At 36.7% G+C, this 235195-nt stretch overlaps 4 protein-coding genes, 1 long non-coding RNA gene and 2 pseudogenes across 10 annotated transcripts; 2 read left to right on the forward strand and 5 right to left on the reverse strand.

Annotated features, from left to right (window-relative positions):
- Positions 1 to 579: 579 nt before the first annotated feature.
- On the reverse strand, positions 580 to 27360 carry LOC131520349 (NACHT, LRR and PYD domains-containing protein 12-like). 2 transcript variants are annotated; one of them, XM_058744524.1, is made up of 11 exons: positions 26876 to 27353; positions 25558 to 25637; positions 18161 to 18265; positions 15748 to 15954; positions 11631 to 11729; positions 8263 to 10119; positions 7432 to 7605; positions 6877 to 7050; positions 5261 to 5434; positions 2110 to 2239; positions 580 to 1659 (listed from the first exon to the last, which is right to left on the reverse strand). In XM_058744524.1, the coding sequence occupies exons 2-10, from the start codon at positions 25605 to 25607 to the stop codon at positions 2143 to 2145; spliced, it is 2937 nt and encodes a 978-aa protein (XP_058600507.1). In that variant the 5' UTR covers positions 25608 to 25637; positions 26876 to 27353; the 3' UTR covers positions 580 to 1659; positions 2110 to 2142. The 2 variants fall into 2 exon arrangements, with proteins under 2 accessions (XP_058600507.1, XP_058600508.1); XM_058744525.1 differs by lacking the exons at positions 580 to 1659; positions 2110 to 2239; positions 5261 to 5434 and having other exon boundaries at positions 6891 to 7027; positions 26876 to 27360.
- A 4727-nt stretch (positions 27361 to 32087) lies between these two features.
- LOC131520382 (uncharacterized) lies at positions 32088 to 34189 on the reverse strand. Its single transcript, XR_009266048.1, has 6 exons — positions 33576 to 34189; positions 33407 to 33467; positions 33024 to 33096; positions 32807 to 32879; positions 32652 to 32712; positions 32088 to 32576 (listed from the first exon to the last, which is right to left on the reverse strand). It is a non-coding gene; the product is annotated as an uncharacterized LOC131520382 (long non-coding RNA).
- A 114-nt stretch (positions 34190 to 34303) lies between these two features.
- On the reverse strand, positions 34304 to 52281 carry LOC131554238 (ribonuclease inhibitor-like; annotated as a pseudogene).
- A 102-nt stretch (positions 52282 to 52383) lies between these two features.
- LOC131554239 (NACHT, LRR and PYD domains-containing protein 3-like) lies at positions 52384 to 61174 on the reverse strand (annotated as a pseudogene).
- A 6363-nt stretch (positions 61175 to 67537) lies between these two features.
- LOC131554240 (uncharacterized) lies at positions 67538 to 86011 on the reverse strand. The gene is made up of 16 exons (XM_058799435.1): positions 84275 to 86011; positions 84054 to 84167; positions 83604 to 83708; positions 82505 to 82633; positions 82038 to 82151; positions 80121 to 81923; positions 79291 to 79464; positions 79032 to 79210; positions 77397 to 77478; positions 74266 to 74382; positions 73610 to 73726; positions 73260 to 73358; positions 71358 to 73121; positions 69016 to 69189; positions 68140 to 68318; positions 67538 to 67875 (listed from the first exon to the last, which is right to left on the reverse strand). Coding segments are annotated over exons 1-16 (5202 nt in total). The 5' UTR covers positions 84325 to 86011; the 3' UTR covers positions 67538 to 67873.
- A 1148-nt stretch (positions 86012 to 87159) lies between these two features.
- slc8a2b (solute carrier family 8 member 2b) lies at positions 87160 to 187469 on the forward strand. Of its 3 annotated transcripts, none has more exons than XM_058745259.1 (13): positions 87160 to 87294; positions 153377 to 153827; positions 161140 to 161277; positions 165374 to 165601; positions 166588 to 166932; positions 168943 to 169398; positions 172396 to 172772; positions 174794 to 174897; positions 176543 to 176560; positions 177070 to 177194; positions 178956 to 179055; positions 180516 to 180794; positions 181760 to 187469. In XM_058745259.1, exons 2-13 carry the CDS (start codon positions 153459 to 153461, stop codon positions 182134 to 182136), a joined length of 2916 nt encoding a protein of 971 aa, XP_058601242.1. In that variant the 5' UTR covers positions 87160 to 87294; positions 153377 to 153458; the 3' UTR covers positions 182137 to 187469. The 3 variants fall into 3 exon arrangements, with proteins under 3 accessions (XP_058601242.1, XP_058601245.1, XP_058601243.1); XM_058745260.1 differs by having other exon boundaries at positions 87168 to 87294; positions 153440 to 153827; XM_058745262.1 differs by lacking the exon at positions 176543 to 176560.
- A 901-nt stretch (positions 187470 to 188370) lies between these two features.
- Positions 188371 to 234675, forward strand: acsl3a (acyl-CoA synthetase long chain family member 3a). Of its 3 annotated transcripts, none has more exons than XM_058799807.1 (15): positions 188372 to 188605; positions 195106 to 195613; positions 198988 to 199165; positions 210886 to 210995; positions 211302 to 211440; positions 213609 to 213759; positions 217212 to 217335; positions 220873 to 220944; positions 223992 to 224131; positions 224864 to 225036; positions 226242 to 226316; positions 227550 to 227741; positions 228031 to 228145; positions 229213 to 229370; positions 230413 to 234674. In XM_058799807.1, exons 2-15 carry the CDS (start codon positions 195257 to 195259, stop codon positions 230568 to 230570), a joined length of 2142 nt encoding a protein of 713 aa, XP_058655790.1. In that variant the 5' UTR covers positions 188372 to 188605; positions 195106 to 195256; the 3' UTR covers positions 230571 to 234674. The 3 variants fall into 3 exon arrangements, with proteins under 3 accessions (XP_058655791.1, XP_058655790.1, XP_058655789.1); XM_058799806.1 differs by having other exon boundaries at positions 188373 to 188605; positions 195140 to 195613; XM_058799808.1 differs by lacking the exon at positions 220873 to 220944 and having other exon boundaries at positions 188371 to 188605; positions 195140 to 195613; positions 230413 to 234675.
- Positions 234676 to 235195: the final 520 nt, after the last annotated feature.

The raw sequence follows: 235195 nt of genomic DNA on the forward strand, positions 1-235195 counted from the left end.
TTTAAGAGTTTAAGGTAATATAAACAAAATCTGTATGTATCGCATCATGTCCAGAAAAGACAGTGCTGCTTATTTGTTGATTTTTATTGCAGGCATAAAGAAGACATAAACAGTGTCACATACTTAGTATCCTGTCAATGATCACTAGATGTCTTCAATATAATTTAGAAAAGTACAAGAGTTTTTGTGTTATTAGTTTAGTCAGATTGTGTTTGTCTGTGACTTAAGATGATGATCAGATAATCTCAATAAATTTCTATCTTACAGCTGATAAGGTTAAACAAGAAGTACATGTTGACGTACATTATGATTGCACATTACTGTATAATTTTAACGGTGATGTATTAATTGTTACTATAAGATTTATAATGTGAATTTATGCATTTTTACAATGACTATTGTAGTTCATAGTTCATATGGAAAAAAAATACATGTGAAAAGATGGCATCCTTCATGATTACAGCACTATTATATTTTCAACTCTCATCTCTAGAGTTCCACCAACCTCACATTAGTGCTAACAGTGACGTCTTGGCCTGTTTCTGAGAACTTGAAGTAAAAAAAAAATAGGTAGCACAGTGTTTGTCAAGTCAGGTTTATTTATATTTTTACACAGATAGTTTCAAAGCAACATTACAGTAATAAATAGGAAAATAATGCAAACTTTAAATATGAGCAAATTTCAATTCTGCTGTAAAGCAGCTCTAAAATGTCAGTAGTGTCATTATGTGTGTGTGTGTGTGAGCAAGAGACTTCATATAGTGTTTTCAGTTCAAGCTAGAAAAATTGCTAGAAAATGTTCCACACACCACTCAAACTTGCTTAGTCATTAGATTACTTATTTATTATTTACCACCGGAGCTGGGCTTCACGTAGCTTGTCATCTATTGAAGCAACACCATAGCACTGCCGAATGTTATCATTACAGGTGTAGTCAAAGCTTGTGATGCTGGAGATCCATCGCAGCCAGTTGCTCCATGCCTGGACATTCTACTCGAAGTTGGCTTTCTTTTTGGCCGCAAGCATAATGTCATCTTCATAGAGGTCTCATGTAACAGTCCTTCACAAAAATAAATAGGAGCGGTGATAACACAGAACCTTGGTGGACACTCACAGAAAAATTTAACTCCTTCATTGTTCCAGCGGTTGCCTGCACTCTGCTTTTTGGTTCCTCATACAGCAACTTTACCCGTTCGATGAGTTCCTCAGGAACTTCATGGGTTTTTAATTCATGCCAAATGGCTTCATGGGGAACATGGTCAAATGCCTTTTCAATGCTTCTCAAACAGGAGCCGGGCGGAGTGAATTGTGTCCCACAGTTCTTTGCTGTGAGGTGTATAATGTTGCAAAATCACTTATCCAGGATTCATTCAAAAATCTAAGAGAGAAATCGAATCGAGAGCAATTGAATTGGCCAGTAGTTGGCGCATTCAGCCGGGTTGCCGTTCTTCTTCCAGACTGGAATTGTCACGCTGACCTGCCAGTCAACAGGCGTCTTCTTCTGTGAGAGAATTTCTTCAACCAGGCTGAAGAAATGTGCTAGCCACTAAACCGAATTCCAGCATTGTGACACACATCTGCTGGCAAATCATCTGGCCCAGTTGCTTTACCCAGCTTCATTCTCTTCACCACTTCGCCAACTTCGTTGGCTGCACTGGACTGAGAACATATCATATATACAGTATTTTATACACACATACAATATTTCACACACTGAATAGCAGGGGTGCAGAGCTGAGGGCCGCAGCCCTGCAGAATTTAATTTCATCCCTGCTCCAATACACATACCATGTAGTTTTCAAATAAGCCTGAAGGACTTGATTAGCTGGATCAGGTGTATATAATTAGGGTTGAAGTTAAACTGTGCAGGGCTGTGCTCCTCTAGGAACTGAGTTCTGCACCCCTGCTGTATAGTCAGATATAGTCATTAACATCTATGAATCTATTAATCTATTAAATCATAATTATGAATCTATTAATCTGTATTTAGTATGTATACCAAAATACACAAACACAAAACATGTTCACTGTGACTGCTTTTAATCTTTGTTGTTTCTAATGCATGACCCCGCTCAGGGGAGTTTCTAAACAATTGAGCAAATTCCTTACGTTAAAGTGGAGAGAGGCTGTCCGAGTGGCATATTATTCTGTAAGTGTGTGGGGACGGAGTCGGTGTGGATTTCGGTGTGGAAATTTGAGGCTAAGGAAAGATGAGAATGTCATCGGATACCTGTAAACACTGAAATAAAACACACAGACAGTCACTTTTTTTAAAATCAGATAATCATTTGAAATAATAAACGTCTCTAGTATGCTTTATTTTAATACAGATCAACTGTAAACAAGAAAAATCGCTCTGTTTTTCACATATACAAAGAGATACAAATGAAGGTCACACTTTATAATTAGGTGGCCTTAACTACTATGTACTTACATCAAAAAATAAGTACAATGGTTAGGGACAGGTTTGGTGGTTTGGGTAGGTTTAAGGGTGAGTTAAGGTGTAAGAGATGGGTCAACAATGTAATTATAATTGTAATTACAGAAATTAATTACAGATGTAATTACATATAGGTATTTTTTAAAATATAAGTACAATGTAAAAACAAGTATTATTCTGCCCTCATAGAACGTGACTGTGCTCCATTAGACAGATAGCAAACATTTAGAATAAAGTCCCAAGGCGTACTTTTCTTGGTGATTATCCTTTACTGTAAGAAGTCAAATGTTTTCCAGAGCTAAACTGTTAAAGGATGCCTTTCATAGAGTGGGGGAACTATGATGTCACTTTGTAGGCGAAAACCCGGAAGCGAGTGCATTTTAGCACTTCCGGTTCCAACGTCCCAGAGTCAATGGGTTTTTTGAATGGGATTTTGGTTAAATCCCTAAAATAAGGTCCGTGGTTCACACAGGCTCAAGATACTTTCACGTTTTATTCTACGACATAAAACACACCAGTCACACCACACTCGTGATTTTTTTAAGCTGTTACATTTCTTAATAAAGACGGTTGCTAACAAGTTGCTAAATGGGACTACAGGCGCTGTCGGAGACATTCAACGTCATCACGCCGAACAGTTTATCAATTTATAGTATTTTCCAATTGTTGTATAATTTGTAATACAATTAATTTTAGAATAACCAATAAATAGTTTCCCGCATTTTATATAAATGTGACACAAGTCTTCAGATGGAAGAAGCTTGAGTTTGTCGCTTACTGATACAGAGACTCTGGGTTCGTACCATAAGGTAAACTCATACGATTAATCCATGTAAACACCACATTTACCGGCTTTACGTGGTAAAAGTGAAACTTTAATAATGCATAGTGCTTAAAGCCAAGTTAAAATTAAATGTTTACGGCCACAAGAAGCTTTCAGCAAGGATAAAATAACATTTTGTGTACCATTCCTAACAAAACGATAGCTGAAATGTGGTACTTTGTTCACTAAAATAAGTTTAATCCTTCCATATCCAAAAACTTGTTCACTCTGCTGTTGTTTAATAGATTAAATGCACTAGAATTTTATTGAATAGTATGTGGAGACACGTTTTTATTTCAAATATTCATATTAATCAAAGATGTATTGACTTTTAATGCACCTAATTTAAAAATGTACAGAAATACGTGGTTTCAAATGTCCTTTAGTTAAGATTATTTCATTTATTCACTATACTATTTATTACTAATGTCTTATTTCAGTTTTAGTTTGTCTCTAGTTTTGTATTTATTCCAGTTTATATGAAAAGGTTCATGTAGCGTGGATTAACATTCATATACAGAGTAAATCCTTCACTGAACATGTTAAAAATAAGTTATCGGGAGCGCGGTGGTGATGACGTTGAAGGCGAGCGACGGTGGTGCTGTAGTTCGTTTATAGCCTAAGTTTAGCTTTTCAGTTCTGGCGCTTTTATTTAGGCTTCAAAATTCGTCAAAGTTATATTATTTTGTGAAGATTATCTTGATGGACAAAACGTGTAAATTTCACGAACTATGATTGAACACAGAGCTTATTTGTTGCGATTATCCAAAAGCCTATGGAAAAATCCCATTGGTTTTTTGTCCAGGAACCAGTTTCATGCTAACCACCGTTCCGCCTACAAAGTGATGTCATAGTTCCCCCACTCTATCCATATCTATGACTCCATCCACCTTTTTCTTCAACGCGGAAGTAAGTCTATGGGTGAGACTTCCGGTTTATTAGCCGCTATAGGTAAATAACGAGGAGAATAACAATGTGCAATAAACGGTAAACCTTTTTGCACTACAAACCAGTGTGTTCATGATTAAGATAATACATTAAAATAATATTATAAGACACACTAATTTTCAATATCAAGCAGCAAAACGAACTGTTTTGTACAGCTAAAAATAGCTGGAGGCAGATTAGACCGGAAGCTAGACCCATAAAATTTACAAATTTTACGGCAAGAAAAAGGTGGATTCCTTCTCTTTCGTTTCTGAACATACCCAAACATCCGCGCTTCCCCGCAGTGAGATCGCGATTTCAAAATAAAAGTCCCGCAGGATATAATTCACAATATATACAAATAAAATAGTAAAATAACACACAAAAATAGCATTTCAATTTCTAAGGGCAGCACATGTATGTACACAATAAGTACATTGTACCAAATAATTAATTTAAAGGCCACCTAATATAAAGTGGGACCCAAATGAATAATGTTATAAAATGCATTATATACATTATAAGTGACTGTACAATGACAATATAGTCAAATTTGTGTGAAGTCTGAGTGCAAACGTTTTCACAAACAAATCACGATTCTCCAAAAACTTTAATGCTAAAATTTATTCTAAATTTTATTTATTCTTCTAAACTCTGCTGAGAGTGACAAAAGGCAGTAAAGGAAAGGTTGTGCAGAAAGCCCTTATATGGGGATGGTTTGGGTGTGCTTTATTCAAATGGATAATCTTGTGCACACGGCCACACATTTAGAATACTCTAAATTCACTAACATTAGCTCAAGGTTATAAATGAATTCTTGTGTGTAAGCATGTTTGTGAATTAGGCAGCGATTTTTGTGAGAAGTTCTCCTGTGCGTACAAATACAAAATAATCCACATAATTTTTAGTGAATTATTAGTGACCCATTGTGCCTATAATTGTCACTTTGAAGGTCAGATGACAAAAACCAACTAATTCCAATTACATATCCTTTTTCTTACCAATGTAAATGTACAGCTATATGAACTTGAAATGAGAATGAGTATTTATTTGAAATGATTACTACTTACTGCAATGACTCCAGTTTATAATGTGGAGAATTTAATAGAGCAGTGAGCAGTTCATGTCCTGAATTTCCGAGTCTATTCTGAGTCAGATCCAGCTCTCTCAGGTGTGAGGGGTTTGATATCAGAGCTGATGCCAGAGCAGCACATCCTTCAATTGTGATTCCACACCGGCTCAACCTGTAGAGAACAGTGACATACTGTTGTTATGGAGAGGTATGTGTGGTACTGCTGCTGCTATTTGGCACTGGAAATACAACACAACTAGTTGGTTAATATAGTTTCCAATTAAACCTTTCAATATTTTATTTGCACACTTACATTTTGCTTTCTATTTTTACCAAGCTTTAAAGGGTTACTCTGCCCCAAAATGAAAATTTTATCATTAATCACTTACCCCCATATCGTTCCAAACCCGTAAAAGCTTAGTTCATTATCGGAACACAAATTGTGACTGTCCCATTGACTGCCAAGTAATTAACACTGTCAAGGCCCAGAAAAGTATGAAAATTATCGTCAGGATAGCCCATCTGCCATCAGTGGTTCAACCTGAATTTTATGATGCGACGAGAATACTTTTTGCAGGCAAAGAAAATAAAAATAACTAAATTTTTTTCAACAATTCCTCTCCTCTCTGTCTCTCCGCATCACCATAGCACCATTTTGGAGATTATCCACTGGACTCAAGCTGCATACGCTCTTCTGTGTCAGCCGCAAGACAAGGATGCGCTATTTTCGTTCAAATCAAAGCGTAAATACACGTAGAATACGTATCCTTGTGTTGCGGCGATACTTTTCATACTTTTCTGGGCCTTGACAGTGTTAATTACTTGGCAGTCAATGGGACAGTCACAAGCCTCCCTGATTTGTGTTCAGAAGACAAACGAAGCTTTTACGGGTTTGGAACGACATGGAGGTAAGTGATTAATGACAAAATTTTCATTTTGGGGTGGAGTAACCCTTTAAAAAAATGGATATTACAGTTATTTAATTTCATATCAGGTCTTGCTTGCTGCTTATTTACCTTGTTAAAATAACAACTGTAAGATTAAAATTGACATGCAAGAGTCAAATATTGTTTTTTCTGTCAAAATTACTAAAATTATTTTAATTGTCTGATTTTTTAAATTTGGTAAATGGGGACACAACACAACACTTGGTTATAATATGTTGGCTAACTTTTATTTGGTATTCTGTTTAGAATAGGTTATAATATTTTCTCTTGTTGATCCTGCACGAGTTACTCAGATGTTTTCATTAAATTTGATTTTATTGGCCAATGTTGGTTTGTTAAATGTGTCACATTTCATATTTAATATAATACAAAGACAGCAAATTACAAATGTATGCCATTTTTCAGCCACATTTAGTGTCAAATTTAGTTTTTATTTATTATAATAGATCGCATTTTTTTAACTTTTCTTTTAGACTGTTTTACAGAAAACCATGGTGGCAACCAGATGTGTAATAAATGTATAACATTTTGTACAATGTATTTTATGTGTGTAATTTTTTTAAACATATAACACTGTGGTGATAATCTGTTGTGATAGTTTACAACGAAATTATATTGACTATGATCCCATATTTTCTGCTTTAGACAATCAGAGAAATGATCTTACCCCAGTATCTCCAATTTACAGTCAGGATTCTTGAGTTTAGCACAGATAAGCTTAACTCCAAAATCTCTTAGATTATTCCTGGAAAGATCCAGTTGTCTCAGGTGTGAGGGGTTTGATCTCAGAGCTGAAGCCAGAGCAGCACAACCTTCACCTGTAACACCACAATCATTCAACCTGTAGAGAACAATGACAAACTTTTCTCTCTCTCAGATCAGAACACACAAGTCCATCAATCCATTCATTCATTCTCCAAACTGCTTATTCTATATAAGGTTGTGGGGATGCTGTATCTTATCTCAGTGCCCAGTTTGCAGCATTAACTTTTGAATCAACATTTTTTAAATATAATAATCTTCTTCTGTTTCACTAAAAGATAATTTGTCGTAGCTGACAGCCTCGTGGGCAGCGTTTCAGCACACAGCACCCTGTGCTTGTATCCGGGCAGCTCCTGGTGCTTTCTGATCCCAACCCCTCTTTGTCTTCTACATTACTTTCTTAAACCTAAAAAAAGAACAAGACAATTTATCTGAGTGCCACACCATATGTGATTCTCACCTGAGTATCTCTAGTTTACAGTGAGGATTCTCAAGTCCGGAAGAGAGAAGCATCACACCAGAATCTCCTAATTTATTTCCAGACAGATTCAGTTCTCTCAGGTGTGAGGGGTTTGAGCTCAGAGCTGAAGCCAGAGCAGCACAACCTTCATCTGTGACACCACAATCACTAAACCTGTAGAGGTCAATGACACAACCTTCACTCTCTCAGATCAGATAAAATAAATAAATTAATAAATACAAATTTACTTAAAGTTGCAGTGAAGTGAAAGATCTTTTTTTCCCATATTGTGATGTACATCTGAGTGAAATGGGTTATCAAAAAATGTAAAAAAAAGTTGGGTGGGCAATTGATTTTATCCATTGGTTGTTGATTGGATTTTGAGATGTGAGCAATTTACTCAAATGTGGAGGCAGATGAATGTGAGCTTGCAGGAGTGGGGTTTAAGCTAAATGACTGGAGAAGTCCTGCATGTGTCACCAAAGAGAAGTGGCATTTTCACTACAAGGTCCAGTTATGACATTGTATAAAACTTTACAAGGTCAAAAAAGTTGAATGAACAAAACATATGCACAGATGAGTTGTTTAAGATTAGATCTATAACATGCATTTAGAAAACAAATGGGATGAATTTTCATTTCATGACAACTTTTATTTTCAGTAACTGCAGTATCATCATACTGACGCTCACCCATTTACAACTCAGTCAGCAAGGAATGTGTGAATGTTGTGCTTTTAGTCAAGGGGCTGTCACTACACTTTTCGTTCCATTGACTACTACTTTTTCTTGTAATATTTAACAGTGTAGTGATTGTTCTTAGTGATACTTACTCAGCTCTTCTGTATTCTTTAATCACAGGCAACAACTTGTGAAGAATGTGATCAGCTTTATTTTCTGCTTCAACAAATTCATTCAGCCTAAACTCATTCAGCTTCTCCTCTGATGTCAACAACACAAAAGCAACAGCTGACCACTGAGATGAAGAGAGTTTGGTTTTCTTTATTGTTCCAGATTTCAGATACTGCTGTATTTCCTCCACTAGTGAATGATCACCCAGTTCATTCAGACAGTGGAACAGATTGATGGATTTCTCTGGAGAATTAATGGTCTTGATCTTCTTCTTGATGTACTCAACTGTTTCCTCATTGCTGTCAGATCTGCTTCTTCTCAGTGTCATTAGTCCTTGTAGGAGAATCTGATTAGACTCGACTGACAGACCCAGAAGAAACCGCAGGAAAAGGTCCAGTTGTCCATTTTTACTCTGTAGAGCCTCATCCACAGCTCTCTGATGCAGCTCAAATATCTTATGTTCCATGGAAAGGCCAAAATTAAATTGTTGCAAAGATTCTACAAGCAAGACATGATGTCTTCTCAGATCACGTTCCAGCTGAGTTTTCATGGCATCATAAGTTTGTTTGGTGATTTGTTCAAACACATTTCTCCTGTTGTTTGTACAGGAGATGTGTGCATATAGAGCTGCTAGATGTTCCTGAATGCTCAGATGAACAAAACAGAAGACTTTCCCCTGATACAAGCCAAGCTCTTCTCTGAAGATCTGAGTGCACAATCCTGAGTACACTGATGCTTCTGTCACATCAATGCCACACTCTCTCAGGTCTTCCTCATAGAAGATCACATTGCCTTTCACAAGCTGCTGAAAAGCCAGTTTTCCCAGTTTGAGGATCATATCTTCATCTGTCACGTAATTCTCATAATCCTTCTCATGTTTGATGTTGGTCTGAAGGATCAGGAAGCGTGTGTACATTTGAGTGAGAGTCTTGGGAATCTCTCCACTCTCTGCTCGACTCAACATCTTCTCCAGAACAGCGGCTGAGATCCAGCAGAACACTGGGATGTGGCACATGATGAAGAGGCTCCTTGATGACTTCAGGTGTGAGATGATCCTATCGGCCAGACTCTGATCACTGATTCTCTTCCTGAAGTATTCCTCCTTCTGTGGATCATTGAAGCCTCGTACCTCTGTCACTCGATGGACACACTCAGAGGGGACGAGATCAGCTGCTGCTGGTCTGGAGGTGATCCAGATGAGAGCAGAGGGAAGCAGATTCCCCGCAATGAGGTTCGTCAGCAGCACGTCCACTGAGGCTGATTGACTTACATCATACAGCCTCACATCGCTCTGAAAATCCAGAGACAGACGACACTCGTCCAGACCATCAAAGATGAACAACACTTCATATTTTTCACTGAAAATGTCTATTTCTTTTGTTTCAGGGAAAAAGACATGAAGAAGATCTGAAAGACTGAGTGTTTTGTCCTTCATCAGATTGAGCTCTCTGAAAGGAAGTGGAAATATGAGCTGGACGTCCTGATTTTCTTTCCCTTCAGCCCAGTCCAGGATGAACTTCTGCACAGAGACTGTTTTTCCAATGCCAGCGACTCCCTTTGTCAGCACAGTTCTGATGGGTTTGTCTTGTCCAGGTAAAGGTCTAAAGATGTCACTGTATTTGATCGGTGTGTCCTCTGTTGCAGCTCTCCTGGATAGTGTCTCAATCTGTCTCACCTCATGTTCATTACTGATCTCTCCACTCTCACTCTCTGTGATGTAGAGCTCTGTGTAGATATCATTCAGGAGTGTTGGGTTTCCCTGCTTTGCTGTTCCTTCATACAGAAACTCAAATGTCTTTCTTAGATTTGATCTAATCATGTTGAGTTTAAATTGATGACTGTAGAATTAAAGTAACACATTATTACACTTCAGTCATGACAAAACTGCAACAGCTCCTTACTTTTCTCGTATACACACAAGTGTATCATAATTTCTCAAACTGACAGTTGCAAAAAAGAAATGCAATATACATTTATAACACAAAAAAAACTATCAATCTAAATCAACACACATCCCATTTAAACAAGAATAACATCATACAATGCAATGTTTCTGCTCATCTAAGGAGATGCTGTCTAATTTAAAATTCATGGTAAAACATCTGGGGCTTCATGTATAAAACTCAATTTCCTTAGAAATCCTAATCAGCAGAAGATTGTGTGGCATGCGTTGTGCGTTGTTATTGGACCTATAGACAATTCAGCCACCCAAAGCAGTGCATCCATTACAAATATTTCTATTTAAATTAGGGGTGGCACGGTACACAGATGTCACGGTTCGGTACGTACCTCGGTTCGGGGGTCACGGTTCGGTACGATTCCGGTACAACGGGGGGTGGGGTGGGGGAATCTACTATGCTCAGTTTCTTTTCATTTATTTTGAACAGACAGTAGTGCAAATTACAATTTTTTTCCATCTAGATGTGAAAATACTAAATATTATTACATGTTATATATATATATATATATATAATCTGTTTTGTTTTCATTGTGAGTGTACACAAATAAAAGCAGACCTTTATACAGTGATTATTAATAAGACAATATGTGTTTAAAGTTGATTCTGCAGGTATAAGGAAACAGTTGAAGTGAATGATCGCGCCGGAGCGCGCGCTCGCACACACACACACACACACATCAGTTCCAGCATTGCTAACTTGACAACGCAGTTGGTACTTTATCAAAATAAAATTCATTGAGCCAAACATCAGCGCGCGCGCCTCTGTGTCACCGTTGGAACGCGACTGAAGTACAAAACCTATCATTTACATAATAAATTATATAATCGCATTCAGATATGTTACATCGCAAATATGGAAATATTATGCAATATTTGGATTTGTGCCGAATGAGAGAGGTAACGTTAGGATACTCGAGCACAAAGCTCCTTTTCGCAAACAGTTGAGTGCGCAAGCCTTTAAAGTATACTCCCTCAACGTGAGAGACGCGTTCAGAATCAGCACATAGTCTATATGTATGTTCGCGCGAAACTGTCTGAGGCAAAACTGTCTGAGCACGGGGCTACATTGCGCATGCGTCGAACCGTGCGACGCACACACGAACCGAACCGAGACAAGCGAACCGAACGGTTCGGGTGTTTTTTCATGTACCGTGCCACCCCTAATTTAAATTTATAAATATTCTGGTTAAAGTTCCAATATGCAATGAAATATGAAATATGCATAAGCATATTGTGTGTGCACAGCATTTATACATCAGGCCCCAGGTAAAGATTAAATTACCAATAAATAATCCACAAGAATTTAGTTTTGTGCGTCAAAATACTGAGCAATAAAAATGTAAGAATGCAGAACTATACAAACTGTAGGGGCAACCAGTTTTTCCATACCTCAAAAGTTTTGGCCGATTCACTGAACACTCACTCTTCACTGACTCATGACTGGGTACTTGTAATTGTGACATCATCATTTTCATTGATCTTCTTTTTCTATGAAAGTCAGATCAAGAGAAATACTCATGGCATTACAATGAATAGCACACATGGTCTCTACCACCAGCTCTATCTGCTACTCTTGTACCAACTTTTTGGTACTCTTTTTATTAACTATATACTTTAGCTCATTACATTTAGAATTGTGTATTTCACAATATTTTTTAAAGATTAAGAAAAGAAAGTAATTCTCTAACGATTGAAATTGTTAAACCTGAAGTTGTATTGTTTTCTGCTGGACTACATTGTGCCAAAGTGAAGACCAGGGTCTGTGCCACGTTGAATTACTTAAAGGAGTTCACCCAAAAATGAAATTCTATTACCAATGATTCATCTTCATGTCATTCCAAACCCATAAGACTTTTGTTCATCTTCAGAACACAATTGAACATGTATTTTATGAAATCTGAGAGATTTTTGTCCATCCAATTAAGTCATTTCAAGCATTTTCGGATGCTTCAAAGCATTCATAAAGAGATCTAAAGTAAATCCATACGAATCGAATGGTTTAATCCAAGTCTTCTTAAGTGACACAATCACTTTATATGATGAACAGATTTAATTTAGGTTTTTATTTACATCTAAACAATGATCAGCAAACAATGTTTACAGCATTTAAATTAGCTTGCCACTCGACAACCAATGAGGTTCATTCTCATATGTGACCCAGGGGGCGTATTACAGAAAGATCCTAACTTTAAAATCTTATCTTATCTGTTTGGTAACCATGGTAATTTCAGTTAGGACCACATTTAGGACAAAAGCTATTACAGAACAGCATTTCCTAAGTGCATTATCCCATCTTAACTACAGACAGGAAAGGGGTATTACAGAAACCTTCTAACTTGACAAAAAACCCTAAAAACTGTCTTAACTTTAGGACAACCCCACAGCTGTCCTAACTTCAAAATTATTTGAAAACCAACGGAAAAAAACGCTTACAACTGTGCTGTCCGACAATGGTATTACATTTATTAATAGTTGAAAATGAAGAACGAAGATGTTTAAATGGTAGAAAGACTCTTGGTTATATTTTTATGACAAAACACTTATAAGTAATTACAGACTGCCGCACGACATATTACAATTAGCACAGGAACTGCAACCAGCATTATAGAGACCAACAAAAGTGTCACGGAGCATTATTTGTTGTAGTGCAAGTGACTAATGCCTTACGTTTTTTTTTTTGCAAAAGGCGATTTTCACAGAGAAGTAGCTTCTATTATTTTGTTTACCTCATCAGCAGCTCACGCAGTGTTGGTTGCTTGGTAACAGACCTGAGAGTGGATTGTCGAGCTTGATTATGCCATTTAAGATTTCCTAACTTGAGATAAGATACTATTTTGTAAGATAGGATAAGAATCCCAAATCAAGTTAAGATTTGCTTCTGTAATACGAATTTGCAAAAAATCCTAATTTAACATATCATATCTTAAGTTAAGACCTAAGATAAGAAATTTTCTGTAATACGCCCCCTGCTGGACCACAAAACCAGTCTTAAGTCGCTGGGGTATATCTGTAGCAATAACCAAAAATACATTGTATGGGTCAAAATGATCAATTTTTCTTTTATGCCAAAAATCATTAGGATATTAAGTAAAGATCATGTTCCATGAAGACATTTTGTAAATTTCTCACCGTAAATATATCAAAACTTCATTTTTGATTAGTAATATGCATTGCTAAGAACTTAATTTGGACAAATTTAGAGCTGATTTTCTCAATATTTTGAGTTTTTACACACAGATTCCAGATTTTCAAATAGTTGTATCTCGCCAAATATTGTCTGATCCTAACAAACCATACATCAGTGGAAAGATTATTTATTCAGCTTTCAGATTATGTATAAATCTCAATTTCGAAAAATTGACACTTAAGACTGGTTTTGTGGTCCAGCAGGGGCGTATTACAGAAAGATCCTAACTTTAAAATCTTATCTTATCTGTTTGGTAACCATGGTAATTTCAGTTAGGACCACATTTAGGACAAAAGCTATTACAGAACAGCATTTCCTAAGTGCATTATCCCATCTTAACTACAGATAGGAAAGGGTATTACAGAAACCTCCTAACTTGACAAAAACCCTAAAACTGTCTTAACTTTAGGACAACCCCACAGCTGTCCTAACTTCAAAATTATTTGAAAACCAACGGAAAAAAACGCTTACAACTGTGCTGTCCGACAATGGTATTACATTTATTAATAGTTGAAAATGAAGAACGAAGATGTTTAATGGTAGAAAGACTCTTGGTTATATTTTGATGACAAAACACTTATAAGTAATTACAGACTGCCGCGACATATTACAATTAGCACAGGAACTGCAACCAGCATTATAGAGACCAACAAAAGTGTCACGGAGCATTATTTGTTGTAGTGCAAGTGACTAATGCCTTACGTTTTTTGCAAAAGGCGATTTTCACAGAGAAGTAGCTTCTATTATTTTGTTTACCTCATCAGCAGCTCACGCAGTGTTGGTTGCTTGGTAACAGACCTGAGAGTGGATTGTCGAGCTTGATTATGCCATTTAAGATTTCCTAACTAGAGATAAGATACTATTTTGTAAGATAGGATAAGAATCCCAAATCAAGTTAAGATTTGCTTCTGTAATACGAATTTGCAAAAATCCTAATTTAACATATCATATCTTAAGTTAAGACCTAAGATAAGAAATTTTCTGTAACACGCCCCTGCTGGACCACAAAACCAGTCTTAAGTCGCTGGGGTATATCTGTAGCAATAACCAAAAATACATTGTATGGGTCAAAATGATCAATTTTTCTTTTATGCCAAAAATCATTAGGATATTAAGTAAAGATCATGTTCCATGAAGACATTTTGTAAATTTCTCACCGTAAATATATCAAAACTTCATTTTTGATTAGTAATATGCATTGCTAAGAACTTAATTTGGACAAATTTAGAGCTGATTTTCTCAATATTTTGAGTTTTTTACACACACAGATTCCAGATTTTCAAATAGTTGTATCTCGGCCAAATATTGTCTGATCCTAACAAACCATACATCAGTGGAAAGATTATTTATTCAGCTTTCAGATTATGTATAAATCTCAATTTCGAAAAATTGACACTTAAGACTGGTTTTGTGGTCCAGCAGGGGGCGTATTACAGAAAATTTCTTATCTTAGGTCTTAACCTAAGATATGATATGTTAAATTAGGATTTTTCGCAAATTCGTATTACAGAAGCAAATCTTAACTTGATTTGGGATTCTTATCCTATCTTACAAAATAGTATCTTATCTCAAGTTAGGAAATCTTAAATGGCATAATCAAGCTCGACAATCCACTCTCAGGTCTGTTACCAAGCAACCAACACTGCGTGAGCTGCTGATGAGGTAAACAAAATAATAGAAGCTACTTCTCTGTGAAAATCACCTTTGGCAAAAAACTGTAAGGCATTAGTCACTTGCACTACAACAAATAATGCTCCGTGACACTTTTGTTGGTCTCTATAATGCTGGTTGCAGTTCCTGTGCTAATTGTAATATGTCGTGCGGCAGTCTGTAATTACTTATAAGTGTTTTGTCATCAAAATATAACCAAGAGTCTTTCTACCATTTAAACATCTTCGTTCTTCATTTTCAACTATTAATAAATGTAATACCATTGTCGGACAGCACAGTTGTATGCGTTTTTTCCGTTGGTTTTCAAATAATTTTGAAGTTAGGACAGCTGTGGGGTTGTCCTAAAGTTAAGACAGTTTTTAGGGTTTTTTGTCGAGTTAGGAGGTTTCTGTAATACCCCTTTCCTATCTGTAGTTAAGATAGGATAACGCACTTAGGAAATGCTGTTTTTGCTGTCTTCTGTAGGATTGGAAAGCCTACAGAAGGATTGGACTCCCCTGCACTGCCTTCATTTCTTCTACAGGTGTAGCCAGCTCTGCTCCTGGAGAGCTACCAAATGCTCTTAGTGCTCTGCGTTTGTCTTCTTGAGCATCAGTGAATGCTTGCAGTTATTTGTTTGTATAACATATGTATGCAGAAATATTGTACCCGAGGAGTGATGATTTCTTTCTATCACTTAAACGAGGTGGAGGATCCATAGACCAGTCACTCTTCATAGACACAATGCTGCCACACTTTGTTAAGACCGATGATTTCTTTCTATCACTTAAACGAGGTGGAGGATCCATAGACCAGTCACTCTTCATAGACACAATGCTGGGCTCTGGTGAGTGTGATTTTTTCTCCTGCATTAAACTGTAAAAAGGAAAAAAGAAAAAAAGGTGCATCTAAAACCACATTAAATTGTAATAAATCACAATTATTAAAATAATCACATAATATACAGTGGGTACGGAAAGTATTCAGACCCCCTTACATTTTTCACTCTTTGTTATATTGCAGCCATTTGCTAAAATCATTTAAGTTCATTTTTTCCTCATTAATGTACACACAGCACCCCATATTGACAGAAAACACAGAATTGTTGACATTTTGCAGATTTATTAAAAAAGAAAAACTGAAATATCACATGGTCCTAAGTATTCAGACCCTTTGCTCAGTATTTAGTAGAAGCACCCTTTTGATCTAATACAGCCATGAGTCTTTTTGGGAAAGATGCAACAAGTTTTTCACACCTGGATTTGGGGATCCTCTGCCATTCCTCCTTGCAGATCCTCTCCAGTTCTGTCAGGTTGATGGTAAACGTTGGTGGACAGCCATTTTAGGTCTCTCCAGAGATGCTCAATTGGGTTTAAGTCAGGGCTCTGGCTGGGCCATTCAAGAACAGTCACGGAGTTGTTGTGAAGCCACTCCTTCGTTATTTTAGCTGTGTGCTTAGGGTCATTGTCTTGTTGGAAGGTAAACCTTCGCCCAGTCTGAGGTCCTGAGCACTCTGGAGAAGGTTTTCGTCCAGGATATCCCTGTACTTGGCCGCATTCATCTTTCCCTCGATTGCAACCAGTCGTCCTGTCCCTGCAGCTGAAAAACACCCCACAGCATGATGCTGCCACCACCATGCTTCACTGTTGGGACTGTATTGGACAGGTGATGAGCAGTGCCTGGTTTTCTCCACACATACCGCTTAGAATTAAGGCCAAAAGTTCTATCTTGGTCTCATCAGACCAGAGAATCTTATTTCTCACATCTTGGAGTCCTCCATGCGGGCTTTCATGTGTCTTGCACTGAGGAGAGGCTTCCGTCGGGCCACTCTGCCATAAAGCCCCGACTGGTGGAGGGCTGCAGTGATGGTTGACTTTCTACAACTTTCTCCCATCTCCCAACTGCATCTCTGGAGCTCAGCCACAGTGATCTTTGGGTTCTTCTTTACCTCTCTCACAAAGGCTCTTCTCCCCAATAGCTCAGTTTGGCCGGACGGCCAGCTCTAGGAAGGGTTCTGGTCGTCCCAAACGCCTTCCATTTAAGGATTATGGAGGCCACTGTGCTCTTAGGAACCTTACGTGCAGCAGAAATTTTTTTGTAACCTCGGCCAGATCTGTGCCTTGCCACAATTCTGTCTCTGAGCTCTTCAGGCGGTTCCTTTGACCTCATGATTCTCATTTGCTCTGACATGCACTGTGAGCTGTAAGGTCTTATATAGACAGGTGTGTGGCTTTCCTAATTAAGTCCAATCAGTATAAGCAAACACAGCTGGACTCAAATGAAGGTGTAGAACCATCTCAAGGATGATCAGAAGAAATGGACAGCACCTGAGTTAAATACATGAGTGTCACAGCAAAGGGTCTGAATACTTAGGACCATGTGATATTTCAGTTTTTCTTTTTTAATAAATCTGCAAAAATGTCAACAATTCCGTGTTTTTCTGTCAATATGGGGTGCTGTGTGTACATTAATGAGGAAAAAAATGTAAAAACTCTTTTATATTTTACTCAATATAAAAGAGTGAAAAATTTAAGGGGGTCTGAATACGTTTAACCACTTCAATCTGTAAAAAACTTATTAGCAACACTTTAGTATAGGGACCAATTCTAAATGTTAACTAGTTGCTTATTAGCATGCCTATTATTAACATATTAGCTGTTTATTAGTACTTATAAAGCATTTATTCTGCATGACCATATTCTACAGTACATCCCTAGTCTTACCCAATACCTAAACTTAATAACTACTTTACTAACTATTAATAAGCAGCAAATTAGGAGTTATAGTTAATGGTGAGAATTTTACCTTAAAATAAAGTGTGATCAACTTATTTCATTATTTATTTAGGGCTCATACATCCAGGGACAAAACAAATATTTAAACTAAATCAGACACTTTACAGCATATTAGCAAAAGCAATTAATAAACATACACGTCAACTTTCAAGAGACAATTAAACATTTGTTGAGCGTATGTTTGTATGAGGAGGGGGTAATAAGAATTTCCAAATTTATGCACAAACTGATATTGTACAATGAAAAAGTTAGTATATATTAGTATATGACTTTACAAAACACTGTACCTGTGGTGAATGTTTCTAAAATGGAAGGACCGTGGCAGAGACCGGAAATTCATCCTGGCCTCAGCTAAACTTTCTGAATCTGAATTTGATGAACTTGATGTCCAGCTGTGAACAGCAGACACAGAGAAAAAGTCAGGGCATTATTATGGACACCTGCTCACGTTTTCCACCACCAGTAGCTGTTCCCAGACATGTACCAATATGGTTACAGTTTTAATACATGTTCATTTTAGATATAAAATGCACATTAATGAGTACATTTATTGTACACTTCTATCTTTCTAGATTAAATATATAAATGTGGAATAATGGCATTAAACCACTTGCTTATCATTATGTCTACATCTTTTTCAATAGTTCAGTGTTACAGGGTAAATTATTCTGCATACCATACTGTTACCATGTAACATTAGAACATTTTACAAGTTTTTGTCCCAGAAACACTCAAGCAATTTCTATGTAGTTACTAGAAGGAGAGATATAGTGCTATAAGACTATGCAAGTACACTATAACATAAAACTGGCATATCTTTACTTAGAGCATATTGCAGGTTAAAGACCCATGAGTCAATGTATAGAAAAACTAGATTTTCTTTAAAATATATTTATAAATATGCTACTTAGGCTTCTGGAGTCGTTTTCAGACTTCCGCCTGAAAATGAAAGTGATGTGGGAGGGAATGCAGTCAATTTAAACAATAGGAAAACAATGGCTCCCAATGGCAGTTCAGACGCCGAGGAAATTGTAAATGTTTATTCATACTCGTATGACGGACCACAGCCATACAAATATGAGCCTGCTATGCAGCCAAGAGAGCAGGGACAGGCCAGGATTATTCTAATAATAACTAAAGTTTATCCGTGCCAGCTCCCTCGTCTCCACCGGAGCCTGTCAGTCCACCAACTCCGCCGGGCTCTCTTGTCCCTCCAGCTCCGCCTTGGTCAGTCATACCCCTACTTCCACCTCGGGACTGCACTCCTCCAGCTTTGCTCCGTCCTTCCGTCCCTCTGGCTCCGTTGGGCTCCTTCCCTCCAGCTCCACCTCGGTCTTCTGTCGCTCCGGCTCCACCTTGGCCCTCCGGATCCTCGGCGTAACCCTGGCTCTTCGGCTCTCTGTCGTCGCCTCGGGCTCTACCACCACCTGCTCCGCCACCGTTGGTCGGCCCCATGGAGTCGGCGGCCACTCCTCCACCATGGCTCCTCCCTCCGTTGCCTCCTCCATGGGCCACCATCGTGATTGTAGCCTGGGTCCCGCCGGGCTCCTCCTGCTCCAAGTCCCTCCTGTCTCCGTCCTGGCTCCTCCCTCCATCTGATCCGCCCTGGCTCCTTCCATCTCCACCCTGGACTCTGTTAGTCGTCCTCCTCCCAGGTGTCCATCCTCGGCCCGAACCTCCTCTGGTATTGCCTGCCTTCCTGCTAGCCCTTCGCCGTCCCCTGTCACCATCCCACATCCACTCCTTTTTCCTCCTCCCAAGTCCCCCACCGTCCCTCCCTTTGCTCCACAGCATGAGACCACGCCTTCCAGAAGGGGGGCAAACTGTCACAACCCACTGGACTCTAGTTTTGTCTCTGCTTGTGTTGCCTTCCTGTTTGCCCATATTTGGTTCTGTTCCTGTTCTCATTAGTTCATTGTCTAATTATTAGTTAATCACCTTCATTGTGTCCACCTGTCTGTCCCTCATTATCTGCCCTATATGAGTTCCTGTCCTTTGAGTTCTGGTTGTCGGTTATTGTTCATGTTTCCCTGTGTGTGAACCTCCTCATCTTGAATTATATTAAATACCTTATTCCCTTTAAACCTCCGTCTTCGTGTGGCTATTGTGTGTGTGCACTGCACAGGACCGTGACAACTCGACAGTCCGTCACATCATGACGGACTGTCGAGAGAAACAGACAGGTGGAGAGTCTGCTGCTTCTCTCAGAACAAAGTCTGAGATTTACACCGCTAATGATGGCAAGATCGTCGTGGAAGATGAGTTTTTGAATTTTTTAGTTGTCAAAATGAAGACGATGGCTCAGGACGAAATTGTGTTGCTAGTCACAAGCCACTTTTCGTCTGAGCGGATTGCGAGTTCAAGAAAAGCGTTATTTGAACTCTGTCCGGGTTCCTCTCAGCGCTTTGTTCAGCACAGGGGAGAACAAAAAGACATAAATAATGTTAAAAGCTGCCTTGCTCTGTTAAATGAGCTTGGGGACAAAATCCCTCGCTTTGTGTCACACCATCTTGATGAGCTGCCGCCTGTGTCCTTTAACAGCATTGACGTGACATGTTTACTCGCTAAAATGGAGAGGCTGAGTGTTGACATAGCTGCTATGAAGCAAGGAATGAATGTGCAAGCTAAAGTATCTGCCGATCTATGTGCTGTGTCAGAGGATTTAAATCGACGTCTGTGCGCGGCTGAACAACATGGCCGCGACTTTATGCAGGCCCCAAAGCAAACTACAGTGAAAGGAAACAAGGATGTGGAGGATACACCTAGCACATCTGTACAGCGGGAGCCCAACGGGAGTGGACCGACCAGTGATGACCTCCCCGTGGAGAGTATGGTGGAGGAGAGTGCTATCGCAGCGGCTACAACAACTACTTGGAGTACCGTGGTTAAGAGAGGCAGCCGCCGGTTACAAACAGCAGCTACGGAGCACAAGAGATCCAAGACCCAGGGAGTCAGACCCACACAGCGGGGTCAGAGAGCTGGCATTGTTGGTACGGGTCCAGGTAGTAGCATCCATACTGTAAGGACTAAATTGGTGAGTGTTTTTTGCCACAAAGTTTACGCCGGAGCTAGAAGCGGATACACTAACAAGCTATTTGCACAGTAAACTTGGCCACAAGGTCACGTGTATGAAGATAGATACTGTGCAAAGTCGGTATAGTTCATTTAAAGTTACGACGGAGTGTGACGATGTGAGGGAATTGTACGACCCAGACTTGTGGCCAGAAGGTGCGTTTGTGCGGCGCTTCTATGAAGTGCGTAAATCAAAGGGTGCTACTGAAGATGTGAAGGCGAACAGGCCTGGGGGCACACTATTCAGTATAATAAATTGACATATAATGAGAGTCGTGTCATATAATACTCGTGGTCTGCGTTTGGGACAAACTGCGGCGGATAAGGCTCGACGGCTCGTTGTTGACAAGTTGTTTGAGAACACAGACATTTTATGTATACAGGAAACTTTCCTTCCGAAACAAGATCTGGATAAACTTAACTCTGTTAATAGTGACTTTCATGGGGTGGGAGAGTCTACAACAGACTTGAGTTTGGGTTTTGTGCATGGCAGAATATCTGGTGGAGTGGCCATTATGTGGCATATGAAATATGATCCTGTAATTACAGTGATTAGATTGAATGTTGATTGGTGTATAGGAATTAAAGTCGCCATCAACAATAATGTTTTTATTATTTTAAATGTTTACACACCTTATGAATGTCCTGGTAATGAGGATGAATATATTCAAAGGCTTGCCTTTATAGGCTCTTTTATTGAAGAGAGTGAATGCACTTGTATTTATGTAATGGGAGATTTTAATGCAGATGTTCCTGATGTGAAATCTTTGTTTGGCCAGTACTTGGTTAGGTTTTGTCAGGATAATAGTCTAATTCTGTCAAGTTTGGAATTGTTGCCAACTGACAGCTATACATATGTCAGTGAGGCTTGGAATACAACTTCATGGTTGGATCACTGCATATGCACTGCTGATGCTCATGAAAGTATAGTGAATGTCGAAATCTTGTATGGAACAGCAGTGACAGATCACATGCCTATTTCTGTGATGCTAAATATAGAAAAATTACCTGAGATAACCAAAAAGGGTAACCATATTTATGGTGGGAGAGTTGAGTGGGCTAAGCTCACAGACTGTGATATGCAGTGTTATTATAATTTGACTGACAAGTGCCTAGGGAATATCCAAATTCCATATGCTGTATTCTTGTGTGATAACATTAATTGTGATAACTCTAACCATAATGATGACTTGTGTAATATGTATGATGAAATTGTGAATGTATTAAATAATGCAAGTAAATCATTTTGTGACAAAAGATCTAAACGATATAGTATTAGACCAGGATGGAATGAGCATGTGAGTATATTCCATCAGCAAGCGAGATAAGCCTTTAAAAACTGGGTAGCTGCTGGGAAACCAAGGAATGGCCCTATATGTGACGTAAAGAAACAAGCTGTCACGCAGTTTAAATATGTTGTTCGCTTCATAAAAAGGAACGAACATACTCTCAGAGCTGACTCTTTGGCTAAAAAATTATTGCAAAATGATATACAAGATTTCTGGAAAGAAGTTAAAGTTATGAATGCTAGTAAAATTTCTCTACCCTCCAGTGTTGAGGGAGTTACTGGATCTGAAAATATTACAGATCTTTGGAGAAAGCATTACAGTGACCTATTTAATTTCCTTAAAAGTGGCGATTTCAATATTGGGAATGTGTCTTAATAATGAGGTTATCAAGGCTGAGGAAGTAACTTCTGCTATAGGAAAATTAGTTTTGAATAAATCTTGTGGCCTAGATCAGATCACAGCAGAGCATTTGAAATTTGCTAGCCACAGACTTGTTGTTTTGCTAGCTTTATGTCTTACTGGAATGTTGATTCATGGCACATTGCCCAGTTCTATGCTTTCTGGCTTGCTGGTACCGGTAATTAAGGACAAAAAGGGAAAATATCTAGCACAGAAAACTATAGGCCGATTGCCTTAGCTAGTGTGATGTCCAAGGTATTAGAGTTAATATTACTGGATCGATTTCAGAATATGTTATTACCAATGATGAGCAGTTTGGTTTTAAAAGTAAGCATGGGACTGATATGTGTATCTATGCTCTGAAAGAGGCTGTGAGTAAGTACAGAAGGCAGAACTCCACTGTGTCTGTGCTTCTTAGATGCCTCCAAAGCCTTTGACCATATTAACCATGGAAAGCTATTTGTAAAATTACAGCAGCGAGGGGTTCCCCATACCTAGTCCGGGTTCTGCATTTTGGTACACACACCAAACAATGCAGGTTAGATGGGGCACGACAATATCTGAGCCTTTTTAGTGACAAACGGGTCAGACAGGGTGGAATATTGTCACCCATGCTTTTAACCTTTATATGGATGATCTTACTCAAAGACTTAAAAATTGTAAGACTGGCTGCATGGTGGGAGAAAGACTTTTGAACCATCTACTGTATGCGGATGACCTAGTTGTAATGTCACCTTACTCTGCTGGGCTGCAACAGTTGCTTAGAGTCTGCTCCGACTATGGTGAGCAATATGATTTAAAGTTTAATACCAAAAAGAGTGTGGTAATATTGGTGAGGGCAAAGGAGGACCGTAAGGCCGTGTTTCCCTCCTTTTATCTGGCGGGACAGGAGTTATCTGTGGTGAATAAGGTCAAATATCTCGGTCACATCATTAGAAGTGACCTCTGTGATGATGATGACATTCAGAGACAGTATTGTAAATTGTATGCACAAGCTAACATGCTTGCTCGTAAATTTAGCATGTGTACTGATGATGTTAGAATAGCTTTGTTTAAAGCTTATTGCACTCCACTGTATACTGCCCACTTGTGGTGCAGTTACAGTAAAGCTAAATTTAACAAGTTACAGGTTGCATACAATGATGCATTGCGACTTTTATTAAAAGTCCCTCGGTGGACAAGTGCCAGTCAGCTTTTTGTTCAGAATCATGTGCCCATGTTAGATGCTGTTATCAGAAATTTTGTGTATAAATTTATGAAGCGGCTTGAGGTCTCTAAAAATGAAATTATTGTAATCTTAGAGAAGAGCACTGTTAGGTATACCTCTGCACTTTGGAGGCACTGGAGAAAGTGCTTATATGGACATTAGATGTAAATTATTTTTTGTTGCTTGTTGTTGTTTTTATCCATGTTGTGTGTTGCTCTTTTTTATATGGACCTTTTTGAGTCTAAAATAAAGAAATCAATCATAACTTCTTTGTATATTGACAATGCCAGAAAATGAGGTACTGTTTCTGGATGTAATGAACAATTTACATATCTTCAATAAATCTGGCTAAAAAAAATACTTAGCAGGGTAAAATTTGTGCAATATCTTAAATGAGATTTCCTTAATTTTATTTGTAATAAGATATTTATTAGGTAAGACCCAAACCTTCCTCCAATTGATATTTCCATTAACTTAGACCAATAGAAAATAATATATGGCTTGCTAACAATTTCTTTTTGAAATAAAAAACATATAGCCTTATTATTTTTACATGTTGAAAAACATATTCTACCACAGTGTCAGCAGCATGAAGTAAAGAAACATGTTTAGAGTATGAAATACCTCTACATAAAGACACTAGAAGAGATAGCTCCAATTACAGGGGCATATTCTTTTGGGATACAAGGAAATTAAAGTATGAAAGAAATTCATCACAAGTCATTAAATACCCCTGATAATTCAACAACTGCCCTACCAAAAGGATCCCTTTATCAAAGCAGGTTTTCATAAATATACTCTTGTGTTTATACAAAATATTACAGTTATTCCAGTTATAATACTTGTGTGGAGAAAAATTGTGCTTCCACCCCAAAAGTGCCTGCCTGTGAAAAGCTGAAAATTTAACTGGTAGTCCCCACCCCATGACACTGTAAAGTGGGGTTTTGTTTCACGTTCATGTTTTCATGTCTTTTATTTTGGAGTTTAGTCATGGTCCCTGTTGTGTCAAGCTTCCCCTGTCCTCATGTATTCCTGCTATTGGTTCCTTTGTTCATTGTGTCATGTTCTGATTGATTATTGTCCTGTCATGTGGTTTTCAGTTCTGTTTGCTCTTTGGTTGTTTTAGTCATGTGTCTTGTTTCCCATTGGTTGTTTTGTGTCATGTGACCCTCATTGTTTGCTATAAGAAGCCATAATGTTTCCATTGTCTCTTGTTGAGTATAGTGATGGGAAGTTCATGGGATGGGATCATTTTACTGACTCGGACCTTTGAGTCTCATTCAGCACTCTTGTAACTTGGTTGGTAAGGCCGATCGTTACAACTGGACTAATTCCAGTACAGAAACTATAGGATGTTGCGCATGCGCGACTGAACAAATCACTTCCCGAGACGACTCGTTCTTTCTGAGTCACATTAATGATTCTTTCAAAAAGACCAATCACTAGTTGAGTATTGTTGTTGTAACCTGCTGTCAGTGTGTCTAGTCTGTTCATGCCATGCCAAGTCTGTTTCATGCCAAGTCTGTTCCAAGTCAAGTCTTCATCTGTTTGGATTATGTTTGTATTTTGGATCATTTTGTAAATAAAGCTGCACATGGGTTCTCACTAAACTCGCCGTTCAGTGGACTCCTTGTTACAGACACCATTGTTTTTTTTTTCAACCTGTGATATTTTACTGGTGTATCAATATGTACCATTTAAAGTGTTTTAAGAGTACCTGATTTCTGCATGAACATCATCATCACTGGATGTCTGGGTGTTGTCCATACTGAAGCACCCTCGGTGGATCTCTTCCACCTTCAACAAAATAAAAAAAAAATAAATACTAAACCACCACAGAGCCACAATAATAATAATAAAGTGTTGTTGTAAACAATTGGTTATGTGTATTTCTTTTTGAAAACAGGCAATTTTGAAAGTGCTATGTAAATATGCCAAATTTGCAGAATATGATCATAGAATCATTTTTTTTTTTAGTCCTACTAAATGTCTGCTAGTATTGATAAATACCTGTAACTAATTGTTAAAAAACAACAACTGTAAACAAAGATTTTGCTGACTATTGTATTTCATACAGAAAGGTTTTACAAAGTCTTAACTTCCCAAAACTTGATAAGTCATAACTAAATTCCTTATTGTCCGTGTTTTTCAAATAATCAAACAAAATTAGTTTTGTTTTGTGTTCACCCTATTACTTAAATCGACTTGGTATGACCAGATATGGGCGGGAGTTATGACATCAGTACCTCTTGAAATCTGACGAACAGCCGCACCCTCATATATAAAGAACTTCAGCTGGGAAGGAAGACGGTCGGCCTGGCATAACTATAATTAACTTACTATGCTACCACGATTATTATTAATTGTATGTAGTAAGTAAAATATTAAATTGTAAATAATTTTATTAATTTACTCTTGGGGTGCAAGCAGAAAATAACAGTATACGAACGAAGAATAAAAGTGGTTTAGTGATTAAAAATGTAACCTGCTGAGGTTAATGGTGGTAAGTAAAGAGGAAAAAAAATGTAATAACGTAGTAATAATAATGTAGTTACTTAAAGATGTGACGTGAATTCTGTGTAAATCATTTCCTTATATCAGTGGATATTTTGAGGTAAAAGTGAGCAGCTTTAACTATAGGAAAAACACAGTACGAACGTTGTAACCTTACAGAACATGCAGAAAGAAACAACTGACAATACTTAACGTTAGTGGTTTTACTCTAAATCTGCGGCCTCTGAATAAAATAAATAAATATAGAAGGTAACGTTATACACAAGTAACCCATACTACACAAACATATAATTAGGTATGCTAATAAACAGAATTAGATTCAAAACTCTAAAGGCTAAAATAGATGATTCTAGAACTGGTGTCATGTTACAGGCATCAGTACCGTCGACCAAGGGCTGTAACTCGATTTTGTACGGTGAAGGCTCACCACAGTTTGCCAATAAGCCTATGTACCAATATATGCACTAAAAACTTTTTTTTTTTTCACGAATGCTGTTGTGACGATGAACTTTGACACTTACTTTTGTATTCTTGACAACGTGACGCAGTCACTACTCGATCCGTACCGGAAACACGATTTGTACTGCGCATGCGCGGAAATGCGTCTACTTCCTGTCTGAAGTACGACGAAACAATTTACGGCAATTTTGGGTAGTTTTAATAAAATTGTTGTCATAATACTATTACTAATAAAAAATGTAATGTAATAATTCAGGTGTTGTTGACACTACCCGATCCGTACTGGAAAGAGTTGTTTAGTGATTCTCCTGATATAAACACTTTTTTTGATAAAATATATCAATTATATTATATTGATTAATCGATTAGATTTGCACAAATTAAATCAATTGAATAGTTTACATTTGCTAGACTCTATTTGGGTAATACAGATGTATATAAGTGAGTGTTTTACATTACATTTTTTAATTTTCTAAAGATATGATTTACTTATTTCAGCATACTTAACAAATGTCTGCATCTAAGAAACACACAAAACACTTTTTTTTCTTCAAATTATTTATTCATTCCTTCCTCCTCTTTCCTTCCCTCCCCATCCCTCCCTCCCACCCACCCACCCATGCCTCCCACCCCATCCCTCCCTCCACTACAATTGCTGATTGAGGAACATGGCATTGACCTTAAGGCCTTGTTTATCAACACAGTATGACAAAAATGTTTCCATATCATCTTGATACTGAAATATAAACAAAAAGTCATCCTTTGCTTCAGGGAATTCACTCTCCAGGGCCTTCTTGAGTGCATTTTGTTGATCTTCACTGTTCATCTGCAGAAAAGCAGGCTCTGTCACCTCTCCACGAAATAAGTCTCTGTGATTGTGAACCCAGTACCAAGCTGTATGAAGGTCTCTCACAGTGGTAGGCTGTTGCACCTGGTGAAGAACAGTATTATAAAATATAACTATATAATGGCACAAACAAATTAACCCTTAAAATGCATAACTCAGATCTTTAGCAACCCAGGACATCATTCACTGCCCTCTCCCTCCTTCATTTTTTAAAGTTAGACATCAAATTTTTTAGTATTCCTCAATTTATTAATTATAAACAATATAACAAGAAAAAAATATATGCACAAGAATGCCTGTTTTCTGATTAATTTTTGTAAAAGTGTATTGTAAAATGTAACTGGTTTGAATGGCTTTACTGCAAAGAAATTACTGTACACAATGAAATATAATTGTCACTGTCATTTGATGGTGGATGTGGTGAATAAGCTGCCAGTGATCAAAATATTGATTTTTAAGTCATTGAAAATGATAGTTCTGAGAATATGGCTAAGATCATGAATATGAGCCAGATGCTGGATATACTGTGGAAGTGCGCTCTGACGATGACAGCGATGGTAAAATTATCTGCTCAAATTGAACCCTTATACATGTCAAAAGGTAACGAAATATGCTTTATTGTATTCTTCTGTAATTGTTCTTAAAACATCAAGAGTTTTTTTGCTATTGCAGCACTTAGAGATCCATCCATGCTGGATATATAGGTCCGGGCCACTAAAGACCTGAATATGTAATAATGATTTCCGAAACATTCATGCATTTAAGGGTTAAACTCTTTTTCCAGCTTGCATGCAACTCCTTGATATATGACCACTAAAATCATTTACCTTATCAGTGTCCTCTTCAACCACAACTCTTCTGCTGGGTGTCTGTTTGGTGGTGGTAGAGTTTGACACCCTAAAGACAGGCTCAAGGGTTCCCTGAAGGAGTTGGGATGCTTCTTCTGCCCAGTGTGCAAATCTCTGTCCATGCCTTTGTAAAATATGTAAATGTATATGCACTCTATTTGTATAACACCTTTCTAGTATCACTTTGCCAACAGTGACTTAATACAGCCAGCATACTGAAATTTTAACTGTAGAGTCTGTCATACCCTTCAAGACAAAACCTAAAAAAAATTGTTTGCACTACAAACCAGTGTGTTCATAATTAAAATAATATGGTAAAACACACCAGTTTGCAATATCAAGCAACAAAACGAGCTGTTTTGCACAGCTAAATATAGCCGGAAGCAGATGAGACCGGAAGTCAGACACATTAAATTTACAAATGGCTGCGCAAGCTCTTTCAGGAAAAATAAGGTGGAAATGTTGAGACAAGAGTAGGGGGAAAAAAACATAATTAAACATTTACAAAACTTCACCTTGCAGACAAACTCCTTCCCTTGGTTTGTAATGATTTTCCTAACCATGCCGAACAAGTACAGCTTTGCGGTTATTATTGCAGACACCTCAGCTGCTGTCTTAGATTTCATAGGTTCTGCAATCACCCACTTGGTGTACAGGTCAGTCATGGTAAGGACATACTTGTTGTTGCGTGCTGTTTCTGGCAGTGGTCCAATCAAATCCAAACCAAGCACCTCCCAAGGTTCTTTTACCTGCATAGCACAAAATTAGCATCAACCAAATGCTGGTAAAACTGTACACAAGGTTGAGACTAGTTTGTTAGTCTCATCAGTTTGCTAAAACCTTATAAGCAGTACCTTAATAGAATGCAAGACTGGCACAACAGTCTTGATAGGGTCATTCAACTGGCAGCGGTGACAGGATCTGACCTAAAAAGCAACACATTTTTTGAACAAAATGTCAAGAAACACCACTTGATACAAGTTGGTGATGACAATAAATATAACTTCTAAATCAAGGAGGTACTGTATCTAACAATCGGAGGTGGTAAAAAAAAGACAAATTTTTAAGTATAGATACTTGCATAAAAAAAAAAAAAAAAACTGGCAGAAGTAAAAAAGAAAAAGAAAGTAAAGTACTCTGTAGTAGATTACCCATTCTTTCACATCTTGGATAATTGTAGGCCAATAGTATCCAGCAATAACCCTGTTTTGAGTGCCTCTGACGCCACTGTGATTTCCAGTCCCAGGGTTATTGTGGCACTCCGTAAGAACAGACCTCTTCTCTTCCTCTGACAGGACAACTAGCCGCATGTACTGCCTACTGGGGCCGACGTAGAAGAGTCTGTCATCTATTTTAATAGGAAAAAGAAAAGTCAAAAGAAGCAGCAATTTAATGTAAAAAGATCAAATTACATAACCAGATATGGGCTGAACAAGTAAGTTACGTTACAGTGAACGTAGCTTGATATTTTTAAAACAATTATTATTATTTTTTAATGTTTCGGTACTAATAGTTACCCTTGATGATGAAATTCACCGACGTCCGTCGTACCTTCCGACGATTTGCAGAATTGTCAGGAATTTCTCCTTTTAAGAGAAATTCTTGAAGCTGTATATAAAACGCAAAAGAATCCATATCGCTACTGTCGTAAAAACGTTGACAGTGACAGGAAGTGGAAGCATTTCGCGCATGCGCAGTACAAATCGTGTTTCCGGTACGGATCGAGTAGTGACAGTTACAAAATGGCTCCCAACTAAGATACATTTTAACTTTCGTTTTAGGATTGAGTCACAACAACAGTGGAATAAACCATGGCCGCTTCAGAGGGGTGCTTTCAGTAATAATTTTGAGGGTCACTGTTTTACATAGTGAAAGAACTAAACAAAATAACTAAAATAACAAAAAAAAAAAAAAAAAGGTTTTGGATTTTTAAAGAGGCTTGTATTCTAGAAACCTATTAAATTATTTACATTACAAAACTAGGTGCTCCAGCAAAGTAGGCTACCAAATCACATAAACTATTTCAATTAATAAAATATTCCTTACTATAATCTTTACTTTAAATTTGAATTCACGTCTATGTTTTGTTTCTTATTTGATGTAAACAGCGCAACGTACAGTAGTAGGCTATTAATGACTCATTATACCCAGAAGGGGGCGCTGTAGCATCATTTTAAAATAAAGGATTGAGGTTTTTGAAACAAAATCAAGTGAGAAACGTGACAAATAATATTCAAATGAATTTGTTTAATTCATGATTCTCCATGGAGTCTTTGTTGAATGAGATATTTTTGCTTGTAGAGTTCTGCATATATAAGTAACATGTTACATGTATTGTATGAATTAAATTAATGTTCTTGTCAGATATGTTTTGCAGTGCGATTTAAGAAAGTGCATGCTATTGTGTAAATGCAGTACGTAGCTACAGTTAAATTAAATATTACTGATTAATATATTGTGTGTGTCTACACCTTTTTTATACCAGCCATGTTGTAGTGCTTTTACATAAGTTATGAATTATGTGAATTATATATGACTTAATAAAATCAAATATTACTGCATGATGAACAGAAGAGGAAGCACCGAAAAAATTAATGTTTGGTGTAGCAGATTTGTATTTTTTTTATTTTATTTTTTTATTTTTATTTTTTAGAATTACTTTACAACCCTGATAATTATATTTTAGCCATAGTCAAACCGCAGAGAGAGAGTGTGTGTGTACATATACATATACATATCAATGTTCGTGTTAAATAAAGGATATACATAAACACAGTGAGATGCTTATGCCTTCATAGTGCATGTTTTATTTGTATTATATAAATACTCAAACATTCAGTAACCTTATATAGTGAAAGACCTGCACAGATGACTAAATAAATAAATAAACACGGGCTCATTAAAATCATATTTTGCTGTGTTATATGAAAGTTCAGTTTTACAATTGTAGTATTTGAAAAACAACATTGTTTTGTTCTTGTTTAAAGTAGCCTTTAAATTTGTGACAGGCTTGGTATGTAGTAAAAGTCAGTGCTGTACAATATAAGCCAGGGGTGTCAAACTCAGTTCCTGGAGGCCGGAGCCCTGCAGACAACACACATACTATGCAGTTTTCATTTAAGCCTGAAGGACTTGATTAGTTGGATCAGGTGTGTTTAATTAGGGTTGCATCTAAACTCTGCAGGTGTGAGAGTGGTTTCTCTACAGTGGTTCAGGCTGTAGGATTGCCGAATGACTAAAGAAACATTATCAGCATGATGGTATAAAACTGTACATTTCTTGTCTTTTACCACCCACTGCCACTTATACCAACGATGGAAATAAGCACAGTTAGAATAGCTAAATACGTGGAAGAGCTTTGCTATTAAGTGACTATATTGTATTGCAATAGGTAGCACTTCAATATTAACCTTGAATCAAGACTAGTTAGCTCATAATTAATAATTGAAATGGTTTAATAACAATATTTTGTTATGGTTACACTTGAATTGGTTACAAAAAATAGATTAAGGATGGTAAAACATAAACAGCTAATTGTACCCAGCGAGTATGTAAAATGTTACTTGAGAGATGGGGGTGGGGGGTGGGGGGTGGGGTAGAGAGGAAGAAAAAGAGGGAGAGAGGGCAGAGCCCCAAGAAGAGAGCTCCAGCTAAGAAAAGAGGCAACAAAGAAAAGAGAGAGAGAGCAACAGTTGCAATCTCCTTTTATCCCTTCCTTGACCATGTGACTAAAACCCAAATGTGAGACATTCAAACTGACCAATCAGCAGATTACAGCTTCACACACTGGGCAAAAGGTGTGACAATTAGAAGACCCCCGATGTATACACATGTTGGCCTACAGGCCTTGATCACTATCAGCACCCCTGTGCCTTTAGGAATGCCAAATGGCCCTTTTGTTACTCAAGATAGGTTTGGGACAGGAAAGCAGAAGTCTTTGATTATTTTCAACCTTACACAGGGCTCCGGCCATCCAGGACTGAGTTTGACACCCCTGGTGTATACAGTATCAAAAGCATCCCGTAACACTTTCTGCTGTTGTCTCCTCCTTGAATTCTTCTGACATGGCTAAAAAACAAAAACAAATGTAACTCATTACAAAATACTACTTGTGTAAAATGGATTTTATTCCCATATACCTACCATGTGTCATTTTGGATAAGAGCAGATTCATCCACCAACTCCTTATATGGACCATATCATGCTGAAAAGCAAAAGATAAATTTGGAAATGTATGTTTAAATGTCCAAAAGTAATACCTTTTACCAATATAGAAAAGGAAATTATATTTTGCTTACCTGGGTGAGGTCAAACTCCCAGTTAGGCGCCATATAAAGAGCATACTTCCAAAGAGATAACTTTTTTTTACAACTTTGAATATAAATCAAACTGTTAATTTGAGAATACCTGAAAATGTATATTACTTTTTTCATTGGGATCAGCCAAGTGTCTTTTGATAACAATTATGAATGTTGTAATGGGAAAGAAAACAAAACAAAACCTGTAACCACTTACCACTAGCATAAATACACCGCAGTCCACAGATACTGACTGTACTGTAAAATACATCATCCTTATTGCAATTGAGCTGTAAAAAATAAATCAAATATAATAATATATATATATATATATATAGAGAGAGAGAGAGAGAGAGAGAGAGAGAGATTAAAAAAAATAAATAAAAATTAAAGCCACCGTCTATGTTGAACTGAACCAATTAACTAATATTTTCAACTGTTAAAAGTTATAAGGAACAATAAACAGTCTCAATATATTTTGTATAGATATCACAAAAAATAAAGAACTTAAAATTGTTTTGCAGCCACATGCATAGAACTTCAACTGGAACACAGAACAGTTTATCTCCAGTGGAACTCCAGGGGAAGACAGCAACTTACAGGGTTCAGTGACTTGACTTGCATTTAGGAAAAGGCTGCAGTCTTTTGAGGATGCATCAGCCTGTTGGAGCAAACAGAGTCACAACATAAATAGAAGTTACAATATTGAGTGATGTCAACACTGAAGCAACGCATTAAAATTAAACTATACATTTTTAAATCCACTTACAGGTAGGGACAGAAATGGATCACAGTTTAGAGGTGCATGTCAAGTGGCCACTACATATGCTTTGACAACATGAACATCCTGGCACTAGATAAAAAAAAAAAAACTACTTAAAGCACAAGCATCATGTATTCTCATTATTTGTTATTGTTAAACAGGTTTGTTAATCATACCCATATTACCTTCTGTCCAGCAATGTGGGATAGCTGAGAAAGGCAACAATTCACCAACTACTGCATGAGGATTGGAATGTTTTAGGTTACAAACAAACAACAACAAAAAAGAATAATTTGATCACAAGCTACTTTACATTTTAATATATTTTGTTCTGTTACAAAAAATATCAACTAACTGTTGCAACTAAAACATAAGACAAAGAAAAATGTTATAGTCAAATGTTTTAATATTTATAATCACATTTATAACCAATCCAATATGACTTTATACTTTGCTCAAGGCTAAATATGATATTTCATATTTAAACCATATGTTCCCAATATTAAAACATGTATACTAGTGGATTTAGTTGGTTTTCAACTGGAATTCTGGGATCTCCTTCCTGGCACGTATATTTGTCTGTTCCCTGCAATCAGTGTCATGCTCTGGTCGGCTTGTTGAGATTTACAATTAAGCAATTCAAAGCCGCTTTACCTTCTTGAAGCGCTGTGGTACTGCCTGTGGAGTACACGCACAAAAAAAAAACAGACATGTATGATTATATGGCCACAGTTGTCTATGGATAAATGAAATGTCATTATAGACACTTTAAAGGCATTAGGCAATATGAAAGGCACTAAAACAATTACCTTCACTTCTGAATGTTAATTTCCACACGTAGGCCAATGTGGACAGATTGCTTTGCTTGCATCTTCAAGGCTTTGGTGTATTTCTCATTAATCCTTTTGTTATGAAGTTGAAATGTTTATCTTTCATTTGACGAACATCTTGGGGTACAGGTCCTTCCTTGTAAAGGAATAGATTCTCAAGTATGTTTATTAAGTCAGTGGTACTTCACATGTGATACTCCAAGGGCATCACAGGCTTTTCTGGGTCCATGGGCATCTTTTGGGGAGACAAAAATCCCATTTCTCTCATCAATACCTTTGGGTTTTCTGATGATGGCCCTTCTGAGCAACAATAGACAAATATGTAAAGACAATATGTAGACAAAGACCAATAAATATTAAACATTCAGAAATACCAGTAACAAAAGCACATACACTGGCTCGTTAGTAATTTTACTTGTAACAGCAAGATCTGCAAACAGTACAAAAAAGATGTAAAAATCAGTACTTCAAAATGTAACTAGTAACTTTCCTGTAGCTTTCCTGTAGCTCAAATAGTAGAGCATGGCGCTAGCAACGCCAAGATCATGGGTTCGATTCCCAGGGAAAGCAAGAGCTGACAAAATGTAAAAACTGTAACTTGAATGCAATGTAAGTCGCTTTGGATAAAAGCGTCTGCTAAATGCATAAATGTAAATGTAGTAACTGTAGGGGAATTTACAGTAAAGACACTCGGACCAAGTGTGTTGAATGAAGACCAGAAGACCAAAAATGAAGAAAATTTACTGAAGAAGATAGTCAGCAGAAGTCAGCTTCAAGACTCACAATCGGGTTCATAGGCCGCTCTGCGTACATGTTCTAGACACCAACAGTTATATTCTAACAGAGGTCACTAATTACGTTAATACATAGGTAAGCAAGATTCTGGTTGGTAGAAAATCTCCGCACATGGATGTAAAACTCGAAGCATATCTTCTAGTGATTATATTTGGTGACAATTTATCAGAGGTCAGATGCAATAGGTCTCTCCACAGACGTATATCTGTTACCCTGGACATCAAATGACGGCAAATGATGATTTCCTCCTAGAACTCTCTCTACATTTAGCTGCAAAGATAGATATTCACACACATACTCAGAGAACACTTATCTGTGCTTCAAGGTTGCCGGGCTCTGCCCTGAATATTATCAAATATGGTTAACTACACACACACACACAATGAGACCAGCTTCTTAGAGAGTAAAAAGGCAGACTAAAGCCATATTCAACTTATTTTCTAACATGCATAAATGTAATTTTGATAAATTATTTTAAAAAATATATTATAATTAACATTATTATGAGGGCCATTGTAGATCTGCAATCCATTCCTTCAAAATAAACAGCAATTTTATACAGCAGATTTTATCATATTCAAGGTCAAGGAGAACAGAAGGCTCACAGAGAATTGCAAAGCTGTATCTTGAAATAAGTGCTTTAGTCTGAACAGCACCAGGAACATGAAAACATTCAATGAAAATATAAACTCCAGCACATCATTCACATTATGAATTTCAGTCTCAGTGTATACAAAATACTGACTCCGTATGTTTGCAGAAATATTACCTGTAACTGCAGCCTGATGGCATGTTTCCAACGTCAAAACGTAGTGGTGGATCCATACACTGATCGCTCTTCATAAACACACAGCTGGGCTCTGCTGATTCTGTTCTCTTCTGATGGACTGAGCTGAAACAGTTTAGAGATAAACAGTAATTCTATAAAGCAGATTTTATAATATTCAAAGAAAGCATCCTAAGATCAGGGAGAACAGACGGCTTTACATAAAGCAGAAGTGTAGAGCTGTATTCTGTCAACAGCACCATGAACTTGAAAACATCAGATGAAAATATAGATGGCAGAACATATGAATTTCCGAGCCTGTCCTCCAACAAAAAACGACCCTATAGGTCGTTTGTGCAAGCCCTTATTACGACCTATATTTACGTTTTAAAGTTAAGCGCCCTCTAGCGTGCGTAAAAATAATGACAGTCTCGTGTTGCGTCTGTCGTCATGAAATGACGTATGACTGTCATTACCAATCAAAATGCTTGTTTATTTAAATGCAATATGTGGACTTTTTACACCGATCTCACAGTATTCGTACATATTTTACTAGGTGGCTAATTCGTACGAATGACCACACCTAACCCTACCCCTAAACCTACCCCTTACAGGAATCATGCAAAATCTTTATTTTTAGTGCACATTTTATGAGCGCGTGCAATTCTCTGGGATCGAACCCATGATCGCGTTATTACATATCGTCATATAACGCAATGCTCTACCAACCGAGCTACACGAAACCCGAACTGTAACACAGATAAAAGAGTACAAAACATTAATATGAAAACGTCCTGTTGCCGATAGGGGCGCAATTGTAGCATACGCTCTGATGGGTCGTATTTCAGGGATTTGGACAAACGACCTATACGGGCGTATTGGTTGGAGGACAGGTTGGAATTTCCTGTCATATTCTGCAATGTGTACAAATACTGATGCCATATGTTTTCAGAAATATTACCTGCATTTGTTTCCATCATTAAGACGCAGTGGTGGATCCATAGACTGACTGCTCTTCATGGACACATAACTGGGTTCTGCTGATCCTGTCCTCTTCTGCTGGACTGAACTGTAACAGTTAAAAGACACAGCTGTATGAATTAAATGTAATGAATATTAGCATATCTTTACTTAGATAGAGTACCTGAGACCCAGACATGTGACTTCTCTGTGCTATTTATTTTACTGGTGTATCATCAGGTACCATTTTGAGTCTTTAAAGAGAACCTGATTCCTGGACAAAGGTCTCCATCACTGGATGTCTGTGTGACTTCCATATTGAAGCTGCAGAGGTGGATCAGATGAGTCTGATCTCTTCTCTTACACATTCATCTACAAAATGTTCCACAGTTTATTCCAGGGACTCCAGACATCCATTTGGTTCCTATTACACAGCACGTTACTGTTTTTCCAAATAATCAACTAGTTGCTTGTTTTTGCTCTCTCTATTACTTGGATATATAATTACTGTGCTACTATGCTTATTTTCCTTTGTATATAACAAGTGTTTTTAAATGTTACTCTTGGAGAGCTAGCCTACTTAAGAAGCCTAACAACAGTGATACAAACATTTAACCTGTAGATGTAGTAGTAGTAGTAGAAGTATGCAGGAAAAGAATCAATATAAGGATTAGAGTATAAGGATTAGAAAATAATTATCCTGAATTTCATTGTTCTGGTTATTATTATTATTATAAAGATGTTTGGACTATATCTGTTGTCAGTCATTTTCTAATGAATTAGTTCCTTATTATATGTCCTTGGCTGAACTTTACCCTGGTCTAATATTACATTAACATTAAAATTCTAATAATTTAAAACAGGAATGTTTATCAAAACATAACTTTTTCTGCATCAACAAAATCCATAAAGTCAGTCCTGTCACGTCACGTCACGGTCAGTCCTGTCACACAGGAAATTATGATATAAAAATGTACTATTTGAGGAAATATTGATGAATTAATCTCTTTAACTGTGTAGATGAAGGTGGGGGTAAATATACACGGCTATGTTTTTGTAAAAATGTAAATGTAGTTTTTTTACAACTATATGAGTGCCTAACGGGTATTCTGTGATTTTTGTGTACTACAGTTGAACAAAAAGTTGCTTATATTTCTTATAGGAATTACAAAACCATGTTAAATACAATCAGGGACATGTGACCAATAAGAAAATGCTTTTTGTATCAGAGAAATTTATTAGGTAACCATTCTAACACATACAAATTTGTCTGCGACAGGGCCTGACATTTTAGGGGTGAAATGCTATAAAATGTATTTTATTCAATCATAAAAACATCCTGAGATGGCACGATATGCGTTTCTCATAGTTAACATGACCTCCATATGACTCAACATTCAGATTTAATAATGGAGTGGAAAATAAAAGTGGAAGTGTACGTCTCTGGTAGAATGTCCCACATATCAATCTGTAGGCTAAACATAAATATAATTACAACGCTATAGTGTAAACAGCCTTTTTCACTCGACCACAAGTTCTCATCTACATGCAGATATGTCCAGTTTTGAAAACATTATGCAATTCTGAAAGTATTACTTAAACGAAAATGATCAGAATGTTCCTTGACAAAGACGGTAGATGAAGTTTGGGAAAAAGGAGTTTTGAAGCATGCCTACAAGCTTTTAAAAACCCACATACACCAAATGTATTAGTCCACACTACATAAATATGAAATTAAGTCTGCTAATAAACAGACTCAACTTTTTTAAAGGTCAAATGGACAAAGAATCTCAGAAAGAGTCTACAACTGTCTGTCTCCAGTGCAGGGTTACCAATAGGGTACAACGGGGCTAAAGGCCCCCGTAAGAATAAATGTGCTATTCACTGCGCCTAAAGTGTATAATTGCAGAAAAAATATATTGAACATTAATGGAGCAACAGATTTTGTGTGGAAATAAATCACTCAAGTTGTTTGTTTTGTTTAAAAAAATCTTATAAATGTATGAGGTGGCAAGAGGGGCCTTTTACCCCACACACGGGCAGGCGTGCCTTACACTGCTCGCTCATTCTGATGATGTAAAAAACACAGAGCGAGTGGTCCGGGAAGTGGGTAAGGCACGCCAGATCGAGAAAGTCCCTTGTATGGTCCTCCAGCGAACGGTCTGGTCCGTCTGCTTCAGGCACAGAAGTTGGACGGCGGGCAGATCCATACCGGGAGAGGACAGTGAAGAGAAAAAAAATAAAAATAAACAAAGAAAAACACCACTTAATTACTCACTGTTTCGGTCTGCTATTCTGTAATGTCACGTGTCTGCTAATGAGGCGCACGACGAGGAGTAGGACAAATGAAAGTCTTTTATTGATAATCCACAGTAGAATTCCAGGAGCAAGGAGTAGCAAAACACATATGGTAAACTTAATAGCAGACCAAGAATGAGGGGAGAACACAGGCTTTAAGTAATTAACGTAATCAAAGGGGAAACAGAAACAGGTGAGGAGCTAATTAACCAATAAGGGAACAGAGGAAACTGGGTCAACATGTGACAATTTTCTGCTTATTTTGAAAAATAAAATAATGAATTTTTGTTCAATAAATATACTGTCATTAAAATATGAAAGTATTGAAGGAAATCCAATAATAATTTAATATATATTTACAGTAGTAACAACAAATTATATTTTATTATATGATATGATTAATATCATGTTTTTAAATATGATGGTTTCATTCTAAACATGGTGATTATCTCTAATATGGACACCCAACATAATATATGATATTTACCATCTGAATCTAACCATGTCATGTCAACAAATGGAAAAGTCAGCCATCTATTAATTATCATGTTAATTACTGTGCGCCTTTAGCCCCAACAGCAGGGGCACTTTTTACCCCAAATACCATACTTTTACATATTCTTTCGTTATTTAAAAACTGTTGCTTTAATTATCTTAAACAAAACTGAAAATCATAAAGAAGACCTTTGTCTCAAAATATATGCATTAATTTTAGCGATTCTCATTTGCTACTTAAATCTACAACATTTTAAAAAACATAAAATATTAGATCAAGTAAGCACAGAATCAACTTTCGTGTCAAAGATCAGACAAATATACACGTGCACCTTGAAAAGCGAATGTTTTGGAAAGTGCTAAGCCATGTTTTTGGCCATCTAGTGGTTTAGATGAAAATAACATCAAAGGCGCCTTTAGCCCCGTTGTACCCTATAAAGTACAAGTACAAGCAAACTTCTGTTTGGTCTATACACCGATAGACTTTGATACTCACTCTTTTGCTATTTTGTTTTGCAGTTCGTGTTGCAGTTCTTTTAGGCACAAAATGGCCCCTGAATTAACATACTTTCGGCAAGTAAGTTTGGCATCGGGCCAAAAAAAATATTTCGCCACTAGATGGTGGGCCAGAGCATAGTCAAAGGATAATTTAAGAAATTAATTGATGAAAAATGCAACTAGAATTACCTGTGACATACTGTTACAGTGTATTTTGTAACTGGTAGTGAGCTGTTACCCTGTGTTAAATCCTGTAGTAGGACAATCATTAACAAAAAGCCACATTTGTGTGGCGGTGTCCGGGTTGTACACTGGATAAATTAATAAAGCAGAGTAGTGACAGGTAACCTGGCAAGTATCTTCATTCACCAATACAGACCGCCTCGCTATGTGGGAGATGCGGAATGGATAAAAATAACTCAAAAATAAAGAGGACTTGAATAAGCCCTAATGGCATGTTTGAGTCATGCTCTTAACGAACTATGTTTTATTTCCTCTTTCCATATTGTGAATAATAAATGTGTATCATTTTAATTTGCTTGTTACACAATGGAGCCTAACTTATTGTAATAATTATTAGACGTAGCCTACTTTTACACTCAGAATTATTCTTTGGCATCCTCACGTAGCTACTAAACTGCTTTTCTTTTCCTTTTTTTTAAATGTTTGCGTGCTGGAGGTACGCTATTACGTCATATGCAGAGTGATGTTAACATTTAAGCTAGCTGGTGAGAGAAAATGGTACTATCAAAGAGTCTAAAGAGGAAAGTTGACAGCGAAAATAGAGCATACAAAGAAGAATGGAAAGACAACTATGCGTTCATCCTACCTAGTTTTGTGAATGCAAAGCCGGTGTGTCTTATCTGCAACAAAGTTGTCGCTGTTTGCAAAATCATTCCTGGGATTCGTTAACATTTCAACTTGGAATATACTTTTTTTTTTTTCAACTACATGTGATTCAACTTCTAAATACCCCACATTATTAGGCACATATCAAACCTACAAAAAATCATATTTTCCCACCTCAGGCATTAAAGACCTTTTATTATTTTCAGTTTTTTCAGCTTTAGACACCTTTTTTTTCTCAACCCCGTAACAGACAAAATGGGATTGGTTTAAAAAGGATTTTACACGGAAATTGTTATAAAACAAACATGTACCTACTGCTCATGTGTCCGTGATAACAATAGTACTGAAGCTAAAAATACACAAATTGTGTGTCTACCGTCTCTTTATTTTTGTAAAAAAAATATATTTTAAAATGAAAATTTTAACTAAAACCACAATTGTATTGTATTAGCCCATAACATGTCAGATGGTTGTCACGATCCTCTCTGGATTCGGGGAAACGAGGAGACGGGGAGCTCGATAACAAGGACTTTATTTGCAACTCAGGAACACAGGAGACATGGGACATCCAAACAGACAATAAGACATTTAACAACCGACACGGAGACAGGGAAACACAGGGCTTATGAACACAAGGAAATCAAGGGAGGAGAACTGAAACAGGTGGGGAACAATCACACACGGCTGGGGACTAATAAACTAATAATCTAAGGAACAGGAACAAACCAAATATGGGCACGAGAGGAGGGGAAACACAAGACAGGACTGACATTACTCCCCCCTCCCGGAAGGCGCGTCCCGCGCCTAGCAACATCCAACGGGGAGGGGGGGTGGGCGCTCTGGAGGCCTCTAGGGACCAGGAGACACAGACGGCCTCCAGGGCGGCGCCCATTCCGGGAGCCATGGCGGATCAGGGGAGTCTGGCGGCCATGGCGGATCAGGGGACTCGGGATGCCATGGCAGATCAGGGGAGTCCGGCGGCCATGGCAGATCAGGCGGCTTGTGAGACGGAGCCGCGGACGGCGGCTGGCTTGTGTGAGCCGCGGACGGCGGCGGGCTTTCGTGGGCCGCGAACAGCGGCTGGCCTGTGAGCCGCGGACGGCGGCTGGTGAGGAGCGCGGGCGGCGGCGGGCTTGCGTTGGCGCGAACGGCGGCTGGCCTGTGGGCCGCGAACAGCGGCGGGCTTGCGTTGGCGCGAACGGCGGCTGGCCTGTGGGCCGCGAACAGCGGCGGGCTTGCGTGGGCCGCGAACGGCGGCTGGTGAAACGGAGCCGCGGACGGCGGCGTCAATCTCCCCGCGAACGGCGGCTGGTGAGGGGGAGCCGCGGACGGCGGCGGGCTTTCCTGGGCCGCAAACGGCGGCTGGTGAGGGGGAGCCGCGGACGGCGGCGGGCTTGCGTTGGCCGCGAACGGCGGCGGGATTGCGTTGGCCGCGAACGGCGGCTTGTGAGACGGAGCCGCGGACGGCGGCGTCAATCTCCCCGCGAACGGCGGGCTTGCGTGAGCTGCGGCTGGCGGCTGGTGAGGGGGGGCCGCGGACGGCGGGCTAGTTCCGGCTCGGGCCCGGACGCTTCCCAGACACCGGTAAATAGCCTCTCTCCAACACAGTCCCGTGGTGTCTGGGAGCTCCATGGGATGGTGGAGATTGGCTCCGAGCCGGAAAAGGTGGAGAATGCCCGCGTCTTCCAGCGGCATTCCCCTCGCGAGCTTACAGAACTCGGCCGCATACTCATAGAAGTGGAGATCCCGTTGGGCAAGGGCGAAGACCTGCGCGGCGACTTCCATCGCCGCGGGAAACAAAAAACAGGAACAACAAAAAACTGACAAAACGTGGAAAACAAAACGGGGGAAAAAAGGAAGAGGTTACGGTTTTGGTCGGTTGTTCTGTCACGATCCTCTCTGGATTCGGGAAGCGAGGAGACGGGGAGCTCGATAACAAGGACTTTATTTGCAACTCAGGAACACAGGAGACATGGGACATCCAAACAGACAATAAGACATTTAACAACCGACACGGAGACAGGGAAACACAGGGCTTATGAACACAAGGAAATCAAGGGAGGAGAACTGAAACAGGTGGGGAACAATCACACACGGCTGGGGACTAATAAACTAATAATCTAAGGAACAGGAACAAACCAAATATGGGCACGAGAGGAGGAAACACAAGGCCATGGCGGATCAGGGGAGTCTGGCGGCCATGGCGGATCAGGGACTCGGGATGCCATGGCAGATCAGGGGAGTCCGCGGCCATGGCAGATCAGGCGGCTTGTGAGGCGGAGCCGCGGACGGCGGCTGGCTTGTGTGAGCCGCGGACGGCGGCTGGCTTGTGTGAGCCGCGGACGGCGGCTGGTGAGGAGCGCGGGCGGCGGCGGGCTTGCGTTGGCGCGAACGGCGGCTGGCCTGTGGGCCGCGAACAGCGGCGGGCTTGCGTGAGCTGCGGCTGGCGGCTGGTGAGGAGCGCGGGCGGCGGCGTCAATCTCCCGCGAACGGCGGCTGGTGAGGAGCGCGGGCGGCGGCGGGCTTGCGTGAGCTGCGGCTGGCGGCTGGTGAGGAGCGCGGGCGGCGGCGGGCTTGCGTTGGCGCGAACGGCGGCTGGTGAGGAGCGCGGGCGGCGGCGGGCTTGCGTGAGCTGCGGCTGGCGGCTGGTGAGGAGCGCGGGCGGCGGCGTCAATCTCCCGCGAACGGCGGGCTTGCGTGAGCTGCGGCTGGCGGCTGGTGAGGGGGCGGACGGCGGGCTAGTTCCGGCTCGGGCCCGGACGCTTCCCAGACACCGGTAAATAGCCTCTCTCCAACACAGTCCCGTGGTGTCTGGGAGCTCCATGGGATGGTGGAGATTGGCTCCGAGCGGAAAAGGTGGAGAATGCCCGCGTCTTCCAGCGGCATTCCCTCGCGAGCTTACAGAACTCGGCCGCATACTCATAGAAGTGGAGATCCCGTTGGGCAAGGGCGAAGACCTGCGGCGACTTCCATCGCCGGAAACAAAAACAGGAACAACAAAAACTGACAAAGCGTGGAAAACAAAAGCGGGGAAAAAGGAAGAGGTTACGGTTTTGGTCGGTTGTTCTGTCACGATCCTCTCTGGATTCGGGGAAACGAGGAGACGGGGAGCTCGATAACAAGGACTTTATTTGCAACTCAGGAACACAGGAGACATGGGACATCCAAACAGACAATAAGACATTTAACAACCGACACGGAGACAGGGAAACACAGGGCTTATGAACACAAGGAAATCAAGGGAGGAGAACTGAAACAGGTGGGGAACAATCACACACGGCTGGGGACTAATAAACTAATAATCTAAGGAACAGGAACAAACCAAATATGGGCACGAGAGGAGGGGAAACACAAGACAGGACTGACAATGGTAATCAGTAATAAATACTTTTGTTCTTAATTGTCTTCCCTATATTTTTCTAAAAATATTAATGGGACAAGGTATGACGGGGTTGAAGACTGTAACACATTTGAAGGGATACATTGCCTTAAATTTTAATTTATGGTTTTGTTTCTCTCTCATATTGTCCCCTTGTTTCTGGGTCAACATATCTGCATGGCCAACATTGTCTTTCTGCTGAGTATACTGAAACCATGATTATTTTATATGTTTTTCATTAAAATTATTAATAAATGAAGCAAATAACTCAACCCTGTCACAAGTTTACAACCTTATAATACGCAAAAAAATATTAAAATGCAATAATTATTTTTATTCATTACAATGGGCATCCCAAAGTTTTGTGAAAAGCTTCTAACAATTCATTTTGGTGAACCACCACTTTAGAAACACTTTTGAATGTCTTTCAGAACATTTCAAATTAAAAGCTCTCAATTTATCTCAAAATAAAACAAACAAAAATGTTTTCATACTTTTATTTTGAAGGCAAAATCACTAAAGACGAAGTGATTGTGAGTAACTGTTGCTGTCCTGACAGATCTTTTTCATAACCAGCGGCTATCAAAATAAAGAAGAAATGATTCAGTCCCAGGCACTATGAATATGTTGTGGTGCTATCAGGTCTTATATTCCTGCCTTACAGGTAGAAATGAATGAAATGCCTCTTGATATAAGATATATAAAAAAATAAAGCTAATGTTGAATTACTGGATATCAGTAAAGGGACATAATGAAAAAATTTTTTTTTAAATGTTGGGAACATGAATCTGCCAAGCTTAATAGTTTTGGATGGAATGCAGAAGAGGAAGCTCTATCGAGAGGGATCATACATGTAGAATTGAGCCCGACAGTAGTAGTGTTACCCATGTCACTGGCTCTTCTCTTTACCATTAGTAGATCTTAATTTGCAAAAAATGATTAATGATAAAAATAGAGTGATAATTAAGGATGCAATGGTTATGCAGTACTTTGAACAGAATTATAGTTCAATGCTTACAGTTTTCACTGATGGATTTAAAGATCTTCTCTCTTTTCTTCAGCTTAGTCTTTCTTCCTATTCCATCAATGATCCACACTCCAGTTTTTTATGCATATGTGTGAGTGTGTATAGCATTATTAGGTGTTGTCTAACTGTATGTTTGTACTAAAGTAAATCCTTAAAAATATCAGAGATAACACCAGTAAGCCTCAAAAATGAGAAAAATAACCTTTCCATTCCATTGAAATGCATTGTTATTTGTTTAGATGTATCAGTTTTAAACATGCAAATGGATACAATATTTAAGATTAGCATCATAAAAAATATGCAAGATACAATAATATAAAGTGAAAGTGAAAAATATGCAAGATACAATATGCAATAATACGAAGTCTCTATCCATTAGGCCATGACTGCCCCACAGCATGAAAATATGCAAGATATAGCTAAAGAATTAAGACATACAATAAATGTATCCAAAGGGGAAAAAAATGCATTACAATTATTATTACTATTTTTTAAAAGTACAATATTTCACTACATGCATTTCAGATACTAATGTCTTTGGTAAACAGTTTAGTATTAGCAAAGCTTCATATTTGCAGAGCCTGTGTGGCCCTCTGCTGGCGAATAATATACATAAAATCTAATTAAGTAAACTAAACTAACTAAACAAACATTGTATTTACTACTTTATATTTTGCTTAGTTTATAATAACTCAGTTCTTTCTGTTTATCACATTCACATAATGAACATTTTCGAACAATGGACATATTTAGCTATAACAACTTGCAAATATGAAATGAAAATGTGTTGCTTTTTGTTTTTAGAATTACTACTCACTGTAGTATGCTCAGATTATAATAGGGCTACAACATAACACAAAATTCACATGCTGGTACTTATCTCAGTTTTGTGGTAATGGTTAAATACAATTTCGGTACAGCAAGAGAACAAATAACCTGTATTGAAACTATTTTATAAACACTGTAGCCACAACAATTCTTAATGGATTCTTACAAAATTATAATATCATTGGACTATGCATATGATTTCCTGAACTAAATTACAATACACCACTACAGAGAATTTTATCTGCACATTGTATAAAAAAATCATTTAAAATAAGGCTGCATCATAATAACTGATTTAAATTGAAGACATTAACAATGCAGCTCCTAATTACTAATTACTAATGCCCTACTAATGTTTCAGTGTGGCTCAAGCACATTGAGCAGATCATTCAAATCTGTGTTCTCTCTACCACTGAGAATGCTCGCATATCCGGACTAAACTATTTTGAATTTAATTGCTATATACTATTGAACAGTATTCATTTTATTTTGTTTTTCAGTTAAACTTTCTGATTTTTTCACACAAATTTTTAGCTTCATTTTCTCCTGAAGATTTGAATTTGCATTTGTACTGGATATTGCACTTACTGTTGCAGCCCTAGCATATAACGTGGATCATTCTTCAGATCAGAAATCAGTTGCACTCCTAGTTTATTCCCAGTCAGATTCAGTTCTCTCAGGTGTGAGGGGTTTGATCTCAGAGCTGAAGCCAAAGCAGCACAACCTTCATCTGTAACACCACAATAACTCAACCTGTTGAGACCAATGACACACTTTTAAATCTCTGTATTTATTCAGATGTTTTGCCTAATGCAAGTTCTGTGAACATAGGAAGTTTCCAATGTCAAATCATGAATTTTAATAATAATAAAAATAAAAATCTATTATTAAAATTCATTAATAACATGAATGCTTGATTATGTTGCATCCTGTGGTTCTGTTCCCAGTGCAGAAAAGCTAGTAATAATGACCTGATTACTGTAATGCACTACTGTTCTGAAGTTTCCGTAACCATTGCTGAATTGGTTCAAAATGAACCATACATTTCACTATGATAACATTACAGTCCTCTTCCTTGTCTTTATGGTGGTATCAGAAGGTTCACTAGCTGTTTTGAAATATGTAAAAAAAAAAAAAAAAAAAAACTTTGAGTCTATCCTCAAATATAAAACAAGATTAGGCAGGTCATAAAAGAGATATTACCTCAGTATCTCCAGTTTACAGTGATGATTCTCCAGTCCAGCAGAGAGCAGTGTCACACCAGAATCACCTAGATGATTCCATGTCAGATTCAGTTCTCTCAGGTGTGAGGGGTTTGATTTCAGAGCTGGAGCCAGAGCAGCGCAACCTTTATCCGTGATAGCACAATGCTCCAACCTGCAGAGAACAATGACACAGCTTGGATCAATTTATTCAGAGTTTTTACGATGTCCCTGTTTTATTTTTCATTTACATGTGTCAATATAAATGTAATATGTATATATAAACACTACTGGTCAAAACTTAATAATAAGAATAATTAAGATTTTTTAAATGTTTTTGAAAGAAGATCACCAAGGCAGCACTTATTTGATCAAAGTAAAAATACAGTAAAAACTGTAATATTGAGAAATATTATTACTATTTAAAAGAACTGTTCTCTATTTGAATATATGTTAAAATGTCATTTATTCTTGTGATTCAAATTTTCAACAGCCATTACTCCATTGTTTAGTATCCCAGAAATCATGTTTGTCCCATTCCACAAAAAAAAAAAAAAAAAAAAGTCATTATCAACAGCTACTAAGACTTTGAATTAATCAAACTTAATTTGATGGTCTTACTTCAATATCTGCAGCGTACAGTGAGGATTCTCCAATCCAGCAGAGAGCAGTGTCACACCAGAATCTCCCAGATGATTCCATGTCAGATCCAGTTCTCTCAGGTGTGAGGGGTTTGATCTCAGAGCTGAAGCCAGAGCAGCACAACCTTCATCTGTGATTCCACAATATCTCAGTCTGTAGAGAACAATGACACACAATTCATTGCACTTTGGACTTCAAATGTTTAGAAAACATCAGATCCTGGATGACTAAGAGAAATGTTCTTACTCCAGTGTTTTCACTTTACAGTGGGGATAGAGGCTTCACGCCCGATATCCCCAGATTACACTCACACAGATTCAAGTGTGAGGGGTTTGATCTCAGAGCTGAAGCCAGAGCAGCACAACCTTCAGCTGTGACATACATATCATTGAACCTGTGAAGAGATCAATGACAAATATTTTCTCTGAAAAGTCAATATTCAAAACAATATATGTGGAACAAATCTCATACTTTCTCTCACCTTGGGTGACACTTGAATTTAGGACTCACTAAGTTATTTTGTATGGGTGACCCTGAGTAGTGGTGTTTACTACACATTGAGATTTAGGGGCCCACTGCTGGACACAAGTGAGTGAATTCAACTCAATTTGCATCCTGACTTTATCAGTTCTTTGACTCATGTCAAAATCAAGCGTAGAACTAGTTCTGGCAGGTCACGTGAGTCAAGATTGCATCAGCTTATGCACGTCTACCTATAGGAATACAACGTCGATCACAGCATTCCTATATGAGGTCTATTCAGTATTATTCAGCAGTTTTATCGCTTGCTCAGGAGAAAATTACCCTCGTCCATCCCCAACTCCTCCTTTCGTCACAGTCTGGACTTGACTTTCTGATATTTCGCTTTCATGAATCAGACTCCTTTTATCTTGAATATTGATTAAAAAATGTCAATGTTACATTTGGTTCTGTTCTGTTCACCCTAAGTGGGTTGTTGCTGTTCTCCCTGCTCATTCTTGACATGGATGAGCTGGGAGTTTTTGCCCAGAACAGAACCATACCACCAATCCAAACTGTATGCTAGGTGTCAGTCATCTTTGATGATAGTGGTCACGACAGAAATGCTTTGTTGGCCAAACAAAAATATTTAGCATTAAAGAGGTCTTGACATGAGAAGTGGTCTTTATACCAGATATCCTGCAAGTTTCATAGCTTAAAACATCCTCCTCATTGTAAACAATGCATTTGTAACGTCACACGGGCAAATACATTTGCATGTGACTGCCTCCAGAGCAAGACATTAATAAATAGTTATACATCATTGCACCGTAGCCCTCCCACTGGCATTCAGTCACTTAATGACTGATACCAGTGTTGGGTGTAACGCATTACAAGTAACACCAGTTACGTAATCAAATTACTTTTTCAAGTAACTAGTAAAGTAACACATTATTTTTAATTTACAATAAAATATTGATTTCACAAAATTATTTGAAAATATAATTTTCAAATAACTAAGTTACTTTGTTTTACAATTTATTCACTTACACTTTACTTTACTTTACTTTACTTTATTGGTTTATAGTAATGTGGACAACCTCTTTTAATGAAAAGAGCAGCTTTAGCCTCTACGGCTAATTTCCAGCTGTAGTCCCCAGCCAGTTGTTAATTGGCATACATCAATAAATACATTACAATTAAAACAAAGCTTAAGCAAAAGCTTAGACAAACAAACAAAGTGGTACAAAATTGAAACAGACAAGCAAACACAACTTGCAAAGACATAAAAGCAGGTCAAGCAATAAACTAGAAAAATTGACACACAAAATAATCATGCAAAGGCCACATTAAAACACATATAGGACATAGCATTGAAACAGTCAGCAGAGATCAAGTAGCAGAAGCATGATCATGTCACATCTAATGCACACATCACATCTAGCATATTAATGTGTGCAGGTGTAATTGTCGATTAGCCAATTTTAAGGTGTGCAATAAAAGTCGAATACATATGTATGTTTTAATTGTAATGGGCAATGAATTCCAGTTATGTATTGCAGTAAATGAAAATGATAATTGACCAAATGTACTTTTTCTGAGTGGGATTACTAGGTCGCCACGTGTGGTACTTCTGGTATTATGACTGCTGTTATTACGTTGGATTATGAATGAGTTGAAAGGAGGCGGAGCGGTATTATGTAAAATTTTATAAACCAGACAAATGTTTTATATTTGATTACATTTTCCCAGCTCAGCAGTTTATATTTTTAAGGATTATACAATGATGTAAACTATTAGGCTTCTGGTCCAAAATTTTAAGAGTTTTTATAAATAGTTGCTAGTGGCTTAAGTGATGAGCTGTTAGTTTGTCCCCAGCTTGTCAGACCATATGTTAGATGTGACATAATCATTGCATCCATAAATAATTTAGCAGCATGAAATGTAAGGGCACTTCTAATATATCTAAAATTAGCTAAACTAAACTTGACCCTATTGCAGACTTTCTTAATATGTGTTTTAAAAAAGAAATTAGAATCAATAATAACGCCCAGATATTTAAATTGTGGCACAATAGTAATGTTTTGACCCGAAATTGATATGTTTGACACACTATTACATTGTCTTTTGTAAAAACATTCCCACAGTTTTGTCTACATTTAATTGAAGACATGAACGATTTAGCCAATTGGTAATCTGGTCCAAGGCTTTGGTCAATTTTATGGCAGCCAGATTTTTTGTCTTGGCATGCACATAAATTACAGTATCGTCCGCATACATTATTGTATTGATATCAGGGCAAACTGATGGCAAGTCATTAATATATAGACTAAACAAAAGCGGGCCAAGTATTGATCCTTGTGGCACCCTGTGCATAAATTAAGAGCTAGTGAACGATGGGTGTTCACAGAAACAAATTGAGTTCTACCAGTTAAATATGACTCAAACCATTTAATTGCAGAGGGGGAAAGATTAAAAGTAGAGAGTTTGGCAATAAGAACCTGATGGTTGACTGTGTCAAATGCTTTATGGAGGTCTAAAAACACAGCGCCAACAACACCTCCCTCGTCCACCATTGCTCTAACAGTCTCTAAAAAGTAACAGTTAGCCGTTTCTGCGGAGTGATGGGCCCGGAAGCCAAACTGCATCGGATGAAGTGTGAAGGGACTATTATTAAGAAAAGAGACAAACTGCTCTGACACACATTTTTCAGCAACCTTAGAGACTACTGGAAGAATACTAATTGGGCGATAGTTAGATATGTTCCGTGGGTCCTTTGACTTAAATATGGGAGTTACAATTGCAGTCTTCCAGGTGGTAGGAAATATCCCCTCTAGTACTGACTGATTAAAAATTTGTGTGATAGGGTAAGATAGATGTTCTTTCAGGCATTTACACCTCTCCTGTCCTGTGTTGAGAGAAATTAGGAGTAAGTGCAGAGGCACTTCCTTCAAGCTGAGGCTTATTAATTTCACTTTTAGTGTGAAAGGGCCTTTACAGTTGCCAAAAATATAGCTTTTGGGTTTTTTGTTATTAAAAACAAATAAACAAGCTCAGCCCAGGTGACAAAAGTAACGCAAAAGAAACATAATAATAACTGACACTCTCTACACTGAATAGAGTATAGAGATGCACATTCATTTTCTGATGCTCTTCACATGCTGGAGTCTGCTGACAACGGGACAAAGAGTAGAAAAACGTTTGGATCACGATGGAGGACTTTGTTTGTTCAGAGCATTTGACTGCAGATTGTTTTGTAAATGTGGCACAGTGTAATGGAGAGTTAGCAAAGAAACTTTTGTTGAAACAGGAAGCAGCCAACTGTTTTTGGCCTGACAGCAGCTACATCACAACTGTGAACAATTTCATAATACTCTTTCTGTAACTTTATTGTAACTATCTAGACAACATTTTTTCCATATTTTTCAACATAAATTGATATATAAGTGACACTTAATTACAATGACACAAGAAAAACCATGTCATGTGTCAGTCTCAGAAATATGCATGGTCTTACCTCAGCGTCTCAAACTTATAGTATGGATTCCTCTGAAGATCAGTGAGCAGCTTGACACCTTTCCCCAATTTATTCCACTCCAGATTGAGTTCTCTCAGGTGTGAGGGGTTTGATTTCAGAGCTGAAGCCAAAGCAGCACAACCCTTATCTGTGACACCACAACACATCAACCTGCAAACATGTCAGGCTGCACTGGAATTTAAAGGGACAAAAACACATCTCTTTTGTGCATTATGTATTTTCCTGTCCAGAAATAAAGTATGAGAATCTTACTCTAGTTTTTCCAGATTACAGTGTGGATTCTTTAGTCCATCACAAAACAGCTCTACTCCATAATCTCCCAGATAATTCCCGGACAGGTCCAGATCTCTCAGACACAAACAGTTTGAGCTGAGCACTGAAGCCAGATGAGAGAAGCTAACCTCTGTTAAATTACGGTCATCAAGCCTGACAAAATGAAAATGATGACACATTTATAACCAAAATAAACAATAAAAATATTTGTTTAGCATTTGCAAATCCTTTTTGTGTAACAACTAATCAAAAGTGTGGCCTCTAAATATATGGGTTTCTTTGACTATTGGCATATTGGCTCACTTTTGGTAGACAATATAAATAGGGTGATTTCATTTCCACAACACCTCAAATAATGCATTGTTTAATAGCATTCTGTAATAGAAATGATGGGAATAAAATGGCTGAAAGTAAGCATTTTATTTACTCTAAATTCACTAAATTAAACTGGATTTTCAAACTTTCATTATTTTCACATTCTTCATTATTTTTACACAATAAACACTAAATTGTTTATTTAACTCTTTGTTTAGACTATCATCATTTTAAAAAGTTTGAAAGTCTGGGTCTAGGACAAGGGTACAATAATATTAACTAAAAAGGCATTTAACCCTGAGATATAGATATAACATTTCAGCAGTATTGTATCTGATAATATGTAGATGCACATATAGTAAATACATAAAATTATGAGCCAAATAACTGTGGTAGTCTCGTAAACACTGGTAAATGAAGTGTAATGATTCTTCTCAGGGTTACTTACTGAGCTGATCTTGATGCTTTAATCACAGGTAGCAGCATCTGAAGAACTTCATCTGGAGTCATGTGTGGTCCTGTATATTTGCTTAGACAAAACATATCCATCTCCTGCTCTGAGGTCAGCAACACAAAAACCAGAGCTAACTGCTGAGAAAGGGAGAGCTCAATTTCTTTTATTTTACCAGATTTAAGATAGTGTTGAATTTCCTCCATGAGAGAACGGTCACCCAGTTCATTTAAACAGTGGAAAAGATTGATTGATTTCTCTGGAGATTGACTTTTCCTGATCATCTTGTTGATATATTGAACAGTTTCCTCTTTGTTGTAGAAGCAGGTTTTTGTCTTTATCTTTAGATCCTGTAATAGAGCCTGATTAGACTCCACTGACAGACCCAATAAAAAACGAAGGAAAAGGTCCAGATGTCCGTTTTTGCTGTGTAAAGCCTCAATCACAGCTCTCTGATGCAGCTAAGAAAATGAATATATTGACATTGAATATTCACAGAACCTTGGCTTATATTTATCATTTACAACTCCCTGATACAGGTCGGAAACATTAAATTTTTCTTGGCCAAAATTTGGTTAAATACATTTGTGTTGCGCTCTGTACAGGAGAGGTGCACATATAGAGCCGCTAGATGTTCCTGAATGCTCAGATGAACAAAGCAGAAGACTTTCCCCTGATACAAGCCAAGCTCCTCTCTGAAGATCTGAGTGCACAATCCTGAGTACACTGATGCTTCTGTCACATCAATGCCACACTCTCTCAGGTCTTCCTCATAGAAGATCAGGTTGCCTTTTTCCAGTTGCTCGAATGCCAATTTCCCCAGTTTGAAAATCATCTCTTTGTCTGTGTCCTTCTTCTCATTGTACTTTGTGTCTTTGGTGTTAATCTGTGCCATCAGGAAGTGTGTGTACATTTGAGTGAGAGTCTTGGGAATCTCTCCACTCTCTGCTCGACTCAACATCTTCTCCAGAACAGCGGCTGAGATCCAGCAGAACACTGGGATGTGGCACATGATGAAGAGGCTCCTTGATGACTTCAGGTGTGAGATGATCCTATCGGCCAGACTCTGATCACTGATTCTCTTCCTGAAGTATTCCTCCTTCTGTGGATCATTGAAGCCTCATACCTCTGTCACTCGATGGACACACTCAGAGGGGACGAGATCAGCTGCTGCTGGTCTGGAGGTGATCCAGATGAGAGCAGAGGGAAGCAGATTCCCCGCAATGAGGTTCGTCAGCAACATGTCCACTGATGTCTTTTTGGTCATATCTTGTAGAGTCTTATTGCTGTGAAAGTTTAAGGGAAGACGACACTCATCCAGACCATCAAAGATGAACAACACTTTATATTTGTCACTGGATATTTCCATTTCTTTGGTTTCAGGGAAAAAGACATGAAGAAGATCTGAAAGACTGAGTGTTTTGTCCTTCATCAGATTGAGCTCTCTGAAAGGAAGTGGAAATATGAGCTGGACGTCCTGATTCTGTTTCCCTTCAGCCCAGTCCAGGATGAACTTCTGCACAGAGACTGTTTTTCCAATGCCAGCGACTCCCTTTGTCAGCACAGTTCTGATGGGTTTGTCTTGTCCAGGTAAAGGTCTAAAGATGTCACTGCATTTGATCGTGTCCTCTGTTGCTGCTCTCCTGGATTGTGTCTCAATCTGTCTCACCTCATGTTCATTACTGATCTCTCCACTCTCACTCTCTGTGATGTAGAGCTCTGTGTAGATCTCATTGAGGAGAGTTGGGTTTCCCTGCTTTGCTATTTCCTCATACAGACACTCAAACTCATTCTTCAGATTTGATCTAAACACGTTGAGGACTTCATGGCTGTAAAATTAAAATACCACATTATAATGTGAGTCAAAGAGTTACATGTTAAAAAAAAGAGCAGATAGCATGAAAACCTTGTATTTTACCTGACACCAGGATACATGCTTTCATCAAAGTCCTGCTGATTCACAGACTCTTCATGTTTCATTTTCTTACAGACTGGTTCTGTTACAGCAGGTCTGGGTTGCAGGATTCGCCTTCGACAACATATAGTAAATAAACAATTTAGTTGTTATGATTATGATATAAATATATTAAATTGATAGTTTTGAGAAAATGCTGAAAACACACATGTATCCATTCTAAGGCTGCCGCGATTCGTCGATTTTTAAAAATCATCGACTTCATTTTGCTCACATCGACTAATATCAGATCGATACTATCAGAGATAAAATTGTATCCTTGCAGCCGTAAGCCACAGTATCGCATCAGATAGCGCACTATAGACCCCCTGAGGAACAATTCCACTCATTCTCTACTGTAGGAGAGGAAGAATTGTATAAACTTGTTAAATCATCTAAACCAACAACATGTATGTTAGACCCAATTCCAACTAAACTACTAAAAGAGCTGCTTCCAGAAGTCATAGATCATCTTTTGGCTATTATTAATTCATCATTGTCATTAGGATATGTCCCCAAAACCTTCAAATTGGCTGTTATTAAGCCTCTCATTAAAAACCACAACTTGACCCCAAAGACCTAGTTAATTACAGACCGATCTCAAATCTCCCTTTTCTGTCAAAGATACTAGAAAAGGTAGTATCCTCACAATTATATTCCTTCTTAGAGAAAAATGATATCTGTGAGGAATTCCAGTCAGGATTTAGATCGTATCATAGTACTGAGACTGCTCTCATTAGAGTTACAAATGACCTGCTTCTATCTTCTGATCATGGTTGTATCTCTTTATTAGTTCTACTGGATCTTAGCGCTGCGTTCGACACTATCGACCACAACATTCTTTTGAATAGACTACAAAACTTTGTTGGCATTAGTGGAAGTGCCTTAGCATGGTTCAAATCGTACTTATCTGACCGCCATCAGTTCGTAGCAGTGAATGAAGAGGTATCATATCGATCACAAGTGCAGTATGGAGTACCTCAAGGCTCAGTACTAGGGCCGTTACTTTTCACGCTTTACATGTTATCCATGGGAGATATTATCAGGAGACATGGTGTTAGCTTTCACTGTTATGCTGATGATACTCAGCTCTATATTCCTTCGCGGCCCGGTGAAACACACCAAATTGAGAAACTAACGGAATGCATAGTCGATATAAAAAAACTGGATGACGAGTAATTGTTTACTGCTAAATTCTGAAAAAAACAGAGGTGTTAATTATCGGACCTAAAAACCCCACATGTAATAATCTAGAACATTATCTAACACTTGATGGCTGCTCTGTCAATTCTTCTTCATCAGTCAGGAACCTAGGTGTGCTGTTTGATAGCAATCTTTCATTTGAAAGCCATGTTTCTAGCATCTGTAAAACTGCGTTTTTCCATCTCAAAAACATATCTAAATTGCGACCAATGCTCTCAGCGTCAAATGCAGAAATGTTAGTTCATGCGTTTTTGACCTCAAGGTTAGACTATTGTAATGCTTTATTGGGTGGTTGTTCTGCACGCTTGATCAACAAACTACAGTTAGTCCAAAATGCAGCAGCTAGAGTCCTTACTAGAACCAGGAAATATGACCATATTAGCCCAGTTCTGTCAACACTGCATTGGCTCCCTATCAAACATCGGATAGATTTTAAAATCTTGTTAATTACTTATAAAGCCCTGAATGGTTTACTTGAGCGAGCTCTTATCGCATTATAGTCCTCCACATCCAATGCGTTCTCAAAACTCTGGCCGTTTGATAATACCTAGAATATCAAAATCGACTGCGGGCGGCAGATCCTTTTCCTATTTAGCACCCAATCTCTGGAACAATCTACCTATCACTGTTCGGGAGGCAGACACACTCTGTCAGTTTAAATCTAGATTAAAGACCCATCTCTTTAGCCTGGCTTACACACAACACAGTAATACGCTTCTATTATTCAAATCCGTTAAAGGGTTGTTAGGCTGCATTAATTAGATCAACCGGAACCGGGAACACTCCCCATAACACACGATGTACTCGTTACATCGTAAGTAGAATGGCATCTACGCTAATATTTGTCTGTTTCTTTTCTATTCTGTTTCTCAGTCCGTATCCAATCAGATGGTGGATCAGCACCAAGAGATGATGTCTATAGCCCTGATCGTCAGCGGAGACCAGATGAGCCCCAGAGACATATCCCCAGCGAAAACCTCGATTAAAATACAATAAAACTAAAAAATATAACAACATAACTAAAAATATAATAAAATACCTAACTACATAATACTACTATTGTTAGAACTTGCAACAAAATTAAAATAGAAATATAAACTTTTGAACTGTGGGTTTCGTCTGGTCAGAGGAGAACTGGCCCCCCGACTGAGCCTCCCAAGGTTTTTTTCTCCATTCTGTCACAGAGGGAGTTTTGGTTCCTTGCCGCTGTCGCCTCTGGCTTGCTCAGTTGGGGACACTTAATTTCTAGCGATTATCGCCGATTTGATTGCACAGATACTATTTAAACTAAACTGAGCTAGACAATGACATCTCTGAATTCAATAATGAAATGCCTTTAACTGAAAATTGAGTGTTTAATCTTAACATTATACATTACTGACACTCTATCCTCCAATTTGATACTGTTAAGTGCTTTGACACAATCTGTATTGTTAAAAGCGCTATATAAATAAAGGTGACTTGTCTTGACTTGACTAATAGGCAAAATACCGGAAGTGGCAGATTTAACAGACGAGAATCCATAAAACACATTATTAGACTATTTTCCGAGGCTGCATGATATTAAACCCATTTAAAAATCATAATTAAGCATAATTGTGAATTCATAAACACTACGATATCATTAAATAATTATATGCGATGCACTTTAATTATTTACATGCGTGTAGGTTACGTACATGCGTCACACAGCGGCTCGTTCACAGTAGCTCCACAGAAACTGTTATCATTTACATGTGTGGAGCATCTCAAACTCCATCTCTGCATGTTGTTGTGAGTTTGGGTTTATTATAACGTTCATCTGGGAACGCAATGTGCGCCATTTCATCAGATTTGTAAGGTAAATCATGTATAAATCTACACAAACACAGGAGAATACAAAATAAAAGCTCAAACCCTTACTCTTGAGTTTACAGGTTTTGATGTCCACATATTCATTTAATTACAGTGGCTAAAGCATTCTGCCCTAAAGAAATGAACAAATATTAAAGATTAAGTGAACATTTAAATTAAATGGTTCTTGGTCAATATTAAACAAGGATTAGATCGGGCATTAATGTGTTAAAATAATCATCAGGCCGTCGGCGCCCCTGCAGGCCTTTGTTGTTATGCGTAATGTACAGTAGCTCCATTGTTTATAATACTTTATGTATTTTAACAGTTTTGTTCAATAAAACCATATGATTTCTTGCTTTGGATACTTTATTTGAACTAATTATTATTGCATCATTGCTATTATATATGTGTTTTAAGTCATTTTAAAAGTTCACTTAAATCTATTTTTATTACCACAAAAAAATATTATAATTATAGAACCCTATGAAATCCGTTTTATTTCCAAATTCATTTTTTTTCCATTTTCATTTTTCTATACTCTTTCTTTTAATAATCAAATGCATCTCCAATTAATTGATTTTATATATTTTTTAAATATTAATATTTCTGGTAAATATTCCTTTAAAAAATTTTTATTATAATTTTATTACAGACTAGAACACATGGATATGTTGTCATTCTTACACTATAATACTGAACTTTGATTTCAGTGATTTGGACTGAGATGCTATGTAGTTGGGCACATTAATTTAGTACAAGGCCAGGCTAATGATCTAGATTACTTGATGGAAAAAAGTTTACACTAATTATTATTAATAACTGAAAACATTTATTGAGTATTGGTGGGGTTTCTTCTTATTACGGGTGCTGTCGTTTTATGAAACCATTAAGAGACCATGAGAGGTCATGGTAATACCATAAGCAAACGTGCACCTGAGACTCTGGCTTCTGTCTCCATCCTTCATTTCTGGTGGATGAGCCATAGACCAGTCACTCTTCATGGACACACAGCTGGGCTCTGCTGAATCTGATTTCTCCTGCTGGACTGAACTGTAACAGAACAGAGGCTATTTAAATCTTTCAATTATTGTTTTTGTCCTTTAATATGATGAGGACTAATGAACAGGTCCACATGGAATCTACACCGCATTGGAAATTTATGAAGTTATACATATTAACCATTTACTGCATAAACTGTTTGTTTATTAATTATTGTGGCTAATTTGATTATACTTTCAGTTTAACACTGTTTAACACCACATTTGAACCACTTTCAAAATTCACACATTTCCCCAAAAGCAGTGCAGAAAATGTGAAAAAAAGTTTACACAAGGTCATTTAATGACTGACTTTAATGACCACATCATTGCACCTACACAATGCTGTGCAAATAATATTTAAACACTGCTGTTTAACACTGTAATAAGCACATTTGTATGTAGAAAAGCTGTAAACAATACAATGCAAGAACACTGAATCAAGATAAAGGAATTACCAAGAGACAATTTCAGTAAAAATCAAACCATAATTTATACAATGTAACACTATAAGTATACTGGTATACTGAAATTAAAAGTAACACCTGAGTTTTGGCGCTGTGGCACCTTTAAATTCAGGTGGATGAGCCATTGACCAGTCACTCTTCATGGACACACAGCTGGGCTCTGCTGAATCTGATCTCTCCTGCTGGACTGAACTGTAATACAGCAAACAAGACGGCTTGGTGACGTCATCTGAAAATTAAAGTTGTTTCAGAGGCAAAGGAACGTATATTTTGATGATGTCCACTACTGAGTCTTGCACAAAAGAACTAGAAAACGTGTAGGCCTATTAACAATGTAAAATGGTCAATTTTATGAGAGTATACCTGCATCCTGGAGGCAAATCTCCATCTTTGAATTTTTGTACATGACTCATTATGTGCTCATGGAGCCGTCTCCTCTACTGACTTCTGAAATAACAGAAAAACTGATTCAGACACATTAACACTAGTAAATCAACTTGACATTTAACTACAACAAATGCTTATGAACCTGTGGGTGAAGTGAAATTAGGAAGAACACATTCCATTATATGAGTGACAAGGGTTTTTGGTAAACTCTAAAGACATAAGGCATGTGGAAAAGCTAATGTAAAAAAAACAAATATGTTCATCAGTCAAGTCGATTTTCACTTATGATTGTAATTAGACCGAGCAGATGCTCAAGAGCAGTTTTTACAGTTTTCTATTAAAGGCAGAGGACTAGTTATTTGCCCCACCACTTTTTACTTGGTATGATCCATTTAGCTTTAGGTTTACCAACTGTTGTTTGAGAAAGAGTCACACCCTACCAAACAGTTGGACTACAATAAAACTGCAAATTGTCATTAAACAGAATAAACAATGATTACTAGATTTATTTGTTTGTTTGTTTAATGTTACAACTGATCTATAATGGAGGATTTATTTTCTATTATCAGTGGTATTGTTTCAGTAATAACTATTTACTATTATAGTATTTATTTAACTATTATAGCATTATTCTCTTGTCTATTTTACTTTGGAATGATTCTTATTTTTCTTATCTCATATTATCTCATGCATATTTTCATTTCATAAGCTTTGAGTTGGATAAGGATATTTGACTATGGATAGGTGGCGTCAGCAATATGATTGATGAACCAGCATAATAGATGATTGAGTAATAATAGTCCAAACAATGCAGTACACTACAACAAGCAAAAAAATCGCAATCGATTTAATTTGACACAGAACATTTTACAAACGGTGTTTATCTACTAAATATAAACATCACGCGAGCTTCTATGTATTAAAAAATGACCTTTGATACTCACTTTTTGTAATAGGACAACGTGGCGCAGTTTGATATTAAATGGCTGTACTTTCACTTTGAATGTCAACATGGAAGAAACCAATTTAGTGTCAGCGGGCTTTTTTTCGATCAAAGCTAAATCTGCATTAAAGCCTCTCATAAATACACACCGTTGGGGATAACAAAGTACGATTTTAGGATATTAAAAACAGTGTCATTAAGGGTAGGCTAAACATCGTTTGGTAATATTCGAAGTCTCTGCAGTCGTTTCAGCAGCTTAATGTGATCTATTTTGCATTAAAGTTGAGTGACCCATTGCTAGACTTGAAAAAATTATTATAGATATGTTAAATAGGCTAATTTATCACAAATAAAGATTTGATAGCCTTTTGATATGTCTGATGATGTGCATTTTAGATAGCTTGTTTGTGATGATCTACCTAAAACAATTTATAAACAAAAATGTTTCTGAATTAAAATGATTTTGTACATAACACCTATTGATCTTAATCTCATGATTAATGGTATTTCTGAACTGATTTTTGAACTGTCACTGCCAACTCTATCACTAAAACAATCCATCTTCAAACTATAATTTCTGTCATAACAAAATAGAAAACATTTTGGAAAGAAATTTGTTCTCTAAAACGCCTGATGTTGATGGCAGCATTTGTCCTGATTTTAGCACATTTTTAAATAGTAATAATAACAGTAGCCTAATAATAATAATAATAATAATAACAATAAATCTGGAATTCCGAAATTAACTTCCAAGAAAAAGTAATTTAAAAGACAATCTTGCAATAACATGTGGCTCCTTTTTGATAGTTTATTTCCCTTTTCAAAAACTATGCATGGGATATTAATGTTCGTTGTTTGTGTAGTATATGCGGCTGCATATAGGTTAGTAAAGTAACTCAGACTGTTAGTAGTGATGCTAGTTACGTCAACGTCCCACTAGAGGGCAGTGTTATGTTAGGATGCGGGGATGTGTTTGATTCCCGTCTGAGGGTGTGTGTCTCGGTGGCAGTAATAAAAGACGAGTAACAGTCACAGTGCTCTCCTCTCATGTTTATATTAATGAAACATACAGAATGAAAACATGATAGTTTGTTTTATTGTCCTGCGGTACATCATTAAACTGCATGTTCTCCTTATAACCAGCAGAGGGCGATATTGACTTTTCAAATAGTTAAACAGAACCAGAGCCATGAACAGAACGTGCCTGCCTGGATTTTTATGAGACTTGATTGGTCGGCATTGCCGGGAACGCCCATAAAAACGTCATATCCGTTTGTGCCGTGGGGGGAAAACAAACCATTCGGCGCTTGCTCTTTACTTTTTGTTATGATTTCGATTGATTTTTGCTTGGTGCAATGCTGAAAAGTTGCTGTGTGGCGTTCTGTACCTCTTATAAGTTTTTTATTTTTATTTTTTTAAACCCAATCTAAATATTTATATACTGCCGAATAACACACGGAGGTAGCACAATCTGAGTGGGTAGCACACAACATCAGAACTCCGACAGCAGATACGGATATACAACGTATATATTCATATTTATATGCACTCCAGACAGGCTAACAGGCTAACGTTACCTCTTTCTGGTGAATTCCCTCGTTAGAAACAACAAAGTGCAGATGTGTGTATGAATCTGTAAGTAAGATTCATTTCACAGTATAAACAGCTTCAGTGATTTTAATGGGAGTTTCTGAGAGTGCTTGAACTCTAGACAAGTCAGTGAAAATGTTCTTTGCTCTCTTTCTGTGTTATGAAAGTGTTATGATAAGCATAACCTGATTTTACCAAGTGTGACATGTTCCTGGATCAACATCTTTGTTGACCCTGGAACAACATTGTGATTAACTAATCAGATTTGAAGAACATAGTTTTTGTGAAGTTTAGGCTTACAAGCAGTGTTTGGTGCTTGTACATCAGTGTCATTCATCTATAATTTGCTCTGATTTTAGGGATTACTCATGGTTAAGGTTAGGTTTAGGTGTAGGGATTTGGTCAAGACTAAATTTTTGGATTAAAATGTTGTTCCAGGGTCAACAAAATATGTTGACCTAGGAACACATCAAACTCCGCAAAATCAGGACGTGCGTTATGATAACTTACAATGTTTTTATTCACATTAACTATAAAGTCAGATATATTAAAAATGTTATGGCATGACATCCATATCTGTTACTTAAGTAAACAGACAGGTTTTATAGGTATGTATGTGTAGATAGTCAGTAGTATTTGTTTATTTATACTGTAAATTTAGTGAAGTCTTTTCTTTCCTTCCTACCATACAACTATACCAATAGTAGGCTAAATATCAAAACAATCCAATGCAGCCTCCACTCTTCGCAAAAGATGGATAAAAGGCACACAGGAAACAAAAACCTTGAAAAAATGATATGACCCTGCCAAATCCTGGCCAAATCACAGAGATGCAGATTCGCACGGGACTAATATTATCACTTGTTCGGTGAAATATGGTAGGTCATGTGCGTGGGGATTTTTACTTTACAAATTTCATGGTCGATTCGCATGGGAATTATTACAAATGGCTATAGAGGTCACGAGGTAATACTCCCGTGTGAATAGGGCTTTATTTTACTTTTGAATGCCAAGACATTCTTTATTGGTCCTTTTATTGGTCCGAATAACATGGCGAGATAATTATTTTATTTTGTGTTATAGTTCTTGAGGTACTGTTCAGAACCCCTGATGTAGATTTTCTTAGCGTTTTGTCATGAGTAGGTGTACAGTCCGTTTATAAGGATTTTAGGACATACACTATATTTATAATTTGTGCATGTGCAGTAGGCTACTATATGTGACCAACCATGGACCACAAAATCAAGTGTCTTAAACACGCAAGATGAAACAACATATACAACAAAAATGCAAACCAATTCTATTCCGCTAAAACCTTAATGTCCAGTGGCACCTTATTGTACACCTGCATGAAGTCAAGTCACCTTTTTTATATAGTGCTTTTAACAATACAGATTGTGTCAAAGCACTTAACAGTATCAAATTAGAGGATAGAGTGTCAGTAATGTATAATAAGATTAAACACTCAATTTTCAATTTTCAGTTAAAGGCATTTCATTATTGAATTCAGAGATGTCATTGTCTAGCTCAGTTTAGTTTAAATAGTATCTGTGCAATCAAATCGGCGATAATCACTAGAAATTAAGTGTCCCCAACTGAGCAAACCAGAGGCGACAGCGGCAAGGAACCAAAACTCCCTCTGTGACAGAATGGAGAAAAAACCTTGGGAGAAACCAGGCTCAGTCGGGGGCAGTTCTCCTCTGACCAGACGAAACCCGCAGTTCAAAAATTTATATTTCTATTTTAATTTTGTTGCAATTTCTAACAATAGTAGTATTATGTAGTTAGGTATTTTATTATATTTTAGTTATTTTGTTATATTTTTTTTAGTTTTATTGTATTCAATCGAGGTTTTCACTGGGGATATGTCTCTGGGGGTCATCTGGGTGTCCTGGTCTCCGCTGACGATCAGGGCTGTAGACATCATCTCTTGGTGCTGATCGGATACGGACTCAGAAACAATAGGAAAGAAACAGACAAATATTAGCGTAGATGCCATTCTACTTACGATGTAACGAGTACATTGTGTGTTATGGGGAGTGTTCCCGGTTCCGGTTGATCTAATTAATGCAGCCTAACAATCCTTTAACGGATTTGAATAATAGAAGCGTATTACTGTGTTATGTGTAAGCCAGGCTAAAGAGATGGGTCTTTAATCTAGATTTAAACTGACAGAGTGTGTCTGCCTCCCGAACAGTGTTAGGTAGATTGTTCCAGAGTTTGGGTGCTAAATAGGAAAAGGATCTGCCGCCCGCAGTCGATTTTTTGTTATCAACATTTTTTTTTTTTTTTTTTTATACATAACATCCAAAATAAAAATAAAAAATAAATAAAATAAAAAACAACAACAGACACATACTCAATATCTCAAAGTCCAATCAAAGGGAGGGAAAGAGGGAAAGGCAAGAAAAACACAAAAGTCACTCCTTTATACAGTCACGTCTATCAAAAAGAAAGCACTGCCAAGCATCGATGGTAGAAGGCTTGGCCCCATTGATTCGTGCTGTTGTACATTCACAAGCCACTATGTGCAGGAGACTACGGATCCAATATATTTTTCCACACATGTGCGGTGTAAACCAGTTTTGTATTATTGTCTTCTTCGCAGCTGTAAAACCAGCAAACATCATTCTCTTTTGCATTGAGGTTATACAGAGATCAGAATCATCATTAAGACACAAACTTGGATTAACAGACCAATCCATTTGCAATAAGGATGATAAAACCAGGTTTACATGTGTCCATAGACTGATGACGACAGGACATTCCCAAAACATATGCAGAAAAGTACCTGATGATGTAGTATTACATATATGGCAGTTGAGATTCGGTTGTGGTTTCATTTTAAATCTTTTGTAAGGAGTTATGTATGCTCTATGAATGACTTTGAAGTGAATAAGACGATGAGCCAGATTTTTAGATGTTAAATTGAGATTAGACCACACTCTCTCCCAGTTGACAGATAAATTAAGGTCAGATAATTCCCTATTCCAAATAGTTTTAATAGAAAGAGGTTTTGTAACGCAATCAATAATCTTATTATATATTAAAGAAACAGACGGCCGACCAACAGATGGTGCAATCCAATCTTGCATAGGATGAGAGGAGATGGGAGATGCCCAAGGAACTCCATACGCTTTGAGAGCAGAACGTAACTGAAGAAAGACAAAATATGCGGATGCTGGTAGACAAAATTTGGTTCTTAATGTCTGAAATGAACATAGGCCCTGGTTATCATATATATCACCGCATGTGTTTACACCTAAAGAGGACCAAGAGGGTTGGACAAATGGACGATTTCCGCATACAAAATTAAAATTGTGCCATAAAGGTGTACTATTACAAAATTTGAAGGTTCCTCCTATCCGACGTTCCACCGTTTTCCAGATTTTAATAGAGTTGGCCACAACCGGACCAAATTTATACTTATCCCCTTTTTTTCCTGTGCCAGTAAATAACATATCTTGGAGTCTATTTGGTTTAACCTTGTCAGCTTCAATCACTCTCCAAGAAACTGTAGATTGAGGATCAACCCAATTATGAAGAGCCTTAAGCTGGAACAACCAATAATACAGTTCAAAATTTGGTACAGCCAGTCCTCCTGCGCTATTAGGATGTTGTAATGTGGTAAGTTTAATTCTGGGGCATTTATCATTCCAGATAAATTTAGAAATTATGGAGTTAATCTCCTTAAAATAACCTGGAGGGGGAGAAAGTGGTAGCATAGAGAAAAAAAATTAAATCGAGGTAACATTCATCTTAACAGTGGAAATTCTTCCTTGAAGAGAGACTTCGCCCGCAGTCGATTTTGATATTCTAGGTATTATCAAACGGCCAGAGTTTTGAGAACGCAGTGGACGTGGAGGACTATAATGCGATAAGAGCTCGCTCAAGTACTGAGGAGCTAAACCATTCAGGGCTTTATGAGTAATTAACAAGATTTTAAAATCTATCCGATGTTTAGTAGGGACCCAGTGCAGTGTTGACAGAACCGGGCTAATATGGTCATACTTCCTGGTTCTAGTAAGGACTCTAGCTGCTGCATTTTGGACTAACTGTAGTTTGTTGATCAAGCGTGCAGAACAACCACCCAATAAAGCATTACAATAGTCTAACCTTGAGGTCATAAACGCATGAATTAACATTTCTGCATTTGACGTCGCATTGGTCGCAATTTAGATATGTTTTTGAGATGAAAAAACGCAGTTTTACAGATGCTAGAAACATGGCTTTCAAATGAAAGATTGCTATCAAATAGCACACCTAGGTTCCTGACTGATGAAGAAGAATTGACAGAGCAGCCATCAAGTGTTAGATAATGTTCTAGGTTATTACATGTGGGGTTTTTAGGTCCGATAATTAACACCTCTGTTTTTTCAGAATTTAGCAGTAAAAAATTACTCGTCATCCAGTTTTTTATATCGACTATGCATTCCATTATTTTCTCAATTTGGTGCGTTTCACCGGGCCACGAAGAAATATAGAGCCGAGTATCATCAGCATAACAGTGAAAGCTAACACCATGTCTCCTGATAATATCTCCCAAGGATAACATGTAAAGCGTGAAAAGTAATGGCCCTAGTACTGAGCCTTGAGGTACTCCATACTGCACTTGTGATCGATATGATACCTCTTCATTCACTGCTACAAACTGATGGCGGTCAGATAAGTACGATTTGAACCATGCTAAGGCGCTTCCACTAATGCCAACAAAGTTTTCTAGTCTATACAAAAGAATGTTGTGGTCGATAGTGTCGAACGCAGCGCTAAGATCCAGTAGAACTAATAAAGAGATACAACCACGAGCAGATGGTAGAAGCAGGTCATTTGTAACTCTAATGAACAAACGACCTCTGCCCACACAAAGGCCTATGCATTCTGTACATAGCTTAATATTTTTGTCTTATATTAATCCATGAGAAATGTAAAGTAAAATACACAGGTGCTCAATTAATAATTATTTTATGTACCCTTTTTGAGATTCAGGAATGCTACTTTCTTTTATTTGGCAACCATCCAAGCTGCCGAAAGTGGCTATTAACCACATGTATAAAACAATGAAGTCATAAGACTATTCTAATCCATTTAATTTGTATATGGACTTAATTGTTTTTATGCAGTCATCTTTACATTCATTCACTGTAATGGCAATTAATAAATGTTTTGTGCTATTTTTTAATGATCCATCATTACGTCTTGATTGTTTGACTGTCTCTGTAGCGGCTCCTTATTCACCATCAGCTGATCCTGAGGAAACTGGACTGACGTCTAAATACTGAGAGTCCTACAATAAAACACACACAGTCACATATGAGTATGAGACATTACTGCTGTCACATCACATCAGCAGATCCATTTCAGAAAAAAAAAAAAACACAGCCAGAGATATTAGGATATTCATATTACAGCCAGAGATATTAAATGAAAATCAAACTCCTATTAAACAGTTTAAATTACGGAGACTATAGTGGAGCTGAATTAGTTCTCCTCTTACACATATACAAGGCCAGTTAATCCATTTAAAAGCTTACAATAAAAATATACTCACAATAGTGTAGTTCTGCCAGTTTATAATGTGGATCATCTTTTAGATCAGAAAGTAACTGCACTTCAGAAGATCCTAGGTTATTCTCAGTCAGATCCAGTTCTCTCAGGTGTTCAGGGTTTGATCTCAGAGCTGAAGCCAGAGCAGCACAACCTTTACCAGTGACTCCACAATCTCTCAACCTGTAGAGATCAATGACAATTTTCACTCTCTCAAACTTTCGGTCACAAGAATTGTCACAAAGATACTATGACAATATTTGATCATTTCAATTTTTTACAATCAATAGTTTAGTACTGGTAAATTTACTACTACTATTACAGTAGATCTTTCCTTGGCACTTATCCATTTGGTTTAAGGTTTTTTCTTTTCCCCCCACATTACAACACTATTATATAAATCTCAAATGTATTGTGAAAAATTACACATATTTACACTACATTTTAAAAGTTTGGGGTTTAAATTTTTGAAAGAAAATTACAACTACAAAAATAAAGTAAAAACAGTAATATTACTACAATTTAAAACAACTGTTTCCTGTTGTAATACATGTTAAAATCTAATTTATTGCTGTGATCAAAGCTGAATTTTCAGCATCATTACTCTTCAGAAATCATTCTAATATGCTGATTTGCTGCTCAAGAAACATTTCTTCTTATTATAAATGTTGAAAACAGTGCTGCTTCATATTTTTGTGGAAATTGTGATAAATTATTTTTCAGGAATCTTTGATGAATAATGAACTCAAAAGAACAGGAATTATTTGAAACAGGAATCATTTGTAATGTTACAAATGTAGTTACTGTCACTTTTGATCAATTTAATGCACACGTGTCATATCTCACACAGGAATGAAAAGCATCAAAGAGATGATCTTACTTTAGTTTCTCAAGTTTACAGCGAGGATCCTTAAGTCCATCAGATAGATGCTTCATGCCCAAATCTAGTAGTTTATTTCCAGACAGATCCAGTTCTCTCAGGTGTGAGGGGTTTGATCTCAGAACTGAAGCCAGAGCAGCACAACCTTTATCTGTGATATTACAGTCATCCAAACTGTAGAGAGATTGAACATTAAAGTCCAATAAATGTAACATAACAGAAAAATAACAAAAACACACACACACACTTAGGGGTCCTATTATGGTTTTTCACTTTTTTTTTTTAACTTTGGTGTTTAAGAATAATAATAAAAAAAGATCTGAAAAACATTCAACAATTTGCTTTTGTCTAAAATAAAATTGTTATTCATAAATATCATATATACAGTATTGTTCAAAATAATAGCAGTACAATGTGACTAACCAGAATAATCAAGGTTTTTAGTATATTTTTTATTGCTACGTGGCAAACAAGTTACCAGTAGGTGAAGTAGATTCTCAGAAAACAAACAAGACCCAGCATTCATGATATGCACGCTCTTAAGGCTGTGCAATTGGGCAATTAATTGAATTAGTTGAAAGGGGTGTGTTCAAAAAAATAGCAGTGTCTGCCTTTGACTGTACAAACTCAAAACTATTTTGTACAAACGTTTTTGTTTCTAGGATTTAGCAATCCTGTGAATCACTAAACTAATATTTAGTTGTATGACCACAGTTTTTTAAAACTGCTTCACATCTGTGTGGCATGGAGTCAACCAACTTGTGGCACCTCTCAGCTGTTATTCCACTCCATGATTCTTTAACAACATTCCACAATTCATTCACATTTCTTGGTTTTGCTTCAGAAACAGCATTTTTGATATCACCCCACAAGTTCTCGATTGGATTAAGGTCCGGAGATTGGGTTGGCCACTCCATAACATTAATTTTGTTGGTTTGGAACCAAGACTTTGCTCGTTTACTAGTGTTTTTGGGGTCATTGTCTTGTTGAAACAACCATTTCAAGGGCATGTCCTCTTCAGCATAGGGCAACATGACATCTTCAAGTATTTTAACATATGCAAACTGATCCATGATCCCTGGTATGCGATACATAGGCCCAACACCATAGTAGGAGAAACATGCCCATATCACCACCATGCTTCACTGTCTTCACTGTGTACTGTGGCTTGAATTCAGAGTTTGGGGGTCGTCTCACAAACTGCCTGTGGCCCTTGGACCCAAAAATAACAATTTTACTCTCATCAGTCCACAAAATGTTCCTCCATTTCTCTTTAGGCCAGTTGATGTGTTCTTTGGCAAATTGTAACCTCTTCTGCACATGCCTTTTTTAACAGAGGGACTTTATGGGGATTCTTGAAAATAGATTAGCTTCACACAGACGTCTTCTAACTGTCACAGTACTTACAGGTAACTCCAGACTGTCTTTGATCATCCTGGAGGTGATCATTGGCTGAGCCTTTGCCATTCTGGTTATTCTTCGATCCATTTTGATGGTTGTCTTCCGTTTTCTTCCACGTTTCTCTGGTTTTGCTCTCCATTTTAAGGCATTGGAGATCATTTTAGCTGAACAGCCTATAAGTTTTGCACCTCTTTATAGGTTTCCCTCTCCAATCAACTTTTTAATCAAAGTACGCTGTTCTTCTGAACAATGTCTTGAACGACCCATTTTCCTCAGGCTTTCAAATGCATGTTTAGCAAGTGCTGGCTTCATCCTTAAATAGGGGCCACCTGATTCACACCTGTTTCTTCACAAAATTGATGACCTCAGTGATTGAATGCCACACTGCTATTTTGAACACACCCCTTTCAACTAATTCAACTAATTGCCCAATTGCACAGCCTTAAGAGCGTGCATATCATGAATGCTGGGTCTTGTTTGTTTTCTGAGAATCTACTGCACCTACTGGTAACTTGTTTGCCACGTAGCAATAAAAAATATACTAAAAACCTTGATTATTCTGGTTAGTCACATTGTACTGCTATTATTTTGAACAATACTGTATGAATTGGTTATTTTGATAGTTATGTATCTTAAATGACTTCTTCATAAGGGGTGAAAAAGTTGAGTAATAATAATAATTGTATTTAATAATAATGATATTCATTGCTGTTTTAATTTCTTTGCTTTTATATGCTAAACAAGCCTCATAGTAGTATTAAATATCAAAATATGATATCAAATCTAGAAGAAAGGCTTACAAACAAATGCTTTGATTATAGGCTACATTACTACCTCTCAAGTCATTGGAAACTTGGGTCAGTACTAACAGAGCTTTACAGTTCCCCAGCACGCTTTTGGTAAAATGTTTTAATAGTGTAGCGATCATCACTGTTACTTACTGTGCTGATCTGGATTCTTTAATCACAGGAAGCAGCTTCCGAACAACTTTATCTGACGCATTTTCTCTTCCAACAAATTTATTCAGCTCAAACACATCCATCATTTGCTCTGATGTTAACAAGACAAAGAGTAAAGCAGACCACTGCAAAGAGGTGAGTTTGGCTTCAGCTAATGTTCCAGATCTCATATACTGCTGTATTTCCTCCACTATTGAATGGTCACCCAGTTCATTCAGACAGTGGAAGAGACAGATTGATTTTTTTGGAGAGCGACTGCTCCTGATCTTCTTCTTGATGTGCTCAACTGTTTCCTTATTGCTCTCAGAGCTCCCTCTTATCGGTTTCATTAGTCCTTGTAGAAGACCCTGATTAGACTCCACTGACAGACCCAGAAGGAACTGTAGGAAAAGCTCATTCACAGCGCTCTGATGCAACTCGAATAATGAAACATGTTTTGGTCGAAACCAGCCCTTAATTCTAGACAAAAAGCCACGTTTGCTGATTGGCTCAATCACATTTATGCTGTGGTTTGTACAGGAGAGGTGCACATATAGAGCTGCTAGATGTTCCTGAACGCTCAGATGAACAAAGCAGAAGACTTTCCCCTGATACAAGCCAAGCTCCTCTCTGAAGATCTGAGTGCACAATCCTGAGTACACTGATGCTTCTGTCACATCAATGCCACACTCTCTCAGGTCTTCCTCATAGAAGATCACATTGCCTTTTTCCAGTTGCTCATATGCCAGTTTCCCCAGTCTGAAAATCATCTCTTTGTCGGTGTCCTTCTTCTCATTGTACTTTGTGTCTTTGATGTTAATCTGTGCCATCAGGAAGTGTGTGTACATTTGAGTGAGAGTCTTGGGAATCTCTCCACTCTCTGCTTGACTCAACATCTTCTCCAGAACAGCGGCTGAGATCCAGCAGAACACTGGGATGTGGCACATGATGTAGAGGCTCCTTGATGATTTCAGGTGTGAGATGATTGTATTGGCCAGACTCTGATCACCGATTCTCTTCCTGAAGTATTCCTCCTTCTGTGGATCATTGAAGCCTCGTACCTCTGTCACTCGATGGACACACTCAGAGGGGACGAGATCAGCTGCTGCTGGTCTGGAGGTGATCCAGATGAGAGCAGAGGGAAGCAGATTCCCCGCAATGAGGTTCGTCAGCAGCACGTCCACTGACGCTGATTCACTTACATCACACAACCTCACATCGCTCTGAAAATCCAGAGACAGACGACACTCGTCCAGACCATCAAAGATGAACAACACTTTATATTTGTCACTGAAGATGTCTATTTCTTTTGTTTCAGGGAATAACACATGGAGAAGATCTGAAAGACTGAGTGTTTTGTCCTTCATCAGATTGAGTTCTCTGAAAGGAAGTGGAAATATGAGCTGGACGTCCTGATTCTGTTTCCCTTCAGCCCAGTCCAGGATGAACTTCTGCACAGAGACTGTTTTTCCAATGCCAGCGACTCCCTTTGTCAGCACAGTTCTGATGGGTTTGTCTTGTCCAGGTAAAGGTTTAAAGATGTCACTGCATTTGATCGGTGTGTCCTCTGTTGCTGCTCTCCTGGATTGTGTCTCAATCTGTCTCACCTCATGTTCATTACTGATCTCTCCACTCTCACTCTCTGTGATGTAGAGCTCTGTGTAGATCTCATTCAGGGGTGTTGGGTTTCCCTGCTTTGCTGTTCCCTCAAACAGACGCTCAAACTTATTCTTCAGATTTGATCTAAATGTGTTGAGGACTTCATGACTGGAAAATTAAAAATCACATTATTACACGAGTCTAAGTTATTATGTATAAAAACAGTAGAAGTCTAATGAAGGAAACCTCTGAATTATTGATTAACTATATAATGAATCTTTGCAGCATCAAAACCTTGAATATTACCTGTCACCAGATCCCATGCCTTCATTAAAGTCTTGTGGTTGATTCATAGACTCTTCATATTTCATTTCTATTTCATCTGGTCTGGATTGCAAGATTCGCCTTAAACAGCATGAAGTAGATAAATAGTCAGATATTTTGAATCAATAGTTTACTTGCGGTTAATAAATTTGAAATATTAAATGGAAAGTGGTGATAAAATTATGATAAACAATGTACACAATTATTATGTACCTTTGCCATAAACCATACAGTAATAAAATTACTTCATGAAAAAAAATGTTTATACTAATTATTCAATAAATGAATAAACCACAATGTAACAATTAGAATACTCAAATTAAAAGTAACACCTGAGATTCGATCGTGTTTCTCCACCCTTAAATTCGGGTGGATGATCCATAGACCAGTCACTCTTCATGGACACACAGCTGGGCTCTGCTGAATCTGATCTCTCCTGCTGGACTGAACTGTAATACAGCAAACAAGACGGCTCGGGGACATCAGCTGGAAAGTTGTTACAAAGGCATGGACCGATATTGGTTCATTTTTACTCAAACTCACTTCATTTTGAACAATTTCACATAAAACAAGACTTTATATCTTATGCCATTTTACTTCTCAAGTAAATGTCTAAAGATTTTTAAATCAAGATACATCTTCACTGGAAAACAAGACTAAAATACTGATTACGTACATCACTTTTTTTTGCAGTGTTATTAGAAGGTACAGTAAACGTTATTTACATATTCTAGTGGTTGGGAACAGGGCTGTTCAAACTTTCACCGATTATAAAAATAATTAAATAATAAATGTAGATTGGTTAGAAGTTGTATTTTCAAACTCTGAAGTGTCACTAATACAACACATTGTGTTCCTCAATTTTCCTTTAGCCTACTTGGTCTTAAAAATGTCTTTAAAAAAAATCTTAAATGTACCTAAATTTACCTTCATAAAATGTATTAATAAAAGCAATACTCAAATTATACTGTGAAATTAAAAGTAACACCTGAGATTCGATCGTGTTTCTCCACCCTTAAATTTGGGTGGATGATCCATAGACCAGTCACTCTTCATGGACACACAGCTGGGCTCTGCTGAATCTGATCTCTCCTGCTGGACTGAACTGTAATACAGCAAAAAAGACAGCTCGGGACATAAACAGAAAAGTTGTCTCGAAGGCAAATCAACTTTTTACATTTTGATGATGCACTGCAGAGTCTTTTTTTTTAATTATTATTTCATGTTGTCTTTATTTAGAGTACCTGCATCCTGGAGAAAAATCCCCATCTTCTTTTCCTCGTACATCGCTCATTTTGCCCTCATGGAGCTGCATTGGTGTATCTGATCAGTCTGATCTCCTCTACTGACTCTGACTGTAAATGACAAAAACAATAATTCAGAAACTTTATAAACACAGTAATTTATTCACATTTAATTACAAGGCATGGGGGAAATCTATTATGTAAAACATAACATTATTGAATTAGTCAGTTTAACTTTACATTTACATTTTACATTTATGCATTTGGCAGACGCTTTTATCCAAAGCGACTTACATTGCATTCAAGTTACAGTTTTTACATTTTATCAGCTCTTACGATTGTAACTGAATATAAAAATATTAGTTTCTACTATTTCCTATTTTTGCCTAACTATTATTTAAATAGCCTATTTTATTTACTTTTAAAGGATTTTATTATCTTATAGGGATCGGTTCCACGTCTATAATAGAGAATAGATCAGTGTTCCACGTTATGATTAAATTCGATAAGTTGGGTATCAAAAATACTCGGCAGGCTGCGTCAGCAACATACGGTCGAACGACAACAAGCAACAAAAGCATAAAGATGACTGAGTAATAATAATGTCAGTCCAAACAATGCAGTACAACAAAAAGTGAAAAATGGCAGTTCATAGGTTTGACAGAAAATATTAACTCACTATAACAGGGTGTCTACAGATATGAATAAATTAGATTTAAGACTTTTTAATACCACCATATGTAAAATTTAAGACCAAACCTGTGAAGGAAATACACATATTACATACGTAAATGTAATATTTAATGTGTTTTTAAATTTAAAAAGAAAACAAAATATCATCGCTGTCAAAAATGCTATTTATTATTACGATATACAGAGAACTTTTCATATCTGAAGACAATATCCCATACAAAATATCCCTCAAAAGCTACGCATCAGCAATATATTTGGTGGTGTAAATGAAGCAATATTTTCATCAGTTTTCTATTCAGCATTTACATATTTAAATCTGCATGTTTTTAATATTTACCCCAGGTTGTTATTTACCTCCATAAAGTCCAATATTTTTTAACCTTATTAAATGTATGCGTCATCTTTCATGTCAAATTCTTACAACTGATGAGGAAATTTAATATACACACCAGGGCTGTTAGCAATCAAATTAAATAATTTGCACTACAAATTTACAACCTAACAATAAATAATGTTATGAGATTAATGTTTTAAATACATTTTTTGAATATACAAATAAGAAATGTTGGTGGAAAAATGCATACTTTTAAACTAACTAAAGCACCAGTAGGTAGCAGTAAGTCACTCATTCATTCAACAGATTTATTCAAAACACTGAATCATTCAGGAACAAACATGCTAGTGCTGCTTGGAGAATGTGCAATACTTCTGATCTTTGTTTGGAACTATTTTCGTTGGTGAAATAGAACAAAACAGTCAATATTCTGTCTAAAATATAAGTAACTACTTGTTTCTTAAGCCAAAATCAATGTAACGTATTTAGCAAAATAGTGCCCTTGTCATGGTGTTATCATCATCATCATCATGTTATAAATAAACTAAACATTTTGAATTTTTACCTCAGTATGTTCGTTCTGTGAGTTCCTTTATGTTTGCCGTTATGCTCATTTGATTTGATTTCTCCGTATAAGTCTCTCACAGAGACAGGCAGCATGAGCCTAAACAGCGCAACATTGATACCAGAAATACACTATCCATCATCAATCGCTGTTTACGCTGAATGTAATAAAATGTCAGTTAAGTTTTAAACAAGCTACTTGTCCCGTCGGGCAAGTAAAATCCTCGAGCAATTTTTCAGTAAACTTGCATTAACCCATTTAAAGCAGCTAGGATGCTTGTCAGCGAGCTGGTGGTATTGCTACCGCAACTCTCTCTGAGTCTGATGACGCAGTAACTACAGCGCCGGGAGGGGGGGGGGGGAATTAAAGTCCAGTGGATTAAACCATTGCACACCTTCAGAAGGGGAGTTTTTAGTAATAATTCTGACGGTTTCTGTTTTATATAGAGACTGAACAAAATAAATAGCCAAAATAACTGGAAAATAAATCAAAATCTAAGAGTTGTTTTGGAAATAAGCTTGTATTACTACTTTAAGAGGCTTGTATAACAGAAATGTTTGAAATTAATCACATTACAAAACTAACTTCTCCACAGTGCCAAATCGCATGAACTATTTTACTTATTAAAATACACCTTAATCCTTACCTAATGATTATTAGAATACATGAGAACAATTCGATGTAAGAAACTGTGCAACACATAAGTAGTGTTAATGATACCCAGAAGGGGGCGTTGTTGCATCAAATTTCCGTTTTAGTAACTCAAGTGAAAATAATTTAATGTCACAAATAACATTTAAGTGAATTCATTTCAATTCATGATTAGCAATGCGGTCTGTGTTTAATGATATAGGCTATTCTTTTTTGCGGAGTTCTAAAAACACGTGTGCATTATTTTTACATGCATGTGTAGCAGAGTGGCGTTGCACAACAGAAACACTAGAGAGATGACTACGCCACCCTGGGGCTTGCACCCAGGGAAATATCACGCACCCTCAGGTGCTACAAGGAAACAGGTTCAAGTCTACCAAAAAAAAAAACGAGCAAGAGACATAGGTACAAACGTATAAATTGTTTTATTGAAGCTATTAAATTTGGTTAAGAAAAAAAAAAAAATTATATACATCACATGAGCAACAACAAACTCAAAGTGACACTGCTTGCGCCAAAATACACAAACACCACAAAGGATATACAGGGCTGTGACCAACTGGTATCAACTCCTAGAGAAGCATAAATTTCAATTACCACACTATCAGTGTGCACACACACACTCACAATACCCAGTGAGATTACTGTTGGTGATCGACACGGCACAAGTATGGAAAATCTGCCTCCCTCCTTTATTTTGTTTGGACACAACACCTGTAGTCAAAAACCAAAAATCAACCAAACAAAATGAAATGAAATACACAGGTCAAAAGAAAAGAAACAACAATCAGATAAAATAAGGTCACCAGGCAGTTGGCCTATAACATACAGAGGCCGATGGGGCCTTATAAATAGATGTATAAAGCCAAGATGAACCATCCAACAGGAGGAGAAAAAAAATATATAAATAAAAATAAAAACACACACTAATAATACATGAAAGCAAAAATTAAACTAATAAAAAAAAAACAACAAGGAACAAGACAGCAGCGTATTTCTGGGTACTGATGTTATAGCTAAACACCCGCACTGTAGCAGGAACCCTCCAACACATTACTAAACAGAAAAGACAATAACAGGTCATTAAATAAAAATAATTCAAATATAAAAAACCTGACACCCTCAACCAGGTTTCATTTATACATACCGGACACTGCAGCAGTCAGCCACGTCAGATGAAACCGGTGTGAGCGCTGAAGAGTATAAAAATTAACGGGACCAGCCAAACTGGAAACTACAGCCAACCACCACACCAAAGCAGAGCCAGCAACGATGCAAAACAGCGTAGAATTTTTATGACTTTATTGTCATTGTGCACATTACATAGTACAAAAAAATCTAAATTATACATACAATACACATACACTGTCAAAACAATGGTACATTAATATTATGGCGTGATGCAAATTAAGCCAGGTTACACAGACAATAGATTTGGATCAGCTTTCTTCAAAAATCAAAGGGATTCCATACTTTGAAAGACTTTTCAGGTTTTCCCATAACAATGTATTTGAGTTTTTCCAAAACCAAGCAATGAGACCATTCTTGTAACCATTGTTTAAAATGAGGGCTTTCTGTGTTTTTCCAATGACAAGCTACTGTTAGTTTTGCTTCTAATAAACAGAGTATCAACATTTCTTACCAGAGCTATTTAAAGTGCAAGTTACAGGGAAAATATTTAATATACAGAGTTTAGGACATTTGGGGACATCAGCAGAGATAAAAATTCTAAAACCTTTCCCCCGAAAAGTTGAATTTGGGACATTTCCAAAAACAATGATATAAAGTTACTATATCTAGATTGCATTTTATACATTGATCAGGAATGTTGGGATTAAATTTGTGTAGTAGCTGAAATGTTTCAGAAAAAAAATCCACTTAGTGTGTCTAAAATGCTTTCTACTATGCCAATAAAATGACACAGAGTCTCTGTTGATTGTGTGTCTCTGTAGCAGCTCCTTATTCACCATCAGCTGATCCGGAGGAAACTGGACTGACATCTTAATGCTGAGAGTCCTACATTAAAACACACAAACAGTCACATATGAGTAAGAGACATTACTGCTGTCACATCACATCAGCAGATCTATTTCAGAAAACAAAAAACGGCCAGATATAAATGAAGACACATCACATAATTAAACTCTTATTAAACAGTTTAAAGTACAGAGACTCAAGTGGAGGTGAATTAGTATTTTGTATTCTCCAATTACACACATACTAGGCCTGTTCATCTATTTAAAAGCTTCAAATAAAAATACACTCACAATAGTATAGTTCTGCCAGTTTATGAAGTGGATCATCCTTTAGATCAGAAAGTAACTGCACACCGGAATCTCTTAGTTTATTCTCAGTCAGATTCAGTTCTCTCAGGTGTGAGGGGTTTGATCTCAGAGCTGAAGCCAGAGCAACACAACCTTCATCTGTGACTCCACAATCTCTCAATCTGCAATGAACAAACACTGTTTAACAACATCTTCATGATGTAGAAAACACCAGTTTATCATGTCATTCAGATTATTATACCCCAGTTTCTCTAATTTGCAGTGAGGATTCTCCAGTCCAGCAGAGAGAGCAGTCACTCCAGAATCTCCTATTTTATTCTGAGACAGATCCAGTTCTCTCAGGTGTGAGGGGTTTGATCTCAGAGCTGAAGCCAGAGCAGTACAACTTTTATCTGTGATATTGCAGTCTTCTAAACTGTAGAGAGATTGAAAGTTTTTAAGTACAATACATTTAACACAGTAACAGTTAAAAGTACCTTTTGCAGTGATGCAACACACATCCAGTCGACGGATATCCCATAATATTGCACAGCAGTTCCAGGGCCTTAATTTTCCTCATCTATGTAAAATCTAATTATTTTATTTATAAATATCATATGTGTGAACTGATTACTTTGATAGTTATATATTTAAATTACTAAAAAGTTAGGCATCAGGGGTGAAAAAATTGAGTAATAATAATAATAATTGTATTTACTAATAATAATATTCTTGGCTGTCTTAAACTCTTTGCTTTTAAATGTTAATCCACAGAATTTTACAACATCAAATATCAAAATATGATGATCAAATCTAGATGAAAGACTTACAAAGGCTGTGATTATAGACTACATTACTACCTCTCAAGTCATTGGAAACGTGGGTCAGCACTAGCAGAGGTTCACAGATCCCCAGCACAAGTGCCAGAAGCTTTCTCACCAATATATTTGTTGTGCTTCATGGACCTTTGACTTGTTTTGTAGTCACAACCCCACCCCCCAACACAGACAGCACCCCCAACCTCAATCATTTCCCGCGTCCCTGCTTTCAGTAAAATGTTTTAATAGTGTAGCGATCATCAGTGTTACTTACTGTGCTGATCTGGATTCTTTAATCACAGGAAGCAGCTTCCGAACAACTTTATCTGAAGTATTTTCTCTTCTAACAAATTTATGCAGCTCAAACACATCCATCATTTGCTCTAATGTCAATAAGACAAACAGTAAAGCTGACCACTGCAAAGAGGAGAGTTTGGTTTCAGCTAATTTTCCAGATTTTAAATACTGTTGTATTTCCTCCACTAATGAATGATCACCCAGTTCATTCAGACAGTGGAACAGATTGATGATTTTTTTTGGAGAGCACATGTTCCTGATCTTCTTCTTGATGTGCTCAACTGTTTCCTCATTGCTCTCAGAGCTGCTTTTTGTCATTGTCATTAGTCCTTGTAGAAGAATCTGATTAGTGTTTACTGACAGACCCAGAAGAAACCGCAGGAAAAGATCCAGATGTCCATTTTTACTCTGTAGAGCCTCATCCACAGCTCTCTGATGCAGCTCAGATAATGAAACATGTTTTGATGAACTGAGTTGATGGCAGTCTTTATCTTTAGACCGCAAACTCTGTTTGGTGATTGGCTCAAACACATTTACATTGTTGTTTATACAGGACAGATGCACATATAGAGCTGCTAGATGTTCCTGAACGCTCAGATGAACAAAGCAGAAGACTTTCATCTGATACAAGCCAAACTCCTCTCTGAAGATCTGAGTGCACAATCCTGAGTACACTGATGCTTCTGTCACATCAATGCCACACTCTCTCAGGTCTTCCTCATAGAAGATCAGGTTGCCTTTCACAAGCTGCTGAAAAGCCAGTTTTCCCAGTTTGAGGATCATATCTTCATCCGTCACATTCTTCTCATAGTCCTTCTCATGTTTGATGTTGGTCTGAAGGATCAGGAAGTGTGTGTACATTTGAGTGAGAGTCTTGGGAATCTCTCCACTCTCTGCTCGACTCAACATCTTCTCCAGAACAGCGGCTGAGATCCAGCAGAACACTGGGATGTGGCACATGATGAAGAGGCTCCTTGATGACTTCAGGTGTGAGATGATCCTATCGGCCAGACTCTGATCACTGATTCTCTTCCTGAAGTATTCCTCCTTCTGTGGCTCATTGAAGCCTCGTACCTCTGTCACTCGATGGACACACTCAGAGGGGACGAGATCAGCTGCTGCTGGTCTGGAGGTGATCCAGATGAGAGCAGAGGGAAGCAGATTCCCCGCAATGAGGTTCATCAGCAGCACGTCCACTGACGCTGATTCACTTACATCACACAACCTCACATCGCTCTGAAAAGCCAGAGACAGACGACACTCATCCAGACCATCAAAGATGAACAACACTTTATATTTTTCACTGAAAATGTCTATTTCTTTTGTTTCAGGGAAAAAGACATGAAGAAGATCTGAAAGACTGAGTGTTTTGTCCTTCATCAGATTGAGCTCTCTGAAAGGAAGTGGAAATATGAGCTGGACGTCCTGATTCTGTTTCCCTTCAGCCCAGTCCAGGATGAACTTCTGCACAGAGACTGTTTTTCCAATGCCAGCGACTCCCTTTGTCAGCACAGTTCTGATGGGTTTGTCTTGTCCAGGTAAAGGTCTAAAGATGTCACTGCATTTGATCGGTGTGTCCTCTGCTGCTGCTCTCCTGGATTGTGTCTCAATCTGTCTCACCTCATGTTCATTACTGATCTCTCCACTCTCACTCTCTGTGATGTAGAGCTCTGTGTAGATCTCATTCAGGGGTGTTGGGTTTCCCTGCTTTGCTGTTCCCTCAAACAGACGCTCAAACTTCTTCATCAGATTTGATCTGAATGTGTTGAGGACATCATGGCTGTAATATTAAAATACCACATTATTAGATATATAAATCCTTACAATTATTGATCATATCATTGATTATGAACTATATGATGAATCTTTGCAGCATCAAAACCTTGTATTTTACCTGTCAGCAGGATACATGCTTTCATTAAAGTCTTGTGGTTGATTCATAGACTCATCATATTTCATTTTCTTACAGACGGGTTCTGTTACAGCTGGTCTGGGTCGCAGGGTTCCCCTTAAAACAGCATTAAGTAAATAAATAATCCAATACTATGACGATGAAATGTGTTACTAACTGAATAATTGTGTAAACAGTTTAGTTGCTGTGAGTAATTATATTAGAAATATATGAAATGGATAGTTTTAAATGGTGCTAAAATGCTATTCTTTCTATGGGCCCAATTTGATATGTAGTTTGGCTGCCATAAACCGATTATACAGTGAGGGTAATGAACTAGATTACTTGATGGAATTTTTATAGTAATTATTATTATTAATACATTTATGTATTTATTGAGTATTGGTGGGTCTTTTTCACATTATTGTTGGTGCCATTTTATAAAACCAGGCACCATGGGAGGTCAATACCGTAAGCGATCATGTACACTTTGACTTCTGTCTCCATCCTTCATTTCTGGTGGCGGATCTATAGACCAGTCACTTTTCATGGACACACAGCTGGGCTCTGGTGAATCTGATTTCTTCTGCTGAGCTACACTGTAACAGAACAGAGTTTTTGTTTATGTATTTTTGTTTTGAGAGTTTTGAGTTGATGTATTTATCTTTTATGATGTCAACCATTGAGCAGGCCCACATGCAACCAGAGCCTACAGAACAATATGAAGTTACACATATTACCTTCCCACTGCATGCTTATTAAGTATTGTGCCTAAATTAATAATGCTATAATAATGAATAATACTAATAATAATTTTAGTTATGAATTAAAGTGCAGTGATCTCAGTTCTGTTTAACACAACAGATTTTGAAAATTCCAACAATATTTTAATACACTAAGTGGAAATAGCAATGGATTCTATTTACACCAAGTGAAAATAGCAGTATTTTTTTAACGATATGCTATTTACACTAAGTGCAAATAGCTATAGATTCTATTTACACTATGTTAAAATAGCAGGATTTTCTGCTATTTATACTACTTATTGCAAATAGTGGCAATTATCTGCACCTCAGTATTATAGTACATTATAAAACCGTACGCAATAATAAAAGTATTGAGTGTAAATTATAGTTTTAATTAAAATTATTAAATGGATGCCACCTTATTGGGATAATAAAGCCCTCCCTACACCTACCCTAACCCTAACCGATACTTTTATTTTCAACTTTTTTATTATTTCCTTCATTTTTATTGAAAATAAATGCCTTTCCGATATGAGATTTGAAAAGGGAGAAAAAAGTTTAGCAAAAGGCAGGCTCGAACTCGGGTCGATCGCGTCAAAAAGCATGCAACTTACCATCTATGCCACTGAAACTAATGCTGAATGAGCGTCTTTTTTTGTGTTGAATAACCCAATCACATGTTGGTGGGCGGAGTTAGTGTAAATAGCCTTTGTCAACAAGGTGGACTATTTGCACTTAGTGTAAATAGACACTCCGTTTTGTAAATGTTGGTGGCCATGAGAAACCACGAAAGGTTATGGTAATACAATAAGCAATTGTGTACCTTCTGTCTCCATCCTTCATTTCTGGTGGAGGATCTATAGACCAGTCACTTTTCATGGACACACAGCTGGGCTCTGGTGAATCTGATCTCATCTGCTGAGCTACACTGTAACAGAACAGAGGCTACGTTTAATTCTTAAATTTACTGTAGATTCAATCTTTGTGATGTGAACCCTCTGCAGAATTGGAACATTATGAAGTTATGCATATTATACCCACCCACTGCAAGTTTGTTTATTCTGGCTAATATTATAATACTTTCAGTTATGAATTAGAGTGCAGTTCTCTGTTCTAACATAACATATTTAAGCCGATTTCCTTAATTCCACAGTTTTTAGAATATTGTTTTTTTTTCTTTTTTTTTTTTCGTATTACCGTTGCTGCCATGTTATCAAAACATGAAGAAACTGAGAGAGACCACAAGAGGTCAATACCACAAGCAATTGTGTACCTGACACTCTGCTTTTCTCCATCTTTCATTTCTGGTGGAGGATCTATAGACCAGTCACTCTTCATGGACACACAGCTGGGCTCTGCTGAATCTGATCCCTCCTGCTGGACTGAACTGTAATACAGCAAACAAAAGGGCTTGGTGACAACTGAAAAGTTGTTTTTGTAGTGTATTAAAGTAAAAGTGGTCAGTTTTGGTCATGTTGTCTTTAATGAGAGTACCTGCATCCTGGAGAAAAATCTCCATCTTTTAATTGTTGTACGTGACTCATTCTGCTGCACTGGTGTTCAGTGTTTCTAGTCTGATCTCCTCTAATGACTCAATAACAGAAACACTGATTCAGACACATTAAACACAATCACAGTAAATAAACTAGAAATTTAGCCTGATGCAATGATTATGAACCTGAATGTATTTATAAATGTTGCTATTAAGTAAACTGAATTTCGTCAGAATGCACCCCCTTATGTGAGTAATAAGGGTTGTCTGAGTAAACACCAAAAACAGAAGGCATGGGTTAAGGCTATCAAAATATGTTCTTGAACAAGTCAAGCAGTAGGCTCTCACAAGTAGTATCTACCATTTCCTGGTTTTGACTCATCTTTTCTTGCTCCCCCACCACTAGGGTTTACTTGGTATGATCCATTTTGCTTTAGCTTCCCAGAGCCATAGAGAGACATTGACTCTCTCTATAGCTCTGGCTTTACCTAATGTAATTTGAGAAACAGTCACGCCCACGATTTTTTTTTTTTTTTTAGAGGAAACAATACGTTTTGCCTTCTCTTGCTGTGTAGGCTGTGTTTTTAATAGTGGGGTTAAATTCTATGGTTTTAGTTACAAATATCGTTTTATTTTTTACATTATTTTATTTATTTATTTATTTTACTTTAAAGGATTCTTATTTTTCGGTTTTTCACGATGATTAAATTTCATTAGCATTGAGGTGGATATACTGTGCGAAGCCTCAGCTACGTATGTACGATCGAAGAACAACAAAAACAAAATTACAACAATAAGCGAAAATCGTAGTTCATAGTTTAAGCGCGTTAACGTCAAACCTCGCGACGTCGTAACGGCACTCGACCTATAGAAGCTTTCGTGTCGATTTTATTTGACACAGGCTTACAACATTTAAAAATGGTGTTTATCTACCAAATATAATCATCACGCGAGCTTCTGTGTATCAAAAATGACATTTGATACTCACTTTTTGTGCTATGATAACGTGACGCAGTTATTTTGATGAGATAAATGCTTCCTGTACTGTTACTTTCACTTTGTTGTCTTGTATAGATGTCAACATGGAAGAAACCATTTTAGCATCAGAGGGCTTTTTCTCAATCAATGTGTATAAATGATGTTTTGGATGAGACTAAATCGGTATTGACGCTTATCATAAATACACACTGATGGGGATAACAACGTCCTCAAAGGTGCATATTAGTACTTAAAGTGTACATATTTGAACCTAATAGGTACAAAAGTGCACCTTTTCAAAGGGTGCCGCCCCAGTGACAGCTTTTGTACCTTTACTTCTGAGAGTGTGGGTTTGGTAGTTATCCTATCAAATCCCTACTAAGTTGTTGCGTTTTCTCATTTCCTCGATTTTTTTATCTTTGAGATCCTCTGGTAAAATCTGAAGAAAAGAGTCTCCGCAGTCGTTGTGTATTTCAGCACATTAACACGAGCTAGTGTGTATTTTACGGGAACGTTTAGGTGACCACCTGTGGGACTTAAAGTTAGACATGAAAAAAGACACTTCATCAAACAATGTTTCAACTATGTTAAAAAAATAAAAATAAAAAATGAATACACGGAATAAAGATTTGATCATGGCCTTTTGGTATAATGTCTGATGCTGTGCAATGTGCATGTTAGAGACTGTGTGTGATGTACATTATTGACTTTATAAAATACAAAATAAAACAAAATAGAATAATGTTTCCGAATCAAAGGTCTCAAACACTTTCTGACTTTGTAATGGCATCTAATAAATCTCATGATTAATGGCATTTCTGTCTTCTGAAATCACTCTGTTACTAACTCTTCTATCCCCGAAACGATCAGCTTAAAAAATAGATACCATTTTGGAAAGAAAAATACATATACTCATTACTACAAAACATGACATTTTGATTAAGAATGTTTGCTCTTTGTAGTATGTATTTTTAATCGTCCTGCGGTACATCACTAGACTGTATGTTCTCATTATAACCAGCAGAGGACGTTATTGACTTTTCAAATATTTGAACAGAATTTTACAGAATGTGGTGGGAGCTAGAAATATTAATATTGATGTTCCAGGAAATTAATGAAATAAAAATGATCAATTAGGTCTGTGCTAAATGATTAGCCTACACGTTAGTTTTACATGCCTTTTCAATCACATTTCAATAACTTTTTTTTTTCTTTCCAGAGCAATATTTGACCCTAAAATGAAAATTCTACCGATTACTCACCTTCATGTCATGTGACATTTCTTTCTTCTGCAGAACACAAAATCAGATATTTTGAAGAGCGCTGCTCAAAGAACACTGGGCTCCACTCTCACTGTATGATACATGATAGGTATTTCAAAATAGCCTGTTGTCTTCTGTGTTCCACATAACAAAATACAGGATTGGAACACAAATGTGCAGCTGTGTAAGTGACATACAGTAGCAACTGTGAAATTAAATACATTTTCTATAATCTAGCTTGTATCATTTTATACCAGTCAAGCTTTATGGGTTTTACGTATACGGTAAAAGGTGTTCTAGCTTTAAGTGGAATCCCGGACGCTAACCAGAATCCATAGAAAGCAGATATCAGAATTTCATTTTCATTATTGAATATACAGCTAAGGAAAAACATGATCTGTAATATCATAACATTTCATAATGCTACATTTCAAAGGGTTGTAGTTAGGTATTGATAGATAGATTGGTAGATAGATGAACTTTTGCCAGTACACATGTCAGTTGACTTCATTATTTTCCTTCATGTCTGTCACCTTTTAGATGAAACAATGCGCGCTCTAGTGTTCAGTTGCCTGCGCGTTCGCGTACCTCCCTCCCCACCCAGGACGCGCTCGAGAGTATCTCTCACTGCACGAGAGAGTGAAATACACCAGAGCCAAACCGCAGAGAGACACGCGCATATCAGCACAACCGGAGCAGTTTTTCAATGAATGACCCAGCAGCAGCAACATGCGCTTCACAGCCACGCCTGCCTTGAACAACACCGCAAACTAGGATACAAGGTATGACAACACATCAAACGCGATTGAAATGCGCTGATCCACAACTTGAACAAACTGTTTGATCGCGCAAAACGTGAAATGCGGCTTCATTTGAGATGCGTTTTCATCCTTTACATCTCAGTGTGATGATGCTTGCTTCTGTTTGGGGTCGAAAAGTAAACGAGCACGAGTCAAAGAGCAGGTGTAATGGAATAAAACGAAGCCTTCAACTTATTTTGCTTTTAAATGTCAGAGCATGTTCTTTATTGGTCTGTTTGGTGCAGATAACATGCAAAATTAATGCTATTATTTTTGAGTTCTGAAAGTATTGTTAGTGCGCGTTTGTGTGAGTGTAGATTCTCGTAGTTGCGGATGATGTGAAGATGCACACTCCGTTTATAAAGGATTATAGCCTATATTTATAATGTGTGCATGCATATAACCATATGACTTCTGCAGAACTGTGCTATTCATTTTTGGGTTATGTCTTGCATATATAGGCTCATGTGGGCTTCCCTTTGGTGTCTGTGGCCACTTGTTTATTTCTCTATGTCAGTGTGATCGCTTTAAATGAAAGCAGTTCGCACAGGGGATCGTATAGTTTTAAATGCATCTCAAAACCCGTTATTATAACGTGATGGATGTAAATGTTTGGTTACATAAACGGAACGCTCACTGTGTGACCTTCATATCATCGTTTTAATTGTTGAATCTGAGATTATGAAACAGTGTAATGGTCTAAATGTCAGCGATGTGATAACGGGCACTTTATTGCTCGGGACCTGACGGGGATGCACCATGCAGGCGGGGTTTCCTCGGTTTTTCTGCAGATGGAGGTTCCCTTCTCCTCCCCTCCCCTTTAAAACGAGTATTCAGGGTTTGTTTAGAATGGAATACTATATACTGCCTACTGTTTTCTAAGAGCGCGATTTATTTTTAATACCACGCATAAAATGGCAGCATTTACCTGACAGACATTAATTTATTCTGCGTTATAAGAAATCACACCTCTCTCTGTGACAGAACGGGACTCTGTCAACAGCCGAGAGAGAGTCAGGGGAGCGGCCCGCGCTTTTCGTAGCCAATGAGACACTGTTAATCATTTTGCGCGTGGATTTTTGCTGACATCAGGTTGGCTGATGTGTCGAGAGGGCGTGTCAGCGAGGTCAGCGAAATGGCTCAAATTGCAGTGCCATTAAAAATGTTAAATGAATCACCATATGCAATGATAAAAAAAAAAGTTTGAAGCAGTGGAATAACACATTTCTTTGGTAACAAACTCATTATGTATTTTTTTTTTTTTTTTTTAATTTAAGTGGCATTCATATCTTCTTAAAGCTGCAGTCAGAAACTTTTTTGGGTTAAAAGTGATCCGAAATCAATATTTGAGCAAGTAACCAGCCAGTGTTCAAAACTATCACCTTACTTTAGCCTGATTCTAGTGGTTAGTTTATAATAATGTTTTCTAATTTGAGTGGTACAGTTTGCGGGAAATTCGAGCATGCTGCTGCATCATTACATGACGTCTGTAAACATAAAGAAGTTGTCCCGGCTAGTAGGCTATCGCATGTGAGGATCCTGCAGGAGGCAGCTGGTTTATAGCCTTTTCTCACAGCAGCTTGAATAATTAAATGTATCATTTTGATGGCAGATTGTAATCCAGAAAGGATTATGTGTTTATGAAACGCATGTGAATGAAATTAAATTATATTCCAGTTTTAAATGTGCTTCTGATTACAGATAGCCTGGGATTATACAAGATTTGTATTTTAAAGAAAACCAGTTCGAAGGGATCTTAGTTTGCTTTTTGGGTTAAAATAATTTCTTAATATGAAATTCGAATGGCATGACAATTAGATTAGACTGTACAGAAATTGAAATCTACAGGCTAATACACACTATACTCATTGTCATGCAATGCTGATGTTGTTAACATTAATAAATTGAGAATAAAGTATAGCAATAATAATAATTTGCATGGTTAGATGTGATATGAGCTAACCGATCGTTAGATTTAATTACCATTGGTAGCGCGATTTATTGTAATGCTTTTTTCCTCAGTTGGTCAGAACAAACGTGGCAGACTTGTTACTTGTTCAGATGGCAATATACGGTGAAAATTCTTATTTGGGTCATATATTCCAAGTAACCTGTCCTCCAACCAATACGCCCGTATAGGTCGTTTGTCCAAATCCCTGAAATACGACCCATCAGAGCGTATACTACAATTGCGCCCCTATCGGCAACAGGACATTTTCATATTAATGTTTTGTACTCTTTTATCTGCGTTATAGTTTGGGTTTCGTGTAGCTCGGTTGGTAGAGCATTGCGTTATACGGCGATATGTAATTACGTGATCATGCGATCATGGGTTCGATCCCAGACAACGCACGCGCTCATAAAATGTGCACTAAAAATCGTGATTTTGCATGATTCCTGTAAGAGGTAGGTTTAGGGGTAGGGTTAGGTGTGGTCATTCGTACGAATTAGCCACCTAGTAAAATATGTACGAATACTGTGAGATCGGTGTAAAAAGTCCACACATTGTATTTAAATAAACGCGCATTTTGATTGGTAATGACAGTCATACGTCATTTCATGATGACAGACGCAACACGAGACTGTCATTATTTTTACGCGTGCTAGAGGGCGCTTAACTTTAAAACGTAAATATAGGTCGTAATAAGGGCTTGCACAAACGACCTATAGGGTCGTTTTTTGTTGGAGGACAGGCTCATTCCAAGACGTAGGCTAGAATCTGTGATTCCGAAGTACAGTATCCACACCGGTGCAGTGACTGACAGACTGACACGCATACTCAAAACATTAGATTCATCCGTGCTGCAGCTGTGCCTGAGCACAATCCCACGCATGGAAGATAATTCCGCACAGAGCTGCAATTCCAGGTTTTCAAACAGAGATGGCAACAAAGAGGCAAAACCTACGGACTGCAGCTTTAATTTTTTGTGAAAATGTCTTGGACGGTCTGAAATATTGAGTCAAAAAAAGCAAGACTCCAAGTTGATTAGACCTAGTTCTAGTTCATTAATCATAGGTTAATTTAGGATAATTGGGACATCCATTTCTCAGTCATCTCAATGGCAAAATGCCCCAATTTACCTGGTTACCCCACTATTTACCGAATTAATTAATTTAGGAATTTTATGCGTATTACAGTATTTAAAGCTTTCCACAACGGCAAACCATGGGAACATCTGTGATCCCCAAGCAATTTCTATAGCAAATATGCATCTTTCTAGTTGTTCTTAACTACAGTATTTTATCAGCTAGAAATTACCCTCAAGCCATGGAAATCAATTGATATTTATCATACTGCAGATTGGTATGGTAGGCTACAATATTCCAAACATAGCCACCAATTCCTCTAATTAATCAACAGCTTGTCATGCATACTGTATGTGCCTGCTTGCCTCTTGATTTATAGATTTATATGACAGAGTCACGCAGCATTAAGGGAAATCTTGAGGCATCTCTAGAGTCAATGAATATGCAATCGCTAGCTTCAGAAAACATGACATGCAAGCATGCAAAGACAATGTGTTAGAAGAAGGTCGAGGGCAAGCCAAGAGCTTCTCCTGTACATCAGTGTTTGAATCCTCTGAAGACGTGCATGTGATGCTCAGACGTGGTGGTTGAACATGCGTGTGCTTGAGCTGTTTGACATTCTTATCGTATTCACTCATCAGTCATATCCTCTCCTCTCTTCCTTCTCTTGTTTTCCTGCTTGACTGCACTATTGCAAATAAAAATGTCCCAGGACTGTGAGGCGGGATGCGGGACTGCAATGGCTGGCTGCCTGTTAATGTTCTGTGTGCGTTCAGCATTGAGACGTGAGTGAGAGTTTAAGTCAGTAACTGCTGCAGTGTTCACACAAACACAGAGGAATTCCTCTTCTGCACGCTCTGAGTGAGTGTATGTGTGTGTGTGTGTGTGCGCGTGTGCATGCGCGCGCATGTGTGTAGACAACATACCCTGGAGCAATTCCTACTGAATGAGAGCAAAGCGAATGCTTCAGTGTAAAATTTTCAAGCTCCACTGCTCTGATGCTCCTCATATTTATTTCCCTAATGAACGTACAAATGATTGTTCTAATAATTTTAACATATTATTTTTATTATTATTATCTATCTTTCGTTCTATCTGTCTGGCTATCTATTTATCATTCTGTCATTCTAACATAGTCCTATCACTCTATCATTCGAATACTATCTATCTATCTATCTATCTATCTATCTATCTATCTATCTATCTATCTATCTATCTGTCAGTCTGTTGTTCCTATAAACCTATCATACTATAAATTTAATTTATAATCCAGTATTGTGCATTAATTGCATTAATCATCCATTAATCCTTGGGGGAAAAATATGAATAATATACTAAAAAATGGTGTAGGATTTTATTTAACAAATTTAACAAATAATTACTTATAGTTAATTATTAAAATGTGACATTTTTAAATAGAAAGACTTAAACAGCATTTTCTTGTAAAATGTACTCAATAATCTTTTATTTACAACTTAAAATTTTTCTTTTTTTCTTTTACAGTTTAGGACAGCTCTTGAATCTCAGTGTATTTTTCAATCCTTCCACCATTTTAGGCCAATATCTTTCATCAGTTTTACAGTTTTTCTCAGTCGCTTTGGTGCATTTCTCGAATCGTCCTTAATATTTGCAAAAGAAGTATGTGCATTTCTCAAAACAATTTGTACAAACAGAACCACACAATGGATTTCCTGCAAAAGCCAGTAACTTACTCAAAATCTTTAGTTCATCTCTCAAAAGTAAGTATTTATGTCAATGATCATATCAGTGCCATCAGAATGAAAAGTCCTTGTGTCATTGTTCACAAACAAGATAGTCAAAATGCTTAGTCATGTTGTCAATGCACTCTGTGCAAACAGTGCAAACAGTGCACTCTGTCAGTATTACCTGATGTAAACTATGGCAGCAGTTTGGATGACATTACTGTACTGAAATGCAGAAGGCTGTGCTTCTTATGTATGCCATATATCCATTTCAAAAGTACAAATTTAAACATTACTGTAGTGGGATATTGATTGAAAGAGATTAAGGATATGGTCGATCTCCTAATATTTAGCTGCACCCTTCAACCATTGTAAGGCCATGATTGACAACACGGTCCACAATAGCGGCCCTTATTTCATCTGATATGCGCCTCTGTTCTTGGCCTCTTCTGCCTCTTCCTCTGTTTTGCCTCTGTACCCTTCCACCAAGCATCCTTACTCCTCTTCTTTCTCTCGGCTGTTGACCCTGATCGTTTTCTGGATGTTCATCCATTGTCAGAATTTGTAACTCTTGTGTTGTCCTCTGTCTATATATGCTTACCAATTGAAGATTCATGAGATGCACCTTTGAGCTATTTCAGAGAACTGGTTTATAATTGATTGATCTATATTCTCTTCATTAGTGAAAGTCAAGATTCACTTGCACAATTCATGGCAAATTTACAGAAATGTGTAGAAAAGATGTTTGAGAGTTTATGACAACTAGATCAACCATTTTGCATTTAATGACTTGCACGATGCACTAATGTTCTAGATGTTCTGAGGGGTAAGACAATTGCACAGAGAACTATATAACACATTTTGAGCAACATGATATTAGAAACTGAAAATGTGGGAAACCAAGACATATATGCATAATCAGTTGCATAAATGTACTAAAGCAATCGCAACTTGTTCAAAAGAATGAGAAACTGCTTTTATGATGTGCACAAGTGACTAGATGATCTGAAAATTACATTTCTGATCTGAGAAATGCACCAAAGCGACTGAGAAAAACTGTGAACTCTAGATATTTATGAACATTAAATTGTCAGGTTACATCTGCCTCAGAATATAGAATTATGTCACGCTAGAAAGAAGCATTGAAATGCCTGTGAAATCTCTACTCTTCACCACAATATCCCGTCCCTTTACCTTATTACCTGGCATGTGCTTGATAATTTTGTGCAGCACCAGAATGAAGAACAGGAACAGACTCACGGCCTGCTGGGACTGCAGGCACTATACACACTCATACATATGCATGCGTACTGTCAGCCAGGACCCCGCTGTGCCCACCCACTCGCTCTCATTGGCCACCAGCCCGTCGCTGTGGGAGCAGGTGTCGTGCAGTTGGCAGATTCATCTGTCGTCATGACGGGGGCTCCTCTCTCTCTTCTTCTGAGATCATTGTGTCCCCCTTCCACTCCTCTCATCTCTCAACCAAACTCAACAGATTTGCTGGTTCAGGGACGATGGAAGAGTCCGGAAGGCTAATAATCCAGAGCAGTGACCTGCGAAATTAGAGGCCAGGAGCAGAAAGCTGAGCCATTCCAGATCGTGAGCAAAACTTGCTGATAAACATGTTTAACTTTGACAGAACGGATGCTGCTTCAGGCCAAAGGATGCCAGCAAGGTTCTTTTGAGATTAGTGATTCAGATTTGGGCTGGATTCCCACAGGATGCAAGATACCTGCATCAACACCAGCTGATTCCAGCCAAGTCAAATTAGTATTGTGTATAGTGGTTGGGCACAATTTTGTGTGATGCATGGACTCTTTTGAATTAGGCCAATAAGCAACTACCAGCAACTGCATAGCAAACTATTTGAAATCAGGGTTGCCAGGTCTGCGAACCAAAACCAGCCCAATTGCTATTCAAACTTGCCCAAAACTAGCTAAATTGCATCCTCCAGCGAAATCACATTCTGGGGGGTTGGCCGAGATGGTCTCAAAAACAGCCCGCGGGAAAAGGGTAAATGTGGCCCAATTCAATGGTAAAATCATGGACTTGACAACACTGTTTGAAACACCTGTCCATCCATCTATCCATCCATGTATTGTTGTATCCATCCATCTATCTGTCTATCGATCTGTCTATCATTCTGTCGGTCGATCAATCCATCCGTCCACCTGTCTATCTATCTGTCCATCACTCCATGCATTATTTTATGTATTGTTCTGTCATTTATGTCTGTTGTTCTATACATCTATCCCTCCATCCCTCCATCCATCCATCGTTCTGTCCATCCTTCCATCGTTTGTTCTATCCATCTTTCTATGTATCATTCTGTCATTATGTCCGTCGCTCCATCCATCCTTTGTTATCTTTCCATCCATCCATCCATCCATCCATCCATCCATCCATCCGTCCGTCAGTTTTTTGTGTTAAATTGCATGACATTCATCATCCATCATAATCAACACCCTGGCAACGGTATAACAAACCTTATGGAGCACTTGAGTTTTGCATGATCAAGGACTACTCATAAAACTAAGAATAAAGAAATTCAGTTTTACTTAAAAGATAGCTTTAGTTTTAGGTTACAGCAAGCATAATTGGTTATAGAAGTGAATGGGAAGTCCCATTACGATATAAAGCACCAATGCAGGGGTCATCTCGAGGTTGGACAGAGTGATGATTTCTCTCTCTCTCATTCTCACTCTCACATTGTTCATCATGCTGGTCAGAAAGTAAAGCCTGTAGGCTTTCATATGGTCACTATGACAGAGCAAGACCTGGACACGTGCTCAAACAGCATGCCGCACATGTTTTCTCTCTTGTTTTGTTCTCTCCTCGCCGAGAGTAATGCGTGCAGCGCTTCTGTTGTGTTGTGAAGCTCTCTGTGCGTTTAACTCTTTACAGCCCATCAGACTGACGCCAGTCAAAGAGCATGACCTGTGTCTCCTCTGCCCTCTCGCTCTCTCTCTCTCTCTCCTTTCTGTTTTTGTGCGATGGAGTGAGGTAAATGTAGAAAAGGAAAAGGAGGGGAGGAGAAAGTAAGAAAGTACACAGTTATGGATCCATTAGCCTTGGTCATTCCAGTCAGGCTGACTGCGATGGGGAATTGAAGTGTTCGTTCACCTTGAGGATGTCTTGAATGCTTAACCTCATGCTGTTTTTCTCCGTTATATGGGTGGAAGAATTTGAAACTCTTTTAGCTCAGCACAAATGCTCTAGAAGGTAGTTGTACCTTTATGATTATGTGAATAATCAAATGTGCCAAATTAAATTTTTATACAACAATAAATAAACCTCATAATAACCTCAAACTTGTGAAATTTGTTTATTTATTTATCTGGTTGCTTAAGTATTTATTTATTTAGGAAAGTTCAAGGGTTTAGTTGTTGTATGCATATCTTGTAATGGGAGAAAATGTACAAAAAAATGATTGTTTTGAATAATAAAAAAACACGGATGATGCAAAATGTATTAATATGTTACTTTATACTACTATTATTGGGGTCAGTACAATATATATATATATATATTTTTTTTTTTATCCAACAAGGATGCATTAAATTAATCAAAAGTGACAGTAAAGACAGGTAAAAATGAGCACGTTTTCACAAAAATATTGAGTAGCACAAAGGTTTTCAGCATTGGTAATAATCAGAAATGTTTCTTGAGCAGCAAATCAGCATGCTAGAATGATTTCTGAAAGAATCATTTGACACTGAAGACTGGAGTAATGATGCTGAAAATTCAGCTTTGCATCACAGGAATAAATTATATTTTAACATATATTCAAATAGAAAACTGTTATTTTAAATTGTAATCATATTTCACAATATTACTGATTTTACTGTACGTTTTATCAATAAATGCAGCCTAGATGAGATTGTTTTTGTTTTTTTTGGTATTTTAAAAATGTAACCCTGCAAGTTATTAGCGTAATGCAGCAATGTAACAAAATATTTTTAATTTTATTTTAAAATGAACATTCCCCTGAAAAAGACACTATGTAGCCCTAGGGATGAATTAATTTATATTTCAACATGCATCAGACCCCAAAATTTCCAGAGTTTGAAGCACAACCACCTAAAGAGCAGATAAAAACAGCATGTTCCTGAAATGTCAGAATAACCGAACGACCTGGAACAGTGAGGTAGCAGCGTTTGTGATTGTGATGGAGATGTGTCTCACACTCTGGTGGAGTGTAAAGGCTGTGCTGAGGCGGGAAGAGTTAGCTGTTCCAACCACCCGTCTTTCATTTACTTTTGCTCTGTAACGGCAGACTCGCTGAGGTGTGTTGACAGGTAAAGAGAGAGAGAGGAGGAGAAGGACACCATGCAATCCAGAGTAAAAAAAATGGAGAATAAAAATGGGTTATTATAGCACTAAAGGCAATGTCAGACAGAGGAAGTGCAGGTGAGGGACACAGAGCAGAGAAGCGCATTCTCCAGGGATAAAGCTGAAGACATGGCCTGCTCTCTCTCTCTCTCTCTCTCTCTCTCTCTCTGTCAAGGTTCTGACCTCATCTTGCGGCTGAACTGTAAGTGTGTCAGAAGGACAGACAGAGTCACTGCTGTGTGTTTAAAAAGTGGAAATGAAAATAACTCCATGACATTTGTGTGTTTTTTCCAATATGATAGAACATGGTACATGGAAATAAGCAGGTTTTCAATGTTTTAGGTGAAAATATATAGAAAATATTTAATGTATTAATTTTATTTTTTTGTCCTTTAAGAAGCAGCATTTCAAACAGAGGGTCAGAATGAGGGTGGAAAATGAATTTTCTTTCCATTGATGTATGGTTTTTAGGATCGGACATTATTTGGCCGAGATACAACTATTTGAAAATCTGGAATCTGAGGGTGCAAAAAAATCTAAATATTGAGAAAATTACCTTTAAAGTTGTACAAATGAAGTTCTTAGCAATGCATATTACTAATCAAAATTAAGTTTTTATACATTTACGGTAAGAAATGTACAAAATATCTGCATGGAACATGATCTTTACTTAATATCCTAATGATTTTTGGCATAAATGAAAAATCATCACAAGCCCTTTATTATTTTAAATTAGATTAGACTTTCATGTTTTTGTTTCCACTTCAAACTGAGTTCATTTTGTAATTTTGTTGTGTGTTTATTTTTTTTAATTATTTTTTAAAATATGTATATATAGTTTTTATTACTTCTTATATATTCATTTGACTTATTTTAGTACTCTGAGTTAAACTATGCTGAGAAAATAAGTTTTCATATTTTATTTTATATTAGTTAACTTCTAAGTTTAGAAGTAATGAAAGTGTTTTTTTATACTTTTAGTTTTAAACACTATAACTAAAGTTAACCTTGTACTGTATAATAATTGAAATGGAAAATAATGTAAAACCATATACATACATAATTTTGTTTATTTCTTAAATTGGGGTGAAATGCATGTGTTTGTGTGTGTGTGTGTGTGCACGATTCTCAACTTTCTTGTGCAAACCACGTAGCTTAGTCATGATTTGAGCTCACACAAACACACACACACAGATCCCTAGTGAGGGCCGTCTGTGGGTTTCAGTCCGCTAGAGCAGAGGTTCAGAGGCATGCTGATGTTCTCCGGGTCTGACAGCTCGTGACAGGGAAAGAAAAGACAGAATTTCAGCCGAATTGTCAAACACAGCCTTCAGCTGAGCTCCCGTCACAAACCAGAGCTCAGGGGTCACACACACACTCACTCACTCACTCACTCACACACTCACACACACACACACACACACACACACACACACACATCCCTCAAAACTGAGACTTCTGCTTCTGCTTCTGCCCCAACCCAAAGTCCAACATGTCACTGTGTGTTTGCAAAGTACTTGTAAAGACAAGAACTATAAGTCATGTCGTGTTTTTCCAGGACAGGTCTCAGACACATTCAGAGTAGACTAGATGAAGCTCCAGTGATTTCGCTGAACCCATGGCTGCTCTCGGAGGTTGTGTGTTTGTTTCTGATCCTCTGGGATTCCCAGGTGTGATCATTCACAGACATCATACACAAGAGAGCAATTACTTCAAACACTGTTTAACACATGCATCAGGAAGATTATTGAAGCTAAACATATTGACACATTATTGATCATTCATTGATTTTCTGTGAAAAAAAGCTATTTTTTGGCATTATTCATTTTGATTTCTAGGAAAGACAGCTATATAATCTTAAAGCAACCTGAGAAACTGCTATGAAGTAAATGTTTTCCATTAATTGATTCCCTTCCCCCCCCATTGTTTTATGCATATATCTCACAAAAGAATTTAATTAGTAGATGCTTTTTTGAAATGTTGATCTGTTCACTCAAAATATAATTAAATTTTTCTTGAAAAAACATATATGTAAATGTATATACGAGTTATATAGGAGTTATATATGTGTGTGTTATAATTTTTATATATTTATTTATTCTTAATTGTGGCATTATGTTAATAACAATTACTTCGTTAAATGTAACAATTACTGTAATGCATTCATATAAATAAAGTAAATAAAGTGAAAAGGATATAAAAAAAAAAAGGGACAGTGTGTGTAATAATATAAAACGAAAGTACAATGGGAATTAATTTAGAAACACAATACAAGTATACTAGAGCCTGTGTTTCTCCGCCCCAGGAGGCCTTTGATATTTTTCCCCCATCATCCATTGTTGTGGAAGCAATATTTGGAAATGCAATTTGTTTCTGTCTCATGCTTTGATTTATTTATTTTCAATTTTAGGAGGATGTTTTTCATTTCTGTTTGTGCCTCATGTTTTGAACAGTCTCACTGAATCTTCTATCTTTGGCTTTCCTGGATTTTTGTGTCTGTTTTTTTTTTTTTTTTTCACAGCTGGACTATAGATAGCTTGGTATCTTTTACATTCTCGAGGTTCTCCCAGTTTTGTATATTGCATTTAATTAGATTTTTATTTGTGTTTGGTTTCATCAGTGCTTGTACAGTCTCTCCTTCTCTCTATCTAACCATGTCCATCAGTTTTTATTTTGTCTGGATGAGAAAGCATCCGTCTTCCATTTTTTTTCCAGAAGGCTTCTCTGTGGAGATGAATGGTAATGTCATTTCTCTATCTTCCTCATATTTCATTCTCTCTGTTCTCCCTCACCTCGTCTGCCCTTTATATCACCCCTCCATCTTTCTGCGTGTCACTCACTCCTCCATCCGTCTACTGTGTCCCCGTCAGTCTCTTAAGAGATTAATGGAATAGATCGACGCGTTCAGTACAGTGTCAGAAATGTACTTTTTTAATAATGGCCAATATTTGCCCGCAGGAATTGATTTCAGGAACATTTTGTACCTTTTATAAGAGCTTTTTTTTTTTCTAAGCATGTAAAAACACACATCATGCTGTTCATTTTTATCAAATATGTCACAGTATATTTAATCTGAACAATTTTGGCTGTTGTCTATAAAATCAGCATATCATAACCGAATAAACTTTGGCTGGAATACATTTCATGATTTAAGCTGGATTTCATATTTATGCAGCAATCTATTGTTTAACTTCAGATTTTGATATATCACCTTTTTTTCATTTGTTAGGAGAGTTTTTCTTTTCTCATTCAGTGTTTTCAGAGCTGTTTATACATTTTTTATTTTTATTTTTTTTTAAAAAAGCCCCACCTTAAAACAGTTCTCATTCAAATTTTACTAAAAATTTCAAAAAATTATTAGAAAATATTATTATTATGGATATGGATGTATAAAATATGTATGTGTGTGTGTTATACCATATTTTATACATCCATATCATATGTGTGTGTGTGTGTGTGTGTGTGTGTGTGTGTGTGTGTGTATGTATGTGTATATATTATTAGTTCATGTAATTAATAAATAAATCAAAAAAAGTAAAAAAGAATTTAAAAATTATTATATAATATAGTAGTATTAATTATACTAATGTATTATGTAATAATAAAATAATAATGTAACTTTATATATACATATTAATTTGATTAATTCTATATATAATATGATTATGCATTATTATACTAAAATAATTATTCATGATTAAAATATTAATTACTATTATTTATTTTTTTTACTTTTTTTGGAGCCATTTTTGCTGCAAACTCTGTTTCATTTCTGATCCCAGTACTTCGTCTGGACAGAAGGTCCGTTTAAAATATGCATAAAGACATTAGGAAAGAAAAATGGGCCAATTAATCAGTGAAATTGAATGAACTCTCTTTTCTGCAAGTCCAGCACTGAGATCTCATACGGAGAGAATGGAGAGCGAGAGAGATCTGCTGACATCTGTCTACTTTTCCTGGCTCGGCTTATTCGTGCGAGTCAGCAGCGCTGTGAAATGTGGCATCTTTCCTGAGCTCTGCGTCCTGATTGACCCTTCGTCAGTCTACAAACCCCCCGCCTGTGTTTCTTAATCCTGCTCTGCTGGTTCTCTCTCTCTAATCTCAGCCTGATCTATAATGACACAACTGGGAGCCGATGGGCCTCACAGCCATTAGCAAAAGGTTATGGAGATATAGCGTTTCCACCAGGTGGGAGTAATTAACGCTGTGTGTATTGCTTACAAGAGTTTTGGATCCTACTGATAACAGACAGACAAGGAAAACAAATAATTACGGGACTCTTGACAATCTGCTGTCTCTGAGTCTGGAATTAATTACGAGCCTTGAATAGATCCATAATGAATCTTTAATACGTATTAAAGCAGTAAATTCTCCCATATGCTGGAGTTTCTTGAAATAATCTCAGGGTGAAACTACACCCTGACATGTGCATGGGGATACTTTCATTACAACTACAGAATGAAACTTTAATTTCACAGTGTCTAGCTTTTATTGTATAGAACAATAAACTCGGGCGTACATGCAGTGACTGAGGAAATCCACAGTTAAAGGAACAGAAATACTCAGAAATTACAGTTTGCTCAAAATAGACTCTCAGGCTATTCCAGATGTAGATGAGTTTGTTTCTTCATCAGATTTGGTGAAATGTAGCATTCCATCAAATGCTCAGCAATGGATGCTCTGCAGTGAATGGGTGCCATCAGAATGAGAGTCCAAACAGCTGATAAAAACATCACAATAATCCACACCACTCCAATCCATCAGTTAACACCTTGAGAAGCCAAAAGCTGCATGTTTTTAAGAAACAAATCCATCAAGACGTTTTTAACTTTAGTCCATTATACATAATTTTGCTTTCTCCAGTGAAAAATAGTCTCCTCTGAATCAGGAGAAAAATATGCACAAATCAAACACTGTTTACAAGCAAAAAACAGTCCAAAACAGCTCTAAAGAAATATGTTGTTGGATTTTGATGTGAGAGGACAACAGGAGATGGAGGAAGCGTTATTATGGATCATATTTTGGCCAGAATCAATGGCTTGAAGTTAAAAATGTCTTAATGATGGATTTTTTCCCCCTTACAAACACACAGCTTTTGGCTTCATAAGATGTTAACTGATGGACTGGAGTGGTGTGGATTATTGTGATGTGTTTATCAGCTGTTTGGACTCTCATTGTGACAGCACCCATTCACTGCAGAGCATCCATTGGTCAGCAAGTGATGTAATGCTGCATTTCTCCAAATCTGTTCTGGTGAAGAAACAAACTTATCTACGTCTGGGATGTAAACTCTTTTCTGCTTTTAAAGAAATGTATCCTGGAATACATACTACAAAATTACTGGCTTTTTATCTCAACCGAGATTTTACACCAGCATTATAAAATTGTAAAGCTTTGCTGGTTCAGTGATTAAGATGAATGTTAAGTTTTCTTCTTTCATTAGTTAGGAAACATGTCTACAATCTCACACTTTCAGTGTCAACCGAGTAAAGAAGGCAGTGTGTTTATTATTAGTGCTGTCAATCGATTAAAAAATGTAATCGCGTTAATCACAGTCATGTGCTGTGATTAATCATGATTAATCACAAATTTAAAATACTAGGATTTACCTGTAAATTTGTTGAAAAAAATGCATGAAACTAGTTTAAGGAAACAGAACCTTTCACACTTCCGCCAGGTATGAGACATAATCCTTATTATTCTTTTATCATTATTCTTTTGTTTTTATTCAGCCATTATCAGCCTTTAAACTCGCAATAAAATGTTTACCAAGCCACATCGCTTCAATCCCAGTATACATTTACCCAACTATTATCAAAAGTATTTCTAAATAAATACAACAAAACATTTTCTTGTGACCTTACGTGAAGTATTATGACAAAATGCATTATGAAGAAGAATTGGATCTGTTCTGCAGCTGCATTAGAGCTAAAATTAGCATCATGCTTCATAAGACAATTTATGAGATTAATAGTACACTTTTACTCAGAACTCACTTCAAACCACCATCGAGTGTTTGTAATAACTTCCTTTTGCGATCACATGTGGGATTTGGTCGTTTACTGTTATTAAAATATGCTATTTATAGCCTTTTATATCGCTGCACAAATTAGCATTTCAGATGTACACATTCAACTCAAGAAAATCACATACAGACCATATATATCGTAATTGTGTGTTTATTATCTAATATAATCTATAGTGGCTGTTGTCATGTTTATTTCTGCTGTGTAAAAGCCTTAACATGTATGCTCTGCTGAAACTCACGTTGTTTGATGTTACAACCGCCTCTCCGTTCTTAAGTTGTCAGGGATACATTCCAAGAATAATACACATTAGTAAAAGGATCTATTTTAATTTTTATTTGTCTATATACACCTTGGGCGGCCGTGGTACATTAAAAAAGTAGCCCAAAAAAACGCAACCCACGGCTCTGTAATTTTTCCCACGACTGTATTTTCAAAGTAGCCCACTTGTGCCGCTGCCCTGGCAACACTGGTGCTGTACCCTCATCACACAATGATAGATGACCTTCCGCACTGCGATGACGGGAAGAAGTTGGGGTCAAACCTTATCGAACGATTAATCTTTGTTAAAAAAATATTAACGCGTTACATTTTTTTGATTAATCGCATGCGTTAACGTTGACACCCCTAGTTTATTACCAATGCAGATCTTCAGTCTTGATTTTTCGTCTGAGGTTTATTGCATTAAGTCAGAACTTCAATGAGGCATTGCACAGATACAGAGTATGTGATGTTGGTTTTTGAAAGTGCAGTCTCTTCTGCGCACCAAGGCTGCATTTATTTGATAAAAATATAGTAAAATTGGCAATATTGTGAAATGTTATTACAATTCAAAATTAACTTTTCTATTTGAAAGTATTTTAAAATGTAATTAAAATCTGATTATTATCAATGTTGAGAACAGTTGTGCTGCTTCATATTTTTGTGGAATCTGTGACACATTTTTTTCAGGATTGTAAGATGAATAAAAAGTTCAATCTTTGAAATAGAGATCAATTGGCTTGAAATAGAAATCTGTCGTAACAGTATAAATGTCTCCAATGTCACTACTAATCCATTTAATGCATCCTTGCTGAATGAAAGTGTTAATTTCTTTCAGAGAGTGAGTGTGAAAGCGTCTGTCAGATCATGATGATGATGATGATGATGATGATGCAGTAGGTCAGTAGTGTTTGTTATATACAGACTCAGCGTTCTGTTGCTCTGGAGGACGAGGGCCTGTAAAGTTCCTTAGGGTTTGCCAAACCGCAGTCAAACTGCAGATTGATAGTGTAATCTGTCCACAGACTCGCCAACTGCTGAGTAAACCTGCTCTGCTACAGAGAAACACAAACACTGAGCCTCTCCAGCTGATACATTTCTGGAATTACCTTCTTGGAAATGACATGAATGATGAATAGATTTTATGCTGTGTGTATTATTACATGAATAAATAATGCAGGACTGAAGTACAGAAAGAGTGCACAGGTATTTAGGTGTGGCTCATTCTGCATTCATGAACGGCTGTCTCTGCTGGGAAATATATGCAGAAGATGCAGCCGACTCTGTGAATAAACAACCTGGTCAACAAATAGAACAGAATAGATAGATATCTATCTAGATATCTATCTATCTATCTATCTATCTATCTATCTATCTATCTATCTATCTATCTATCTATCTATCTATCTATCTATCTATCTATCTATCTATCTATCTATCTATCATCATTCTATCACTCTATAATTTCATCATTCTATTAATTGCTCTATCGTTTTATCATTCTATCACGCTATAATTTTATTGTTCTATTTACTGTTTTATAGTTCTATTTATCACTCTATCTTTTAATCATTCTATCTATCATTCTATGAATGTATTAATTATATTTCATTTATTAAATAATAAATTATTATATATTTAAAATATTTATTGATTTATATATTACGAATGTTTACATATTTAAGAATAAATATCAATTTATTTAGAATATTTTTGTTAAAATATTTATTTATTATTTAATGTTTTTAGATAAATATTATTTAATAATTGTACATATTTATTTTACTTTTTGCTTTTGGTCTATTTTTTGTGATTCTTCTAGTGTGTATTATGTTTTTCTGTTTTGTTATTTGTTTTGGAAACTGTAAAAATAAAAAATAATATTAAAAACAAAAGTATAGAATAATTGGACAGTAATAATTAAAACGTATTCGTTCGTTGTTCATTATTGTTCATTATCGTTATTGTGTTCTGAAGCAATAGTTCCTGATTAAAGGCTCTGATTGATCTGAAACGATTGATTGGAGGTGACTTCATCTCGACGTGATTAGGATGTTAACGGATTGAAAGCAGGTCAATACTTCCCTCGTCTGGTGCTTCCGTGGAAAACTGGCTGGAAGGAATCTTTTACAAAAGCCACATTTAAAACATAAAAAGTGAAAGCTGCTTGCCTTTCTTATGTGCATTAACCAGATCTGCAGTGTTTTTTTCACATAAAATGCATTTTTGTGTTGCTGAATGTGCACGTTGTGTACTCTATATTGAAATGAATTGGTAATCAAGTCTTGTGTGTTTCAAGAGATGTGCTATTTGTGTGACTCGCCTTGTGTTTCAAATCGCTCACTAATGAAGATCTATTGAGTTGAGATGCTGCTTTAGAAGGGTTTAGATCAGATCCTCCGTGCTTGCTTTTGTTATGGAAGTGCATTAGCGTATGATATCTGTAATATCATGTATGAGAGCGGAGCACCTCATGGCAGGTGATGGATGAGATGCTGCCCTGTTCCTCTCTTGTCCTCCTCATCCTCGTCCATTTGCCAATCAACCCAGATTGAATGCGAATGCAGCGTCAGGCGTCTGCCCTTCTCTGAGCTCACGTGGATGGAGAAGCTGATGATAGGAGACGTTTCTCTATTTCATTAAGGGCGAGGTGTCTCTCTGTTTGCTGTGGTGGAGGTTTCACCACACTGATTCAGATTTAGTGAAGACGTCATCCTGTCAGAGATGAGGACTCTCTAAGGTACAGTACTATGAATCAGATTTCAGATTTTCCTTTTATGTTTGGCTCATCCAGACACATGTTTATTAGGCATTAGTGATTTTATGTCTGTAGTGTGCTGTGGGCTGTTGCAAAAATCTCTGGTTTGTATTATTGCAGTGTTGTAGTGATGCTGGTTATACCTTTGCATTTTCAGTTAGAATGGATAATTTTGGCCTTGGATTTGCTTTTCATTTTTAAAATATTTATATATATGTTTTTTTAAGGAGTTTAAGATAAACTATTAATATTAATATTAGTAGTTATATATATATATATATATATATATATATATATATATATATACATACTGTGTATATATATATAAAAAGTCCTTCTGAGTTTATTCTCATTGTGATTAAATATTTTAAATAATTCTGATTTAATTAACAGCCCTGTTTCTGAATAATATTCAGGATTTTTATGTGAAATAACTTTGCCATAGAAACAAAAATAATGGAAAATATACTGTGATGTATCAAGCCAGAGAAGCTTGTTTTGAAAATGACCTTCAGTTGAACAAGAGGAGATGGATGACAGAGACTCATATTACAATCAACAAAGTCTAGTTAATTTCATAGTTTTCCAAGCTGAGAAGAGTCTTGCATTTAATTGCTTTTTTGTTTCCATTTTTGAAGAATAAAGTTCTCTGTGCACCTGGGAAATGTGCTGAAATATTATCAGACTGGCACCACACTGGCTTATAGTTATGGATATTATTATGTTCGTTAGCATTTTGGCTAAATGTGAATATATTACACAGTGGGGAAATATTATAATGGGTGAATCTCACAATCAATTATTTCATATTTCACCTCAAAATAAAAATAAAAAAAATAAGAAATTATATTTAGCATAAAATACATTTACATCCTCAAGTGCTCATTACTGTAATGGAGACAAAAATAATTTTGATTGAAAACAAGTATAAATTAAATTCAGAACAACAAACTAATAATTATGCTATATAAATGTATGTTCAGGTATGTGTTTTGTGATTTAAATATAATGTCATTATTATTATATATTTATTTTTTGCATTACAGTAGAATGACCGCTATGAATTGGGGAATGTGCTTATTTTTTGTCACAATATATTAAGAAAACAATTGATATTCCTTAAAACGTGCTTTGTTTTTTTTTTATGCAGAATTAATTTTATTATGCTCTTAATTTTCTTTCTTTATAAATAAATGAAAATTTTCTTTTGATGCTGGGGCAAAATATGACTTGAAATAGTGTTATTTTAGTGCTACTGATGTACTATTACTATTATAGTTTTAATATTTTGAATTAAATTGTATTTTTTTAATGTATTTTTGTTTTTAGTTTTAGTAATTATATAGTGTGTCATTTTATATTTTTTTTGTAAATGTCTATATAGTTTTCTTTAATTCATTCATATGGATTATTTATTTAGCTTTATTTATTTTAGTATTTTAAGTTAAACTAAGTGAAAATTTGAAATATCGCCTTGGCAACTATATATATAGCTAAAATTTTATTTAATTTTTTATTTTATGATAATTTTTTAGTTTTAGTTTTAATTTTCGTTTTAGTTGATGATAACCCTGACTTGAAAATTTCTTGACAGTTTTTATTGGATTCACCCAGAAGTAATAATGAAATTCTTGCACTTTCAAGTTTTTCAAATCTCACGTGGATTTCAAATTCGATTCTTTTGCTCTTTTCTTGCTTGCTGGTTGAACATCAGTGTAATATCACGAGCATCACTGAAGTCATGTATCTCCGTGTCCCAGCGGGATGGAGCGATGAGTGAAGGTAACGTGCTGAGCAGGACTCTAGGGAACCCAGACTCAAATTGTCTTTAGCAATCCGGATCTCCAGGGAACTAAACAAGCCTGGTCTGGTCTGAACAAGATACATTCTTCTCAAGCAGAGCTGAGGTACAGATATGTCTCTGGTTTGCTCTGCGGTTTCTCTATAAAGTTGAAGAAAACGGTTGTGGTGTTTTCTGAAATCAATTGTTTGAATGGATGCACGCCTGTGGGCTGCTTATAGATACGGGTCGTGGGTTTCTTCTGTTCCCTGGGAGATTTCTGGTTAAATGAAGTTACTGCTGGGCCACGACTGCAGGAGAGAAGGAGAAATCAATAGAAAGACAAACACAATGTGAGAGTTTCATCAATGACCTCATTTCAGCGTCGGTGTCAGTCTCCAGTCCTATTTAGATGGTAATTGTTTTTCCATCAGGACATCGTTTATAGAATTTAGTTTCATTTAATTAGCCCAAAACTTGTGTTGAATCCTTGTTTGACCATAGGTTGTTTCACCCTTTATAGTGGGAATGTGTGGATTTGGCACAATGGGAGCTTGTTTCACGGGACATTTTGAAATTACACCAGATTTACTGCTGAAAAATAATAAAATGAAAAACAATTGGCAAAATGGGCTATTATAATAGCAGCAGCAGGTAATGCATAATATTTTTGCTTATGTTTGCATCCTCAGCGTGAGACAGAAGTGTCACTGAACATCATGCTGTAACTCCCTCATTCACTGTGCATTCATTCCTGTCTGAATGCATGAGATTCATTTCAGAAGAGCCATATAATGACTTCAAGTCTTCCTGGAGGTTCCTGCTTATGAGTTTGGAAGCCGGTTTAAGTGATTTTGGTCAAAAAGCATGACAAAGCATGACGCATTTTAGCAAAGAACAAAGAATGCTTTAGATGTTTAACTGAAGCTTTATGTTCTGGCAAGCTATTGCTGTGACTTTACACAAAATGTTTCACAATTACACCTTTCAAAAGCACGAGGTCAGAAATGAATACTTTTATTCACCAGGCAACATGTCCTTGTTTCATTCCTTCAGTCTGTCCAGCCGGTCAAGCTGAAAGGAGGAATCAGGAAATGAAAAAGTAAAGCGGCTAGAGAGATTAATCAAAGGGAATCCCTGATTCCACTCTCATCAATCAGAAATCAATGCACCGCCCTTCAAACCTCAAGAGAGCCTTCAGAGATGACTTTCATCGGCTTGAGCAAATACACACACACCTAAATAACAGAGGCTGCTGTACAAACAATATATTTAATAGTATATTAAAAAAATATTTGAAGTATTTATGATTTAGTGGTGGTGATAGTGATGATGATTTAGTATAAATAAAACGTATTTATTTAGAAATAAATATAATTGAAAATAAATAGAAATAAATAAATATAAAAATTATTTATATGTAGGTGGACTGTATAACTCCAGATAACTGGTCAGTCAATGTGGATTTTTCCAATTTTATCATTTATAAATATTAATTATTGAATATTTAATATTGAATATTTAAACCGAGGTTATGTCCTTGGTTGCTACTAACAACATTTTTCTGAAAGGAGATTTTCTTTAAGATGTTGGAAAATGTGACATAGACACTGAGCATCTATTTTATTATCTAAATATCATCTAAAAAATGTATTATATAATATCTAAATATGTAATCAATTAATTATTTGATTTGTTAATACAATTAATAAGTAATAATTAGCATAATGGTAATAAAAAAAATGAATTTGTGTATTCAAAAGGGAATTTCGCTTTTATATTTCTTGGGTGGGGGGGGGGCTGTTGGTTTCAAGTAAATGCACAAAATGCATTATTTGGGTTACACTTTACAATAATTCACTAACACTTAAATTAAACAGAAAAGCAAGCAGGTGCATGACTTGGCATGGCAGCCAATAAAAATAATGAATAACTGTTTCCTTACCTAAATCCTGCGTTTGGACCAGGCTCGGTTGCAGAATCACTTCACTCTGTGCTTCTGAAAGTACCCGCGACTCGCCCGAGCGCGAGAGAGAGTCGTGTGCAGCGTAATGATATTAATAAACACAGACTGACAGAAAAACTACACTGAAAAGTACGGGCCTGCGTCTCAAATGGACCTCATGAACTTCTGTGTTCATTATCAGTAAACAACAGACCAGACATCTGCATCACACAGTGCTGCTGTTTACTGCATCTCAGCACAAATCAGCATATCAGAATGATTTCTGAAGGATCATGTGACACTGAAGACTGGAGTAATAATGCTGAAAATTCAGCTTTGATCACAGGAATAAATTATACTTTACAATATATTCAAATAGAAAACAGTTATTTACAATTTTACAGTTTTTACTATATTTTTAATCTAATAAATGCAGCCTTGGTGTGCAGAAGAGACTTATTAAAAAAAAACTTTTGAACAGTATCTGTGCAGTAATGTACATGAAAATGAATTAAACACAGGATTTGTACTTGGACATTTTATCACAAATTGAAGCAGTTCATTGTTACTGGTTTAATATGGCTTGATCAATTCAAAAGTTGCCTTTTGTCAACTATTTTATTTATTTGGGTCTGTTTTTGAATCACCCAGTCGATTTGAAGAGCATGTGGATGGCTTCACGCACCAGCAGTGATCCGAGCGCCGCTGCTGTACAGGGACCGGTCTGAATAAACAGTAAACACTGGAATCTCACTGATGATCAGATCCAGGGACAGAGCAGCATGAAGCTACGCTTGTGACGCTTTCAGAGCACATAAACACATACATCTGCACACACACCCCGTTTATCTAATTATTCCTTCTCGTCTGGTTTGTGAGCTTGATCGATACCGGCAGCTTGTTCTGCTTGCTTGGGCCCAGAGGCGGCCGTCAAACACACACACACACACACACACACACACATGCATGCACTTAAATGTTTCATTTGCTATCTGAGACCCCTGGTAGCAGCTGCTTCCCTGGTGTGATCATCACAAACAGACCCTCCATCACTTTTTCTTTTTTTCTTTCTTTCTTTCTTTCTTTCTTTCTTTCTTTCTTTCTTTCTTTCTTTCTTTCTTTCTTTCTTTCTTTCTTTCTTTCTTTCTTTCTTTCTTTCTTTCTTTCTCTCTCTTCATGTGGTTGTTTGTTTCTGTAGACAGTAATGAGTTGATGTGTTGTGTCCACATCGGTCAACTGCTTGCTAAGTGAGGAAGCGGAGCTGGATTGTGATTGGCTGTCTGGTTGGTGCAGGGTGAGATTCACTCATAAAGGAGATAATCTGCTTGTGATGTGGCTGTCGTCTCCGGTGGTGACAGCGTTTTGTGTGGCATTGGCAGTAGTGTTTGTGTGTGTGAGAAAAAAAAAAAACAAATGGTAATTTTTAAAGGTTATACACGTGGTCGGAATTGTTGGTACCCTTGGTAAATATGATCAAAGAAAGCTGTGGAAATAAATGTGCATTGTTAATCCTTTTGATCTTTTATTTAAAAAATTCAGAAAAATCTAACCTTTCACTGGAGAATAAGAATTTAAACTGAGGGCAAATATCATTATGAAATAAATGATTTTTCTCAAATACATGTTGGACACAATTACTAGAAATTCTTATGAGTAAAATACCTTTGAAGTATATTCCCATTCATATTCACAATTTTGAGCACACCAGCGTGATTATGAACATGAAATTATACAGCCATGGCTTCCTGTTTCACAGAAATATAAATATGAGGGAAAACAAAACAAAGGCCAAATTCCAAATTAATCACCCATCACAATGAGAAAAACCAAAGAATATATTTATGATGTGCAGCAAAAGATAATTGAGCTTCACAAATTAGTGAAGTGGCTTTAAGAAAAGAGCTAGAGCAGTGAAAATTCCCGTTTCCACCATCAGGGCAATAATTAAGAATTTCCAATCAACATAAAATGTTAGGAAACTGCCTGGAAGAGGACGTGTGTCTATATCGTCCTAATGCACGGTGAGACGGAGAGTTTGAGCGGCTAAAGACTCTCCAAGGACCACAGCTGGAGAATTGCAGAAAATAGAGTCTCGGGGTCAGAAAACCTTTAAAAAAAAATATCAAACAGCACCTACATCACCACATGTTGTTTGGGAGGGTTTCAAAAGAATAAATCAATAAAATAAAATAAAATAAAATGCTTTCACCAATCACCAGCATATTCAGTTATCAGACACGACTGGAACTTCAAATGGGACTGGCTTCTATGGTCAGAAGTAACTAAAAAATGAGCTTTTTAGCAGCAAACACTCAAGATGGGTTTGGTGAACACAGGGATAAAAAGTACCCCATGTGTACAATGAAATATACTGCTGTATTTTTGATGTTGTGGGCCTATATTTCTGCTGGAGGTCCTGGACATCTTGTTTAGACACATGGCATCATGGATTCTATCAAATACCAACAGATAAAAAATCAATAAGTGACTGACTCTGTTAGAAATCTTATAATGGGCCATGTTTGGATCTTCCAACCGTACAATAATCCAAACACAAACCTCAAAAACAACACAACAATGGGTCACTGAGCACAAAACCAAGCTTCTGCTGGCCATTCCAGTCCTCTGACCTGAACCCTGTAGAACATGAGTGAACTGAAGAGAAGAAGCACCAACATGGAGCTGGGAATCTAAAGGGTCTGGAGTGATTCTGGATGAAGGAATGGTCTCTGATCTCTTGTCAGGTGTTCTCTGACCTCATCAGGCGTTATAGGAGAAAACTCCTATACTATTTTGGCAAATGGAGGTTTCAAAAAGTATTGAATAAAAGGGTAATGCTAGTTCCAATGTGTATTAGAGAAAAACATTTATTTCATAATGATATTTCCCCCCATTTTAAATTCTTATTCTCCAATGAAAGGTTAGATTTTTGTGAATTTTTAAAAGAAAAGATCAAAAGGATTAACAATGCAGATTAATTTCCACAGCCTTCTTTGATCATATTTACCAAGGGTACCAACAATTCTGACCACTTGTGTGTATGTGTGTGTATATATATATATATATATATATATATATATATATGTATAATACTTAATTAGATATTTAATATTTAATTAAAAACCAGTATATTTTTACATTAGGCAAAATTCCTCTCCAAATTGATTTGTGATCGTACATGGCAGATACTTACATAAGATTGTACATCGTACATGTGATCGTACATTAATCATTGAATTTATCATTTAAGGAACTGAGTAGTGCGAATGCAGATTAACTAAGTATAAATGTGTTTGTTCAAGAATAATATAAAAAATATTGTCTATATTATAAAAAATATAAGTATTTTTAATAAACCAGGATTATTATTGTTAACTAAAATTGAAACTATAAAACCATTAACTGAAATAAAATATTTATTAAGTTGTATTTTTATGTAAATTAAATTAAATTAAATTCTTATTTTATTTCACAAACTTGCCAAGGCAAAATGTTTTTTTTGTTTTTTTTTGCTTAGTTTAAGTTGGAGTACTAAAAAGACTAAAACTAAATAATCTAAAAACTAAAACCTAATAAATATATAGACATAAAAAAAACTAATAAAAATAAAAAGCACACAACTAATTACTGAATTTTCACAATTTAAATTATTATATTATATCATAATTTCTTTTGACTTGATATGTATGAAGTATTTTTTTATTTAATATGTAAAGACTTTTATTTTGATATCACCTGGTCTAGTCACTCACCTGTGTGTGGGTGACATTTAGGGAAAATGTTTAATTTGGGATAATAAATCTGTTCCATTAATTTATTATCAGCTGCCTCTTCCTGAGCATTATTATGTGGATTTGGTGCAAGCATTGAAAAATCTCAACCTTCTGACTGTGTGGGTGGGTATATCCAGATTATTCTTATTTTATTTTTTAATCTTTCTTTCTCTCTTTCCTCCATTTCTTTCCCTTCTTCTCTCTTTCTGCGGTGACATACGACTGCGCTCTGACTGTGTTTGTCACTTCACTTCCTAATAAGGGCTCAGAACAGAAGAGTCATGGAGGAAACACACACACACACTCACACACACACACACACACACACTCAGCAGTCGTTTGTTTTTTTCCTCTCGTCTCTGTCCTGTCATCTAACCTTTTTTCTGTCATGATCTCTCTCGCTCCCTTCAGCAGTGTCTCCCTCTTCTTTAAGTGAACACATTTGAGTCAATTTAAGCTTTCATTAATTAGGACTGTGTTTTCTTTCTTTCACACAAACACATCCGTGAACCATATTTGAACAAGACTAATTCTCTCTGAGGAGGTAAACCTGCATTTGAAATTACAGAGCACATTAGGCTAATATATATATATATAATATTTTAATATAATATTTCAATGTTTTTATTGAAATATATATATATATACACACACACATATATATATATATATATATATATATATATATATATATATATATATATATATATATAGCATATGTATGTATGTATGTATGCGTGTGTGTGAAAAAGTAATGGACAGGATATAATATAATATAATATAATATAATATAATATAATATAATATAATATAATATAATATAATACAATATAATATAATATAATATAATATAAATTTTTCTTGACTTTGTAAAACTTGCAGATCACCTTAGGCTACTTATCATTTTTATTTTTATTATTTTTTTGGTTAACTGAGAGCTTCCTCAGAGAAATGAAGTCCTGTCCGGACAGGGTTTGTGTGATTGTGCTGTATTAGTGATTGCGGTAACAAGGCTTCTCCATTTATTTTGACCTTGACTGAATACCCTAACTAGACCTAATTTTCTGGTTGTGCTGCCTGCTGAACACTGAACAGCGCTCATTATGGATTCAGACTTTCAGGGTTAAATAACAGTTGAAGTTTCAAGTTCTGCTGGCATTGCACCTGACGTGGAAAGAAAATGAAATCATTATAAAAAAGCTCAGAATCTGCTCAGAAATAGGCATGTGCAAACTGTATATTTTGAGGTGATTGATAGGAGGCTAACGGACAGCACTCTCCTTGACTTAGATAATTATATCTGACCTACTAGTGAAGAGTGCACAAAGTAACACGAACCTCTGATATTTATAATGCATCGGTCTGTCATTTAACATCCATCCAGTAACCTTGAGCATAAATTATTCCCGGCTTCTCCTGCAAAACACACACTCATCATGAGCGGCTGAAGCAGAAAAGCATCAATCATCCGCTATCATGCTGTGACACACGACATTAGACGTCAGCCGGTGACTTTCCTGATCTCATTTCTCAACACACACAGGGGGAATCACTGAGAAAGGTTTGTGCCCGCTGCCACAGTTGATTACTCGTTCACTAAAGGAATTACGGCATGCCAATCAAGTAAAAGAGCAAACTGGCCCCAAAATTTGTGATAAACACAATTTGCACTGTGCAGTTGTCCATCTTTTAGGCCTGTTCTGAGTGTTTCTGGTGACTCTAATCTAATCACCAATTGGCTTTTTAACATGCTGTGGGTATATTGACTTTATACGCCACTTTATGAAGCTCTTCTTCATTTTTTCAGCCTGCATTTTTACTGGGCTTGTACCTTTTTAAAAGTTACACCTGTTCCTTATTTATCCCTAAATGGTGCATATTAGTACCTTAAAGGTACATATTAGTATCTAAATGTTATATTTTAGTAGGTGCAATTTAGTATCTTTTGAAAGTGGTACCGTCCCAGTGACAGCTTTTGTACCTTTTTTTCGGAGACAATATATAGTTAACATTTTCTGAATATATAATGTTATATATATATATATATATATATATATATATATATATATATATATATGCTATATATACACTATATATATATATAAATATATAGTGACAAGAATTTCTATCATTTTATGTAAGTATCTGCTATACTGTTATAAAGATCTCATTGATTTACTTTACAAACATCAGAATTTCATCTTACTTTTTGTCCATATAAAAATCAGCATCTGTACCAAATAGCATATTTTTGCTCAGTTTGGGCCTCTGAATAAAATTGAGGTGTTTTTTCCTCCATATTCTCCATATATCAAACTACATGAGCCAAAAAAGGCTGAAGCATAAAATATGTGACCCTGGACCACAAAACCAGTCTTAAGGGTCAATTTTTCAAAATTGAGATTTATACATCTTCTGAAAGCTGAATAAATAAGCTTTCCATTGATGTATGGTTTGTTAGGATCGGACAATATTTGGCCGAGATACAACTCTTTGAAAATCTGGAATCTGAGGGTGCAAAAAAATCAGTATATTGAGAAAATCGCCTTTAAAGTTGTCCAAATGAAGTTCTTAGCAATGCATATTATTAATCAAAAATGAAGTTTTGATATATTAACGGTAAGAAATTTACAAAATATCTTCATGGAACATGATCTTTACTTAATATCCTAATGATTTTTGACCCATACAATGTATTTTTGGCTATTGCTACAAATATACCCCAGCAACATAAGACTGGTTTTGTGCTCCAGGGTCTAAAACAAATAAACAAACAAACACTTTTTTGGATTTTTGCTTTTCATATTTTGTGTAAAGCTTAATAAACTGCTCAATTTAAAAATAAAAAAAAGAAGAGTATTATTTCATATGTCAGGCTTTACAGGGTTAAGGAACACATTTCAGTTTCATGGTTGGATGAGCATTTGCACGTACACATACATGCATTACGGTATGTAAATACTATTCATAGTGCTTCAGTTCCATTAAGATTACATGACACACCACACACATAAATACATTAAACTCATTGTCTGCTGCTCGCTCACACACACACATACACACACACACACACACATAGACACCCACACACACACACACACACACACATACACATAGACACCCACACACACACACACACACAAAAGCTCCGTTCACATCTAATCCTCTCTCCAGCTCTTCACAGTTCATGAAATACATTCAGGCACACTCGCTGTCACCCCCACATGCTGTTTTTAAACCTCACTAAACCCAATTCGCACTGAACACGCAGTGTTTACCTCATTCATTTTTGAGCAAATATCGAGCCGTTTGGGCTGAGAAGCCCAATACAACACAACAAAACTAGAACACCTCCTAGAGGCTTTCTGCAATCTGAGTGTGCAGCGCTCTAGTTTTGTTTTATCGAGCCACTCGCTTGCATTGTACAGTACAAGCGGTGACAAGTGTCCTGCATCAAGTAGCCTATTTTTTCTGTCCACACTGAGACAAAAATTTAGCACAAAGCAACAAAACCACATGCTCTACCATTAAAAAGTTTGGGGTCGGTAAGATTTTTAAAAATGTTTTTGAAAGCAGTCTCTTCTGCTCACCAAGGTTGTTTATTTGATTAAAAATACAGTAAAACAGTAATATTATGAAATATTATTCTATTTGAATATATTTTAAAATGAAATTTATTCCTGTGATGCAAAGCTGAATCATTACTCCAGCCTTCAGTTTCACATGATCCTTCAGAAATCATTCTAATATGCTGATTTGCTGCTCAAGAAACGTTTCTAATTATTATCAATGTTGTCACATTAAAAATTTTACTGCAACATTTTATAATCAAAACTTTTTCTAATCTTGGCCAAGTGTTGGAAACATATCGTCTGTGCCTCAAGGTCAATATTTGGTGTTTATTTTGTTATAGAAGTAATATCGATGGCAGAAATGTATAAATTTGTGACAGGAAAATGCATTTTTTTTTAAAAGTCAGTGGAGTTTGGGTGTCACTCGGTGGCTATTTTTGGTGTAGCAGGAACCTCAATTTTTGTGATATCAACTTCGAATTTGGAGCATAACTTAGGCAGTTAAGAGGTTAAATATTAATTTTGGATTTTACCAAAAATTTGGACATATTTACACCAAAGACAAAATGTATCCTCAGCATGATTTTGTTGGTGGTGGGCTTACCATCAATAAAGCAATGGAACTATTAAATTCAATTACAATTGTTTGTATAGCACATTTTATAATACATAGTATATACTTAGTGTACAGCTTTACAAGGATAGTGCACTACAATGCATCAGCTCACATCACTGCTCATTTGCATAAAGTAGCTTGAACTTTGCCGCATTGCTGTTCACACCCACATTGCTTCGTCAGCTGTCATTAAGGTCGCTCTAGTTGAAAGTGAATCATTTCTGGCCTGTTTGCTGTTGCAGATTTGGATGCAACTCAGACAAACAGATTTTCATTTCCAAATGTTTCATTGTGTTTCCATCGCTCCTGTGGGTTTTATGTGTCTTTGGCCGGTCTGAATGAAGCGTTGGACAGAGGAGCGAAGGCTGCGCTCTGATCCACAGCTTTAATGAGACACGAGGGTGGAAGAGACGCACGAACTGCCAAACGGGGGCGTATCCGGAACGGGTTTTAATTACAAAATGCCCCATCGGGAGGGAGAGATGGATGGAGGGAGAGAGTGAAAGTGAGAACTTACATTGAGGGACCCGAGATCAGAATCAGAGAGCACAGCACTAGACTGGCAACCACTTGTAGCGTTTCTTCATAAAATGTTAAAATCTCATTACTGTAGTCGTTTACTTGTGTTTGTTTTTGTTTATCTGTTAGATGGGGTTGTAGTCTTTGAAAATTCATGTTGTTTTTCATGTCACCGTAAAAATGAAGCCATAAATCTGTCAAAGATGGCAGAGAGACTAATAGATGAAATCAGTATTCAGTGCAGGTTCTGAGGCTGCTGCAGTTAAAACAAGCACTGAAAGAATAAAAGCGTGTGTGTGTGTGTTGAACTGGCTCACCTCATGCATCCGGCCTCTTAGGGCTCAAAATCTCTTCCTGTCTGTGTAGTCTCTCATTCTGTCTCATTCACCTTTAACCAAACACAACAACCGCTGGGATATTTAACAGACACACAGGCTTCAATGATAAAGTCAACATTAAGAATCGACCCCATGTGTAATTTACTAATTGCGTTTTTTTTTCTTTTTCTTGTGAACGATTCATCTGCGCACCTTACTGTCAAGAAAAAAAAAATGTTTGTATTCATCATTTTTCATCGCAAAGTAATAACTGCTATCCCTCTGAAACGGCTTTTCTTTATAGCTGACTTCACCAGTCTCTTCTCCTTTTATATATATATATATATATATATATACTTAATATTTTATAATTTTATTTATAATATAATATTATCTTGTTGAATTTCTTTTCAGCAATATGACTATATTGTTGTAAATACATCATATTATACATTAAGTTAAAGTGATGCCAATTTATGCAGACTTTAGTGAACATTTTAAATGATATGGAGACAACAGGTGAACCTGTGTCAAGATTGTTAACAACAGATATCACTTGCTTGCTATAGTATCAACACCCATTTACACAGTTACACACACACACACACACACACACACACACACACAATCCAGTTCACAGCAATCAGTTAAGCACTCGTTTGAATGTTTTTGTAAGTCTTAACTTATAATACTTCCCTTTTTATAGCAAACATATAGTATGCATCTAGCACTACAACAAAAGGGTTTTAGTTAATCATGTCTCATGCATTTTAATGTGTCTCTGCGGTGACATTAAAGGAACCCATGAGCCATAAACACACTGAACCTGATCCAGCTTTATGTGTTATCCAGTAGAAAACCATATGATTGATGGCAAAATAAACACAGAATCACCAAAATCAATAAATACAGAAATTCACATATACATAGTGAAAGCGAGCAGTGCAATATATATTTATTCTGCATTCATTGTTGTTGCACAGCGCATGGTTTTATCAGTATGTGACAAATAAACTCTACAAACAACATGAAATTCACCCCATTTACTTCCTGATGTCCCGGGTCTATGCATCACTATAGAACACAATATAAACACAATAAGTAATGTAATACTCACAATGTAATGATTTTTTTCTGACACTGAAACTTTCTGTTTAGGTAACCAATGCCACATGGAAGAGTTTAAATACTAGCTATCATAGCCTACTTTTTATGATTCATTGAATTCCTGATGGCCAAAATCGAGTCTCACCGTTCCTCGTTGAATATAAATATCCTGAGTGATTTGGAAATAAGTCACAAATGCATTTCATGCTGACTTTATGTTGTGAAATGGTGTCAAGACTGAGTCAGGATTACGAACAGTGAGTATCACCGTCAGCAAGCACATTCACACATTTACACACATAAACGCACACAGGTGTTTCTGTAAAACGCATCCTGAATGCCTCCATCAGGAGTGATCAAATGACAGCATTACTGTCACCTGTGAACTCTGATCTCACTTTGTGTGTGTGTGTGTGTGTGTGTGATTGCTATGCTCACAATAAGGCATATTATAGGGTGATTTCTATTGTAATGTGAGCATCACTATGACTTGCTCTGAATGGTGCAGGACTACTGGCTCATGTGTGCATGTTTGGTATGTTCTGTAGTACATTATATCATGTTTTAACCAGAAGCCAGCACAGTTTTATAAGAAACAAATCATTGTCATTTTATTCTGAATCCAAATGTCTTAATGATGCAGCAGCAAAATTCATTATTAGTGGGGATGGATTGTTGTGGGACAATTTTTATGCATTTTGAGTTCTATTTCTTTTAGTTTAAAATTGCCCTCATACAACATTCTTTGAATTTCAACTCATTTTTGTTCTACTTTCTTATATTTAAATTTGAATTGCAACATACTTCATGTTTGAAGCTTTGAAATGAAAGTGTTTAAAACAAAAGATACATTGTGAATCAATCATTTGTTATAAATAACTCTAAAACATATCTATGAAACAGATATATAACTGATAAAAATGGCAATACTATAAACAGGAATTTTTAAGATTTTCAGATTCAAAATAAAGTGACAGTAGCTAAAATGTTATGAATGAATTTATATACGTTCATATAATTTTGAAATCTTAAATTGTCATTCATAATATTTTGGTTATAGTTTTTTTTTTTTTAATTGCATTTTTTTTAAAATTCAGATTCGTTTTATGTTCCGTACTAGTATATAAAATATAAACATGCAAGGAATATTTTACACTGAAAGTTCTTGAGTGTAATAAACAGCTACATGTCCTCCTCAAAGCGAGCACAGTTTGAACCCTTCACTGTCTTTGTGATAGGAATTAAGTTGTTGGCTTTATTTCCCGCTGTGCTCTTTAAGGGTGCAAAAATGTCATTTGTAAATCGCCCGTAGAGCATCTCACCCGCAGCTGTGCTCCAATCATCTGATAACTGACCGCCAGACTCGGATTCTCAGACTCAGCAGGTCACACAAACCAGATAAATGCTCCTTCATTATCCAGTGCTTTTAATTTGTCGGTGTGATTCTGCCTGAAGACGGAGGCTACTGTTATCGCCACACACACACACACAAACACACACACACAGGACGCTCTGAGATTCTCACCAATGAGAAAATCATTAAAAAGGTCATATTTTTTTTCTCCTTGAAGACAGCATACTGTTTTATAAATGGTAGGCCCACCAAGAACCAAGTCTTGCTATTGTAAGGCCTTTTCAGTGTTCTGATGTCACAATACTCTAGTGATTACATCTTGGTTATTATTGTTTGTCAAATAAAGGACAACTTTTGTCAATTTTGTGTGCATGGTATGAATATGTCAGTAGAAATGCACTGTTTTGATTTTTAACAGCAATATTTGCTGTTAAAACCAAACCAATGCACTGTTGTTTAAAAGTATGGGGTCAGTAAGATTCAGAGGTGTAAAAAGTACTCAAAAATTTTACTCAAGTGAAAGTACAGATACTCAGTGAAAATTTTACTCAATTAAAAGTACAAGTATCTGTCCAAAAACATACTTGAGTAAAAGTAAAAAAGTACAACTTTTAAATTGTACTCAAGTATTTGAAAAGTAGAAGTACTTTCTTTTCTGACAGACGTTCAGAAGTTTGGATAAAGGGAGTAAACGAAACAAAATGCAATGGTACAGGTCAAACACGTATATCTAGTGCAACAACAACAATTAAAATGCAGCACAACAAAATACAGGGACAGGGATTAAAAAGAAACTCCATTCTTTCCACCCTCATGCCATCCCACATGACTTTGATTTATCAGATGAACACAAACTAAGAGTTTTAGAAAAAATCATGTGTATGGGACATCCAAAAATGACACTTCAAAAACTACACAAAGTGAATATGACAGTAACTCATGCAACCCCTGTTAATGAATCAGTGTCTTCTCAAGTGAAACGATAGGCATGTAAGATGGATACAAATATACTAATATTTTAAACTTGACCGTCATGTTCACTTTGTGTGGGTTCTGAAGTGGTTCTGTCCCCTTGCATTATATGGACTAAAAAATTTTGCTTGTGTTCATCTTAAGAAAGAAAGTCATAAACATCTGGGATGACATGAGGGTCAGTAAATGATGAAAGAATTTTCATTTTTGGGTGAACTATCCCTTTGAAGAGCAAGATGTGATGCGGAGGCTAGAAACATATTCCAGACAGAATACAAGAATGTGTTGAATTAATGAGGAGAGTCATAGAATTACAACATTAACGTTTTGAAAGGCCAATTTTTTGTGTGTTGTCTATTCAACGTCACTGTCTAAAAGGATAATTAATTTTTTAATTGTTTATTTGGGGCATTTATAATTTTTTTCTCAGCAAATATTAATACATGATTATTTGTGACTAATTAGATTAATTAATGAGCAAATCATGTAATTATTAAAATTTTAAAAAAGAATTAATTGACGTTCCTAATTCCTACTCAATGTGTCATATAATGACATGTTATAAATACAACTTATCCACTACCTGGTAACAACATCACTAAACATGAATTACAATTAATTAAACTTACAATATTTATTTAAACACTTTTGGAGATTTTTATTTAATTAAAAAAAAAAAAAAAAAAAAAAAAAAAAAATATATATATATATATTCCCACAAAAATATTAATTGTATTTAAATTCTCATCACTGATTATATTTGCACTTAATCTTGTGCATTCAGCCAATATATGACACAGCTATGGCTCTATCAAAACAGAACGAATAATGAATAACATTTTTTGGGGGAAAACTCAACTTTGCTACCTCAAAGTTATGCTACCTTATGCTTCCTCGGATTTGATGGTGAACTTTTGAAACCAGACATTTACCCGATGAAACTGGAGTAGAAATGTGTGTGCTTGATACATGAAAAAAATGATCATTGGTTCTCATGTCAAGCACGCACGTTTGAGCTTCCGTTTACCGTATTTAATGTGCATAAGATAAAATAAAAATGTAATGTACTTTTCAAGATGAAATAAAATTGTAAGGAGTAAGAAGTACAGTTTTTTCTTCAGAAATGTAATCAAGTAAAAGTAAAAGTAATCAGTTTAAATTGTACTTGAATAAAGTACAGATCCCCCAAAATAATACTTAAGTAAAGTAATCAAGTAAAATTACTCAAGTATTTTACACCTCTGGTAAGATTTATTTATTTTTATGAAATTAATATTTTACTCAGCATACAGTATATGCATTAAATTGACCTAAAGTGGCAGTAAAGACATTTGTAATGTAATAGATTTCTACTTAAAATAAATGCTTTTTTTTTCATTTTTCTATTCTATTCAGATCCTGAAAAAATGTATCCGTTAATGTATTTCCACAAAAATGCTCAACTGTTTTCAACAATGATGATAATCACAAAATTTCTTGAGCACCAAATCAGCATATTAGAACGATTCCTGAAGGACACTGAAGACTGGAGTAATGATGCTGAAAATTCAGCTTTACATCACAGGAATAAATTACATTTTACAATATATTCAATATAAGCGTTCGGTGATCGTGGGCTTTCAGGGCTTTGGACGCACTGCTTCTCTCTCTTCCTCAGTGCTACAGCTGCTGTATGAGGTGATTTGCGGTCAGGTTTTGATGTGAGTTTGGCGTGGTAACGCAGCAGATGGTTTCCGATGGTGTCCAGGAGCTCAGTGAACTGTCAACTCTCTCAATGTTTAATCTTCATTTCAAAGCAATTATCCTCTCATCTCGAGTCTCAGCATCAGCAGAAGAGCATCAGTCCTGCTGAAGAGGAGAGAGGACAGGCTTCCAGGTCACACTTCTGTCATTATTTATAAGTCCCTACGGCTTTTAAACCTTCATGCTTTTTGAACAGTTTAGACTGCCTTTCTAGTTTAAAATTGCTGTTGTACAATGTTCCTTCAATTTCAGTTCATTTTTGTTGTATGTCCTTATATTTAAATTTGAATTTCACCATATTTCCAGTTTGAAACATTTGTTACAGTGTCTAAAAAACACAAGATACACTGAGTCTTTGATTTGTTATGAATAATCAGGATATTTTTGCACATGAAGTCAAGTCAAGTCAAGTCACCTTTATTTATATAGCGCTTTTAACAATACAGATTGTGTCAAAGCACTTAACAGTATCAAATTAGAGGATAGAGTGTCAGTAATGTATATGTAAAGTATGAAGACAGCAGCAGCGCTCTCGCTCAGCACAGTGGAGTACATTGTTTTGTTAACTTTGTGGTTTATTATTTTGAGTCATTTGGGATGTGGTAACACACGGCCCTCTCACAATATATTGCTTTACAAATCTATGACTTTTGCCGCTCAGAAATGTTCACACAATCATGCTGCACGTGTCAGAGGTTCAGTGCTCCGACACTACATATGTACCGCGCCCGAGCCCTGAACCACGCTCTGGCTCACCTCCCAGTAGCCCCTCACTGCAGAACAAAGATCCAGGGGGCGGGGTTGGTTCCACATCTAGGGAGTGGAGATGGGTAGGTTTAGGGATCAGGGGGTGGATACGGGTAGGTTTAGGTATATGTAGGTATATGATCTTGTGTTCTGCAGTGAGGACCATCTCTCACCTCCTCCAACCTAGCCAGGGATGGCTATACGAATGTATCGATCACACTAATCAAATGAAAAGGAGTTTGGGGGTCAAACGCGCTCGGGCACGGTTAAGATTGTCTAGCGTGAGTAGTAGTACACACTTATTCTCCCGCATCCCGCACACATGAATCTCTACCCGCCCGCACCTGCACTCACCCATCAAGCGTTGTCCCGCGCTGCACTCTGTTGCGTTGGGTCCCAGGATAGTACGGGTCTCTACTCGTACGGTGCCTCTTATAATGTTACGATCGAGGCTCTGGATTCTGAGCATAACTTGTTTTTCTATAACAAACTATACATTTTTTTCTATAAAACGTTAATGCCCTGGCAGTGGCAAATAGCTTTGGTTTTATATTTAATTTGATTACATTAATGTTATAAGTTGAGATTTACAAGAAATATTTTAACTGGTACTATGTAAAAGGAATACTGCTGTAAAAAATCACCTTATTTATTTAAAGTGTTTGCAAACCAAATGTTATTGCACTTTTGTTCATATATCAGTACTTTTAAATGAAAAAAGTGCACAATACACTACTTTTGAATTCATTATTGAGTTTTATGCATAACAATGCGATTAATCGCGATCAAAAATGTTTATCGTTGCTCAATACTAATATATATATATATATATATATATATATATATATATATTAGGGGTGTCAACGTTAATGCGTTAACACATGCGATTAATCTAAAAAGTTTAACGCGTAAATTTTTTTTTACGCAAATTAATCGCTTGATAAGGTTTGAACCCAACTTCTTCCATCATCGCAGTGCGGAAGGTCATCTATCATTGTGTGATGAGGGTACAGCGAGCCAGTGTTGCCAGGGTAACGGCACAAGTGGGCTATTTTGGAAATACAGTTGCGGGAAAAATTATAGAGCCGTGGGTTGCGGTTTTTTGGGCTACTTTTATAATGTACCATGGCCGCCCAAAGTGTATATAGACAAATAAAAATTAAAATAGATCCTTTTACTAATATGTATTATTCTTGGAATGTATCCCTGACAACTTAAGAACGGAGAGGTGGTTGTAACATCAAACAACGTGAGTTTCAGCAGAGCATACATGTTAAGGCTTTTACACAGCAGAAATAAACATGACAACAGCCACTATAGATTATATAAGATAATAAACACACGATTACGATAGGATATTTGTATGTGATTTTCTTGAGTTGAATATGTACATCTGAAATGCTAATTTGTGCAACGATATAAAAGGCTATAAATAGCATATTTTAATAACAGTAAACGACCAAATTCCACATGTGATCGCAAAAGGAAGTTATTACAAACACTCGATGGTGGTTTAAAGTGAGTTCTGAGTAAAAGTGTACTATTAATCTCATAAATTGTCTTATGAAGCATGATGCTAATATTAGCTCTAATGCAGCTGCAGAACAGGTCCAATAGGGTTATGCGCAACAGAATTCCATATTCTGCTAACCAGGTCTCGTTGCTTCCGGTTCACGCGTTTTGCAAATGCCCCATTAAATATGAAGCTGTTTTACTCAAGATGCCTTCAAAGTAGACACTAAAGATATTCATAATCAATGTCCATCACATATGTGGATAGATATATAAAGGTTTTTTATTTTTATTCTTTTCAATAACATTTATATATAAAAGTCGAATAAAACGTCAACAATAAAAACAGCTAGCTAATTTAACTGATTATCTTAAAAGTCCATTGATATCGCCATTATTTAATACTGCTATTAATGCGTTCTCCGACAAGCGGAAGCGATGAGACCTGTTTTCTGGGTTTGGTCAGGTGACGTTCGACATATACCCTATTCTTCTTCATAACGCATTTTGTCATAATACTTCACGTAAGGTCGCAAGAAAATGTTTTGTTGTATTTATTTAGAAATACTTTGAAGCGATGTGGCTTGGTAAACGTTTTATTGCCAGTAAAAAGGCTGATAATGGCTGAATAAAAACAAAAGAATAATGATAAAAGAATAATAAGGATTATGTCTCATACCTGGAGGAAGTGTGAAAGGTTCTGTTTCCTTAAACTAGTTTCATGCATTTCTTTATTTCAACACATTTACAGGTAAATCCTAGTATTTTAAATTTGTGATTAATCACAGTCCATGAATGTGGACTGTGATATAAGTTTCATATAAGTTTTATATCAAATTTTTAAATAGATTGACAGCACTAATATATATACGTATACGTATATATTTGATATATATAATATATTACATTGATACAAAATAATATATTGATATGTAATATATATATTATATATCTATCTAAATATAATATGATATATATATATATATATATATATATATATATATATATACAGTGTGTATCTTGATATTTTAAAATATAAAACATTTTAAATTAAATTGTCATTTATAGTTTATGTTATATTTATAGACACGCACAAACACACACACACACACACACACACACACACACACACACACACACACACACACAATGTATTTACACATGATATGTTCTATTTACATAATTTAGACAGACATTAAAGTGTGGTGTGTTTTGAAGATGATTTCTAATACTCATCAGAGCTAATTATATAAGACTTGTTCGTTCTCCTTAGAGAGTTTTGTCTGACAGCTGGAACGAAGGCAAAGTAAATACAGCTGATTTATGGTCAGTATTAAAGTGGCTTCTTTGAAAGTTTGCATGTTCTCTTTCCACTTAAGCAGTGTTTGGGGTGTTTTAGTTCAGTTTGCACAGGTTCTTGTTAGTTCACTGAGGGAGTCTGTGGATCCCAGGCTGCGACAGTGAAGTCAAAGAGCGTTTCAGTGCTGCGTTCTCACCGGCACAGCAAATAAATGATGTGTTTGGACTGATAGCACACCGTCCCGGGCCGCTCTTGTTTATGACTTCAGTGTGGAGAGGAATGACACGCTCTCTCCTCAGAGAAACCCTCTCTAGTAGCTGATAAACTCCAGTGGCTGCAGATGTGCTTCAGCATCCTAATGTCCCTCAGTTCTCCATCCGTCTTTGGCTTTGCCGTACTTGCCGGTCCATTCATTATTTTATTCCCTCTTATTCCATTTCTGCTCTCTGTTCCTCATTTGTACTTGCTGAAATGAAACAAATGATTGGCCTCGGCGGAGAAGATATTCAGCTTTATCCCTTCCTAACAGCACTCTCTGTCAGAGAAGCTCGATTACTCCAACTGTGCTGTAATTAACTGCTGTCAGGGCCTTTTTTTAACCTTTTAGGCTTTTTATAAGTTTGGAAATGCAGACTCAAATACATGGATAACACTTTGAGGTTGCACCGTCTCATTGTAACTACTTACATTAACAAAATTCATTATTCAAGGTGGCGATTGGGTTTCCTTCAAATGCCTGTCACTGAACATATTATTCATGAAGCTAGCTACAGGATATGGATATAAACATGTTTGGCTAACTTTAATGCCCCTTGAAGTTTCCTATGGATGTCAACCAAAATGTATAAACTCGAATTTGACTTTTTCAGCAAAAGTTGTTTTCACAATGCTATAGTGTTGTTGATGGTTATTCTTAATCATCATAAGTAATTATTTTTATTTATTTATTACTATCATTATTGTTGTTGTTGTCATTGTTAATAAAATTGAATTAATTTAATTTAGAATTAGATTTTTCTGAATGTAAAAATGTAAATATTCTCTTTAATTATTATTATTATTCAATAATGACTTTTAAGACTTTAATTCTAAATGTAAAAAAGCACAGTAAATATCACACACAGTAAGGCATTATTCATGTCTGTAACACAGTAATGAAAGAAGTTTAATATGTAGCCCTCAGTGTGAGCCATAGTTATTCTGACTCTTATAAACGGAAATAAAAAAATGTTTTTTAGGAGTCTCTATCTTCGTTCTAGTCATTTTAGCGACTGTTGTTAGCAAAGCCTCGCTTCTTTCAGAATTATGAAAATCGTGTTGCTTTAGCAGGCGTTGCATGACGGTGTGGGTTGTTAAACGGGATCTGATTGGCTCAAAGACTCTGGATCCCAATATAACCATACTGACAAACACAAGCAGAGAATAACTAGTTTATTTTCGTCATTCATTACCTTGCTTATTATTATCCACCCCATTGCAGTGCAATCAAGTAAAAGAAATTCAATAATGATCCTCACTCTTAAAACACTGTATTACCAAGAATCTGGAGAGGAAATATTTAATTGTGTGGAGGTCTTAAGAAATAACAAATTAGCAGCACAGATTGGACTGTTCCCAGACTGCTTGGCACTTCCTTCTGGGAATTATGGGCTGTCGAATGCATCGTCGTAGTGATGTGGCGTTACCCATGGTGACAGAACACATAGCTGAAGGTGTTTGTTAGTCACATTCCTGTCAGATGCACCTGTCAATCATCTGTCATAATGACTGATGTTTAATGACAGATGTGTAGACACACAAACACAGTGTGTATCAGTAAAGATCAAATGACATTTGCATTACTCTGCATCACACTGTAAACTTTTTGTATTAAATAGAGTATTAGAAAGATGTAAGGCGGAACACCTTTGTGAACAGTAAACCTTGAAGGAATAGTTCACCCAAAACTTTAAGTTTGCAGGAAATTTATTCATCCTCAGGCCATCCAAGATGTAGATGAGTTTGTTTCTTCATGGAAACAGATTTGAGAAATTCCGCATTACATCACTTGCTCATCAATGGATCCTTTGCAGTGAATGGGTGCCGTCAGAATGGAGTGAAAACTGTGTTTATAAGAAACAAATCCATCATTTTTAACTTCAAACTGTTGTTTCGGGCTAAAATATAAGTCTGTAATCCATAATATGGTTTGTCCAGTGAAAAAGCGGTCTGCTCTGAATCAGGAGAGAAATCTGCACAGATCAAGCACAGTTTAAAAGCCAAAACAAAAGTCCAAAACATCTCTAAACAAATATGTGGGTGGATTTTGGCGTTATAGGACTACAGGAGATGGACTTTTTCACTGGAGGAAGCATTATTATTTGGTGATTATGGGCTTAAAAATGTTAAAAATGTGGATTTAGTTCTCTCAAACATGAAAGTTTTCGCTTCTCAAGATGTTAACTGATGGACTGGTGTGGATTACTTGTGAATTATTGTGATGTGTTTATCAGCTGTTTGGACTCTCATTCTGACGGCACCCATTCACTGCAGAGCATCCATTGCTGAGCAAGTGATGCAATGTTGCATTTCTCCAAATCAGATGAAGAAACAAACTCATCTACATCTTGGATGGCCTGAGGCTGAGTACATTTTCAGCAAAATTTCATTTTTAGGTGAACTATTCATTAAAATTTTTTGATTAATATTGTTTTACTCACCAATGTGGCCTTGTTTACATCAGCTAAGTGGTTTCAGATGTGGAAACGTTAAAACATACTGATGAAAGATTATGAAGACGTTTGTTTTATTTTGAATAACCTGCACTGATGAATTGAACACAATAAAACCAAAGACATTTATTTAGAAATGGGGTGTATTTTTATTTCGTGTTGTTTTGTATTTCAAGTTTATTTGTCACATTCTCAGTCAGGATGGCATGCAGTGTCTTTTATTTTTCCACAAGCATATTTGCAGTAAAACTAAGGCAAAAGACAATATATTGTGCTGCTCACTCTCTATGTATATGTGAATGTCTATGTATTTATTGATTTAGGTTATTCTGAGTTTATTTTGCCATCACTCATATGGTTTTCTACTGGATAACACATAAAGCTGGATCAGATTCAGTGTGTTTATGGCTCATGGGCTCCTCTGATGTCACCGCAGAGACACATTAAAATGCATGAGACATAATTACCTGAAACCCTTTTGTTGTACAGTTCTATCAGAATCAGAGATACATGCAAATAACACAATTACGTGAAACAAAGCTTGTGAAGGCTTCTCTTCCAATGTCCTCATTGTTTGAACCAGTGCTTTTATGACTTACTGGGCAATTCAGGGCATAGAGCATAGTTTTGGGGACTTATTAACCAACTGACTAATATATTATGTGTAACTAATTATCATCTTATACAACTAATTGTTACTACTGTAGACTAATTGGAAATTTAAAAAGCAAATTTTAATATTGGAAAAAATTATTATTAAAACTATGCTCTGTTATAAAGTACTGTATATGTAAATATGTATTTATTGATAATTTTTTATTATGATTTATATTTAAATACCATTTTTATCATTATTTATATAATTATAAAAAGCATGCAATTTAATGATGTTCATAATTTACACATATATTATATGTAAATATTGTTGAACTTATTCTATTTGTTTACAGTGCACAGTAACCGAGAATCTACAGTATAATATATGTGTCAGGGGTAACTGATTAATTGCATACATTTTTGAAATTATTCTCATACTCATTTAACATGTTACAGTGACAGCCAATATCTACATACTGCAAAAGGTCCTTGATATGCGGTTTCATAGTTGCTAACTTGCATATATTGAATGGCTCATGAATCTAGTTTTGTCCCCAAGGCCCCTGTGAGAGTTATAATGTCCGTTATTCACTAATGGATTCATTTGCCTGAGTGAGAATTTGGTGCTGCTAAATATGTTTCAGCCATTTACATTTTTAGCCTAATGTCCCATAATAATACCCAGTTGTGTTAGTCTCACACACTGTAGATCTACAAGCAGAGATGTTAGTGTGAAAGAGTTGACTGTGTGAATAATTTAGACACTCTCTCTTTAGCCTTCTCGGTGAGAGAGAGTTGATATATAGTCTGGCCTCTGGACACCATCGCTCTGAGGCCGAACGGACGCTGTGATTGGTTATCAATCAGTGAGGCGGAACCCAAGAGCCCTGGGGAGGTTTATTATTGGATAGTCGTCAGGGCTGACCTTCACCAGTGCCTGACAGCACAAGCCTAACCTGATTTACATGTAAATAGCGTTATTTAAACACACCACCTTCTGAAAGAGGAGTTTTTATAAAAGAACTTAGTAAACAACAGACACCAAAGTAGACGTTCACAAGACACCAAATACAGTATTTTACATTTTTCACAGCTATAAGTCTTTTGTGAATAACGAATTTGCCATTCAGAATAAAGTTTACACAATTGTCAATACTTTTGACTTCATGCTCGTAATAACAGATACTTTTTTTTTCATATTCAACTTTATCTTTAAATGATATAAAACTTATTTAAATTATTTAAATAAAATATTATTCCAAAATGTTATGTACTGTATATTCCAAAATGTCTGTACAATTTCACAATCATAAATTAAAGGAAATAAAGACTCTTTAATATTACTATAAAAGGATTTTTTTTCCTTTTCTAATTTACGTTAATTAAGAGAAAAAGAGAATAGTTAACCCAAAAATGAAAATTTGCTGAAAATGTACTCACCCTCATGCCATCCAAGTTGTAGATGAGTTTGTTTCTTCACTGTAACAGATCTGGAGAAATGTCTGCAATGTCTGCAGTGAATGGGTGCCGTCAGAATGAGTCCAAACAGCTGATAAAAACATCACAATAATCCACAAGTAATCCAAACCATGCCAGTCCATCAATTAACGTCGTATGAAGTGAAAAACTGTGTTTGTAAAAAAAAATCCATCATTAAGATGTTTGAACTTTAATCTATGTCAGTTCTGGCCAAAATATGAGTCCATAATAACACTAATAATTATCATAAATAACATAATAACACAAGTCCATCCCCTGTTGTCCTCTTGCATCAAAATCCAGCCACAATTTTTTTTAGTTTAGGACTATTTTGGTTTGTAAACATAGCTTGATCTGTGCATATTTCTCTCCTGATTCAGTCAAGATGACTTTTCACTGGAGAAACAATATTATGGAAGATAAAAATGTTTTAATGATGGATTTGTTTTTTACAAACACGCAGCTTTTCACTTCTCAAGATGTTAACTGGAGTGGACTGGAGTGGTGTGGATTACTTGTGGATTATTGTGATATTTTTATCAGCTGTTTGGACTCTCATTCTGACGGCACCCATTCACTGCAGAGGATCCAAGTGATGCAATGCTGCATTTCTCCAAATTTGTTCCCATGAACCCATAATATAACCACTAACCACCTTGGAGTATGCAAGAGCATTTAATGATAAAACTCTCCCTCTGACCTCATTTCCTGTTTATCATCTCAAACATATGGTGATTTTGCAGGCACACATGTTTAAAGTGTGATGATCTTGCTGGCGGTATCGTCTGTCCTCATGATGTTGTTGCAGGCTTTAGTTTTTGAAGTGTTTTGCTTGTACTTCAGCTGGGCTGTGAAACCCCATAAGCTCCAGGGAGTAAATCTGAATACTACAGTCACGACTCCAGATTTTAAGAAGCCCTGTGCGGAGCCGTTCATTTGAGAGGCATTATGAGCGAATTCTGCTGCACTGACTGACCTGCTTTATTAGCACTCTTACCATGCAGAGAGAATGAATGATGTATAATGATATTTGAGGCTTTTGTACAAGAAGTGAAATTGAATATTATTTTATTGATCTTATTACGAACAAAATAAATATATAGGCTTTTTACATTTACATTACAGCACAGCAGCTGTGGCTCAGAGTTGTGAAGAGAGATTCTGTGACCAGTGTGCGAATTAAAAAATGACTTTTAAACCTTAATTATGGCGGTCAGACAGTCATAATTCTCATCCTGGTTACAATAGAACATTATATCAATATTTTAGCATTTCACATGGCACATTCATGTTTCGAACTGCCTGCTTGACACTTCAATTACCCATAATTCAATTGCATGCTTTGTGTGTGTGTTTTAAGTCTCTTTTGCTTGAAATCATTAAAATAATTTACGTAATTTTTTACAATTATAATTACATTTAATTTAAAATAATAAAATAAAATAAATGCTATTAAAAATTAAATTAATTAAAGTAAAGTAAAGAATGGATGACTGATGACGAAAGGCATTTTTGGATAAAAATCCCTTCGGACAAATTATGTCTCAGTAAATGTACACATATAACACACATAATAGTTTCCCCTGCATCTATATATTTGTGACTTCTCATATTGTTGTTATATTGATATATTGGGTGACATTTTAAGTTGTCACTTTTCCTATTAATACGATCGGTCTGTTTCTATATAGTAGCCTATACAGCACAGATTTTGTGCATTTGAACTTTTTCGGAAGAAACAGATCAATGTCACAACTCTGATAAATAAAATGTTGATTAGTTGATTAGTTTATTGCTACACCATGCAAAACGTTCCTGTCCCTGTGAAGAAAATACAGCGTGTGAATCTGTATGTGTGAGAGATGTGGTGTGAAAATGATGTTCCTGTAAAAACGTGAAGCTGTGCTCTGAGTGAGACAGTGAGAACCAATCATTTCGCTCTCCTTGGGGGTTCGACCAATTAAAACATGTCATCTGGCAAACAGTAATTCTGTGCTCTGCCTCATGACACATCTGTGTAATGAAGGTACGGCTGACGTTTGCCACATCACTGTAATGATTATTAGGATGGGCGACAGAAGATCTATTTTTCATTAAGGTTGTTCCCTGACTGTCGCTCCAGAGGTGGAAGCAGTATTTGAGGTTTTAGACAGGAGAAGCAGACGACACTAAGCACTTCATCAGCACTGCACTTCTCTTCCAAACCCTAGTGAGCTGCCTACTGAGATGACATTATAGGCTAATATATATGCTACATATGGGACGGCTGTTTCAAAAGACACATAGAAAACTGAAGAGTGTATTACTTTCAGTGAAGACAATCCCAGAATGCACTGCAAGGAGACAACCAGCACCAAACCAGCAATAACCATCATCCATATTTGATTTGATTTTTATTTACAGGTAGGTTTTTAGGTCAAATTAGGTTCAAGCTGTGTTAGTATGTTTACTTATAAAGCAGCAGCTCATGTAGACAGCTCTCTAGGTTTGAAACAGCTATCCTGTGGTCCTTTATTTATTCATCCCAGCGGCCGTTCCACCTTGAGAATAGATGGAAGGAGAGAGAGAGAGAGTTGTTACCGGGGAGATTTCAGAGTCACGTTCAGACAGATCTAACGCGTGAAAGCGCTCCGTTCTTAAAGTGGGACAACAGAAACCATCTCACGTTTCTCACCAGGGCAGATTTAGACCAGATATGAGAAAGAGAGAAGGGAAATTATGTCTGTACAGAAGGAAAATTGAAAACGCTGGCAGAATCTCTGAAGCCAAAGGCTCTCATCTGAATTTATTACGCAATAAAGGCTCTTGGCACAGTTATGGATTACTAAATTCGTGGCTTCTGTGCGGCACATTGAAGGGTGGTCCATAACTTCAGCCCCAACCTCCCACACTCACTTCCAAATTCACTTCTGTCCAATTGTTTCACAACTTTCACACTGTAAAACCTCAATGACTGTTAAAGCCGGCTCTGTTTGGATCAGTGGCTCTCATCTGGTTTCGCTTCAGGACACACATTTTACATTTGAGCATCAAGTGGAGACTCAACTGTTCATCATGCAAAAAATTAACATTACAGCTTGTGTTTGTTGCCAGGACCTGCTTACACCAACAATATACTCGACTCGTGCTCATTTCCTACACCTGGCAGCCTATAACTCACTCAACAACACACACAATCAATGTTTATCCTCATTAAGTTTTTAATGTTGGAAGTGCCATTTCTTTAACCGTGTGTAGCTTTTTTATTTGAAGATGAGGGCCTTAAAACTCACATGAGCTTCTATTAATCCTACTATTTGATTTTCCTATTTGATACGCTCATTTCTAAGGGCTCCAAATGATTAACATGATCAAAATATTACTGAAAAACCTGTTGCACACACACTTTTTTATCAAGTAAAAGGTCTTTCAGTGTAATTGTACAAATGTCCACCTTAAGCTCGTGGTTCACGTGTCTTTTTGCTGTGACATCTTTACTGATTTTTATAATAACTTAGAATAACTTTGATCTATCTATCTATCTATCTATCTATCTATCTATCTATCTATCTATCTATCTATCTATCTATCTATCTATCTATCTATCTATCTATCTATCTATCTATCTGTCTGTCTCTGTCTGTCTGTCTATCCATTTTTTACATGTATTTTTATGTTTATTTATTTTACATTTATTTATTTTATTGTTTTTGTTTTTATTTATTTTTTGTCTTCTTTATAAAGAAGTAGATATTAGCATGTTGCTGTGTGGTTTCTATGGTGTTGCTGGGTTGTTAGAACTAGTAATAGTGATGCTTATCAGCACTAAGCAGTTTGCCAGATCAGGCAGAGGTTATACTGTAAATATAGTGTGAGCCTTTCAGTTTTAGAGGTCAGACAGCTGCGCACATACTCTAACATACGCTTGTACATGAAGCATGCAGTGTGTTATGATGAATTTAGAGGCATGCGTGTTTAGTGCTTTTAGCCTCTCAGCTGTTATTACCGCACACCTAGTACATCAGCATTTGTCATCTTGCATGTAATGTTCTGGATGTCTTGCTGCAGGAATCTGCTGATGTGGCCAGAGATGTTGAAATCCTGCAGCTCTCTGCTCTCTGAGAACGGCTCCATTCAATACTGATTACGTTTAGTGCAGCGCTTCAATGATACGGCTGTCTGAACCCTGACTTACTTCATTCCATACCTGAACAGAATCATAATTCTTGAGTAAATCTAATGATGGATCGAGGATATAGAAGTTAATGTGAGGTTGCTGAGGGACTGTTGAAGTGCTTAAGTTGGAGTTGGTTAGCCACTTAGATGGAGTGTGTAATTTTTTGATGTTAAAATATTTACTCCTTTCCCAGTTTAAAGAGGCGTGATAACATTATGTAAGCCATGAAGCATCTCTTTGCTTTGAAGATCATTAAAAAGTATCTGTGTTTATTCTGAATAAATGCTTTTGCATGCAATATGCCAATAGGAAATATTTAATCATATTAAAGTAAACATTTCTACAGTGATGTAGAATTAATTTAATTAATTTAATATTTTATCTATTTCATATTTTATTTTATTTTAATAAATAATTGTAGTGGCACAGAAATTACACTCTTTATTTAAAAAAAAAAATCTGTGGATGGATGGCTGATATGACATTTTTTCAATTTATAATGTATGTTTTTAATTTTATTATTCTTAATTATTATTCTAAAGGAACAGCTCAATTTGTTTAGTCTGTCTCTTTAGCAGTGTAAAAACATGTAGTTTTATGCACTACAAACTACAAAAGCTAAGATCAGAGAGCAGGACATGAATTATTTAGCATCTGGGAGTAATGGATCCCTTATTAACAGGATTAATTATGATTGGCTATTCACACAAATGCAGTGGAAAGCTGCTTTACGGCACAGTGTAATGTATAATGTGAGTAGTTTCAAATGAAAGATTTACTGTAGACATCTGAAATAAGGCAAATGCATTTACTCTGAATGCTAGCTCACTAATTTAGTATTATCTAGGACTAGGGCAAATTGTTAAAAGTCTGTTAAATTAATAGAAGAGGAGTGAAACTTCAACATTACCCTAGTAGCACAAACATCCAGTTATTACTGCATACTGATTTCCTCTAAATAACAGGAATTGTAATGAGATGTTATATGCTGTAGTTTTGGAAATGCACTTGCCTTTGAATCAGTGTTTTGTGACAGGAGATGTAGCTCTGGCCCAACTTGAGTTCTTTGAAGATGTGAAATATTGCTTGTGACTTGTTTTTAAGTCTGAATACTCATCGTGGCGTGTCCTAAAACTGGGGTCAGAGTGAAGGAAACTGCTTCAGAGAAGAGGAGAACATTGTAGTTCCACATAACTTCCATATATATATATATTTATTTTTTTGGTGGAATAAAAATGAATTACATATCCCTGCATCTACAAAAAACAAAACAAAAAAAAAAAGTCCTGATTTGCAAAAAAGGCATTTTATTACCTAATTTGATGATGCTGAGTTGGAAAATATCAATAAAATATTTATAAATATGTATATGTATCAGCTTTAGCACACTTATTTATTGCACCAAAACAAAAGTCAAAATTGTGTTTTGGTTTTAATAACAAAAATAAGCATTTAAATGTATAATTTAACTTGTAATCTGTAAAGGAGTGAAACAATGTTTCAAATTCTGTATTTAATGTCAAAAAACGTTAAATAAGCATATAAATAAGCTTTTTTGAATGTGATAAAACACCCACAGATGTTGCAGAAAACAGAATCATTCATATGTGAAAATGGGCTAAGAACTGAACAAATAGTTGTAATCTGGCTCAGAGTAAAACAAGAATCAAGTCTTTGTGGTGGTTTTCTTATTAAGGGATAATACAAAACCTAAAAATGGTCATCGAAAGCAAAAATACTACAAAATGCACATATTTTGTGAGAAAGTGTGACATGCACAAGCAAAACAGCCACTATTACTGGAAACAGCAACTAACAGCTAATATGATGCAGGGCACTGTTATCTAAATACTCAAACAGTCAAGATGAGATGAAGAGCGGAAGGTCACGTGACCCTGTATATCTGACCGTAGGGGCTTCCTGTTGCTCTTTTCTCTGAATGTAGCCGCTCCGTATGCTCTTGACTCGAGGGTCGATGTTCTGTTTGCTGGAGATGCGGAGCTCGATACGTCAATAGTCATTACCTGAGCAGATAGGGATATATCGATCTCTCCTGATCCCCGGCTAAGAGTAGAGAGGCTTATCTGCGCTTTATTTGTGTTTGTCTGTTAATGGAAGCTGTCAGGACGCACTCTTCCTCATCGAGGCTTTTGCTCACCGATCACAGACTTGGGATGATTGGGCTCCTGAATCAAAACACTCACAAATGGAGAAATATCAGCTCAGAATGAACACTCAGAAATCGAATTGGCCAATTTACGGTGTCATAAATAGCTGGAGCTGTGACTGATTCAGTGCTCAGATTCCTGCATCGCTGCAGTGGATTAACTTCCTCTCCTCTCTGTCTCATGCGTCTTTGTCTCTCTGCTTACAAAAGAACTTGACAGCAAGTGGCCCAAGCACTTATTCCAGATGTAATTCGTACATCTCTCCCTCTTCTTTTTTCTGTAGTTAATGATGTTAAGTATAGAAAGTAATGATGTTTCTTTAATCAATTTTAAAGGTGTCTAACCTGCCCAGAGGGTTTTTTTTTATTGCTTAGAACTTTATCTTTCATATCTTAGAAGACTTAATGGAATGTTCAGGGTAGTTCATCCAATAAAAAATTGAAATGTCTGTCATTTACTCACCTTCATTTTATTAAAAATGACTTTTTCTTCAACAGAACAAAAAAAGACCAATTTTAAAGATTTTCTTCTGGTTGCTCTTGTCCGTGCAATTACAATAAGTCAGGAGTAGAGCTTTCAAGCTTATAAAAGAACACAAAATCACCATAAAAGTATCATGAAAGTAATCTACATGATGTCCTACTGTATATTCGTATCTCCTGAAGTCATATAATAGATTCAAATACCAAAAGGAAAGTCATTATTCTTGATAATGGCTAATCACTGGTTCATTGAGTTGTGTCGTGATTCATGAAAGAATCATTCAAACATGGCTGCATTTCCCAAAGGCGTTCTACCTGAAGTAGATTAGAAATCTTTTGCCACCAGTGGTCTCTATGATCAGCTTATCACAAAATGCTTTTGAGAAACACATCCAGTTTTGTGAACTAGATCTATTGAATCATTGAAAAGATTTGATTCTGAATCATTTAAGACTGAATCATTTCGAATATTTTGATTCATTGAAACATTGCTACTTCTTTCATGAACTCTCATGAACGTGCCAGGCGTGTAGAACACTTTAATTATGCTTTTATGGTGTTTTTGCAATGCCATGAGACCAGGTAGTAAAAGAATAATGGGAAATTGTCTACCACTATGTTTGTGTTTTGTAGAAGTTAAAATTTCATATGGGTTTGGAACAACATGACGTTGAGTAAACCATGACAATTTTAAGGATGAACTGTCGTTTTTGTCTCAAATTCTCATTTTGTAAATTTTGTCTCACAAATTTTTGTGTGTGTGAAATAATAATAGACATACTGTAAATGGGACAATAGTTGTCATATAGTGAGAGTAAAGAGCTTGAATAAATGTGGATTACAGCTCAAATCACTTGATATCGGGAGAATTTGAAGAGAAATGTTGGAGATAATATTGAGGTCTTAAACTTTAGATCGCAGGGAGCACAGTTTGACATCTCTTCTGAAACGCTATAGCAACACTTTTGAGATTACTGTGGACTTCAGGAGAGAGTTGTGAAAAGTAGGAGACTGCAGCAACAGTCTCTGTTTCATCTGCATTTAAATTAATTTCTGTCTAGGTGAAACAAGCGAGATCTCATTTGTGACTTTTCCTTCCTGCAGGCAGTCTGAGCACAACTTTAATTACGACCAAACTTGTTTGTTCTATATGCACATGTGAAATAACCCAAATATATTTGCAGAATAAGGGGAAAAGAGAGTGTGGAGAGGAAATGCATGTGCCTCCATGGACCGTCTGGTGTGCATACACTGTTGATTGCGATGTAATGAGTTGAACGTTGAATTGACTTTGACATGCAACTAGTTTAGTCTGACTGGTTAACAGTAGTTCAGCCTGATCTCCACACACAGTCCAGTCTGATGTTATTTCTAGATGGTGTCAAGCTCATTATTTGAAGGTTTGTGTGTCACCTCTGTAGCAGCCTGTAGTCTGCAGTGAAGCAAAGGGATTGTACCGCTGCATGGCATGCTGGGAGATTACACGGCCACCTCATTAACAGCATCTCTGGGCTGCCCACCTGAACATTGATGAATGGACACCCTTTAAGGCTGCTGGTGTATTTGTGTCAGTGTGTGTTTGTCCACTAACAGACTGTTTCACACAGCTAACGGACTACTAACAGCTGCTAACCAAAGGGAGGAAAATCAGTCACAGTCACTTGCCTGTTAATTTGACTTTGAAAGAGCTCTCGTCTCCTCTCATCTCATCTTGTCTCATTTCCTCTCCTCTCCTTTCATTTCATATTCTCTCCTTTTGTTTCAATTGATCATCTCTTGTCTCATTTCATCTTCTTTTGTCTTCTCTCATCTCTTCATCTCTTATCAGATTTTTTGCTCTCATCACTGTCTCATTTCATCTCTTCTCCTCTCCCCTCCTCTCATTCGGTCTTGTCTCATTTAATCTTTTCTCAACTCTTCTTCTCTTTCCTCTCATCTTTTCTCGTCTCATTTCATCTCTTCTCCTCTCGTCTCATCTTGTTTTGTTTCGACTCCTCTCACCTCCTCTCATCCCTTCTCCTCTCTTGCTGTATCTCATCATATAATCTCATCTCATGCTGAATGCCAAACAGAAACAGGGGAAAAGAAAGAGACGAGAAAGAGCTGAGAGGGAGGGCGAGATGTGCTGAGGGGAAGAGAATGAATGAGTGGGCGGATGGACAAGACGGAGGAGGAGTGGGCGGGGGGAAAGGAAATGAACAGAGTGAGAAAAGAGGGAGAGACTGTGAGAGAACAAGCGAGAGCAGAGAGACCTGGAGAGGAAGAGAAGAGCCGTACTGACTGTGACAGATGCATCTTTGCTTGACTGCTGCTCCAACACAAATCACAATCTTGCTGACGCTGCTGAGCTTCTACAGCTGGAGAAACTTCACCTCGCTTCACCTTCATTACATGATTCACACTAAAATGAGACTACTGTTACAAACAGACGGAATATCCAGCCAGGAATCCACTCTGATTTGTCTTGTTTTGGGACTCCTTCAGGAGCAGAGCAAAACAACCGGATTCCAGAAGTAAAAATCTCAATAATTTGCTCCACAGTGAAATAGATTCTTGCAGTGATGCATGAACCCTTCAAAACTGATTTACCATGAGCTCTGGGACTGTGATTTGATGACATTTGCTGCTCAAGTCACAAATCAATAAGATTTGCATGCAGCTTACTATATTACCCACAATCCCAATGGAACGTCTGCTCAGCCATGATGCATTGTGAATCAATCAGTCTCCTTACACTCTTGAACAACTGATATATATGTACATATTTTGCAATAAACGTCAACTACATGGTATTTTACACTAGTAAATAGTTTAAAATTGGAGTATTAGATGTCAATCGGAGTTCTTTCCTGGACTTGTATCTAATTCTCTCAAAGAAAACTTTGTATTTTTTCACTACAGTGCTATTTTCAAATCCAATTTTTGTGGTTGGTTTCATTCATTGACTTTTTAATGGCAAATTCTGTTGAAAAGCCTATGGAGAAAATGAAAGGAAAGCACTTTTGTGAGCCGAGGCGCCCACTTTTACGCTCTATTGGTTAATTTCAGATAAGAATTCTAATCTTGTCATAATTGTGCATTTATAAATGATGTTTCATTTATCACGATATCCCTTCCACAGATTCATTAATGAACCCCTGATATCTTCAGCACTGATATCCTGAGAGCCTTTGGTTACAGCTTTTCACGCATGCTTCTCCAGCATAATTTCATCTGATTATGGCATTTTATGATCTAATGCACCCTGTTGACCAACATGGCTGTTTTTGTCATTGTGCATTATTGTGAAATTGATGTGTGATGTAAATGAGTCAGCCAGCCAAACGTTACAGGCCAGATCCATGGCAGCGTTGTAATTTGATTCTGTTTATCATCATTGGCCTCACGGCTTGAAGGGGTTTGTGTTTGTCTTGCCAAAGCTTGACTAGAGCCGGTTGTAAAGCACCATCTGTAATTTCCTGATTCGAATCAGTTCATTACAGTCAGATGTGATTTCGACTGACACATAATACTTCTAGGTCGATGTGCAGTCTTTTTTCTTTGTTTTTTCTGGTCCAACAGCACTTTGGCTATATTTAGTTTTATTTAGGAGTATTTAATACTCCTACTAGACCGTGCACATTATGCACCTTTTCTGATACCTCAATACAACCAGTGCACAAGGCATGAAATACTGTATCCCACAATGCAGTGTATTGTACTTGACCTTTCATTCCAATCAACTGCAATTTTCAGTCTCATTCATAACTTAATTGGACTGTCAAAAGGTACACTGTAAAACATGGTTAAACATAATTGGATTACAGTAAAAATAAATAACCCTATTAGTTATTTTCCAACCAATCGACTACTAAGCTGAAATAAACTTGCACATAAAGTCATGTAATGATAATATTGCATATGCATACTACTGTTTGAAATGCATACTGTCAAATAATATTTTTACAAATAGTATCCAAGCTGACAAGTAACGTTCTCGGAACTTTGGCTAACGTTCTAGTAATGTTCTTTCAAAGTTATTTCAGCAACGTTAGTGTCTTCTAAATGTATCTAACACAAAAACATTTCTACATCATTCATGGAATTTTTTTTTTCTTTTCAGTTGGACATTCATGCAACATTTGTTAAATTGTTTCAGAATGTTCAAAGAACATTTAGCAGTAATGTTCCCATAATTTTTAAAATAATAAAATGGAATGTTCACTTAACCAAGAAAAAACTGTTTGAAAACTGGTTTTGAATGTTCAGAACATCAGAAATAACATTTCAAAATGTTCTTAGGATATATTTTGTCAGCTGGGATACAGTATACTACTGCACATTATGCAATAATCCAGACTTTGATGATAATGAAACGCCATTAAACTCCAGGAGCTCTTGAAGATACCGATAGCTTAGAACTGTTTGTTCCTTTTCAGGTGTAAATGAGGCAGGTTGTGCGACCTTTATTCTTAGAAAACCTGAGATTTTTCAAGTCTGTCCCCCCGAGCCTGCATTGTGTGTGTGTGTGTGTGTGTGTGTGTGTGTTTGATCTGAGGTTCAGAGTGAAGCCGGTGGGTGGTATTGCACATTTGTGAGCTTTGGCCAGCTTGAATGTGCTTGGCTGCAGATGTAGGTGGTATTGACATTCAAAGCATTACAAATTAAACCAATCAGTCTGACAGAAATCATTTTGAAGTACAGTACATTTCAATGGACATGTTGTGGTCATATTAAAATAATCATGTTAATGCATTTTGTAGTATAATGCAACACATTGCTTTACCATTTCATGGATAAAGGTCAAGTGTGTAAGCTTTTCAGTGTTCAGATATGCTCTCCTATCCCAGTTAAATGTGTTGAGACATTAAGAGACGCTAACGCAGCTACAAGGAATGTTGCCAGAACATTCAGCTTAATGGGTAACGTTAATGAAATGTTTGTTCAGAGTTCTCTGGTCTTTAATAATGTTCACTGAATGTAAGCACAACAATTTTATTAAGTTATATTTATGGGCTTTTATGCATTTAATGGAGAGGACAGTAGAGAGTAGACAGGAAAGCATTGGGTGGAGAGACAGGAGCGGGATCGGCAAAGGACTTCAAGATGGGAATCGAACTCAGGTCGCAAACTCAGGAGTTGCGTTATATATCGACACACTAACCACAAGGATATTGGTGCCAACATGGTTTCGTAACTTAATGAAACATTACCAAAACAATCTTAGAACATATTTTTGTTAGCTGGGCAGTTATCTGGTCTTTACTAATGTTCTTAAAATGTTAGCACAAAAACGTTATTTCTACATTGTTCATGAAATGTTTATTTATGAAGTGTTTTAGTTGGACATTTTAAACATTTTTTAAGTGTTACTACTTGTTCACAGAACATTCAAAAGTAACATTCCTGTAATATTAGCAAAATTCTGAAATGGAATGTTCACTTGTTTGCATTTTTTAAATGTTTAAAAAGTGGATGTTTAGAATGTTCAGAGAACATTTAAAACTAATGTTCCCATAATGTTTTCTAAAGTATAAAATGGAACATTCGCTTAATGTTCACATTTTTAAAGCATTTAAAAAACTTTCTTTTTTTTTTTCAACATTTTATAAATGGCTTACAGTAGAACATATTTCTGTCAGCTGGGAAGTCATTGTTACTTTAACCTTCTGAGCTAAACAACTATTTCTGATGTTCTGAATACAAGGAAGTCTGTTAAAATGATGATAGCTGCAGAAGGGAAGTCGTTCATCTACTCATCTCAGTTAGACTGTCAAGGTCTATTAAGTAGCTTTTATGATTGCAGGTTCACTGTAGAGCATGAAACTATTAAATCAGCATTTGCAAAATTCATGAAGCGTCGTTCAGAGGACCTGCGAGTGAAGACGAACACCTTGCTGCCATCTGCACAAACGGCCACATGTCGGGTCTGGAGCTCGTTTTGAACACAGTAAATCAAGATGATGCAGAAAAATTCAATTCTCACCTCTGCCTCGGAGTGTGTCTGGCATCAGATTGTGTCGAGGGCAGAACTGAGTTTTTTCCAGGAGTTAAATGAATGCTGTGAGTTTGTTAGACTAGCAGTGACATTAACTCTAAATCTGTTCACTCCTTCTTCCCGTCCTGAACTTCACAATCACAATGCAGGTTTTATTGTATATAAAATGATAAATTGCATTCGCACAGATCTTTGTGTGCTCACAGTTAGAGAAATGATTGTGTGTGTGTGTGTGTGTGTGTGTGTCTGTGTGTTTCGGTATCTGCTGTGATGGTGAGGATGAAACTTGAAAATGCCCCCAGAAGAAAATCAGAAACAACGCCACAAGGAAAAGGATTCATAAAAGCAAAATCTGTCTCATTTCATGGTTAGGGTTGTGGGTGGTCTAGTTTATTTTAAGAACAAATCCTAGGATATAAACTATGTACTGTAGGGGAGACCGGGGCTAGTTGTCACAAGGGCATTTTTCCTTAAAGTCTAATTAATGCTTATTAAAATGCTGTGGCTTTTTTAAAAAGTAGTTCAAAATAAAGTCTTAAAATAGGATAATTTGTGAATATTTTCCTCCCAGAAAGTAGTAAAGCAATATTTGATACAATAATTACAGTAGTTGTTTTTGGTTTATATTTAATTTTGTGTTTTATACTGTATATATTTTTTAAACTTTTTATTGTTTGTATAATTAATTCTTAATTTTAATAATTATTTTATATTTAATTTTTATGTACTGCATATTTCAAAATAACACATATGATGGAAATATTATATCTCGGCCAAGACTAACCTAACCCTAAAACCTTCATTTTTAAGTGTTAGTGTGTGTAGATTTGAAAATAATCAGTCTTTTCTTTAATATGTATTCCATATTCACTTTTTCCCTCCCTAATATAGGCTTATATCTGTCATTTTCTCTCTCATGTTGCTGGCAGCTTCCTCATACAGAATCCCATTCATTCACATTAAGCATCAAATATTAAAAGCTCTATTAATATGTGATGAAATCGAGGACCTGTGTTCTCTTTAATCAGTTCAATGACACAATAATTACTCATCTGTTTCATCTGCGGGGTGGCTGTGAAGATTTACTGTTGAATTGTACAGTGTAATGACACCAACCTTTGCATTAATCCTGTTAATGAGCATTAGTTATGTATCCTAAATATAGCAGGACCCTGACACTTGTAGTTATGATAGAAGGGCACATGAAGATCGTCGCTGTGAATTCTAGGGCAGCTCTTCTGTTTGAAGTTCTTGTACAGTATCTGTGCTGTACGTTCACAGTGTCCTCTCTCTCTTTTACTAATAATGATCTATTTTTAGCATATGCAAATGTTATTCTATTTTCCTGGTGATTATAGCTCAGCGTGTTAATGTGAAGCCTTTGGCTTTTCTCACTGCTGTCGTGTGATGTTTCCGGCCTCAGCTGTTGAAATTATATTTGAGCATGAAGCAAATCTAAAAAAAACCCTGCTACATAATGTTGCTTTGATCCTGCAGTTTAAGAAAATCAGCTTAATTACTTGATGTCGAAAGTGGAACTCGATATGAATTAATCAAAATATTGTTGCCTGAAACACTTGCACTCTGTCATCAGATGCTTGTGTCATCAGACTTTCTTCTCTCATCAGATGCTCTTCTGTCATCAGACGATCTTTTATCATCAGACCCTCTTCCAGCATTAGATGTTGGTCAATCGTCAGACGCTCTTTTACCATCGGATGCTCTTCTACAATCAAATGTTCTTACAGCATCAGATGATGTTGCATCATCAAACATTCTTCTCTCATGAGACACTCTTCAAGAATCAGATGCTCTTCTACAATCAGGCGCTCTTCTAACATCAGATGTTTTTTTTTAGGCATCTGTCACTCTTCCAGCATCAGACCCTTTTCAAGCATCAGATGCTCGTCAAGCATCAGGCATTCTTCTATCATCGGATGCTCTTCTGTTATCAGACGCTTCTTCAAGAATCTGATGCTCTCCAATCATCAGAAATTTTCAAGCATCAGACATTCTTCTGTTATCAGGCTTTTCTTCGATGCTCTTCCATCATCAGATACTGTTCAGTCATTAGATGCTCTTGTGTCATCAGATGTTTTTTCAAGAATCTGATGCTTGTCCATCATCAGACACTCTTCTGTTATCAGACGTTTCTTCAAGAATTTGTTGCTCTTCCATCATCAGGTATTCTTCAAGCATTAGATGCTCTTCTGTCATCAGATGTTTTTCGAGCATCACCTGCTCTTCATCATCAGACGTTCCTCTAGTATTAGACTCTCTTCATAACGAGTGTCTCTTTAAGCATCAGACACTTTTCCAGCCTCATGTCTATAAAGCCATCATCAGATGCTGCTCTAATCAAATAGAGTGTTTCAGCTTCATGTGCGGGAGAAATTACGCAACTGTTCACTCTCTGAGATGGAATCTACGGCCTTCCCAAATCACATCACCATCTGTGTGTTTGTAGGTGTGTCTCAGAAAAATACTGTTCATAGATTGCATTGTAAATTACATTTTTGAAGGCCTTGTAAAAAATAAGTGCAAAAGAGTTAGAGTTTGAGTGTGTGTTTCCTATATCGATATTAAGCGAGGCTGACTGTAACAAACAGCAGGCAATGTAATGCTCTGTGTGGATGCGTACAGCTTGTAAGAATTAATGAAGGAACATCAGGGTCTTCCCAGAAGCCTTGGAAGTATCAGAGGAAACCGCTTCTCATTTAAATGACCTGAAATAGAGCCAGGACACGATCGCTTGAGACATTAGCTGCATGTCCTCTGTATTTTGTAAACACTGCAGTCGCTGCCAGATGAAATGATTGAATAGCCAAACAGTTCAGAGAAACAAATAACTGTGTAATGTCTGGATGTGCACAGGCTCAAGGGCCGGTCACACAGATTTTAAGCATGCAAAATTAGTTTTAAGATTTTGAGTCATGCTCCAGGGCTTCTGTTTTGAATTAATAATACAATAGAATAAATTAACAATGTTAAAATATCTAATTCTCTCCAGTTTTCTGTGTAATTTATTATTTAATTTAAAAGTTTAAAGTAAAAACGTCTTGTATTGCAAAACCACCAAAATAAGAGGTTGCTGCATGTTAAATCTTTAGCCCAAATCCTCTGTTGTTCTTTTCACACCACAAATTTGACAAATATTGTGTGAATATGGATGTGCATATTGAAAAAACACTATTCAGTTGGAGATTAGTGATTAATGCACTAGAGAAATAAAAAACAAGCTTGCATCAAACAAAAAGCTGCAAAATCAGGCATTATTCACAGCTTTTGTGCACATACTGTAAATTTGACCCAGAAGTAAACAGAAACCGTGTTCCTTCCATCCTTCATCACAGACTCCTTTAGCAACAATAAGATGCTGTTAGAGTATTGTCTTCTTCTACTCAAAAGGTCAAATTAGGTTACGAGTCCCAATTCAGCAACGTAAAATGTCACAGAGGGTTTTTAAAGCACACAGTAAATGTGTACCGACATGCTCAGTGATGCACGCCGGGCCTGTAGCTTTCATTTGGACTGCGGCCCTGATGTCTGAAGGGAGGAATGGGATTTCATCTGGATAAATGCTTATTATGTCAACATGTGTAATGTTTAATATTGATTATACTTTAAAACAGTTCTGAATAGTTGCATATTGAAAATCCTTGGTTATGCATGCATTTTAATTTTTAGTATTTTATGTGGTAACAGACAGTCTGTAGACAAAGCGTAAAGGGATAGTTCACCCAAAAGTGAAAATTCTGTCATTAATTACTCATCCTCATGTCACTCCAAACCCGTAAGACCTTCTTTCATCTTCGCAACACAAATTAAGATATTTTTGATGAAATCCAAGAGCTCTCGGACCCTGCATAGACAGTAATGCAACTGCAGTGTTCCCAGGCCCAGAATATTGCGAAGCTACGATAATACTTTTTGTGCGCAAAGAAAACAAAAATAACGACATTATTCAACAATTCATCTCCTCATCCCATCTGCTGCGGTGCATGCGCTTGCTTCCGCATCATGTAAGCGACACATGGACTTTAGATGCTCTTGCTACGTTTCTGGGCCTGGGAACAGTTCAGTTGTGTTTCTGTCTATAGAGGGTCAGAGAGCTCTCAGATTTCATCAGAAATATCTTAATTTCTGTTCTGAAGATGAATGAAGGTACTAATTATTTAATTATAATAAGCCTGGTGCATGATGCATTGTTTTTCTGTTTTCTTAATAATAAAATCAACAACAATACATTATAACAAGAGTGCCTTCTCAATACACAGAGGACTAACAAGAAGATGCATCAGTGTATAAACAAGATCCAGTAATGTACAAGATACAAAATGGACTGACAATGGGAACTGGTTAACTAAATGCTCGTCTAAAGAGAAATGTTTTCAGGCTGGATTTAATAGCAGATGAGTCTATAATGACTGTATGTGTAGTCTGTAATGACTCTGGATAGTGAGTTTTGGAGTGTGAAAGGAAAAGGCCTCAGGTTTCTCATTGTTGCACATATTTATCAGATGACTCAAGGTCAGAGGCTGAAATGAGCCATGGCTGAGTGTTTCCGGAAAGCATTTTGGTAAAATAAAGAATTGTGTTTAGCCTCGCCGTGGCTTAAGTGCTCTATCAGTGCTAGTTTGAATAGTTGCGCGTAACTTGCTTGTGTAAGAGTGAATTCTCAATCTGTTTGAGAATAGCCTGAAAAGAAATGCTGCATCAGTGTGTGTGTGTGTAATATGTGTGCTGTGGTTAGTGTGCACTGGCTTTGGCATGTGAGTGCACTTGCTGAAACAGCGAAATGGATGAATCACTGCGCACGTGGGAATGTTTGTATGTGTGACAGAGGAGAGAGAGGATGCATTATGGTGAATCTCATGAAAACATGTCCAGGTCCCAATTTTAAAAGAAAAATATCAGCCTGTTTTAGTTCTCCCCCAAAAAATGAACATTTGCTGAAAATGTACTTGAATGACTTGACTAAAGGTCATTCAAGATGTGGATGAGTTTATTTCTTCATCAGAACAGATTTGGAGAAATGTAGCATTACATCACTTGCTCACCAATGGCTCCTCTGCAGTGAATGGGTGCCGCCAGAATGAGAGTCAGCTGATAAAATCATCACAATAATCCACACCACTCCAGGCCATCAGTTAACATCTTGTGAAATGAAAAGCTGTGTGTTTGTAAAAAACAAATCCATCATTAAGACGTTTATTAATACGAGTCCTCTATAATATACTGCTTTCTCCAGTGAAAAAGCCATCTCGAGGACAACAGGGGATACTTTTTCACTGGAGGAAGAGTTATTATGGATTATGGACGAGTATTTTGGGCAGAAACAACGGTTTGAGGTTAAAATATCTTTTTACAAACACACTGATTTTGGACTTTCACTGTTCGGACTCTCATTCTGACGGCACCCATTCACTGCAGTGGATCCATTGGTGAGCAGGTGATGTAATGCTACATTTCTCCAAATGTGCAAAAATATACTATATACAGTATATATATATATATATATATATATATATATATATATATATTTAAAAAGTACTAAAAGTTGGCTTAATTTTACTTTAAAAAAATATATAATTTTCTTTCTGTCTTTCTACTCCATTTCTCTATGATGGATCACCCTCACCAGCCCTTTGTGGGGTCGCTATGGAAACGTCCCGGTTGTGGGGGGAATATCTATGAGCTGGACCCCAATACTGATGCCCAGCTCTTTCTTTCTCCTTTTAATGTGCTTTATTAGCATGCTAAACATTGCAAAAACAAATGCATACATTATATGCAAACCTATTCAATTGCATTCAGTTTTTCAGTTTCTCTCTCAGTGTCTATCATTCAATATTCTCATATGCAGCTCACTCATCTGAGATTTCCAAAGCATCTGTTTTGTACCTCCCTTAATGTGCCGTTTTAAAAGAAACATGAATTCTGTGCAGGTTTCGTCCCTGGTTTTGCCTCAGAAACAAACACAGCTTCTGCATCCTGGTTATTTTAGCTCATATTATGACTCAGTCTTTGCCAGGCTGCTATATTGGGGGGATTCATTCTCCGCAGTTGACAAGCCTGCAGTTGTATGGATGGCGTTACGTCAGGAGAAAGAGAGATGCTCTGGTAATGAGGGGAAATGATGGGGTAACCCACTGACCTCCGTGCAACCCATCACTGCGTGAAACCCGAACACAAAGCCGCTCTGTCCGTCTGTTTAGTATTCTGAGCGAGAGCAGAGAGAGCAGCTCAAACTTTGTTTTAGACACAGAGCTGCTCTGTGATGGAATAAGGCCATTTAGAAAGAGACAATAGGAGGAAAAAGAAGGACGAGTGAGTATGAATAGCGTGCTCTGAATTTAGAAACATCTAAGTGTCTGTAAAATTACATTTAAAGAGAGAGAGCGAGCAGGCGCCCACTCGCACTCGCCGCTGTGCTATAGATCAGCATTAGATTGAGAGTGTGCCTGTTGGAAAGAAAAATCACTAATGAAATGAGGACAAAACAACCCAAAACAAGTCTCAAAATGGTGCTCAGATGTGTCAAAATACCAAGTCTGCTGTCAGATTGCTCAAAATTTGCAACTTTGTCTCAAATGTTTCTCCTGAAATTTCTTAGTACTAAACAATGTTTTATTGTTCACTAAAGCAATATATATATACACCAAGCCACATCGCTTCAATCCCAGTATACATTTACCCAACTATTATCAAAAGTATTTCTAAATAAATACAACAAAACATTTTCTTGCGACCTTACTTGAAGTATTATTACAAAATACATTATGAAGAAGAATTGGACCTGTTCTGCAGGTGCATTAGAGCTAATATTAGCATCATGCTTCATAAGACAATTTATGAGATTAATAGTACACTTTTACTCAGAACTCACTTCAAACCACCATCGAGTGTTTGTAATAACTTCCTTTTGCGATCACATGTGGAATTTGGTCATTTACTATCGCTAAAATATAATATTTACAGCCTTTTATATCACTGCACAAATTAGCATTTCAGATGTACACATTGTACTCCAGAAAATCACCTACAAACCATATCCTATCATAATCGTGTGTTTATTATCTTATATAATCTATAGTGGCTGTTGTCATGTTTATTTCTGCTGTGTAAAAGCCTTAACATGTATGCTCTGCTGAAACTCACGTTGTTTGATGTTACAACCACCTCTCCGTTCTTAAGTTGCCAGGGATACATTCCAAAAATAATACACATTAGTAAAAGGATCTATTTTCATTTTTATTTGTCTATTTACATCTTGGTCGGCCGTGGTACATTATAAAAGTAGCCCAAAAAACTGCAACCCACGGCTCTGTAATTTTTCCCGCAACTGTATTTTCAAAGTAGCCCACTTGTGCCATTACCCTGGCAACACTGGTGCTGTACCCTCATCACACAATGATAGATAACCTTCCTCGCTGCGATGACGGGAAGAAGTTGGGGTCAAACCTTATCAAACGATTAATTTGCGTTAAAATAATATTAACATGTAAAATTTTTGGATTAATCGCATGTGTTAACGCATTAACGTTAACACCTAATATATATATATATATATATATATATATATATATATATATATATATATATAATATATAATATAATTAAATATATAAAATATAAACATTAGATTAAAACGTAAACGTAAAAACTAGAAGTGTTTTATTGTTCACTAAAACAATAACTATTAAAATCATCTTCAGTAAGTGAACTAAAGCTGTTAAAACTTTAAACTTATAAACGTATAAAGCACTAAATGTTTTATTGTTCACTAAAACTATAAATATTCAAAAGCATTTTTGGTAACTGAAATAAAGCTAAAATATAAATATTAAATATTTTAGATATAAAAATTTAATGTAAAAGCTAGAAATGTAAAAGAAGTGTTTTATTGTTTACTAAAACTATATAGCTTAAGAATTTTTGGTAACTGAATAAAGCTGATAAAATAAAATATATTAGATGAAAAACTTAAATTACTTTATGTTGCCTTGGTAACTAAATGAAATAAGTTCTAAATAATTTAAATAAATATTAAAATGACTAAAACTGAAATAATAAATGAAAGCTATATAAAATTATATATATATATATATATATATATATTATTAAATATAAATAAAAATTTAATATTGTTATATTGTTACATAATATTAATAGTATTGTATAAACATTACTAAAAATACACTATAAATGTGACAAGAAATGCTTGAATTCATATCAAAATCACTCATATGAAGGAAAATGCACAAATGAAATCTCAAAAATATCAAATTTCCTCCTAGACAACAAGATTAAAATGAGAACAAATTTACATATTTTTTCGTCTAGGAAAAGAAAAAAATCTCAGGTGTTAGATCTCAGTAATGTGCTTGTATTTGCCAAGATACCAAAGTCTGCAACAAAAGTCGAATAACTCAATATCGACTCAATATTATTTTGTCATCAATTGTTTCTTATCCAAACTCTAATCTTTTCATGTTCATCCACAATTGTTTCAATTGCTTTTTTTTTCTCTTCTTGCATAGAAAAATCTGAGACAAAGTTAATGCTCGCAATGAAATATAACTGAGTACCGCATTTCGAGTCTCTAAAGCTGTGAAAGAGCAACATCTGTGCATTAAAGTTTCCTTTGGTTTGCCTGACTGTGTGCAAGTGCTGAAAGGTTTTAGAGTATTTGAGCTAATAAAAGCCTCGCATACACAGATGTCCCTCTCTGAGACCTGCAGAGGACATAATCCTGCATCCTGGCAGCATTTCTACACTTATTTCATTGTTATTTGACTCAAAGGTTCAATGTCCTGTTGCTAAGCTCACGCCCATCATCTTCAGCAATAGGTTGTTGTCCTTGTAACCATGTTTCACCTTAAGAAAGCAATCATTTTCATTGCCTACGCAGCCTTTTATTCTACCAAGGTCTGTTTCTGCTTCTCACATATTTTTTTTATAATCACCTACTTGATTTACTCCGCTATAAAAGAGAGCTGTACAGAGCTGCAGCCTGGAGATATTTATGTTGGATTGTGAGCGCTGCGTAAGATTTTTTTTTCTGATGATGACATTTACAGATGCATTTTCATAGTTTCTTCTCTTTTTTTCACTCTTTTCTTTCCAGGTCCCCTGGTGGGCTGGTCTTGCATCACCTCCTTTTTTTCTTCTCATCCTCTGAATTCCGAAGCCCTTTGAGGAGCGAGGCCATGGCACTGTTTTCCTCTCCCACCCTCCTCCTGTCTATCGTCCTCTTCCTTTCTCTGCCTCTATCCTGTTCTCCTGAATCCCAGCGGGAAGAACCGTCTCTCCAGCCCTCCATCGCTCCAGAAGCTCCATCAGAACTTTACAGTAACCTGACCGATGACGGCGACAGCGTTACTCCGAACAAACCGTGCTCCGACCCGGTGGAATGCAATCCCGGAATCATCCTGCCCGTGTGGAAGCCCATCAATCCCAGTCTGGGAGAGCAGATCGTCCGGGCCGTCGTGTATTTCGTCTCTCTCATGTACATGTTTCTGGGAGTGTCCATCATCGCTGATAGGTTCATGGCATCTATAGAGGTCATCACGTCACAGGTGAGTCTTGTCTTGCAGTTATTGGCTAATTTAATTCACAGAATCAGACAAAAAGGTACAAAAACTTTCTGAATAAAAGTACAAAAGCTGTTGCTGGGGTCAGAAGGTATACTTTGTAACATATTTACCCCTAAAAGGTGCATTTTAGTAGTAGGATTGGGTGTCGAGGAGCAATTCCAAATTTCCAGCTGTGGATTCGATAAGACATGCACATTTTTATTACTTTGTGTGCATTTTAATGTGATTTTAAGCCATTCAAGCGTAAAATGATGCAAAAGAGAACACTTTGGCACTCTCATATATAATAGTAATAATAATCATTTGTTACATTTATATAGCGCTTTTCTGGGTACTCAAAGCACTTTACATTGCTTTTACATATATAGTGCACCAATGCTGAATTTAGATCTCTTGAGGGTTGTCTTGCACTTGAATGGACAAATACTCACAATATTATGTCAAATATCCTCATAAACACGGTCGGTTTTGTCTTATGTGAATGAAAGTGCATGTGTTAGAGTGTATTGGATTTGTGCATTAGGTCTTAAAGTGACAGCAGCCTAATATTCCTGCTGCCATCTGTGTTATAAATGTTAATCAAAGAACAAAGGGAAATGAAAATTACTCTCTGGTCTTGACTGAAGAACTTTAATAAGGATTCCTCTATTTTATTTATAGAAAGAAAACTATGCAGTGGTATTTTACATTTGATTACGTTTGATTTGATTTTCTTTACCTGAACTTTCAGTTGCATTTATTTGTGCTTTTGCTAGTTTGTTGATGTTATTTTATTACCGACTGTGTATTCATCTTTAATAATGATTGAAATCTATATAAGATAGTCTAGCTGTTTTTGCTGTGGTTTTGTTGTTAAAACCATAGCATGTTTTAACAAAGGCTTCTAAATGTATTATTTAATACATTTAAATAAATTATTTAAGTAATTTCATTAGACGTTATTTTTTATGACAAATTTTGTATTTAATCATAAAACACACAAAGTCCCCCCCCAAAATAGAATGAAAACACAGAATATAGAGAAAACTAAAATAGATTTCATGGGGTCGTAAATTACTCTGTGGAGTTTCAACAAACAAGTTATGTTTGCATTCATTCTCTAGGCCTAAGACATTTGAAAAGCATTTCCTTTCTCATGAAAATTGTGATAAATATCAATTTCATAAGATATGGGAAAAATATTGTGGTAATATTTTTGTCCATATCGCCTAGCCCTTCCTTAAAGAAGCTCGTTATTTCCTTGTGAAAGGATACCACCCCAGTTACAGCTTTTGTCCCTTTTTTTCTGAGAGTGGAGTTCTCGTTTACAAGGAATGGTGGGTTTATGAGGCAGAAAATTAAGATTTATGATTCATTTTCCAAAGGTAAACAGATTCTTATGCCTCACTTTAGAAGTTGGATGTAGTGGTTCTGCTAATTGACTAGTAGTAAATCATTTGACGTAATCTTGGATGTTTTATTGTTGGGTTCATTAACCAAACAATATTGTTGAACATTTTGTGCATAATTGTTTAATTTATCATTTGTTAAAGAAATGGTTCATATTTTTCTTATTATTTATGCATTCTCATGTCCTTCCAAACCCATATGCAGGTTGTTGTTTTTTTTTTTTTTTTTTTATAGCATCTTCATACAAAATGAAGAATATTAACCAGTTGAAAGTGACCATGACTATCAAGAAAGGTCAGAAACATTGTAAAAGTGTGATAAAAGTAGTCAGTTTTCATGTCTTCTGAAACTGGTGTTGAAACCGGCATGGTGGTGACAATGGGTTTGAATCCTTGGAAACGCATGATCTGCTAAAATGCACACATTGAATGCAATGTATAGTAAGTTGATTTGGATAAAAGTGTCTGTTAAATGTAAATGTGAAATTTAAGTTGGTATTCACTGAAGGTTTGCTCCATTATGCATGTTCAAACTAGTACATTTGGTCATGACATTTGTGAAAATGTATACAATTATACTGAATAATATCCTCATGCAAAGCAATGACTTCAGAAGACAGCAATGACTTCAGAATGAGCCATATGGGCAATTTTATTTTATGGTTTATTTTATGTTTTTGGAGCTTGACAGCCCCTCTGGACTGTTTTTGTAACAAAAACTGAGTGAAGATTCATGAAGAGTTTTGCAAACTGCATGCTGGTTTGGAGCGACATGAGGGTTAGTTAAAAGTGACAGGATTTTCAGGTTTTGGGTGAACTCTTTCTTTAAAAGCGTAACCTTCACCAGAGCTCAATTTAGCTAGTAATTGCTGTTATTAAAATAAAAACAATCGTGATTGTTTCTGCAGCCTCTGAATGTTTAATGGGATGCAAATGCTTGCAGTGTGCATGATGTTTTTTTTCTTTCTTTCTGCTAAAGCGACTGACTCGTCAACACTTGTCAAGGGTAGATCGCCTACTCTTATCACCTCCGCTGACTCATGCGCCCTGAACCTGTTGAAAGAGGAAAAGTAGCCAAAACGCTTTTAGAAAGGAGCCTTTTCCTTTAGTTCTGTTATGTTTTCAGTAATGTAAGTTTCTCAGCCAGAAAGTAAATAGCAAAATCAAAATCTCTGACTTTATACCGTATTACAAGGAATTTGAAATGTTGGCAGATGTAGGAAATGCACTGATTTTCACACAGCTAGCATCAACTTTATAAACAAATCTGGAATACAGTAAAACAAAATGAGAAAAGCTGCACCATCATGGCATAGTCACAAACATTTGCTTTCCAGTTTGTCAGTGTTGCTATTGTTAACGAAATCTCAAATAAAAATAAACCTATATAAAGTATAATAATAATAATGCTTATATCAGAATGGATTTGTGCTTCATCATTGTCGGCCTGTGCTTAATAACCAAGCTAATCATTTATATCACATAAACTGTATTACATTGGGTTTTAGGGCATCTGAATTAATATATGTCACATTCACATTTATCATCTTTTTGTCATAATCACAAACCCAGGGGAAATGTACAAAAACCCTCAAAATGTTGACACATTAATTTGTTCTTTTTTTTTTTCATTAAATCATTGTTAGAAATTAAATAAACATTAACTAAAATAAAAATATGAAAAAGTAGTAATAAAATAATTAAAGCTAAATTAAAAATACATGTACAGTGAGGAAAATAAGTATTTGAACACCCTGCTATTTTGCAAGTTCTCCCACTTAGAAATCATGGAGGGGTCTGAAATTGTCATCGTAGGTGCATGTCCACTGTGAGAGACATAATCTAAAAAAAATCCAGAAATCACAATGTATGATTTTTAACTATTTATTTGTATGATACAGCTGCAAATAAGTATTTGAACACCTGAGAAAATCAATGTTAATATTTGGTACAGTAGCCTTTGTTTGCAATTACAGAGGTCAAACGTTTCCTGTAGTTTTTCACCAGGTTTGCGCACACTGCAGGAGGGATTTTGGCCCACTCCTCCACACAGATCTTCTCTAGATCAGTCAGGTTTCTGGCCTGTCGCTGAGAAACACGGAGTTTGAGCTCCCTCAAAGATTCTCTATTGGGTTTAGGTCTGGAGACTGGCTAGGCCACGCCAGAACCTTGATATGCTTCTTACAGAGCCACTCCTTGGTTATCCTGGCTGTGTGCTTGGTCATTGTCATGTTGGAAGACCCAGCCTCGACCCATCTTCAATGCTCTAACTGAGGGAAGGAGGTTGTTCCCCAAAATCTCGCAATACATGGCCCCGGTCATCCTCTCCTTAATACAGTGCAGTCGCCCTGTCCCATGTGCAGAAAAACACCCCCAAAGCATGATGCTACCACCCCATGCTTCACAGTAGGGATGGTGTTCTTGGGATGGTACTCATCATTCTTCTTCCTCCAAACACGTTTAGTGGAATTATGACCAAAAGTTCTATTTTGGTCTCATCTGACCACATGACTTTCTCCCATGACTCCTCTGGATCATCCAAATGGTCATTGGCAAACTTAAGTCGGGCTGGACATGTGCTGGTTTAAGCAGGGGAACCTTCCGTGCCATGCATGATTTCAAACCATGACGTCTTAGTGTATTACCAACAGTAACCTTGGAAGCGGTGGTCCCAGCTCTTTTCAGGTCATTGACCAGCTCCTCCCGTGTAGTTCTGGGCTGATTTCTCACCTTTCTTAGGATCATTGAGACCCCACGGTGAGATCTTGCATGGAGCCCCAGTCCGAGGGAGATTGACAGTCATGTTTAGCTTCTTCCATTTTCTAATGATTGCTCCAACAGTGGACCTTTTTCACCAAGCTGCTTGGCAATTTCCCGTAGCCCTTTCCAGCCTTGTGGAGGTGTACAATTTTGTCTCTAGTGTCTTTGGACAGCTCTTTGGTCTTGGCCATGTTAGTAGTTGGATTCTTACTGATTGTATGGGGTGGACAGGTGTCTTTATGCAGCTAACGACCTCAAGCAGGTGCATCTAATTTAGGATAATAAATGGAGTGGAGGTGGACATTTTAAAGGCAGACTAACAGGTCTTTGAGGGTCAGAATTCTAGCTGATAGACAGGTGTTCAAATACTTATTTGCAGCTGTATCATACAAATAAATAGTTTAAAAATCATACATTGTGATTTCTGGATTTTTTTTTTTAGATTATGTCTCTGACAGTGGACATGCACCTACGATGACAATTTCAGACCCCTCCATGATTTCTAAGTGGGAGAACTTGCAAAATAGCAGGGTGTTCAAATACTTATTCAAAATATTAATAAAAGCTATAATAGTATATAACTGATATTAAAATAATATGAATACAAACAAAATAACATAAAAATGTTCTTAAAACACTTTTTTTTCACCTTAATACACTTATGGTGTTTCAGGTCAAAAATGACCAGACTGTTTTTTTTATTTATTTATTGTATATATAAATTTCTTGTCTTGCCATATAATTACCAAACCTTGGATTCAATCTTTTTATCAACTTTTTTCTTTGAGTAAGCACAGTTTTTGCATTTCTTTTTGTAACTGATTGATTTTAGGCCTCATTGATCTGAACTTATGTACTTCAATTTTTGAGTGAACAAATTGGCCAATTTTTCTTACTGAGAAACTGAGGTGCATAAGCTCAGATCAATGAGACCTACGACCAATCACTTCCAAAAAGAAAAATAAAACCTGTGCTAACTGAAAGAAATGAAGTTAAAAAAAAAAGATTATAATATAGCACAACTAGAGATTTACAAACACCAAATTAGATAAAGGATTTTCAGCACAGCAGGGTTGGCCAACATAGATCTTTTGTGAGGAGCCAGTGGCTCTCTTTCTCTCTGCGGTAAGTAAATCAGCCTTTCGTCCTTTGCAAAATCAAAGCCAACAGCTTTGAGTCTACCTCATTAATCAAAGCGTCCCCTAGAAACAAGCCTCATACACCTTGTCAAAACATGAGGATGCTTCTTCAGGGTCGCGGTGAATGCAAGTGTGAAAATGGCACCAGAGACGACCAAAATAGTCGGGAGATGTTAGCGAAGGAAGGACACAAAGAAGTGTTGTAGAGAGTGTGTATGGCCTGTCAGCGGCTCGTGCACACAGCTAATATTTGGACTGTTTATTATGTTAAGATGTGCACATTTTGAGCATGCCAAAACTTACCGTCATAAGTGTTTTTGCTGTCTCTATCCAATAAACAAGATCAGAATTGGTACGTATTAGCACTGATGATGCACACTGTGCAACTCTTGAGTCACAAAGAAAGTAAAAGAATCCAGCATCAATATTCTGTCCTTTCTTGCCTTGAGTCATCTCATCTATCTGTGCACAGATCGCTTTACATGCATCACTGTGAGCAGCAGTCATTGTTTTAAATATGCGAGTTGCAAACTATTAAAGGAAAAGCATCTTCCAGCTCTGGATCAGAGGCTGCGCCACACACACTTTAGAACCTCCAGGCTGAATCACTAGACTTGAACTCTTCTGTCTTAAAAGAAACAACTGAACCATGACAGTTTGACTGACTCTAGGTGCAATGAAAGTCTTAAAAATAAAAACACAATGCCAGAATTACGAGCCCTGACAGGAGCGTTATTGAGTTGTGGAGAGTGAGTGTGCTGGTCGTCTGTGCCTGAGGGTTTTGATACAGTTTGGCATCTCTTTACTAGACAGGAAAACAAAAAAGAACTTTGCCATAGTGCAGAGAAAAAAAACAAAATTGCAGCCATCTGCCATAAAATGACTGCTTTAGGACCAGTGATAAGCCCCAACCAAATCAATGTCAAATCAACCAAATTTTACAAACTTCCCTGGCTCAAAGTTTAGATGTTAGTTAATATTTTTCTGGTGAAAGCTGAAATATTCTTTGCAATGGATGAATATTTGCCGAGTAAGTAAAAATTTTCTCCTGAGCTTTGATGCAAAATTACTTCAGTTTACTTCAGATGTTGCTCACTTTGCACACAGTTGTTACAAGAGGAATGTCTGAAGAAAAAATAATGTTGAATAAAGAAATGTGTCTTCTTTCACTGTCAAAACAATTGCATAGAGCACTGGAGTCTGAGTTCCAAAAGTATTACTTTCTTCAAAGTTTGCAAGCCTGTAACTCTATGTATGACTTTACTTAACAAACTTTTCTTTTGGAATATCCATTTTTAAGGCCCTAAATGGTTCATTCCCAGAATTATTGGGATCTCAATGTGGCTCCATGAGTAAATTGTAAAATTGTGCACATTTTCAGTGGTCAAAAACTAAATATGGATCACTTTGCATATTGCTCATTTATTTATTATTTATTTATTTTAAAAAGGAATGTCTCAAGAACAAATACTTTTAGACTAGAAATGTATCTTGTTTCCCTCTATCAAAACAAAAAGGTGCCAAAAATGTTGTTTTTCCAAAGTTTGCATGCCTGTAACTCAAGAAGTATAAAACATATCTCAGTATCCTTTTAGATTATAATTATTAACAAGCTTTTCTTTTAGTATGTTTATTTTTAAGGCCCTATATTGTTCAATTCCAGAGATACGGAAATCTGATTGCGCCTCTATGTGCAAATTTTAATGGTTGAAAAAACAAATGTTTTCATAGTTGATACTGTATTTAAAGAAGATTGTCTGAAGATCAAATAATGCTGAAACTAGAAATGTCCCTTTATATATTCACATAGAAGCACTGTATGTACTTATGTATTTAAAATTGATGAATGCTTCCATTTTCAAATTTGGATGGCAATTCTGAATCCTGTTTGCTACGTTAATAAGACCTGAATGGTCCATGACCCTGCTGCTAAAACCTGTTAGGCTTTTACTTAGCAGTAATGACTAGCTGATTGCATCCTTAAAATGTTTCTCTCTGATCCCTCAGGAAAAAGAGGTGACCATCACCATGCCAAATGGAGAAACGTCAGTGGCCACTGTCAGAATCTGGAACGAAACCGTGTCCAATTTGACCCTGATGGCACTGGGATCATCCGCCCCTGAAATCCTCCTGTCGGTCATTGAGGTGGGTGAGACTTCACAGGTTTACTGCTTACACATAAAATCTTTACTTGTCACACAATTTCTGAAACCTGACACTCAAACACACAGTCTGCAAAACCATACACTAATTCTCAGCCTTTGACTCTATATAACATTCTCTATATAACACACAACAATCTAACAGGAATTAATATTATGGCCAAGGTGTTTGCTTTTGAGATGTGTTTGTGATATTTTGAATGCAGTGCTTCGTTTTGCAAGAGATGTGAGGCATTTAGCATTTTGTGTGCAATTCTTGAATTTGTGTGTAAAGTTCGGGAAAAAAAAGAGGTAAAGTTTTGAAAATGTGTGTAAGCAGTTGAAAAAAAAACTGTGAATTGACAAAATGTAGTTGGGAAACCCTTTGTGACAATTAACTGCATAATCACTAATTACATTCACAGCAGATGGATAAACCCTCATTAGCTTTGCCTGAGGTTTTGCCATTTCATTAGCAGCGTTAGCACTCATAATTTAAGTGGTGCTTTGTCTGATCATTCCGTTTGTGTTGAAGCATGATCCATCCATAATTTATAGACTCGTGTAATTAAAATATACATTTTGTGGCTTTTAGCTTTGCCTTTTAGCTATGAGAACGTTTTGAAATGTACAGTGATTGATCTTGCTCACAGGGGCACTTTTTTTTAATACAAGAAACTTTCTAAAGTGAGAAAGTCCTAATATTACCTGCTTCCAACTGCTTAATGCCATAAAAAACACACAACAAAATTACAGAAACTTTAAAATTAAAATAAAAACAGGAAATATAAAAATGAAATCTAATTCAAAATATTAATGAAAACAATAACATACAGTATTTTAATCATTTTTTTATTTTCAATTAATAAATATAATAAACGATTTTTTAATGTAATAAATAAAACAAAGATTATCAGAGTATTATTTATGTTAAAATACTATTTCAGTTTTTCTACTTTAAAAAGTTTCATTCACAAAAATGTTTCATTCACTTGCTGTTTTCAGGGTTATTATAGTTAAGTAAAACTATTAATAAATATTTTTGTTACTTGAAATAAAATAAAGACTTAACTGAAAAACTAGTTTTATTTCAGCTAGTTTCTAAAGTTCTCACTTTCATTTTGATGACTAAAACTGGAATAAAAATGTATATAGACATATTAAAAAATTAAAATGAATAAAAAATGAAAATGGAAAATATAAAAATATGAACTAATTTTAAATATTAAAAAAATATTTTTTCTTTGTAATTGTTTGTAAAATTTACTAACAATTTCTGAGTGAAAATAATTCCGTTCTTCTAATTTTTTTTAAACTGATACAAAAATAACACTTATGTGACTTAAACTACACGCTATCAGGCATCTTAAACCAGTTTATGCTGGTTTGTCAGTCTTAATCTGGTTTTCTTGTCTGGATCCTGACCTGGATTTCTACTTTTCGAGGGGGTTTTCTCTCTTTTTGTCATTATTTTTTACCAGGGCACTTAATGTTTCTGTAGCCTGTAAAAACAGGACCACAAATTTAGTTTGTTAAACCATTTTGATGAGTTAAACAGCTTCTTGGCCCTTCAAGATAGTTAGCATGACGCATGCTGTGTAAGATCTGGCCGGCAGACCGCAGCTCCCGCTAATGAGGGTCCAGATCATGTTTATTAATGAGACAGAACACTCTTGGTTCATTCCTCGTCATCCACCGCGTGTAATCGACACATCCACAGTCACAGATCGTTCATCTTGAGATATTGCAGTCTTCAGTGAAGGTGAAGCAGTCAGGCAGAATATTCAGTGGAGTTTTGGCATCAGAAGTGTGAAATCTCATCGCAAGCCCAGCTGGAAGGCAGGCGCGGGGTGAATTATCTGTTTGTCAAAGACCGATCCCAAAGGCTCGCCGCTCTGTGCTGGTGTTGATATAGAGAGATATCAGTGATAGAGTCACACGCGTTGATAACCAACACCTGCGTGCTTTTTATTTCATTCTTTCTATTTTATCTTACCCAAGGACGTTTGCTTTGTTTTCAAGGATGTTCAGTGAATGTGAGATATCTTGCAGGAGCATTGAAGGATCACTGATCTGATGTTGAATGGAAAGTGACACAATCCGCTTGTTGTATAATTGTTGTGACTGATGTCTCATTTAATTCTAGCTTTTAAACACTGATGCGTTTGCATGGACTGAATGATGCACTCCGTTCAACTTGGAAAGGCTGAATTTACAACAAAATCAGACTTACAACATCCCAAACTCAAATTTTGCAGAGATTTGGGTATATGATGTCACTGATGGCACATAATTAACATTAACTTTCAGGGAAATAAAATGCAATCATCCTAAACTGGATGATAGTAAAAGCAGTTAAGGAAACGTTAGCAGAGAACATAATGAAAAATAATTTAATAAATTAATAATAAATTATAAATGATTACAACATCATATAACAATGAATCATATTGACTCTTCATAATCATTCACCTTCACAACATTTCATAGCATTGTTTATCCTTCAAGATTTGGTTGTTTTATTCACGCATATACATCATCTTCCAACATGCAATCAGTGTTGTTATTAACTAACACTGTAAAAAATGATAAGTTAACTTAACTTAAAAAAATTGAGGAAACCCGTAGCCTTAAAATCGTTAAGTAAATGATAATTAAAAAAAATAAGTTAATTGAATTGTCAAGTTCACTTAACTTTTTTAATTATTATGTACTTAATAATTTTAAGGCAACGGGTTTCCTCAATTTTTTTAAGTTAAGTCAACTTTCACTTTTTACAGTGATATTGAAAATTGTTTTCATTAATGAAATCTGAAAAGCTGTAATAAAATACAAATATTAGATGAAAAACTTAAAAACCTTAACTGGAAATTAGAAATGTTGCATTTTCATCAAGTTTAACTTTAAATACTAAAATTACTCAAATTTGAAATGATTAAAAAAAGTATTAAAAACTGAACGTTGCAAAGAAATTTGCATTTACAACAAGCTTAACTTAAAGTACTATAATTACTTGAACTTGGATTGTAAAAAAAAAATAATTACTCAAACTTAAAGTTAAAAATAATAACAAATTAAAAATGTGTTAAAAATTTAGTTTTTCTTAAAAACTTAAACGAGAATTAGAAATGTTGCATTTGTAACTAAGTGTAATAAAATTATGTGAAGTACAAAAAATACTCAATCTTGAATTAAAAAATATAAATATTTAAACAAATAAAACTAATACATAAGGACATAACAAAATTGCTAAAACTTAAGTAAAAGTAAAAACTGAAAATATGAAAACATAAGCTAATTTAAAATATTAATAAATCACTTGACCCTCAAACACTTGCACTCTATTCTATTTCTATGCTACTACTTGTTATCTTTTAATTAAAAAACTTGACCCTCTAACATTAGCGTTTTCTATTCTTTTTCTATCTACTTGTTTTCTTTATATTTATTAAAAAAAATTGACCCTCTAACACTAGCGTTCTCTATTCCTTTTCTATTCTATCTACTTGTTTTCTTTTTATTTATAAAAAATGACCTTCTAATACTAGTGTCCTCTATTCTTTTTCTATTCTTACAACTTGTTTTCTTTATATTTATTTTACAAATTAACCCTCTAATGCTAGGATTCTCTATTCTTTTTCTATTCTATCTACTTGTTTTCTTTTTATTAACTATTAAAAAACAGAAACAAACAAAAAACCCTTGCAACATATACTGCATTAGACTAACCAAGATTGTCACAGCACTTACAGTATATACAGTATCATTGCTCTTTTGTTGCTTTTGCTTTTAAACTACTAAATAAATGTAACATCATAGGATATATAATACTAAAACAACACTGGTTTCAATCAATTGAAAGCTTTTATGTTTGCAATTTGAGCAATACATCCTTTCTCTTTTATGTTAATTTAATTTTGTTTTAAACAATTGCCACGTAAAACACTTCACAACAATTTTGCCAGTTGCTTGGTTTCTGTTTTTGTTGTCATGCTGAGTAGCCCTGCCCACAGTGAAATCTCATTGGTCCAAACTCCACGTTAAGCATCAGATATGTTGTGATTGGCTGAGTTTGTCATGTGTGTGTGTGTGTATTTCAGGTGTGTGGTCATGGGTTTGAGTCCGGTGAGCTGGGTCCAGGCACCATCGTGGGCAGCGCTGCCTTTAATATGTTTGTGATCATTGGAATCTGTGTGTGGGTGATTCCTGACGGCGAGGTGAGGAAGATCAAACATCTGAGAGTCTTCTTCATCACCGCCTTCTGGAGTATCTTTGCTTACATCTGGCTCTACCTGATCCTGTCCGTCATCTCACCTGGAGTCGTGGAGGTGTGTGTGTGTGCTAATGCTTTCGTATGAAAGTGAATCTAAACCTGTTAATATTAGGTCTGGGTCATATTTCACCCCTCAAATGAACATCAAGATTGACTTCTTTTTTTTTTCAGTTTTAAAATGTCTGCATCTATTTATTTATATGCAAAGTAACATACAGTACATGCATATAATAAAAAAAACAACAACAAAAATTACACTCAAAAAAAAATATATATATAGATGGATAGATATATAGATAGGTTGGTAGGTAGGTAGGTAGGTAGGTAGATAGATAGATAGATAGATAGATAGATAGATAGATAGATAGATAGATAGATAGATAGATAGATAGATAGATAGATAGATAGATGAACCCTTTTTTAGAATTGTTACATTATTTTCATGACAGTTAAGATAATCCCAAATCTCATTAGTGAGTGAGTACAAAATCTCTTTCTCATTACTGAAATGTGAAAAATAATGATATACAGTAATGAGAATCACCATTGAGAACATTGAGAATTACCAGAAAACCAAAGTAACTGTCTGGACACATTATGTTTATGAGAATTTGGTAGGGAAATGTGCATAGATGTAATGAAAATAATGAAAAACAGTGCCAAAAACATATTGACCTGCCGAAAATATTTAATTTTGTTTAAACTTGAAATGTGACCCAAACGTGTTGGGAAATTTGCTCATATTTCCAAGTACAATATTTGTGTGACAAACAGTTTCTACTTTACCAAGTCACATAAAATGAGTATAAATGTTGTTTATCTACTGGTACTTCAGACAGCAAGGCCATACTGAGTCATTTGTAACGGTGAAGCAAGCTGGTACCTTGCTGTTTGTCTCTCTCTGTTAAAGTTTAATGTAGCAAGTGCTTTTTGCTTGGGTTATTGTTGTTTTTTCTTTTTCTTTTTTGGCTTGCTGTGGTCTTTTCTTTTCAAAGCACTAATCTGTTTACTTTGTGTTTGCTGTATTGACGTGTGTTGTAGGTATGGGAAGCTCTGGTCACTCTCTGCTATTTCCCCGTTTGTGTGATTCTGGCCTGGATCGCTGACCGGCGCCTCCTTTTCTACAAGTACATGTCCAAGCGCTACCGTGCTGACAAAAGGACAGGGGTTGTTGTGGAGACCGAGGGGGACATGACTCCCAAAGGTATGGAGATGATGATGGACGGCAAGTTTCCACTGAGGGGCGGAGCCGTAGGGATCGGCACACAGGAACATTGCCAGGATGGAACCGGCAACACAACGGGCACCATGGCAACTCTACCCAACTCCAACAGCACGACCGTTTACATGGACGGTGCCAAGGACCTGGACGAGAGCCGTAAAGAAGTGAGAAAAGACAAACAGTCATTTAAACATAAACATTTATACATCAATACTCATACACACAGTCATAAATACAAGGAAGTTCACCTTGGTCCACATGTTTTTCATCCTGACAAACCGAGACACTGTGCTAAAAAGTATGGAGCCCCAAAAGAGATATGGGGATGGGAGGAAAAATTATTTCAATGCATTTACGTTCTCTTGTAAAGCTTTTTCGTTACCCCAAGAAACTTCGCCTATCTCCATAAATCTGAGAAACTTTGCATTTGCTCGCAAATTATTTCTGATAAAAAAATATGAGATGGAAGGGGAAATTATAGTTCAGTGCTTTTGCATTCACTTGCAAAAGTTTTGCGTTCTTTCGCAAAATTGTTCCATTCTGAGTTTCTTTGAGGAACGCAATACTTTTTGCGAGACAATGCGAACAGTTTTGTGTTCAAATGCAATTTTTTTCTGAGTAATGCAAGACAAAGCAATGCTTCTGTGAGAGAATGCAAAAGCATTGAAATGCATTTTTTTCTTCCATCTCAAATTTTTTTCATTACCAAAAATGAATAGTTCAACCACAAATAAAAATACACTAGTTGTTTTATTCGCACTAATGACGTTCCAAACCTGTATGACAAATACAAAAGGTGATGATGAACAGAATTTCCAAATTATTGTTTTCAAAAGAATGACCAGTCAAACTCCAGAAAAGAAAATAGCAAAATTATCCATAAAAGAATTTCATACAGCTAAAGTGCTATATTCCAAGTCATCTTAAGTAAATGAATAATGTGGGGAACGGGCCAAGTTGTTTGGACAAAAATATTTCCTCTTACTTTAGTTCTAATCTAATTCGCAATTGTTGATGAATTGTGATGTATGAGAGCCAATGCTGTTTGGTGTCATTGAGCACGTTGACATGCACACCAGTAAGCTGATAACTCACAAATATCAGCTTATTAAAATAACCAGGTTTCCCCATTTACATGCACATCAGTAACCTGACAACGCAAGTAAGCTGCGTTTACTTGACTTCATTAATAAATCAGGTTATTTCCCTTTAGTGACGTCAAAATATAATCATTTGTGTATCTGACTCCGAGTATTCCATATGTTTGTCAGTTGTGATGTTAAATAAAGCTTGCAACATGTCAGGGCGAAAATTACATCTTATATATTATCCTCTCATGCAGTTATAAATGCAACATTTTGACTGAACCACTTCTACTTCTGCTGCACGAGATGAAAACACTTTTATCATTTTCTGAGTCATGAAAGAGTTTGTGATATATTCCTTCTTTCTTTACTGCAAACCGTTTTCTCTGTCTAGATGTGCTTAAATCTGCACTAACGATGTGTTCCTGTCACGTATCACAAATGCGCACTTCAATAAGCCGACAGAAAGCAGGTTATTGCATTTACATGCCACGCGAAATCTGGGTAAGAGGCAAAAAACTACCTGTGTCAACCACCCTGCTAAAAAAAACAATAGAAGCACAATAGAAACCATCACAGAAATTCCAATGGTTTCCATTAAAATACCATTATAAACCATTAGCTTTTTCCAGAAAAACCATTACAAAATTCCTTTTTGTAGTGTGTTTTGGGCATTTTTCCAACAGGATTTAACATCCCACCAATAGAATCCATCACATACAAGTAGACACCATTATAGTTTCCATTAAAACCAATACAATTCCCATTATAACCATTAAAACCATTACATTTTATATTGTGTTTTGGGCAGGGTTCTATTGTTTTTTTCTATAAAAGAAAATGGGTTACTGCGTTTACATGACCACGTGCGTTTTCGGATTAAGCATAATCGACTTAATCGATGTAAACACGCTCATTGATGTCAAACCTGGCATATTGGGTCTTAAGGGATCCAGTTTGAATATTCACAAACTTTTAGATTTGAAAGCTACTTCGATTTTCTGGTTTGGAGCAATGTGAGGGTGAGAAAATGATGACAGAACTTTCATTGCACAGCGCTTTCCTTGACCTTTGAATGTTTCTTGGCAGGTGATCCGTATCCTGAAGGACCTGAAGCAGAAATATCCAGATAAAGAGCTGGATCAGCTGGTGGAATTGGCCAACTACTACGCCCTCCTCCATCAGCAGAAAAGTCGTGCCTTTTACCGTGTCCAGGCCACACGCATGATGATTGGGGCCGGTAATGTGCTGAAGAAACATGCAGCAGATCACGCTCGCCGTGCTGTTGTGGTGGACTGCGATGAGGCTTTGGAGGAGGATGACCTGGCCGTCTGCAGCCGTATCTCCTTCGAGAGCGCACACAGCCAATGTATGGAGAACTGTGGCACCATCATGATACCCGTGGTGTGTCGAGGAGGCCTGGGGGAGAGCACTTTCTATGTTGACTACTGTACGGAAGACGGCACGGCCAATGCCGGCTCAGATTATAAGTACTGCGATGGAACTCTGGTGTTCAAACCAGGAGAAACCAGGAAAGAAATTAAGGTGAGGAGTGAAAGGAGAGAAGAAACAATTGCTTGAAAATCCATCTGAAAACCTTACCTACGAGGCTTATACCTTGTTCAAATGGATCATTTATGGTCATTAGTTGGTCCAAGCTTGTCTAGATGGTTAATTAACTTGATTACCTGCCAGTGTAGGGGTGTCCAGTGCTGCTCCTGGAGGGCTAATGTCCTGCAGAGTTTAGCTCCAACACACTTCCCTGGAAGTTTCTAGTGAGTCTGAAGACCTTGATTAGCTTCAGGTATGTTTAATTATGGTTGGAGCAAAACTCTGCAGGCGAGTGTCCCTCCAGGAACAGATTCGGACACCCCTGCGCTAGTCGATCTGGTTTCGACTGGGATGGTCTGTAGTATCCAAATTTTGCATGAAAGTTGCTTTCTATGTTTGTTTTCAATAACATGTCCACAACATAAAATGGGTAGAAATGGTCATTAGCTGGTCCAAGCTGGTCTAGCTGGTTAATAAGTTAAACTACCTGCTAGGGGAGGGTCTCAAACATCTGAATACTCTGAAGTGGCACCAATGATTGATAATCAAATCAGTATTTGTGTGAACCCTTGAGCAAGGCACTGAACCCTCTACTGCTCCCCGGGCGTCGCAGCATAAATGGCTGCCCACTGCTCCGGGTGTGTGTTCACGGTGTGTGTGTGTGCACTTTAGATGGGTTAAATGCAGAGCACGAATTCTGAGTATGGGTCACCATATTTGGCTGTATGTCACGTCACTTCTTCTTTTTACAAAGAAGCACAATTCACGGTTCATGTTGGACAGCGCAAGCCTCAGGTCATCTTCCACCTGGAGCCGATTTCGGTACTTTGTTTTCAAAGTTGTCAATTTTCAGCCCCATGTCAACTGGAAGGTCTTTTCCTGGGCAACTGAAGGGATTTCTGACCAAGCAAATGAACTGAAATCCTCAGTGAAATAACGGCCGAATTGCTGTTTTAGTCCCTCGACATTAGTCCTCAACCCTGTCTCTTGCACACAGTCAGCAAAGTTGGGAAACATGTCAACATTTTTATTAATCAGCCGATCACGCCAAAGATCCAGTTTGCCAATGAATGCACTGACTTTGTCTGAAAGGAGCAAGATGTTGGCATCTCTTCCTTGCATCGATGTGTTCTGTGAATTCAACCTGTCGAAAATGTCTACAAGGTATGACAACTGCGCTAACCACAGGGGGTCATCCAGGTACCGCGCGAGGTCGGACTTAACATTAACAATAAATGTCATCACCTCTGAACGCAATTCATAGAGGCGATGTAAAACCCGACCTCTGGAGAGCCAGCGAACCTCAGTGTGAAAAAGGAGCTGCTCATGTTCGGCTTTAATGAAATTGACAGTTTGCACTGCCTGCTTTAAAACTGTCTGAAGACACTCAGGCATTTTCTTTGATGTGAGAGATTCACGATGAATCATACAGTTAATTATACAGAATCATACGCTAACCCTCCCAGTCATTGAACAGGCCCCGTCCGTGCAAATCCCAACACATTTATCCCATGACATGCCTGTATCCCGTATATATCAATCCAGAACTTCAGACAATGCCTCGACGGTTGTGTGCTCTGGAAGAGACCGACAGAAAAGAATGTCCTCCTCAATATTACCATTTTTTACATATCTAACATAGGTAAGCAACTGTGCTAGCTCTGCAACATCAGCTGTCTCATCAAGCTGTTGGGCATAGTACTGGCTTTGCATGATGTTAGCTAGCTATTGCTCTTTAATGTCGCTTGCCATGTCAGATATGCGGCGGCTGACGGTGTCGTTAGAAATGGGGATGTCACTAATCTGCTGATAGAAATTATCTCCAAACATGACCTGACAGATATCTTTGGCAGCAGGCAAGATTAGCGCCTCGGCAATTGTTTTCCTACTTTAGCAACTCGTTTGGAGACGTAGTAGGATGCTTCTGTTGGACACTGATGTGTGTTTGCTAAGGTTGCGTTTCTGCTGTTCTTCATGCTATCATTTGCCAGCAGATCTGCGCATATGACACACTGGGGCAGCGGTTCAGCATTTGTCCCAGCCACCGTAAAGCCAAACTGAAGATAGCTAATGTCGTACTTTCGTGTTTTACACTTCTTAGGGGTAGGAGCTGACGATGCATCGTCGTCACAACTCCTTTTCGTACGTGTGATGAACTTATCCATAAACTTCCCAAGATCCGTTCCGCTGCTAGTCACTGACGTTCTGATACGTGTCTGCACTGACAGCTGGATAAAAGGCAGGTTAATAAGCTCCACCTCTCCCCACCGACAAGAAAATGCAAATTTTTATCCAAGCAGAGCGGGTTTTCTTCCAAGCCGAGCAGGGTTTTTCCATGTATATTCTACATGAAAAGTGAAACGCAATAAAATACATCCAGTACCCAAATAATGCCTGGTCTCTGTTTTTTCTTGAAAACAATGGAGGGGGGCGTTGAGAACCACTGTCCTAGTGGATACGGCCTCACTCTCAACTATCCAAACTTTGCATGAAAGTTGCTTTCTATGTAAGTTTTCCAAGAACATGTGCACAAAATACAGTTTGGTCCTGCCAATTCCTACACCAAAAGGTTTAATCTACATTAGTACTAATTCTTGTACGTCCATTAATAGGACTCTTTCATGAACAAATAAGTCCCAAGGACAATGCTTTATTCTGTACCTCAACAACAACCTCCAAAGAAAAAAAACCTCTTACACTTCCTTTTAGACAAACCTCCACTTCACTGAGATGGACAGGGCCGTGAATCCATGGCAACAGTGCTGTAGTGTCTGTCATTGGTTGAGTGACAATAATTGACAGTCTCTTTACCAAAAAGACTGAGAGAGGATTCAGAGTGATGGACACATTGATCAGAAAAGTCAGAGCTCAACAAATCCATGTGAGATGAATGTAAAGTCCCTGATGTACCTATCCAAGAACTAGTTCTGTACATGTTCTGAGCTTAACTGAAGCAAAACCATTTTACTGAAAGTCTGTCTCTCTTTCTAGGTGGGCATCATCGACGATGACATCTTTGAGGAAGACGAACATTTCTTTGTGCGTTTGCTCAACCTGCGTGTCGGTGATGCGGAAGGTATGTTTGAGAGTGACGATGCGGATCAGGCTCCCAAGGCCCGGCTGGTGGAACCGCTGATGGCCACGGTCACCATCCTGGACGACGACCACGCGGGGATCTTCAATTTCACGGACCGCCTGGTGCGAGTGAGCGAGAGCGTGGGAACCATGGAGGTAACAGTGGTCCGGAACTCCGGCGCTCGCGGAACCGTGATCATTCCATACCACACGGAGCCTGGGACGGCCCAAGGGGGAGGGGTCGACTACGAGGACACACACGGAGAGCTGGAATTCACCAACGACCAGACAACGTGAGTGTGAAAAACACAAGAAAAGACAGAAGAAATCAGTGTATGTCTGTGCAAAACTCACTTCCACAATGCAAGGGTGCTCTGAGTCTATGGCATGTAGTTGTTAGGGTGTTCTGAGTGTTCACTCAGTAGTTACTAAGCAATTGGATACTGAGTGTTTACTAGATAGTTGCTAGGCAGTTGCTAGGGTGGTCTGAGTGGTTACTAGACAGTAGGCAGTTACTAGTGTGTTCTGTGTTGTTACTAATAACTTGTTAGGCAATTGCTTGGGTAGTTACTAAGGTTTCTAAGAAGTTGCTAGGGTGTTCTGGGTGGTTACTATGGAGTTGCTAGGCAGTTACTAGTGTGTCTTAACTGGTTACTTGAGAGTTATTATGGTGCTTTGGGTTGTTGCTAGGGTGTTCTGAGTGGTTACTAGAGAGTTTCTAGGCAGTTACTGGTGTGTTCTGAGTGGTTTGCTAAATTTGCTAGAGTGTTCTGAGTGGTTACTAAAGAGTTGCTAGGTAGCTGCTAATATGTTCTGAGTGATTAGTAAAGCGTTGCTAGACAGTTACTAGTGAGTTCTGATTGGTTACTAGAGAGTTTCTCGGCAATTGCTACTGCATTTTAAGTGGTTTCTAAAGAGTTGCTAGGCAGCTGCTAGGTTGTTGCCAGGGTGCCCTAAGTGGTTACTAGAGAGTTTCTACAGTGTTCTGGATTGTTGCTAGGGTATTCTGAGTGGTTACTAAAGTGTTGCTAGGCAGTTAGTAGTATGTTCTGAGTGGTTACTAGAGAGTTTCTAGGCAGTTGCTAGGGTGTTCTGAGTGGTTACTAAAGTGTTGCTAGGCAGTTATTGGTTACTATAGGGTTTCTAGGTAATTGCTAGTGCATTGTGAGTGGTTACTAAAGAGTTGCTAGGCAGTGGCTAGGGTATTCTGGATTGTTGCTAAGGTGTTCTGAGTGGTCACTAGAGGTTGTAGGCAATTGCTAGGGTGCAGTAAATGGTTTGCTAGAGTGTTCTGAGTGTTTACTATAGAGTAGCTAGGGTGTACTGGGTGGTTGCTAGGGTGTTCTGAGTGGTTACTAGGAAGTTCCTAAGCAATTGCTAGGGTTGCCACCTGTGGCTGGGGTTCCTCCTCCAGTATAAGTCTGTGATATTTTTTCACCTATTTTGTCATCCACCAGCTGAAGATCTAGTGTCTAATCTCCTAGTAAAGTAACAAACAGCTCATCCCTCTCTTTTGAGGTATCACTCATATTCAGCGGGGCTTGTTCAAATCCCCAGAGTACTAGCGATATTGATAGTGATGCTTGCATGCTTAGTATGCGTCAGTCAGTAAGATGGTTAGCGGATGCAGCACTTCCGTCTGTCTGGAGTCTTTTCTGTCTTTGCCGGATGAACGTGACACTGTCCTACATTATGGATGAGCACTAAATGTTACGATTTTCCTGTGTTTGTCAGTGGTGGAGGTGAATCCAACACCACTCAGTAAATTAGCGCCCTTACAAAGCATTGCGGATTTCATTTTATGTGCAATGGCGTATATTTGCACACATTATTGTGAGTGGGAGAGTATGTGAGTGTATCAATGTGATTAAATATTGACATGCAACCTTTTGAAGTGATTTAAATGCTGACATTTTCCATGATTTGTGTGAGTATGTTTTTGTGCCTTTATTTGTGTGTGTGTGTGTGTGTGTTGTTCATTCATCAGCTCTTTTAATGTGATTTCATGTCAGGGTGAAGCACTGCTGTTCATGACCCCAGAGGAACAGCATTAAGTATTTATAAGGCTGTGTGTGTATTGGGTATGTGTTGTGTGTTTATGTGTGTGTGTGTGTGTGTGTGTGTGTGTGTGTGTGTGTGTGTGTGTGTGTGTGTGTGTGTGTGTGTGTCATTATGCAGCCTTCTGACATTTTCCTATTTAGTCACAATTTTCTGCCACTTGTCCCAGTAATCGATGTGAGACTTCAAAGCCACCACCTGAATGTCTGATTACTTGTGTCTATTTGTGTGTGTGTGTGTGTGTGTGTGTCTGCAGTCAGACCCTTCTGGTGAGGATCACTGATGATGAGGAGTACGAGAAACATGAGAATTTCTTCATCGTTCTTGAGGAACCGCGCTGGCTGAAGAGAGGAATCTCAGGTGTGTGTAAAATATGTGTATGTGTCGCACTATAAGGACTATGAGATTAACTCTATTAGTTTTTAGAGTGGTTTTGGGCATTCATTTGACATTCAGGTTCAAGTGATTTCCGATACAGTTGGCTTTGCTCCCAGCCCTAATGAGCTGCCTTCCTAGACAGCATTTTTAGGCTTCAGAATCATAGGCGTGTCCAGGCTTTCCAAATGGAAGTCTGAAAAAGGATGCTGCATTATAAGAGTTTATAAGATATTTTCAGCCAAAATATAAGGCAACATTGCATATATATTATACTTACATACTTTTTGTTTTATATACATTGTATTATATACAATAAATATTAAAATAATAATAATTAATATTTATATCTATATCTATATATATATATATATATATAAAGAGAGAGAGAGAGAGAGAGAGAGAGAAAATATATATACGATATGTAAAAATAAAAATGATAAATATTATTACAGTAAATATTATTTATTTTCATATATATTTTTGAATAATTATCTTATATAATACTATTACACTATATATATATATATATATATATATCAATTACTATTAATAAATGAGTATAATAACAAAATACTTTTAAAAATAAATAAAAATGAAACATTACCCAATATATTTTTAAACTGGCATTTTAATAATTATAGCAATGTATAAAATCAACATATTAAAAGTTATTATTATTATTATTTTGTTTTTATACATGTACATATAAAATGCAAGTATATTTTTATAAACATAAGATATTTCAATTATAATTTTATAAATATATTAAACTATTTTGTATATAGTTTTATTTATATATTAAACTATTTTTATTCAGTATTAAAAAGTATCAATAGAAAATAGAGCATCTGTAGTTTTATTTGCATAGCGCTTGTAGTTTTAATCAAGTAAAAATAAAATATTTCACCTAATATTTGTGTATGCTTTTTATAATTTTATTTTTAAATAATAGATGCATTATTATTATTAATATTACTATTATCATTATTGAAATTATAAAATGCATAAACAAAAATTAGGTGATAATAATAATAAGAAGAATCGCCATCATAAATAACAACAATAACAACAAAAAACATAGGATTTAGAATATTATTTGTTAGCCTAGCAACCCCTTTAAAATAATATGCATGCATGCTTAATTTCTGCTAGACTTTATTGCTGACATTGAAATGTGATCTTGACAAACAGTTTTCCAGTCGTTCCTCATTCAGTAGACAGCAGATGCTCCTGTATCACTGTAAAACAGCAGCCTGAGGGTGTTTCTGAGATGGTCACCAAATGCACTGACTTGCCTTAAAGGGTCTTTGCTCTGCTGGAGTCAACTATTTGACAGTAATGGATTCATCTGTTAGCAGCAGTGTTGCTTGCATGAGTGATGTGAACAGCGCTATTTGTCTGAGCATTTCAGATCAGTCACTAATGAAACGCTGTTTTTGTTAGAATGCTGTTTTGGTATTCAGAGAAGCAGCTCACTAGGGTTTGGAGCAGAGCCACAGTCATGGGATACGTGTGTGTGTGTGTGTGTGTGCGTGTGCGTGCGTGTGTGTATATGTGTGTTTATTAATGGAGTAAACTCATCTCCAGCACTAACTCCATCTCTCTTGTCCCTCCTTACATCTCGCAGCCCTGCTGCTGAACCAAGGTAAGGTTTCAGATCAACCTCTGATCAACTGACATGTGTCCACACTAACCCTCATGTTACATACTCAGCAGAGAGGAGAGAGGGGCTAAAAGCTTCCCTGAACCCATAAGGGATGTGATTACACTGTGAAAAGAGGAATCAAACGCTGAACGTTGAGAGAGAGTTCAAAGCATTAGACAGAAAGTCAAAAAATATCTCAATGGTAGCTGTCGCAGATAATCAATCTCGATTTTTACTCTGCTTTACAGAAGTTAAATGGGTTGTAAACAGCATTGTAGTTGGTAGATTCACAGTCTGGCACACATGCATTCAGAACATCTCTCAGAGCTTGTGTTGTTTTGTTTGTGTGCGTGTTGTGCTGTCATACGTGGTGTCTTATCGATCGGTGGAGCTGTTGTGTTTTTGATTGACAGGTAGGGGGTGTGCCCTCCATTTCCTGTCTGTTGTATCTCATCTATTCTTTCCTGTCTTCTCTCTGTCTCTTTTCTTTTATTGTCTGTGGCTTTCAGAGGATCCGGAGGGGCAGTTGAGTGTGGAGGAGGAGGAGGCCAGGAGGATATCGGAGATGGGGAAACCTGTTCTGGGGGAGCACAGCCGGCTGGAGGTGGTGATCGAGGAGTCCTATGAATTTAAGGTAACAGTTGAAAACATTGAAAGTAGTCAGTGAATTTTATTTTATTTTATTTTATTTTATTTTATTTTATTTTATTTTATTTTATTTTATTTTATTTTATTTTATTTTATTTTATTTTATTTTATTTTATTTTATTTTATTTTATTTTATTTTATTTTATTTTATTTTATTTTATTTTATTTTATTTTATTTTATTATTTTTATCTTATCTTATCAAGGAGTCCTATATCTGAAAACAGTGAAATTAGTAAGCCCATATTTAATTTAATTTAATTTTAATTTATTTAAAATTTATTTTATTTTAGTTTATTCTTTCATTTTATTTATCAAGAAGTCATATGAATTTAAGGTATCACAGTTGAAAACACTGAAAATTGTCAGTCCTTATTTATTTATTTATTCATTCATTTATTAATTCAAGGATTTATTCGAGGATTTATTTATTCCTGTGAATTTTCTGTAAGATTTCACATCTGAAAACAAAGAAAATAGTAAGTTAATATTTTTATTTATTTATTTTTTATTGTATTTTATTGAAGAGTCCTATGAATTTACTGTAAGGTATCATTCAAAAACATATTTTTATTTTGTTTTAAAAATATTTTATTTTATTATTTTGTTTTACTTAAAAAAAATTAAAACAAGATGTAATATTTCAGCTATATCTCCCAGCCCTAGTCTTCCTCCATCTGTTCTGTAGACATGACATGAGGCCACACGGTGAAATCATGCATGCTGAACAGATATTCATGTACAGTAGAGCTCTATATATAGATTATGTGTTATACAGCTTGAAAAATGCTCATCCACCAGTCATACTGGCCCACAGCTTGAGACTCCCATTAGATTCCCAGTATATTCCTGCACATGATTTTCTACATATGTGTACACATGTGGATGATTTTCAATTATAACAATTTCAAATATCATTTGAAATTCCTGCTTAATCACCCAGGATGAAATGCTTTATGATTGTCGGCTCTGTTCGTGACAGCAAATGTTGATTAAATTCTCATCTGAAAATTACATTCATATCATTTCATTTTTTAGAGTGTTATTTATCAGATCAGTGGTGCTAAACGAACAGTTGTCAGGTTCATTAGGTTTGTCATGATAGTAATATATATGCCAACACTTCAGAAGGGAGGATGCAAAGAGATTATTAAAGTGTTTCAGTGTGTTCACATGACAGTTGAACGTGGTCCAAAAAAAAAAAAAACTGAATTTGATATTATTATTATTATTATTATTATTATTTACACATGCATTGAATCTGCTATTTTCAATTCTGATATATCTAATAAATATCTAATAATGCTAATAATAAATATAATAATAATTATACACAAGTTATATTATGCATTTATTGGAAGATTATATTTTTATTATTTTATGAGTAGGAAAAATCACATTAAATCTGTTATTCTCAGTGCTGAAAATATAAAAAGAAAATATATATATATTTTTTTTTTGTCTAATGCAATCTTAATTGGGTATTATATTAAATTATATTATGAAAATGACATTGATGATAAGGTCTCGAAAACAAGCACAGTCCCAAGCCTTTCACTAGTGATTATCCTGAGCTGTGACATCAAAGTAAAATACTGTATAGGTCTATAGTATGATATAGTTACTCCTGATCATTTGGGCCACATTTATGTCACGTGAACAACCTCACATTAAAAATCAAAACTGAGCAGAAAATCAGAATTGGGTTCTGATGGTGTGAATGTTTGAGTGAGCTGTGCTGTGTTTCAGAGCACCGTTGATAAACTGATCAAGAAGACTAACCTGGCGCTGGTGATCGGCACTCACTCCTGGCGAGAGCAGTTCGTGGAGGCCGTGACCGTCAGCGCAGGTCCGTCTCACACACCTTTGTGCCCCTCATGAGCGTGTCAGATGTGTAATTGTTCTCTTTTGAAATAGGAATACACTGTATGAGTCACACCGTATGAATTTCATTCCCTCAGCAATTCTCAGACTTAATAAAACACATAATGAGGCTCTTACATTCTCAAGCTGCTCTTTTAACGCTCAGGCTCAGAAGCTTCAGCAATACACAGTCTGAAAGCAAGAGCTCAGCTAAAAATGAAGTTTCTGGAAGAATTTGTGCACCTTTCCAAAGCTTTGTGACTTTATTTCTTCCATGGAATACAAAAAAGAAATAGTGCAGAATTTCCAGCATGCCATTTTCTTTAATAACTAAAACTATTTCAAAAATAGAACTAAATTCAGTGTGTACGGTTGTTGTTGTTGTTGTTGATATTGTTTTTTTTATTATTATTGTTGTTATTTTAATTGTATTCTATTTTATTTTTTAGAATTTTTTGTATTGCTTCTGTTCAGGACTTTGGTCAGTGTAATGCTGAATTTAAATGTGCTTTATAAATAAACTTACTTACTTACTTACTATTGCTTTTTACAAGCAAACTAAAACTGAAACTAAAATTAAAACCATTAATAAAAAGTTACTTGCAATAAAATGAATGTTAACTGAAATAAAATAATTGCCAAAGCACCTAATCTAATCTAATAAATACTAATCACCTAACTAAATCAACTAATTGTAATTTAGTTTAACTTGATATACTAAAATAACTCAAACTAAAATTTAAATAAATTTTATATATATATGTATATGTATGTATGTAGACATATAAAAACTGCTAACAGTGACAAAAACGCACAGTAAAACTATTAAAACCTAAAAAATAATCAGCTAATTGCTAAGGCAGCATTTCTCATTTTAATTTAGTTTAACTCAATGTACTAAATAAAACTCAAATTGAAATAAAAAAATCAATAAAAACTATATAGATATAGATAGATAGATATATATACAAAACAGTAAAATTACTAAAACTGGGAAATTAAAATTGAAAAGGAAAATATAAAATACACAGTGATTCAAAATATTAATAAAAACTATCTCAGTGATTCTAAAATAACACTGGTCTGTAACTGAAAAAAATTGAAGTTGTAAATAAAGCTTATGGAAGTATGATTTACAAGAAAATAATATTTCATGCTTTCTCCTTCAAATGTCGCGGTCAGTTCAATGTGTTGCATGTCAATTCTTTGTAATCATTTGATTTACTTGCCATTTCTGAGTGAAAATTGTTTCTACGCTTAATTTTTGGATTTATTTGATGTTTTTTGAAAGCATACAGTTTAATTTGAAGTTCTATCTACATGTATCTAACAAGTTTGTTTGTGTCAGTGATGTGATGCTGCCATCTGGTGGTTAGTTATGGTATGACTGTGCATGTAGAATTGGCCAGAGTTTTGTGTCATTTGTTAATTATGTGGCATCCTCAGGTGATGGAGATGAAGATGAAGAAGAGGGTCGAGAGGAGCGTCTCCCGTCCTGCTACGATTACTTCATGCACTTCCTGACGGTGTTCTGGAAGGTTCTGTTCGCGTTCGTTCCGCCCACGGAGTACTGGAACGGCTGGGCCTGCTTTGTGGTGTCCATCATTGTAATCGGCCTCCTCACTGCCGTCATCGGAGACCTGGCGTCACACTTCGGCTGCACCGTGGGCCTCCGGGACACCGTCACCGCAGTGGTGTTCGTCGCTCTGGGCACTTCTATCCCAGGTGTGGGACATATTGAGGACATATAATGCAGGGTTTAGACACTTCAGCCACACTGAATTAGATTATCACTGCATTAAACTGCAAAGTGAGTTTGGTATCAGTAAGAGTTTTTTATTTTTATTTTAATCAAGCCACTTCTGATCACCAAGAATGCATTTATTTTATATAAAATACAAGAAAAAAAGTGAAATATCATTACAATTTAAAATAACTGGTTTCTATTTGAATATATTTTGAAACATAATTTATTGCTGTGATCAAATCAGAATTTTCAGCATCATTACTCCAGTCTTCAGTGTCACATGATCCTTCAGAAATCATTCTAAGATGCTGATTTGCTGCTCAAGAAACATTTCTGATTATTATCAATCCTGACAACAGGTGTGCTGATACATATTTTTGTGGAAACCATCATATATATTTTTCCAGGATTTTCAAGATTCAAGATTAAAAATTTCAAAAGAGCAGCTTTTATTTCAAATATAAATCTTTTGTAACATTATAAATGTCTTTACGGTTACTTTTGATCAACTTAATGCATAATTGATTAATAAAAGTACTCATTTCTTAAAAAAAACAAACAAACATATTTTTGACCCTGAACTTTTGAACAGTAGTATACTGGTTTAAATTACAATTTAGTGAAAGTAAATGACATATACCTGTACGTAAAACTGCTCAAATTCACATTAAAAATGATTTTGCATTAGTGTTATTATTAATAATTATATTAAATGTCAATATCTAATACTTTTTTGTTTTGGTTTTTATAAATATTTATTTATTTATTATATTATATTATATTAAATTAGATTAGATTCGATCCAGAAAATCTTGTAAAAGTTATTGGCTGATTTTGATCATTTGAAAATATGAAATATTGGCCAGTCTGTCAGCTTTGTCGATATATAAACGTCTACCACCAAAGTCTATATTTTATCATGCCCTTTATCTCCTTCTTTCAGACACATTTGCCAGTAAAGTCGCCGCTACTCAGGATCAGTATGCAGACGCCTCCGTGGGAAACGTCACGGGCAGCAACGCGGTCAACGTGTTTCTGGGCATCGGTGTGGCCTGGTCCGTGGCGGCCGTGTACTGGGCCATCCAGGGCAAGCGCTTTTACGTGGATCCCGGCTCGCTGGCCTTCTCCGTCACCCTCTTCACTGTTTTTGCCTTCATCTGCATGGGGGTGCTGCTGTTCCGGCGCCGGCCGTCTATCGGCGGAGAGCTGGGCGGCCCTCGGGTCTCACGCCTGCTCACTACGCTCCTCTTTCTGGGTCTGTGGTTCCTCTACATCCTCTTCTCCAGCCTTGAGGCCTACTGCCATATCGAGGGCTTCTGAACGGGGAGAAAACACTTGTTACGACACACACTTATATCTACAAACAGGCTTGATAAACTACATACATCAACACAAGTTTGCACACACACTTACAAAACACTTATGAATCGCTGAATGCACTAATGCAAATCATTCAACTTAGATGAGGCCTGGAAGAGGATCTGAGGTGAAAGAGAAAAAGAGATGGATGATGCTGGAGAGAGACGAAAGATGAGGAGTTTATGAAAAAGGAGGCAAAGCATGTAGCAAAAGAGGGCAAAGATGATGTTAAGGTGATGCTTTAAATGATGTAAAGCGATGCTGTAAAATAGTCACACTTCTATCTTGTCGTCTCTCAAGCTCAAAGGCAGAACTGACGACTTTTGTCTCGCACTGCAGACGTTGTCACGTAACAGGTCTTTTTATGGTTCAAGGGCACAATAAGTCTGAGTAAAGATAAAAGGTGTCTTCAGAACTGTAGTGACGGCATTTTAGATGCTAATAGAAATGTACCAGCAATCGGGCTGCTTAACAGATCAGCAGTTTCGCTTGCAAGGTGCAGCATTCTGTACTAAAGCAATCATTTATGATTGTTGCTTGTACATCACGACTGCAGAGTTCTTGAGTAAAAGCACTGAAAGCTGTGTCACATAGACTTCAAGCATGTAAAATTACATTAGACCCTGTAATGAATATGCGCAGCAGGATATGATGTCATGTTCTAGGGCTTGTGATTTTAATAAATAATAAATAATAATGCAGTCTAGTGTGACTGCACCTAACTTCGAAATGGTTTCATATAAACCCAAGCAAGCCATTTCGCTAATGTTGCCAATTTTTCACCTGCTTGATGTTGGAACTCAAAGTTAATAGTAATGCGAAGGGAATGCTGAATAATGAAATATTTGTTTCACAAAAATATTGTCCGTACATATGTCAAATGAATACAATTTATCAGTGAACATGACACACTGAGCAATCCAAGACTTTCAGTTGTGTCCTGAAATGACAAAAATCTCTTGCATTTTAGTGTTATGTAGGGTTAATAATTATACTAAATGTAAACATCTAGTACAAAATAATATAAAAAATGTATATTATATAATATATAATATTATATAATTAAAAAAAGATATATTATACTCAAAAAAAAATTGAAAATATGAAATAATGGCCAGTTTATCAACCTTGTTGGTACGTAAATCTGCCACTGATGTCTATACTTTCTCATAGTCTCCCTTTTTCAGACACAATTGTGCCCTACAATAAAAAAAAATGTACAAAAAAATTTTTTTTTTACGATCACAGCAAAATAGTGGCAAAAATAGTCTGGCTTAAAGGGATAGTTCACCCAAATGAAATTTGTCATCATTTACTCACCCTCAAGTTGCTCCAAACCTGTATGATATTTTGAAGTACAGTATGTTGGTAGCCATTGACTTCCATAGTATAAGATAGTATTTGTTTCCATAATATGGAAGTCATTAGCTACCAGCAAAATATCTTCATTTGTCTTCAACAAAAGAAAGAAATTGATAAGGTTTGGAATAACTGGAGGCTGAGTAAATAAATGATGACAGAATTTTCATTTTTGGGTGAAATATCCCTTTAAGACTAGAAGAAAGAAGCAGTAGCTAATGGACAGAAGATCAATTGAAGATGGAATTAGAAAGTTATCTATTAGAAAAGTTATCAGAGACTCAATATTCCGCTAGATTAACCTTCATCCTCTGATCGGGTCATTTTGACCCGAAATGGCTTTATTTTTTTTTAACAATTGAGTGTTCAGCTGAGTCACCTTATATTTATTTTTACATGAATATCTATACTACACCTCAACAGTCCCTCTAATTCAACGAACAAAGCATCTTATAACATCACAATGACTGGGATCTTCTAAAACGGAACACTGGACGTCATAATGATTTGAATCTTCAGTTCAGTTGTTACATTCATTCTGCACTTTCGCTGCCTAGAGACAATGGAGATCCTCTTTTAGAAGCGTCAATGTAAAAATTCCACCGGAAAACACTCGCCGTCATCTCCATATCTCCAACGGTCAAGCCACTGGGATGTACGCAAAACATAGTAGTGTACAGAGTATGCTGATAAAAGACATCTCCGTCGATGCTTGCAGTGGCTGAATGGGTACCGTCAAAGTAACTCTTAATACAAGTTTATTAGAAGAGCAAATGATTTAGGTGTCAACTTTACTACGGTGCAAAACTGAAGTGTGTTAACGTTCATTCAATGCATCCAATGACTTTACAAGTTCTCATAACGAAACGCTAAAGTCAAAATGTCACTGTACAGTTTCTCTCTGCATTGTGTAAACCTGTCTGGGGCGTCTTGATCTAGAACAATTAAGAGCTGCGCAGTGATTGGTTCTTTATAAACTCATTAGCTGGTTAGTCCACTCATTATGTGTGGAGCTGAAAGCTGATTGGTCCCTGACAGATTCACAATAAAAATGTTGTTTACTCGTAGAGCACTCAGGATTGTGTGTATATGTACGTTAAGGGGATTCCAAGCGTTTTTATGTCGCCAGCTCATCTGTCCGGTCCGTAGATGTTTGTGTAAAGCTGTGTGGTGTGTGGTGTGTGTACTGTGTTCTCCTGCTATACTTCTGGGCTGGACTTTTGTCTGTGGTCTAGTCAATCGAAATGCATGATGGAGTACATATTGGCAGATCTATAACGGCATGCTTTGACTCTGAAGACATGCATGAATTTGAAGTTTACAGTGTTTGTTACTAAAAGGGACAACAATGATGGCTGCCTACGTCAGATCTCTTTTAGAATATTTTGGTGAGAGATCAATACTTAAAGGAATTGTTCACCCAAAAATGAACATATTGAGAAAATGTGCTCACCCTCAGGCCATCCAAGATGTAGATGAGGCTGTTTCTTCATCAGATTTGGAGAAATGTAGCATTCCATCACTTGCTCAGCAATGGATCCTCTGCAGTGATTGGGTGCCGTCAGAATGAGAGTCCGAACAGCTGATAAAAACATCACAATAATCCATCAGTTAAGCAATGGTGAAAACAATGGATTTGTTTCTTACAAACACTCACTGAAGTGGTGTGGATTCTGACGGCACCCATTCACTGCAGAGGGTTCATTGGTGAGCAAGTGATGTGATGCTACATTACTCCAAATCTGTTCTCATGAACAAACAAATTAATCTATGTATTAGATGACCTGAGTAAATACTCAGCAAATATTCATTTTTGGGTGAACTGTTCCTTTAATTAACAACATTTAATTTATTTAAGAGCAGATCAAGATGTCTTCTTTTCAAGAATGTCTTGTGGTTAAAAAAAAAAAAAAAAAAAAAATGGCACCATTGATCTGTATTTTCTCATGCTTTGCCTCACATATTTTTCACATTGAACAATGTTCACACCTTTGTTTACAGTTCAGCAGAGAGAACTATGCTCTCTGACATAGATGTTGTGCTAATGATAAAGCATAAAATCTTGTTTTATACATGCTCAACATCAGCATCAACTTAAACTGGCTTAAACAGACTGTTAATCACTAGGTAGAAGACTCATCAATAGAAAATTGGAGGAAATGTTTCTTGTCTTAAACAGAGATTTTCATATTTGATATCTGAAACCCTGAAGTACGGGGTCAATCCTAGATTAGCAGAAACCTAAATCTGTTTTGTTCCCAATTATTGCCTTAAGAGACTTATCAATTATTTAATATTTAACTAATAACATTTCATAATTGTATCTGTATTGTGTTACATGTTAGTGTATTTATGTTTTCTCTGAGTACAACAGAAACCAAATTGATTGAGACAAAGTGTGCAATATGCGAACCTACCCTGAGCGACCGGCGTCGCAGTAAACCCATCAGTGATACTTGGTGCCTATCCCGACCCCGTCACTTGCTTCAAGGTTTTCTTTAGTGCATGTAGGCTTTTTCTTCTTAACGCTACAAAGAGAAAGTGCAATAAATCTGACAAATGACAAGAAGAGTCATAGAGATTTTCTGAAAGTTGATGTTTAGTTTTATCATCGCTGATCTTATGTTTCTTTGGCATCAAGTCTGGAGAATCTGTAGAAATCACACATTGCCCTGAATGTCAGATGTTTACTCTTTTTACGACTCTGTTAATGTCGAAAGCTTTGTAAAACTTTTTGGAATACGACTTTGTGACATTTTCAGTAGGTGATTTTTCTATTTCCAAGTGTACTCAAATTGATAGGAGCCTCAGTAGTTATTGATGTAATAGTTTTTGATAACTATTTCCAAGATGTTTAGATATTCTCAGTTGGGTTGCATCGTATGTTGTTGATAATTCAGACTCCACTTGCAGTGTTTATTAATGCAGCGAATTCATCTCTATGCTGCATCCTCAAATCTATCTATCTATCTATCTATAATTTGTTTTTCTAATGAATTACAAGTAATATGTCTCTGTAAAACAGTATCTTGTGCACTGGGCCAAAGGCTATTTTTATTTATTAATTTATTTCCATTTAAGGAATTTAACTCATGAGTGAAATACACTGTAGTTGTGACTGTCTCGTCTGTTGACCGTGTGGAGGGCATGTTCATTGAGTAAAAGGCCATCTTGGCTTTTTCCAACACACATCTTCATGTGTTCTGGTGATGATGTTGCATTTCTGATGTCCGCCAGCGGCTGGACTGTGTTCATTACTGTAAATGTGAAGTTGTATATGTGCCTACAAAATGCATGAAGTACCTGTTTGTACGCATGAGCTGTTATCAGTGTCAAAGTTTACATTTAAATCCCATCATTCGTTTCTTATTTTGCATTTTTTTTATTTTACTCGCAGGTATTTTTTTTTCACCCAACTCATTAGAGATATTATAGAAACATTTTAGAATAGAAGTGGGGAAGACAACCCATTGACAAACAGTTTGTTACATCTTAATTTCTGCCTAGAGAAATGTGAAAAAGAGTTACTAATTTCCATGTTATGAATCTCTGTCTTGTTGTCCTCACAGTTTTGTATGTTGTCTGTCTTGCTCCCTGCCTCGTTTTTGTGCACTTCTATCTGTGGTCATTCTCTTCTGCCTGTTAAATTACTTTAATAATGACTGAAAATGTCAGTAATGATGTGACATTAATATATAAAATACTGTAATAATTCACTAGAAAGTAATATTTAAGGTTTTTGTTTGTTTTTTGTTGTTTTTGTTCATTTTTTTATGGAAGTAGCATAAAAAGTCAAGACAAAACTAAAGGCGGAGGAGATTTGTTTTGAAGAACATGGCATGATGTGTACTGTGTCCCAAGAAGAAGAAAAAAAAAATGTAGCTGTTAGAGCTCAAGCAGACCTTATTGAATATAGTTTATTTATTTTAAACATTTCCTGTCCTCGAGTGGTTTTTATTAACACACACACACACACACACGATGCATCAAAAAAGTGTTTGATCTCTGTATGTATACAATGCTGTAGGCCTATGACTGTTCATTTGCACCAATCATGCAAATAGAAGCCAGACAAAAGTACAGTAAAAATGTCCATGTATAGTGATCACAAAAATCAAGTTCAGAGAGCTGTGTCTTGGTAAAATAGGTAAGTTGTTGTAGTTCAATTATCAATGTTCAACCCTAACAGTTTGTCATTACAGTGAGCTTTCCTTATTCATCAAAAATCATAAAAATTGAGAAACTCGCTGACGTTCACCATTAAAACTAAGAGGGTTTTATCTCAGAAATGGCACCTTGAATTGTAATATTAAAATGACCCACATCATAACTGCCCTCCTCAGTCTTTTTCTATTTCACTATTCTCTCTTTAAAAACTGAAAATTAAGTTACCTTAGTACTCTTTACCTAAGTACACTTTCTTTGTATACAGTATTAACTTTACTGCCTTAGTTCTAAAGCCTGATGCTTTGAATAGTAAAAAAGAAAAGGTGTATGATTGAAATTTAATTTTCCTTGGAGCAAGGGTCCATCCGAGCCATATAGCCGTACACAGGACACTTTCTTTGGCCCTAATCTGTAGCCTTATTCTGAAATTAAGAGTTAGGACTGCAGAGTTGGTAAATATGAACATGCTTTTTGTTCTTTCACATCTAATCCGCAAAATGAACCCACAAAAAAAGTTAAAAGTTTTGGCGCTGAGTAAAAAGGCGGCTTTGGACGCGCGCTCGAGTTTAGAACTGAAACCTCTGGCGTCATAAGCACCACTACGAACCGACCGGGAGTGACCCCGAGTCACTGGCCCCGTGACATCACGCACCGGACCCCGGCACGCGCCACCGCGGAGAGTCCAATCACAGCTCGCGCTCCACACCCACGAGCGCGCGCGACGAACCGCTACACATCCGCTCCGGGGGCGCGCGCCGTGTGTCAGTGGTGTTCAGTCAGCTTGGCTTCACAGGTGCGCAGGTGCGCCGCGTTTAAAGGTACCAGTTTCTGTCGTCGGGAACGAACTCCAACCGCCATAAAACGTCAAAGAAGAAGAGGAAGAAGAAGTCGGGAACGAGCTGAGGTTAGTGTGTGTTTTGTTTGATGACTTTAAAATAGGTCGATGTTTAAATGAAATTCTGTCAGTAGTTTTGGTGGCGCAAATGGTTGTGGGTCTTGTCTCAGAACCTTCAAGCACAGTTAGCGAACTGTTATTTATCCAAAAGACGTTTAAAACGGACCCAAAAATGTTTTATTGATATATTTCTTATGTGTAAACCTATAATGATAAATAATTATGGTAAAGTACACACGTTTGTTTATGTAACTTTACCGTCCGATACTGATCATAACTGAAATCGCTCGAGCGGCGAACTGTTGCTATGGTTACATCTCAAGTAAACGCGATTTATTTTCGAGCTCGTCTAACGTTGTACTTTTGCAGATTCTGAAGTGTTTTAAAAGTACTTAAAATGGAAAAATACATAACTTTAAAAACCTTTTCAGTTTGCTTTGTGGGGTTCCAGATTCATTTAATGAAATACAGTATTCAATTCTGATCAAAACAGACTAAATCTATTAGACCAGGCTTTTATTTTGTAGATTGCTTTTAAAGTTTTACTAAACACAATGATGATCTCTGTAATGTCCTTAAAGAGGGAATATCTTTAAGAGACACTTGAGAGAAGCTCATTCCTTGGTGAGAGTGAGGGAGTCTGGGATACTGCTGTAATAAGGAATCAAATTATGATTAGGAATGGCACACAGAGGCGCTTTTGTGCAGGATGTGTCCTGTTGGACTTCTGGGTGGGAGAGGAAGAGGTCATGAGATCAGGCTGTGGCAGGTATTTAGTGTCTGTAAACACCAAGCTTACATAATTATTTTGCCTTTGCATTAACAAGCCTATTGAGTTGCTTAAGCTTTACTGCATTCTTAGTGGTTGAGCTTGCATATTTTAGTTTTCAGTGCTGAATGCATGAAATGGTGTTTGGTCCGATCCTTTTCTGCAAGTTTCTTCTCTTGTTCTCTCTCTCATTCTCATGCACGTCCTCCCAGCCTACGCAGATGGTTTGCTGACACCTCCAGCTCTAATGTTTTAATGAATGAACCGTTGCTATAACAACCATGCCAGTCAGTTCTCAATCGCTCAATTTATGATTGTGTTTTGTGTTTGTGTAATGGCATAAACTAGGGGTTGCGTGATGAGTGAATGACATGAAAACGGTCTTGCTCATATTTTGACCCAAAAGCTAAAGGAAAAAACACTTTGCATTAAAAATTACACTTAATTTTATTAACTTAAAGGAATAGTTCACCCAAAAATTTTAATTTGCTGAATATTTACTCAGGCCATCCGAGACGTAGATGAGTTTTTGTCATCAACTGAAAAGATTTGGAGAAATGTAACATTCCGTCACTTGCTCACCACTGATAAAAACATCACACCACAAGTAATCCACACCACTCCAGTAAGCAAAAAGCTGTATGGTTGTAAGAAACAAATTAAGGCATTTTAACTTTAAACCTTCACTTCTGGTGAAAATATGTGTCCATAATCCATAATAATGCTTCTTCCAATCTTCAGTTGTCCTCTTAAACAGTGCTTGATCTGTGTATATTTCTTTCCTGATTCAGAAGTTAAAAATGTCGTAATGATGGATTTGTTTCTTACAAACAAGCAGCATTGGCTGATGGATTGGAGTGGTGTGGATTACTTGTGAATTATTGTGATGTTTTTATCAGCTGTTTGGACTCTCATTGTGACAGCACCCATTCACTGCAGAGGATCCATTGGTGAGCAAGTGATGTAATGTTACATTTCTCCAAATCTGATGAAGAAACAAACTCATATACGTCTTGGATGGCCTGGGGGTGAGTAGGCTACATTTTCAGCCAAGTTTTATTTTTGCACAAAAATTCCTTTAAGAATTGACAAAAAAAAAAAGTGTGACATGATTTGAACACTACTACCACTAAGAATTTCAACAAATAAGTTTTTATTATGCTCATAATGCACCTTTCACTGAAATTCAATTAAATTAATTCTCATTACAGTAATGCAAAAAAAATTATTTAACAAATATTGTGTTCTGTCAGGAGTGGGCTTTATTTTCTTTATGCAAAATACAATTTCTACACCCGCTTACTGCAGATAACACACGCAACCGTAGATGCTCATATAGGGCACAAAGACACACAGTAAAGCAGACACATGCTCAGTGTTACTTACAGAACATGACATAATGGCAACACTCCCTCTCCCTCTCTCTCTGTTTCTCTCACTCTCACTCAACCCCTTCTATCCTATATGAGTGTTGGTGGTGTCAAACAAAGATTCTTTCATTGGAAAGAGGAAGTAAATCTCGCCTTTCTCCACATTCCCTCTAATGAATGGCAGTGATTTCAAATTTATCATCATAAATACCGAACGTGTTGTTTCAGACCCACGGCGTTCAGCTTATGTTGTTGTGCAATGCTCTTAGATGCTGCATTATGTTTCCCTGTTAGTTAAGAGCATTCAGACTTGAGGTTGAATAACTCTGGCTTTATTTCCACTGATAAGACAGCTGTGACTCACTCAGTGCTCGGAAAAAGACGGGTGGGGTGATGTATGAGAAAAGAACGAGACTGAGAAAGAGACGGGCTGAAAATTGGTTCAGGGCGTCAAGATTTTGTCATCATTTACCCACCTTCATTTTATTCCAATCCCATGTTATTTTCTTTTTTCTGTGGAAAACATAAGTAGGTCTTAAAGGGATAGTTCACCCAAAAATGAAAATTCTGTCATCATTTACTCACCCTCAAGTAGTTCCAAACCTGTATGAATATCTTTGTTCTGCTGAACACAAAAGAAGACGTTCTGAAGAATGTGGGAAACAGAGCAGTTCTGGGGCTCCATTGACTTCCATAGTATTTTCTTTTCCTACTATGGAAGTCAATGGTGCCCCAAAACAGCCTGGTTACAAACTTTCTTCAAAATATCTTCCTTTATGTTCGGCAGAACAAAGAAATTCATACAGGTTTGGAACTACTTTACTCAGGTTTGGGTGAGTAAATGATGACAGAATTTTCATTTTTGGGTGAACTATCCCGTTAAGCGGTAAGAAGCTTTTGCTTTTTGAACAAGGAAAGTGGAGAGACAAGTGCCAAAAAAAAAAAAAAAAAAAACACCATAAAGCTGAAGATCCAGTGGCATATAATGTCAAGTATGGCATGGCATAAAGCACCATTTTTTTAATTGAATGTAAGTGCAAATGAGATTACAGACTTATCAGTAATTAACAGCTTAAATTATAGTCTTTTCTTACACAAAGTGTATTCACTATTGTATAGTGGACGTTCATCGTATGGAAATCAGAAGCTCAGACATTCATCTCAGAAAAAAAATAAAAATAATAATAGCTATGAATGACATGTAGGTGAGTAAATGCTAAGAATACTTTCATTTTTAAACTTTAAATTCTGGGTAACCGAGCAAAGAGTTAGACCGCAGAGAAGGATCTTGGGTTGTCATGCATTTGCCGACATTCATTGCGTTATTCATGAGTTCCTTGAGAATATATGAGAGGGATATTTGTGGCTTGAAAAGACGAACTTCCTTGGCCTTACAGACACTGATGAGTGTGAATAATAAATGACATCTGCAGGAATAGCTTCTGCAGGTCTTATTCAGTAGGCGTTGTGTGTGTGAATGTATGCATGATATCTTTGAAATGATTTCTGAATATTTTATCTACTGCGAATTTACAAACCCTAGTGATCCTTTGACTGTAATGCTCATATTGTTTCTGTGTTTTTTTAGTCTACTGCCTTGACAATGCCTATGATGTCACACACAGTCAACTTTTATGATCATATAAGTTATATCTTATTGCATCTTTTTTAGGAATTGAGAATGTGAATTGTGATGTCACTACACTCTAAAAAATGCTGGGTTAAATACAACCCAGCGCTGGGTAAAATATGGACAAACCCAGTGATTGGGTTGTTTAGACCCAGTGGTTGGGTTACTGCCCAGAAGGTTGGGTTAAACCCAAACCAGGTTAAAAACAACCCAGCATGTGTTCGGTCCAATATTTACCCAGCTCTGGGTTGTATTTAACCCAGCATTTTTTAGAGTGTAGAGTCACTTAAAAACACCTAAAACACCTTTAAATTTATATTTCTAATGTGATGGTGCTTGTAGTCTAGTCATAGCCATGACTGTTCTAAAAAGTGCTGTGGATGGTTGGTTGGTTGGTTGTGTCACAGTATGGGCAGAAAATAGCCATGCAATGTTTTGATCCCTTCTGTTACTAGACTGATGTTGCAATGTCAGATTACAATATAGATGATCCACCTGCCATTCAAACATGTCAATCATATTATTAGAATGAATGATTAATTTAGGGACCTGGATGTCTTCAGGACCACGGACAGCTCTAACCTGTGACACAAACCCACATCATCCCCACACTTCCCCAAACACACCACAACACAATATTATGGTTACCAACATTTTGGTCGCTCATTTTTTGTTATATCAACCTCAAATTTGGAGCACGGCTTGTTTTGACTTTGATTTTCCACCTTAATAAATGGATCATAAGACCATAAATATCATCTAGTACTATAAAATCCTCTATAAAAACAAAATATTAAATGGAAAAGCAGGTCCTACTTTATTTTAAGGTCCAATTCTCAATATTAACCAACTATTAACTGTAACTTTTTTTTGACAATAAACTCCTAATTTGCTTGGTAATAGTTTGGAAGGTAGTAGGGTTGCACGATACACCGGTACTACGGTAGTATCGCGATACTAAAGCTTAAAAATACCCGCGGTGCCATCGCATTTTTTAAACGGTAGTATCGTCCATACGGTACCGTAAGATATGTTGTATGCACGGCAAGAACACTGTTTAAAACGTTCATTTGAACATGCATGCCAGCAGAAACATTACAAGTTGATTGCCAATTGTCTTTCTGCTGTGCTTTGTGTATAATGTTACGCGTTATATGGTGCTGAGTGTTTCCCAATGCTTCAGTTCAGTTTGCAATGGGAAGTCGCACTTGCACGTCGTTGTTCATGCTGCAGTTTATCAGAAGAAAGGGTCTGATTCAGACCATCTTATGTCATTTAAAAAAAACAGCAGCTCAAGCATCACTTATTCAACATCATAATATCTTACAAGAAAGTATTCTCACAGTTCAATTAATTTGACCACTTCTAGAACATGTGTAATAGTTCGTTTCTGGAAGCATCTTTGCGATCACGAATGCAAATCCATTCATCAGCATAGCGGCTTTGCACTTGGTTCTTATCAATCATTATGTATATTTTGTTTATTCATTTATAATGTTATGTTTTAATATACATACTGCTAACTCGGAAATTTCAAGATACAAGAACAAAAAAATGCTCCTGACAGTTCGGCAATACGACACGAGCAAGAGTGCTGTTTTTGTTTCGTTTGTGTTCGAATCCAAATCCGCGTTGATTTGGGCGAATCACTGATCCACTGAGCCATTCATAAAAACAGTCATTTGATTCGCTCCTGAAGGATTCAGCCGTTTTGAAAGAATCGTTTGAATGACTCAGTGATTCAATCACGAACTTCTGCCACCTGCTGGCCGTTTTTAAGTTTCCCATCTAAAAGTAGGCATATTACATTATTTTCCAACATATTTCTATATTCAGAATTTAGTATTTAAAACACTAATCTCATAACATTATTTATGCAATTATGTATAAATGCCACATCTAAATGTCACTCCATGCTGCTTCTGTGCAGTGCTAAGGTGAGTTTTGTTTAGATCATTTCATGGATAACAATAGCCAGTCATTCATTCACATTAAGTATTCAGAGAATAATATTGTCTGTTTTCACTTACATCTATCTATTTATTTATTTTGTAGAATTGAATTTTAAATTAACACAATACTGCATGGTATCGTGATACTTCAGCTGGCATAGTATCGTAAGACATTTTTATAGTATCGTGACAACCCTAGAAGGTAGTTGTTAAGTTTAGATATGAGGTTACTGGAGAATTAAGGGATCTAAAATATGCTTTATAAGTACTAAAAACAGCCTAGTAAGTACTAAAAAATAACATGCTAGTAATATAGAGAGAATTGGTCCTTAATGTAAAGTGCTATCAAAAAACATAATCAAACTAAAATATAGTACATTAATTTAAAAAAGAAGGGGAAAAAAGCAAAAAAAGAAAGAAAGAAAGAACTTGGCGAATAGCTCAAATTAAAAATCTGTGTGTTTAATTTTATTTCAGTTTAAGGAATGGAAATGTTGTTTTATGGTTTTATTTTTAGTTAATGATAAAAAACCTCACCGGCATTCATAAAAACACTTGCACATGCTTGGTTTGATGTCACCTTTCACCCACTTTTGGATTTATTCTGAAATCTTGGCTGAGAATCAGACGTTACACACTGATATTTGTACAACTTTCTAATCTGTCTCTCCTCTCATGGCTCCATGTTTCTTTGTTGAGGTAGACTGGGTCAAAAGGGTCCACATTGTGAAACTTCAATCTTTACTGGAATGTTCTGATGCTGTTTGGTGTTGGTTTGTGTTTCACAGCTTTGAAGATTGACTGCTTGCATTTCTTGTTTAGAAACAAGAGACTTCACTGACCCACCGGAGAGGAAGCTGCAGGACAACCTTGGAGAAAGTGACATTGTTTATCATCCCCTCGCTCTTCGTATGTGTCTTTCTGTTTCACTGAGTCAGAATGAGGCTGAAGCAGGATGTGAGTCCAGTAGTGGTCATCATATTCAGGCTGGTGGTTTGGCTGTACTCTCTCATCTCTTACCTGCCGTACCTGTTGCTGAGATTGTCTGACTCGCAGTCGTTCTCCGAGTGCTCACGGAGGGTGAAGGCCCATTCTGTGAGCGGACACCCTTCGGGACCATACCGGGACGTCGGAGCGCTGAGGACGCTGGCCACATGCCTACAGCCCGGGGTGAACACACTCGACCGAGTGTTTGAATCGTCCGTATGCCGCTTTCCACACTTCGACTGCCTGGGAACCAGAGATCTGCTGAGTGAGGAAGATGAAACTCAGGAGGATGGAAGAGTCTTCAAGAAGGTGCGTATCATCTGTAAGTCTCTATAAGCCCTTCAAAACTCTCTCAGATGTGTTAAAGAGCAGCACTTTTGTAATTTCTTTTCCCCTGATGTCCACTTATATTGTTAGTTAAAGCTTTTCAGTCATTGAAAACTTGATCAATTTAGATGCAAAAATACCTTTCTAAAATCATTTAGAAACAACTAGACAAAATTAAATGTGCACTATGCTACATTTGGGCATATTATAATAAATAAATACAACTGGACAAAAGTTTGGAATAAGTTTTTTTTTATTTGTTTTTTTAAAAAGTTTCTTCTGCTCACCAAGGCTGCATTTATTTGATCAAAAGTACAGTGAAAACAGTAATATTGTCAAATATTATTACAATTTAAATTAACTGTTTTTTTTTAGTTGAATATATTTTAAGACATAATTTATTCCTGTGATTCAAAATTGAATTTCCTTCAGTGTCTCATAGGGATGTTCACTGTTAACTGTTTTTAACTGTTATTAACTGTTAACCGACAAGATTATTTTAAATTAGAACTAAAATTAAATTAGAAAGAATAAGTGTCTGTGACCCGTTAAAAATACTAACATTTGTTTTCCGGGGATTCATTTTACATGCGCAAAAAGCAGCAAACAACCCTAACCTTTTACTATTCCGATTATCTTCATGACTAAAAGGAGTAGTTGCTTCCACTGTTAGAAAAAAAAAAATCAAGTGATATCTCCAGCGCCGCACACAGTTTAGCATTCTACCTTGACAATGCAGCCTGTTCATTATCATTATAAAAAAACAATCAGTCAAACATATGGGAAAAAATAAAAAACACTGCTCAGTTTAAATATGTAGTAAAATCTGTGCCGTTAAGCGTTATCACCATACCGCCATGAAGTTAAGCAAAACATTTTGTTTTACGTGGATATTGGAACGCGAGTGAAGTAGGCCTAGGCTAAAAGGTAAATAATATTTTGGCATTCAAATACATCGCGAATACGGAAACATTTGATTTTGTGTCGAACGAGAGACCCAACATTGGTTTCAGTTTCGTTTTAGCCTTAATTAGTTTTGGTTTGTCGCTATAGCTTCTTACATTTTTAATTCTTGTTCTTTTATACTGTTAATTGAAAGGATTTGTTGTGGAGTGAGGGGAACTAAAATAGCATAGCTGTGTTTACAGTGTTTATTATAATATTTGTAATTCGCGTCAGCCTATTTCTGAATTAAATAATAAAATGCGACTTATAGGTGACTTATGTTTTTTTTTTTTCTCTCTCTAAAAAACTTTTTTTTTTTTTATACGCGTAGCTTATTTTAACCATGCATTAAACCTTTTAAAATATCTTGATAAATTACTGAAAAAATAAATAAATAAATAAGTGACTTTAAACCGTTTAACTGATTGTATTAATCGGTCAAAATTCTTATCGGTCGGTTAGCGGTTAAAATGAACATCCCTAGTGTCTCATGATCCTTCAGAAATCATCCTAATATGCTGATGTGCTGCCCAATTATCAATTAGCAATCTTTTGAAAAATTATAAATGTCTTTACTGTCACTTTTGGTTAATTTAAGGCATCCAAATAAATGCAACATTGGTGAGCATAAGAAAATTCTTGCAAAAGCATGAAAAGATCTTAATTATTCCAAACCTTTGGCTGGTAGTGTGTATTTAAATATCAAACAATTTATGAGAAACATATATTCAAATAATGCAATTACAATGAACACATATTTAAATATTGGACAAATCATAATAAAAGGTTAAATTGCTAATACCATAAATGTGATTTTGAATGACTTGTATTTGCAGTTTAGTTTTAAAAAATGTTCTGAGTGGACTAGTTTTGTTCTGCATTTTTGTGGGAATTTGTCTACGTAATACATCAAACTCAAAAGGGCATAGAAAATCCTGTTTTCCATGTCATGACCCTTTAAATCAGCTGGTCTGTAACAAACTGACCTACAGCATGTGAATGATCTCTCAGTTCTGATGGTAATCCTATTGTCCGGCGCTGGAGCAGCTCATATAGTGATAATATTCTGCTGTGACGCTGCTGTTACTCAACTAAAGCTGCCAAACATGTGCCGCTGCTGCTGTTGTGCAACATGAGAAGGGCTTGATTATGCATCCCATACAATTGCTGGGTGTTTGTTTCTGCTTGCTGTGTTGATTTTGTGCTAACATTGGTTAAGAGAGTGCTGTATTCTTACACTATCCTGGTTCTACTGTGTTTGAATACACAAATCTGACTTCTCTGCATAAATCTGCACAATTTTATTTTTATCTTGAAGGCACAATTTTACAACTTTTTTTTTTTAATTTAAGGGACTGCTTTTATGTCTGTACCTTTAAGATTATTGTATGTAAATGACTGGATAAACTTTGCATGTAAAAATAACAATATCCTTGCAAATTTTCTGAATACTGAACAGAGAGTGATGTGTGTATGTATGTATATATATATATATATATATATATATATATATATATATATATATATATATATATATATATATATATATATATATATATATATATATATATATATATATATATATATATATATACTGAATATAAAGGCCTATAAATGTTGGTATATGCTTAAAATGGGCTGTCGAGGAGTTAAAATTCAAGTTTATTTATCTAGTGCACAATGAGTCAATGACAGACAGCAATACAATACAAGAGATAAAAATAAATAGAAAAATAATAGTGTTAAAAATAATACTTTACATTTATAAAATTTAAAGTATGTCCACATAATACATTAATCTTTTCATATCAAATAAAAGATTTTATATTATATGTATAAAATAGCAAACTGTACAAATATTTTATTTTATATGCAGGAGAGAATAATAAGTAATAGTATTAAAATAGTAATATTATTATCTTCAGTAATAATAATAATATTAATACTTTGCATTTGTTAAATTATTTCTACGTGGTATATTAATCTTTCTCATTTCATATAAAAAATATTTTTCTTGTTATTTTGAGAAGAGGAACTATCCAATATTCAGCAACTTCACCCAGATTTTTAATTGTAAAGGTCAGTATAATTGTATAATTTTCATAATTGTATATTTAAAAAAAAAAAAAAAAAAAACTTGGCTGAAGTTATATGTGAAAGAAAAGAAAAAGTTAAAAATGTAAATAAAATGGTTCAGAAATGTAGAAAATGATTCCTGTAAGTTCTCCATGAATTGTGACTATATAATGAACCAATAGGAGGAGCTGTTGATCTATAAAATTGTAAAGTCTCATCCAATGAAAGGAAAAAAGTTGATAGAAAGCACTGAACAGGTGAGCGATGGTCTCTTTTCCTTGAAGAGCAGCTTAACAGAAAACAAACCATTTCACACCCTTTGTGTTTCTCTGTAGGTGATTTTGGGACAGTATCGCTGGATGTCGTATGATCAGGTGTATAAAGAAGTGAGAGCTTTCGGCAGCGGGCTGGCTGCTCTAGGACAGAAACCTCTGAAAAACATCGCCATCTTCTGCGAGACAAAAGCGGAGTGGATAATAGCAGCGCAGGCCTGTTTCATGTACAACTTCCCATGTGAGTCACACACACATACACAAAACATGAGGGTCAGTTAATGACAACATTTTAATTTTTGGGTGAACTATCCCTTTAAAGCCTCTTAGGACAACCTAGCAACCAAAATTACACCCCAATATAGTGAAAGCGAGTTGGCATTTTCTACAGAAAATTTTAATATTTCTAAGCTTCATTCATAAATGAGAGATTTACAGGCCCGTATAAAATGCAACATGGAAGGGAGAAGATCTGTGACACTGCTGTTATTGAACAGACACACATGCACAGGGAAAATCTCTCACCCTCATGCTTGTGCAAGACTTGATTCAGATTGACCAGATTTGTTCCATATTTGTGTTTATGACACACAGGGCTAATACAGAGGTTTGTGTGTGTGTGTGTTATGTATGAAGGTCAGATTGTCCTCATTGCACTTCTGTTATATAAACGTGCCCCCCCCCCCACCTCCTCCTCTCTCCTCGTCTTTTTTTTCACTAATCCTCTTCTGAAGTGTCTGATAGCGACGTGATTTTTCTCCGCTCAGGGGCCTCCCTGAACACACACACACACTCGGGCAAGTCTCACAAAACCTGTCAAAAACAAGCCTGGGTCACATTTCACCCCGGAGTCAAAAGAATATTAGCATAAAGAAAATAAAAGTCTTTTTTAGGGCTCCTATGCGCAATATCAATATGTGACCCTGGAGCACAAAACCAGTCATAAGCAGCACGGGTATATTTGTAGCCATAGCCAAAAATACAATGTATGGATCAAAATTATCGTTTTTTCTTTTATGCCAAAAATCATTAGGATATTAAATAAAGATCGTGTTCCATGAAGATATTTTGTAAAAAAAAAAATAATAATAATTGACACTTATGACTGGTTTTATGGTCCAGGGTCACACATTACAGTAGAAAATGTTTTGTCCATTTTCCTAAATGATACCGCAGATCTTAAATGTGTGTACAGTGTGTGTATATATATATATATATATATATATATATATATATATATATATATATACCAAACACCAATGACTTGTACATACACTATATGGACAAACGTATTGGGACACCCCTTCTTTAGAACAGAAAAAGGCACTTCCAAAACTGTGGCAACAAAGATGGAAACATAATTCATGTATTTAAAAATTGTATTTCCATCTCTGTTGCAACAGTTTTGGAAGTGTCTAAAATGACTGTACTGTAAGTCATTGGTGTTTGGTAAAGAGTATACTTTTATTGGTAAACTCAATACTTTTGGCAATATAGTGTGTGTTTGTGTGTTTGTGTGTTTGTGTGTTTGTGTGTGTGTGTGTGTGTTTGTGAAAAAGTGTTGGCCCCCTTCCTGATTTTTAATTTTTTTGCATGTTTGTCACACTTTAATGTTTCAGATCATCAAACAAATTTAAATATTAATCAAAGATAACACAAGTAAACAATATGCAGTTTTTAAATGAAGTTTTTTATTATGAAGGGAAAACGAAATCCAAACCCACATGGCCCTGTGTGAAAAAGTGCTTGCCCCCTAAACCTAATAACTGGTTGTGCCACCCTTTGTAGCAACAACTGCAATCAAGCGTTTGCGATAACTGGCAATGAGTCTTTCACATCGCTGTGGAGGAATTTTGACCCACTCATCTTTGCAGAATTGTTTTAATTCAGCCACATTGGAGGGTTTTCGAACATGAATGGACTGTTTAAGGTCATGCCACAGCATTTCAATTGGATTTAAGTCCAGACTTTGATTTGGCCACTCCAAAACCTTAATTTTGTTTTTCTTGAGACATTCAGAGGTGGACTTGCTGCTGCGTTTGGAATCATTGTCTTGCCGCAGAACCCAAGTGCACTTGAGCTTGAGGTCACAAACCGATGGCCGGACATTCTCCTTCAAGATTTTCTGATAGAGTGCAGAATTCATGGTTCCATCAATTATGGCAAGTCATCCAGGTTCTGAAGCTGCAAAGCAGCCTCAGACCATCACACTACCACCACCATGTTTGACTGTTGGTATGATGTTCTTTTTATGAAATGCTGTGTTGGTTTTACGCCAGATGTAATGGGATACACACCTTTCAAAAAGTTCAACTTTTGTCGCATCTGTCCACAGAATATTTGCCCAAAAGTCTTGGGGATAATCAAGATATTTTTTGGCAAATGTGAGATGAGCCTTTGTGTTCTTTTTGGTCAGCAATGGCTGTTGCCTTGGAACTCTCCCATGGATGCTGTTTTTGCCCAGTCTCTTTCTTATTGTTGAATCATGAACACTGACCTTAATTGGACTGTGATTAATCATGATTAATCACAAATTTAAAATACTAGGATTGTTTTGAAAAAGAAATGCATGACAAACTAGTTTAAGGAAACCGAACCTTTCACACTTCCGCCAGGTATGAGACATAATCCTTATTATTCTTTTATCATTATTCTTTTGTTTTTATTCAGCCTTTATACTGGCAATAAAACGTTTACCAAGCCACATCGCTTCAAAGTATTTCTAAATAAATACAACAAAACATTTTCTTGCGACCTTACGTGAAGTATTATGACAAAATGCGTTATGAAGAAGAATTGGACCTGTTCTGCAGCTGCATTAGAGCTAATATTAGCATCATGCTTCATAAGACAATTTATGAGATTAATAGTACACTTTTACTCAGAACTCACTTTAAACCACCATCGAGTGTTTGTAATAACTTCCTTTTGCGATCACATGTGGAATTTGGTCGTTTACTGTTGTTAAAATATTATATTTACAGCCTTTTATATCGCTGCACAAATTAGCATTTCAGATGTACACATTTTACTTAAGAAAATCACATACAAACCATATCCTATCATAATCGTGTGTTTATTATCTTATATAATCTATAGTGGCTGTTGTCATGTTTATTTCTGCTGTGTAAAAGCCTTAACATGTATGCTCTGCTGAAACTCACGTTGTTTGATGTTACAACCGCCTCTCCGTTCTTAAGTTGCCAGGGATACATTCCAAGTATAATACACATTAGTAAAAGGATCTATTTTAATTTTTATTTGTCTATATACACCTTGGGCGGCTGTGGTACATTATAAAAGTAGTGAAAAAAAAAAAAAACCCAGGGCTCTGTAATTTTTCCTGCGACTGTATCTTCAAAGTAGCCCACTTGTGCCGCTGCCCTGGCAACACTGGTTCGCTGTACCCTCATCACACAATGATAGATAACCTTCCGCACTGCGATGACGGCAAGAAGTTGGGGTCAAACCTTATCAAACGATTAATTTGTGTTAAAAAATTAACCCTTTAAAATTTTTTGATTAATCGCATGTGTTAACGTGTTAACATTGACACCCCTAATATATATATATATTGCTTGTATACTAGTATACTTGTGTGTGTGTGTGTGTGTGTGTGTGTGTATACAGTGGGGCAAAAAAGTATTTAGTCAGCCACCAATTGTGCAAGTTCTCCCACTTAAAAAGATGAGAGAGGCCTGTAATTTTCATCATAGGTATACCTCAACTATGAGAGACAAAATGAGAAGAAAAAATCCAGAAAATCACATTGTAGGATTTTTAAAGAATTAATTGGTAAATTCCTCGGTAAAATAAGTATTTGGCCACCTACAAACAAGCAAGATTTCTGGCTCTCACAGACCTGTAACTTCTTCTTTAAGAGGCTCCTCTGTCCTCCACTCGTTACCTGTATTAATGGCATCTGTTTGAACTCGTTATCAGTATAAAAGACACCTGTCCACAACCTCAAACAGTCCAACTCCAAACTCCACCATGGCCAAGACCAAAGAGCTGTCAAAGGACACCAGAAACAAAATTGTAGACCTGCACCAGGCTGGGAAGACTGAATCTGCAATAGGTAAGCAGCTTGGTGTGAAGAAATCAACTGTGGGAGCAATTATTAACATACATAGACATACAAGACCACTGATAATCTCCCTCGATCTGGGGCTCCACGCAAGATCTCACCCCGTGGGGTCAAAATGATCACAAGAACTGTGAGAAAAAATCCCAGAACCACACGGGGGGACCTAGTGAATGACCTGCAGAGAGCTGGGACCAAAGTAACAAAGGCTACCATCAGTAACACACTGCGCCGCCAAGGACTCAAATCCTGCAGTGCCAGACGTGTCCCCCTTCTTAAGCCAGTACATGTCCGGCCCGTCTGAAGTTTGCTAGAGAGCATTTGGATGATCCAGAAGAGGGAGAATGTCATATGGTCAGATGAAACCAAAATAGAACTTTTTGGTAAAAACTCAACTTGTCGTGTTTGGAGGAGAAAGAATGCTGAGTTGCATCCAAAGAACACCATACCTACTGTGAAGCATGGGGGTGGAAACATCATGCTTTGGGGCTGTTTTTCTGCAAAGGGACCAGGACGACTGATCCGTGTAAACGAAAGAATGAATGGGGCCATGTATCGTGAGATTTTGAGTGAAAACCTCCTTCCATCAGCAAGGGCATTGAAGATGAAACGTGGCTGGGTCTTTCAGCATGACAATGATCCCAAACACACCGCCCGGGCAACGAAGGAGTGGCTTCGTAAGAAGCATTTCAAGGTCCTGGAGTGGCCTAGCCAATCTCCAGATCTCAACCCCATCAAAAATCTTTGGAGGGAGTTGAAAGTCCGTGTTGCCCAGCGACAGCCCCAAAACATTACTGCTCTAGAGGAGATCTGCATGGAGGAATGGGCCAAAATAAATACAGCTGTCTCTGTATTGATATTTTGGCACGTGTGCAGCAGTGGACTGAATTTGAATACAAGAACACAGTATAAAATGGAGTAGAAAAGTGCGAGGTTTCTAAAAAATAATGAATGGAGCCTAATATATAGGCCACAACAAGGTTTTATCTGGCCGCAGAGGAACACAACTGGGTTGCCTGATATAAAGAGACGAAGTCCCCAAAACAGAGCTTCCCACTTGAGCAATACGGAAATATCTGCTAAGTGTATTACTTAGTTTTGTCAATCTGGCAACCATGTGCACGCGCTCTCTCTCCACGCGCTTGCTTTTTGAAAACACCGGTTAGCTTGCAGTTTAGCGATCTCCGCTTCAATATTCAACAACTGTTCCTTTAGAAACAATGTTACCAGCTCCTTGAGAAAGATAATATAGCTCTTGAGCGATTAAGCTATTTTATTGATAAAATTGCAGGGCAGCGCTAAAAAGTTTGTGTTGCTGAATGTCTGTGTGCGGCCGCAACGTGATCTGTGTGAGTCTGTGCGTTAGATACAGTGATGACGGTGCATTAGTTTAGAACTCTTCTAATTCTTATATTTATTTTTTAAATGTAGAGAGTGCGTTCATTTGTGCAATGATAACCTACCAGCAATGTTAAGATGATTTTTTAAATATATTAATATGAGTACATTACAATATAAATTTATTAGAATGAGTACATTATTATTATTATTTATGGGCTTAAAAACAAGATGCAAGCAATCAGAATATTGTACCTGGTGGGGAGTGCCCAATGTAAACATGATACAAATGCCATTACCTATATTGTACTATGGTACCGTTATAGAGGCCCTTCATAATGCAGACGTCAACTGCCTGCTCTGCCAATAGTTAGCATTAGGGATGCACCGGTTGACCGGCCATAAATTCCGGAAATGCGCCCGCGTGCACAGACTACATTTGTAGGCCTAGTCATTCGCGAACATATAATTTGTGTGGAAGTATTTCGAAATCTGTGCGCAGGACATGAAGATTGCAATCTGCAATGTCTGCAAAGGACAAGTTAATTCGCGGATAAATAAGAGCCGCTTTCTTGTGCTCGCTGAAGTTGCGCGAGTGTACCTGTCCGCGCCCTGCACAAGCATAGACAGTGAACATTTGTTCAGCTCAGCTTCTCACGTGTTGGATGAGAAACGAAACAGACTAACTTGTGACAAAGCTGAAATGCTTGTTTTTGTAAAGAAGAACTCTTATACACTTTTGAAAAGCCAGAAGTAAACATCGGTTCTGTAAGATATAGGATGATTAGGCCTATTTTTTATTTTACCTTAAAATTACATTGACTTAATTTGATTTAAAAAGCACCTGCTGTAGCATCTTTGTTTTACTCATTGCACTAAACATTATTTGATTTAACATTTTGGAATAATATATTCATATAGCCAACTTTGTTTTTATTTAGTTTCACTGGTAAATACCTTTTTTTCTTTTATACCAAATTTAAAAATGAAAACAAATGCTGAATGCTGATTAAGTAACATCTTTGTTTGAAGTGTTGAATGTGTTTTGATTGTGCTGTTTGGATTGTGGAACTATGCAGTTGTTACCTTTAAAATTACATGGTTACAGTTAATGTATTCATTTAAGGCCAGTTTATAGATTCAACCCAATTTAAAAACAAAAGCTAAATGCTTTTGTCAGTACCTGTGTTTGTATTGAATGTAACCTACTTACTGTGCAGTTACTGCTGTTAATTTCAGATGGTTACAGTTATTTTCAATAGCCAAAACCCAGTTTGGCCTGTTAAATAGCCTACCAAATAAACATCTTGTTTATGTATACTTTCATTCTATCTTGTTTGTTGCTTTGATTAAAAAAATCGGTATCGGAATCGGCCGGTTTGCTTGTAAAAAATCGGTATCGGAATCGGGCATGAAAAATCATGATCGTGCATCACTAGTTAGCATTGGCCCTATAGTATGCAGTGTTTAATAAACAGCTGTTTTACTAAATTCTTCTGAGGTGAAATTCAGTACAGTCCTGTATCGTATGGTGACTTTATTGGTGATACACAGCCCTAATGTATAGTAGATTATTAATTATTAATTATAATATTATTAAATTATTATAATATATGTAAATTATAATAGTAAACAATTTATAATTAGTATTATATAATTATATTACAAATATAATAATAAAGTGTAAAAATAAATTAAAATATATAAAATAACATCACAATTCTTTATAAATAAATAAATAACAATGTATATGTATATATCTATGTACCTGTATATCTATCTATATAATATTTAATTATAATAATTTTATAAAAAATTTAATTGTAAAAAATATATATATTTTTCCACTTTGTTTCATGTATTAGTTTATTATATTTATTAGTTTTATTTTATTTTTTTGTTATTTTATATTTTTTATTTTTTTGGAGACATATTTTCATGAGATTCACCTCCTCATGTCCGTCACATAAATTCACTGACACACTCACCAGACGTCTGTGTCTCTTTGGCTGACTTCTGCACTCTGGTGTTTCTGTCAACATCAGATGCTCACGTACTTGTTGTCATCAGGCCTAAGTGTGCGTGTGTGTGTGTGTGTGTGTGTGTGTTGGAGAGAGTGACTGTGTTCATATTTTATGTGTTGCAAATATGCATTTTGTCACGTGGTTATGTTAATGTTTATGTCAGATGTGTGTGTGCGTGTGCTCTCACACATACACATTTAAGCTTATCATCGTGTGTGTGTGTGTGTGTGTGTGTGTGTGTGTGTGTGTTGATGTTTCCGTGGCGATCTCCTCACTGTTTGTCTCTCACGGCTGAAGTGTCACGCCCTCAGGCAGTGACGCAGACTGATGATGTCACAGATCTCAGCTCGCCGACCCCCTGTGTTCTCAGTATGGCCGCATGTGTGTGTTTGTGTTTGTATGAGCGAGAAAGTGAATGTGTGTTTCATGTGTGTTTGTCATATGCAGAACTGTGTGTGCAGCGTGTATATCTATATGAATGTTTATTCATGTGTGTATGATTAGAGTCATGTACTGTGTGTGTGTGTGTGTGTGTGTGTGTGTTCTGACTTGTGCTTGTTTGCCCTCGTCCTGAACTTTCACAGCCATGTGTGCTGTTACTACTGATAACTGACACAGTTACACAACAGCATCCACGAAAAAAAAATTGAGTGCATATTTATACATACGTGTGTGTATGTATGTGTGTGTATATATATATATATATATATATATATATATATATATCTCTCAAAAGTACATATTTTTTCAAATAAATTAATGCTTTTATTCATGCATTAAACTGATCAAAAGTGACAGTAAAAACATTAAGCAAACACGACCGTTTTCAACATAATATAACAAAAAAATAAGAACTAATATTAATAATTAATAAAAATTGGCAATAATTGAGCAGCAAATTAGCATATTAGAATGATTACTGAAGTGTCATGTGACACTGAAGACTGGAGTAATGATGCTGAAAATTCAGTTTTGCATCACAGGAATAAATTACATTTTGCAATATATTAAAGTACAAAACAGTTATTTTAATAATATTTCACAATATTGCTGTTTTTACGGTATTTGTTGTAAATGAATTAATATTAAATCAGTTAAATTTGAAAACATTAAAATAAATGCTGTTTGTTTTTATATTTTGTTATACCATGCCTTTTTAATTTTACAATTTTTTTAAAGTAAGGAGAGAGTAACTGACATCATTATGGAAGTTCACAGGATAAAAAAAAAATAAAAAATTATAATAAGTGTGTGTTTGCATGTATGTGTGTGTAATATATATATATATATATATATATATATATAAGCATAATTGTGAATTAGATTTGAGAGAGAAACACAATTGCATGAAAAAGTCAGAATTGTGGGATAAAAATAGGCAATTAAAAGAAAGAGGCTTTTATATGTCATCCATCTTACTTAAGTGTTTTTTCTGTTGACATTTAAATTGAAAAATAAAGTAAAAAATCTCTATAGAGAGGAAAGAGGAATGCTCCACCAGCATGAGTGTATGTAAACATTCAAAGTTCACTGCCACAGCGTAAAGTTCCTTATTTCTTGGCAATTAAATAGAAATCAGTGAGTCATTTTTCTGGATGTGGCTGAATTGCGGTTAAATGCACTTAACTGCCACTGTCTATGATCTCATCAGTAATAATCAAATGGCAATAATGCTGAAGAAAAAAGAAAAACCCATAACTATTGTCTGTAAACTTTCAGATACTTAAAGAACACTTATTTTAAATAAGTAATTAAAAAAAAAAAAAAAAAAAAAGTAGCTTTCTTGTATAATAAAAAAATAAAAAAACATTTTGCACAAAATAAATTTGATATAAAACTTATATGAAAATATAGCCGTGTGTAGTAATATTGAAAACTGAGAATGTGACGCTTTGTGATATTGAGTTGATAATGATAATCGTAATTGAATTGAATCGTGAAACCAGTGAAGATTCACACCTCTACTTTTAAGATAGCAGTACTGACATAGAGATTCCAACTATAAACAAAAAGCATAAAAACTGCAATTTTGGGGAAAATGTAAAGTTGTAAAGATGTATTTGCACAGCAGAAGAATTAATTGAGGGAAAAAATGTAGATCAAGAATCTTTTTGGAATCGGAATCGTGACTCCCACAATCAGAATCGGATCGTGAAGTGCCTAAAGATTCCCACCCCTAATGTGTATGTGTATGTGTACATATATATATGTACGTGTTTATATATAAAACGTGTTTGGAGGAAGAAGAATGATGAGTACCATCCCAAGAACACCATCCCTACTGTGAAGCATGGGGGTGGTAGCATCATGCTTTGGGGGTGTTTTTCTGCACATGGGACAGGGCGACTGCACTGTATTAAGGAGAGGATGACCGGGGCCATGTATTGCGAGATTTTGGGGAACAACCTCCTTCCCTCAGTTAGAGCATTGAAGATGGGTCGAGGCTGGGTCTTCCAACATGACAATGACCCGAAGCACACAGCCAGGATAACCAAGGAGTGGCTCTGTAAGAAGCATATCAAGGTTCTGGCGTGGCCTAGCCAGTCTCCAGACCTAAACCCAATAGAGAATCTTTGGAGGGAGCTCAAACTCCGTGTTTCTCAGCGACAGGCCAGAAACCTGACTGATCTAGATAAGATGTTCAGGTGTTCAAATACTTATTTGCAGCTGTATCATACAAATAAATAGTTAAAAAATCATACATTGTGATTTCTGGATTTTTTTTTTTAGATTATGTCTCTCACAGTGGACATGCACCTACGATGACAATTTCAGACCCCTCCATGATTTCTAAGTGGGAGAACTTGCAAAATAGCAGGGTGTTCAAATACTTATTTTCCTCACTGTATAACACACAGGTGCTGGTCATATAATTAGAATATCATCAAAAAGTTTATTTATTTTACTAATTTCATTCAAAAAGTGAAACTTGTATATTATATTCATTCATTACACACAGACTGATATATTTCAAATGTTTATTTCTTTTAATTTTGATGATTAGAGCTTACAGCTCATGAAAGTCAAAAATCAGTATCTCAAAATATTAGAATATTTACATTTGAGTTTGAATAAATGACCATCCCTACAGTATAAATTCTGGGTATCTCTTGTTCTTTGAAACCACAATAATGGGGAAGACTGCTGACTTGGCAATGATCCAGAAGACGAACATTGACACCCTCCACAAAGAGGGTAAGTCACAGAAGGTCATTACTGAAAGGTGTGGCTGTTTACAGAGTGCTGTATCAAAGCATATTAAATGCAAAGTTGACTGGAAGGAAGAATTTGGGTAGGAAAAGGTGCACATGCAACAGGGATGACCGCAAGCTTGAGAATACAGTCAAGCAAAGCCGATTCAAACACTTGGGAGAGCTTCACAAGGAGAGAACTGAAGCTGGAGTCAGTGCATCAAGAGTCACCACGCTCAGACGTCTTCAGGAAAAGGGCTACCAAGCCACTTCTGAACCAGAGACAACGTCAGAAGCGTCTTACCTGGGCTGTGGAGAAAAAGAACTGGACTGTTTCTCAGTGGTCCAAAGTCCTCTTTTCAGATGAAAGTAAATTTTGCATTTCATTTGGAAATCAAGGTCCCAGAATCTGAAGGAAGAGTGGAGAGGCACAGAATCCATGTTGCTTGAAGTCCAGTGTGAAGTTTCCACAGTCTGTGATGATTTGGGCTGCCATGTCATCTGCTGGTGTTGGTCCACTGTGTTTTCTGAAGTCCACAGTCAACGCAGCCATCTACCAGGAAATTTTAGAGCACTTCATGCTTCCTTCTGTTGACAAGCTTTATGCAGCAGGACTTGGCACCTGCCCACACTGCCATAGGTACCAAAAGCTGGTTCAATGACCATAGTGTTACTGTGCTTGATTGGCCAGCAAACTCGCCTGACCTGAACCCCAGAGAGAATCTGTGGGGTATTGTCAAGAGGAAGATGAGAGACACCAGACCCAACAATGCAGATGAGCTGAAGGCCACTATCAGAGCAACCTGGGCTCTCATAACACCTGAGCAGTGCCACAGACTGATCGACTCCATGCCACGCCGCATTGCTGCAGTAATTCAGGCAAAAGGAGCCCCAACTAAGTATTGAGTGCTGTAAATGCTCATACTTTTCATTTTCATACTTTTCAGTTGGTCAAGATTTCTAAAAATCCTTTCTTTGTATTGGTCTTAAGTAATATTCTAATATTTTGAGATACTGATTTTTGACTTTCATGAGCTGTAAGCTCTAATCATCAAAATTAAAAGAAATAAACATTTGAAATATATCAGTCTGTGTGTAATGAATGAATATAATATACAAGTTTCACTTTTTGAATGAAATTAGTGAAATAAATAAACTTTTTGATGATATTCTAATTATATGACCAGCACCTGTATGTGTGTGTGTGTGTGTGTGTGTATATATATATATATATATATATTATTAGTATACACGCACACACACAGTGTTTTTATATATACTATGTTTTTTATAAGACCTATACAGATGTATGTGTGTTTTACAGTGGTCACTCTTTACTCTACTCTGGGTGGTCCTGCTATTGCTCATGGACTCAATGAAGCTGAAGTTTCTCACATCATCACCAGCAAAGAACTTCTGGAAACCAAACTCAAGGTAAACAAACACTCAAAAAGCAGACCTATCTATCATCTAATATAACTGAAAATATACACCACAGTTTGAAAGTGTTACGTTTGGAATAATTACGTTTTTGTTTTTGTTTTTTTTTACGTTTTTGAAAAAAGACTCTTCTGCTCACCAATGCTACATTTATTTAATCAAAAATAAAAAAAATAAAAATATTGTGTAATATTTTTTTCAATTCAAAATATTGAATATCCTACTGAATATTATATTTTGCTTTGAAATGCATCAGTTAAATACATGCAATAATGTTTTTCTGCTTGTATTTTGACACAGAATATTTTGCTAGACGTGCCAAGATTGCGACACATCATCGTTGTGGACGATAAACTCAAGAGTGGCTCTGAATACCCACGAGGCATCAGTGTCCACAGCATGGCGGCTGTGAAGAGGCTGGGGGCCCATCCTGAGAATGGTACTTGTGTGTGTGTGTGTGTGTGTACACCTGTTTTTCTATTCAGGTGGGGACTTAAACATGAATACACACAGACTCGTGGGGACTCGTGTCACGGTGGGGACCTAAATTGAGGTCCCCACGGGTAAACAAGCTAATAAATCACACAGAATTAAGTTTTTTGAAAATCTAAAAATGCAGCAAGTTTACTGTAAGGGGTAGGTTTAGGTGTAGGGTTGGTGTAGGACGATAGAATATACGGTCTGTACAGTAGAAAAAGCATTACGCCTATGGAGAGTCCCCACAAGGATAGCAAACCAGACGTGTGTGTGTGTGTGTGTGTGTGTTTGAGGTCGCTTCAGGTCATGTGAATGAGAAATCCTCCATCTGTGTCAAATTAAGGCCAGGGTCGAGGGCGTCCCTGACTCTTTCACTCTGCCGTTTACTTCCTCCATTATAGCTCTCTGTGAAGCAGGACTGACCCTCAACAGCTGGTAGTAGTAGTCGTTTACACACTGGATAGTGTGTATGTGTGTGTGTCGGGTCATGTTTTCTCACACTACCACAGACTTCACATGACATCCAGCTGATCTTCCTCCTTCGGCTCGACATGACATTCGCTCTGTTCTGTGTCAGCATGCTAATGCTAAATCACGTTGTGCCTCAAAACACACAAATGTACACACTCGAATTCCCATGTTCCACATTTATGGTTCTGAAAACTTGGAACAGCTTAAATGGCACTTTGGTTTTCAAAGCTAAAACGTTCTGTTCTGCTGCTGACATCCGGCGCCCACTTCCTGTTCTTATCTTATTCATTCATTCATTCATTCATACATACACACAATATTTTACTTTAATAGTCTTATCAATGTACTTTAAACAACTATTAATTAAAGTTTACAACTGATCCTCCCCTCATCTTCAATGTTTTGGGTGTTTTGCCAAATAGTAGCACAATTTGCCTTCATTTACTGTTGTACTAAACCATTATTGCTATTAACTAAAACTAAATTTGTTTTGTTTTCATTACTTGAAATAAAGCTGAAAAAAAAAAAAAACTTAAATTGTTTGAAAAATAAAAATGAGAAATGTTGGCATGGCAACAGATTAAAATAAAAAAAACCTAGCTGAAGTACTGTGGTTAAAAAATGTAAAAAACAAAAATTTAAACACTTAAAAAATATTTAAAGAAAATATAGAAAAATAAATAAAAATGACAAAAGCACAGCAAAATTACTAAAATAACTTCATCCGTAAGCCATAAAAGTTTATGCAGCTCTTCCTGCAAACTGAAGAAAAATAACAAAAGCACCATAAAGGTATCTTTAAAGTAGTTCAGTTTTCATTTAATATGCTTTCATTGTACAGAAAACATCTCCTTTTTTTCCACATAACATTGAAAGTTTTATTTTTGTATGATCTATTCCTTTAGGAAAACAGATCAGAGCTTATTTTATTGGGTCATAATATTTCTGTCTTAAATATCTTTAATTTCTATATAAAACAAAAATATAAATAACATAATTTGTTTTATACATAGATTTTTTTATTTGTATTGCTTGTATGTTTTCACCTTAAAAATAGCCATAGAAGCTGGCATGGCATTAAAAACAAAAAGCAAAAAAATCTGACTGAATATTGTGATTTTTCCATGGCTGGAAAATTCATAGAAATGAATAACATCCTAAAATTGTGTTTTGTGTATGTACATATTTCTAGTTATTTTAATTGGCCTGAAATCTCTATAAAATACATTTTGAGGTTTAAAAATGAATCACAAATTAAAAAAGTCATGGAAATCAATCTGTCAAAGGGTGTGGGAACTGTGTATTAATATATTAAAAACTGAGTAGATTCTGAATAAAACATGGAAATCAGATTTTGTTTTCATCCATGTATTTTTACTTTTGCTATAAGTTTTTGAAGGTAAACGAAGTAAAGAAGCTCTGTGATGTCACAATGAAACTATGATTTCAAAATTGCACAACTATGAGATCAAAGCACTGCTCTATGATGTCACAAATAAGCATTCAGGAGATCAAAGCACTGTTCTGTCACAGTGAAGCATTCACTAGATATAATCAGTTCAAACTGAATTGCTAGTGATTAATACAGTAGTCCCTTAATATTTAATATAATGTAATTTAGTAATTTCTAGTAACTTCTGCCTGATATTCTGTCCACAGCGTCAAGGCAGAGACGGCCTCCGTGTGCGTCTGATGTGGCTGTGATCATGTACACCAGCGGGTCCACCGGCGTGCCAAAAGGAGTCATGATCTCTCACAGTAATATTATTGCTGGAATCACCGGCATGGCCGAGAGGATTCCCAACCTCGGGTATGAAACACATCCACACATACTGTACATGCTAACATCCTGCCATCTGTCGTCTGTCGTCATTCAATAATGTGTTTGTGGATATCGTATGTTTATCAGTGTTTCCTAGAAAACCAGTCATTCCCAGTGGATAACAAACAGAAAGCAAGAAAAAAACTGTGACAATTATGGGTCTGTGGGGATTTCTTTGCCACGCACTGCATGTTATATATGTCATGTATTGTCACAATACCAGGAGACACCGAAGGAATGAAGCATTTATATAGCGCTTTTATTGTGTATTGCTATACACCCAAAGCGCTTTACAATCATGTGGGGGGTCTCTCCTCAACCACCACCAGTGTGCAGCATCCACTTGGATGATGCGACGGCAGCCACAGGACAACGGCGCCAGTGCGCTCACCACACACCAGCTACAGGTGGAGAGGAGAGAGAAATAGAGCCAATCAAGTGGATGGGGATTATTAGGAGGCCATGATTGACAAGGGCCAGTGGCAGGAATTTGGCCAGGACACCCCTACTCTTTACGATGAGTGTCATGGGATTTTTAATGACCACAGAGAGTCAGGACCTCGGTTTAACGTCTCATCCGAAAGACGGTGTTCTTTTGACAGTATAGTGTCCCCATCACTATACTGGGGCGTTAGGACCCACACAGACCACAGGGTGAGCACCCCCTGCTGGTCTCACTAACACCTCTACCAACAGCTACCTAGTTTTCCCAGGAGGTCTCCCATCCAGGTACTGACCAGGCTCAGCCCTGCTTAGCTTCCATGGGCAACCGGTCTTGGGCTGTAGGGTGATATGGCTGTGGGCCATATCACCCTGCAGGAAGCCAGGAATCACCCTGGAGGAAGCCAGGAATCACCCTTGAAGCCAGGAACGAGGAGACGAGGAATTATCAAAACGAGAGTCTTTAATATCCAACAGGGAAACACAAAGCACGGGCAAGGAAGACATTCAAGGACTGACAAACACTAACTGAAAGGACTGGGGCTTATAAAGACAGGAAAATCAGGGAGGAAGACGAGACACACCTGGATTCAAATAAACAATCAGACTGGGGAGAAACTGGGTCACGGAACACATGGGGAGCAAAACACAACACAGACAGGTCCATAATACTGATAATACGCCCCCTCCCGGAAGGTGCGTCCTCACACCGTAGATACAACATGGGGAGGCGGCTCAGGAGGAGGACGGACACCCGGGAGGGGGCCAGCTGACAGAGACCAGGGAGGTGATGAAGGAGGGAGGAGCCAGGGAGGAGACAGAAGGGACCCGGAGCAGGAGGAGTCCAGCAGGACCCAGGCCACAGCCATGATGACGGCCCACGGTGGAGCCGGCGGAGGGAGGAGCCATGGAGGAGGGATGGCCGCCGACTCCAGGGTGCCGACCAACGGTGGCGGAGCAGGTGGTGGAGGAGCGCCGCAGAGGAAGGGGAGGATCCGGAGGGCCCAAGCAGAGCAGATGTTGCCGGCGACCGAGGCGGGGATCCAGAGGGCCGCGGTGGAGCTGGAGCGACAGAGGACTGAGGAGGCGCCGAAGGGATGGAGGAGCCTGACGGAGGGACGAGGCACAGCCGGAGAAGTGGAGTCCCGAGGCGCAGGATGGTCGACACCAGACCAAGGCGGAGCCGGAGGGACGAGGGAGCCCGGCAGAGCCAGTGGATTGATGGGCCACGGCGGAGAGGAGGGAGCTAGGAGCCATGGTGGAGCTGACGGGTCGACGGGCTGAGGCGGAGTCCGGGCTTCGGAGGCTGGAGACGGAAGTGAGGGATACTCCAGCCCCGGCGACACTGGAGGATGGCAGTCCTGTGGGGTTCGCACCGAACAGATAGGGGGCTGAGGGCGAGTAGGGGGGCTGCCAGACAACAGCTGTGGAGGAGGCAGGAGCGGGTGGGAGGGTGGGCTTTTGTGAGCCTCTAGGCTTCCAGGGCTGAACTCAGGAACGGGAGCCAACACTGGAGGCGTGGGCTCTGGAGGACACTTTCGAGGAGCAGGCACTGGAGGGCGCTCTGGAGGCGCGGGCTCTGGAGGATGCTTTCAGGGGGCGGGCACTGGAGGGCGCTCTGGAGGAACGGAGCTGGCTGGGACCAGCAGAGACAAAGGAGACTCAGGAGATGAAGAGCTGGACTTGGGATCTGTGGCCCTCCCTGGGCCAAACTCGAGAATGTGGCACTGTTCACAAGCCGTACTCAGCTCACCCTCAGCCGCGGTGCTGACATGTATATTTTATACATAACATTTGTGTGCTGTTTTTACAATCTTGTGAACTCAGCAAGAAAATACAGTGAAAATGCAACTAAAATGTAAAACATAATAAGCTACTTTCCTATTGTTTGGAAAGACATTTTGCTATAAATTATTAACAATTTGGATGCAAGTATGCTCTTCCTGTAAATTTTGTTTGCAATTGGTAAGATCTTTTAATGTTTTCTTACAATATTTTCTTATTAAAGTGTTTTCTGCTCACCAAAGCTGCATTTATTTGATCAAAAATACAGTAAAACAAAACAGTAATAATGTGAAATTTAAAGGGGTCATATGATGCAATTTCAAGTTTTCCTTTCTCTGTGGAGTGTTACAAGCTGTTTCATCCCTGAAGTTGCAAAGACTAAAGTCTCAAAACCAAAGAGATATTCTTTATAAAAGTTAAGACTCGACCACGCCCCCCTAAAACAGCTCATTCAAACACGCCCCCACATATCTACGTCACGGTATGGGGAGATTTGCAAACCACCGCCCAAATGTATACACAATGAATGAAGGCGGACTTTTATTCTCGCTGTAGTGTTGTTGCTGCTGCCGCCTTGTCATAGAGACTCTGTGTTTCGTTGTGAAAGCGAAACTACTTTGTTTGGGCTTCCAAAAGAGAACACAACTAGAAATCAGTGGTTAAGTTGTATTTACAACACTGTTCCAGAACAGTTCAACCCAAATATTAGAGTGTGTGCATCGCATTTTACGGAGGACTATTTCCTGAACCTGGGAGTAGCCTGCCAGCTGTGCTTAAAAGCTGTTTCTATAAAGTGGGGCAATTCCAACTTTGCAAGGACAGTCTGGCGCTTCTGACTCACAGCCTGTAAGTATGTTTTCTTATTTAAAGAATTTGCCACTGACCATTCAAACGTGAGTTTTGAGCTGTGTAGAGTAGCGCTTGTTCTCCGATCACAAATGCAGACATGGTAATGTTTACGCAGAATGATGCAACGCAATGCGTAAAAAAGACACTATAAGTCTTTATAATCAGTAATTATGTCCCCACTGGATGCAACAAATGCCTCGTTTGTAATGGGTTTTATTGTTTTTGTGTCGTCACGCTGGGACACGGCATCACAGTGTCACGTGATCCTTCAGAAATCATTCTAATATGCTGATTTGCTGCTCAAGAATGGTTCTGGTTTTAAATGTAAAACCTGAAAGACAGACAGTTGATATGTGTTTTTGCAGTGAGGATGACACATACATTGGCTACCTTCCACTAGCTCACGTGTTGGAGTTGAGCGCTGAGATGGTGTGTTTGGCTCACGGCTGCAGAATCGGCTACTCTTCACCACAAACACTCGCAGACCAGGTACAACACACAGTTTTGTTCATATTTACGGTGTACATTCTGGAAATCAACACATTGGCTGAAACTGTATAATTGTACAGTTTATGTTTTCAAAGTTATACAAAGATTGTTGGAGTATATTTTATAAGAAAATACCATTTCAGTCTTTCTACTTCAGAATGTCATGTTTAATTAAAGGGATAGTTCACCCAAAAATGAAAATTTGTTGTTTATCTGCTTACCCCCAGGGCATGAAAGATGTAGGTGACTTTGTTTCTTCAGTAGAACACAAACAAAGATTTTTAACTCAAACCGTTGCAGTCTGTCAGTCCTATAATGCAAGTCAATGGGCACACAATCTTTGAGAGTAAAAAAAACATGCACAGACAAATCCAAATTAAACCCTGCGGCTCGTGACGATACATTGATGTCCTAAGACACGAAACGATCATTTTGTGCGAGAAACTGAACAGTATTTTTATAATTTTTTACCTCTAATACACTACTATGTCCAACTGCCCTGAGCGCGTGCACGGCTCAGAAGTTGGGAATATGTGAAAAGTCAACACTCCCAGATGAGTTCGCGTGAGCAAACGTAATCTTTTAGGTTTAAGTCGGTTTGAACAATCAGGATAAGTGCAAGTAATTACCATTTTGATTAGCCGTCATACCCACAATCTCTGTGCACTGTGTAAACAATGAGTGACGTATACGCACGACAGATCGCTTCTGGCGCTTGCGTAAACTACGCCAGAGCACATAGAGACGTCACGCACCGGATGCCGTGCATGCGCTCAGGGCAGTTGGACATGGTAGTGTATTAGAGGTAAAAAATTATAAAAATACTGTTCAGTTTCTCGCACAAACCGATCGTTTCGTTTCTTAGGACATCAATGTATCGTCACGAGCCGCAGGGTTTAATTTGGATTTGTCTGTGCATGTTTTTTTTACACTCAAAGATTGTGTGTCCATTGACTTGCATTATAGGACTGACAGACTGCAACGGTTTGAGTTAAAAATCTTCGTTTGTGTTCTACTGAAGAAACAAAGTCACCTACACCTTGGATGCCCTGGGGGTAAGCAGATAAACATCAAATTTTCATTTTTGGGTGAACTATCCCTTTAAATGTTACTTGCCATTTTCTTGTAATTGTGAAATTTACTAGGAAATTCTGAATGAAAATTGTTTCTACACTGTTTTTGTTACTGTAAGATTTCAAAGATTAGTGTAATCAAAACGATCATCACAGTGATGTCACAATCAAGCAATAATATAGGCAAATTATATATTCACAGGGATTAAAGTTCTCCGTCGCTACGACGGATTTCCGTTAATGGCAGCGAGTCTACGACCAGATTTCCGTTAATGGCAGCGAGTCTACGACAGATTTCCGTCATTTGCAGGGTTCCCGCCTGTCTTTAATGTCTTAAATGCACTTTTCATCATTTTAAGGCCGTAAATAGGCTTACCTTTCTCAAATAGTGTAATAAATTTCTTAATTTTAGTTTGAATAGGTCTTAAATTAGGGAAAGACGAGGTGTATTCAGCCTGCTGAGAGGGGTGTGATCAAACCCTGGAGTGGAGCGAAAGCACGTTCCTCTCTCCGCTCGAAGCGTTCTGTATTCACTCCGCTCTGCATCCACTCCGGGTTTTGTGTTCCCGCTCACGGAAAAACTGCTGCGCGTTCACTCCATTAGTTATTAGGGATAAATGAGGGGAAAAGAAACATGTAGCGCGTTGTTGTTGTTCTGCCGGAACACCAAAAATCATCCCCGCTACGGCTGCAGCTTCTCACTGACAACACAGTAACGCCGCTCGCATCATTCACAGTCAGGTTATTATCAGAGAACAGAGCAGAACTTGAATTTCGGCGCGGGATTGCGGCTATTAATGATAATCCTACTCATTCCCGCAGGTTCCGACGGAATGCATCACATTTGCACCTGCTTTTAAGTCTTGATAAATCACTCGCGCGCTCTCACCTATGTGCACAGATCGCGATAAGGAGAGTGACAGCTTTTAATAATAATTAAGGGAGTTTGCAAATGTGATTATTGATTTAATACAACAGATCAATATCATCAACGAAAATAGTTCTAAATAAAGTAACAGCTGAGCCGCTGCGCATCTCTAAAAGCAAACACGGGTTACTGTATAATTTCAGTTATTTAAATCATTTACGTTCTGTATTCAAAATTGTATATTTAAAACATTAATCTCCACATGAATTTATGAATTTAATTGTACTCATGCCACCTCTGAGCCTCATTAAACGTCTGAAAATGTACCTACAAGCCACTTTTGTGTTCTTCTGTGCCACCTCTGTAGTACAAATTAATTTCTTATTAATACTAATTTCATATAATTGGTAACTTATTTGTCTTATTCTACTTCTTATACATTTTTTTTAATAGAAATTTTAAAAAGCTTATGAAAATGATGCCATTGCAAAAAAGAAAATGCCCTGTAAATCACGTTGTCAAATGTCACCTCGAATTAGCAAGGCTATTTTTTTAATAAGAATTTTTGATTATTGATCAGAAGCTGCTCCTAATTAAATTAGGAGGACAAAGCTCCTAAAAAGAAAAGTAAGCATAGAGCCATGTGTAACATATTAGATCCGTGCATGAGGTCTTAAAGAGACAGCAGCCTAAATAAACCTGCTGCTGTCTTTCATTATACAGTGTTATTTTACAGTTGAATAGATTATAGTTAGACCTAACTGAAAAAATGTAAGTACTGATAATTTAATTTGTATCTTGTTATTATTTTTGTTTGTGCTATTGATTGTCATTAATTTATTTGTTCTTATTTTATTATTTACTAAATTATTCAAAGACACACTTCTTTTTTTAGTTAATATAAATTCAATTCTGAGTGCAGGTGATTCTTGGGTGGGGAGGGGATGTGGTCCATGCGAAATAGTCCTGCCACCACAAATGGAAAAAATCCTAGAGGAAACACTGCATACATTTAATAAAATTAGAAAATGCATTTACAAAAGTAAAAAGAAAATTCCCCTGTAAATCACTTTGTCAAATGTCACCTCGTATTAAGAAGGCTAATTTTTTTGATCAGAATTTTTTATTATTGATTAGAAGGTGCTCCTAAATTTTTAAATTAGGAGGGCAAGCGCTCCTAATTACAAGAAGAAAAACACGGCTCTTAAACTGGGTGTGTGAAAGTATGGTTGTGGATCAAAAAAATTTCAGTCAAAAGATTTTTTTTTGCTTTAACCCCTGTATTCATGTGTTATTATTTAATTTATATATATATATATATACACACACACACACTCTAAAAAATGCTGGGTTAAATACAATACGATTGGGTTGTTTTTACCCAGAGATTGGGTTACTGCCCAGAAGGTTGGGTTAAACATTTAACCCAACTGTCTGTTGAAAACAACCCAGCATGTGTTCTGTCCAATATTTACCCAGCACTGGGTTGTATTTGACCCAGCATTTTTTGGAGTGCAGTGCTGTGGGACTTTCTTTTTCTTTGCAACTGTGTTGAGATGAATTAAAACTTTTATTTTCATTATTTTTACTTTATAGTCCACCAAGATAAAGAAGGGAAGCAAAGGAGACATTAGCGTCCTGCGGCCCACTTTAATGGCAGCAGTACCAGTAAGGCTGAATCTCTCTCTGTTTCTCTCTGGGCTTTTGGGGTTGAATGTCAGCGAATGTGATTGTCTGGAATGATTTACAGCTGTAAACAGAACGTGAGAAAGCCCGGTGTGGATATCCTTCTGACACACACACACACATACACACACACACAAGTAGTGACTCACACACTGTAGATACACAATTAATAATGTTTAATTTCTAGATTTTCTTTGCCGGAGGGCACTGTAAATGCACGCGCACACGCGCACACACACACACACACACACACACACATTGTCATTGTGTGGTTGCACAAAAGGGTCCCTGTGGAATCACAACGACACAGAACAGCAAACTTCCATAAACACAGTGGCTGAGAGCAGTGGGAGAACATCCGAATCATAAGGGAGCTTTGAAAAAATACTCAGAAAGCGCTTCTCCACCCTCCCATGTCACATGAGATGAAATGTGAAGTGGAAAAATGTCAGCAGTAACTCAATTAGAAGCAGCGTCCACTTCCCTTGCAAAACAATACTGTGGTGATACCAGATGGTAATGCAGCGGTGCTTTATGTGCTGTTGTGCTGAATGACTACCATATTCATGGTGCTTCAAGGCTTTTCTGAGACTTTTTTTTTTTTTTCTCTCTCTGGGAGAAGAGGTCATTGCTCTGTGCCCACGTGAAGTCAAGGGGTCATTTTTGTGATGTAATTTCCTGTTTTATGCTTGCCTCATGCATGTCAATTATATGTCAGTGCCTTTGATTTGGTGAATATGTGTATATATAAAATAATTTATATAAAATAAATTGTAATAATTAATTACACTTTAGATAATTTTGAATAATATCTCAATTTAATTAAACCATTAAAATGGAATCCAGAAAAATTCAAGACATACAGAAAAACACATAATTTAGTAAAAATAAAACCGAATTTCACAGTGCTTGAACTTTGAGGGAATTTGGAGGGAAAATTATTATTATTATTTTTTTTAATATTTTAAGAAAAAAAAAATTATATTATGCCAGACTATTAAAACAATTAAAATAATAATTATAAATAGAAATATATAAGTATGTATATATACAGTGGGACAAAAAAGTATTTAGTCAGCCACCAATTGTGCAAGTTCTCCCACTTAAAAAGATGAGAGAGGCCTGTAATTTTCAAAAACCTCAACTATGAGAGACAAAATGAGGGGAAAAAATCCAGAAAATCACATTGTAGGATTTTTAAAGAATTAATTGGTAAATTCCTCGGTAAATTAAGTATTTGGTCACCTACAAACAAGCAAGATTTCTGGCTCTCACAGACCTGTAACTTCTTCTTTAAGAGGCTCCTCTGTCTTCCACTCGTTACCTGTATTAATGGCATCTGTTTGAACTCGTTATCAGTATAAAAGACACCTGTCCACAACCTCAAACAGTCCAACTCCAAACTCCACCATGGCCAAGACCAAAGAGCTGTCAAAGGACACCAGAAACAAAATTGTAGACCTGCACCAGGCTGGGAAGACTGAATCTGCAATAGGTAAGCAGCTTGGTGTGAAGAAATCAACTGTGGGAGCAATTATTAGAAAATGGAAAACATACAAGACCACTGATAATCTCCTCGATCTGGGGCTCCACGCAAGATCTCACCCGTGGGGTCAAAATGATCACAAGAACTGTGAGAAAAATCCCAGAACCACACGGGGACCTAGTGAATGACCTGCAGAGAGCTGGGACCAAAGTAACAAAGGCTACCATCAGTAACACACTGCGCCGCCAGGGACTCAAATCCTGCAGTGCCAGACGTGTCCCCTGCTTAAGCCAGTACATGTCCGCCCGTCTGAAGTTTGCTAGAGAGCATTTGGATGATCCAGAAGAGGATTGGGAGAATGTCATATGGTCAGATGAAACCAAAATAGAACTTTTGGTAAAAACTCAACTTGTCGTGTTTGGAGGAGAAAGAATGCTGAGTTGCATCCAAAGAACACCATACCTACTGTGAAGCATGGGGTGGAAACATCATGCTTTGGGGCTGTTTTTCTGCAAAGGGACCAGGACGACTGATCCGTGTAAACGAAAGAATGAATGGGGCCATGTATCGTGAGATTTTGAGTGAAAACCTCCTTCCATCAGCAAGGGCATTGAAGATGAAACGTGGCTGGGTCTTTCAGCATGACAATGATCCCAAACACATCGCCTGGCAACGAAGGAGTGGCTTCGTAAGAAGCATTTCAAGGTCCTGGAGTGGCCTCGCCAGTCTCCAGATCTCAACCCCATCGAAAATCTTTGAGGAGTTGAAAGTCCGTGTTGCCCAGCGACAGCCCCAAAACATTACTGCTCTAGAGGAGATCTGCATGGAGGAATGGGCCAAAATACCAGCAACAGTGTGTGAAAACCTTGTGAAGACTTACAGAAAACGTTTGACCTCTGTCATTGCCAACAAAGGGTATATAACAAAGTATTGAGATGAAATTTTGTTATTGACCAAATACTTATTTTCCACCATAATTTGCAAATAAATTCTTTAAAAATCCTACAATGTGATTTTTCTGGATTTTTTTTTCTCATTTTGTCTCTCATAGTTGAGGTATACCTATAATGAAAATTACAGGCCTCTCTCATCTTTTTAAGTGAGAGAACTTGCACAATTGGTGGCTGACTAAATACTTATTTGCCCCACTGTATATATATATATATGTATATATGTGTGTGTGTGTGCGCGATTTAAGAATGATTTTTAATTCACGTTTTTTATTTCTTAAATATTTTAAGAAATAAAATGTTACGCTACACTACATAAAACTGTCAGCATTTTAATGAGACTTGTTTCTCCATGATGTCAGGAAACTAGTGATTTTAATTGAGAAATTTAAACCTGGTTGTCAGTCCATTCCAGTTGTTGTGTGTATGAAATGCATTTTTAATGTTTTGAAAAGAAATTAATTTGTCTGGAAACAAAAAGTACATGCCATGTCAAAGAGACAAAAAAAAAATCCCACTCATGCTTCAGTGATGTCATCAGTTATGTCTGAGGCTTTTATATGCACATAATGTCTCTCTGCCTCTGTTTGTAGGAGATAATGGATCGGATCTACAAGAATGTGATGCTGAAAGTGGAGGAAATGAGTGTTTTTCAGAGGACTCTCTTTCTGTTGGCCTACAACTATAAGATGGAGCAGCTTGCGATGGGATACAGCACACCACTGTGTGACAAGTGCGTCACACACACACGTTTGTTTTAGTGGTTTACGGGGACTCTCCATAGGCGTAATGGTTTTTATACTGTACAAACTGTATGTGCTATTGCCCTACACCAACCCTACACCTAAACCTACCCCTTACAGGAGACTGTCTGCATTTTTAGATTAAAAAAAACACCATTTAGTATGTTTTTTTAAGCCTTTTGTTTTACGGGGACATAGTGTCCTCATAAACCACCTTCAAATTGTAATACCTCTGTCATACCCATGTTATTATACAAATTTTGTCCCCGTAAACCACAAAAACCAGTACACACACACTCACTCATACACACACACACACACACACACACACACAGACAGACAGACAGACAGACGCGTGAATACACACATACATCCCCAGTGTCGGAGAAGCTTCTATTGCCACTTACAAGCTACTCATAAGTTAAGTACAGATATTGTTTCAAACTGGAACAAATGGACTTATTTATATAAGCCTAATATAATGAAAAACATGTACCTTATGTAACTTTTGGAGCACTGAGTCAAATATTTGAACTGGTTCATTGAAATATCCCAAAAACAACCTGCCAAAGTCAATTAGTCGTCTTAATGATACTCGAAAGAAAGAAGACATTCTAGGAACGGGTCATTTGATTATTATTGAATTATCCCTGAATGGCATTGCTAATTTTAGCCACTCCAAAAGGCCGGTTCACAACTCTTCATTCTCCTTCTCTCTCCAGACTAGTCTTCCGGAAGGTTCGGGTGTTGTTAGGTGGCCGTTTGCGGGTGTTGTTGTCTGGCGGAGCACCTCTGTCTGCCGCGACCCAGCGGTTCATGAACATCTGCTTCTGCTGTCCTGTCGGTCAAGGCTATGGCCTCACAGAGACCTGTGGCGCTGGGACCATCAGCCAGCGTGAGATTCACACCCTCATTCAGCATTTCAAACATTGTTATGCACATTTTCATAATCTAAACTAGCATCCAAAAGTTTGGGGTCAATAAGAAGAAATTTATATTCTTGTTCATCAAAGATGCATTAAACTGATCAAAAGTGACAGTAAAGACAATTTTAATCTTACAAAAGATTTATTTTGAATTTCTATTCATCAAAGAGTCTTTGAAAATGTATCATGGTTTCCACAAGAATATGAAGCAGCACAACTGTTTTTAACATTAATAGCAGTGACAGATGTTTCTTGAGCAGCAAATCAGCAAGACTGGAGTGATGTTGAAAATTCAGATTTGCATCACATGAATAAATTAGATTTTACAATATATTCTCATAGAAAACCGTTATTTTAAATTGTAATAATATTTTACTGTTTTTACTTTATTTTTAATCAAATAAATGCAGCCTTGATGAGCAGATGAGGCTTCTTTACAAAAGTTTTGAACAGTAGTGTATCCAAATGGTAATTATTTGATATAGGCAGGTATCTTTTTTAAACAATGGGAAAGTAGTTTATTTTGTTATTTTGTGTTGCTTCATAAAAGTTTGTTGCATTTTCACTCTATGAACAGTTTGTAAATAGAACAGGTGTTAAAAGCACACAGTCTTGAATATTAAAATGCATACACATGAAAAATGCACTCCCGTATGCCATCGCTCATATAAAGCTCACATTTTACAATGCAAGCAAGCAAAACTATATCGTTCTGTTCTAATCAATAAAACTGGGTGGAAAATGATCATGTAAATAAATTTAGTTTTTTGGTGCAAAGAAAAACCTGTGGAAGTGAGAGTCCAAACAAATCATGATATGACTGCTTTAATATGTAAACAGATTATACATATTTAAAATAACTGTTAATGAGAAAATTATATTAACAAATGTCCAGCCAAATGAAACTAGGTCACTAACTCAATGTCCTGATCCTCAGTAGCCACAGAGGAAACTAAAACGAACATTTGTGGAGGACAGTTGCCTTGTAAAATGATTGAGGTTTGTGTTCTCAGAGGAATCCAAGCAGATGGTGACTCCTGAAATATGACTTTTTTTTTTTTTTTTATGAAGAAATACATTTTTATTTTTTTTTGCAATGGAAATAATTATATAACTGTGCCATTAAAGCCAATAGATAGACTTATTGTGCGTGTGTGTGTGTGTGTGTGTGTAGTTTGGGATTACAGTACAGGACGAGTTGGCGCTCCGCTGGTTTGCTGTGAATTTCAGCTGAAGGACTGGATAGAGGGTTAGTGTGATACACACACATATATCTGCTCTTATAAAAACACTGTCATGGACGTTTACCTATTCATCAGGCGATATGTCTGGAGGTTTGCTACGCAGAGAGAAAGATCAGCAGAACAAAAGAGAAGGAAGTGGAAAAAAACATTAAAGGTCGTTTGCGACCTTGTAAGGAAGACACTTTGAGCGGCTATTTCTGGAGAGATCAGCTTTGTCCTGTATATGATACACAGTAACTAAATGTCTATTTGAAAACGCATTAAATTATTATCCACAGCTCTCATTACGAAGAAAAGGCCCAAACATTATATAATGGTATTATTATAAAATTAAAATTAGAATGAGAGGCCATGTGTTACAGTATATATACCATTAACTAATATTTGCCAGCTACTAACCATTAGCTAAGATATCCATTAGCAGAACTGCCCTTGTGAAAAAGAAGTACACTTTAGCAATATTTTTAAAAACCTATTACAGAAATAATATACTTAAAAGGAATGTATTTATACTTACTGAATCTTACTGTTTTCAGAATCTAAATGAATGTTTCGTATTATAAAAAATATATTATAGTTACATGATGCAATTAGCTGAAGTAGGACATAAATACATATTTATAAATACATTATTTTTTTAAATATATACTGCTGGATGCACTAGTATACATTTATGGTATTCTAAAATCTAAAATATATTATCTTTATTATTATTATTATTATTGAATTATATATTGTATGTTATTATCTTTTATATATTGAATTATATGTTAATTGTATTGAATATGTTATTACATATTGAATTATATATTGAAACTTGTATGTCATGTATTTTAATATATTTATAATGAAACATCTGTAATGATTACGTTGCAATTTAATACATTTAAATGTGTGTGTGTGTGTATGTGTGTGTATATATATATATATATATATACACAGTCTATACACATTTTCGGCTAATTTTTAGTGTTTCAACTACAACTGTTCATGGAAACCGTCCTAAAACTGTGATTGGTCCCATTACATGTCAACCAGATGGTCTCTTTCTTGGCCAGAAGCTGCAATGTGGACCAAATCATATGTCATTATGTCAAAGGTTTGACCATACAAGACTAAAATAATACTGACTTGCGGCTTAATAACCTCCGAGTTTCCGGAACCCTACTGTTGCGCTTTATAGTTTAAACCATTTCCCATCTCTCTTTTTGTGTCATAATGCAATAATGTGTATCCAGGTGGATATCGCAGTACAGACCGGCCCTGTCCGCGAGGGGAGATTCTGGTCGGCGGGCCCAACGTAACCATGGGTTACTACAAGAACAAACAGAAAAACAGTGAGGACTTCTTCGTGGATAAGAAAGGCCAGCGGTGGTTCTGCACCGGAGACATCGGCGAGTTTCATGGAGACGGCTGTCTGAAGATTATTGGTGAGAAAGATTAGCCAGAACATCGTAAAGACAGCACGTTTTGGCAGGAGCGAGCGAATAGAAGTCCCCTCTCCTTTACGATAAAACGTGTTAGTCCTGTACTTCCTGTAAATGACACATCTCGCTGTGAACTTATTCCCGTAAGGGCAGCGATAAGAACTCTTAAGAAAGCGGGATACACTCCAAAAGGGAGAGAAAGAGAAACTTCCTGTAGCACAAACTCGTGTACACATCTGATGAAATATGGTTAATATTTGCATATGTGTGTGTGTGTGTTTTTGCATGTTAGACCGTAAAAAAGACCTGGTGAAGCTTCAAGCGGGAGAATACGTGTCTCTGGGAAAAGTGGAGGCCGTTTTGAAAAACTGCCCACTTGTTGACAACATCTGTGCCTATGCCAACAGGTGCCGACACAAAGCACAACCTGTACATAACTAACAATATAACTTTAACGTGTTACAGTGCTGACAAATGACAGGTTATTAAAAACCCTTCTATAGTTTACACACAATGGCTTTAATGTTACCTACATTCACTCTGATGATATCTAAAGCTCTTTATTCTATATCCCAGAAAGCATTTTGGTCGGATGTCAACAGCTGCAAATATATAGCAGCATCACCAAATCTGTTGCCCCTCTAACTTCTATACGTCATAACTGTGCAGTGCTTTAATTAGGGCCGAAAAATGTAAACAAATTTCTGCTATGATCTAGTGCCTATGATTAAATTTTGGATGACAGTGAGTCTATTGATAGAGATTTTGTTATATTGACATGTATAACTATAATTTTCATGTAAGAATTTATGTTAAAATCTTTATCTTTCAAAAATATTTTAATAAAATATATTATTATATTTTTATCTATATTATAAAAATCTTAAACAGCTCAAAAGCATTTTTAAATATAAAAGTATTTATTGTTATATTTTAAAATGTGTAATTAATAAATAACATTTTATAAAAATATTTTTATTAACTCATAATAAAATTAATTATTATATAAATAATATATTATTATAACAAATAAATTATTAGAATAAAACACTTCAAACATTTGAAATGAAAATATATTAAATATATAATCAAATATAAATAAATGCGTAATACATTTATTTCAAACAACTGAAAATGAGAAAATTAATCACTGCTCTTAACTGAATAATTTTAATGGAATTAATAAGAATCAGTGTATATTTAATTAATGCAGCAAAGACTATAGTGTTTTATACTGTTCATTTCTTTTTTGTCTGTCTTATATTGTTTTTGTTTATTTCCATTTTTTTCTTATTCTTTTAATAACAAAGATAAAATAAAATGTCAAGATTTATATCGTTATCGTGAAATAAAATACTCATGTCATAAAATAAAAATTTGGTCATATCATCCACCCCTAACACGACACATTTGTAGTCAACTCTGCTGAATACACCCACAAATAACTTTAGTCCCTCCTCTTCCTGTTTTCCAGTGACGAGTCTTACGTGATAGGCTTTGTGGTGCCCAATCAGAAGCAGCTGCTGGCGCTGGCTGAGAGGAAGCGTGTCAGAGGTTTGTGGGAGGAGCTCTGTAACAACCCCGTCATCGAGGAGGAGGTGCTTAAAGTCATCACAGAAACGGCACTGACGGGTGAAACACAGTTTGGATTACCACACTATCATATTACTCAAACTCTTTCTGCTGTATCTACAGGGTTTCTACAGGTCCGAACACAGATTAATTCATCTTTCCACACATTAAGGCCTTAAAAAGGTCTTAAAGCAAAGCACATTCTTAAATTCATAGTCATAGCATTAAATCTTGCATGTATGGCAGAAAATTCATATTTTCCTCAGAATTTTTGTCGTTTTCCAATACAAATATCTAAACACCTTTAATTCAAGATACATTTGCTTGAGATGCAAAATGAAGATACAAAGTATCTCAAGAAATTGAACAAAATCAAGTGAATTTATGCTTAAAACAACAACAAATATCTGCCAGTGGGCTAAGAAAACTTGTTTTCCTTTTGAATTAAGTTGATTTCTCTGAGCCCGTTGGCATATATTTGTTCTTTCTAATCAGAAACTCTCTTCATTTTGATCAGTTTCTCAGAAAACAAGGCTTCTTCCCATTATGTCATTTTGCTTCTCAAGTAAATGTATCTTAATTTAAGAATCTTTAGACATTTGCACTGGAAAACGAGCACTTTTTGCAGTGTAATCAGAAGTACAGTAAAAGTTATGTCTATATTTTATTGTTTGGGAGCAGAGCTATTCAGGCCTTAAGATGATTTATTTACTGTACTTATTTTTAATTAAAAAGTAGTGAAGATTTGTTGGAAATACAACTCATTTTCTGCTCCCTGGACATTTACATTTAAATAACATATTGACATACTGTGTTCCCTTTGGTTTATTTTTCTTTACTTGGTTTAAAAAAAGTTTTGAAATATGTCTTAAGTTTACATTTGTATAACCTGCAGAATCTATGTGTACTGTGCACCACATACAAGTTTCTCTATTAATGTAGCAATAATATCATATTGGCCACAATATTTGTAATCATTTAAGCTTGAAATGTTACTTGTATTCCTACGGAAGAAAGTTTATATCATGCACATTTGTTGTGCTTCCTGTTTTACCACTCTTGAGTTTAGTTGGTTCATTTCCTGCTCCTGTGTATTTAACAGCCCAGTTAGAAAGATTCGAGATCCCACGGAAGATCCGCCTGAGTGTTGAGCCCTGGACCCCAGAGACCGGCCTGGTTACAGATGCTTTTAAACTCAAACGAAAGGAGCTCAAAACTCACTACCAGAACGACATTGAGAGGATGTATGGTGCCAAATAGAGCCAAACCACTGCTGATTCCAGACAAAACCACTGGACAGGCAAGAAAAGTTACTTATCTCACTATAGCAACCTCCAATCAGGATGGAGATTTCCAATGGACGTTACAGACGTGAACATAATCGTTTGGAAATGTTTTCATACAGAGTGATGACCAACACTCACAACCAGCAATACTTAAAGGTGCCAAAAGTGATGTTAGCCTTGCTAACTTCTGCCAGACTTAGCTGCAAAATCCCTTCCAAATACATGCATGCTCTCCAAAAGACTGCCATGTCAACAAATCAGAAGTGAAATAACTGAAAAGCAAAAAGGTTCAGTGCTGTGTAAATAGATGGTTACATGCATCCAAATAATCCAATAATAATGGCTCAGTCAGACTGAAAACCTTCATGTAAACACCTCGATATAGCTGACTGAGCTTGATTCAAATGACATTTTGATCATTATTGAAGTATGTGGGGTAGATCTGAAAAAAATCTGTTCAATCGGAAAAAATTAAGATCATCATATTCAAAAATCACTTGCACATTTGTGCAATGCAGAGAAATGTTTTACGTCATACAAACATGTTTATTCACGTGTCACATTTAATGAACTGGTCAGTGGAGGAGACTGAATATGTACTAAATACATTATTTGCTAAAAAAAACAAACAAAAAAACAAGTTCTTACATATATGTCAGTATTCGTTTTAGAAATCAAGGCAAAAACTGCAGTTATGCTTGCAGCAGCTCAGGAGAAAGTGCCGGATTGGATTTAAACCAATTGACAAAAGATTACTGCATATAAACATACTTAATGTGATTTCTCAGGACATTTTATACATGTTATTCCCCAAAAAAAGCTTCATCACGGCTATAAATACTTCCCATGATGCTTTGGATCTCCAAAATGTTGCTCAGATTCCAAAAGTCAGTTTCACAGTAGGTCAGTCTCACTCTGTGTCGCACTTAACTGTCCCAGTTATTGTTCTTCCCCACACACAATGCATTATGGGATGTTTTTCTAAGCTCACGTTCTCATTGAAACCTTCAGTTTCAAACAAATACAACTTGTAGATATTCTAATGAAACTCTTCCAACATCAGTTTTCATCAGCAATTTTCTATCCAAACACATCTGGAATACTAAAGCCATTATTTGCTTTTTTCAATCTTTCCATAACCTTCATTTAATACTGTCAGAAGGAGACCAATGATCTAGAAAAATCTAATATATTTAAGCTTAATTTATTGTTGAAATAATTAGCTTTATTTAAATGTAATTACTTGCTTATTGGAGTGTGAAATCCCTAAAGCATTTCTGCTCGTTGGATGATTCTGATTGATGTTCTAGGACTAGAATGTTCTTATTGGGTGACTGCATATCCTGCTGGACAGGACAATAGATCTAGTATAATTATAATAATATAAACCATTCAAACAAGTCCATTTAACTTTTTGACATGATTTCACTCATTCCAGGGAGGTTTTCCACTGAAATTGTTTCAGAGCAAGTTGAACTGTTTAATTTAGAATAAAGAAGAGACCAGATAAGGCTTGATGCAAATGGAGGTGTACATTCTTAAGAACTAGTCTGTGTTTTTGGTCAAATAGGCAAAATTTACTTTCTCCACTGAAGGCCATTATCAATCAATGGAAGCCATTTCCACCTCTGAATAAAAATAATAATAATTATAATAAAACAAGGTAATTGCAACTTTTTCTCACAATTCTGACTTTTTTTTCCCCTCACAATTATAGAATTGTGTGATACAAACTTGCAATTCTGACTTTTCTCAGATTTGTGAGACATAAACTTGCAATTGCAAGTTATAAAGTCAGAATTGTAAGAAATACACTCTCAATTCTGACTTTTTACTCAGAATTGTGAGATATGAACTCACAACTGCAAGTTATACAGTCCAATTCTGAGGAGGAAAAAAAAGACAATTTTCTTACAATTGTTCCAGTTCTCATGAGATTATATCTTGCAATTCTGACTTTATTTCTCAGAATTGCGAGTTTATATCACACAGTTCTGAGATAAAAGTCGTTATTACCTTCTTTACTTTTTATTCAGTGGTGGAACCAGGCTTCCATAAAAAAAAAAAAAACAGCTATATATTCTGAAATAAACTAAATATAAAATGACAAAAAAAAATCAGCGTATTGTATTAGATGTTCTATCTTTTTGGCAGGCTTTAAACAATGGGAAAAAATGTCTATTTTTCTCTCTCTCTGCTGCAGAAAGTGATAATATAGTGATGAGTCACGTGACATTTATGGCTCAAAAATACTGCTTCAGAACAAAGTGTGCTTGAATTAAAAAGAGAGCCGAATATAGATGGAGTTGAATTAGACTTCCTTGATTTATGATGCTTTTTATTCATAGCTGATCTCTGATCAATAAAAGCGCTCCCTGTCCCTCTCTTTTTCTTTCCTCTCTGTTTGTTAAATGAACTCACTGCGATCCCTGTGGAAGCGCCAGTCGTAAACTCTCTGTTCTCGTTGTTTATTTCTCTCACGCTCTCTCTCCTCTAAACATTATTACTTTGTCCTTTTGGTCCTACGCTGTTTTGTGCCCCTGATAATAGCCTGTTTTGATCTAAAATGAAATCAGACATTCCTATATCAGGCCTTATTTTGTCATTTGCCTTGAAATTGATCCTGTGAAGTTGAGAGAGTTGAGATAATGGAATAAAGGGCTTTCCTGTACAAAACTCAACTTTGTGGGTTATTCTTACTATGAAGCACATGTCCCAAACATCATCTATGTCTTATGAATAAACAATGTTTTTAAAGGTCACTATTAAGTAAACAGAGTGATTCATTCTTTTAGTTTAAATGCATGTTGCCATTTTTTTGTGTTCATGATTTTTTTTCTTTTAAAAAAATTAAATATTGCATATTCACTTGTGCATTATATGTTAACTGGTAATCAATTTTATTTACACTTTCTATTTTATTGGTCTTTTGTGAAATCCCTTTTACAAACAAAAGCCAGTTTCCCTGAGGACATATGTTTGTGCTGCTGTTTGCCAACCAAAATTAAGTATTAGCTATGGATTTGAAGAATTGTGTCACTCTAAAACATTCAGAATGAACTACAGGTTAAAAAGGGTTAAAGTTTTAAAGAAATAACTCAATCCTTCACTGAGCAACGATTAACTTTAGCTCCATTGTGTAAATACTATAATGAATAAAGTTGAAGTGTCTGATCTTGACCAGAGCATATGTCTGATGGTCCGCTATACCCTTTTATAGAAATACTTCCATAATACAGCTGCGGAGTACAAAAGTCCCCTATAGTGATTTTAAAATGTCCATGTAACTGAAGGAGCATTATAATGCTGATGGTTTTCCTCCGATTCACCTTATGATGCGGTTGTGTCTGTAATGTGTTCTCAGACAGAGAACTGCCCCAGAGCTGCTGATTTGATCAGATTTTCATGTGCTTTGCGTCAGTTCTGTTACTCGATCCTAATTGACAGGTGTGGTCAGGCATTGGTTTGCACATTCTGGCTCCAGTTTTCCACTGTCATGCCACACCTACCCATCATGCATCACTGCCAGACAGATGAGGTTGGCATAGATTCTAACATGCTTTCACTGCTGACGTAAATCAGACCAGGAGACCCTTGAAAACTACGTCAGTGGGGTTGTAAGGTACAGCTTAACTTTGCTTATTCAAACGCATAGCATGGCATTAGTCCCACTTTACATTTGATTAATAATGTTAGCTTTAATTTTAAATGTTTCCAGTTTGTTTTTTTTTTTAAATGCTTCAAAAATTATTTAGGCTACCTCATGATGTTTCATTGTTGCTGTTGCAAATTGATTGCTACTGGCATAAACGGGGATTGAAATTAACTTTTTCACTCACCAGCCAATTTGGCTACTAGATTTTTAAGTTACCCAGCCATTCATAACTTCTACTAGCCAAAAAAAAGGAAAGGAATAAAAAACAATAGCTTGAGGCTGTCTACACTGGACGTGTAGCGACCTTTGCAAATCATTTGTGTCAGTACTAGGGGTGTGTTATTACTGACAAAAAATAATATCTCTGGGATTTTATCAATAAAGATAATTAGATGATATTTTGCTGAGTGTGTTATTGTGCTGATATCTTATAGGACTACCGTGGACAGCTGACTCCTACATTTTTTTATATTCTTCATATTCTGAATACTATTTCTAAAAGTGTGCATCATCTCGAGTCAAATTCTTGCATTTAATCAGTCAATAATAATAATAATAATAATACACTGTAAGAAAAAAAGAATGTAAAGAATGGAATGCTTTAACCTGCAGTTACAAATGCATAAATAATGTTTTGATATTTTAAACATGAAATGTTGAATACTGATATTTGAAATTATTTAAAAAATGAAAAGATACTTTCAATGTAAAATTAAAACCGCCAGCAGGTGGCAGCAAGTCACTGTTAATAAGTGATTCATTGCGACTGAACCGAATCATTTAAACGGTTGATTCACTCAGGAACGAAACACCGTCATGTTGCTCAGAGACACAAAACAGTGCTGTAGCTGTTTGGAATTATTTTTGTTGGCGAAATAGAGCAAGAACAGCCAATATGGTGTCTAAAACGTAAGTCTCTTAATATTAACCTATTTTTTATTGAA

The sequence above is a fragment of the Onychostoma macrolepis genome, chromosome 15 (assembly GCF_012432095.1).
Source record: "Onychostoma macrolepis isolate SWU-2019 chromosome 15, ASM1243209v1, whole genome shotgun sequence".
NCBI classification, from domain to species: domain Eukaryota; kingdom Metazoa; phylum Chordata; class Actinopteri; order Cypriniformes; family Cyprinidae; genus Onychostoma; species Onychostoma macrolepis.

What these genes read in the sequence shown, in the direction of transcription:
- slc8a2b (XM_058745259.1), top strand. Translation starts at nt 153,459, where the DNA reads ATGGCACTGTTTTCCTCTCCCACCCTCCTCCTGTCTATCGTCCTCTTC. An exon ending in TAGAGGTCATCACGTCACAG is followed by an intron (nt 153,828 to 161,139) that starts GTGAGTCTTGTC and finishes CTGATCCCTCAG; the next exon opens with GAAAAAGAGGTGACCATCAC. An exon ending in TCCTCCTGTCGGTCATTGAG is followed by an intron (nt 161,278 to 165,373) that starts GTGGGTGAGACT and finishes TGTGTATTTCAG; the next exon opens with GTGTGTGGTCATGGGTTTGA.
- LOC131554240 (XM_058799435.1), bottom strand. Translation starts at nt 84,324, where the DNA reads ATGAGTCACGTACAACAATTAAAAGATGGAGATTTTTCTCCAGGATGC. An exon ending in ACCAACAGTAATCTCACTGG is followed by an intron (nt 74,383 to 77,396) that starts GTATTGTGAGTG and finishes GCTGTATTACAG; the next exon opens with TTCAGTCCAGCAGGAGAGAT. An exon ending in TGTAAACTTGAGAAACTAAA is followed by an intron (nt 68,319 to 69,015) that starts GTAAGATCATCT and finishes TGATCTCTACAG; the next exon opens with GTTGAGAGATTGTGGAGTCA.
- acsl3a (XM_058799807.1), top strand. Translation starts at nt 195,257, where the DNA reads ATGAGGCTGAAGCAGGATGTGAGTCCAGTAGTGGTCATCATATTCAGG. An exon ending in CGCTGGGACCATCAGCCAGC is followed by an intron (nt 225,037 to 226,241) that starts GTGAGATTCACA and finishes GTGTGTGTGTAG; the next exon opens with TTTGGGATTACAGTACAGGA. An exon ending in CGGCTGTCTGAAGATTATTG is followed by an intron (nt 227,742 to 228,030) that starts GTGAGAAAGATT and finishes TTTGCATGTTAG; the next exon opens with ACCGTAAAAAAGACCTGGTG.
- LOC131520349 (XM_058744524.1), bottom strand. Translation starts at nt 25,607, where the DNA reads ATGGACAACACCCAGACATCCAGTGATGATGATGTTCATGCAGAAATC. An exon ending in TTTAGAAACATTCACCACAG is followed by an intron (nt 15,955 to 18,160) that starts GTACAGTGTTTT and finishes TCCTTTTTACAG; the next exon opens with TTTAATGCAGGAGAAAAAAT. An exon ending in TATAAACTGGAGTCATTGCA is followed by an intron (nt 2,240 to 5,260) that starts GTAAGTAGTAAT and finishes GTTTTATTTCAG; the next exon opens with TGTTTACAGGTATCCGATGA.